The sequence below is a fragment of the Poecile atricapillus genome, chromosome 5 (genome assembly GCF_030490865.1).
Source record: "Poecile atricapillus isolate bPoeAtr1 chromosome 5, bPoeAtr1.hap1, whole genome shotgun sequence".
NCBI classification, from domain to species: domain Eukaryota; kingdom Metazoa; phylum Chordata; class Aves; order Passeriformes; family Paridae; genus Poecile; species Poecile atricapillus.
The window spans coordinates 11,413,543-11,701,083 of NC_081253.1; the positions used below are offsets into that span (position 1 = coordinate 11,413,543).

General features: G+C 42.6%; 4 protein-coding genes and 1 non-coding gene across 21 annotated transcripts; 3 read left to right on the plus strand and 2 right to left on the minus strand.

Moving 5' to 3' along the window:
* Nucleotides 1–2,225: 2,225 nt before the first annotated feature.
* On the minus strand, nucleotides 2,226–9,422 carry TSN (translin). The gene is made up of 6 exons (XM_058839962.1): nucleotides 9,201–9,422; nucleotides 8,970–9,063; nucleotides 5,850–5,946; nucleotides 4,922–5,037; nucleotides 4,186–4,265; nucleotides 2,226–3,837 (listed from the first exon to the last, which is right to left on the minus strand). The coding sequence occupies exons 1-6, from the start codon at nucleotides 9,264–9,266 to the stop codon at nucleotides 3,601–3,603; spliced, it is 690 nt and encodes a 229-aa protein (XP_058695945.1). The 5' UTR covers nucleotides 9,267–9,422; the 3' UTR covers nucleotides 2,226–3,600.
* A 213-nt stretch (nucleotides 9,423–9,635) lies between these two features.
* On the plus strand, nucleotides 9,636–14,108 carry NIFK (nucleolar protein interacting with the FHA domain of MKI67). Its single transcript, XM_058839964.1, is given in 7 exon segments — nucleotides 9,636–9,767; nucleotides 9,853–9,978; nucleotides 10,586–10,694; nucleotides 11,343–11,554; nucleotides 12,244–12,324; nucleotides 13,520–13,664; nucleotides 13,667–14,108. Coding segments are annotated over 7 exon segments (852 nt in total). The 5' UTR covers nucleotides 9,636–9,641; the 3' UTR covers nucleotides 13,720–14,108.
* A 10,751-nt stretch (nucleotides 14,109–24,859) lies between these two features.
* Nucleotides 24,860–195,363, plus strand: CLASP1 (cytoplasmic linker associated protein 1). 17 transcript variants are annotated; one of them, XM_058839247.1, is made up of 40 exons: nucleotides 24,860–24,998; nucleotides 36,534–37,008; nucleotides 69,727–69,805; nucleotides 70,037–70,140; nucleotides 70,636–70,727; nucleotides 70,814–70,889; nucleotides 73,534–73,631; nucleotides 74,919–74,986; nucleotides 104,977–105,129; nucleotides 106,074–106,147; nucleotides 106,791–106,883; nucleotides 108,221–108,366; nucleotides 109,100–109,235; nucleotides 109,956–110,026; nucleotides 110,984–111,043; nucleotides 111,753–111,830; nucleotides 113,684–113,851; nucleotides 114,624–114,673; nucleotides 115,840–116,010; nucleotides 124,763–124,870; nucleotides 127,844–128,011; nucleotides 133,110–133,217; nucleotides 136,782–136,844; nucleotides 140,685–140,788; nucleotides 143,231–143,254; nucleotides 144,170–144,414; nucleotides 148,022–148,085; nucleotides 149,647–149,810; nucleotides 150,672–150,750; nucleotides 151,025–151,168; nucleotides 158,804–158,899; nucleotides 163,112–163,255; nucleotides 164,483–164,589; nucleotides 173,123–173,273; nucleotides 173,906–174,152; nucleotides 174,906–175,099; nucleotides 176,754–176,882; nucleotides 187,021–187,227; nucleotides 189,381–189,497; nucleotides 191,226–195,363. In XM_058839247.1, the coding sequence occupies exons 2-40, from the start codon at nucleotides 36,814–36,816 to the stop codon at nucleotides 191,310–191,312; spliced, it is 4,662 nt and encodes a 1,553-aa protein (XP_058695230.1). In that variant the 5' UTR covers nucleotides 24,860–24,998; nucleotides 36,534–36,813; the 3' UTR covers nucleotides 191,313–195,363. The 17 variants fall into 17 exon arrangements, with proteins under 17 accessions (XP_058695230.1, XP_058695231.1, XP_058695232.1 ...); XM_058839248.1 differs by having other exon boundaries at nucleotides 174,909–175,099; XM_058839249.1 differs by having other exon boundaries at nucleotides 106,077–106,147.
* Nucleotides 68,188–68,304, minus strand: LOC131580021 (U4atac minor spliceosomal RNA). The gene has a single exon (XR_009277808.1). It is a non-coding gene; the product is annotated as a U4atac minor spliceosomal RNA (small nuclear RNA).
* Nucleotides 195,364–215,843: 20,480 nt separating the features above from the next.
* On the plus strand, nucleotides 215,844–251,803 carry TFCP2L1 (transcription factor CP2 like 1). Its single transcript, XM_058840243.1, has 15 exons — nucleotides 215,844–215,977; nucleotides 220,129–220,280; nucleotides 233,053–233,129; nucleotides 234,705–234,810; nucleotides 235,057–235,163; nucleotides 235,745–235,897; nucleotides 236,775–236,885; nucleotides 238,598–238,689; nucleotides 240,021–240,069; nucleotides 240,166–240,259; nucleotides 241,124–241,214; nucleotides 241,866–241,966; nucleotides 242,937–243,079; nucleotides 245,461–245,512; nucleotides 245,955–251,803. Exons 1-15 carry the CDS (start codon nucleotides 215,916–215,918, stop codon nucleotides 245,990–245,992), a joined length of 1,428 nt encoding a protein of 475 aa, XP_058696226.1. The 5' UTR covers nucleotides 215,844–215,915; the 3' UTR covers nucleotides 245,993–251,803.
* Nucleotides 251,804–287,541: the final 35,738 nt, after the last annotated feature.

The following is a 287,541-nucleotide window of genomic DNA, read 5'->3' on the forward strand; positions in this document are numbered from 1 at the left end:
AAGGCAAATTATTTATTCAGAGAGAAAACCCTTGCCAATTGTCTCAAAACTGGAAGCAGTTAAATTACTGCAAGAAAAATCAAACCATTTACCACACAGTGTTACAGCTCAGAGAACACTGAAAGCTGGCACCGCAGGGAGAGGAAGAAGCCTTCCTCCACCACACTGGCACAGCATGGAGGGGGGACTGTGTGATGCACCAGGTCAGGAGCAAACACCGCTGAAAAATAAAGACTGTTTCAGGTAAATCAGTTCCTTGATCCAGCTCACTGCATAGACGTTTGCTGGCACCAGGAAAGGGCAGCCGGGAGGTGATAATGTGTCCTCTAACAAATGCCAGTTTAAAAACGTGGCTGGGCTGGCTGCAGTTAATCAATTCCAGCAGGCAGAGCCCCGTTCAAGAGACAGCCCCAAGGTCTATTGTGCATCCTGCTCACCCCTGCTTCCCAAACTGTTTCAGGTCAGCTCTTTCATTGATCTGCCGAACTTCAGCAGGCAGGGCTATAAATAAAGAGCCATTAATCAACTACTTAAGTACCCTTTTTACTGAAATAAAGAAAACCCGCAGAAATTACGTCAAGATGGGAAAAATCCAAACAAACAAGTTAGTGAAAACAAAGAGGATCCAAAAGAGCACTCCCAGGAACACACTTGAGGCTGAAGTGGCTCAGGGAACAGCCGTGCTGGGTGTTGAGTCAGACTCTCCAGCACTCCTGTGCTGACTCACTCCCACCCCAGCTGCCAGCACACGCTGCGCAGTCCATTCAGTACCAACAGGAGTCACTTGTTCAGAGTTCAAGTGCATCTTGATGCACCATGAGCCATCAAGCTTCTGCAGTCCACTGACATTCCCTGCTCCCCCTTCCCTACTCAAGTCCTTCTGAGTTTTCCCTTCTGTTGTCCCAGCTCTGGGACAGGAACACAATTTTCCATTTAGGATCAGAGTAATGTGCAGATTCCTTGTCAAGGTCACAAGGTCCTACAGGCTATGGCGGTGCAGAGGAAGCTACAAACGCATCCCCATCTTCCCCTGCTGCTGCCTAGGGAGAAAGTTAGTGGTTTGTTTTGCCCTTCTCCAGACCCAGGCTGGGAATGAGCTGTGTAGCCTTTTCCAGAGAACGATGCTAGGCTCTCCCAAGACATAGAACAGGAAAGAATGAGGTGTTTGCTAAACATCCTCCAAGAACACAACACTGAGTGTTTCTTTCTTGGGCACCTGCTCTTCACAGAGCCTTAGAAAGAAGGATACCACACCTTGCACCCCTGTAAGCCCTAAGTAAGAGCCTTGCTCTTCCCGCTGTCCCTCTCACGGTACTTGCACCTGTGGCACAGCACTGCTTCGTCTCCACCAGCTCTCAGAACCCACCAGCAAGAGCTGGCAGATCTGGGATCTAGCAAACAGCTGCATTAGGCACACAGGATCCCGTGTCAGGAACCAGACCTGCTGCATGACCAGATGCAACTGGAGCACCTGGGACACAAGTCATCACAAAGCCTTAACCAGAACCTGCCCTGCCACATGGCCTCACATCCCAGTCCCACATGCCAGGAGTGCTCCAACCTAAGACACACCAAACTGATGCTCAGGAAACCCTTCTCTATTCCCCCACTCCCACGAATTTCCTTTGAGACCCTGAAGTGCACAGCCTTAGGGTGTTGGTTTACCCCCCATCTGTGGTTTGGGCAGTAAAACTGGCTTAAGCTCCTTCCTTCCTCCCACTGCCACAGCCTGAAGTCGAGAAATGAGCAAACACTGGCACAGGGCAAGAACAAAGAAATACTTTGAAAGCTGTTACATTGCCACAGGCCTCAGGAAGTTACACCCTCATTTTCTTCTGAAAGAGGGATATTGCCATCTCCAGGTGTTAAGTGACATAAGATACAAAGGATGAGGACAAACATGAAGGAATATGATATACTCTTAGGATAATCTTGCCATCTCTTGCATTGGTAAGGATAAACTCTGTATTTCTCCTATTTTACTTGGTGAAATCACTCAAAATTAAAAAAAAAAAAAAAGCTATGAAATCTGTTTGCAGTTTGACTTTGCACTTGGCAGTGTTTAGAAGTGCACCACTGAACAACTACAGCCAAGGGGAGAAACTCCATTATTGTCCAAGGACAGCTGAAGGATGAACTGAAATGCTGGTAATCCACAACAGGCTCCCAGCAAGGGAAGCAAATAACAGCAGATGATCAGACAACAGGCAGAGGTACCAAGTGGCCATAATCAAAGAACAGCTTTTATTGTCCAAAATAACCAAGAAACCATTTTCTTCCAATAAACAAAACAACTCCCTAACTCAGCAGCAAATCTTCACTAAGAAACTGAAACACTAACAAACCCCACATAAACTTGTCCATTCCCATTCATCCTCTGAAGTATTCCTCCTCCTCCCAAGTTACTCCTGCACCTCCAGAAGCAGAATGGCAAAACTCAAAGTAATTTAGGAAAAGAGAACAAGCCCATGAGGAGGCATGAATCTGTCCACTTACACACATGAAAGAGGCTGTTGGTGTTTGCAACATCTTACATACTTACCTGAAAGCAGTAAATGTCCTGTTTCTGGAGATACAAACATTTTACTACACAAACTATAGTTTTGTGGTGTTGTTTTTGTTTTAATCCCAGGACACAGGTACAGTTGTGGCCTGTACACATTGTTATAACTCAGACACCACCTGCAGTTTATCAGTTTACACTTCTCTATTCAGAAAACTTGGAAGTTAAAAAAACATGAAAACTGGTTACACTGAGTTCTCAAGGCAAATCATCATATAAAACTCTGCATTTACTCATGACAGTAGAACAAATACCGGACAGAGAAAGCATGTGTCTAAGAAGACCTTGCTCTCCCTGGTAACTGAAATTCTGGTGGAAAGGAAAAAAAAAAAGAGTGAGTGAGAGAGAGAGAGAGAGAGAGAGAGAGAGAGAGAGAGAGAGAGAGAGAGAGAGAGAGAGAGAGAGAGGGAGAGAGAGAGAGAGAGAGATATGCTAGGATGCAAGTTCCAATAAAGGAATTATTAGTATTTCCACTAATTTCTCCATTATGGGGGGTACATTAACAGAAACCATTAAAAAAGAGATCTGGTTCATAAACAGTTATGCACATTTGTTCAACTTACATAGGTGAAAATTTAAGAAACAAAAAGAAAAAAAAAGGTTTCTTAAAAAAAAGTTGGTATTTACGCACTGTGTTTCTTAAAAGATCCCATGTGTCTGCACTGAGCTGTGTGCTGTGCACACACCTCTGAGGGTGTGTGAGCAGAGATAGCCACAGCACTTCCCTGACAGAGCAGGGAAGCAACACGACAGAAGTAATGGGAATCTCAGCTCATGGGAGTTACGAACTTCTATTGCTGCTGTGCAGAGAACGGCACCATGTGTTTGACAGAGGAATGCCACTGGAAACAGTCTCCTGTCCTAATCTACACATGATTTTACAAAACATCTAACACCTGTACTACACCTTTTGTAAGAAAATAGAGAGCAGCTTTGAGCTGCAGTTCTTCTAAACTACTGTAGGAAGGCTTCTCTAGGTACTTCCTAAATTGGCAACCATCTGAGGTAATTGATGATGCTGTTCAAACGAGCATCCTTCACTTCTCCCCGCCTGCACCAACTGTTGCCTCCTTATTGAGTCCTCTGATTGACAAGTCGTAAACCACTTCCTCAATTTTCTTGACATCGTATTTCAGGCCATCGTAGCGTTTCCTCAGGGAGTCATTCTTCAGGTTGAGGAGGCGGAAGCCAGAATCCAGCTCATTGATAAAGGCTGAGATGCGGAGAGGGCGAGAATAGTCCCCAGCTGTGACACTGTTCACTGCCAGCCTGGCCTGTGAGAGGAGACACTGAAGAATGTCAGCACAGCACCCACCCACCCACATCACATCACTGTCCCCATCAGTTACTGTCCCAAAGGAAGCACTTGTGTTCCAGGAAGTCAGATTATTTGTAGTTAGGTCTACCTTTTTGCTGGCCATAGTTCTGGATTTTCAATCAAATGACTAGCTTAAATCTTAAAAGTATCACTGAGAAACATGCAGAGAAGCATCTTGCTTTAAGTTCAGATCAAGGTGTTGTGTATCATAACCTCCAGGAACAACCCAGGAAAGGTAAAAAACACATTACTTCTGTTTTCAAGGTCAGTTTCAAACCAAATACTGCATTAATATCCTTCTTACCAGCTCACTGGCCAGAGTTAATACACCAGAAAGATAATCTTCAATGTCCAGGTGAAAGCCCCGTTCTCGATCAGCTTCAACTGAGACAAAAACAGAGCAGTGATGAGGTGGTGCTGAGCATGAGCAAACCCAGGCACCTTAAATTGCATTTGTTTACTGGTGCTAATTTGAAATATCGAATTTATGAAATATTATTACAAAATAAAAGTCAGCCTTTTCCTGTATGTGATGGAATTACAGCCTCTCAGTTCTTGATTCAGCATTTTGAGCATCCTCACTGTACATCCAACAGGGTAACTGGATTTACATCTACATACAGGATGTATTTTCCTTACTTTTTTCCAAATCTTTTGCTCTGTGAAGATACAACTCTTTTATGGCAAAGAATTTAATCTGCTTTACACACTGTTTAAAAACCAAAAGCAAGAAATTAGAGAAACAAGCTGTCATTTTTGTGTTATTCTTTTGGTGCATTTACACACTTTGAATGAATGACCTTCATTGATGAAGAACTTACTAATGAATAAATACTTTCGTTAACATTAGGTTTGCCAATTTCCGTCTTCTGAGAATTTGCTGTTTATATAATGAAATCAAATACCAGATAAACTCTGGATCTGATTTCTAAGGAAGAAATCTTAAGGCAAAGTTCTGCCGTTTCCCTGTACCTCTGAAAGCTACAATGTCTAAGGTAAGGTCACAAGTTTTTCTCTCTTCGGTTACAACATTAACTTACTCCCAAGTATTTCTGCAACAGCTTCTCGGGTTACTAACGTTTCTGACTCCAAGTAGACTACAAAGGCTGCCAGGAACACCAGCCGCTGCAGTACAAACCTCCAGTGCTCATGAAACCTGCAGAAGAAACACCAAGTCAAGGTATAAATAATTAATGTTTATTACTGGAGCGTTAAGACACAAGCACACATTATGTGTGCGTTGTTTTCTGCCTTAACACATGCACAGTGCAGTATTTTTGGTTTATCAAAATGACAACAGCTAAAAGACATCTTGGTACTCCAGAAGTCCATCCCCAGGTTACCACACTGGAGGCTGACATTTGCTGGCCCCTCTCACACACCTCCTCAGCTCCCACACTTTTCCAGGCTGTGTTGCCCACAGATAGCCAGGGCTTTCCCTCACACTCTCCCTCAGCAGATCTGAGCTGACAAGATTCTTGTTCTTTGAAATGTTCTTGCCAGGCACTGTCCCCTTCTGGCAGCAACAGAACACAAAGGTGACAACTTCATTTAGTGTCTGCAGAACCAAAGAGCCATTTCATGACAGATTTAGAGCTCTGCTTCCAGGAATGCCCCAAACCGAACAACTTAACTGAAATTACTGGAGCAGCAAATGCCCTGCTCCCAGATACAAGGGCAGCTCCAGCAGAACAGCAACTTCTTAAGCTCCTCTTTCTCTTTTTAAAGAAAGTTTCTAGAAAAATAATTCAATACTGAGTATTTTTAGTGAAAAGTTACAGTGTTTGAGCAAAAGCGTTTTTCATCTATGCTGATAAAAATCTCACACTTGTCTACCACGATTTACTTTTCAAAGAGAAAGAACCATTCAGCCCACACACTTTTACATCATTTTTCCAAAGCAATGAGGCCAAATGCCCAAGCAATGCCCATATAGATCAGTGTCTGGCCATGTGTGATCCTGCACACCTGTAATACTGATCAGCAGGAAACTTGGTCTTCAGAGACTCCATCTGTGTCCTCACTGTACCAAAGTGCTCACGAGCCTTCTGACACTTCTTTGGAACTGAAAAAGAAACAGCACAGCATTCAGGGAATTAATCTATTCAGGAAATGATCTGACAGGCAACGGAAATTTGTAAATAAAGTTTTTTAGACAGTGCTATTTACACTGCTTTCTTGTCCAAGATAGACTACTGACACTTGGAATCAATCTGAGAAGTATTCCTGGTGATACCATGAGCCATAGAGGTAAAGCAGAAAGATTCTAGAATTCCAGGCTGTCTGATCTGCTCTGGGCCTTTGTTTTGAACTTGAGCCAAGATGCCCCAGCAACAGCCAGATCCCAAGCAATGGAACAGCACTGCACACAGCAGCTGGCCCCAAAGGAAGCACATGCTTACCAAGCACTGCTGCCAGACAACTCTCACCATCAAAGGAAAAGCAACTTTTCTTTCTCCATATTAAAATCTTATCCTATTTTTTTCTAATCCATCAGAATTTGGTTACATGAGGTGCAACTTCCCTTCAGGAAACTGAAATTCCTGATTTTTACGATGTATTTGAAGAGCCTGGGTTCCAGGCTGTCCAGTGTGTGTTAAACTCTGCAGAGAAACGATCTCTGTTCCTGCAGCAGCCACTGCCACCTCCCGTTTGCCGACAGAGTTACAGCCCCGCTGCACCTGCAGTGCCAGCGACCGGCCAAAGGGCTCAAACCACAACTCCCTGCAGCCCTCCCACTGATCCTGCTCGCCAGCCAAAACAGGCCAAAGATCAAACCGACATGCCCTCCTGCATCTTCATGTACAGAAGCCAGGATTATTCACAGAAGCTAAATCTGAAATCTGTGATGCTTTTTACCAAACAAGACCTACTCTGAGTCACTCAAGTGTGATTATAGAACTTCTTTCCAGGAATAACACATAATTTCTGTTTAGAAAAGATATGGAGGGAGAATGGCATGAAAAAAAAAACTTCAGGAAACACGAACGTGGGAGTGCTCCATGTGGCAGCCAGGATGAAAGAGCTGTGTCAAGCTCACTGAGAGCCACAGGATTGCCTCAGTCGTGTGAGCATCGTGTGGGGGAAGAGAGAAAGGAACACATTTGCATTTGGATTCTGCCAAAGGCACCTGTGACAAAAATAAACAATCCTTACAATAAAGGCTCAGACAATGCCCAGTGACACACACAACCCCCAAATCCAAACTGCCCTTGCACATCCTCAGGTGTCACCTCTGATGTTCTGCAGTTGCAGAGCAAACACCGAGCTGGCTCTCGGGGTCTGGAGGCCCCACCTGTCACCCTGACTGCTATCAGACAACAGCAGGATGCAGCACACACTGCCCTGCCCAGCTTTCTGAGCAGTTCTCCAGCTCCATCTGGGACAAGCAGCCAAGGAAGGCTGTGCAAGATGACATTTTTAAAGCCACTGGCTGGTACAGAAAGCTGTCCTCCATCAAACTCCCAACTATCCATCCCATGGTTTTACTAACAGAGCTGAATTTGATGACAAATTCACAGGTCTGCTATCACAAGTTAACTTGTGACCTACTAAGCATGAACTCGTTATTTTTGCAAGAATTGTAAGATGAGGCTTTGGATTTTTTGTTTGTTGCTTTTTTCTTTGGTGGGTTTTTGTTGTTGGTGGGTTTTTTGGTGGGGCTTTTGTTTTGTTTTGTATTTTTTTAGTTGGTTTTGTATTTTTTTTTAAACTATTCTACATCTCTTCAAGTTCCAGGACCAGCTCTCTCCAGGAATTAAAAATCAAGTGAAAAGATCCTGAGTTGAACATGGGCCTCTACAATTAAACACTTGAAAATGACTCTGAAGTTGTTACCTACACAATGACTGTGGAATTTCCCAGCTTAGAGAACTGAGTGTCTGTTTGTGTAAATAATCACTCAGCAGTTCTGATTTCCAGCACTGCCAGGTTTCCCAGCAGACAGAACTTGCACGTGCGTGCACAGGTCAAACCCCAGGCACTGCTCAATGCTGAAGATCCTCTGCAAGGCCAGAGGAATCCCAGGCCTCCAGCTCCAGCCCCAGTGTGCTGGGGAACCTCATCAGGCTGAAAACAACCAGACAGCTCTGCAAGGGAGTAAAACAGCACCTGGGGAGGCTGGTTCTATTTCCCTTCACAGGGTGGCTTGCACAGATTCCTCTCAAGAGTTTCCAGCTCAGTCAGAATGGTTGCTTCTTCTGACACGATATTGACTGGAAAAATCCCAGCTCTTAAGGGAGATATTTAAGTTTATTCCAGTAGTTTCACCAGTAAGATGAGAAATGAGGCAGAAGAAAGACCAGATCTGGCACTTGGGCCTGCAGAGCTGCTCTCATGTCCTGGAGGAAACAGGCTGACCCAGAAACATTCTGCCCAACTCCTCAGAAGCCCAGAACCAGGCTGATGAAACCCAAACCTCCAAAGCTGCAGAACAATTCCTGCTGTCACTCAGACATCAAGGGCAGGTCCTACTGTTTCAGCCTTTGCAAATTCTTTTTACATTTTCCAAATTTTACACCGACAAAGATTTTTACAATCAAAGATTTTGCAGATTTTTACACCCACAAAGAGAATCTGTTTTGTACAAACCAGATTGAAGTGTGTTCCCCCTATCCCAGTCCATCCTGAACTGCCCCTCAGCGCTCAGGAACACAGCTTTTTGGGGTGTGGGGTGAAGAGATGGGATGGGGACATTGATACAAAGGCCAAACAAGTGGTGATAACACAATCTATGTGCAAGCCACTTACAGGGAGACCTAAGAGCCGACTCAGCAGCCCAGAAAGTGAACACCTCTTAAAGAACACACTGCTCTGCACCGAGACAGAAAAGGAACCCACGCTAGGGAGGGAGAAAGGGACAGAACGGTGTTCCATAATGCTGAACGGCAGCTTTACTACTTGTCTGGCCTGAGACCTCCCAACTTCGCCCTTCTCTTCCCAGCAGCCTCCGGGAGATCCAAGCTGAAGGCCCCGGGAGAGACTGGAACCGGCAAAAGGGGCCCCGGTACAGGGCACCTGCGTGCTCCGAGGGGCACTCCCGCCCCCCGGCTGTTCTCCGCTGCCCGGGGGCGGCGGTGCGGGACTCACTGTTCTGGAAGCCGGGCCCCTGGTGCACGCCCTGCAGCAGTGTCAGGATCTCCCGCGCCGTCTGCTCCAGCGCCTGCACCACCTTCCGGATCTCCTGCGGGCACAGCGCGCCGTCAGCCGAGGTACCGCCCCGCCCCGTCCCGTCCCGTCCCGTCCCGCCCCGTCCCGTCCCGTCCCGTCCCGTCCCGTCCCGTCCCGTCCCGTCCCGTCGCCTCCCGCCCGCCCCGGCACCTCTCGGATGTCCTGGTCCTGGCCGAGCGCTCCCTGCAGCGCCGCGAACATCTCGCTCACCGACATGGTGCCGCCGCTTCCCGCCCACGGGGCCTTCCGCCCCGCCGGCGCGCGCCTGCCCCGCGCACCGCCTGACCGCGCCGCGCCGGGCTGCCCCGCGCACCGCCTGAGCGCCCGGAGCAGCCAGGAGTGGACGGAGCGGCGGCTGGGAAGGTGCCCAGAGAGTGCGGATCGCCCCGGGGCGGGCAGTTGGTCGCTCCCGGGGCGGGAGTTCGTCGCCCCGGAGGTGTCCGTGTCTCAGGCCGCCCTCCCGGTGCGGTGGGGCCGGGCCCGCTGGGGCCGCGCGAGGGCGCGTCCGCCCCGTTGCTGGGAGACGGCGTCTGGCCGCGCGGCGCCGGCGCGAGGGCAGTGACGCACTTCCGGCGGCCTTACGGAGACAGCATGGCGGCGGAGGAGCCCGCGTCTGCTACGGCTGTGAGGGCGGCGCCGCTCCTGGCGCTGGAGCCGCGGCTGCAGCGCCAGTTCCAGCAGAAGGTGCAGCGGGCCCGCACCAAGAGGACGGCCAAGGTGAGCGGAGCGGCCCGGCGCGGGGGGGCGCGGCCCGGCGAGTCCCGGCCCGGGCTGACGCGGTTTCTGTGCGCTCTTTCAGCAGGAGGAGCTGACGCCGGGCGTGGTGTTCGTGGGGCATCTCCCGCGGGGCCTCTTCGAACCGCAGCTCCGCGAGTACTTCGGGCAGTTCGGGAAGGTGACTCGAATGCGGCTCTCCAGGAGTAAGAAGGTGAGGAGCGGCCCGGGCAGCACCGTAATGTGGCGGAGCGCTCGCAGCCGGCGCCCGAGGCCGAGCCGGGCCGGGCAGTCTCGGGGACTCTCCCCTGGCCCAGCAATGGCCACAAAGCCCTGAGCCCAGAGCCCACACGTGCCCGGCGGCTGGGCCACGGCTCTTGTGGTCCTTTCATCTGTAAGTAAACGCGCTCCTGTGGGAAGTGCCGGAGTGCAGCAGTTCGAGGTACAACTGAAGTGTCACGATTCAGTTGTAATTTACTTGTTGCTTTGTGTTAAATAAATGTAATATTTTATCACTCCTGGGTTTACTGACACATTATAAGACTACTGTATAAGCATGGAACAGCAGCAATGTAGGGCAGCTTTGTTTCTTTTTTAGCAAGTAGATATGTGTGAGCAGTTTGTTTTGTGTGCAAATATGTATTTTACAAATAATGTCATACACATTTAGGACTGAATCTGGTGCTTTTCACAATTTCAGAGAACTTTGTGAAATTACCTGTGGTTAACTGAGAATGGACTATGACTTTGGAAGAATAAATTTCAGTAGAACCCTTTAGGTACCAAAGCATTATTTCTTGTTTCTCTCTTGTCACTCACAGACTGGAGGCAGCAAAGGCTATGCATTTATAGAGTTTGAGTCTGATGATGTAGCCAAGATTGTTGCAGACACAATGAATAACTACCTGTTTTCTGAGAGACTGCTGAAGTGTAAGTATAAGTTGCAGTGTAAGTCCTCTAGCATGTAAAGGAAACTTGTAGTTATTTCAGTTGTCTTTTTCAACTGCATAGAATTTTAGGGGTTTTCCAATGAAGTTTTGTCCAAAAATATTTTCTGTGGGGCTGAGCTTTTCATCATGTGTAAAGAACACGCTCAGCAGCCTTTTAGTCACTAGTGCTGTTTTCTTCTCTGGGCTGATATTGCTCTTAGTGATTGTGTAACACGAAATCTCAGGGTAAGGTTGGGTTTGCTGTAGAGATTGTTGCTTTCACATGGAAACTCCTTGGCATTTATAACTGCTGCAGCTGTTGTCTGTAAGGTTTGACATAAGGGTATTTTGAGTAAAAGATTGATGAAATCAGAGTTTCTCAGTCACGGTAACAGTAAAACTTTCTTTGTAAGGCATTATGAGTTATGTGTTGTGAAACAGTTCTGTCTGATCATTGTGGGTGAAACTGTTAAAGTGTTTCCTCCCTCCCTCCCTCTCTCTCCCTCCTACTGGCTGAGGATCCAGTGACCTTTTCTGTGTTCCTAAACCACTGTGCCAGCATGGTGTTGTAGCCATGAGCTGTGTTGTGTGAGTGCCTTTGGCAGGAAGGAGAGCTCTGCTGTAGCCCTGTGTCCTGTCTTTGGTACAGGTCAGTTCATGCCTCCCGAAAAGGTCCATGAAAACCTCTTCAAAAACTGTGACAAGATCTTCCGGAAGCCTTCCCGGCCGGCTGTGCGGCGCTACAACAGGATCCGCTCCCTGGTGGAGAAGGCCAGGATGACCAAGCGCCTGCTGCATAAGGAGAGGCTTTTGCGGAAGAAGCTGGCTGAAAAGGGGCTCGAGTATGACTTCCCAGGATTTGTAAGTTTGGCATCGTTTCCATGAGTGTGTTAAGCAAGGTGTGTTTCTAGGGTTGTGCCGAATACACGGAAATCGTGTGTTCTGTGTGGAACTGGCAAAAGAGCTGGAGCCCCAGGGAGGCTCACTTGTGTTAGGAAGTGTGTAGAAGCTCCAGGAATTCAGCGTGGTGCTGTTGCTGGGCTGTGCTACATGTGCCTGTGTGTTTACTTGAAGAGAAGTAAATAGGTAACAGCAAAGGGAAGATCCTTTTCTTCTGTTGGAACAAGCAGTTGGATATTCTGTGGTTTAATACTGGAGTGCAGATCACCAAAGAGCAGAGGGGCTTTGCTGAGCCCTGTGGGAGGCTTTGGCAGGTGGAGGTTTGAAGGCAGGTCCCAAGACCAGAACTTCCATCCACAGCCACTGCATGTTCCTCCTCTGCAGAGTGCTTGTGTCAAGTACTTGAATTGTAAGCAATTAGTACTTTTTAACATGTAATGTTTTAAAATGCACAGTTGCACCTTTTGTCATGTTGCCTTAGGTGTTTTTGTTCAAACCAGATCACCTGTGTGTCAGTCGGTTTATTACTTTAAACCTATTTGCTGTAGCAAAGACTTCATAGCTAAGAAACAAAGAAATCCATAAACAGGTAAGTGACTGCACCTTCACACAAGTGTGTAGTGATCCACCTCATCTGTCTTTCTTCTTAGGCTGCACAGGCACTTTGCAAAAAGAGAAAAAAAATCAAAACATCCAAGAAATCAAAACTGAACATCTCTTTGAGCAGTCAGGTAAGACGGACCAGTCCTGCTGGTGTCTAGAATCACCATTCACACTGGGGCGGGTGTTTGAAGTCCTCAGCTGGCACCTTAATACTGATATTAACACACAAAAACTTTGACATTGTTTGTGCCAGAAGTAGCTCCTTTGAGAAATATTAACACTCTTGAACAGGGGAAGGTGATTGAATCCTCGTGGTTCCTTCTCCTGTGAAAGTATTCAGCAGCAAAGGCATGCTCAGCACGCTGTAACCAGCAGTGCCTGTCCCACAGTGTGTCTGCTGTCAGCCTCTGCTGTTCAGCACTCCCTTGAGGCTGTGATAGTGAAGGGTGCTGGGGCCAGGCATCTGTACACCCCCTGCACCTGTGCTTTACACTGAGACAATGTGATCTCCTTCATGGAATCCTCCTGTTGGACCATGCTTCAATGCCAGCCTGTTTTGATAAAAAGGGAGTTAACTGTTAATGCAGTCTAGTGCTGTCTGTCCCCATTTCCATACTGTGCTGTTCCTCCTACCCCATGCTGTCCAGGCACACTATTTGGTGTTTTGGAAACAAGTGCCAGGTAAAAGTAGCAGTAGGATGAAAGGGAAGTTCTGGTCATCAGGACTGAGATTTGGGATATTGATGGTCTAAAAAGTCTGTAAGGCATTAATATTTCTGTTCTGTTTCATCGTTGTTGTGAGATGTGTGTGTGTGTTTGGGGATTTTTACTATTACTTGGTTTATTTCTGATAATTGGGGCATGTTGGTTGTGAGGAAGGCAGGATAACTAACGCATTCTATCAGCTGAGTTCTGAGGGATTACTGAGGTAATGAAGCTGGGATGTTTCAGCTCTGCTGTAAACTTGAATATGGCATTTCTGTATGCCAGTCTCAAATATACTCCCTCACCTTCCACCCTGTTGTCCTGATTCTCTTCCACTTTTGTGATGCTTTGAGTCAGGAAATACAAAGTTTAGAAAGCAAATGTACATAACGACACATTAGAAAATGTGAATTAATTTCCATTCACCTTTCACATACACATCTTTGAAGGTGTCTTTTTCAGTCCAAAGAAATAATGTCTACAAAAGAAACTAGTTATAAAATGAAGACAGTTTTCCAAAGGAGAGCTGGGCTGAGGTGTCTGTGGTACCACAGGGGCAGTGACAGCTTTTTCTGACAAATGGTGTTGCAGTGAACCCTGTTTTTCTGATCTCTTCAGGATCCCACTCCAGTCTGTACTCCAGCAGTGCTTGAGCGCCGGAAAGCTGCTCAGATGGATGATGACACAGAGGATGATGAAGTAACTTTCAGGCTTCCCTCTGCCAGTGTTAAGAACGCTGTGCAGAGACCAAAGAAGCAGCCAAGGCAAAGACCAAGCCTGAAGAAACAGAAACAGACTTAAATTTTTTGTGGCTGTAGCCATATTTTTCCTCAACTTTAAAACTATTGAGATGGAGCTTCTACTGTGTCTGCTGCTCTGGCTTGGTTCATCCTGCCTAGACTGTTTCAGTTTTTCTTAGGCAAGGACTCTGTTCACAAATCCCGTCCCTCTGGTTTAGCCATCAAGGGACCTATGATCTTTTCTGCATATGAAGATGTTCTTGACTTTGTGCTCACAAGTGCCTGTGCTATGACACAGCTACAATAGTCCAAAATCTTCAGTTAATTTTGTAACTCGTGTCTAGTGCTCAATTGTTTTGGGAGAAAATGTGAGGCTGTCCATTCAGAGCTTGCTAATGCAAGCAAATGTATCTTAAATTTATAATTAATGACAGGTTATTAAAAAATTTACCATTTTTCAACTTTCTTGGCTTTTGGTTCTTCTGTTTAACTGCATGTCTGTGTTTTGTGTAAGTTCTCATATATTTGCACCAGCTGAGGCTCTCGAGAAGATACACCAGTAATCAGAGCAGTCTGAGTTCTACTGGCAGTTCTGTTGTCCTTTGTCACTGCATTTTAGTTTCACTGCTTGCATGAAACAAGGGTATCTTCTGCTCCAGGGGGTGATAAGCACATTTAAATACTGTAATAACCAGGAGCGCAAAGGCAGGTTTTTGTCAGCAGTAGTATGAGTTCAGAGAATTGAGCATAGCTTTTAGTAGTGCATTAAGATTCACTTTTGTTCCAACTAGCCTGTCAGTGCAGATGGCATCTGGTCCTGCTTTAACAGGCAGCTTGACTGTGCAGTTAGAATTTGGATTTTAATGCAAGTCTGAAATCTGTAAAAATCCCAGTTTGGGTTCTGTGCATATACTTAGCTGTCATCTTTTGTTGTCTTAAACACTCTGATGCTGTTGGCTGCTGGTCAGGCTTGGCAGAAGATTTTAGAGGAAACCTCAGGTGATAATAACCTGCAAGGTAGGTGGCTGGCACTAATTACTTGGCTATTTGAGTTGAAATCCTGGCAGAGAAAAATTAATCTAAGCCATTGGTCTTGCTGATTCTGATCTGTCTGGTCTGATCACTGGAATAATCGTGGGATTATAGTGACATTGTCTAGGTGACTCAGATTAGATCATTCTCCTTTGTTGAGGAAGCCACTTGGATGAGTGCATGCTCATATCAAACACTTGACACTTTGGGCAGGCCAGGGGAATCTCTTCACTGACCTGGTGGTCATGGACGGTCCTTGCCTTCTAACCAAAGTGTTGCTGTGTACATCTGCAGGCTTTCTTCCCTGTGGTGTTTGATGAGAAAGGGCAGGGCATGCACCCCAAACCTGTGGGAAATACATGCTCAGTTGAGGTTTCAGATACACATGACCACAATGGTTAGCAGAAATTGCTTATCTGTTCGTATCTGACGTGCAGCTCTTGAAAAACTTCTACTTTGATGTCATACAGCAGAGAGCAGCAGAAAAGAAGCAAAATGGATCTGCCCAGAATAGACAGTTTTCTTTTGAAGTCCATGTTGCTGACTTTGTGTTGGGCACGTAAAAGATGGCTGTTGGGTCAGGATGAACTAGCAATGTGGCTGCGTTTCTAGGAGCTGAACCTCCTGACACCGGGGGGCAGCACGACTCAGCTGTGTGGCCGTGCCGCAGCACAAGGGAAACGACGTCCGTGCCTAAGGAAAGCCCTCTCTCCAGGCAGTGAGGAGTGAGTGGCTGCGCTGGTGTGACTCGCGTCGCTAGCACGGCTTGAGACTACATGAGAAACCTGATACTGATCTTATCCAAAAATGCCCATTTCTGTGGTGCTGCCACAAATGCTTCATCCTAGGCTGCAGAGTTAAAGCTGCTCTTTAGAAAACTTAGTTTATCCAGAATAACTTCTCTGGTGCAGTTCCACCTTCCCCAAAGCCTGAGTATCTCCATTCCTGTGCGTCCCATTCCAGTGCCTTGGCCTGCATGTTGAACCAGGAGTTGCTTCCTTCCCACTCTGCTTCCATTGCTGTGCTCCTCTCTGTGCCCAGTGTTCTGCCCCTGCCTGTGTCCACTTGCTGCTTTCTTCCATGTTTGACTCAGTGGCTTCTCATGCTGCTTGCAGTGCCAGGGCCATCCTGTCTGGCTGCATGAGCTCCTGCATGTCCCCTTCAGGAAGGACTTCGGCTTCTGCAGGTCTCATGGAAAGGTTTGTGCCTTTAAGCTAAAATCCTGGCTGCTGCTGCTGCCTCTCCAGAGTCACAAAGCAGCGTGGGACTTGGTGGGAAGATGTTCAAGAAAACTGCTTACAATAAGGGCTGCTTCCTGCTATAATTTTCCTTTCCCTTCCTTTTGTTTGTTCATCTTCCTTCAATTGAGATCAGCTTAGATGGCAGCTCTGAAAAGCAAGGAAGGAAAATTTTGTGTTTGAGGAAAGCACAACAATACCCAGGCTACAGCAAGGAACTCTCGGCAGAAGGGCAGCTTTTCTTGGTGATAGTTTCTGTTTTTAGGCTGCCTGTGTTATTAATATACTGCTGTCCAGGGAGATGTACGTAAGCAGAAATTCAGACACCTGATACTTGCCAAACATAGTTTCCATAGCAAGTGGACAGATGTGCTGTGTCATGAGTTATGCCCCAGTCCCTGCACTGATTTTTATTTCTCATTTCTCCAGTAATTTGTTTGTTCATCATGGACAAACACAAACCTCCCGGCCATTGATTTTAGGACAGGCTCCAAGTTGTTTTTACTGGGATGCTAGGACTGTTTGGGATATGGTTTCAAGGCATGACTTGCAAATGCTCTGCCTTTCAGTTATGAATGATTTTGGGAGCTGTTTTGATGAACACTAATGTATGTATTACTGTTTTCAAGCTTGAGAAACTTAAGTGCTAACCAAGCCTGCTAATTTACACTAATTTATTACAATTTCTCTGTTTTGCAGGAGGGAGTGGGGTTTAAGAGTGTTCACCGTTTCCTGGCACATGAAATACTAAAGTAAAGGAAGAACGGGGGGTTGGGAGGGTGGGGGAGAAAAACAGAATTGGCTGCAAGATAGAGGGGAGAAAGGAATGATGAAGCCAATGCTCACTTCTCAAGACAAAGATACTGGTGAATGTGGCAGGGTTAGACTGCTCAAAATTAAAGATGGAGTTTTATGTTTTCCTACTTGTTTTGCCTGTTGGATGTGCTGTGGGATGCCCAGGCTGCATGGGGCATAAGAGGTGAACTGCCATCACAGTCCAAGTGCTGGTGCTTGCTCATGAAGGAGGAGAGCAGGCTGGGCAAGTGACACTTGCTCTTGCAGTACCGAGCCTGTTTGCTTGCATACCGGGCTTTGGAAATGGCTGCAGCCCTGGGGAGCAAGGCTAAAACCTGTCTGCAAATGGCTCATGGTGCAGGGGAGGCATGGCTCTGAGGGGTGACATGCTCTCCCCTCCAACTAACCAGTGAGGCAGAGGGGAGCTCCAGCAAATTCCCCTCTCCCAGCTTTCCCTTCTGAGTGCTGGGGAGTTTGGCTCTCACTGCAGTGATGCAGCTAGCTGGGGTGGGCTGTGCTGTGTGAGGTGCTGTGCCCATCCCTGCCCTGGGCAGGGAAAGCTGGCTCAGCAGGTAACAGAGTACAGTGAATGTGATCTCCATTATGTGTTTTCCAGGAATATCCACAAATCCTCTTGGACCAGACTTCTTCATTGTCCAAGATGCTGTTCAAACACATCCTTTTTTCCTGAGTTTTCCATCTAACCTCCTGTTTCTTGAAATGTCTAACTCTAGGCAGCAATAATCTGCACTTCTTAGTCAGAGGTATGCCAGGGACCACCCCAGGATGCTGCTGGAACAGTGGGGAGGCCATTCGGTGTGTCAGGCTGCTGCTGGCACTGGTAGTGCAGGCACATCCCTCCCTGCCCAAGGGCAGCAGCTGTCAGAGCAAGCTGAAGAAATGGTTAACTGTGTGAGTGAGAATTCCTAAAGTGAAACACTTTCTTCCATGCAGGGTGCAGCAAGGCCTCCCATCACTTCTGACACTCAGCATTAATTAAACATATGGCAGGAACAGCGATCTTGGCTGTCCTGGGAGGCTTGGAGTAGTTACACACCTGTGTGTCTGTGGCCAGGAACCATGTGATTCTCCTGTGCTGGGAAAGGAGAAGCTACAGAGAAGCTCCTACACAAGTCGTAGCTCTGATCAGGGAAGAAAATGCTGGTTTATGATAGTCCTCAAAAGTGTTGTTGAAGAGAGGCAGAACTGTGAGGACTAACTCTGTGGGACTTTGAGACAGTGGGGTCTGCAGTCAGCCACAGGCAGTGGGGTTGCTTCCTTTCCCTGTCTCTCCATTTGATACATCACGTGGAGGCTGGGGCTTGGCCTGGATTTGAAACTTGTTGTTTTAAAGAACAGGAAAGAAAGAAACAAATCTCATTTTTATAACAGTGATTTTGGAAAGCCCTGTTCTTTTCTGTGTGTTTTTCCAGTGCTGATTGAGAGGAGCCTTGGTGAACAGGTGCAGACGTGGAAGTCAGGCTGCTTGCTCTGCAGTGAAGCATTGCTGCCAGTTTCCCACAAGGGCTTGCACAAACTCCCAGTTTGCTTGTGTATTGGTTTTTGTTTTTTTAAATAAGCAGGGAAGCAGAGTTACTTCTGTCAGGGTGGCTTTGTAAGGCTGAGAGCATTGCAGCATTTTGAGGGTGAAGGCAGGACTTGCCTCTCTGCTGTGCTTGCTCAGGTACTGTTTCTCACACAAGGCAGCCGTGCAGTGGGGAGTGAGCAGGCTCTGTGCCAGCTGTGCAGCAGCAGCAGCAAAGCTACTTTGTCACCTACAGTATTTTTATTTCTCTTGCTGTGAAAGCTGGAAGGGCTCTGGTGTGATTTTCAGGTGCTGGGCTGCATTTGCAGGTTTGCCTGTTAGAAGAGGGCTGGGTTCATGTGCCCAGAAGTGATGGCAGAGGAAATGTAAGACAAATCTATGAAGTTTTCCTTCAGCTATCCCACACAAAGACATGCTGTTTGTGGTTTATTAACAGGGCAATGCTTAAAGTGTGTTCTACTGAGCTGTGCCCTTAAAAACAAATTCCAGGTTTGGAACTGCTGGAGCTTTGTGACTGGTCTGTCAGGAGCTATGCAAGTGCAAAGGACTAGTTCCAGAGGCAGTATGGATTCTCCTAAGGCAGATGTGTCTGTTGATGTAATGTAAATGCAATTGCCCCATCAAATGAATCACAGCCTAAGTTTTTATCCTGAGAACTACTACCTCATCTTTTTTCCCCCATCAGCTCATAATTTTACAAAATTCAATCCTGCCTGTTAATATACAGATATAATATACAGAATCAACAGACTCAACCAGTTGGTTGCTAAGACTCATTTGGAGTTGGTGATTTGGACACTTGGGTTTGGGTGGGCTGCCAGTGTATTGTTTGCTGTGTTGCCATTCAATGTCAGCCCTCCCATTGCATTCTGTAAGAGCTTCCATTAATTTCAGTAGAAATCTGCATCTGGTGAAGGATGACCTAATCTTTAAAAAGGATCTTAATCCACTTAACCTCTATTGCAAAGCTCAGCATTTTTTCCTTGTCAAGAGCAGACTGCATTCCTAACCTTGATGTGTCACTTTCCAGTTGGCTTAATATCTGAGTGAGGACAGAAGGAAATGTTTTTCAGATATTGAAAGAACCCATGCTGGTAAGGTATGTGCACGTGCAATGTACAAGTATAAAAAAAATGGATATATGAGAATAATTGTGTTTGGATTGTGGAAAAAAGATCAGCAGATGACTACAGAGAACAAGCACAGGAAGAGGTAAATCCATTGGAAACTGTGTAAATGGGAGACAATGAGGGAAGCGGAAATGGGGATGAAATGTTGTTTAATGTAAATTTAAGTGCAAGACAAAATAGGACTCTTGTAAGTCTGACCTGTAAATGTCTCTTCCCAGGGGCCTGAGGGCACCCAGGAAAAATACAGTCTCTGATGGAAATATAAGACCTGGTGCCCATGCCTTGGTAAGACCAGAGTTGATCTTCCAGGCTACTGCATTAAATCTAGCACAGCTCAGAAGGCATGGACAACTGTTGCCAATAGCCTGTGTTCAGTTTTGGGGGGTTCAGCTCAGGCTCTGGTCACAAAACAAAGAACTCCACAATTAACACTAATTGGTACCTTCCTAGATGTTTGGTCAGGGAGAATGAACCATTCCCAGCCTTCCTGGAGGCAGTCACTCCAGGTCAGGGGAAGAAGCCTGTGGGGATGTCGCATGGCTCACAGGACCTTCCTGCCAGCGGGAAATCTCAAATCCAACCCAATTCACACTGCCTGAGGATTACCTGCTTTGTACAGGATGTTTCTCCTTGGGTGGCCAAATGTCTGCAAGGAGTGAGCACATGCAGATGTGCCTGTGTGCACACGATGGGCCTTGAAGCCATTTGCTCATTTCCCTTTAATCAAAACCTTCTGCTCTTGTGTTTTCTTTTCTGTTTGGTGACTGAAGCGAAGCTTCATGTGCCTTCACGTGGGAGTTAAGTGGGTCAGTGGGGTGCTTTGTTTGTGGCAGCTCTCACGTGGAAAAAGTTCGATGCAAAACGCTGAAGCTTGGCAGGAAAGTGCCAATTAAAGATAGCGGTGCGGGAGCACATTGTGTGAGCTGAAAGTGCTCAAATCTGGGGCTGTGACAACTGTCATGTGCAAAGGAAAGGACAAGGAATTATTAAATTTCATGTTGATATGAAGTACTTGTACTTTCCCTGTCTCAAGTGTTGTTCTCATGCAGTATGGACAAGGAGCTTATTCCGTTTCCCAGGTAAGTGAGGGGTAGAAGGGGTGAGACACACAGGGGATCTGTGCCAGAGTGGGATCAGCAGCACTCAGAAGTTGGGTGCTTGGACTTTGCCTCATGTTGGCCCATGGTATTTGTGCCAGCAGCAGTCTAGCCTTCTCCTCAGGATGGCACAAGGCTGTGCAGGTGATGTGTGCAGGAAATGTCAGTGCCAAGAGATAGCAAAGGGAGAGATCCATTGCTACATCGAGTCACGGGAGGCTGTTCTCCCCCTTAGTCACAAAAGTAGTCAAGTTGGGACAGCACATAAAGGAAATGTGGCTAAGTCTGCATGGAGTCTGCAAAGCAGTGTGCTCAACTCTAGGAAAGCAACCCAGGGACAGCCAGGCTTTGACACTGCTGTCCTCTGCTGTTATAGGCAGCTACATCATCATACCATCATTCATAAATAAAAACATTTCTCCTTGAAGCACCAGGCTCTCAGATTCCTGAGCAGATGTTGTGCAAAAGGGCCCTGAAGGAAAGGGGAAGAGCAGGTCATTCAGGTATAGTCAGTATTTCTGCTGAAATAGAGCCAGTCCATCCATCTTCTTCCCACTAGTTTTATTGATGTGTTTTTATTTGAAAGAGCAGTGTTGGTAATTGAAAGCTAGACTGTCCTTACGATTCTTTGTTTCAAAAAACTTTCTGACTTTGCTTTGCCCTTACTTAGTGCTTTCTGTGTCCTTGCTGCAGATGTCCATAAGTTCATCTCTTTTTTTCACCTTACAGATGGGCTGTGCTTTGTTTTGCATGTGTATAAGGACACAGCTCCCTGTGTCCAACCAGACCTTTCTCAGCAAGCAGGGAACAGTGTACTTAGCAGGTGGACTGATTAGAGACATATGTGCAGCTTCACTGGGAACAGTATCCTCTCAGGAGACTTTTCAGCTGCATGGTCTCTTTGTTTTGGAGACAGGTAAGTAAATGGAGATCTTTCAGGATAAGAGCATACTAAAAAATACCTTCTTTAAAGGTATGCTATGGATACGGGTACCACCAAATGCCTGCTGCTGAGCCACTGTAGTGAAGGCCTGGTCAAGCAGTCTCATGCAATGGTAGCAGCTCCTCCAGTGGTTACTTCAACTTCCTTAATTTAGAGAGTCCTCCCTGCACCCCAGGATGAATCTCTGAGGACTCTTTAGCAATAGTACAGTTTAAACCTAACCATAGTTTTGGAGAAGCTGAGTTATCCATGTATACTGGATTCCATCCAGAAGCTTAGATCTGGTTGCCCTTGGGGTATCCTGCCGTGCCTTCGTGGTGGGTTTCCATTGGGAGCTGCCGCAGACGATGGATGTGCAGGTCTGTCACAGATGTGCCAGAACTAATGCAGAGTGATGGCCCTGGGAAAGCTGAGGGGCTGTGCCATGGAGTCGAGAGCTGAATTAAAGAATACTGAGATTAATGTTAAGAAACCTGAAGAGCAAGAATCAGAACAATGCTTTTACCTCCTACTCATAAAAAGTTGCAAGAAAACCTGCAGGTTTTGATGTATTTCGGACTTCTCTTCCTAATGAAAATGAGGCTTATGTGACCAGTCTGTCTGTCTGTTTCTATTCAACTGTCAGGCTAACCCCCTCCTTTTTCTCTCTCAGTGTGTAGGGGGGAGGAAACAATCTCAAATTTCATGAGAAACGGAGGAGAGAAATAATCATTGTTGGCCTCAGGGGAAGGCAGAAGGGAGCTCGGGCGTGGTGTGATCCCTTGTGATGGAAGGCTGCCCTTCCACCTGCACGGGGATACAGCCCTGGACTGACCCCACCGTGCCGCCCGTGCCCCCTTGGAGGGGAGTGGCGCAGGACACACAAAGGAAGGTAGGGCTGCTGAGAGCAGGGAGGATTGGAGGGACAAAGAACACAGACCTGTGAGAAACCAGGCATCGTTACTGCTGCTGCTCATGGAACAATTTGGTTGTCTTGAATATAAGCATAAACTGTTCTAAAAGTCTCTGCAGGGAGCAAGGTAAGTCATGTAATAACAGGAAAAAAAATCCAAACATTAGAGCTGATTATGTGACAAATTCTTTACAGACTTTACCTGTTTTAAAATAAAAATGTGAAGAAAACACGTAAAGACCATGTACACAATCTGTCAGTTGCATAATGAGGAAACTTCTAAGTTCTGTGCAGTTATTGTCCCCTGAAGTCCTGCAGCAAAAGAGAGAATAAAGGTCATCTTTTCTGTGCAAGTTTTACCTAGGAGGGGAGAAAAAATACTTTAACCTATGCCAGCTGCATTTCTCAGCATTTCTTTACAAAGCTTTAGGCTGAAAAACAGTGAATGTACAATCACCAAAGTAAGAATCTGTGATAAAAGGGCAAACATACAAATATATCAGAAGGCAGTTTTGGTAGATTTCCAAAGTAAATGCCTCTTTACTGTAATATTGAAGAGAATAAATTCACAGCAAATGTGTGATACACAATAAATAATAAATGTGTGATTATTGATTTCTTACTAAAACTAAACAAAATATTGCTTATCATAATTCACATTCCTGCTATTCAGTTTTTATCTCATTTCCTTGCTGAAAATGAGCAAGATATTTTGTGAAGGTATTTTGGGAACAGAGAGTTTTCTGAGAGAACTTTGCCTGTAGTTCTAGCAGATACAGATGAAGTGGAATGATTGGTCCTTTATTAATGTACCCATGATTTCTGTCCTCAGCTGCTATTGGGAGACTGCAAAACAGGAGAAGGGCAAAAAAACAGGAGTCCTGTTTGCAGAACTGCCCAACCAGGGAGGGAAAACACTCAGCGCATGGGCTGTGCTGAAGCAGATCTGTTGTGTCTCTACTGTGGGTAGTTCTTAGCCAGTTAGGGCTCTCAGGAGATTAGCTACTGCCTGGGGGTGAGAACCATGGTAATTTCTAAAGCTGGTTTGTAATCACCTGCTTTCAGTTTACTCAGAGCTGGCATCCTTTTAAGCACTAATATCCTCAGCTTTCTCTTGACATCTGTGCAGCCTGTTCCAGACTACACTCAGCCTGTGCCAATGGCTTCATCCAAAGCAGCAGTTAGGTATTCCTCTGCAACCTGATGGCAAAAAAAGTACAAACTAGAAAATCTACGGTTATTTGGAGGGGGCTTGCCAAAAGTCATTGCGTTGCCGGAGCTGTGAGCCAAGGAGAAGGGCATTATTGTTTTGCAAAGTTACGGATGAAAATCAATTATTTGTTCCACATACAGCTCTCCCATGTTTTGATGGGTCAGACTCGGTACTCTTTGGGAACTGCAGTGTTATGGCGGTCAGCTGCCTTCCACAGCGCAGAGGACAAGGACAGTGGTGGTTTGAGGGGACACGGAGCATTCCCCACAGCAAACAGGAGAAAAGCAGTCATGAGCCCAGGGAACAAGATGGTCAAATACATCTTGGTTAAGAGCTTCTGCACAGGGCATTTACGTCCCATTCTCACTTGAGTTATAGAGTGGGAGTACTGCAAAATGTTCCAAGAAGGAGAAAGAATTAGTTTAATTTAAATGCAGCTTTTTAAGTAAGGCTGCACAAAACAGAGGGACATGGAGTGGGTCTAGTGGAGGGTAACAAAGCTGATTAAGAGACTAGAGCATCTCTGGTATGAGAGAAGGCAGAGAATTGGGGCTGTTCAACCTTGAGACGACAGAGAGGACCTCATTCATGCATATAAATATCTAAAGGGGGATGTCAAGAGAATGGATCCAGAGAAATGCTCGATGGTGCCCAGCAACAGAAGAGGCAGTGGGCAGAAACCGATGCACAGGAATTTCCACCTGAACATGAGGAAGAACTTCTTTACTGTGCAGTGACCACGCACTGGAACACTTTGTTCAGAGACAGCGTGGAGTTTCCCTCACTCCAGAGCTGTCATGGCACAACGCTGGAGCATTTTATTCACATAATTGTATTTATTATTATTTATATCAGGTGTCCCGCTGTGCTCCGTGCCAGCCTGACGCTCTCAGAGATTCTGTGGAACTGTTCCTCCCTGGGGACTCCCCAAAGGAGGGCAGTGCGCGGTCACAGCCACACGGCAGCACTGAGCCCTCACGCTCTCCGCGCAGCGTGGGGGATTCCTCTCGAAGCGTTTCGGCCTGTCCCCGGTCGGAGCAGCAGCTGGGGGCGCGGCAGTGGATGGAGGCCGGTCAGCGGGGACGGGGCCGTGCTACTCCCGGGAACAAGCGCGGCATTCCCGGGAACACGTGCGACATTCCCGGGAACGCGCGTATCCGCGCTCCCCGGCCCGGCTCCCGGCGGGCGGGGTCGCCATGGCGACCGGGCGCGCGGTAACGGCCTCGCGCATGCGCAAGGCGCGCGCTGACCTCACCGCGGTACCAGCGGCCGCAGGGCGGCGCCGCGCCGGCGCGCGGGGCGGGGCGGGGCGGGCGCGGGCGGCGCGTGCGCGCTGGGTCCCCCATTCTTCCCGTGGTCAGCGGGGCGCGCGCGCGGCCATGGAGCGGAGCGGGCGCCGCCGCCGCCGGCACTGAGGGGGGGAGACGCGAGAGGGAGAAGGGAGCGCGTCCGCCCGGCCCCCGCCCCGCAGGTACCGCCCGCACCGCGGGGGTGGCCGCGGGGAGACAAGCGCGGCCGGGGGGGCTTTGTGTGCGGTGCCGCCGCCGGCGGGTGACCGCGGGGAGCGCGGTTCGGGGCGGGGCCGACCCGTCCGCGGCTCCGGCCGGGAGGAGCGCGGTGCCGGCTTTCCAAGCGGTTCGGGAAGGGCAGGGGAGGGCGGTCCGGCGGGACCGGGGGTGCGGGGGATTCCGGGGCCTGGCGCGGGGCCGCCCCTCGGCCCCCCGCCCTGGGGCCGCCGAGCACCGGCCGTGCGGGAGCGGCGGTGCGGGGCCGTGTCAGAGCAGGGGGTCCCGGCGAGGTCCCCGCTGGAACAAACGCCTCGGCGAAGGGAGGGAGATGCGGCCGCGCTGCGCTCAGCGGGCGGCGCGGGGCTTTGCTAACGCTTGAGGCTGCTGTGAACCCGAAAGCATCGTGTGCTTTGGGTGGGTTCAGCCCTTGTGCTTGGCCCCTTTGTGCACGTGCCGTGCTCTGCTTCGTTTATTTCTGGCAGCATTTTTAATGGAAGTTGGGTCAGAACTGTGAGTTTGTGCGAAGAGGTGGGTTGGTCGTTAGACAAATCCTGCAGAAATGCTTCGGAGAGATACTGGGTCTGAGTAAATGAAATGTAATTGTGCGTGTTACAGGCCTGTGTGGGCTCTGCTTAAGGTATTTTTAATATTATATGTCTAAAGATACTGGCAAGGAAGGGAAAGGCTGCATCCTTCCCCGATACCCTGCACAGCCGCTTGAGAAGGATGTGGGAAACTGAGGTAGGATAACAGGCTCAGGGCTGTCTTGGAAGCCTGTGGTGGAGTAGCGCAGAGGCTCCCCTGGTGTGTGGGCTGTTCTGACCAATGCTCTGCCCCACGTGGACTTACTTCATAAGTTAGTGTTTAGTAAAGGAGACTAGGGTTAAATAAAGTAGCATGTGCCAAGCCAGTGTTAATAGAGCAGGGATGTGGTCTCTAGCCCAGCATTTGTGCCGGCATCAGAGACAAATATGTCTTAGTCCAGTTTGCTGCTGAGCAGTGTAGCCCATTTCTCTGCATCTTTTGAGCAGTTGCATCTCTGTTCTGTGTTCCTCTTGATGCTCCCTGAACACTGATGAAGACAAATCAAAGTCTTGTAGCTTGATACCTGGAGACACAGATCTGTCATTTAGATCAGTAGTGCTTAGACAGTTCTCAGAAAGGTTGGAAGTGCAAGTATTTGCTTCCGTGTGGGATTCTGAATTGGATTTCAGAGGTTTGCAGCTGGAGAAGGGATATATTTGAGAGCTTGCTTTAGGAGTCAGCCTTCTTTTGAGTAAAGGACTACACCCAAGTGAAAATGGAACTGCAGTACTGTCATATTCAGGGTCTTCCTTGTCGTGGCTACACAGCTCGCTGTGTGGAGCAAGCCTTTGTGCTGCATTCCTGGGCTTGGCAAAGCCTTTGCTTGTTTTCTCTGTTGAACCCTGTCAGTGGGACTGAAACATAGAAGATATGAGAGGGGCAGAGGAATGACATGCCACTGTGGGTGATTCTCTCTGTATTTCATAGTCTCACTTGCTTAATTTTTTTTTTTTTTAATCGTTGCCAACATGAATAGATTTTCTTCATACTGATGCCTGCAGCATTCCTGTGAAGTCCTTAGAATTTCTCAAGCAGTTTCAAAACTTTCTGTTTCAAGAAGAAAAATGCCATGGTATTATGCACTTTAGCCTTACTTTACTTAGCTGATAACAAGTGGTGTTAAAAGTGATAGAGCAGCAAATTTTGGAGGTGGAAATGTTTCTCTAGTTCACATGATGTTCCCCAAAAGTAAAGCTGGAGAGAGTGCCTATGACTGAATGAGTTGATCCTCCAGATATCTTTGGAGTTCTGTAGGAATCTTAAGAAAACCATATATTTAAACAGCAAAAGTCAAACTGAAATGAAATTTCTCTGTTTCTCCCATATTAATCAATCCTTCTCTATCCATCAGGCAGTTTGGTCAGGGCTGTTGGATGTTAAGAGGATGAGAGTTGACAGCAAGTCTGGCCACTTCTGTAATGATTTACAACATCACAAAGGAAGATGAGGACAAGATGTCCTCTACAGGGGAGCCCTCAACAACCTTTGTGTCAGGGGCAGGTCAGAAGACATTTCAAGAGGCTGGACACAAAATGTTCAGATGGATAAAATAGTGACCTTCCCTGCATGTGCCTCACAATTTCAATATACACATGGATTTCTGTGAGAGTAATGTGGCTTTGAAGCTTATGGACTGCCATTACAGGTCCCTTCTGGCCTCGGATGACTTTGGATCAGGCTCATGTGTCACCCTGAGTGTCTCATTATCTCTGGCCTTGCCTAGACTAGGGCTGGAGATCTTGTTGGTGTGCCTGGCTGGGGCTTGCTGCAGTTCAAGCCTGCTTGGCTGGCAATTGTAATTGAAGCTTCTCCTGGATTCTGACAGTGCCAGCACACCTTGGAGCAGTGATTGCCAGTGCAGTGGAGAAAATGCTGGCAGGTATAGAAAGGTCGGTCACCTGAGCGAATAAAATAGACTGTCCGTGTCTATTAATTTCTTCAGACTGTGACTTGAGTAAATTCTAAGCAGTCTGACTGTGAAGGAAGGGGTTTGCTTCTTTCCTTGATGAAGCTTGATGTGACAATGATATGCAGCTTTAGCTTTATGTCGCTGTTTGATGGTGTCCACTTCATGTTGTGCTTTGCTCGGTTGCTCCATTTCCATCCCACTATAGTGTTGAAGCTTGCATTACATGTTTCTGTAGAGCTCATTCAGTGGTTTCAATTTTGTCCATTGGACCAACCTGTTACCAATTCTCAAAGCTGTGTGAAAGCTCGATTTGAGCTGGTTATAGGCTTTGCACAGTGGGATACTGAGGAACTGAGCATATACATGTTCCTTGGCATTCTGCACTACACTGGTGTCTGGCTCTGTCATACATGGGAGAGTTCTCTTTCTCCTCTCTTTAGCAGCATTAACCCTCCTACACCTGGAAAAAAAGCCACACAACAAAACCCAGATGAACTGGGTGGACTTGTAACTGTTAAAGTTGTAGAAGGGCAACAAATGGTTGCAAGGGGTTGCAGGTGTTCCCCAAGAGGTTTGATCTCAGTTCATGGTTAGTGTTTGAGTTCATCTGGCTTCCTGTTCTGCCCCTTAATCAAATCTCTGCATGTTTGGCTCTGCAAAGAGGGAAATGTCCATTCTGCATCCAGAAACAAGTATGCCTAGCAGAAGCCACAAAATTAATTATTAGAGAAGTGTCATCATCATTAGTTTATTGTGAGTGGGAAGATTTAAAAATTTCTAATTTGTTTCCACCGCTAGCAGGGTAGCAGACTAAACAGTCTAACCAGGCCAGTCCCTGATGCAGCATTTCAGTATTTCAGGCTTAGTCTGTGGCCCTTTCTTTACATTTTGCTTGTAGATAGATTAGATTCCAAGATATTTCAGAAAGCCAGATTGAACCAACAGTAATTTGCTGAGGCAGAGATCTGATCAAAATAATGTCAAATTTTGATAGGTGTTTCAAATAGCTGCTGAGTAGAAGGGAGGAATTGCAGGTGTGTCTCTGCCTGTCATATGCAGGTGGTTTTGTAGGCCAGTAACTGTTACTACAGTTCAGCCCAGTTGATGGTACTGTCAAATAAAACCTCTTTCTGCTCTTCCTTGTCCTGTGTCTCCTCCACCCACTGTTGTCTACACCTTAAAGTGTCATGATGCCTTTCTGTACTCCCCTGCCGCCTGTGCTGTGGGATTTCTTTGGCCGTCCGCTTCTGTGCCGTTGGAAGTGCCAGGCTGAGTAGAATCTGTTGATGCCTGAGTGTAGGGGATAACCCTCCTTCCCCTCCCTGGAGCTGAACTGATTCTAGGTGCTGCTGGCTTCTACAGCCCCCCGCCCCCCCAGCCCATCAGCAGTTGAAATCCCGCTGCTGCCGAGTTCTCTCCCTGGTCAAGAGTTTCCATGGCAGCCCTGGAGAGCAGGGGTAGGAAAAGACCCCTGTTTCGCCATGCAAATCTTTCTTGTGCTTAGAATCATAGAAGAGAGATGGGTGTTAGCTGGGAAGCCTGAAAAGAGACCAAGAAAATAACCTTTTTCTAAAACTGTTGACTTGGAAACTGCTGCTGTTGCATCCCACAGCCAGTGTCCCTTGAGGGCCTGCATCTAAGGTTTGATCTTCAAGATTATTTTCCTGTTCCAACCTGTCATTTTACTATAAGCACTTGTCTCAAGTACTTCCTTCTGGGGTACTTCTGACTTGGACTTCTACACAAAAACTGACTTCTGTGTCACTAGCCAGTTATATATCAATGGGAATAGCAAGGTACTGGAGGACTGGAGTAAGAAATTTATGTCAAACCTACTGCTCTCTTTAAAGTTCAGTTATTTGGATCTTCTACCAGCATATGCTGATATCAGTTTTTTTCATTTCCCAAGGTGTTATCTCACCCTCAGTTACCACTGCCACTTGAGACTTATTTTGTAGTGCCTCTGGAAGACACTGAATTCCCACCCTATACCTGCCTGTAAAATAGGAAGGTGGTATTATTCTACTTATTTCTTCAAGTGATGTACACGATGGAGATGCTTTCCATCTTCAGGACTGCCTAAATTAGTAATCTTAGCCCTAAAATGCAAAGAGAGATTACAAGATTCAGATGTTCTGTGAAGCCAGTTGTCCTGGCAGCAAACTGCAGGTGATGATGGGTCACTGCTCTAATTCTCAATAGTGTTTACTTCCAAACATTGCTAAACATTTTACCCACAAGGATACAGGTGAAAGTCTATTCTTCCCTTGTTTTTTCCAGATGATCCAGTATTGCTGCTGGATTGTGGAAGAGAGGGTTAGGATGTGTCTGGAAAATTTTGTCTTGCGTTCCTAGTTGCTGTAAAAAGTGGGCTAATGGCACTTCCATTCTTCTGGGATGCCACCACAGCTCTTTGCGGGGAACCTTGTGCACCCTTGGCTCGGTCACCTTGCAAAACCAAGCTGGAAGTCATAGGGCCAGTGCTCTATGGTTTGTGTGCCAGGATGCCACAGTGTCAGAGCTGAAGTCTGCAGGCTCTGAGATAAGGTTAGAGTTCTAGAGTGAGGGACAGGGAGGATATTTTCATACACATAAACCCAAAACTCGAGTACTGTTCAAAGAATTAAGTGTCACCCCGCCACTGGTCCCTTAGCCCCCTAGTAAGTTGTTTGTAGTACATTTCCTTGGAACCATGAACTGAGATGTCAACAAGAGGGAATACACACAGAGCAGCTCCTACCATTGTAGGATTTTGACCTGTATCTTGGTACTCAAACTGTTAAAAAGGGAGGAGACCTTGAAAGCTCATTCTAGACTTGTCCTTGGTCTCAGACAAAGTTAAAACCAAACTAATTTCAGAGAGGGGTTGTATTAGGAAAACAAAAGATGTTAAAGCTCATCTCATTTTCTACCCTACTCTGGAAGGGTTACTCCCACTCTGCAAAGTGGTTTCATTAGTGTAGGGTATTGAAGTCACATTGAGGTGACCTGTGAGTTGTCTTGATTTGCTGCAGCTTCATTACTGAGGAGATTTTTTTTAAGATTGTTGCATTGCTGAAATTGGTGGCTCTGGGTGAGGTGTTCAGTTACCCAGGCAGCAATGTAAACCTTTAGTGGAGGCATTAGAATTTCTGTTATCTGAAGCTTATCTCTCATCTTACCCAGGCTAGCTAATGCAACTTTCACAGCCAGCATCTGGCCTAGAAGGTTTGTGTGTGGGGGAGGCCATCGTTAGCTTAAGCCCTGAAAATCTTTCAGTCATCTTCATTCTAGAAATCTGCTTCAGTTTTCCTGATGTCAGTGGAGTTGTGTCCTGCTGTAGGTTGGTTACTGTCTGCGCTTGTGAAGATGAGCCCCTTAACAGACTCCAGGCAAGTTTGAAGACCAGCCAGTATTTAGAAGAGTCCTAGCAAGCCTTCAGCCAGACCTGGCTCTACTGAGGATGAACTGCCTGCAGCAGTAGTTTTACGCTGCTTTAGTGCAGCCGGTGCTGTGGGAAGACAAAGAAACCATCCTTTGAAGACCTTCCGGAAAAGAAGCTGCATCCATCTAGGCAGTGCTTTGCTTATCAGCAAGGTTGGACCGAGAAACGATGGCACTGGCACTGTCTGAGGACAGTTAAAACTTACTGGATGGGGTGTGGAAGGAGTGCATCAGTGCCGCCAGAGACACTTGGTACAGGAGATAAGCACGCCGCTGTCCCGCCAGCTAATTAGAAAAGCATGAGTTGTCAGTCTGGAAATCTAAGATACCATCTTTGGATTGGGGGAGGCTCAAGTACAGGGCAACACTAATTACTGATTTGAAGCAATCACCGTGATTGTGTAATATTCCCTGTCACTAAAGAAACATTATTGCCTACTTATGGATACAGGTGAACAATGGGGAGAGCCCATCTGTCAGTTGCTTGGTGGGTGTTTCCTACAAACTCTTCAGCTCCAGAAAGATGTTGCTTACTTCTTCAAGTAGGACACTTGATGTTATACTTGCCACCTCCTTCTCTCAGGGTTTTTACAGTAGGAACACTTGGAGCTGCTTTGTTCGTGGCTGCTTGCACACCCCAGGGAAAAGTAGGTTTGATTGAGTGCTTGGTGATTGTAATACTTTGTTGAGGCCTGACACCAGTCCCCTCTGGGGAGGGTATAGCTGTAGTGGTGGAAGCAAAAATAGAGAAGTGGACAGAGGGCTGAGAACTTCCACCCTGCAGAACTGCAATTTGACACTGCCTCGCTGGTGAGATCTCCACTTAGTGTTTGCAGCACATGGTTTCCAGGTGCTGTTCTAATAGCTCTGAATTTTTCACCCAAGGGGGCTTAGCTGTCAAACCAAGTTATGCGTTTACACTGCCCACCTTGCAGAAGTGGTTAACTACTGCAGGTTGGATGCCTGGTTGCTTTTATATTTGAAAAAATTGTTCCATTTGGCTAGAGTGGAGATCTCCTGAAGAATCAGAGTTCTGTAGTTGACAAAAGTCTGTTGAATATACCTGGAACTAATTTTAAACTGAAGTGACTGCAATTAGGTCCCGAGAGTTGTGAAGAAGGAGGCTTGTTGGTACAATTGTATTGCTGTGTTATTTCTACAGCTGTTGGGATACAGCTAACAATGTACACAAAAAAAACCCACAAAAGGAGTGTGGTCATGTTTACAAGTTGGTTACAAATTAAGTTCACTGGCTGGAAGTTGAGAGATACCTTCAGGAAGATGACTGGGAAGAGCTGGTTATTGAGTGGTGCTAGCTCTTGCCTCCAGTGATTATGAGTGGCAGCAAGAGGCTTGTCTCTGCATACTTGTGTCTGGAGCAGTTGTCTGGGGAGGTTATGGACTGCACTGACTTTCTGGTAAATGAAGATGACAGTGAAACCTGACAAAGATAACCTGATGTCAAGAGCAGAAGAGATTGAAACATCATTTTTAAAGTTAAATAGTTATGTTGGAAGAACTCCCAAGGATAGGCAGGACACCAAGAGAGTAATAGTGCATATTTATGTGCTTCAGGTTCCCTTCTTCGTAAGAGGGAAAAGATTCCAAATTTCCTGTGAAGTTACCCTAAGATAAAGTCTGACTTGAGAATTGCAAATCATGCACTTTGACTTAGTCTGGGGTCAGTGGTGTTGTCCTAAGTGCCAAAAAAAAATCATTGACTTAGGTAGTTTAAATTGCCACAGTACCTTAGGTAACAAGTGTTTCCTTATTACTGTTTGGATTAATTTGTTCTGTGTGTTCAGCCAGTTGCTTTACTGTGAATTGTACCAGCTTTTATGTTATTATGATGGTAGTATCTAAGCTGAGTAACTTTGGATTGTTTGGTCTTTATCAGCTTTCCCCTTTAAATTCATAATTTTGAGCTCCAAGGTGGCATTAAACATAAACCTTTGTATAGTGGCTTTGTACAGGATAGCTGTTGATGGAAAAATTTGGGTGTTATAAAGCATATAGTTTTGATGGCTTATTAATGAAACAAAGAACTTTTTTTCAATGACATAATTGGGGTAGTTTTTTCTCTTGGATTCTTCTGTCTATGTGTTGAGCCTAGCCTGTCTCTTCAAGGGCAGACTACAAGGCTTGGAGAAAACCCTTGCTCTGGAGCTTATACTGGCAACCCTTCTCAAAACTTGGAGAAGCTCCAAATACAGGACCTGTGCCACTGAGTTATTAATTTTGAGTTCTGCTTGACTGTTCTTCTGTGGGAAGAGGTTGTACTCAACATCCCCGTCCAAAGCTGTTTGTATCTTGTAACATTGACTCAAGAAGTCCAGGAACAGAAGTTTTTGGCTTCTGTTTTTCAGAAAAAAACAGAAAAAAAAAAAAAAAGAAAAGAAAAAATAAAGCTTTGTGTTTTTCAAAACTTACGTGGGGAGCATCTGCCCAGATAATTGCAGACTTGATGGGATGCAGCAGCCAAATGCTTCATTGTCTGGCAGGTTAGTTTTTTGTCAACTTGGGTCTTGTTTTTCTCAGGTGGTGTTTTTTCCACTTCCTCCTTTTGGGAAGAAGGGAGTCAACACACTTCCTAACATGTGTAAGGATAGTTGGTTTTGTTTTTTTTTTTAGAAAAGTGCTACTTAAACACCTGTTAGCTGGTAAATGCAAGCCACATTGAGCTTTTCCTCTTGGCTTCCTATTACTGTTTTCCCCAGGATTCAAAGATGTTTCTGGCTCTTCTTCCCTGTATGCATTTGATAGTGGTGCCATAATGTATAGTGGATGTTCTTCAGATTACAGTCCTCAAGGTTGTGACACAAATTTGTCCTTCTATAGTGCACCATGATTTTTATCCTATGCCTTCCTTCATGTGTTTAAAAAGTAAGGAAAGTGGAGAGAAATTTATTTATGTTAGTTTGCTTTAAATATTGTTTCTGTGCTTGTAGGCAGAGACTTACAAACTCTTTAATGAAAACCACATAGAAGACAGACCTGAAACTTTGAATGTTCATTTCTCATGGCAGTATAGCCAGCTAATGGTTTCTGGACACGTTGGGACTTGCCTCTGTGTGATGTTAATAAAAAATGGCTATTCTGTGGTCACTAGCACCCAGTCATACCCTTCGGTAATCTGAATTTTCAAGTTTAAGCAAGTTCTACATTTCCATTTCAAAAGTGGTTAAACTTTCTTCACTGTCTATCCAGTGTAACAGAAGAGTCCCCTTCTGAACATGTGTGCAGCTTCTGGAGTCCAGAAACAAACTTCTCAGCTAACTTGAAGGGTTTCAGCTAGAATGTGGTAGCATTTTGGTGCCAGTTCCCTGTCCCTTCTCCAGTAGCTCTATGCTAGTGAGGTGTCCAGTGAAATGCTTCTCTATTATGTGAAAATGCTTCTACTGGATATTTAGGCATTGCTGTAAGACCGTCTCCCTTAAGTGGAGTGTCTGCAGCAAAGAGCAAGACCAGCCTGTGCTAGAGGGCAGGGCAGGGGCCAGTATTCAAAGCTGCAGACAGGGAGAGCTGGATGAAAGCATCTGCTGTGCTTGTACAGTTGTGGAAGTGGCTGTTTTGTGCCTGTGCTGTCATGGGAGTGAGTGCCATATCATGAACCATTTTGGTTGAGGATGGGAAAGCTCAGAGAGCTTCTTTCAGGTTTGGTGCTAAATTGACCAAGAGAGAATCTGTAACATCACTAGAAACTGCAGTAAAAAGGGCAATGCTTCCTTCTACTTTGGAACTTTGTTTTAGAAGGAAAAAAGGTGCTAAGAGTACTGATGGGAGGGTGTGTTGACAGCTTTAGGATTTAAAATCAGGTCCCTCCTGAGGTGACTTGAAATGGTGGGAGTTTTGTGTGGCCTTGAGATGGTTTAGATTGGGGTAAGGATCACAAGCAGTAATCTGTCACAGCACTAACTCAAAGTTTGAGGTGCTGTGTGTGCAGTAGCAGCCAAGGCTTCCTTGTTGCTCTGGGGATGAGGTTTTGCTGACAAGGGGGGAGCTTAGTGTACAAACATGAGCAATCCCTTCTGGCTGAAGATAAGATCTGCCTGGCAGTTGGTTGAGGTGAGTCCATTGGTTTACAGAACCAGTTTGGATGCCCATCAGCCAGCAGGGATTTGAACTGGCTGCCTGGAATGGAGGGACCTGCACTCTGGTGACTCCTGCACAACCCATGTGGGAAGCTGGGACACATGCGGCAGTCCTTGTAGGGCTAGGGAAGCTTAAGCCCGCAGAGCTGAATCTAGGTGCTGTGCTTGGGGGTGGTAAGATGTGGCCAAGGAAGATGGGGATGAGGTCATGAACTGAATAGTGTCCTGTGCAAAGGGTGCTTTTGTTTCTGGGCTGGGGTTCTTGGGTGCATCTCATCATGCTGTCAGGTCCACTTTGCTTTATTAAGACCTTCATGAAGGCCTAATTTGCTCAAAAGAAGGTATTTAGATTTGTTGCCCCAGTGCTTCCAATTAGCAAACTTGTGCATCCAGCTTCCTTCCAGCTGTTTATTGAACGAGGTGTCTGCTGCACAACCTCTTCCCTTACTCTGAGCTTGACCTGCTTTCCTCATGTTGGTGGAAAAAGTAGGGCAGATTTCTAGCTTTGGGTATTATTAGCCTGGAAACAAAAAGACGCCCTGGGTTTTTATCACCCACTTCCTAAAAGAGCTAACTTGTGATGAGGGAGTTCTTCAGGAAGCACTATGGTGGTGCCAGGAGCCCTGGTCTGTGGGAAGGTGGAGGACAGGCCCTTAGTCTGTTCCCTGGATGCCTGGAGGGATTCATTTGGCTGCAGGTGTAGGGACAAAAAAAGTCCCTAATGAAGGGGGCAAGAGGGTTCAAGAGGGTCCTAGGGATCAAGGACATAACCAGAGCCGAAACATACAGTTGTTCAGTTGGGTTTTTTTTGTTTGTTTGGTTTTTTTTTTTTGCATAAGCCAAAAGCTTCTGATGTGATGCTGTGCCTCTGAGTGGCAGCAAAGTGTGGCCTGACCTTCCTTGTGTGTGGCCTTGGTTATCAGAACTGCATTTAGAGTGTGCCAGTGAGTGCTGTTTCCTGGATGTGTGTAGTTGGGATGTAAGAGAATTCAGCTTGAGCACCTAGTTTTTGAAAACTGATCATTTTACATTCCTGGAGCCCTGTGTTAGTGCTTTATCTTGCTGACCAGCTGATGACATTGATTGCTGAAGGCCAACAGTCAAAACAGGATCCAGACCTCTTCCTGCTTTCACTTAAAGTAGATAGGTTTTCCTGGTGACCTGCTTAAGGATTTTGTCCCCACCTTTTTGGGTGGCTGGTGGCAGTTGCAATAATACTGATTATTAATCAGCTGTTGCTTTAAGCCACAAATTTACTGTCTGTCACTAAAACTTCCAGGGAACTGATGGTAACTGCTATTGTAAAGAATAAGGTTTTTGTCCTGACCTACCTTGTTTGATTCCTTAAAATAGACCAATGCTGCTCATATCTGACTTAGACAGCTTCACAGCTGTATATGAATAACCTATTTTGTGACATGCTTTCAATCTTTTTTTTTTCCTCCAGTCTTAATTTAACCTATAATACTGTTCTTTTTCATTTCTTTCAGAATGGACTGCTGAATTGGGATTTATTGCAGACTCAACTGTACGGAGCTGCTCGTTGCTTCATCTATTACTAGTTATTTAAATTGGACTTTTAATATCCTGCCAGCTGCTGTCCACACACACATGGTGCATTGTTGCCATTCTCAGAATTGCATCTTTGAAACCCAGGCCCTCAGTAACCTTCATCGAAGAAAGAGGCGACCTCCTGCGTGCATTTGTAGAGGGAGTTTTTGGCCCTGCTGCCCTCTGGCTTTCTGGCTGGTGCTGTATTTCTGAGACACTATGGAGCCCACTATGGAGTACTGCTTAGCGCAGGTGCTGCAGAAGGATGTTGGAAAAAGACTTCAGGTTGGCCAGGAATTGATAGATTATTTCTCAGATAAACAGAAGTCAGCTGATCTTGAACATGATCAGACTATGCTGGATAAAATGGTTGATGGACTGGCCACTTCTTGGGTAAATTCCAGCAATTATAAGGTAAGACTTTGTCATGTGAAATGTGATTACTATCAGAAGTTTTGATGTCAAGTGCTACTTGATCTAAATGAAAGCTGTATAGTAGACATTCTATTACACTGTTCTGTAAGCTGGGACTTAGACTGAATCAATGATTTTTGTGCCATATCTTGATAGTTGATAGCTGCTATGATATTGAGGACTCAAGGCGGTAAGAATTCAGTGAATGGTGTTTTAAGCATAAGTCTATTTACACTTGGTGTTCATAGTTTATGATATCCTGGTTTCTTTGTGTACTTTGTTAGCTGGTGGCATGCTTTGATCATCCCAGTAGTTTAGCAGTGTTCATGATTTCCTGCCATACTAAAAGGTTTATCAAACTGAAAAAAGCATTTTCTGTGGACAACATGGTAGATCAATTCTTCTTAGCTGAAGAAAGATAACTTGTGTATCTGTCTACTGTTGAATTCAATAGTGTTAAGATGAGTTGGTAGGACATGCAACTCCACTGCCTTGTTATCCCTGGCATGTTACTTCATTTCCCTTCAGGTTTAATGAGGAATTTGTACTACAGCCAGGTACTGTGGGAGTGGGGAGGGATTCTCAGCTGTGACTTGGAAAACTCCTCTTCTGGTCTGTTCATGAGTTTCTCTGAAAAGCCTAATGGAGTACTGAAGCTATTATATGGGATATAATAATGTTCCTTTTTGATAAATGCTGGGGAATCTGATTGAAAATTCCTGCGGAACTGAGCCTAAAGATGTTTAACTGGGGGTTGTACTGGAATTCACACCTGTAGAAGTGAAGGAGGGACTGGCTGTATAGGTTGTAAGTGCTCTGCAGCTCAGCATACTCAGTTAAAATTACTTTTAACATAAATTCTGATTGGGAATCAGAATTGGTTGTGACATTGCAGAGTGTTCTGCACAACTGCATTTCATTTTTGTCAACAAGCAGCTGTTGTAGAAGCTGTTTGGCATGTAGGGGAAAAAAAAACCAAAAACAAAAACAAACACTGAAACACTATCACTAAACTACCAAAGCTAATATGGTCTCAACAGAGAATCTGTTCTGGTGGAACGCATGAAGAAATTTTTAGCTTGCTGTTGTGAACAAGCAGCGTACATATAATTTTCTGAGAGTATTACATATTCGTATTGCCCCTTTTCTTGCTAACTGGCTTTTTCTTACAAACTTCCATGATACTCTGATACTTCATGATACTCTGGGAAGAGTAACCCAAGAGCAGTAAAATTGAAATAGTTAAAAAATGTGCTATTTGCATGGATTTCCTGAAGTTATGTGGATGACAGAGCTGTGCAGTACAATCCCAGTATCACACTTAGTTTGCAGAATTTCTATTCAGATAACTTTCTTGTCTTACCAATCTTTTGTCTGTTAAACTACACACTTACAATGATATCTGTGGTATTCATTTTCCAGTAACAAACTGGTGGCACTTCTGTACTGCAGTGACTGTGTTCCAGAACTCATGCTGCTGAGCTGGCTGTTCATTAATGTGTGTTCTATAGATAGCATTTGCTGTGATTAATAAGTTCTCGTAAGCATAACAGAGATATGTCTCAGATGTCTGGAGGGTGTTTTCTCTGTGAATGAATATAATGGGAGACGTGAAGCCTTTGAGTGGGGCAAGGTGGTTCTGTAAAGGTCAGTGATGTGGTAGAGTCTGCTTCAGGATCCAGCCAAGGCTTAGTGCACCCTCTTACGCCAATCTCTTCCTTTTGTTTGAATGCCTTCATCAGCATTATCATTGCCTTTTTTCCTGACTGTTTGTGGACAGGGGTTCAGCAGCTCAGCTTTGTCTGGTGTGAGAGAGCACAGGGGAGTTGGTGTTATCTGATACAGTTCATGGATTAGTGTATCAACTTCAGGAGTGAAAGGCCAAGCATCACTGCCCTAGGTTAGCCCTCTGGAGAGCTAAACTGCAATGGTCTGGTCACAATGGAAGAAGCTGAAATATTTGTAGTCTGTTTCTCTTCTCACCTCAGTCTCTTCATTTGAAAAAGTATCAGCTTAAAACAAAGACTGAGATCATCTGCATGATTTGAAATTTCCTAGCACTTAAGCGATAGTGTGTATTCTCAGAATAAGACTGAGTGTGGATGAAACAAGACCCATTATATTGGGACAGCATCCAGTTGATTCATGGCTCCTGCCTGTCTAGGACTTTTCTAACTAAACACTAGTGCTCATATGTTAGCACTGAGGAAACATCAGCGAGCCAGAGAAGAGACATCTCTAAGGCAAACCAGTTCAGTTTGGGTTAAAAGGAGCTTGAACTGATAATGAAATTGCACCTTTACAGGAAGGGCTCAAGCTTGATCTGTGGATGTCATGGCCATCATTGACATTCTTAGGCTTTGCTGGTTTTCTGTTTTTTCATGACGCTATTTTGTGAAGTCCTTGACCACAGCACCATGACTGCAGAAAGTGGAATCTTCTTTTTCAAGAGTGTCTTGGTTTGAAAGACAGGTGTCTACTAAGGAAGGCAGGAGCTTCTCTTGAAATGGAAAATGTAAACACCCTCCCTCCAAATTATTATAATTTTGAAATTAAGGGACTCGCAGGCAAAGATAGGGGAATAGGAATAATTTCTTCACTAAGAAAATAAAATGCAGTAGTACCAAAAATGCTGACAGAGTCAGAATACAGCCTGACACCCTGTTGGTCAGGGTGTTAGCAGCAGTCAGATTAAGTGGTGGTTGCAGTTCTCCTTCAGTGACAGATGTGGTTCTATTGAAGCAGTGATCCTGTAGAAGGGTGTAGTTTTCCTTTGAAGGTCCAGTGGTGGTGTAGATGGGCCTGATCTTCCTCTGGTAATCCAGTGGAAAAAGGCTGCCTGTGGTGTTCTACTTCTCCAGTTATATCCAGGTAGGAATGCTTGGCTCCTCCCCCTGGGTGGAGCATCTCACAACGGGATGATGTAATTTTATCAGTCATGCAGTGAGACTTAATGGCTCATTAACAAAAGATATCTCCCTAGAGTGAGGGGGAAGAGATAAAGGACACTACCACACCTGGCTTTAACAGCTGGCCCATTAACAGAAGATAACCCTCTGAAGTTATGAGGTATGGGTCATGAAAGAGATAAAAGAACAGTGCCCCACCTGTTTTTAACAGATGGTAATAGAATACATACTTTTGGTTACATCTTGCATTGCAATTTAAGACAAAAGAGATTCAGGAAAAAAAGTGGAGGGCAGAGATGCTTTTCTTTGTTTGGTGCTGTCTCAAGTCTGTTAAAAACAGCATGTGTAAAACGAAGTGAGGCCCAACATATTTTGATAGCACTCAGTACTCGAAAACTCCTCTAACAAATCGTCTTGTGACCTGATCACTGGTTCCAGACAGATGCCTTAGGTGCAGAGGGCACCTAAGTTGGATAGTTCGGGATGCTTTTCAAGTCAAAGAAACATAAAGGTGATAGTATGAAACAAGGCACTGAAGTCCAGTGCAAAGCCATTTGTATGTTTGTGCTTGAACTGCACCCACAGCCATTGCAGGCTTGAGTTTTCTCAGCAGTACTTACAGGTGTGTAGAAGATATAACAATGGTGCAGAGTGAGAAGATGGATTCTCTTTGAGAGCTCTTACTCCTCTTTGGAGTGCAGCTGCTTAGAGCAGACAGCCTGTGTTTGTGTGGGCACTAGGAGTTGTGGATTACACCAGGGAGGCTGGGCTGGGCTGGGGAAGGTATTGCTGAATGCTTTAGACCAAAGCAGAATTCATCCTCTGGTCTGTTTCTTGATGTGCTTTGTTGGTTTGGTCTGTGCTGTTTCAGGATGGTGGTTCTGCTTGACTCCTTTTCTTCCCCTACTAAGCATAAAAGAGAGTTATTTTGCTGAGCTTTGAATCTCTGAACAATAACTGTGGCCTGTGCAGAGCTGTCTGTCTTAAAACGTGAGGCAAAACAGCACAGCAGTGTCAGAGGCTTCAGTGTGTCCTCTCCAGTTCACAATCCTATGGGAAGAGGAGAGAGCTGTAATCTTCAGTAATCCCTTGGTGAGCCATCTCAGTTTGAGCTGCTTCTGCAATATGAAGTAATGCTGATGTTAAGTGTGCAGGATCTCCTGGCTCATCTGTGGCTGATGAGCCTTTCTCAGTACCCAAACCATGATGTAAATTAAGGTGTAATGTAAAGTAATATTTCTGGGATCTTAAAGTAGTTTTCAACCAGCCTGCTATTCCAAGAGGTGAACCAAGAGTGTTTGGCAGTGCACTCTTGCCTGCTTCTCCTCAACAGTGCTGGGAGATGAGGTCTCTTGCACCTTTCTTTTCCCTGGGATGTGTTGCCTATGCTGGTGGAGTTGAGGTTTCCAGTGGAAATAGCCCTTGTTATTGCATGGGTTTTTTTAGACAAACATCCAAGAGGGAACTCGAAGATTGGTGGAGACAGAGCCTTCCAGCAGGTCAGGGTCCAACATACTAAAGAGAGATTCTATTCAGTGTTTTCACATGTTGCTGAGTGGTAGGAGAGGCCAGTTTGAAGCGAAACTGGATGGAGGTTTGCAGTAAGTTGGATGAATCTGCAGTTTTTTCATGCACTTTGACAAGTAGGGATCTTTTGGCACTGCACTGCTTTCAGACAGAGTTTGCTTTCCAAGGAGAGTATCTCACCTTGCATGGAATTTGTCTTGGTGCAGTGTGAGGCTGTGCACAGCAGCCTGCTGGACTGGGTTTTGTTTCTGAGAGGTGAGTTAGGAACTGACATGGTTATCAGACCCCCGGGTCTGAGGGCACATCCACAGCCTCCTGCTGGGCTGGTAGACTCAGTCTGTCAGGGCAGGGCTGTGTCCTGAGCTTTGCTCGTGTTCACGTGTGCAGCACTTCAGATTTGATTTGTTTAGTTCCCAGCTGATTTTGGTACTGAGAGAGACATCATGCTCTTTAAAGTAAAATGTAGGATGTTGACGAGATTTTTTTTGATACGGTGAAATATTACATGGGTATTTTATTTCCCCTGACAAAATTGCTAATAGCGTTAGAAAAAGCAACCTTCCATTCTGATCTGTTTCTGAATACTAAGCATTACAAGAGGATGTTTCACTGAGCTGAAGAGAAATAAAACTTACATAAATTAGCTGGCTTTCTTAAACTGCCTATTGAATAATTTTTTTGCTTGCTAATTGAGGGGTAGAACAGATGGTACCGGCTTAGTTTAAAGTGACATCCATTAGAGTTACTTAAGCTGATGAATGGTTGTTCAATATAAGCATACATTTGTTCTCTATACCATGTTTATTTTGGTTGAAATTCGGTAGAAGAAATCCTGATTTAAGATGTAATTATCATGCATGGTTATGGTTTGATATGATAATTTGGTGAGTGTGTTTTGTTGAGTATTTAATGCACGGAGGGAAAGGACTTCACCATCTGTGGAAGAAAAAGAGACTTTTAAAGGGTTTCTAAGCAGCTGCTGTTAGCTGGTGAGTTTTGAGCTGCTGGGGGTGCATGGAGATCAGTAATGTATACATTCCTCTACCGCTTTCATACCTCTTTATCATGAAGCTGACATTGCTAATAAAAAGGAATTAAATAAGTTTTGATGCACAAAAGAGATGATAAAGGGACTATGGAGGAAAAGTGCTTTTGAGATCTGGACTTGAGAGTAGAACCCATTCCTTGCATATGTCCATATTGCAAAAGGTACCCTGGAAACTGCTGTGGATCACCACCTCTGTGGGGAGAAGAGTTAGAAGGGCTAAAGACTCACTTGATTTGAACTGCATTTATGGAGTGTGCCCAGTCCTTATTTTTAGGCTTCAGTGATGGCATGCTCCTAATAGTAGGTGGGTTTTCCTGCCTTAAACTTGTGGAAGAGCAGAGTTTTGGCACCAGGATATCTAGTTTCCTGTAGGCATTCATGTTAATTCCAAGTCCAGCTGATCAATTGTTTTTTCTCTGGCTCTAGTAGCTGGACCTGTCTTCCCAACATTTAACTGCTCGGTGTCAGCAGTGTGGGGCATGCTATAGAGGGTGCTGTGCAGAATAGAAGATCCTAGCAGCTGGAATAGATCAAATTCAGTGATAGTTTCAGACCTTTGGATTCAGGGCAGGGGAAAAATTACCAAGTTAGCATTTAGAATTTCCATGTGGCTTTTTCTTCATACTTAAAAGGTAATAATGACTGGTATAGAAGGAAGGATTGTCCTTTTCTGGCTGCAGTGGGGAGAACTCTAGTGGAGCATTAATACTTTCTTGTTGTTTTGTGCACAAAGTGGATATGCTACTGGTTGCATGAAACAGAAGGTTTGTGAGCCTGAGTGTACCAAAGAACAGTATCTATCAGTTGTTTACCAAGGTATTACCAAATCAAATACAAATAATGAGAACCTACAGGATCACAAGGGAGCATGCAGAGTGGAGACACAGTGTTGAAATAATTAGGACAGAAATTTGTTTCCATAGTGGCACATTCAAGGTCTAACCTCTTTTCCAGTGGCTTTAGAGCTCAATATCCAAAGCTCATTCTTGAACTGGAGAGGAAAATAACCCCATCTCTGAGAAGAAAGGTAGCTTTTGAAAACCAGAATGTATTTCCTTTGGGTCACCTGTTTCAGAAGTAGTTGAAGCCTGGAACAGAGTCCTCAGGTGGCCCAGAAGTGTCTGCAACTCAGCAACCGTACAAACCATAATGAGCTGCTTTAAACCAACCAAGAGTGTGACATTGAGTAAAACCAAGCCTGAGCCTTACTGCAACACTTACATAGTGTTTTAATTAAAGTGCAGCTTAATATACTGTCTTTTGGTGGCCCGTAGTGGATGGTGAAAAATAAATGGAAACATGGGATGCAAATTAAAAGTTTCCCTTCCATATCACTATGGCTGGTAGAGATTTGATGCTCTGGTTTTGTTTGCTGACCAAATTAAGTTCCCATAGGGTTTTAGTGCTGGGACTAACAAAGGTTGTCTGGGGCTATGTTTTTTTCTTGTTTGGTTGCTGTGTTGTTTTTGTTTTTTTAATTCTTGTGCGCATGTGGTTTTGGTTTTGTTGGGTTTTTTAGTTGTGGATGTTTTTTTGTGTTTGTTTGTGTGTTTTTGTTGCATTTTTTGTTTTGTTAGATATGTTTTCTCTTGGGTGTTTGGTAGAGTAACTGCCTCAGCATTGGCAAGCTGAGAGGCTCTTGTTTGGGACTGTGAGTCTGGGTCAACACACAGCAGACTGAACCATTGTGGTTACTAAATTGAGAGGATAAAGTTATTCCTTTAATGCTGGTGTAGAGTTTCATTTGCAGCACTTTAGTGCATGTCACCAGGGTTTATTAGAGGTCTAGCAGAGTTAGCCAGCTCTCAGAAAACCTTGGTGTGTATTGCTCCACTGCAGGCTAAGGGTCACAGCTGATGCATTGGTGGAAAAGACAGATTATTGGGGATTTATTTTCATGGGATAAGGGTGTACTAATGCTATTGTAGAGTGCCTTATTGGGCCTCTTTGGCATGTGTTGTACAGTTCTGGTTGCCTGTCTGTGAGGGAGGAATTCAAGCTGGAACAGGTGCAGGGAAGGGCTAGTGGGGTGTTCAGGGTATTGGAGAGCCTGCCTAACCAGAGAAGACCAAGAGGTTTGGCTTGTTTAGTTTAGAGTATGAAGGCTGACAGGGAATATGACTGCTGTCTATAAATACATCAGAGGAGTGACCATCAGGCAGGGGAAAGAACTCTCAGATTTAAAGGGCAAGGTTAGCACAAGAACAAATGGGTGCAAACTGGCTGTGAGTAAATTTAGGTTGCATGTCAGATGAAAGTTGCCTGCAGAAAGAGCATTGGAAAACTCCTGGAGATGAATAGATAAGGACAAGACATTTGGCTTTAGGATAGAGCTTGTGATGATTTTGAATCATATATGTACAGTGTAGAGTAACAGGATTATGCACAGTGATAGGGCAATTTTGTTCAGTCCTTTGTGTAGCAGAACAGATGTGATACTGTGCCTTAAACTGCTTGAACACTTTAAATTAAATATTTTAAACAGTGTACTGGCTTTGGTCCTCAAAAATCCCAAAGTGACTTACGGAGACTGTTCATATTGTGCTTGTTACCTCTGAAGTAAAATTAGCAGTCATTTATATGCATGTGGGACCCATCTCCCTTCATGTTTAGTAGGTGGCAGGGTGAGTAGGAGTGAATCCTCACTTTCCCTGACATGACCTGAATAGAAGGTTAGTTTCAGTGCTGGATTTACCAGCACCTTGATTTTTTTTTTGCTAGTCTCTAAATTGCTCAGTGGAGTTTCGTTGTCCTCTTGATGCTGAAAGAAAAATTCATCAGCCCCCAGGGTCCTCCCACCAGCACCAACCTGTTAGCTTCTCCATTGAAAGTATGCACATTCTTCCATGTCTTCTTTGTGGAATATTTCTTGAAGTTGTCTTAAAAGCTGTTCTTGTCTCACCCTTTGAACTTGCACATGAAAAAATTGTCTGCTGAAAGTCCCACTGTCAATAGGCTCTAGTTCCTGCTGACTTGGTCTGGTTTTAATTAAGTAATTTTGTAAGCAGGGAAGTTCTATGAAGCCTCGTTTCCTTTGCCTTTTTCTTTGTAGATCTGCTGGTATCTCATGCTTTGATTTTCCTCATGCTGAGGTCTATGTTTCAGTGGAGTCTCTTTTGGTTACTGTATTTGTAAGTGCATATAATCTTTGGTATCTCTGTTTTCCCTACCATATTATGTTGAAATTTGCTAAAATAGGCTAAAGAATTCAGAAGTTTGGGAGAAAAGAGAATAGATGAATGCTAGATCAACATTTTAATGATCTCTTCCTTAAAAATAGAACTGAAAAATACCTGATAATGCTTTTTGTTAAACATTCCAATGTGCTCTTATCATTAAGGGTACCTGTAGTTTTTTTTGTAAGACCAGCCCATGGGACTAAATAGTCTACTGCAGGGCTACCTACATTTTTCAGATATGCATTTCTGGCTCTGGCAGCCCTCCTTTTTCAGCAGGTGCATTTGGAACAGAAAGGTTGCATTAGATATATGGCAGTTTGATCAGCCCTTAGGATCACAGGGTAATTCAGGTTGCAAGGGCCTTTGGACTCACCATCTATTTTCATCCACCATATCACTGTGAAGGCCCTAAAACTTGTTTCTTACTTGTTTTTTAGCAGAATTAGCTGGTAAGTGCTAAGTGCCCCAGTGTCAGAAGTGCTTACATGAATTGATTCCCATGTAAATGTTTTTGGGATGTCAGTGATGCCAGCAGTTTTGTGTGGTGACTCTGAGTCACCCAGGGGACCAGTAACAGTTTAACTGAGGCTGAGCACAGTCCGCTTGCCTTGCTCAGAGCTGATGGCTGGAACTGTACTTTGTGTGAGTCTGTATGAAGCTGCCTCATGTAATTGTATCTCGTGAGTTGTCTGGTCTGTGGCCATATCATTAAATGCAGGAGGGAGCACAGTGGAGACATGTAGTCTCTGAATTTCTCCAAATGAATGTTGCCTCCCCCAAATAATTTATTACTTGCTTTCTAGATGAGATTTTTTTTTTTTTAACTAGGCAAAACCTACTGAGTTCTCTATTTGTGCTAAACATGGAACTTTAAAACAAAGCAACATTTGAGTATTCAAGAATCAGAGCAAAAACTCGCAGTTATCAGACCGTGGAGAGCCTCATAATTTTTTATAGTGTGGCTGGGATTTTGGCCAAAGGAAAGAATGCGTAGGACTGAATCTGCATTAAGTGTGAGAAAATTTTTGTGGCTACTAATGCTTTTTCATCTCCAAAAGTAACCTCCTGGTGAAAAGTTGGTGGAAATGATGAAAAATTGCACAGTAGAATCCCATTCTGACATAGAACCACAGAATGGCTTGGGTTGGAAGGGACCTTAAACATCATCTGGTTCCAGCCCCCCTGCCACTGGAGGGGCACTTTCTGCTAGACCAGGGTGCTCAGAGCCTCATCCAGCCTGGCCATGCCCTTTGTGTGGCAGCTCTGCTCCTATAGGCAGGATGTGCACACAAGCACAAAGGCTAGCAAGATTCCTTTGGGGTGTAGAAACATTGTGAGGTGGACTGTGGTGGTACCACCTTGCCAGTGTTAAGAGTGTTTGTGCCAGTCAGCTGGTAGTTGAGAACCTGGTGGTAGCAAATGGGAAACCTAAAGTTGCTTCAATTCAGTGTGTTATGAAATTATATTGTCTGAGTAATATCTGCATTTACTGTGAAATGTATATGAGGAATCAGCTCTTTGTACTAATTTTCTTTGTGTCTGTAAGAACTACACCCCATTAAAAGACAGTGAGTTTGCCTGGTATTGCCATGACTCTCCATTTGACTAATGTCAAGTGACATAGTTGTGTTTGGTCTAATTGGAAATCCTGCGGCAAATGGAGGCATCAGCGCTTGTGCAGTGACATGGAACAAATATCTGCTTTTAACAGTTTGGGAGGACTTTGTGTCTCACTGTTGGGAGCTTAAATAAAGAAAGGGTCACTTCTTGTTCAGTGTGGTATGGAGCTGGACATTACAGGCTTTTACTGATGTATGCCCATCACCAGTGTTTTCTGATGGAGCCAGACCTGTTAATACCCCAATTTCTTTAATAGCTTCATAAATATAGACAGATTTAGCTTTCACATTGGAACAAAAAGTGCACCTGAGTTTTGGAGGGAATTCTGTTTGCTCATAGCTGATGGAGTCTGTCCTGATGCACCAAATTGTTTAACCCAGTACTCCTCAAGAAACTATTTGTTTGTGTGTGCTCTCATCTGTTTGGAGTGCTGTGGACAGAATGATCCTTGTGCAAATACTGCAGTACACTCCTTTTGTAAATAAACCCCTCGGAGAAGGCATTTCTGTAACATGATTAACTGAGATGCTCAGAGGGGCACTGCAGTGTTGTATCCTGAGGCATGAAGGGTGCCATCACTGTTGTTGTGTGTGTGGCTGAGCTGCTTGACTCCAAAAGGAATTTCTCACACAATGATTGGATATGGTATGGAAGACTGAAACTGCACACAGGTTTTAGGGGGTGCATGCTCTTAGAGATTGAAATATTTTGTCTGTGTGGCTAGAACGTTTTTTCCAGGCCTGCATGGGTGGCTTTCCTGGTTTTCCTGTCTGCCTCTTCAACTTTCTTTCCCTTTAGGTTTTTGGGAAGCTGTTACCTGCATAAAGTTGCTGGAATGTGAATAAGTAATGTGAGTAGGTCTGCTTGTGAAAGACTACTAGCTTCAATCCCCATCAAGATCTGAACTTTCTTGTTGCCTTCAAAGAGCTCTGCTTCTTTCTTCATTGGTTAGATCTCATTCTCTCCTTGCAGTTTCATCTGTTTCCTTCTGGATTTTCCTGTTTTATAAGCCCGCTAAAAGTTAATGAGAAGGTTTCCTAAGCAGGAGGGCATGTGTGGAGAAAAGTGCTGTGAAAAGTTGCACCTTGGTGTGATGGGAACTGGTACTGCAGATGGATTTGAAGGCAGGAGCTGACATCTTGGACCAAATGACAGTGCTTTGAAGGTGGAGATGTGAAACTTCAATTTGCAGAACAGCTAGAGAGAGATGGTGGTATGAAAAGAAGAATCATCCATGAGAAGAGGTATCTGTAAGATAATTCCCTTACAGGAGCAGTGATACAGATGGGATATATATTTGGGAAAGGTGGAAGGGAAAGGATATGTAACAGCAGAAAGGTGAGCTGCTGAGAACCATGTGAGAACTTCAAGCTGTTTAGTACAGATGGGATGGACTGTATTTTAGGTCTGCATGAAATACTGCAAGTTTAGAGACTTAAACTCGAGAAGTATCTTTCAGATTTCTATCAGGGAGAGATCTTAATTGAATACTTAGTTGAATACTAAGTACATAGTCTTTTCTCAGCTGTTGATCCTTCATTGTGCTATCATTGAGGTATTGGGCTGGTGCTAATTGATGGCTTTCTGATAGGCATTTCTGTGTTTTCTGATGGCCATTTTCAGGAGGAAGTAGTGCATGAGAATTGTAGCAGAGTGTGCTGAAGCTGGACAAACACTTAAGAATGGAAGTTGGTGAGTTTTACAGGTGGTAGCTCCAGACTTAAAACTAAGTCATGTGAAAACTAGTGTGAGTGTGGCTTGCCGGCTTTTTGGTCTGTGGAAAGAGGTTTCTTGATGTAGTAGCGAAGTTGTCTATGTCACATGGGTCCCATGGGCTTCCCAGTTCTTTCAGCTTATGTTAATAAGGGAAATAAGGTGAAGGAAAAGTTGATTTAGACAGGAGAGCCAGGATGAATTACTGGAATATGTACTTTATACTCTGTGTGGGTATTCCAGACTTCCATGTGGTGTTTTCTGTGTTTTACCTAGAATCCATATTTATCACTGATAATCCAAGATTCCAAGATCACTGATCAAACATCAGTATTAGTGTGTTGGCTAATATTAATAAGGGTGGCTCGGGTGGTCCTGCTGTTTTCATGTTCCCAGTCAGAGGGGCTCATTTGGTGCAGCTACAGCCATCAAACACTGCTGAACAAATGCTGTAGTTTGGATGGATGAGACACAGAGTGAGAGAGTGGGGAGCTGTGCAAGTGTCCATGTCTCAAAGAACCTGTTGTTGTGCAGACAGGTTAATGCCATCAGTTCAGGAGGCCTGGATAAAAGCCGTCTGCAGAATCTGAAGGTGTGCAAAAGCCAGGAGTTTGAAGGAAAAAGGAGCTGCTGACCTGGGAAAAGATGGAGCTATGGGGGAAGATGAGTGTGGAATAAACTGTTATCCTTGTGGGAAGATATCCAGTGGTGACTCTCATGTGGCAATCTGAGAGGAAGAGAGCAGAAGGAGAGATTTTGGTGTGTCTTTTTAAACTGGGGTAAGGGGAGCATGGGCAAAGAGAACAACAGGCCAAGGTCAGGACTTTTAGATGGTGTTCATCAGGGCGGGAGTTGAGTCAGGAAAAATTTCTGTGATGTCAGGAAGATGCCCTGAGCCTGTTTACTTCATGGCTATCACTGTTGAAGTCTGGCATCTTCAAACTGGGAGATTGGAAATGAAATGTGTTACTGGGGGATTGTTTTCCAGGGATCAGAGGGGCACTTAGATTAATGAAAGCAGCAGTTCTGTTAAGTGAACATGTGCTAGAAAATGGCTCTTCAGCCAAACTTGGCTGAGGAACAATTAAAACAAAAATGCTCTAAAAACTGACTTTTTTAGTCAGGAAAGGTGTGGTAGGGTTGGGACAATGGGAAGTCTGGATCTTAATTAAGAGCTATATCCTGCTGCCACTAAAGTTGGAAAAACTCAAATTGTCCCCAACTGCTACAATATGCCATGTGCAGGCTCTCTGGATGGGACATAATTTTGATGAGGGGAAGATCTGTCTGTTTATTTTTAGTTTTAGCTCTTCAAATGCTGTTAATAACATGCCTGTGTTACTTGTGTGCATGTTAATCAGGATTAATTTACATTTGAATTTTGTTTCTTATGGAGATTTTTTTTCTGGAAGACATTTCTTTGAGGCTTACCTTTAATAATGGATAATCGGGGGGTAACTAATCTTGTTTAGTCTTTTGTTACGGAAGTCAGAGCTGGTGATTGAAATTTGATTTTCCACTCTCACTATTTGAAGCTTTTGAATCTGTATTTCCATGTGATAGTTTCAGTGACTTTAAAGTAACAGCACATTGATAGTTCTTTTTATAGTCAATTAGATGTGAATTTATATCAGAAATTTTGTCTTCTGTGCTAGTTACTTTGGTATTGTATGAATGTGGCATCTTCTAAATGTGCTATTTTGTATAAAGTTAATGCAGTAGAATATGGGGGAAAAATCTTGGGCTATTACAGTTTTTTTGTACTGCCCTAGGAATGGGCATGGGAACACCCCAGCCCTCTTTGCTTATTTGCACTCTGGGAGGAGTGCATCATTTTCAAAGCTGTGAGCTCTCAGCCACATGGAACTTGGTTTATTTTTTAGGGAGCTATCAAAGATAACTTGAAGGAAGTGAGCCTGTTGTCTGTGGGCTTCCATTTGCTCTGTAGAGATCTACATCCTTTTAGATCACTGTATGTTTCAGAACTATTGCTTGTGAATTGGGAGTGGGCAGTCCTTTTTTGGCAGATGACGAAAATGCTTGTTTTTCTGCATTTTACTGTGGTTTATGCAATGTCTGTATCTATAACAACAAATAAATTGTTGGTCAGAATTCTTAGTTCTGATTTTCTTCTTTTATTTGATTTGAAGATCTTAAATCAGGTTAAACCCTAAAGCTGTTTCAGAAGAAATACTTTATTCATAGAAAATCGTTGGTTGGGATTTCATGGACTGTATTATGTGGAATATCAGATTAACTGATCTAATTAGGCCCTTCTGCCTCTAAAAATCTATTACTGGTGCAAATAATGTAGGATAAAAAGAGCATAGTTTTTGCTGCCTGTACATTATTTAAAATAATGTAGCTTGATGCTAGACAGATATTGCTGTTTTCAATCATTTTTTTCTTCTCTTGTTCTTGCTGTTTCCTTTGCACTTCCTAGATCAGTGGTGTGAGAAGGACAGTTCCCTCTGCTTCCAGATAATGTTTATTTTGACACCCTGAAATCTGCTCTTGGTTATTTTGGGGGAAATCAGCATTCTCATTTGACTTGTATAGAATCATTCTAGGTATAAGCATCTGAGGAGGGTGGCTGACTAACCAACATTACAATCTGGATTGCGATTTGGAATTAAGGTTTCAGTCAGGAGAGCTGTCCTTGTCCAGAGCATTGGTTGCTTGGGTTCATTTGGGGGTTGTGTCATTGTGTTGAAAGGGTTACTGTTCTGTAGTAAATACAAGAGCTGAGAGTGAGGTGTTTGGAAAAGCTGATCAGCAGATACTTGGTTGTCCCAGGACCTGTGGTAGTGTCCACATTCTTGCAAGAACTTGAGGGTGCATCCTGCACCTCTGAGGCTTGGCAGGGAAGGAGATAAGGATTGAACCCACACAGAGCTAAAAGAGGTTCTTTGCCACAAGCATTCTCTTTCTCACTGACAGGTTCAGTGTTTGTGGATGACATGCTTAACCTGCATATGGATATTGTTTTCATCTTTGTGCCTGTTTTGAATCTCTGCTGTTCAGTGCTCAGTTTTGGAACAGTTGCGTATCTGTGAGATGAATCTTGTTTTTTCCTTTTATCTAGCATCAAAAGATTAAAAGGAAACTTGAAAAGAAGTATACGTGCTTTTATTTGACTTGCACAGCTAATTTTCTCCTTAATGCTGTGAGCTTCAAGTTGCTGCTGAAAGCAAGTTTGTGCACATGCACCAGGAGTCTGCAAAAGGGTAGAGTCACAGGGAGATAAATGTTCAGTTCCTGGGGAGCTGTAGATTCCCTGTTTCCTTATGCTCTTTTGTTAGTGGTGAGCAGTAGGCGATCTGTTTGCACTGTGGACAGTTGAGCCTCATGTTAGTCTGTCATTTTCTAGGCCTGGTGGGTCTCAGGCTGTGGTGGTAGCCCTTGATTTGTGTAGTGCCACCTTTCAGTGGGGGCTGTGTTTTTGGTTATTTGTTTGGGTATTTGGGTTGGAGCATAGACTCCTTCAATAGAGATAATGCTATCTGATGGCTGATGTCTAAAGCTTTCACTAGAACTAATCTGTATAAAACTTCCTGAAAGTCCTGCTTGTTATGAGGAACCTCCCTGCTTCTCCCTTGATCTTGCAAGATCTGATTTAGAAATATTTAGTGCATGTTTTTGTTACATATACCATAAGTAGTTGGTTTGGAGGTTCACTGCTCTTCTGATTGGCATAGGTAGTGATATACACATCCTGAAAGTCTTTGATGCTGGATCAAAAGAAAATAAAATTATTTTGGAAGAATGAGATTAATATAAATTTTTAAATTCTGTAGTGCTTTTCATCTGAAAGTATCTGGAATTACTTTTCAGACCAACAAAATGGCTAAATCCATCATTGAAGCCTGCTGCTCCTACCTGCCTGAACAATAGACAGGGCATAAATGTGTTGCTTTCTGTCAAGGGAATTTGACTGGTTTAAATATTGATGCTATGTTCTTTAGTCAGTCATTAAGGCAGAGATTGTATTTGGTTCCTAGCTCACAGATAGAGTAGTGAGGCAGTACTACAGGGAAAATTGGGCAATGGGCTTGCAGTGTACCCTGCCTCCCTTCTGCCCACTGAATGGGAAGGAAGCTGCTCTGAAGATTTAAGTGTATTTACTGCAACATTGGTAGAGGTTCATGTGGAGCTGTTCCCCTTCCCCTGACTGCTGTACCAGCAGGTGCATTAGGTAGCTTGGCTCTGGGGGCACATCGGTGCTCTGCCTACCACAGCTCCGGCAGTCTGAAGATTTTGCTTACTAGACTGTTCTGGAGCTTCCTTGGCCCGCTCTGGTGTGACTGAGCACAGAACCTGGTGTGCAGTACTGTCACAGGGAGAGGTACAGAACCAGTGTTATGAATACACTTGTACCAGGCATGGTGGGAGGGAGACCTCCTCTGACTGCATGACTGAAATAGGCTGGCAGGCAAGGTGACTCCATAGTGAAGAGGAAATCCCTGGATATTTTTCACGCTCTTCATTTTCTGCCTTATGTTTCTATGAAGCTGTAAGTCACTTCCCAAAGTATGGAGGCTGCTTCACAAATTCCTGTTGAGAAGGATTCCTCACTGTGTGGAAGAGAGTCTAGGTGAGTTGCTTGCCAGCCTAGGCCCCCTCCGTGTAAAAACATGATTAAACTACTGCAGGTGGGTTTTGTGTGTGTCAGAAGTTGACAATTAGAACTTAAAGACCATCTGTCTGGACTGCTGCATGGTGATCAACTGAGTGGGAACTGGGTTTCTGCTGGTGTAAAGATTTGCTGGGAAAGCAGGTGCCCTTGTGGGGATTAGTTCCAGGGGAAAAGGTGTTTTCTCTCCTGCTGCCATATGCAGGTGTTCTAGCTAATGCCACATGCAGATGCTTCTCATTCCAGATTAATGATGCTTTGCTCCCCCAGGTCTCAAGGAGGTTGTTTAAAGGAGAAGGAAGTGTATTGATAGGATTCAGTTGCTGAGTCTGGTCTGTTTGCCCAGTTTCTCAAACCACAGTGAATTCACTTGGGAGCCATGGGAAGAGCTTAGTTGCTGCTGAGCTGGCAGCTCTAGCAGCAGGTAATTGCAATTGTGCCTCCAGTATTTTGGGTTCTTGGAAAATGACTGGAGGGCAGAACCTCGCCATTCTCCCCTTCCCAATCATATTGTACAGTCCAGGTTTGAAAGAAGAAAACTTCTCTTGCAGATCCTTGTCAATCAACCTCTACTGCTCCTAATTTGACCAGTTGAAGCAGCCATGTGGATTGTTTGGTGTCAGTAAGAGGAGAGTGATAGTAAAGAGTGGTTAATAATGAGGAGGCTGTTACTGACTCAGCTTGCAGCAAACCCTTCTCCCTCCACTGGGTGCTGAGGCTGTAAAAGGTGGTAGTGATAAAAGCCAAGTTTGCAAACTACAAATCTGCACCACAACCAAGCTCTTCTGTGTAGGGAGTCAGAATAGCAGTCCAGTGTATTTGCAGGTGGCTCATGGGATGACACTTTAAATACCTTGCAGACACCAGCAGAGTTTTTGGGCTTGTTTCTGTCCTGCTTGCAACTTTTTTCATTCAGCAAGGAGATGCATTTCCTGCCTGTAGGAGGTTGTGCTCTGATTAAAGGCTGCAAGAGAGGACACAGTTGCAGCAGCAGTGCAGAGTGCTCTGCTTGGAAGCTGGTGGCCCATTTTTTTCATCTGTTCTCAGGGGAATGCTCTGGAGACAATGTGTTTAAGTGGTTGAGTATGAATTTTTATGAAACCCAAACTGCAAGCTAAGCTGTATTTTCCCTGTGGGTTTAGGATGAATAGGCATGGCAATAATGTGGTATGAGTTCTACACATCAATGTGTAAGACTAGCCTGTAGTAACTAATGTGTTTTGGTGGCCTCTGCCTTTATGGTATTCAGGCTACACATAGAAGAAGAAAAAAATCTCCTGAGATAAGGTTTTAAAATAAAGTTTCTATTTCCAGGTAACCTGGGCTGTTTAATATCCTCTCTTGTATGAAGAGCAGTCAGTCTGTTTGCAAGGCCTGGGAGCACAAGTTGTGAATCTCACAGCTGGAGTCAGCGGAGGGGCAGGGCTTGCGCTTCATGCAGGAACTGGGCTGTTTTGGACTCTGATTCAGTGTACAGTGTCCAAGTTAGTAAAGTCTTCCCTTCTTCCTGAGTCTCTTACCTGTTCTTTAAGGAAAATGTTTGTGCTTACTAAATTGAGGATACTGGCCCATTGTAGTGATTTGAAAATGGGGGTGGTGTCAAGACATCTGAGGTTGGGGGAGGATGTCTAACATAAGATCAGCTTGTTTCTTGCCCTTTCCAGAGCCAACAGCTAAAGCTAAAGAAGATGCGGTGGTTTATATGGTGGTAAGACAATGGTCTGGGAAATGGTGCAAATTTCTTTTTCAGCAGTTTAATGCAATTTAGTTTAAACTTCTCCCTATTAAGTAAAATGCTGCAAGCCTAAAGTAAACTTTCTATTGCTTTGAGTGGCCTGGAGACTTTTTTACAAGGTTTAACTCAGTGTGGCATGAATGAGTTTGATTTAACTGGGAAAGGGCTGGTCTGTGTGTTATTCTGGCTTTGGTAGCAGGTCTTGCAAAGCAGCACAACTGAGTCACACTGATATGGAGCCCAAGACAGCATGCTGAATATGCTAAGGTTGTTTCCTTTTCATGTAGAGTCTGCCATGTGTGTTTTGTGAAGTTAGGTGTATCAGTTAGGAAGTTGTTCTGAAGAGCCAAAAGTTTGTTAAGACCTACTGATTGCTGTTGAATAATAAGTGTCACAAATATGAGGAGTTTCACTGGGTCTTGGAGTAGGTCAGCATGATAGAATCCAAATGTCTCCCTGCATCTTACTTGCAGTGAGGAGAAAGCTCTTTCATGTTCTCTGAGCGAGCCCTACTCTAATACGTTATTCCAAGCAATCTCATGATGTACATGGTCCATATTTCTCAAGGCTTGGCTGAAAATAAGTTTTGTCAAGAAGAAAATTGTATTTATGTGTGTTTAGGTTGGTGTCATTGGTCTAGAATTTGCTAAGGATCCTGCAGGGGAAGAAAAGATGGATATGGTTTGAGTTTCAAGCATAGGAGAGGAAGCCTAAGGTTCAGCATAGCCTTTATATACTTCATGATTGTACATTAATCTTGACTTAAGCCAGTATTGGAGAATTTTACTCCAATTTTACTAATTTTACAGGGTGTCAACCTTATCCTGGGGAGTAACTTTTATTATCCAGTGTGGTGTATTTCTACAGAGGATTGCTAATAAGAGTCTATCACTGCCTTTTATTGTTCATAAAGGATGCTTACTGACTAATAGCTTACATTGCTGATAATGTGTTTCTAATGGCAAGGAGGAAATTTTGAGGCTTTGTAGGTATTGTAATATCAGGGACTTCAGGAAATAGTCAAATCCAGTTTATTGTTCACAGAAGACAAATGAATGTACCCGGATGTCTTCTGTCAGATATTTATCCAACATATGCTTAAAATACATCCTTTGAAGATTTCACAGTCTCAAATTAGTCTGCTCCACTGCCCCTCTGCTCTGCATGTTTAATATTCTTTCTAGCTAATCTAAGAGGATTTCTCTTTATCCTTCTCCTGGAGGCTATGGGAAAAGATGATCGCCACCTTTGTTCAAGTCCTTGCTAGCAAAATCTCTTCAATGTGGTTTTCACTACAATTGTTAATGTGTGCCAAATGAGGGTGGTGGTTGGTGCCTTGTTCTGAAGTGTTTTGGCAGATGTGCTGCTGGATCTGGTGGGATTCTGGAAGGAGGACACACCACTCTTTTCATCCCAGAAAGGTGCTAAATAATTGAAGGGTAGAGAAGAACCGAACTTCTCTGCCTGTAAGTAGGTGTGCTCAAAGGCAAAGACCTTGCTTACACCTCCTTTTCATTGAGGTGTCATGTGCCCTTGGAGGTGTAACATCATTATTTAATGAAGATCTAAAGGAATCTTTAGCCATTTTATGGTAGCTGCTCTGGTTTCCAGCTCCAGTTCTGTAGCAATGTCATTAACCAAGAGCTGGGGGGAGATGTGGGCTGAAGCTTTAAAGGCATTGTGGGCAGAGATAGTTTTTGTAATCTCTAGAAAGGCACAGCATGTGGCAGGGAAAAGAGCACGCTGGCAGATGGGGTGAATGCAGCTACAGTCATACCAAGGAGACACGGCTGTGAGGCTTTCATGCTGTGGCAGACAAGTGGGTCACAGTGTTGATAGGCCACTCTGACTGGAACTTCTGCTGTGATCAATAATGTGATGATATGAATTAAGGGCATTTCTGGGAAGGGGACCTGTAGAAGAGGTAACATTGATCTTTGTGCATGGAGAATTTTGCCCTCTGAGGCAGAGGGTTCAAGTCAGTCTCCTCTGACTCCTCTGGATGAACTTGCATGTACAGCCTGAAAATCAACAGCGGAGAAGAGAAATGGTCTTTGAGGCTGCAGGAGAAATGTCCTGTACAAGTCAGCTGGGCTATGGTTTCCCTTGGTGGTCACCGAGCTTATGGAGTGTCTTAGAGTCATCTGATGTACATGGCAGAGGCGATGGGTGGTGTTAATGGTGCTTTGGTTTGTGACTGTTTATTTAATGCTCATAGTCCTTCCTGTCTATTCCTTGGAGCATCCTTTTTGGTATTCCTGGTTAGCTTTGCAGCCTGAGGAAGAGTGTGCCCTTCACATGCACTGTGGCTGCACTGCAGCGTGCTGCTGTAGTGATGGCTTGCAAGAAGCAAGCAATGGCTCTTAGGCTTGCCTCAGAACTTCTTGAGCTGCTCTTATGTGAGCAGAAAACTGGTTTGACTTGTGCTGCTCTTCTTTAACTTGGTGAGGAGGGAGAGTTGTGTCTGCCAGCTCCCTGCAGAGCATGGCTGGAGCTGGGCTTGCTCTTTGCTCAGAGTGGCTGTGAGGGAGCTGTGGCCAGAACCACATCACCTGTGTGGGGGAAGAGGCCCTGACCAAAGGCCTAGGAGGGCAGACTTGGGAGACCCATCCTACCTCTGCTGTAACAACTCTGTTTTGTGGTGTTCAGAGTCAACTCAGAGTGCACCAGGTCCTTTCTGTAAAGTCAGAGAATTTCTTCAAGTTCTTGCAGAGATGGTGTAGGCTGGAAGGGTGCTGTTCACCTGCATGCTGTACAGGTGACAGGGACAATAAAAACAGTGCTGGTGTTGATTGGTGTTGTGCCTTCTCAAACCTCCCCCTAAGGAGGGGTTTGGGATTGCTTTCCATTGGTATTTTTCCTGGGACCTTGTATTTCTTGCTGGAGAGAAGTGATAAAAGGGAGGTGTTAATTCTGCTGTATCTTGGCCTCCTAGTCCTAACTACCTAGTGATCAAGAAGAATTTTATGGAAAAATAATGTAACTGCATTAACCTGTTCTGCAAAATAAAGTCTTCACTATCTTAGATGGTTTAATGAGTCCCTTAAAGAAGCCATCAAAGCCCATGTAAGGTCAGCACATAATTGGGAAACTCTTTAAAGAAAAGAACATGTGATCTCCCTAGTAGACTGAAGTAGCTTAGTAACTAAAAAACTGTTTCTGGAATTGTTTTTTCCCTACCTAATAGAATTTAGGTGACTCTGAATTAAGTCATCAAAAGGAGAGAAATGTGTAGTGACTGCTGATTTGCCTGTCCTATTTCTGGAGAGAATGTGAATGCAGACAGCTGTCTCAAGGTTCTGGTTTTGTGCTAGCCTGATGGGTAAGAATCTGGCCTGTAGCAGCTAATCCAAATTCCTTACTTTTCGTTGATGAAAATGTCAAGATACAGCATAAACCACTGCAGGGCCTGCATACCTCTTGAAGTTTTGGGTTTTTTTAAAAAAGAAAGAGTTAATAAAGAATCTGTTCTTCATTTCCCTGTTGCTTTGTGGTTGTGGCATCTTCTTTGATGTATGAATTTGGAGACAAGGGACATAATGTATATGTGCACACTCAATTTCCCAGTCCTTTGAAAGATGGAGAAGAAATCTCTTTAAATGGTGATGTGAGTATATGAGTAGGTCTGCATGTTTTTTTTTCTCCCTGCATTTGTAGATCTTAGACTGAGCTACATTTGTTACTGGACTGCATGATGGCACAGTCCCAACACTGCAGGCAGATGTATATGAAGAAGCTAAATAATGCTTCTTTCCAACATAGAGTACCGCTAGACCTCAGTGTGACAAGTTTAAGATAGTAATAATGCTCTGTAGTTCCAGATGAGGATATGAAAACTCATGAAAAGCACTACCTTGTATTTCCTGTCTTGCTGTGGTGCAGGAAAGTACTATTAGCCTACAGGAGGAAAAGGATGAAGGGCAAGAAGAGGCATAACTGTAGCTGCATCTGCTTCTGAATTAGTTTGTGGTGTCAGTTTTGTGGAAGACTTAGCAACTTATCTGCTTGACTTCTCTTCCAATGTCTGTTCTTAAGAAAAAGCAGACACTTGATCTCTAACCTGTACTACAAGTAGTGTTATCTGGAAAGCATATTATGTTTCTTTGTGTTATCCTTGGGCATTGTCATATTTTAAGTCCTCCAAATGATGAGGATATACTGCCATACTTACTATCTGTGAAACTCAATCTCCAGTTCAGCTGAAATAGCCTCTGTGCCACAGACTGCAAGAGACTTGCCAGCAGCAATCCCTCCTCCTTCCTTGAATCACATTGCCACTAACAGACTGATAGAGAAATAGTAATTGAAGCCTATCGCTGTGTGACTTTGAAGTTTTTACTTTTATCAGATGATGTCAAGTTAAAAACTCCTAGATAAATGAACCAAAAGCCCAGTGCCATTTCTTTGCTGAAAAGAGTAACTCAATTCCTGTTATGACTGGCAGTATTTGAGCTTGATGTGTGTGAGTATCTTGCTCCCTGATCCGTGTTGCAGGTTCTTTATTAACTTCAGGAAACACCGTTGAAGTCCAAGCTTGTTGTGTGTCAGATCAGGTAGCTTGAGTCTTTGGGGGCTACAAATTGTTGCCTTGTTTATACTGATGTACATAGATAAGGATTAAAAAAATAAAGTAAGTTGTTCTATTTCACAGTCTATCAGGAGGGTCTTAAACGTGGTGACACAAAAACTCATTAAACCTGTTTTTGGATTGACAGGGCTGCTTCGAACTAGAATATAGAAGAGCGATGCAGGTTTTAACCTACAGTCAAAGCCTGTTACAGCTGGAGGCCTAAATGTTAAGAATCAAGTGAAACAACACCTTCTCTAGAAATGTGGCCTGGCTCATCTAATTTGAGCAGTGGGGTGGAGATGGTGTTGGAGTAATTTGCCTTTGGAAACAACTTCTCTCCTGAATTTAGTGGTGAGGCCCATTCTTATGCTAAAAATAGAGTTACTGTTTCATTTTACTCCATTTGGAATGTGCAGTAAGGCTGACTGGGATGGAAGGAAGCAGTATCCTTACAGGATAACAATGGCACACTATCATATCCAGCATTCTGTCTGTCTTGTTTCAGAATTCATAAGACATCAGGTTTTGGAGCTCTCTAGGAGTGACCATGCTTTCCCATCTGTGTGAAAGTTGTTGCTTTATTTAAAACAAAAAATAATACTAATGGGACACTTCAGTTAGGAATAGGTGTCTCAAAGGGAATAAACCAATTCTGAAGTGACAGGAACAGGAAGGCTTACATAGCTTCCAATCTGTATGAATACGAAGAAACAAGATGGTGTAGAGTGAAGAGCTTTCAAAGGTATGGATGGCACAGTTTTAGAGGTGTAGTTCCCTCTGGGTGATGCGTACTTCAGTTAGGGCTTGCATCTAATTTGTGCTTTAGAAATTTCCACTAAGCTTCCCTTAAAGTCTCTTGGAGACAAAAATAAGTAAATAAATCCTACTTTGAATGTATGTGTGATGACCACAGGGGATAGCTGAGTCTCAAATAGTCTGTTCATTGGCAAATTACAATTATTTCTATGTTTCTTCCATAAAGCCTGTTTTATGGAAACATCTGGAAAACTATTTTCCCCTTTCTTCTCTGGGGTGAAATGTGACTCAAATTCTGCAGGTTGCCTTTAGTCTTCTTCAGAATTCTTTTTTAGTGTTACTTTAAGGTTTTGCAGTGTTGGGGCATAAAATCTCCTTTTCCCTGAAAAATGACACAATGCCTTCTACTGAGTTATATTTAATTAAGTTTCTCCATTTTATAAAGATATACTGTGCTGTTAACTGCTTGAATGAATATTTAGTATATCCTGTTCAGCGGAAAGCAAGAAGGCTGATTTTGGTATGTTGAAAATAACAATGAGAGTTGTGAAGGAGAGAAAAATGTAGTAAAAGCATTGTGAAAGGTGAGTAGAGCCTGTCCAGGAGGTACCTGCTTGGTCTGGCTGAGCTCCCCAGGGTGTCAGCTCTTTGTGTACCTAAGCTGAACCCTGAGTGGCTTCTTTTGTTACTGTTACAGCTTCTGTTCCTCTGATCGATTTCAGTTCTAAAGAGTTACATTTAAGATAATTAATCCAAGAACTAATGATTTAGTTGAATACTTAATTAATACCTTCTTGTGTTAATCCACAAGAATTTGTGAAACCTCTTGTCTGTGTAGCTGTGGCACTACAGCATTGATAGGAGCTATTTGCCTGACTTGTTTAAATGTGTTTCTAAAGCTGGATATAGAAGCCAAAATGTATGTGGTTTGTCCCTGTAATTTTCCAATTGGTTTTCCACTTGTGCTGTCAGCTGCTCAGATGGCTTGTTCTTTTCTCTTAGCAAAATGTTGGCTCCCTCAAGCTGTGCATGATGCAGAATTCCCTTCTCTTCCCTTGTTTGAGGTTGTTGTTTTTGGGTTTTTTTTGTTTGCTTTGGGTTGTTGTTGTTTGGCTGAGGGCTTCCCCCCCCCCCCATTTTTTTTTTTTTTTTTCTTTGTTGAGGGAGTGGGGGTTTGGTTGGTTGTTTCTTTGGTTTTTGTCTAAAATGGACAGGTCTGGAGACTGGATTGCTTCAGCCACAGGTACAGACATGGAACAGGCACTGTTTGAGCTGTCCTACCCGTGTCAGCCCATCCATGTGTCCCAAGCTGAATCTTGAGCCAGTGATTGCCAGGCTGTTCACCTCGCTCTGCTGTGGCATTTGCAGGAGTTTTTCATAGCAGTGAGTTTCCAACACAACTACAGTAGCCAGTAAAATCTCTCCAGGCAGGTTTTGTTGAAGGGTTGTCCCATGGTGACTGTCACCTCTTTCAGATCTGGAATGTCATGTGAGTTGGTTGATGAGGAGTGTTTTTTGTATGGAATTGGAGTTTCCAAACAGGTTAATAGAAAAGCCACAAGTACACAGCTGAGCCGCAGTGGGACTGCACAGTGCTTGGTGCATGTGGTGTTTGTTCCAGAGCAGTTCTGCAGACATTTCCAAGGCAAGAAAACTACCCTTGATGTGTACAGGTGTCCCAGACCCTGGATACTTGTGGATAGGTAGCCTGCCTGAGATTGCAAAGCATTTTTGGGCTCCTGACCACACGCCAGGCACCCATGTGGCCCGAGGGTGTGCCCTGATTTAGATTCATTGTGCTTCACTATGTTGTCATATAATTGAGTATCTGTTGGACACAACTAAAAAGGCATCTGTTTCCAGTCTGAGGGAGGAAAACAGATGTTTTATTCTCTTGTGGGAGCTCACAGTGATGCATCAGCTGTTGCTCCAGATCTCAGTGATGACAGCCAAAAAGGCAAAGACACACAGGTCAAAAGGAGGAGGAGGAGATCAACATTAAATAATTTCTATTTCCTTTGTGTTAAGTGACACGTGGGGTTTGATTCTGAAGCATGTGGAAAGCATTACACTCTAAGCTAGAATTAGCTTTTAAATGGACAGGGACAGAATCCTTTTACATTGGTTTGCTAGACCAGGTATATCAAGAGATCTAACTGTCAAAAGTTAAAAGATGTTAAAAAAGATGCCTGGCTTGATCAAGAACTGTACTAAGAGCTGGATGTAAGACATAGTTGCAAGAGGCATGCACGGGCTACAGAGTGGTTGAAGATGCTGGGCCAAAAGCTGTGTAAGAAGGTCTGCAGAGTGGGTCAGTGGTGTCACTTCAATGTCCCTGTCCCTTGCAGGATCACACAGCAGCTCAAGCAAGGAGTGCATACTGACAGCTGCCCAGCTTGCAGATGGGCCCTGGTACATATCTGCTGATGTGAGGTCTGGTTCCACTTGCATAGGCAGGCATGAAGGTCAGCACTGGGACCGTCCCCTTCTGTGTTCTCGTGGTGCTGGTTTTTTCGGGTCCTGGTTTTAGCTGGAGTATAGCACTGATGGTAAGCCTCTCAGAGTTTTCCCTTTAAGTTGTTTGACATGAATTGAAAATGTGCAATTAAAAGTAGCTTGGAGAGGGAGTAAGAGGGAATGGCAAGAGAAGAAACCGGTGTAGTCAACAGCTTAGGCAGTAGCTCTGTCTTCACTGGCCTTACTGAACAGTAAGCTATGGGAAGCATCACGCTGTATGGGCTGTGCTAGATCTTGTGGCTGCTGTAGATGCTGGGTTAGGTGTAGTTCAGCTGCACCCCTCACTGGTGTAGGAGATACTTGGAAGTGTTTTAACCCATGCCTTTAAGGGCCATCCTCTGGGCTTTCTCCCGAATGGGTCAGAAGGAGTATGAGTAGGATTCTGGCTGAATTCCTCTGTGGAATTCCTTCTTCCCAACTTTCATCCCTTTATCTAGCACCCACCTCTTCACTTTTCTGGGCTATTGTGTCTTTCTGTGGCTGAAAAAGGCATCTTGAACCTTTCTTCTTTTCTGAGTGGAGTTCTTCACTGTGGTACCATTAAGCTGCTGCAGATTGTGTCTGGAGACATTTTCCAAAGGCGTAGTAGGACTGTGTGGTACATGCTGAGCAGGCAGTCTGTCTGTGCAGGGTGGGAGGTGCTGTGAAAGCTCTAGGTCTTAGGGTGTTTCCAGAGTGTTACAAAGCCTGTGGCTACTGAAAATGCTGTTGCATTTTTAATCGCATGTGTTCCTTTCTTCCTAAACAAGGCAAGAACAAAGCTTCATTGACTACGATCTAGCAAGAGCTGTCATCATCTAGTAAGTTTCCTACTCAATCCGGCTGCTGCCTACTCCTCAACCACAGTGGCTACTCTGCATCCTTGATTGAGCCCCAGCTTTTCTCACATTGCCAACAGCTGGTGGGACTTTGCTGTGTCTGCACCTCTTTGGTGCCCTTGTCATGAGACTGTCCATGCATCCTGTCATCATTGCATTGCAGTATTGCTGTTCCACATAAAAGTTGGTGTTGAATGGTGTAATCTGTAAGTGCGGATGTTCAGAAGCTTGGGAACTAGTGATCAAGGGGAGTATCTGGATATTTGAACATCCTCAAAATTGTTACTAGACTTTGTGAGCCCTAAGGGAGCAGAAGATTGTCGGTGATTATCTGCTAGGTTGTGTGCTTGCCTTGTTTTTTTCCAGATGCTGTCTAAACCCTCAGAAACACTTCAGTTCCAATTTTAAAATGTGCTGACCTTTTCTACTGCTGTAGTGTTAGAGATGGAGTTGGGGTCAGTGCTTCTGTGCTAGGAGCTTTTGAGGTGCTCCAGCTAATATGGTTCTGCCTGCAGGCAGATTGCCAGTGTGATTTCCCACTTGCTCTGTGCACCTAGCAGCCTTTTGCTGCTAATGGAGAGGAAGGCAGTGTTATTAGGTAAAGCAGCCTGGTCTGTTAATAAGGCACATTGCTGTGCTGGCGATTGATTAGTTGCCATAATAAAGGCTTTCTGTTTTCCTATAAAAAAGTGAAACAGGGCAATGCAATGGCCTTTTTATTTTCCTTGCCATATTCTTTTTGCTTTTCTGTAATTGTCCTCCTTGTAGAGGCTTCATTATGCCTTGAGCTCTGAGATGCAACTAGTTACCAAAGCTACAAGGAATAGTGGTCCTGATCCCAAGCTGATCCTAGGGCAAGATCTCATCAGTGGTCACAGAGTTATAATTTTTCCTTCCTGGCTGAGGACCTGGCTGTAAGTGCAAATGTTCAACTGGGGGCACTGGAAATGTAGGAATAGTGGCAGTGCTCATGATTAAACTATTTAGCTGCTCTGTGGTGAGGAACCAAAGGCAGTAGCAGTTGGTAGTGCAGATGTTTTGTTTTGATGTCATTTCATGTGAAGACACTAAGCATTGAGGGCTGCCAGGTAGGGACCCATAGCTGTGAGGTGCTGCATAAGCAGAACCACCTTTCTGGAACAATGGTACTGCTGCTGTTTTTCCAGCAGTGTTCGGATAATTGAGATGTGGAAGTGTGAAGTAAGTTCCAACTCTGCTTTCAACTGCAAAGTCTCATGTTGTATTACCATGACTGCTGCTTCCCTGGAGCCTTAGCAGACTGTAGTTTGTGTCAGTGGTGATTTACCTGCTATGCTGTCTGGAGCTTTGACCTTGCACAGGGTAGAAAAGCCTCCTGCACTTTACAGCAGTGACTCTGCAACTTGTGCTTCCCTCCATCTCCTTTGGAGATAGCCCAGTGATTGCTTTTCTTCTCATCTTACACAACCACTCAAGGACCAGTTCAGAATCTGCAAAACAGGGTGAATTACTTGTTCTTTGGAACTTTCCCTGAGCAGAGGGCAGGGTAGGGAGCAGGGCTGACTTGGTCCAGCTCTTTCACCTGGGACATACTTGTCAGCTCTTCTGCAAGCAGATGTCTGCATGTCAGGATGACCATGTTCTCAAAAAAAACCTTCTCAGATTTCAAAGGGAAATAGCTAAGCTGTGTCACCAGTGGTGGCAATCAGCATGTTGAAGCAGCATGAAGCAAGCTGGTGTCACAGCTGCTGTAGAAGCTCTCTCCAGCATTCCCATTTAGGTCCCAAGCTGCCAGGCATGGAAGGTTCAGCAGGAGGCCAGCAGAGTGCAGCAGCTTTGTGGGGATGCTCAGCTCACTCCTTCCCTGCAAATATGGGGGATGAAGGTTCCTGCAGCCACCACCACATCCCTGCTGAGCCATGGTGTGGTGAGTGGAGAGAAGGGCTTGTCTCTCTTCCCCCCTCAGTTTGTCCAGGCTGTCAGGGTAGCCTGAGGCTGATTCACTCTGGTTGCTTTGTGCTCAATCAGCTGTTGCTGGATTGTGCAGCTTCTTTACCCTTTTATGGGAGTGTTTAGGTGTGTCTTACTTAAAGCTGGATGGATTTGTCTGCCATGCTTGGTGACCATGTACTCCTGGAGCAGATGATGGTGGTCTGCTCTCTGATATGGGGGACTGCCTGCAAGTCTTTCAACACCACCCAGATATTAAAGGACAGATGCTTTGAGTTGTTTTTGTTGACCTCTGAGAAAATGTATTGTCTGTATTGGGAAAGGCTGTGTTGCATCCTGAGGACTAACAAGAGACTACTGGGAGAGATGACCTGGCAGTTGGAGAGGGGCAGGAGAAGGGCTTGTTGACAGCCCTTGGCACCTACTGGAAGTGCTCTGAGACAAGACAAAGCAGCAGCAGATGCCAAATGAGCTGACTACTGGGTGGCACAAGTACTTTATTGACTGCCTTGGGGAACCTCAGGAGTCAAATGAGCAGAGGCAGACCCTCATGCCCAGGGCTGCCACTCTTTCTGATTGTGAGATCACTCTTTTGGGGGCCTGTGTAAATAGGAGTCTAAAAGATCTGTGCTGATATAAAGGCTTGGAATAGCTCTGTACTTAGCAGCATTGCAGCATTATCTGGAATTTTGGATGGAGAGCTGCCCTTCCTGTGCCTTGGTGTGGAGCTGTGCCCGCTGGATGACTTCCCTGGGGAGAGGCCGGCATCAGGATCCAGCATTGGGGGGCCCATCGCTGCTCCTCCTGGACCTTAGTGTCTGTTATTTCAGGCACAGTTATTTCAGTAACTGTTCCAGCAGTGAAGGGGTCGGCTCTTCAGTGCAGTCAGTCCAGTGCAGCCAAGGCTGGAATTCAATTAATTCTTTGTTCATTTGCCAGCCATGCCCTCGGTTGTCTGTTATCTGTCTGTAGTGGATCTGTTGACTCTGTCAATCCATACATGATTTCTACTTTCTGCCTCTGACCTCCTGAGGCAGGTGTCACATTGGGGTTGATAAATGGATCCAGCATAGTCGGGAATAACATCTGCTCACCCCATTTTGCTGTTTCCTCAATAGCTGTCCAAGCACCACTGTAATCATTGTGCTAATTAACTCCTCATTTTTGTAAGGACAACAGCAAAAAGTCATGCAAGACCTACCTCTTCCTTCTGGCCTTATCCTGGGGGTGAACTGCAGGGTATGTTTGCACTGTGCATGTGTTTCCTTTCATGTTTGAGTGATGAGTTCCCCTCACTCTTCCTGGCTTGCGGGCAGTTTGAAGAAGAGATGGATTCCTTCCTCTCCCGGTATCGAATTTATCCCTGGGGCACATCTGTGTAATTGCAGGCAGCACACTTATCTCTGTGCAGGATGCTGCCGTGATGGGACTCTGATCAGACAGCTGTGAATGGTGGCTGGCGCTCAGAGTGCCATTGACTTTCCCTAAAAGCATCTCTCCGCTGATGAGGATCTGGAGCCCACCCTCTTGCTGGGGCTCTGCTGCGGGACTCCAGCCGAGAGGCTCCCAGTGAGCTGGCAGACACAGGCAGCGATAGTGCTTGGGGCAGCTGGCTGAGCATTTGTCAATGGTAGATTAAATCCAGTGTGCGAGATGAATGTGAAAACGAAACACAGCTTAATAAAAGCACGAGGAAAATTCTCCTTTGGTGTATGAATGAATAAATGATGTTGAATTAAAAATTGACAGTATTTGAAGGGTGTGTTACTGTGTGGGGAGAAGACTGCAGGAGCTCTTTGGAGGTGTTGGGAGATGTTAGGATCCACGGGCTTGTATTTAGGAAGGTTTTTTTCACAAGAGACTTGGCATGGAGTAGTAGGCTGTTTCTCCGGCCACACCACGTAGCACACCACCCTGAGTGGTACGGAGCAGAATTTGGAGTGAATCCATGTGCCAGGCTGAGAGTTGTGGAGTGACCGCTGGTGCGCTGGGGGTTCAGCGCAGAGCGGCCCCGCGGGTGCTCCGCACGGGCTCTGTTGGGAGCAGCGCTGTCGCTGGAGGGGGAGGGGAGAGTGGGAGCGGTGTCGGGCGGCGGTGCCGGGAGGCTGCGGGAGCGGTGCCAAGAGGTCGCGGCACCGCACGGGTCCCGCACGGCGCCGTGGGCTGCCCGGTCGGGCTCGGGGCGAGTGTTGTTGAGGACGCGCCGCGCACACGCCGCGGTGCGAGGTTCCAAAAATTGCGCCGCGCACGGAGCGGGCGCTGTTGTGTTGTTTAAGGCGTTAGCAGGGCTGCTCTCGCCATGCGCTCATTGAGCAGCCGCGCAACCCCCAGATAAGGACGGTTGGCGGCCGCTGGGGCGCGCCGCCCGTAGGGGAGCGGGAACCTCGCCCAGGTTCCGGCGAGGGGCGGCGCGCCCCCAGCCCTCCCTATGACCGACCCCCGGCTCGGGGGCGCGCACCGCGCGGGGCCCCGCTCCCCCGGGCGGCTCCCACCCGGGTTTTGGCCCTTCGGCGGCGGCGTTACCCAGAGTGCTCCGCGGCAGCCGGGCCCTGATTTGCATAGAGGGCGGGGCCGACGCGCGGCGGCAGCGGAGATGGAGCGCGCCCTCTGCCGATTGGCCACGGCACTGCCGAGCACGGCCCTGGCACGGCCCCGGAGAGCACGCAGGGAACGCTGTGCTTCCCGTGCATGTACACACGGCTGTGTGCAGGGAACGCTGTGCTTCCCGTGCATGTACACACGGCTGTGTGCAGGGAACGCTGTGCTTCCCGTGCATGCACACACGGCTGTGTGCAGGGAACGCTGTGCTTCCCGTGCATGCACACACGGCTGTGTGCAGTGAACGCTGTGCTTCCCGTGCATGCACACACGGGTGTGTGTCTGCAAGGACAGTGTGTACAACGAGTACAGCTTTGTGTATGTATACAGACACACTTGTGTGAAGGTGCAGGGAGTGTAAATATATGTACGTATGACAGTATCATAGAATATCCTGAGCTGGAAGGGACTCACAGGGATCATCAACTGTAATTCCTGGCTCTTGCACAGGACAGCCCCATCAATCCCATATGTGCCTGAGAGCCTTGTCCAAACACTCCTTGAGCTCTGGCAGGCTTGGGGCCATGACTGCTGCCCTGGTTGTTTGTGTATGTATGTACACTTGTGTGTATGTAGAGGGAGTATCGAGATGCCTATATATGTGTATATACGTACACTTGTGTGTGGTATGGGGAGCTGGGCTATGTTGGAACAGCCCTGGTGGCACCATCTCAGAAGCCTGGCTGTCCCCAACACTTCCAGGCATGATTAACCTCAGTGCTTATCCAGCAATGTATGGAGAAATGCCTCATGCCAGCATGATCATTATCTAAGGGTTTTTGCAAAGTGTTTCACATGCAGGCTATGTGGTACTTTCAGTATGTACCTTTTTCTGGTAAGCATAGTTAATTAGAGCAGGTTTTCTGATTTGCAGCCTGTTATGAAGCTTCTCTCAAACTAGGTGTCTTCCTTTGAATTCCAGTTACATCATAAAAATGTTTGGTTTAATTTCTGCCAGTAAATAATGAAGCAATTTTTAGTGCATATCATTTTCTAATTATAATTATAATAATTGCAATTAATTAGAGATGCTAGTTACAGCAAATACTGAAATGGTTTATGCACATGGTTTGTGTACCTTGCACATCTATACATATGAATTTAGCACTGAGCAGCAATCACATTTGCAGTTCACTCTTAATTCATTGCTTGTTCTGTGCTTGCAGGTGGTTCTCTTGGGGATTGACATCATTTCCGCACTTGTGTCCCGCTTGCAAGATCGCTTCAAGGCCCAGATTGGCACAGGTGAGGGGTCTCTGTGTGACCATCACTGCCAGCACCTGCACTGGCTGCTGGACTCAGAGATGTCTTTCCCCGCAGGAGAGCACTTGGGAGACTCTTGGTGGTTTTCAGGCTCTGCTGGAGGGCAGCAGGGCTGGTGCCTCCATTGGGCTTTGGAAGGGGAGAGTAGAGGGGCTCTGCCACTGTTAGAGTTTTTTCCTGAGGGATTTGAATGTTCCTGTTTTCTTTCCTTAGTGCTGCCAAGTTTACTTGATAGGCTGGGAGATTCTAAGGACTCAGTGAGGGAGCAGGATCAGACCTTGCTGCTGAAAATCATGGAACAGGCTGCTAACCCTCAGGTATGTTCAGCAGTTCTCCACAGTATGAGTGATTAGCTGTTTAAAAAAACCAAAACTTTTTTAATGTAAGAAAGTGTCATTTTTCACTGCCATTTTTCTGTCTGAAATTACTTCATCTCTCTACACCTTGTTATAAGATTTTCTTCACTTGGGAAGGCTATTGCCTGACAGGATACACATGGGATGAGAGCGTGTCAGTGGATTTCCCAAGGATGGGATGGGTATATGTCAAGAGTTATTGTTCCAGGTTTTTGGAAGGTACTTGCTTTCTGTAAGTATGAGTATTGTTGTTATTGTTTCAGGTAGGGGGGAGTAACTGTGAAGTCAGCACAAAACAAATTAGATCTAAAAGTATCTTGCTCCTTTTTGTCCTGTTCTGCTTGGATAGGTGTATAGCTTATATTTGATCTCCAGAGGTTGTGTGATGTATGTCTGCTGGAAGATAGAATCTATTTCTTATCCCATCTCATTTTTTCTTTTTCCTGTCTTGTGCAGTATGTGTGGGACAGGATGCTAGGAGGGTTCAAACACAAGAATTTTCGGACAAGAGAAGGGATTTGCCTCTGCCTTATTGCAACACTCAATGCGTAAGTCAGAACTTTCTGCAAACCTGTGTTGTGTATGTGAGCCTGCTCTGTGATTCATAATGGTGCTTTTTGTTCTTTATTCCCAGATCTGGAGCTCAGAGTTTAACACTGAGTAAGATAGTGCCACATATATGTAACTTACTTGGAGATCCAAACAGCCAGGTGAGCTTTTGCTGTGAGTCACATCTAAAGGTTGTGCTGATTGCCTTGTTGGTAAATCAGCTAATTGTGCTGCTGGTGGTGAGGTCTGAGCAATGCTGTGCACACAGAACCCTTGGCTGGTTTTGGAGAGGTATAATTTGAAGATACTGAACAGCATATCAGTTACTCCAAGGGTTCAGCAGAATAACATGAATCTGCAGGTGAGATGAGCAGAAGAGGGAAACCTTTGTGGGAAGGGAACTCCTGTGCCTTGAAGCCTGAATACGAGGGAGGCTGCAGGGATCCCTCTGGGCTTAGTGCAGCACCCCTCACCTTCAGAGAGAAACCAGTCTGGGCAGGGAGGGCAGATGGGGCCAGTCAGGCAGCCTGGCCATATGCATTGCCAGCAGCTGTACAGGCAGTTTCTGAATAGGGGGTGAAGACAATCTGTACCAGGACCTTTAATCAGCAATGCAACCCAAATGAAAATACAAGTGGAATAAAATCTGTTGCTCCTCAGTGCTTTATGTCTTGTTTATAATTAGATACGAGTAGGTGGGGTTAATGAGAAGAGGGAGGTGGAGAAGTGTTCAAACTCATAATGTACATCGTGTAATGTGTACTAGCAGTTTTTGAATAATGTTGTTGGTTGTTCTGCCAGCATGGGTAACACATATGTGATCCAGGTCTGGAGAAGGGTGTTCAGCTAGAAGGAGGTATGGTGTGTCCAGCTGGAGAATGGGTTTATATTTGCTCTGGGGAGTTGGCAATATTTCTGTGGCTGTCAGGGCCTCCCCTTGCTAAGAGGAGGAGTGAAGCAGCCTTCCTTTGCTGCTTGTGCCAGTGCAGGATGGTAAACCCATCACTCTAAGAAATTAAATGTTTAGGGTCCTCTGTAGTTCTGAGCTAGGACTAAGAAAGCTGTTACTCTCCAAGGAAATCCTGGATTTAGGGCTTGGACTTGTTAAATACACAGATGCCGTGGTCCTGTGAGCTTTTGAATGAATTGGAAAGTTGGCGAGGGCACTGAGACATTTTCTCTCTGTGCTGCCTCTTCTTTCTGCCTGGCACAGCTCATTGTCCTGTATGTCTGTTGTCCAGCTAGAGACAGGAACAAGGCTGGTCTGTTTCCCTTTCTCCTGGCTCTGGTTCCTCATCCCCAGAAAGCCTGTGCCTGAATTGGTCAGACAAAAATCGGTGTGACAGTGGCCCTGGGGCAGGGGCTGGTCCTAGGCTCCTCTGGAGCTGCTGCTGGTGCCTCCTGCGTGCTGGGAGACTTGCTGGGCTGGGTCACTGCTGCCCTCTCTTGGAGAGAGGCTCGAGAAACAGTTCCAGGTCAAGTCCAGTTTTTTTTCCTCTTCTTTTGCTGTGGATGTGGAAGCTGTTCCATTAGAGCCCTTTACAGAAATAGTGCTTCTGTTGTTTTCAACTGATGTGATTGGGTAACTGAGTGTGCATCTGGTGTGACAGCAGTACTTTGATCATTTTCTCAAACATAAAATTACTAAAGCATGTTTATTGCGGTGGTAGACTAAACCAGGGACAATGGTGGGGGCTCCTTGCCTTGCTCCTTGGGATTTAGGCCGTCCTGCAGCTGTGCCTCTGCTTAATGGTACACAAAGAGACAGTCCTTGCTCTGCACAGAGTGGGCTGTGTACTCAAAAACTGGGGGCACCAAAGAGTCCCCACAGACTGCAGTGCCCAGCAGCGTTGGTAGCAAATGGGGCTGATGGGCAGGAGACAAGAGGCAGGAGTGCTGAGTAAGGGCTGGCATGAGTGGAGGAGGGCTCTGGAGGCTGGCACTGTGACCCGCTGAGCGGGAGGGCTGCAGAGCAGGAGAACAGGGTGAGGTGGGTGCAAGTCAGGTGTTGGGGTTTTCTTTCTTTGGCTAGGAGGCAGAGTATGTGTGCCTGCTCTTTGACTCCCACCTATAGGCAATTCTAGCTTGTGTCCTCAGGATATTCCATGTCTAGTCCTGGGGTGTGTGTGGGGGTAGCTGCTGGGGCAGCTTCTGAGAAGCAGAAGTGCACAGCTCTGTAGGTGTCTCTGTAGGCAGAGCAGATATTTTCTTTACCTCCTCTGCCTGCTGTGTCTAGCAGAGGAAGGGTTTAAGTACAGAAGGGTGACACTTTAATCAGATTTATGTCTCTTCTGTTGGCTGGAGGGAAGGATGTGCTCAGCAATTTCTTGCAAATCAGTTTGGAAAATATGCAAAATTCATGATGACTCAGGTGATTGATTACTCCTCCCTCCCTCCCTGTTTTGCTATCAACATAGAAACCTAAGTTTCTAAGACAGCATTAAAAATCAGTTTATTTTATAATATCCCAGTAATATAAAGTCTGTTTGTGTCTCTATCCTTTTTTCATCCAGTAAATGTACCCACTGTACGCCATGGGAGGAGTTTGGCAAAGGCAGCCTAGCTCCTTCTGCATGAAACCTTTCATCTTACACCTTCAATACCTTTTCAATTCAATTACCTGCTGATACTGTTAATATGTGAAAAGCAGGGTTGGAAGCTCCTTCATGAGCTGTGGGTAATGTGTATAGTGGCAACTGTTGTTGCTGAGAAATATGCAAATTTAGTTCTCTGAGGTAGGGCTTATTAGGGATTTATTAATTTAAATTGTAAAGATGATTGATTTCTCTCATCTCTCACATCCAGGTTCGAGATGCAGCAATAAACAGCCTTGTGGAAATTTACAGACATGTTGGTGAACGTGTAAGGGCTGATCTCAGTAAAAAAGGATTACCCCAGTCTCGGTAAGCTGAGAATGTCATTAGGCCTTCACTATTTTTGGGTTCCTTTTTATTCCCTTCCTTCCTTCAGAAGACTTCAGGAACCTCATGATTGAACCTTTTACCAGGATCATTGTTTTATTTTTTATTTTTTAATCTGATAAACACTTAGATTTACTTAAAGCAGATCCTGTACCTTTGCCCAAGTATGCCACAGCATCTTTGGAAAACGAAAACTATTGCAGATGGTTAGTTAACTGATATAAGGGAATTAATATTTTTCCTGTATGTTCTGCATACATGGAGAGGAGACACTTCAGAGTAGCTTGTGTTTACACAACTTAGACTGTCATAAACAACAAAAACCCCCACCAAAAAAAAAAAAATAAAATCAATTATAGATTTTATTTTAAAAAAAGCAGCCTCCCTGCCCTGCCCCCCTCCCCCCAAAAAGCAACCAAACCTATGTCAAAACCAAAGCCACGTCCCTCTGCTTCTGCTGTTTCAGGTGTGTTAGAAAGCTGCTCTGCATCTTGCCTCCAGTGCTCAGGGCAGAGCTTGGTTAGACCTGAGGATGGAGTAGATGGCAGGTTGTCAGTGCTCAGAGGGAAGAGGTGGTTTTAGAGTTGGGGTGCAGGCAGGTGGAGGCAGCACTGTTGCCTCTTGTTCTCCAGTGGAAACATCTGCTCCCACAATTTGCCTTAAAGTAATAAACTCACTGGAAAGGAATGATGAGATGTGATAGGGATCTTCTGCTCTGCTAAATCTGTGACATAAATGGGAAGGTGTCAGGGCTACAGACAAATGTTGTGTCAATTTTGTTGTATTTCTGCAAATAGTTAAGATAGACAAAATGGTGATGAACTGGTAGTGCATCTACAGTTAGCCATATCACATCTTCAGTAATTTAGTATTTTCAATTATATCTCAGGTTTTCCTTTCAGCTGTTGTGTGTTGATGTTGGTTTTTTAAATCTTCAAATAACTTCCTTGCATTGAGAAATTTTCTGCTGACATTTTTGACAGTGCTCCCAATGACCTGAGTGGAGCCAAATCTGTTCTAAAACATCATAAGATGTTAGAATTTGGCTGCCCAGGGAAGTGGTGCAATCAACATCCCTGGAAGTGTTCAAAAGCCACGTGGATGTGGCATTTAAGGACATGGTTTAGTGGTAAAGACGGTGGTGCTGGGTTAATAATTGAACTTTTGATGGTCTTAGAGGTCTTCTCCAACCTTAGTGATTTTATGGTTCTAATATTCCTAAAATTTAAATTCACTTGTTCATTGTGTATTTCTGTAACTTTCAAACAGGTTGAATGTAATTTTTACGAAATTCGATGAGGTCCAAAAATCTGGAAACATGGTCCAGACTTCAGTGGGTGAGTAGAAGTACTTGTATTCTCTTTTTGGTGCTTTTAGAAATTTTCAATTTGTGAGGCATTCAAATGGATATACAACAAGCATTCTGTTAGGGGAACCAAGTATGGTGATTGTTCAGAAATACACACAGTGCTTTTGCAACAAATAAAATGGATGTTTAGTTTGTCCGCTGTCTTTTTGTAGTATCAGAAGGAGAAGGAAGCCTAAGTTCAGAGAAGAGAAGGTGCTATTGCTGTCTTCTTTTTCTCAAGTGACATTAGAGAAATACATCTTCTGTTCTCAAATCCACATGCATGTAAATGGTTCATAAGGTAAATTAAAGAGTAATTTCAGAGAAGAATTGCCTTTTCAGTTTAATTCCCTAAAAGGCATGAAGAGTGTACACAATAATGCAGAAGTGTTCTGTTTTAAGCTTATGTTGTTTGTATTTTGCAGTTCCTGACTGTCCCAGGGTTCCTCCCAAATTTGTCCCAAACCTGGATACGAAGTTTGCATATCTTGTATGTTCAGGACTGACAGCCAGAGACCCTTATCAGAGCCTTAATTCTGTCTGTCTTGTCTGGGACTAGTATTTTGCTTACTGTAATAGCAAGTGTTTATTACTGTGTTAACAGATAAGGTTATGAGCTAGGAAGTAATTTTAATAGGTATTACTCCTTGTTTAACAATAGATTTTTGTGAGAATTCTTGGTGAGGAAATGCATCTTTCTGCTGATAGTTGAGAAGAGTAGATGAAGAACCTGAGCTCAGCACTGTGGGTTGCTATTCAGCTCACACCCTCTGCAAGGCCAGGAGCAGGGGAGATGACGTCAAGTCATTCCCACCATGCTCTTGGAAGTCAAGAGAAAAGAGAAGTGTTTTCTCTTTTAAATAGGAAAAAATACCTTTTTCACTTCTGGGCACCGGTTCCTCTGTCATGGAAGGGGTTAAAATTGTGCTTTTGCATAATATGGGAGTGTTCTGTCCGTACTGGTGGATGAGGCTTACTGGGCTAAAAAAGTGCAGCTGAGAAACAAATGTCCTTTTTTTAGCAGGTTGGAGGGAAAGTAAATAATCCCTTACCAAACTTGTTTAGATTCCCAGCCTCCAGGTGATTTCTCTGAAACCTTTACTCAAACTGAAACAGATCTACTGCTGATTCAACTTCCTTGCTTTCCACGTGGCTAGGCTAAGGTGGAATTTTTGTCTTGCTAGCAGTGGAATAGAGGGGGCTTTCAAAACAAAACAAAAAAAAAAAAAAAGAAATTTGATGCATCATTGTATGATGTAGATTGCTGTAGTTTGGTGTTTCTAGGAGGCACTTGTCATCTGTGTATCTGGTCTTGATGGTGTGTATCAGATCTTCTTTCTTTTCTACTTTTAGGCTTCATTGAAAATTATTTTTTCTTCTATATCTTTTTGTCACTGTTTCAGTGAAAGATTTACCCTTTTTGTGCATCAAGGTCCCGAGACCTTATGATTTCCATCTTCTGTCCTTGACTCCTTTGACAGGCTTTCAGTACTTTCCAACGCAAGTACTGTATTCTTCACTGTTTAACCTGATCTTCTGATGTCTCACTGTTCCTTGCTTGTGCTGTGCCAGGGTGTAATCCCTGGAGTCTGTGTTTGTGGTAGGATTTCTCCTCAGTAGAATCTCCTGTATGAACACTGAGACAGAAAAGTAGCCTGGGGGAAAAGGGAGGGTGGAGTAGTGTTAAGGGTCAAAGAGACCAAAGCTGAGGATCTCCTATTGTTCTGCCAGAACCTTTTCATTTTCCCTAGAAATGAAAAAGTCTATAGTTGGAGAATTAAAGTTCTCATTTGTGAAGTTAGTGATGATAGCATTACTTATTAACATCTTTTGTGTATGTTTGAGGGGAGGGTTCAGTTTCCTGTAGTGCCATAGGCTTGTTTGTTGCTTCTTCCTGGCCTTCCAAGCACAGCACAAATACAGCTACATGCTCGTCCTATCTCGTGTGTCAACAGCTCTGTGCAACTTTCAGTTTATCTTTTTGAGATTGTGTAAGCCAGCAAAAGAAGGCTTATCTTCACCCGAAGTCACAAGTTTATTGTGACCTAAAGACAAGCTAAGTTTGTCAGGTTTCTTCTGTCCCTGACACTTTCTGAATGAAGGTGACACTTTCAGCAGTTGTCAAGAGTCACCAGGGAGGATGGTGGTAGATATCGCACATGCAAAAGATTTGCCTTTCTGAGGAAAGGTGGAAATAGCTCAGTCTTGTTAACCCTTTGAATCTGGCAGAGTGGTTTGATGGGTTACTATGTGGATGTGCTTCTCTTTGGGTAACCAAGAGCAGGCTGTTGGCTGAAAGGTCAGTCATAACTGAGCACCAGAGTTGTGCTAATTACAATGAGACTAGAAGGTGTTTGTCTAACCTCTCTTATTGCACAACACAGTGGTACTGGGCAGTTGGGACAGCAGCTGTGGCTTCTGGAATGGTGGAACACGGTAAAAACTGGTCTCTTGGCTCTGAAACCAGTGTTTGGGATACAGTTTCCTTTACCAGTTCACTGAGAATTCAAGTAAAAGGATGGAATTGCAGCAGCACTATTTGTATATCAGGAGTACTTTGGAGATTAGTGAGTTGCTCTAACTTGTTAAAGGTTTCATATCTAGTGGTTCCCAAGACAGAAATGAACAGAAATCTTACACAGACTACTAGAAAAGTTGCCTAAAACAATAGGACATTTTCTTAACCCAAAGAAGAAATCTAATGAATCAACTCTAATCAGATTAATGTTTTGTTTTTGCTTATCTTTCTATGCTGTAGTCCATTAGTGCTTGTTTGAGTTTATCTTGAATGGTTTGATTGTTTTTCTGGCTAGGCTTTGTTTTTATCATTTAGTAACACAAGAATCAAATGCATAGTGGGATGGGGGAGGTTTGCATAGTAATCTGAGGTGTTTCATTAAGTCAGAGGAGGTTTTGGCATGCCCAAGTATGCTGCTTGTTGCTAGGCTACCAGCAGCCCTTATAGCTAGAATATGGAGTTAAAATCCATGCTGGATTTCTCGATTATTCTCAGTGCATCTCTGTTTTGTTATTTGGCATATAATTAGTCAGCCTCTTGAAGCAAAAATTATAGTTTTTCCCCCTTTGGGCTTTCAGCAAGCTAATTATTTTCTGTGTAACTGCTTTTGCTAATTATGCAGATGCCTTATTCCCCTGGGACAAATACATTTTCAGCATGAAAGAGCCAGTAATTGCCAGCCAGTCAGCTGCTGCCTTTGAGTGGCATTGTGTGATGATCTTTAGTAGGATGTGATACAGAGAGAGGCTATTGGACAGAGACTCCAAGAAATTCATGCCGTATGGGTTTCCTTGGTATTATCTGGGAGGAGCTTAACATAAACTGTACAGATTTTCCATGCATTTGAGTTGACTTTGAATCACACTTGGACTCCAGCAGAGTTTATAATCAAGTTTCAGTACAGATTAAAATAAATTATCTGTTGAAAAATACAGGCTGAAAGGAATCAGTGACACAGACCAAAATGTTTTGGTGTTTTTTATGCTTTTGATCGTTGTGATAGACTAATATGATATTCTTTGATGTAAACCTTCATTTTTTTATGTACGTCACAAAATTTTTGGGAAATGCGTTTATATCTGTGCAGGAAGAGATACTGTGGTGGTGTTCCTGTGGGCAAGGAAGGCAATTTCTTGTTGATGTTGAATTTTGACTCAGAAGAGCAAGATTTAGGGACAGTGGAGGTAGTGGTCTTGGGCTGGAAGGAAATCAAAACAGGAGATCTCAAAGCCAGAATTCTGGAGCTGAGATCTCTCCCCCGCAGATACTTGCGCAGAGTAAGGTGAGGGGAGGATGCAGTTTTGGTAGCTGACTGCATGAGTGTGTGCTCTCCGAGTAAGCAAATTAATTAAAACAGTGCTAAAATAAAAGATGCAATAATTTCAGTTACTGAAAAACCTATGAAGAGGGAGCAATGCTACTTTTCATTAGAACTACTTCTATATTTGGGAGGGTGTATGAGACAAATATGCAATTTACTAGATTAATTCTGTTTGTGAAGTTGAGAACTTGGATTTAAATAGATGAAAACTGGAGCTATTTTAGATTCCTGTGTTTTGCTGGTAATAAAGCTGAGTCATTGGAAACTATTTTGATATTTATTGTATGAAGGAAAATCACCCACATTTGCCAAATGATGCCATGCATCTGAGGGTGGAATTTTGTTTGTTTGTCAACACACATCTAAGCAGCAGAATTGCAGATGGGAAGGAGGGACAACTGTCCAGGATAACAGATATTTTGTAAATGCTGCACTGTGCTTTTTTGCATTTATACCTCCTTGTGCAATTACATTTCCAATATGGCTTGCTCTCTATTAATACAGTTCTCAAGTTGAAATGTGAAGTGAAATAGAAGGTTGATTTCATTGACTCAGCATTTTTAGGGCATGAAAAAAGCAAATAAATACCTCTTCACCTGTGTGGGAGCTGAGAGAGCAGTAATATCTGAGTGATATTTGAATGAGCACCATTAACTGATAGTGCATCCTTGTGGAAGGTACAAATGGACGAGAGGAGCTCTACTCCCTTTCTAACAGCTTTGTAAATAAGCATATTGCTGAAATTCTCAAATGTAGAAGGGGAGGGTTGTGAGCAAGCAGGCACAGGGGGGCACATGGAGCTCAGCTGCATGCTGTACAGGCTTTTATTTTGGAGGAGAGCTGGCAGTCGCCTGCTAGGTCACACAGCAAAGGGGTGTAGGAGGCTGGCGAGTTAGCTGGTGATTAAGTTGCTGAGAAACATGTACTGAGAGACGTGTACTGTGGGGCTGCTCCCCAGCACAGTGCCCTTCCCCAGCAGCTTCCCAGCACTGCAGAGAATGACTACAGGGAAAGGTAGGTGCTAATGAATGTGCCACAGGGGTGGATGGGTTTATTTGTTAATGTCTGAGTATTCGACCTCTTATTAAAGGTTTGAAGAGACATAAGCAATCTTGCAGTAAAAGTGGAACTTAAAAAAAACAGTCTGCGAACATCTGTAGACTGATGTCATGAAGCTCAGTTTAAGATTCTATAAAATATGATAAATAGTCTGTTTGAAGGGGTTAAGAAAGAGGATGTATGCATATACAAGGGACCAGAACAGGTTGAGAGAGCTGAAGGACCTGAATTTTTAGGAACCCTGCTGTGGTCTGAGTTGTTTTTGAGTGATCATTGAGACTTCCATTTCCTAACTGTTTCCTTTTGCAGCATTAGTTGGGAAGATTATTTAAATTGGTTATGAGTACTTCTGAATTGTCATTGAATCACAGTTCCAAGGATGTGCCAGATAGAGACACCACTTTTTTTTTAACCTGTATTTTTGTATTTTAACTGCGTTTCTGTAACAGGAGATCTATGGTAGTCAGTGAGGCTGGATTGGGACTAGGTGAAATGGAAAGGCAGAGGAGCTCTGTATCTATTCACCTGTGAAGAATTAATTTACAAGAGGGAAGCATATATTGCATTTATTTTTGGTATGTAAGAACCCGTGCTTTTCTTCTGAGCTTTCAGAGGAGATGATTGATTTCTGTTAGCCATCTTTGCAGAAGCTGCATTTTCTTTCTTCCCCCTTTGCTCTCGATTCAGTGTACCTGTTGTCTTTTTGAAATCCTTACTATTCTGTGGATGTAGTAGACTAATTTTAGGAAGTCTGAGTCGGTCGGTATCTGAATTTTATAAACCTTGGGTTTGTATTGATATTTACTGTTGCAAGGTGTGAGTAAATTGGCAGCTTTTTTTGTAACAGAATGTGGAAGTCTCCTGGGCAAATTGAATGCTGTGGAATGAATACTGTATGCTACAGTATGTGCCATTTCTATGGACAGATCTTTATTTTATCCTTTTAGAACATTGTTTTCCAAGACAGTTACTGCATATATTTTCAGAGGGAGCAGTGGATGCATGTGTGTGGTGTTCCTTGTTCACTATCAGTAAATGCCTCCCAATGCCAGGAAATGAATAAAGAAACCTGTCTGGGCTGGTTCTTCTCATGAACAGCATCACCTGTCAGTGGATAGTGTCACCATCTACAGTGAAGAGACATTTGCCCTCTGGCTCCTCCTGTCCTGGTCAAAAGAGGAGTTGAGAACAATCCATGGTTTTTCCAAAATTGGAATTGTGTGGAATAGTTAGTGTATTTCATTTCTTATTACAGAAGACAAGCATGTATTTGTTGTTGTCAATGAAGTGTGATGATTTCATCATGCTGGGAACTTCTCAGCTTTAAAAGATCAGCTGGGGGAATGAAAACCCTGGGGCAGTGGTCCAACTGATCTTACCAGCTGGGAAATGTCTGACCTCCAGGTCACTGTTGGTTGTCTGAACTGTAGTAGAAGCAAGTGCCATAAGAAAAGTAAGTGTATAAATTGTTAGTGTATTGTGAATCCTGGGTTGAACCCAAAGTACTTTGATCCAGGATTTCCTTGCAAAGAAGACCAGAGTTACTCTGGTTGTTTCATCACTTCCCCTAAGCCTGATAGTTTTATATGAACACATAAATGCTCTTTTGGCAAAGCTTTGGTGTAATTACGCAGAACCACTCTACTGGCAACATCACCGACAGACATGCATAAAACAGGCTGAAGGAGTGGGCAGTTAAAGGATGAGATGAGATGCTGTTTAGTGTCGGCTTAGTGAGTAAAAGATTAACGTGCACTATTCCATTATTACTAATGGAAATTAAATGCATGAATGTCTTACACATCTGGAGATGAATTTCTTCATGCAGGGCCTGTTCTCTTCCTCCTCACTGGTGAAGCACCATGTGTATATGAGCAGCCTCAGTGGTTGCCTCAGAGAACACATGCAACTTAAAACATATGGCAAGGATGAATTTATATTCCAGTGTTCATAAAGAATTGGAATGAAAAAATCCTACACTCTTCCCTCCCATGGAAATTGCAGTAGCATCTGGTACAGCTGTGGAGGTAATCACAGTTTAGGAATGCTTAGTAGTTTATTGTTTTCTCTGCTATGGTCTTTTCTTTCAAATTCTTTCATGTGTTTTGTTGTCAGGTTGGTTTCACCTCTAAAGCAAAGCCTTAAATTTGCAGTGGCCATTGTCTTTTAAATGTCTGCACCAGTTTCCTAATATCTTCTGTGCTGTTTTTCCCAGCTGGCTCTCTTCTGTAGATGTTCTGTCAGAAACAGCTTGCGGAAAAAGCTGGGGCAGTATTAACTCCAGTGACATTTTTACATGAAAGGACTAACTAAATCTTATGGTTTTGATCACTTAGCTTTGTCATTTATGGTACGCAGAATCTTCCAGGGGCAAGTTTCTCAGTAGGACGGTTCATACATATGCTTGTGCATACACTGTGAACATAGCAGTGATTTAAAGTCAGCCTTTTAATTCTCAGCAATTCTCTGAGAGATAGGAGTACAAGTTACTCAAATATTGTAGAGGAAGACTGGTACACTAAAGGGCAATCTGGTGGGAGTAAAAGGGATCCCAAAGTTGTACACTGCAGATTCATGAAGTTTTTTTGGGTTGTGTTGTGTTTCGCACACACTGACTTCAACACTTGTTGAGGGTACACAGTCGAGTACTTCAGTGAGCACAAGTGAAATTATTACAAACTTTCCACTCCTACGAAAATAATTACAAAATTGTTCTTGACATAGAAGTCCTTGCCTGAGGCTCACAAACAGTTCTGTTTCCAGGAAAGTGGTAGAGGAGTAGGTGTCTGTCGTTCCCCTTTCTGTATGCTGGCTGCATGCTGGAGAGTGGTTTCCTAATAACTACTTTTAAATGACTGCTCTGGGCTGTTTTTATATAGAATCACTGTCCCAGTTAGAATTCAATTGCTGTCCTTAATCAGCTGCCTCAGTGGTGGCCAAAGACTGCTTGAGGAAGAGATGAAATTTTTTGCACCTCTTGTGGAGCACTTTGATGAATTCTGTGCTGCTGCTCTCATTTATTTGATGAGATTTGTTTTCAGGTTGAGTGTGTAACAAGTGGACTGAGTTTAGCTACTGTAATTAACAGCCTCTGAGGACAGCAGTCACTCTGTGGTAATTGGTGAAATACAGGATAAGCTTTTATGAGCAACAGAAGTATATGAAACATTGTTTCTCCTACCAGCAACAAATAACGTCTCAGTCCTTGTATATTTTAGCCACATTTGTAACCACCTTGTGTATTGTAGGCGCAGCTTCCATAACTGTGAGGTTTTATTAAAGTGTCTAGACTGAAGTGCACCTGGTTGATTTCTAAGGAATCTGAGACCAAATGCTTGGACGCTTGAAGGTCTTCTTGAACCTAGTTACTTTTCATTTTCAGGTCATTGATGTTAGGCTGGATGAGATTAGAGTGCTGAGCCCATTTCTGAGGAAGACTTACTAATACAGATGGTATGTCCAGTTCTAACATGCAGTGGTAGAACAACACCTGCTGTTACAGCCATGTGAGTGAGGGGCATGAAGAGGGGCTTTTTTCAAAATGCAGGAGTGGACAAGTGCTAGTTTGTTACTCCAGATGGAAGTACAGGGAAGGCATTGTCTGTACTTGGCCCTGGTCTGGCACTGCACTGCCTTCCTCCTCCATTATGTTTGGCTGAAGTATTTTGTTTGTAGCTCAGATATAGCGATGTGAAATAGAACAAGACTGAGCTATAATAAGTAAATGCATCCTATTTTTGTAATATTAAGACAGCAAATACTGCATAATGTCTGGGTTTCTTCTTCCTGATGAAGGGATTAATTCTGCCCTGCTGCTCTGTCAAAAGAATCCTTTTGTTGCACTGTGCAAAGCAGTTTGAGTCTTTTTTTTTTGTTTATTCCTCTGAAGCCCCAAAGCTGCAGACAGCCCTGAATAGTGCTGGCTAGGTTTACACCCCACGTGTAGCCTGCAGGGATCTCACTGCAGACAAATTTTCATGAGGAAAGCTGCTAATGGCTGCTGCTTTGCAGTTGGCCTTAAAAGTCAAGCCAGGTGAATTTTATCACAAACAATGCACTATAGAGGAAGAGAGAAATACCTTCTTTCACTGTTAAGTGTCACCTGAACTGCTTTTTTTCAAGAATGGCAAAACCTATAGCAACCACACTTCCAGTGCTGTTCCCTTTCCTCTGACCCACCTAACCTGCCTTCCCTCAGAGCTTATCAGTACACCACAAAATCCTTTAGATGCATGACATGGACATTTCTGGTATGAGATACAGATGCTGCTGTCTAAGGAATGTGAGACATATCTGAGCTTCATTGGAGACAAATCCTTGAATGCAGAGGTAGAAGAGAGGAATTTACACTTATTTTTTTACTCCAGATCTGCTCCCTTTGATACTAATGGACTCTAATGGTTTCAGTAGGAATGGACCTTTGGTAAATTGCTGGTAGACTGTTCTAAAAAGCCTTGTTATGAGTATTTTAGGCATGACTGCTCCTAGCCTTCCAGAGGGAAGGTGGAGATAGAAGTTTTAGGTATGAAACAGTGTTGGCACTGCTTCTGCTAGTGTTTATGCAGTTGGCAGCATTGGTGCAGCCTTCATCCCCATGTAGTGAGACTGTTCCCTTTGGCTGTGGTAGCAGTAAGATGTGTATATCTTTAAGAAATGCATGTCTTCCACGTATGCTTCTCCTGAGTAATGGGACTCCTGTCTAGTTGGCTCATAATGAGACCTGACATTTCTAATTAGGGCTGCTTTATGAAGAATGAGTCTTAACTCTATTCTCCATCATTTATGTTTCTTTCCCTGAACTCCCCCCAGCTCCTGCTGGGATCAGGGGCAATCCTGGAGGCAGCCCTGGAGAGGCAGGGCTGGGCACACTTTTTCCTGCTGCAGCTCTGCCAGTGCACTTCAACTCTGATTTACACTCCTGCTGTTTGAGCTCTGTGCTGGGCAGGAGCTGAATCTGCAGAGGGTTCTAATCACATGGAGCTTCTGTGATGTGGAGGGACAATCACGCTCCTTTTCACTGGAGATTTAAATAAGATCTGATCCCAAGCCTCTACAGGCAAAATATTTATGCACCAGCATACTGAAACTTATTCTCTGCTCCCTCCCCCTTGAGAAGCTCCATACTTGTCTCTAGTGCTTTCCTTAGATGTCCTTTTTTTTTTTTCTTTTGTTTTTGATGTATGCACTGGATTTTGTCTCACTGCAGTGGGATTTCTCCAAAGACTCTGTGTTGAGTCTTTGTGTGCACATTGTGCTCCATGCTTGCTGCTTCCCTTCATGGCACTCCCTGAAGCTTATTTATTATCATGGGCTCTAAAGCAGTTTTGTCCCTATTTTTGTCCTATTTCTTCCTTGTAGCAGCACATTACAAGGAGCTCTGTTCACTCTGCATGAAAAGTGTGGGAGATGTGACAGAATACTGGGGCCCTGGGAGCTTTGTGACAGAGGTGGACTGTGCCAGGTCCTGTGTCCTTTGTATAAACCAGGCCAGGCGCTCCATGAGCTGCAGCAGAATGTTCCCTTCAGGGCCTCCAGTATGAACATGTTTCGTTTGGTCCTTTCCACAGCTTCTTCCCAGGAAAACAGGATCACAGAGCCATCTGAAACACCATGTTTTACCTGCCCTAGAAATGGTAAATAGTTCCAGTTAGAGGTGAGAATGTACCTGAACTGTGTTTGACGCTCTGGACCTATGGCCAGCAATGGTCTGACCAGTATTTGAAAGCAGATCATCTCTGCTCCCTCATGGCATGGAAGGGTTTCTGTGGAACTACACACAGGACAAATGTCAGTAAAAAGCTGTGATGAACAGCTCATTTCATAAATTCTGGGCTGGAATCTTGACTTTCCTGTACCGATAACGCATGGACCACTAATTCTGGCAAACCTCTGAATTAGAAGTAAGATTTTTTTCATCAAGAGGTTTTCATTGGTTTCATGCAAGTTCCAGTGGTCCACATACTTGAAGGACTGAGAGGACAGCCCTATGCTTGGGGGTTTTTCCAAGAGTTGATATTTTTCTTCACTTTGAAGATAGTGGGTGAAGCACTAGAAGAGGTTGTCCAGAGGATCTTCATCTGTGGAAGTTTTTAAAATGAGTCTGGATATGGCCTTGAGCAATACAACTTTGTCAGCCCTGCTTTCAGGAGGAAATTGGGTCACTTGGCCTTCAGAGGTCCATTTTTAACCCAAGTTATGCCATTATTTCATTTTTAGTAGTTATGGAAGATCTTCAGATTGATTCAGTGTTTTTTTTTTCTACTTAGTACTTTCTAGCTGTGTGTGTCAGTAAGCTGAAGGCAAAGTTTGCCAGGGTCATTTGAGATTATGCCTGTTATTCAGCTCTTCAGTTTATCAAGAGTGGTAAGAGGACTAAAGGCAGAAGAGAATGTGACCTCAGCTAACAACACAACCTGATGTCAGCATGAAAAGGCTGCAAGCCACAACAGAGGCACTTCTATAAATGGCAGCCTGTATCATCTAATGCACATCCTCTGCTGATTTGGTGTTATGCTAGAATGGGTGATAATGCTTCACTTTAGTTTTATTGGTCTGTCATCAGTGTGACTGTCAAGTTGCACATGGGCATTTTCAGTGAAACATTAAGATGCAGATTGCTATTTGATTTTAATATTAAGAATGTAAAGCTTGATATTTAAATGTGGATATATTCTAATTGTTTATGTGAAATTCAGTTTACTACAAGTTAGTAGGTGAGCTATATTTTGTTCCATTTAATCTTCATGCCATTCTTCAAAATACTATGATTAGGAGTCTTCTGAAACTTTACTTGTAATGGTAAAATTTATTTTGCAGGCAGCTCTGTTCCTCTTCCCTGTGTAGACAACCTTAATATTTATTGTAACTTGGGATGTTTGAATTCATTTTCTTCATCTCAGTAAGGTTTTTTTTACCTTCTTTCCTTGTAATATTTAGAAAGGGAAGCTAAGTAAGCCTGGTTTAAATGTAATCTAGATTACTAACCTAGATCAATTCAACAAATCTACCCCAATTCCAGGCAGGAATTATCAGTGGTTCTTTGTATCAGTGGGAGAGGCTTTCCAGATGAATTAGAAGGACCCTGTTTCAAATATTCAGAAACTAAACACAAAATTACTATTAAAAAAGAGGGACTGGAAGTTGTCCAGCCCATCTTCTCGGTTCTGCTTCTCAGTGAAGACTTCATCAATTCAGTCTCCACGTTGTAAAGAGGAGGGAGGGTGTAGTGGGGACCCTTGAAGCTTTGCATAGGTAAAGAGGCAAGGCCAAACAGTTTGAGTTTATGCTAATTGAAGCATTGATTTCTTATGGACATCCTTATGTGAAGGTTTTATTGAAATTCATGCCTCCCAGTTAAAAAAACCTGATCTTACTTACTTTCAATCTCTGAGAAAAACTAAAAGTGAATCTATACTTGTCTGTTATATGCTGTGCTTCACATGTGCCAGTTCCTCTGTTTGCTAATTCTTCTTTAAGTGAAGCAAGCACAGATGGTTGCTAAAGAGAACCAGATGATTTGCCAGCATGGTGGTATGTTTGCCGGAGTGGGACTTGGACAGGCCTAAGGCTGATTTGTTGTCACTGCTTTGAGTTTGAAATTTTAATTTAGAAAGTTGAAATTCCTAAGTTTTGCCACCATCTTTAGTTTGTGGTGTGATTAATTTATGGGTTTTTAATTCTAGCAAGATCCGTGTTGACCTCTCAGTCATTTGTTTTTAAGAAGCCATGCTTGTTGCCTGTTGAGCCTAAACGAGAATGGGATGTGACGCAGACATGAATGGAGGAGTTCATGTAGGACACACATTAATTCCATAAGAGACATAGGGATTCTTTTCTCCATAGTGCCAGAAGGCAAAGTTGTTCTTATCCCTTCACAGACTCTTCAGACTAAATCATGCCAAGAGACTCTCACCAGAGGGGGCAGCAAGAGTGTAATTTCATCTTTTTAGCTCAAATGACATAGTTTAGCTGGACTGAAAGGCCCCTAGGTGCTGGTTAATATACAGGCTAATGGTTCAAAGCTTGCTTCCCTGGCTGGCTTGTGGCTTCTAAGCATGGATTCAGTGTTTGACAATATCTAGGGAGCTGGTGGGATGTGCACTATATCCAGTGAACCAGGATGCTGCTGGTCACTGATTGCTGCAGGCTGACACAGCAGTACAAATAGTAAAGAGCTGCTGTGTAACTGAGCCATTCAATTCCAGTCAGGACAAAATAATAATTCTTGCTACTCTGCATTAAAGTAAGTGATCTGTAATGGAAATGAGCAATTCAGGTGGCTCAAGCTGGTTAATGGTGGAAACTTCAGATGAACCAGGCTGATCCTGCTCTCCTGTTTTGGGAGGCTCCAAATCTTTTTTCTCTCTGTATAAACTGATACCTGTTAAAGCAGTTGGCCACATATAAAGAATAATCATGTCTAGGTGGAAATCTCTTACTTCTATAATACCTTCAAGTATACAGGACCTTCAGCACTCCTGCTTGTGAAAGGAATGAAGTGGTCAAGCTGTGACTGGTACTTGCCTTCTCCAGAAATGCTGAAGGTTTATGTACATTTGAACATAGAATTTGGGTTTAGGGATTTGTTAAGACATTATTTTCCCCTACACTTTATTCCTATTTCTTCTAAATTTTGTTTGCATCTGGAGGCAGGGTACTGCGAACTGCTCGCTTGCCCCCTTGTTTGTTTTTCAGTAACAGCTGCTGACAAATAGCGGTGCCCTGTGAGCATTCCCTGTTATTTGTGTTAAACAACAAGGCAGCAGCAGCCTATATTGTCTGCTAAAAATAACTGAATTGGGTGGAGAAAGATTTATATGTTTTTTTCTTCTGCAACTTGGTCTGCTTGACATTTCTGATGTGCAACTACTATACGCTTCTTTCTTTTCTTTGTGTTATAGTCAACTCTTCATGCAAATTCTTTTAATGTTCATACTGGTTCTTCAGATAGTCTAAGCAATGCCTGGAAACACCTGCTAATAATAAAAACTTGCTAATTTGGTGCTCATATCTGCCTCTTTCACACCTCCTCTGTGCTATTGCCACTTCCATACCTGATAGTATTTAAGTCATGGAGTTTGTGGGCATTTTTCAGTGTGTCAACAGATAGTAATCCTGCCTGTCAAAGCAAGCATTAACACTTTGTTACACAGAGCATAACACATGGTCACTCCTGCTTCTGATTTGTGAAAATGTAAAGTAAATGCATGAGAGTCTGGAATCTGACTGATCTTAGGGAGTATTATAATTTTAAAAGAATTTACTTGTGCATCAAGATCCTTTTACTTGGTGAATGAATAAATAGAAATAGTGAGTCTTAGCTCTCAAACAGTTTTTACAACTGGTTCAAGTGTGCTTTGGGACGAATGTATTTGCACACCTGTGAGTCACTATGAAAGCCCCAAAGTGGAAGGTTTAGGAATGAAACTATCAGATGAAGTCTGTGACTAGCTGTTGTCATTTGAAGATTGGTTTTGGTGTCTCTTCCAGCTGGTAGAAGGAAGGTCTTGGTTTCACCTGGAATCCTGATGTTGCTACACAATTCATAAATACAAACCATCAAATATATTTTACTTGTATATAATACAAGTGTATTTTGCTTTGCACATGTGAGTGGGAAGCTGTTGTGAAATGAATGATGTGGAAGAACCATTGTTTTCCTTGTTAGATTTTACTCTGTAACACACATTTCAATTTTAATAACTTAGTCCCATTTTTTAATTCTCTCAGTTCCTGTGTCTGAAATGAAATGTGTTTAAAATAAAACATTTAAATTCTTTGACATGTGTTATTTTCTTCTGTTCCTGCTTTGGATTGTAAATTCTAGGTGTGTCTGGACACCTTTACAGCCCGTGAGAGACAAAGTACCTTTAATAACCTTGAACTTAGTCTTTTTTTGTTATGTAGCACATAGATGTATTACAGAGCGTCATAATTTCAGTGAGGACTGACAGGAGGGGGTTCTCAGGATGAGCTCACCCTTACAAAGAAAAATCCAGTTTGCCTCTTGTGAAAGAGAAATGGTGCTCTTCTGCACCTCCTTTGTTCTGAGTCATGCCTTTTCTCCTGTACAAGCATGTGAAGTGAGTGAAAGATGACAACAAAGTGATCTAAAAATAAAGGCTTAATAAAATGGGGATCTAAGAAATCATGCAAATGTGAAGATGCATCATATTCTGATTTCAAAGGTGTTTCAAAGAGCTTTCCTTCTCTCAGTTTTTGCCACCCTTGTGACCTGATGGCTACAGATACTTACCTTGGGATCAGTATCTTCAGAGCAAACTCAGAAAACAAATTTCTTCTTCCCAGTCATCACTTATGGTAAACCTGGGTTCAGGGAAAGATTTCATCAGTGCTACTGCGCTGTAAAATGCCCAGTAAGTACTTGAAGACCATTATCTCAACCTGGGAACCTGTTGCAGAGTTTCCAAAATAGAAATGTCTCAGATGTAATCCTTATTTTATTTTGTTGAATAACCTTCAAAGAAGCCTCTTAAAGATTAAAGCAATCTATTAGTTTCTGTTGTCACTCCTGATTAAGATTTATGCTCAAATATTGTGCTGTTTGGTTTTGTAGTTGGTTGCCCATATACTCTCTTCTGTTCCTAACTAGTAGGATATTATAGTGATATGAATCAATTTAGCATCAATTTCTCTGTCCTCCCACACCCCCAGAATACAGATGTTTCTGTCCTGTAAGTCCCAAAGAGCAGGTGGACCTAAAAGTCCTCCTGCATTACACTACACGCCATAACATGCCTGAACAGGAGGAAGATCTAAATTGGTCATCCTTGAATCACCATAGATAGTTATGCTAGACTTTGAACTTGTGTCTAGCAACTTACAAAATACCACTCAAGAAGTAGTTGCTGATAGAAGTATTAGACATTTAAATTATCTCTTGGGCTATTTTACTGTTTTAGTAATATTTTATTTTGACACCAAACTGTGGGGAGTGACTTTATAGTAATGGAGAATAAGGAATCGTGACTAGGAAGTATTTAATTGAATTGCTGGACTGAAAGGGATGCCTGACTCTTGCTCCTTGAGCATGCTATGAGTTGATCTGACTAGTAAGAAGATGCATATGCACCAGTTCCTGGGATGGCTCACAAAGCACAGTGTGTGAATTCCTGTTATATGTGTTTTGCTATAATTTCTCTATTCACTATCTGTCATTCTCTGTGTGTTGTAGAAATTTAATCTCTACTTCTCTGCACTTTGCAGAGCTTATTTTCATCTCCCCAAACTTTAACTTAAGCAGTGTACATCAAGTATCATACTGAGCTCTGGTTACCTAGATTTTGTCTCTGATAGGTGCTCTGTGTTTCAGGCAAGTAGTGAAAATCCTTGTAAGTTTTTAAAGTTACTCAGTTTTAGCTTTTAGTTTTGAATTGTATATCCTAGAATTGAAATGAGAGTAGTGACTGTTCATCTCAACATGTGCATTTATGCTCATCTTTACAATGTAACAAAGCAGAAACACGGTGTAGCGGAGTCTGTGGTTCCCTTGGTGACTTCTATGTTCATATCATAAGCAGCCTGCTGAAAAGGGACAGCTTGCTTCTAGGAGCTGAGCCTTTACAAGGACTACACTTTACAGCCTGCAGTTTAGGAGTGAAGTGTGTCACATATGAAGGGAAGTAGCTCTCTACAGCACAGACAAATCAGTGCAAGGGGGAAGAAGCTGCTATCTAATATGTCCATTTGAATTATCATTGCAATGATCTTTCAGGGTCACAGATGTACAAAGTCGCTGTGCCAGCCAGACTTGCCTTAGGGAAAGGACAGATCTCAAGCTGCTTAGAAAATGGTTCTTTGTATTAATAAAGCATTGTTTTCTTTTTAGTTTTGACTTGTTGACTTCTGTAAGTCTTACATGGAGGCAGCAAGTGCACCTGTCTGAAACCAGAAATCTATATAGATGGAAATCAGTTGGGTTTCAGTATCCTGTGATGATAATGATTTCAGTAGCTTTTCTGAATGAGGAAGGACTTAAACCAGCAAGGCTCACCACCTTGTCTCAGTCTTGTTCCACATCAGCTTCTCATGGAAGAATCACCTGTGAGAAGATGTCAGTACTAAGGAAAGATGAGTGATTTTGACTTTTTCCCCCCAATAGTGGTGAAAATGGCTGTGCCAGGCTTTTTCTGCAATCTGTTCCCAGCTCTTACACGGGAACTTCTTTGATTTTTAATGTCTGCAGTTCCATTTAGGTCAGCATTTGTTTCATGAAGTCTTCAATGAGTAGAGCCAGAGTAAGATGTTTAACTGGGTTGTGGTTAGTGTTCGTATTCTTTGTAATAAATGTGAATGATTCTGCTTGGCTTAATTTTCTTTCTTTAGGGCTAAGTTAAATTGTTACCTTACACTTGCCATAGTATAAAGGCATCTCAAGGGCTCTTACTTTGGCTCAGCTGGTGTCTTATAACTTGTTAAGCAGCAATAATTTGATCGTGCATCTGAGTCCTGAGGCAAATTCATCTTTCGTTTTCACTTGACAGACGTTGCCTTTGAACCAGAGGAAATCTTCTGCTTGCTTGTAAATGTTTATTCAGAGCTTCCACCACCTCTTGCCAAGTTTTGAACTTAATCAAAACTAAGAGATTAAGGTCAGAGCTAGTCTGCCCTTAGTCCCTTTGTTTAGTTCTTCTTGTGGGTGAGATGGTCTTGGAGTTAGAGTCAAGTGGTACAGGAGATGCAGCAGGGAAGCTGGTAGAGTTCAGATGAGATGAATCAAGATTTTACTGGTCTGCCACAACACATTTTTTCAGTTTGAATTTCCTATTTGATACTGACATATTGTTATTTGATGCAGTAAGTGGCTTTATGTGGGAAAACTGATTTTTCATCATTCTTTCTGGGACAGAACAGATGTGGAAGTCTTCTATGTGCACACAGTATGTGGGAAGAAAACAGGATGGTTACTAAAGAAGTCAGATGATCAGTTGATCAGAATCAATTACTAAGTCCAACTTTCAGTCATGGTGGATGGTTTGGATGATGGGCTTAAGTTTTACCTAGGTGCAGGGACCTGAGGATGGTTGAAAAAGGGTGCTGAGCCATGGGGAGAAAGCAAGCAGCAGCACTGACTGAGGCCAATTAAAAATGGGTGGGGCAGGATTATGTTAGACTGATTAGGACACAACTACTTGTATGTCTTTAACTTTTAAAAGAAAAGGAGGGGGATATTTGTGCTTATTTTTTTATAAAGTCTGAATAATAGTAATTATTTTTATCTACGCCATGACTGCATTATTTATTTTGCAAGCACTTTGGGAAAGATGCTTTCTTCTTTGTAGCACGTTAAAGTTCCCTTGCTTGCTCGGGCTTTCATGTTGCCTCTGAAATATGAATATCAAATTTGGTAGGCAGAAGTAATTAATGACAAAAGGAAGGAAAGTTTCAGTAGTGTCTTGACTCTTCCTTTTTGTTTGCTCTTCTCCCTTTGAGTATGACTGCTCTGTTTGCTGTACCTAATGATGGTTCTTTATGGGGAAGAATGTGGATGAAGGAAAATACATCTACCTTTTGTTTTAAAGGTGTTGGGGAGTGGATGAAACAGGAAAACAGAAGCCCTGCTGACTCTTAATATTTCATCAGTTGTGACACATTTTTGGTTTTAGCATTTTTCTCCCATGACTTTCTTCCTTGAGCCCATGGTTTTCTTAAACTGAGGCTTTGAAGGATGGGTGAAAAAGGCCCAAGAAACAGATGTATCTCAGGAATTGGAGCTTTCCACTTTAAATCAGGCATTCAGACTGTGCTTATATATTTATTTGAAGCTGAATTAAATATCAGTCTGATTATTTTAGGTTAGCCAACCACGTGGAAACCATATGCTGTACTGAAGTATCTGTCAAATAGGCTACTAATTGATATACTAAAACCTCTCCATGCTCACTTGAAAACATGCAGAAGAAAATCTGAGATGAGCTACTTATAAAAAGAAATCCTGCAGAGTTCTTCCTGTGTTTGGATTCACCTTCATCCCAAATATATCGAGCTGGAAGCAGACTTTAGCTTAATGTGATGGTGATTAAATAAAGGAAATCCTATGCTCTGTTACGTCTTCTGGCATGTGCTTTAATTCTGACTTTTCTGCATGACCTGGAGTCAGATTCCTCATGTGTACTTGTCCTTTCTTTCCACTGTGTCAAAAAAGTGGAACTAATCCTATCTAGATCATACACAAATCTGTGCAGAGTAGTATTATAAGTTATTGCCAGTGAACATCCATTTAAAAATTACTGAACAAGCATTTTTTCACTAAAACTTGCCTTATATTATATACTACTTCCTGGTTTTGCATCTTAAAAAAACCCAAAAATTTTCAATTGAAGTCACTGGTATTATAATAATAATAAATACAATAGGAATTTTGTACAATGATCGTGAGAAACATGAAATGCGAGCTTTTCATTTACTGTGTCTATTCTCTTTGAGACACTGGGGATAAAAACCAAATGGGCTTGATTGTCAGGAAACCATTGCTTTCCTCTGCCAGTGTTTGCCAAAATGAGTGTGATGTGACTGGGGAATGGGTATTTCTCTCCAGCTCTAAGGAGCTGCTGCTCTAAGCACTGGTTGTACTTGAATGTGCTCATGTAGACATTGCAAATGCTGGCATGGGCTGCAAACATTGGCACTGGTGTACTGGTGCTGAGGCATGGTTTGTAAGATCCTGTGTGCATGGAGTTTCTAAAAGGCTCTGCTTGCTCTCAGGGAGCTGAATTAAAGTGGTGGTGAGACAAGAGTGTTCCCAAGTCCTACTTTTATTAGTTAGGAATAGGCAGAAACTTGTGCCTTTTAGTGCATCAGGAGAGTGCTATGGCAGGCAGGCAGTGCTGCTGAATACTCCAGAGAAGCATCAACATCAAGTGTGGTTCCCCACCCCTTTCCTTTGCTGACAGCAGCAGTGGATGCTGTGGAGATCACAGAGCCAACTCTTGAACTTAGTAGCCATTGTGGCAGGAGCTCAGAGGCATCTCAGACCACTGTTTGGTAACCATTTCTGGCTACAGAGCATAGCCTGGATTGTACAATTCAACTTTGAATTATTCTTAAATAAACAAAACTTGTCTGTAAACTGCTTATGTATGTGTCTTAACAGTCTGTAGTAATGTGTATCTTTATAAAGATGAAGCATTTATTTGTGGTAGAAATTCATGATTATCAGGCTGGCCATGCCTGTTTTACTAGTTGATAATCTTTCTTAAAAGGCATGTAGGCTGGGAAGTAGTTGCTCCCTAGTTTTCCTTCTGTGGTTTTTCTTTTGTCTCAGACACCTTCAGTCTAAGACATTCTTATCTCATGATTATTTCCCACTGAGCATTTGACAGTATTTTAAATGGTCATCTAATTAAAGTATATTAATTATGCATCCGGCTAGGCATTCTGGATGGGAGTCACTGATGTGTGTAACACTGTACAGTTTTTGCCATTTTAGTATCCATGTTCTTGCATTAGCCTTTAACCAGGCAGATAATGCCTTGGGACATAAGGCTCCTGTTTTCTGTGGCTGTACAGGCTGTAGGCTGACAGCCTTGCTTTTTCCTGCATTGTTGTGGAATAACTGCACCTATTTTGTTTCTTGGCTCAGAAGTGGCTGCTTGGAAAGTTTAGGATACCCCACCCTCTCACAGGAGGAGCATACATGAGGTGCTGGGCAATATGTCCCTGTTAATGATTGTAAATAAGCCTAAGCGAAGGTACTGGAAAGGGCTGGTTCTGCAGCTTCCCCAGGTGCCTCCAGCACAGCTTACTGGCTTAACTTCACCGACCCAGCCATCCTCTGAGACTTAACTCAAAAGTAAACAAAGCTGCAGCTTGGCATTTTTATCTCCTTGTAGATATCTCTAGAAAGCTTTCTGCTGTAGGACTTGTGTGGATTAGCAGGTTTTGCAGATGTTTCTGGTGGCTGGAAGTGGGATCTGCAGTATTTCTGCCCCCCTCAATGCGCTCTGTGTAACTGGAGGCAGTAAGATGTCTTTGTCTTTTTTTTGTAACAGTGCTTTGTCCTAAAACTGTCAGGATGCTCTTTCCTTCCCAACACAACCCTGCAGGCTCGTTGTCAGTGCTTTACCTCGGTGTGCTGTGTGTGTAGAGAATGAATATCCCTTCAAGAAACGATAAGTGCTAACAGTAGAAACTGTAATTTCCTTGTGTTGACAGTGATGGGTGTTGGGGCAGTCAGCATGGAGGTGAGCTGCACTGGTCATAATTGCCCGAGGAGGCAGAAGGATCTGTGCCTCCTCAGAAGGGAATGCCAGCTGGGGAGTGCAGGCTGGAGAAGTGCCTCACCCTGTGATGTCATGGCAGCAGATGGTGCAAATAGCTGGAAATCTGGACCTGGGCTGTGGGCTGGAGTCACCTGCCCTGTCTGCACATAGGGCTTCTGCCCTTCACTGGTGAAAAACACTGTCCACTTCAAGGCTTCATATTGTTGGTATGCCTGCTAATTAAGTTACATAGGGTATAGGTAGTCCAGGCAAGACAAAATATCACCTATCCATTCCACAGGTATCTCCTTATTCCTTCAGGTTTTGGCAAATAAGCCCCAGGCTGCCACCAGCAGGTGTCTCCCTGGGAGCTTGGTTTAATCTTTGCTGCTGTTTTCCTGTAGCACCGACCATGGGAAATACAGAGAACGCAATTTCAGATGTGGCTAAGCTTCAAGCAATCGTCAAAAACAACTAAATTAAAATATTTTTTTCTAATCTGTTGTGATTTGATTTCTACTTTTCCCAAACCATTTGCAAATGTCCTTTTTTGAATAGGCATACAGCAGTTTTGAAGATAATACTGGGAAAATAAGAAAACATTTCTAGCCCTACTTACATCTTTAGTAGGAGGAAGAGAAAGGGATCAGTACAAAAAACTGTTCAGGAATGGAGCTTAATCTAGACTTTGGCAGTGCCCTGAAGTCTTCATACCCTTGAGAATGTCCCTCAGCTCTGTTTCAGTTTACTCACAGGTTAAAATAATGACAGGCACTTATTGCTCTTGTTGAATGACTCCGCCTTTTAGTCACATTTATATAATTTTTAAAGTGAATACTGTGCAAAGCTGACCACAGACCTGGCAAAGGAGGCTGTTGCCTGCGGTGCTGGGTGTAGTGTGGATGACCGCAGCTGGGTGATACTGATGCCCACTTTACTGCCTGAATCCTGACTTTGCTTGCTGCAAACACGGGGAGTCCAGGCTGTTGCCGTAAGATTTCCAGCAAAGGCAGAGATGGAGGGGAAGGGTTCATTGATTGCTCTTTAATCTGACACATACCTGCTATGTGTGTGTATGGAAGTGGTGCCTGAGGGAGTTCCTGTGCCTCTGCAGAATGGAATTTTTCTGTCTTGTGAATGAAGGCAGAAGAATTCACTTTCTTTTATATAATTATTTGCGTAAATAATTAAACTCTAGTAAGGCTGAGGCAAAATCTTAACATTGCCACTGCAGTGCAGCACAGAGGATTAATATTAAAGTGGGAAATAGTGTGCTTTATCTGCAGTTTGGGTATGACAGAATGCTGCGACAAGGCTAATTCCCGTAGTTCTGTCAAAAGGTGTTTTCTGACTCTAAGATCTCCCTGAGCCATCCGGCATCAACAGCCTTTCTCATTGATTGGTATCTCTTGGGCTCAGGGACCCACTTTGTGTCTTTCATCTCTGAAGATTATGCTGATGAGAGTGCAGTGAGGAGGGAGTAATAAGGTGCTGCAATTTAAAGGGTGTTTTCAAGGGTCCAGAACGAAACTGGGGTGCACCCCCAAACACAGCAGGGAAAGGCACAGCAGTGAAATACAGAGGCAACACCCTGATGTGGAGTCTTTTATAGGCTCTGAAGTAGCTGGGGTGTTTGTGAGGGCTGGGGAGATGTCTGGACAGCCTGGCAGCGAATGGAGGGTGAGTGTCCCACAAAGCATAATGACCAACCTCTGGGCAGCCACAGGGGTAAGTGCAGGGCAGGGAAAAGCTGCTTTTGCTCTTTAAATTGAAATTTTATGTAAATGCTTGGGCTTTTGGGGTGGGTGTGTTTTTCCAAGGTATGCACTGTGGATTTCCTGGTGCTCTTGAGGTCTGGGGGAAGGCTGTGTGGCTGGCTGGAAAAAAGCACTGTGGGAATATTGTATTTCCAAGGATTACTTTGAGGAAAGTAAATCCTTATCTCTCTCTCTCCTCCACTTTGATTGTGTCTTATGTACATGTCTGCATCTGTCTCTCAATTATTTAATTGTTTTTTACATCAGTGTGGGGTAAAGGCTGTGTCTCTGCAGCTCCTCACTCATGGGTGTTTGATTCTTGTTTAGGTGAACCGTAGTAAAGTAATTGCTGAAACTTATAAATCCTAGCTCTTAATGAATTTATTTCTATTTTTGATGTTTTTGTGAATTATTTTGGCTGTTTGAGCTGGTGCCCTTTCACTCAGTATCATAGTTATTATATTGTCTCCTATTGATACTTAATTTAACAAAAGCTATAGGAATGTAACATCTGTACTGCCTCTTTTCTAAATCTCCTTAAAGCTAATGGAAACTTTCATATGGCTGAAAACTGTCTAAGTGACAGTTAAAAACTCCATTTTCAGGTGTGTTAGTTTCATGAAGAGAAATTTCTTAAAACTTTTGTTTGTTGTGTTCTTAGTTGTGCTAATGCTCAGATGCTATTAGAAGGGACATGCTGTGACTTGTTGATGTGATGGCATTAATACTTGTCAACATTATGGTTTAAAAAGTTGTGTTTTGAAGTAAACAGACTCATTAAACCCTTTTTATTTGTCTCTTGTTTTCAAGTCTTTAAAGCTCCTCTTCTCAATCATCCCCACAGTCATCCATCATAGCTACATCTTAAATTGGAGTAATCTGATTCCAGGATTGAAAATTATAATGTCCTTCAGAAAAGTAACTTAAATCATCATGAGTTGCATGATTTCAGATCAGTCTTCTGCAGGATAATTTTCTTTGACTTACCAGGCCAGTCCCTGAGAGCAGATTTTGAATGTTTCCAGGGCTATTGCTTATTCTTGCAGATTGAAGTTGGAGTTTACTTTCCATACGGTTATTGTGTTTGCCTAGTCTGGTGTTGGATGCAGTCACGTCAAAGTGTATAACAATTTCCACATACCAGTTTGGTAAAGTTAATTTTATCATACTGGTATGGGTATAGGTTACTATAGGTAAGTATAGGTTTCCTCACTTACAGAAATGTGCTTTTTTAATGATTTCTACTGCCTAAATGTTCTTCTGCTTACAGAGGGATGGCAGGCATGAATACTCTGAAATTGATGTAGTTAGGTGCTTGGGTCTAAGCAGTATGCATATTAGAGCAGCCTATGTAAATACAATGTATTTGGAGCAGAAGACAATTCCAAGTGCTACTTCCTTGAGGATTCTTCTTTTCCTCTGTGATAGGAAAGTTGAAGATCTATTAGGTTCATTAGCTTGTTATTAGACAGAATGAGGCAGCAGCCAGATGATGAGTGTCTCCTTTCCTTGCTAAGGAGGGAAAACCAAAGCATTTGGGATTAAACAAAAGCATGTGGTGTTATAAGAATTATTAGAGCAAAAAGCATTTTGCACCTACCTGGCCTGACAATCTTGGCCTGGGTCTCTAAGCACCACCTTACCTGTGGCTGATGGTAACCATGTTGTTCATTGTATATATTATGGCCACAAATACATTGACTAGATTTGCATTGTTGAAACCTTATTCAGAAAAATTCCCACCCACAATGATGTGGATTCTAGTTTAAGGAGGGTGATATATGCGAGATAAGAGAAAAAAAGCCAAGGTACTGGACAATAGGTATGTCCTTGTCATTGTTCAGCCCTTGGAGCACTTCATGCTGAAGTCAGGTTTTTGGGACTCCAAAGCCAGTTGTGGAGGATGATGAGGTGGCTCAGCACATAGTGCCAGAAGGCAGCAGCAGGGGTGGGCTGGGACCAGAGCTGGTGACTGGGTCAACCTGGGATAACTGGATGTGATGGGGGAGAGGGTGGCAGGTGGCACTGTGGGGGCTGACCAGGGTCACTGAGCCCAAGTGGGTGGTGTTTTAAAGGCTCAAAACACTGCCTGGTGTGGAGGGTGGGAAGGAGGAGCTGTGTCTGGGGCTGGGGAGAGCAGCTGGGACACTGGGACATAGCCAAGCAGGAAACCTTAATGGTGTTCTGTGGCTATGTACTTCTGCTTGTAGCTGTGACTCCTTTGTTTTTAAACATTTAATTCTGCTGAGGAGCACATACATGTTCCTTTATATTTAGTGGGTTGATAAACTCATTTTCCTGGAGTGACATCTACAATACCTGTGTTGGAGTTGGACAGGCTTGCAGCTAAGCCATGCACAGTTTTCATGTGTGCTAATGGGAAGAGGCATCTAACCTCAGCTGAAGCTGCCTTCCTTGGACACCCAGCAGAGGGTGAGACAGAAGTCACAGCTGGAGATGGGGGTACCAGATGCTGCCTTGGAGGGGAGGGCATGAGCTGAGATACCAAAGGGGTGTCTGTCTCAAAAATACGGTCCAGTGCTCATGGACTTGTGCCTGGCAGGAAGGAGTAAAGAGGAACACACCCTGTTTTCTTTGGCATCAATAGTTTTGCAGGTGTGTGTTTTGGCTGGAAAGGGCACTCAGACCTTCAGGGAGCTGGGCTTTGCCCACCTAGTAGAGGTTGAGCATGGAATTTGCAAGTGCTGTAATGTTTGTCAGCTTTAGCAGCTACCTGTCAGCTCCTGGTGGACCATGCCATAGGAATGGTGGGGAGGCAGGTTCCTCTAGTGTCATCCACTTTCATCTGCACCTAAAAGAGGGATTTTTCTGAGAGTAATGCAGGTGATCCATGCAAGAGGTACCCATCTTGCCTGTTTCAGCTGCTCTGATGCTTGGAAATGGAACAGATGGTGAGTGGGCACAGTGGGCCCAGGACAAATTTAGTCCTTTACATGGTTGAAACTGAAGACCATAGTGGGGCAACTTTGTTACGAACAGATATGATAGGAAGCTCTCTTCCCAGTCTGTCATCACTGCAGAGTAGCTGTCTTCTCGAAATCTTACAAATAACTAAAATATTTGAATCTGATAGCCTAAAGTTTTTAAAAGGCAGAAAGCATCTTTTTTTGTTGGAAAGGACATTTGAGACTGCTTTAAAAGGTCCCAGGCTGGTGGTGCAGGCAAGGGAAGCGCTGGCCCTTGTTTACCATGGTTCCTGAATAGTTAGCACAGCCTCTTCTCCTCACTTTTCACCTTGCCCAGACCTGAAGGGGTTACGTTTTAAAATGAATAATGACTAAATTTATTCGTCATGGACAAATGATGACAGCTGTTGAGATGCTCCTGTTAGCGCTTCCCAGGGGATAAAGTCAGGCTGGTTCCTAGTGCAAGCCAGCCGAGCCAGGCAGACTCAGCTCATCTTCATCCCGGATTATTTGTCCTGGGTTCCCCTCACTAGTAGGGAATTTCCTCCCTAGAAGTGAACCGAAGTTTCCTGGGCTGAAATGGGTGCTGATAATAATCGTGCCGATCTGCAGCCGTAGAGAGAGGACAGAGGCCATGGCTGTTTAAATCCACGTGTGAAGACAGCATGCTTAATGAATCCGAGGGGAAAAGATTGATTATGTTCTGGACTGAGAGCTGCGGCGCTCCGTGAAGCACTCTTACATCTGGGCACGCTATGGAAAATATGAAGGAATGTTGAGGAAGCTTATTTGCAGAAGGATATGTACTTGTAAGCAATTTTCTCTTCTTCTTAAATAATGTAAAGGAATTGAAAAACGTAAAGCAGATTGTTTTCTCTCTGTCTCCGAGACAGCAGAGTGGCGAGCAGACAAAGGCCTCTTTTATAAGGGCATGTCTTTGACAGAGAGTACTGTAAGGTCCTTATAAATGAGCACTGGGGGTGTCTTGTGATGGGAAGAACATCAATGGTTATTTAATGTTAGAATGGGGCACTGATTCCGCTTCAGTGCACCTCGGCTGGTGTCCTGAGAGTTACACCCATGCTGAATTTGCCATTTGCAGATACGCTGAAAAATATGATCCCAGTTTAAATGATTATTATGAGCAGGAATCAATGGGTGGCAAAAAAAAAAGAGGGTTTTTTAACAATGATGTATAGCAGCTTGGTTTTCTGTTCTTTTCTGTACTCCCGTGTCCAGGTTCCTTTCTGTTCTTTGTTTCTCTTTCTGTTCTGCACACGTGCTGCTGGCAGACTTGATGTGCAGTTCTGAACGTGGTGCTGTCATTCTGCACTGCTCAGATGAGAAAATGCTGTTGGATTATTGAAGGGATATTCTGGTTTGATAAATATGTAGTGCTTAGTTTGCAGACTTAATAAACAGGAAGATGTGATTGTAATCCAGTCATCCCCAGAACTGTGGGCGAGCTGGTTTGATTTGTGGAGTATTGTATTTTTGCTGATGCTCAGAAAAGCCTGTTTTAGAAATAAATGATAGTCTATTTAGTTGCTGACATGCTACAGGAATGCAATGTTTTTAATATCTGGATTTTTTAGTTTTTATTACATGAAATAGCAAACCACACCCTCTCCTTTCAGAGGGCTGAGGCTTTAAAAATGCATATAGAAGAGCAAGTGAGTTAACTAACGCTGCGCCTAGATAGCCTGAAATGCAGCTGATGGAGAATTTTATTACCAGATGAAAGAGGTGATGAACTAGTAAAAGTATCTTTTGTTTCTAATATGACTGACTTTCTCCTGGCTGCAAGTACACATATGTCAAATAATAGGTTGCTAAATATTTTAGGAGCTTTTGAAATAAGTACAACTGGGACAAGTTTTGCTATAAGTTTTTGGATTGAATGGCTGTGCAAGTCTTTCTGAATCACTGAAACCTCGTCCTAGAAGCTTCAGAGATTACACATTTTAAAGCCTGTTTTGATCTGCCCTGACCTTGGTGCAACTCATACCAGTGTTTTTGAAATAATTTCTGTTAGAACTAGACTGTGTCTTTTGGGGCAAAAAAAAAAATAAAAAAAAATAAAAATTTTCCTTTTTTAAGAACTGCTTGTGGTAGAATTCACTGGGTGATGCACCTCCTAGCCTCACAGAGGGTCAGCCCTGTGATTATTGCAAAAAATGGAGGGGGGAGCAGGGGGGAAGAGAGGAAAAAAGAGGCAACTCAATTGAATTTGTTTTTAACCTCCAGCCAGTTGCCTTGTTGTATATTTTTCTATTAGATGAGAAACAATAATAATAAATTACATTGGAAAACTGTGTTAAGAAATCTTCAGCAGCTGTGTTAACACAGAATATAATCAAGCAACTTATTAGGAATCTGTCTAGAGTAAACAATCTCTTGCAGAGAATTTTCATTTAATTGAATTAAAAACATATTTTCTAATCCTTTAATCATTCTCATGATTGTTCCCTGAGCTCTTTTCAAATTATTTTTGAATTACATATGTCAGAGTAAGACTGGTGTCAATAGGGAGATAGTTCGGTCTCGATGGCTGCCTTCAAACAGCCCACATCCTAATTGTGTCTTATAGTCTCTTTAGCTGTGTGACCTGAAATTATCCAAGTTAAAGTTCCTGTGTTCACTTTTGCCTTGTTCACTTTTTCCTGAACAACAGTACAAGTGCCAGTTAATATTTTACCCCTTTCCTTTAGAGTTGTTTTTTTTCCCCTAGCCCTTTCCCATATTCCAAGACATCTTGAACACCCAAATCAAGAGGAGATATGTCCTTTCCCACCTTTTAAAACTTTTTGGATGCTTTTGTGTACCTGCTGTGTCAGTACTGAGTTGTGATTGGAGTATGGCATCATGTGCATATCAAAACTGGGGTTTGTAGGTTTTTAGATGATCCATGACAGTTCTCCCTTGTCCAGCTGATAATAAGCCGGTGCCACTTAGGTCAGAGAAAACTGAAAGGGGTTGAGCTGAGAACAATTTTGCCTGCCCTAGAATATGCCTATGCCTAACTGTTACCAGGTTATTATTTTACATTCAGAAAGCTCAGCCTATATTGAATTTCACTCATTAGTGTCTAGCTAGGAGCCTGTATTTGTTACTAGGTGTTCCCTGATGCTTTCCTGAGCAGGGATGGATTAAAGCACCTGCTTGACTTTTTGCCAAGTGAAAATTGTGAAGGAAATGTTCCTAATCTGGTGGAGAGTGGATGTGTACCTTGGGCTGTTGGAGAGGGACGGACATGAAGAAGGTCTCAAATCTTAAATGAAATGTTCGTGTGGAGAAGCTGACTGATGGGGGCTGAGCTGGCTTTCTCGCCTTGATAATTACGTGTTCCATCTATATCAGCTGCCTAACTACTTTGTCACCTTTCAACTTAAGGCTGTTTTTTCAAGTGAATTAGCTAATCTGTGTAAAACTGCAATATAAGCAGTCCTTTGGAATTGAAGTGACCTTGACTGAGATTCAAAGAGGCTGTAGTTCATTTTTAGTTAATTCACGTTCATGTTTGGTAGTAGAGGCTAAAGTTGAATGTACACAGAAGGTTCTATAACGTTTAATGCACCTTACATTTATGTTTTTATGTATTTGAGGAAATTTTTGGTATTTCCTTATAAGGAATCTCTGGTGTTAGTTTAAAGAGTTAAAGGGGATTTGTACCTCCAGATGGCCCTGTGATTAATGGTCTGTGGTTCATCAACAATGTGGGTGTTGCCATGTGAACTTTCTTGGGTGATGCTGTTTATCCTTGGTCTGGTGCAAGCAGCTGGCTGGTGGGGCAGGGCAGCCTCTGCTGCTTGTCCCTTCCACACTTGGATCTTGCATTTGCTTGTGGTCTTAGTTTCACTACAGTCTATGTTAAAAGAGCTCTTGGAGGCATAAATGTGAGACATGCAGACTGTCAACGCCTCAAGTATTATCTGGAACTAGCATCTTTCTGCCGTAGATTCCAAGTTCATTCTTTTCATCTGCAGTAGTGAAATATTAGGTTCACTGAGCTGGTGGTATTTCACAACTAACTGGATTTTTAAGCATGAGGACACTGCTGAGATGAGGACTGGCAGAGTAGGCAGAAAAATGTAGCATGCTTGCCATAACACGGGCATGTTCCTTGGGACATCCCTTTACTTCATTGGGCTTACAGCTGAGTGTGGTCTCTTGGCAGATAAAATTTTTGATGATGAAGACTCCGTGGATGGGAACAGACCTTCCTCAGCCAGCTCCTCTACGTCTTCAAAGGCCCCTGCAAACTCACGCAGAGTTGGGATGAGCACTACCCGCAGACTTGGCTCTGCAGCTCTGGGCTCCAAGTCCTCAAGTAAGCCTGTACAGATTGATGTGTCTGTGAAGTATTTACAGTGTTCATATTGAGCTTCTTGCAAGCACTTCCAAACTGGCCCCCAGAATTCAGTAACAAATTTTTCCATATTCAGTCATTCTGTCTACGTTCTCCACGTGTCACAACTGAAGTCTGGTAGGATGAATCTCCAAGCAATCACTACATCCCCATAATTTATTTTGCATTTTGTGAAAGGTTGCACCTATGTGGTTGCAACTGTGAATTGTGAGTAAATCATATTGGGTGCTCCAGTGTGTAGATTTTTGCCTTTGTAGTTCCAGCTCTATCTGAACTGAGACTGCTTATAGCTACATGCCAAACTTCAGCCCTTGCAGTCTAAAGCTGATACACTGGCTTTCTCCTAAGACCTTTGGGCATTGCTGGTAATAAAGGTGCAGAAAGAAAACTGAGCAGTCATTCTGAATGTTAGCAATAATTCTACGTGTTGCTCTAATTCTATATGTGTCCTAGGGAAAGAGAGAAAGTTCCCTATATCAGACAGTCTCTAATCTGATTAGTATTCCAGAGACTATTTATCTTCCTTAACGTTCGTCTGTTTGTGCACCTGTCAGATCTCCACCTTCATCTATTATAGATGGGATTAAATCCTTTAAAATAGTCTCCCATATAATTAAAGTAAGTATTCCCTTTCATCTTTCAGACTGTGCCCCCTAACTGTTGAGTGACTACTGTAATGACTTCCCTAATCTGCCCTCTGTGCCTGTGAGTTGAAGGATGCCATGAATGTCTCGCCAGTGCCTGGCATTGAATTTCCCTGCCTCTGCTTTCATTACATCTGCAGCATTCCCAGGCTGCATGGGTAGTGAACTTTCTCCTGATTAAGTGCCTTGGTAGCTTGTGGTTTCTTAATTGATTCTCTTGTTGATAACAAGATTTAAAAGGCTTTTTTATTTGTGTGTCAGCAGCCAAAGAGGGAGCAGGTGCTGTGGATGAAGAAGACTTCATTAAGGCATTTGAAGATGTCCCAACAGTTCAGGTAAGTAGTTACCTGTTAAACTACGCTGTACTAAAAAGTAGAAGGTGGATATAGTATCTCATGCTAATCACTGACAGATTGTGCTTCATTGTGGTGTTGGCAAATCTTTAAGGGGGGAGCAGGTTAGAGGTTGAAAGGAAGCAAGTTTTAAATGGTGGGGTGTGCCAGTAGTTTATGGGAAGCCCTCTGGGAACTGAAAGCTGTAAAGGTGACTTGTGTCTCAGGGATGGCTGTTGTGAGTGTGACAACTGGACCATGTATGTTTGCTGATTCAGCTGGATAGCTGAGATGCATCAAGTATCCCATCTCCTTCACTGGAGCTTTATATTTGAGGCAGCTGAACAGCACATGTGTCCACTCATGGTCTTCTGTAGGTTTTGATTATTACAGCCATTACTAGCTGCAGGAAGCTATAGTAAAATAATAAAATATGATCCTTTAATCATCTTCTGATAATTTCTGAATTTTTGGTTGCAGACAATGGGTATAAATTCTGAGCATTATGCAAAGCCAGTTGTGTCTAAGGCTAGCACATGATGTTTAAGCATTGAGGAGCAAAGGACATAAGAATGTAGTTGGGAAGTGATTTGATTTTATGGAGTAAATCTTGTATTACAGTGCTACTCTGTATTTCAATTTGTAGATTTATTCCAGCCGGGATCTTGAGGAATCCATAAACAAGATCAGAGAGATACTATCAGATGATAAACATGACTGGGAACAGAGAGTTTCTGCGGTAAGTAGTGAATTTAGATAGGATCTCTGGTAATAGAATGTTTTTCTACACTGAGCTTAATCCCACTGAGGGTGCTTGGGTAGAACCTCAGACTAAGGCTGGAATGTAGTTTTAGTGGTGAGCACCTGTAATGTTCCCCCAAACTTGAGGGAAATGTTTCCTTGTGAGACTGAATTTAAGCTGCATTTGTGAGGGAAACTGCTATTTGATAACAAGAGTCTGTTGAGGCAGCATCAGATTGAACTGGAAGTTGTGCGGCAAATCCAGGTGCAAAGCTAGAAATTTGCTAGTAAGTGCTAAAATCAAAATATCAAGTCTTACTCAGAATATCTTAAAACTTACCTGATAAGGCAGAAAATTACTTTGCTTACAGAGAACTTATTTATGCTCCTGCAAAAGGGAGGTGTAAAATAATTCAGCAGGAATGTACACGCTTCAGTTTTGAATAAATATGACTGTGGGAAGTGTGGAAGTGGAAAATTGGATGCTATATGCATGTCAAGACTGAGTATTATTTACTGAGGTGAGCTGTGTTTTCATGATACAAATAGATGCATGGTCTTGTCTACACAGTAGACTTTCACCAGTATGTGTAGCAGCTTTGCCTTGTCTGTCAAACCCTGTATTACAGATCTGAGAGGCAGACTGGGCTAATTCAGCTTACTTCTGTTTAGTTTTATTTCTGTACCGAGTAACAGGGAGCTGAAATTGAGGCCATGTGTAGATGCATTGGTGCACGGGAGGGCCTGTGAAGGTGTCAGAGGATTGTCTGTAGGATGAGATGGTGGTCCCTGTAGTATTAATAGGAAATTTCCAATTTTGATGAGGTCAGGGTTCCACTTCTGCTAGAGCCAGATAACTGTTTTAATGAAATCAATTGACACATTCTGAATATAAGTCAGTATTACCCAGGCCTGGGTGAGAACCATGCCCTGTAAGTCTAGATACCATTTTAACACAAGAGTCAGAGGTGAGATTGCCTCAACATTAGAAACTGCTGTAAATAGGGGAAAAAAGGGGAATGTTTAAAATATTTTGGTTTAAAATATATTGTTTGGGTTATTAACTATATAATTTGAGTAGCTGTATGCAACACTTCTGGATTTCTGTAAGTTAGCAAGGGTGTTTTGCTTATTGTACTTAGTTTGTTAACTAACCATGAGTTGAATATAAGATAGGAAATAATAGAATTACTTGGACATCAAGAATCAATTTCATCAGTTCATGTTGATGAATAATTGCACAAGAAACCTGGAACCAGGTATTGGTCCTGAACATAATTGTCCTTACATTTGCTGCTCATTAATGGTCACTGTTTTCTTTTATGCTCCTAACAGTTGAAAAAGATCCGTTCCTTACTTTTGGCTGGAGCTGCAGAATATGATAACTTCTTCCAGCACTTAAGACTTTTGGATGGAGCATTTAAATTATCTGCTAAAGACCTGCGGTCTCAAGTCGTACGAGAGGCTTGCATCACGTTGGGGTAAGTTTATTTTCTATGTGTGTTTGAAACATGATGTAGAAGAAGAGGAACAGACGCTGGTTAAAACACAATTAGGATGTAGCTTGTGCTGCTAGTTAAAGGTAGAACGTGATTTTTCTGCATCTGTTTCATGTAGGTCAGTAACTGTAATTCTGCCAAGCTGTGTTCCTGAGTACTAAACAGTGCTGGTGTGGGATACACAGAATGAACAAGCAAGCCATGCCTTCATGCACAAGTAGGGAAGCATTAAACAATAAAGCTGAAAATGTTTGTTTTGTTCTGGTTCGGATTGAGCTCGTTTTTATATCTGATGGTCTACCTATGTGAAACCTCAAGAAAAAGAGTGCTGCTGTGTTTCTGACATTTTTTTTTTAAAATATGTACATATTAAGGCAAAATAGGGAGCTTCAGGGAAGTTGTAATATAAACTAACAAAAAATATTCTATCTCCTTGATCCCATTTGTTTGATAATAAATTTTTAGCTGTGCTAGTTGCTTTATTTTATGCTGACCTTACTGTTTCTTAGGGTTCAGATGAATATAAGACACAAGTTTGAAATGAAAGGAAAGGAACTATTTTTGAAACATGGTGTTATCTGTCGTTTGGAATTGGAAAGGAGGTGACAGTTGCAAAGATTGAGATGTCAGATGTGCTTATGTCAGATGTTCTGTACAAGTCTGACGCGCTTTATCTTCAGCTCACTTACCAGCATGACTTCATTCTGTTTTTCAGACATTTGTCATCAGTTCTGGGAAACAAGTTTGACCATGGGGCAGAAGCCATCATGCCAACAATTTTTAATCTAATTCCAAATAGTGCCAAAGTCATGGCCACTTCTGGTGTTGTAGCAGTTAGATTAATCATTCGAGTAAGTATGCATCAAAAGAAAACAGTGTTATAATTTCTGAACACTGCAGTGTTTCTGATGAAATATGAGTGCTGCTGCAATGAAAATAAGATTAAGTGCCTAATCTACTTTTCTGATAGTGCTGGGCTTGGCTGTCTCAGATGTTGTGCAGCCTTGTGCAGATGATGCTTGTTAAGCTCTGCCAGAATTGTTGGGGAAATGTTTTGTTTTGCAGGGCAAGATATTTCCATCCCTTTAAGAGCTGAGCAAACATTTTTCTTTGAAAGGGTTTTAGACCATCCTTGCAACACAGACTCATCCTCTTAATTATGCTCTAAAATGCCTCACAGACTGTCCTTGCTTCTCAAAACTGTTAGTTCACAGTGGTGACTTCTGCCTAGTGATTCATTGGCTAAGCTGTAGGTAGCCTCATGTCTCTCAAGTTGTCACCACTGGCAGTTTAGATCTTCCCACAGTGATTCCAGCTCCTTGACTCACTAGAGAGTGTCATTATAGAAGAAAGTCAAGTGTCTGTTAAAGGTATTTTAGCTGATAAATTGTAAAATATTTTTAATATTAAAAATTTGTGCATATCTGTTAGTGTTCCTTTATCTAGCAGTTCTGTTTTTAAGAACTGGGCAACAATAAAGATCTGTATACTGAGCTCAGGTGGCTGAAGGAGATAGTCTTTCATTCTGTGGAATTGTGTAAAGATTTCTTCCTGTTCTTGTTTTCTTCCAGCACACGCACATCCCTCGGTTAATACCCATCATAACCAGTAATTGTACCTCCAAGTCTGTTGCAGTTAGAAGGTGAGAATTTAGTTTGCATTTACTGGTTTCTACTAGTAAATAAGTGCTTTCTGAAAATGTGAATGTATTTGTTGTTGTTTGGGAAAAGAGTTGAAAACACACTTATTATAACATGAATCTCATATATCTCCATGATTTGAGTTCAAATTAAAAGTCAGCTGTTCTGTATAAACTGCATCACTTCAGAGAGGAAAAGGCGTTTTTCCACAAGGAGAAATGGTTTTTAAACTAATTGTCATTACGTGTTGTTATAACATTATTTTGGCATTTTCACAGTCATGTTCCTATTGCCCACTGCTGGCTGTTACAGTGACTTGTTTTCTTTGAGCCAGTAAATCAGTCTTATATGAAAGCATCGTCTGGAAAGGAAGTTGGACTGAATGGTCTAATGGTCCTGTCTGCACTTAGATTTTAAGTGCTTCAGTCCACTACCTCACTGGCAGACTCTTGCTTCCTCCATATACCTTAACTGGTTCTTTTAGGGTTAGACAGAAGGAAGGGCTTTGTGGTTGCTGTATTTGGTGACAAACTTTGAGCACATTTCAGCACACTTGTTCCTTAAGATTCCTGAAGTGAGGAAGGGAGGTTAAGGTCAGAAGGGTTTGGCCCCATGTGAGGCTAACTGTGAGGTTTCTGTGTGAAGCCTGGACTAACAGGTACAGAGTATCAGTGTCAATCTTCTGGGCCTGTATCCTGTTAAATTAAAAAGGAAGCTTCTAGGATTGTTTTATGACAATCCATCTCTTCAGGCTTCTCTTTAGCAAGCTGCCTCCAACTAATACTTCAGACTGTTTATTAATTTTTTTTAAGCTGTTGGATATTTTTATTGGGATCAACACTGAATTTTGATGGCCCAAAAAGCTTCCTAAGCAAAGATGGCTGTTATTCAGAGTCAGGTATGCAAAGCCAGTGTGCCCCAATTAACTTAAACTCAGCATGTCTTCTCTCTCCTCTCAGGCGCTGCTTTGAATTTTTAGACTTGCTGTTGCAGGAGTGGCAAACACACTCCTTAGAAAGGTAAGTTCTGAATACAAATGGATTTGTTCTCTCCTACTTATCTGGGGAGAAGGAGATAATTTTCTGGATCATTCTGGAGAAAAGATCATTTAGGAAAGAAGGTTATATTAGGTAACTGTAGTAGAGATGTTTTTGCCACCCAAATATATAGATACACCGTTTGTTCTGTAGTTCCATCAGAGTTTGGTATGTCTCCTGTGCCAGCCTTGGAACACCTGGCTAAAAAAATCCCTGAACTCAGTAATTTTGGTTTAATTTTTTTTTTCTTCTCTTTTGTACCTGGAAGTGCTATAATGAGGTGAAGTCTGCTGCATGTCTTATCAGGAGCTTCTGAGACTTTGATATTACTTCAAACTTGTGACCAGTTGAAGTAATTGTGCGAGGAGAGACTGGGACACAATTTTCTTAGCCCTAGACTGCACAAGACTATTCAGGGTTTAGGAGTCTATTCATGAATCCAGGCGGTTTGGATAGCTAAGCAAAGATCTATGAAGAATGCTGCTTGCTGTTTCCTAGACAGCAGTGTGGATGAAATAAAACTGACTTGTAAGAATAAATAAGTAAAGGTCACAAAAGATCCTTGATGGAAATGAAAGGATGTGGTGAACTGTTTGTTTTCAGAAACCAAGGCAAAATCAAATTAGTCATTTGTTTATAAGTGTGGGATATCTTTCTGAACTGCTGGATAATATTTTCTTTCTTATTTCAGACACATATCAGTGTTAGCTGAAACTATAAAGAAGGGAATTCATGATGCAGACTCTGAAGCCAGGATAGAGGCAAGAAAGTAAGTGGAAGCTGTTGTTAGTGTCTCTTCTTCCTCCCCTACTTTGCCCCTGTTTTGTGAGTTAGTGGTATTGCATGGTTGAGACAAAAATCCAGTCAAGATAAATTCTTCTGGCTTCCCAGCTGGTGGAAGAAAGAGGGGCTGTGGGGTGACCATTCTGTACGGTTTCCTGAGGAGAGGAAACAGAGGGAGGTGCTGGTCCTTTCTTCCTGGCGATAGACACATGGCAATGCTTTAAAACCCTGCCAGGGGAACTTCTGGCTGGACATCAGGAAGCATTTCTCTACCAAGAGAGGGGATCACCCACTGGAACAAGGTTCCTAGAGAGGAGGTCAATGCCCCAAACCTGTTTCAGGGGCACTTGGACAGTGTCCTTAACAATGGAGTTTTAACTTTTGGTCAGCTCTGAATTGTCCAGGCAGCTGGACTAGATGTTTCTTACAGGTCCCATCCCACTGAAGTAGCATATTCTATTGTTATTCGCTACTCTTGAGATAAAAGACCTTGTGCCTAGTACACTGCTAAATGGTATCCTAAATTAAGGTAGTATTTTATGAAACTGAAAAAAAATAAATATGTATGTATAGGAAATTTTAGTATTTGCAATTAATTTTATTCTTTTGAAGATCTTACACATTTCCATTAATATGATCATACTTGTGGTAGTATGCTGGTGTACCAGGATCATGCTCTTCTGAGCAGAACACTACAGGAATGTTTTTCTGCAGAAGGAGGATGATGTAAAATGTGAAAACAATGAACAATAAATTTTATTAATCTAAATGCTGTGTTTTAAGCAGTGATGTTTCACAGTAGGACTGCTTAAATCCTTTTCAAAGGCAGCATGTCCATCACTGAAAATTACAGTAGTCACTGAGACTTCACAGCAGGTGACTATTTAAGCTGAATAGACAGCAAGGAGAATGGCATAGGACTTTAGAAAGCATGCTTAATTCTCTCTCCCCATGTTTATTAAATAGCAGTGTGGCTGATTGCAAGACAGAAATTTGTTTTCTTCTTGTGATGTGAGAATGCATGTGGCTTCTCTGAGGACTGGCTGTCACACACAAACAATTCTTGATTCACTTGAGCTAATGATCTTACTCTTAAACTGTCCGTTAGTTGCTCTCTGAAAAGTACCGAGAGTCTTCATCTCCTTTGTGCCCCAAGAGTGAATGGTGTTTAGCCATCAGCCAGGAGGTTTGGACCATAGAGGAATTCTTCCCTCATCCTAAATGCTCTTTTATTTTCATCATGGCACTGATTTGAAGTCCGTGTGAGCATCTCTTTCCTTTTCCTTTTCCTTGTTTTCGTTTTTGTTTTGTTTTTTTTTCCCCAAAAGACAGGCAGCATCCTCAACTCAGTACAGAGACATGTCTCTGCAGCATTCTTTGAGAGCTGTTGGTCAAACTTAAGGAAGAAAGCAACAGCTGGTGCTTTCCTGAATCAGGCCCATTCATGTGTGTTCTGCCTTTGGCATGTTTTTGAAATAGCTACTGCACACCCAGTCCCAAACTAGTGTCAGTCTGGTAGGCCTGTAGTCTCCCATGTACAGCAGACAGCTGGAGGGGTGAGGGTTTCTTCCCTAATACAGCTTTGTTGGCTACTCCTTTTTTTACAACAAATGCACCAAATGGTTCTTTCATTTGGTTTGTCTTTTGTGCAGCTGTTTGAGCAATACAATGGTTGAAAAAGCTGCTTGTCTTAAATGTGTCAGGGCAGTAGGTGCTTGAAATGACTGGGCTAATGAGCCCACTAATGGGAATAGTGAGAAGGGCTCTGGCTGTACCTTTGTGTCACAGTCCCCTAAAACATGACAAGGGTGTGTTCACAGCGCTGCGTGTCTTTTCCAGGTGCTACTGGGGTTTCCACAGTCACTTCAGCCGAGAGGCAGAGCATTTGTACCACACCTTGGAGTCTTCCTACCAGAAGGCCCTGCAGTCCCATTTGAAGAACTCTGACAGCATCGTGTCCTTGCCGCAGTCGGATCGCTCCTCCTCCAGCTCCCAGGAGAGTCTCAAGTAAGGTTTTCTGTGTCACTACTTCTCCATTTAAACAATTGCTGATAGGCAGCTCCATTGAATTGAAGGGAGCCATCACGTTGCTTTGTCTCATCATTTGGACTCTACACTTGGTTACTCCAAAATTGATTGGTTGATTTATATATAACACTGTGTGAACAACAAAACCCTGTACTGGCTTTAAAATATAATTATTAGATGGACTCAATAAATAATTTTCTAGGAAACTATTTGTGCTCAGCAGATACCGTTAGTTATTCCCTTCAGGTGCTTGAAACAGTGCTTAGATTAAAGTTCTGCCTTTAGCATTAATCGTAGAGGTGTAAGTCTGTCTCTTTCCAGACAAAAGAAAAAAATGATTAAATTAAACTTGAGTTGTAACTGCAGAGTCAATATATAATTCTTATGTTGAATGTATATATTTTAGCTACTCTCAGATATACAGTCAATTTAGCCTCCAAATATCTGTGATTTAAGTGTAAGACCCATATGAAAAACATCCATAACTTACTGGTGTAACTTTTTAAATCTGCAAAAAGTGTTCTTAAAGAATCTGTTTTTGTAAATAATGTACTAAGTTATTTCTTAATGTTTTTATAAATAATTTCATGGTGGTGCTGTATTTGTTCATAAACAACAAGCTTTAGTAGTTTATTCCTGCATATAAATAATTTCCTGTTAATTTAATTGTGTTTTGAGGGAACAGAATTGTACTGCTCTTGATAACTGAAATACAAGTTTTGTTTCAGTAAGTATTTGTATTAACTTCCAGCCGTCCACTGTCTGCCAAAAGAAGTCCTACTGGAAGTACAACATCAAGAGGTGAGAACAGGAGTTGAAAAATGTGCTCAGGTGTTGCTGAGGAAGTGTGACATTGTGATACGCAAAAACCAACTTCGATCACTGTTTACTGCTCCCTAAAATGGCAGCTTAGGATGTAAAAAATTTTAATCACTTCAGGGTTTTACACCATATTCTGTGCATCAGCTACTGATAAAATAATGCTTTTAAAAGAAGTTAGTAAATCAGTAATTTCTTACACCTGAAGGGAAGCCTAAAAGCCTTGAAAATTGTAGCCAAGGTATGTTTGGCTTTATAGTAGCTTGAATAAACTGCTGCTGATGCTAAGACATGCAGTTACATAGTCTAAGAGTGCCTTCAGTTTTACAGTTTTTGTTATTTATTCTCTGTGGTTTCTGCACTTACTAGAGGTGTCTGCACACAAGTCCTACAGTGTTAAATTCCATCTTATTGCTACTTGTCAGATGGAATATTTAGGTACAGCTTTTCTGTCCTAAGTAAATGTATACAATAATCTAAATAATACATTTTATTATAGAGTATAATAGACAAAACTTTGTTGGTAAATGATAAGCTGCCTTTTACACCTGACCAAGGTTGGGTTCTGGCTGGTTTGTCTGTAACTACACCTTACTGAGACCTTTGATTCAAGGAGATGTTCTTGTGTAACCTACTTGACTGTGCACACAAATGCATGTTTGCTTGCAGCTGAGTAGTCAAGCTTCATGCTTAAGAGGGTGAGCATCAACAAGTGATGGGAGCAGCGATCCTCATGAGAAGATGAGGTGTTGGGAAGGAAGTTATTAGAACCTGGACTGAAGGACCTGCCGGTCTGTTTCGGCCAGCAACTCTCACAAGCCAGTGATGGGTACTGTGGTTGAACTTTCCCATCTAGATTCTGTTAGAAGTTTCTTTTTACTGGCCTGACAGCCTTTTTTATCTTATCATTTAGGCTTTTAGAACTTGATAAAATTCTTAGAGGTAGCATCAGGGCAGCATTGATGAAATATCTTTGCAGGCAGTGTGGGGAAGCCCACATTACCCTGATAAAGCATTCTTAGTTGAGGTATTTCAGTGCCATCAGGGAGTGTTAAAAATAGTACTTTAAACTGCTTGTCAGGCTCTTTGAAGCACACAGCTCAAAAAATTAATCTTCTTTATTCTGGATCTCCCACTCCCATCTGCAGCATCTACAGTAAGTACAAAATCTGTGTCAACACCAGGATCTCTGCAGCGATCCCGCAGTGACGTCGATGTGAATGCAGCAGCTAGTGCCAAGTCAAAAGTGACGTCTTCTGGAGCATCCACCCCCTTCAGTTCTGCTGCAGCCTTGCCCCCAGGGTCATACGCATCACTAGGTAAATCTACATGTTCTACTCTGGCAGTTAGCATTCTTTAGTAGCAGAAGGTGCCTCGCAGTTTTATTGGAATAATAAACTGACTAGAAGAACGTGCCTCTGAGATAGTTCTCCAGGATCAGTGTGTGATCTCTTGCCCTTTGGGATTAAGAAAAAAAAAATACAACAGAAGTGACTTGAAGCAACAGTTTTGAATTATGTAATAATCTGCGTCTCACTCTTCTTTCTGGGGAAAAAAGCAGAACATATTATGGTTCTGGGACATTGCTGAGGACAGTGCTACTCAATTCCTTTTCACATGTTCCCCTGTCTCTTTTCCTCCTTTTCCTTCCCTACTTTCCTGAAACTGGTTTTCCATGAATTGTTTTATGCTTTGAATAGTACATCTTAGTTGAGTTTGCTCCCTTTCTGTTTCACAAAGAAGAAAGATAGAGAAGCAAAGAGGAGGCTGGCCTTGCCATGTCATCACGCAGGATATAAGTATCTGTTCCTCATGCTGACTCTCTGGATTATAGCCACATGTCACATTATTTTCTCAGAGCATTGTATATCGCCTTCAGGTGTCTCAGGTTTTCTTAAACTTTGCATTGGATCTTTCTCTCCTGGAGCTGTCATCAAAGGAGTCACAGAGGAGGAAATGCAAGGCAGTGATTGACACTGTACTTACTGAGCTTCATCTCAGTTGTGAGCAGAGCTGATCATCTGAGCTCATTTCTCATTCTGCTGGTTTCACACTAATCTAATCCCAGACTTGGCATCGATTTACCTTTACAACAGGGAAGAAACTCAGGGGTCTGTACTCTTAATTTAAGCTATGTATATTGTCTTCACTTGAGTTGGTTGAGGAGTTTCTTTTTATGTAGGGCACTTGCTCTTTAACCTGTTAAAAAGTGAGTGGTGAATTATATAGGGATGTTTTTTACGGATTCCTTTTTCAGACAGGTTTCTTTCATATCTGAAATGTTTTACCCTGGCTTAGATGTGTTGGTTGTATTCAGTTCAGAAATTGAATTCTTATTCTTATTTAAATTGTTCATACTTGGTTCAAGATTCAGATACATTGCAGTGGAAGTGCAATTACAGAGTGTGAAGTTGATCACATGATGGGCTTCACTCTGGCTTCAGTGGCTAAACTGACTTCTAACAGTCTTATGTCACGAGGAAGAAGGAAGAGGGAGGAAGTATCTACTTAAAACTGGCTTGATCCTTGAAGCGTAGAGACTGAATCCAGTGTCAGTCTTGTTCTTTAACCAGGCTCTAGGAGAAAAGTAGCAAATTCACTCTTAAATGATGCAAACATGGCTGCTCCTGAAGGTTCCTGCTTTCCTTTTTAGCTAGTAGGGACATTTATCACCTGCAAATTCCCATGAGAGAGATGGTGAGGCAAACAACGAAAATGGAGTTGGCCAAAGATTGGTTGTTGCAGGAGGGAAAACCTGCAAGTGTTTTCTTCTGATACATCAAGGTTTGATTTGTTGCTCAATCCAACTTTTTTAATTTCTTTAATTGTATTAATTTTTTTGCATATTTATGTAGCTAATATATAGTGCCCACTTCTGTTGATGTTACTGATTTTTCCCTATTAACCCTGTCCTTACTTTTCTTTAATTTGCCTAAAGATGGTACTACCAGTAAAGCCGAGGGTAAGCAGTCTCTCTGTGTAACTGAGGTGTGTCCACAGTCGTACTACCCTACCTGGTCTCTGTTCTCAAAGTGTTACCTGGTTCTCATCCATGTTCACTGGTGACCTGCATGAAGTGTTGCATGGTTGTCCTGCTCATTTTAATGCCATGGGGTATTCCTCACTTTCTCTTTGAGCTCCTCCCTGCTGATAACCATTAGTCTGCTTTTATGACTCTGGTCACTAAGTTGTTACATGGGTTTCTCTATTTAAAGCACTGCTTTTGGGTGAAGGTGACATGTATATAGACTAAAAAAAAACTCAACTAAAACAAAAAAAACTCCCAAACAACACAAGGCTTGTGATTTCTTTTCTCCTTGATGTGTAAAGTTTTGCTGTGTTTTTCCACCCAAAGCTCAGGTCACAACTGCCAAATGCTTTCGGGAAGAGACTGGGCAGTGAGAGAATTGAATGAGATGATCACATGGCAGAAAAATGAGGACAGTAAACAATGATCTCTAGGGAAGGAATGTTTAGTCAGCCTCTTTAAACCTGACCTCTCTCTTTTTATTGTTAAGTGTCTGAGTGAGATGCCTTACACCAAAGACAGTTGGAGGAAAAGCTTTTTTTACTAGAACACTGAGCCTGCTAGTTTGGGAAGGATCCCAGTCTGTTTTTTGGCCTGTTGTCAAAACTTGTTCTTTATTTCTTATTTCTTCAGCAAAAAAAGATCACTGGGAAATCACTTTTTCTGAGGTAGACAGGAGTTGAAAACAAGAATGTTTTCTACACAGAATGAAGATACCACACTCTCCAGCAAAGCTTTTTTTTTATTCCCCAATGTGAATCTCTTTTCAAGGGATCTATTACTGTCATGTGGGACTGTGTTTGTATCTTTGATGGCTGCTTGTATTTGGATGTGGTGGTCCGAGAAGTGCCACTGTGCTGTTGTGACATCTGTGTTATTTTTCTTACTATTAGTGATGCATTGATTTATTATTTGGAGGAAAAGGTCTGTACCATTTTTGGAAATGGTACTTAGTGTTGAGAGATGAGCTGACCTCTCCTTTGCATCTTGAGCAGGATATTAGTGCTTTGTGATCTGTCAGTGATAAAGAATATGAAGTTGGCCTGAGACCTGTATTTCTAAATCAGTCCTGAGTTAGGTGAAAATTCCAAGTTGTTGTAATAATTGATCTTTTTTCTTCTGCCTTTTTTTTTTTTTTTTTTTAATTGTTGACTCTTTTCTTTCATCTTAGTTCTCAAACCTATCAATTTTTGGCCTACATTTGAAGTGTTCAAGGTTTAATGTTTTATATAAAATACCATATGCAGCTTTCAATCCTCTCCTTGGCTATAATAATGTTTGCAGAGGCTTGTTACAGCAGTTATCCTGTGGAATACCTTTATTTTTAGTTTATTAAATACTTTATTGTCATGATGCAAAAGGGTAGGGGTTTTATTTGGTTACTGTTTTCAATTCAGTTACATTTGGAGCAGATTGGCTTTGGTTAAAATCTGTAATAGAAACCAGCAAGTTGCTTGGGGCAGGAAAGATTGAGATGAACTTTCAGAAATTGAGTTTGCTATCCCCTAAGTTTTATATACCAAGTCTTATACCTTCTTTTTGCTGTAGGATTGTCACTTTTTTGAGGAGGAAGATCAGGGAGAATTAAAACTACACAGTACACTATAGCCAGAGTACTTCAAGAATGAGTTTAATTGCTGTTTGAAACTCTTCATCTTTTTCCTTTGAGATAGTTCAGGGAAAAAAACCCTTTATTCAGGACTGAATGTGTCCTTCCCTGAATAATGAAGCTGAGTAAGGTCTTCTGCCAACTCTGTGATCTTGCAGGTTGAGTCAGGAACTACAGGGAAGATAAAACTTTGTATTCTTGACATAAATGTAGAAATTAAGAGGGTGGGGGTAGACAAAAACGTCCTCTTGCTCTGGAAACAGAAGGAAACAGAACATAAAGCAGAAATATCATCTACAGTTGTTCTCCTCTGGCTTTTGTTTTTTTTACAAGTCACCAATAAGAGAAAATTCCTGTGTCTTTTTGTGTGGTTCAGCTTGACATTAAATCTGCAGTCTGGTTCCCATCATGGCTTTCTGTAGCTGCATTGTAAAATTCTGCTCATTCCCCTGAGCAGGGAGCCAGCATTGTGTGAACTTGGCAGTTCCCATCTCCTTTGCCCTTGGTTCTCCTCATGGTTTGGTTTGGAGTCAGGCAGCTCAAACAAAGGAGCAAGATAGGGTAGGTGATGCTGGTGGCAAGAATACAAATCAAGAGCTGAGTCCTTTGGTATTAAGTTGTGGCATCCCAAGCATTGGCAAATGCTGTAGAAATTCATTTCCTTGTGGAAAGGTAGGTGAGTCTGTATACGAGTGAGGTTTGTGCAGATCTTGATGCAGTGCACAGATGTGGCTTGATTGCCCAGACCCTTCATGTATGGGGATCTTTTGAACTGCATTAAGGGCTTTACACACAGAAAGCTCAAAAGAGATAAACCTTTACAGTCCTGATCTTCACAGCTAGTGCTAGGGAGGTGCACTTGTGCCATGTTTGTTATACCTGATTAAAAGGAAACTTTAGAAAAGTTTCTGCTTACTTTCTCATGAAACAGCTTTTCAAATAGTATTTTAAAAGGGTGCATAATGCTGACTTTAATTAGAATGGCTTAGAGCATTTGTGTTACTTTTTTCAGAGCAAGCATAAAGTCAAACCCTTCAGACAAAGCCTTTCTCCAAAAGGGAAAGCATAAATGCTGATTTGACCTGCGACTGTCAAATTCAGAACAAAATCAGTGGTTTGCAGCCAGTGTCACAATTTTTAATAGTTTCTAGTATTCACCAGAAAGTCAGTAAAATGGGATTTGTTAGTTTTCAGATAACTTAGGCTCAGGTAGACACCTTGAATGCATTATCAAAGGCTTTGAAAGTAACACAAGTTTAAAGAAATTGCTATTTCTGTTTTCTAATCTGCCTTAAAGCTCTCCCTTGTCCTTAAGGGTGAGTCTTGATTCAAAGTAATGACTGACAGTGGTACTTTACATGGAACTGCTCACGTAGTAGGTTTCTTATTTTGCTTGCTCCATCTGTTTGCAAAGTGCTGAGCTCATTTGGCTGTGCTTGTTTGTGTAGGGCAAAGTGGACTGTTCACTGAGGCCTCTGCTTTGGAGGGAGATCTCATGTAAAGCCTAGAGGCAGCACAGCTTGATGGTTTCCAGTAAGGATCAAGTGCCTCTCAGGGAAAGTCATGGTGCAGAGTCAGGTCTTTCTAATGTTGGAGAAGTGCTAAATACGCATGGAAACCATTCTGGTAAAAAGTTTTTTATGTATTATCTATAAAGCATGTTTTTAATTGATCTCTGTGTGTCTCCCAGGTCCATGTGTTATTTAGCAGTGATACAGCTAGGGCTAGAGGCTGTTTCAGGAATGTTTTTCTCCAAGTAGGGCAAAAACCCCAGTGTTGGGTAACCTAAATGCATTAACCTGATCCTTGGAGAGACCATCATCATTCCAGTGCCATCCCCATTGTGCCTGTGTATAACTTGTGTGGTTTTAGGTGTCCCAATTCACAGTATGGAATTGATTAAAATGAGTTGTGGAGCTGTTAATACCATTTTTTAGACTATTTGGAAACTATTTTCTTCAGTGTAATATGCAGACTGAGTGTCACAAAAAGCCTATGACTGTTCTGAGTGCTGGGGATGGGGATGCTGCAGCATCCACCCAGAGGGCTCAACCTGCCAGGTGAAGCCTCTTGTGAAGCACAGATGTTACCACAGAATCTTCCTTAATTTGTTCCTTTTCTGAAAACTAAGCAAAACAACCTTTCTAGGTTTAGGCATTTGTTAGACATTTCAGGGTTGATTCTGAACTGTTGTTGTAAAGATGACAGTAACTTCAAAAATAAAACCAAAACCTCATAAAAATCCAGTAATGGTTTCTTAACACAATGCATTTATATGGAATCTTTCAAAATCTTTTCTCTACCAATAGCAGTGTGTCACATGTCAAATTTAGGTCAAGGGCTTTTTAATGAAAATACTTTCATGGTTTTTGGAAACTAGTTGGGGCAGTCTTTTTCTGTTCCTTTGCTGTGCTGTTGTTGTTAGGATGCAGCAATGTTTTTAAAAGCAGCAGAAAAGTAATGGTTATGAAATATGGATTGCTACATCTGTAGTTTGAGCTAGATATAGAGACAAACCCACTTAAAAGCAAAGAAGTTTTGGGAGGGGAGGTGTTTACTTGAATTTAAAAACAACAAAAAAGTAAATAATTTACTTGATATTTTATTTCCAGCCCTGCTTGAAATTAGTTTTTTCTGTCTGGGTTAGAATGATAAAGCCACACACATAGTCCAATCTGCAAATAAGTCTTGGAAATGAGTGCAGATTCTTGTTTGCAAATGAAACTCCTAGGGGAACGTACAAGACACATTTGTGTTGTGTGGATTAACTACTGTACATGCATGCTGTACTTGGTATAATATATACTAAAAAAATCCATTTGCACAACACAACTCTGTGTAATGTTAGTTCAAATGTTTGTCATCATTTTTTAAAGGATGAGAAAATCTGTATAATTACTGGGACTATGTTCCTTCTGTGGAAGAACAACTTCTCACACTGTTCTCTCTGACACCCAATGGGCCTAAATCAGTGTGCAAATCCACCAGTCCAAAAGGAAGCAGAATTTTGTTCCTGGGCATTCATTCTTTCATTCATTCAGAAACTGCTGAAGTTGGTAGGAATCTGTCCACCAGCCCTTGGGGGTTTCAAAATGGGGCCGAGTTCTCTTTTCCAATCCTGCTGATAATCACGTGTTAATTAAGTTTGTGTTAGTTCTGTTTTATTTTTAAAACCTCTAGAATTGGTTTCAGAAACTAATTTCAGTTTCACTTTATATATTATTTTAGGGTTTGTATTTCTTAAGTTGGAAAAGTCACTCATGCTATCCCAGTTTTCCCCTTCTTAGTCACCTACTGATGAAGATGCAAGGAAAAAAAAAAATCTTTTGTAGATGCAAAAAAAACCAGGAAATTTTGAGGATCTTAAGTGGTGGTTGTGTAAGAGGAGGGGGCATCAGTCCCTTCTCACCCATTCTTGGCCTATGCACATCACTAAACGTTGTCTTCCAGTACTGTACTCTTCCAGTGCTGTGTGTGTAGTGTTGAATTTCAGCTTGACTTCCCCCCTAGGACTTCTTGCAATGCCAAGGCCTCCCATTGGTCATCTGGAAGGATGTAAATGAATTCCATTACTGATTCCCAAGATTGGTCAGGTTTAAATTCTTGTCTTACAGTGATGCTTTCTTGATAGAAATGAAGGGAAGCTTTGAGGCTTTAGAGAGGAGCACGATGTCTGCCTGCCTTGGAGCCTGTGTCAGGCTTTGGATCCATGCTCATTAACAAGTGACAGAGTGGCTCTGCTCATCTGTGTGTATCTGTGCCTGGGATGGGATGGGCACTGGCATGGGATGGGATGTGGCTGATGGAGAGCCTTAAGCTGTCTCTGGCGGTGTATCAGGCTGACCCTTTGTAAGGGGCAAGAATGCCCTAGAGCAGAGGAGTCTGCAGCCATCAGCAGCCAGTCTTACGGCTATTAAACACATGGGTGTGCTCAGAGCTTGTTCAGTTGAGCCAGTGGTTAAAAAGTTTTGTTTGTGTTTTCCCAGTTTTATGCTGATGATTCCTTCTGTGTCTCATCTATAAAGGATTGTTTGAATGTACATACCTCTACTTTGCCTGCTGAGCTGTTTTAAAACTAGATGCTGGTGGAAAGTTTGAAGTAGAACCGTCTTGTCGGCTTTTTCCCTTGCAAACAAATTTGCCCTTTCTTCTCAAAGTTAGGCATCTCCTTGTCACTTTGTGTCTAGCAGAAGCTTTCAGACCCTGTTATGTATATTTTGAGAGCTCAGAGAAGAAACAGCTCCCAATCGCTCCGTCTGGGCTGCTTGCCATTGTCTTGTCCTGCATGTGTGCCTTATGTGAAGTGGGGTTTTTTGGGTGGGAAGTGTGTGTCTCCCTGTTCATATTTCTCTGTATGCTTATGGTGGAGACAGAGGGCAGGAGATGAGTGTTTATAACCAGTGGGTGCAGTTGTTTAGACTACTTTTACCTGCTGTGGGCTTTTTCCTTTCATTAATGTGCCTGAAACTTGAAATCATCCTCTGAATGCAGGATAGCACTGGCATGAGTCCTGAGAAAAAAACTTCAGATTTGGCTAAGATCTTACGTGTTGAAAAGTATTGATGGAGGCTTTCTTTGTGTTACTCTTAATTATCATTTCTTTCCCATTAACTAGAGACAGATAATTGAAGCTTAGCACTGGAAAGAACATTTTGTAGGAAACAACCCTGCCCCAGGAAGGGGATGAACTGATGACCCTGTAAGCTTTCCTAGCTCAAATTTCTGTGGCTTTTCCATGAGGAAAGGACAGAACAGGGACTGAGAACACTTTGAGACTTTATATCCATTCTCTGCTGAAATAAAGAGAAGGCACACAGAACCTGTTTTCCTCAGCACTGATTATGTAAATAGGGCTCTCTATTACAAGTAAAGTTGCACTGATCTCTGGATAAATATGAGGGACCTGTAAACAGCAGGGAAAATTCAATGAGCCTCGAATAAAAGTGTGATCTGACTGTGTTGACAAACTATCAGAGGAGTGCATGCCAGCCTGCACAGGTGGAGCAGGATATAAAGTGCCAGACAGCTAGTTGGAAATCCCAGCGATGGAATTTGGGAGGGGATCTGTCACACCTGTCTCTGAAAGGGTGATCACCTTGTCAGAAAGTAATTATTTGATACAGGAAGCTGCATTTAGGAAACTTGAAATTTTTTGTTGTTGATCCTTTGTAAAGAAGCTACTATAGAACAGGAGCAAAGGCTATAGAGAGGTAATATTTTTTAATTAAGCTGGCTGATAGCATTAAAGAAAGCAAAGTAGTTTTTGGACTATGGGCTGTGGCTGCTTCCACTCCCTCCCCTGCATCTCAGCCAGCCTAATAAAAGGTGTTACCTCTCCCAGTAACTTATTTTATACCCTGGGTAATTGTGTGTTTAGTGTTGCTGCCTTTGTAAGAAACTTGTTAACAGTCTGATTGTCTTTGCATTCCTGCAGGTCGGATTCGCACCAGGAGACAGAGCTCTGGCAGTGCCACAAGTGTCACCTCAACGCCTGCTGATACTCGAGGCCGCAGCCGGGCTAAAGTAGTTTCCCAGTCCCAGCGTAAGAATCACTTTATTCCTGGGGGAGCAGAACAAAGAGTTATTAATGTGTTTCTCTTGAATTGCAGTAGCACCACCAGAGAATTGGGCTCACTTTGGACATGTAATAAAACAGCTCCTCACCTAGCCAGTGTGTGCTCCTGCTGACAAACAGGGCCCCAAATCCCAGTGCTTAGTTGTGGCCTTTTTTTACCAGCTGTGCAGCAGAATTTCATGTCGCTGATGTGTAGCTCTAAATAACTGGCACTGTGTCTTGCTGAGACACCCCTTGTGCCTGTAGCTGACTGCTTGCCCCTGCCAAGCCTCTCCTGCTTATGTTAGACTATTTCTGTATGTGTGAACATGTGAGCTGTCTAAAATTAATGGGGTTTGGCATCAGTTGAAAATAGAACATCACCTATTTTGTGTAGATATGGGAAAAAGGGTTCTGCTTTGATTCACATGACACATCTGTGCTCTCTGGCTTCCTGGCAAGGCATAGTTTTCTCCTAAAAGCCACACATATGGTGCTGCTGCATATTTGTCATGTGTATCTGAGGAGAATTTTGTCACTCAGGCTTTAAAAAGGAACTCCCTGTTATGAGGACTTTCAGCATTGTCCATAGGAAATTTGGTTTGTGAAAGGACCTGTCTGTTCTGAGGACTTGTCTTGCTTTGTACCCCTATTTGAAAGCCCTTCTCTGTTCATTCTTTCATTGCTTTGCTCTGTCATGCTGGAGGGATGAAAAAGCAGTTTGTAGACTTGTGTTAGGCTAGGAGAACTGCAGAAGAAAATAGTATATTAAGCATGGGGACAAATGGAAATCTTTACACGGAGGTAATAAGGATATATTTGGGCTTTGGGATGCTAATGTAAATTGATTTCTTCAGTGTGGAACCTAGAACTGATCCAAAGCCAGAAGTGACCTTTTTTCCTCTAAACTTAGTTTGGTGAGAAAGCAGTTATACCAGATGAGATAAGTCTTAGAAGTGTTTTAAAAATAGTTATTCTTTAAAGGTTTCAAAGATTATGGACCTAATTTTTCTATAGAATCTATTTATAAGATTATAGAAGATTTAGGATGATCATGTCTGGACCTGCTGCCTTGGTCTAGTTTGCTGAGTTTCCAGCCTAGCCCAACCAGATGTGATCTTTATCCTTAAACCAAGTGTTGCATGGGATAATTTACAAATTCAAATGTAGTGAGTCAGTCACAAGACCAAATTCTCCATGCCCACACCATGGATAACCATATTGTAATTTCTCAGACTGTGTTGGGATGCAGTTTAGAGCAGAACTTGGGTCTTGGTGTCTTGGTTGACATTTTGCTGAGAAGTTGGTCAACCCTGGGAAGTTTAGTTGCCATCTGCACATTAACTCACTGCACTCTGCAGAGGCTTTAGGAGTGACATGTTTGTAAATGAATCTGTCTGTATCGTGTACAGCACAAACCGCATGCTGAACGCTGTATTGTCTTGCTGTCTTTTAATCCACTTTTTGCCTGTCCCTTGGTCTGCCCTCATAATCAAGGATCCAGATCAGCTAATCCTGCTGGTGGTAAGAAACATTTTCCCTTTCTTGCTTTTTCACATTATTTCCTTCACATTTTTTAACTGCTAAGCTTTTAGCTTTCCTCATTCTCTCCTAACTGTAAGACTTAAAAAAGCGTTTTCTTGAAGTCATAAATCAAAATGTGTATGGCAGGTGATTTTGCTTTCTCCCCCTAGTCAGACATGGTAAGCATGTGTTCTGATGTCAAAGCTGTCTCACTGCTGCAGCTCAAATCCCAGGGGCTGAATTATTCTCTCAGTCACTTGAGTATGCCCCTGCTGACACCAGTGAGATGGCTTTTAGGTCATGGTGCTGTGTGGAAGACTGACACCTGTCACTTTGGGGTGGGGAGAATGGAGCTGGCACCATGTACAGTATTGGACTATATTTGATTGGCTCAGAATAGCTCTGGCCAAGAAATTGGAGGGGGCAAGTAAGTTTATACATGTGCTATGGTATTGTTCATGAGACTAATAGAGTTGCATAGCTTCTTAAATCAGTACAGAAGAACAGTCTTCAACTCATACTAGTTGTAAAAGTATCTGGAAGTGAAATTTTTGTGAGATGTGTAGATGCATTTCAGAAAAAAATTAGTATGAATATTGGTTTGAAATGTGAGCTTGCCTGAGTATGGTCTTGCAACCCTTTCAGATATACTTTTCTCGGCTGTTTCAGCAAATAAATTCAATGTCAGAAATAGTAATGGCAACAGCAGATTTTCAGGGACTTGCATACTTATTTCTTAGAAGAAATGTAAAGTTGTCATGGACCATTCAAACAAACAAGGAAAAATAAAACAGGCTAACTATTCAACTTGCTAAAAATTTTCATCATCTGAAAAAGAAATAACTTAGGTTTAACCAGCCAGACCTAAGTAACCCAGCACCTCTCTGAGTGTGAGGCTCATGGGATTTACCCATTATTGTGCTGATCTGTTCAGATGTGGTGGGTATTTTATTTTCCTTCACTGAATTATTCCAGAAAAGCAATGCCAGCATTACAGTGTAGCACGAACCTGCCTAAGCTGCTTTGCAGCGAGTGACCTGTGCCAGAAGCCAGGGCACTGCATCACAGCTCTGCACTCAGCCTGGTTGGTGTTGCTTTACGAGGAGATAAGGCAGCCTGGAAATCCCTTGCTGCTGCAGCAAGGCTGCTCCAGCACCTCCACAAGCTCTCCTAAAGCCAACTTGGGTGTTCATACACTGCAGTGTCTGCTTTGGGCTTGATCTCTGTGGGTAGCAGAGGGTTGCTGATGTCAGTGTTCATTGTCCACAGGCTTTCCTCAGTCTTCTTGAAAGCTTATAGGGGACACTTCCATTAATTTTCTGAGGGATTTGGATTAAATTCTTATATAGAGCTGATTGTGTTCCAGTTTTGCTGCCAGTGTGTTTAAAATCTTGGGGGCTTTTAATTGTTTTTTCTTTATTTCTGGTTCTCTTCTAGCTGGTAGCCGGTCTAGCTCTCCGGGTAAGCTCTTAGGAAGCTCCTATGGTGGCCTGAGCAGTGGAACATCCAGAGTCCAGCCAGTGCCATCATCCTCAGAGAAGCGCAGCAAGATTCCTCGGAGCCAGGGATGCAGTCGGGAGACGAGTCCCAACAGAATAGGCCTAGGTAAGAACAGTCACTGCACTGACATGCTGGCCAGCGTGCTTGAAGGAGGGGTCTTCCTCTTGACTAGGAAATTGTTTATGGTACTGTTATTTTTCTGAGTTTTTCAGCTGACAGGTTAATGTGATTGTGGTTTATAGGAGAGTAATTTCAATTTTCCAGGTTGAGCTTATGGTTTCAAAGTAAACTTAAAGATGTCGTGAGGTATTTTCTGTTTGAAATTCAACATGAGCAGTATTATTAGATCAGGAAGCAAGAACAATTGTGAAAAACCATCTCAGCAAAAAGACCTCATTTAAGCTTAGTCCTAAAATGAGGGGAGCAATCTTTACAGTCACATGGAATCAAGGGCAAAAAGCACCTTCTTGGATTATTTTATAAATTTTGCATCTTAAATGGTTTGCTTCTCTCAACCTTAATATCCTGGAGCCATGTTCTTAGATCACGTTTTAGACTTATGTATTAATTGTTCTGTTTTTAATACTCTTATCTCAGTGACTGTTGAGTAATAGTTTCTATTTTCAAATTTATCAGCAGACCTTTTTTTTAAGTCAGGTGAGTAAATCTTGTATATATAAAACTTTGTGTATCTGAGTTGAAGTGGAAAGGTATTCAGTGTGCTGTCTGAACATTTTCATTTATTAGAAATTATAAGTTTGTCAGTAATTTTAAATGATACTGATACTAAATTATTTTTTCTCTCCAAAGACTTTACTAGTAGATTGAAATAGATTGAAATTGTAGCCTTACTGTTGGCAATTAAATTTATAACTATTGCCATAGCAATTGTTTTATATTTTACATTTGAGCTGCATTTTTATTTAGAGGAGGTTGTTAATAAAGAAGTATTTTATTCATTCTTTCCAGTATACTGAAATGAGTTGAAAGCACCTGAGTGTATGTACCATTATGGTTCATAAAAAATACTGCATATTCATTGTGACTGCTTTTCCAAATTCAGTATTCTTCTCATGTCTGATCTATTTTATGGGCTCTTTATGAATACATTGTGCTTTTCTGTTTGTTGCTTTTAAAATGTAAATTTCCTCCCAAATACTAGAGGTAATTGTTCTGCTACACTGTGTAGAAGCGCATTGTTTTTTAGGAGGAAGCAAAGGCTGGTGGATGGTACCATCACACATGCTTAAGCTGATCATCATATTATGTGGTCTGATTTGAAACATTCTTGAGCACCTGAAGGGAAATTGCCTTGTGTAAAATCCTCACTCTTGGGTTGCCTGCTTTCAGGTATATTACAGGAGCCTTGAATTCTTTTAAAAGAGTAATTTGTATCTCATTTCATTGATGTAGTCCCTGAGGACACCAGTGCTTGTTCTTTGAGAGTGGGAGAGAGCTCTGACATGTACCAGATGTGTGGCTTTTACCTATTCCCCCCAGGTTGATGAACACAGCCTGGGTTGAGCTGTTACGGGAACAGGAGTGTCTGACATTTTACTGTTCGGTTGCAGAAATTCTGTCTATTGATTGGATTTTGAAAGTTGTGATACTGACCCAGATGGAGATAGCTTTTGAGCTGTCAGTTATATACCATTATTCCATTGTACTTATTACTTCTTAAAATAGTAGCTAACAGTATTTTATGCTTTCTTATTGTGTTGCTTCAGTCTCTATATTTCCTTGATATTTTATTTTGTTTGTTCATTTCATTAAATAGACTCCCACTCACCTTGATTCCAAATACAGAAACCGGCCCTTGGAGTTTTTCAGGCCCTCCTGGGGCAGTAGCAATAATAGAGCCCTCTATGTATGGATACCTGTTAGCATCAGTACTTTGCTTCTAGCTTTGATTTCCATGATGACTAAAGGTATCCATGAAGCAGATTCCTTCTGTGTGCTGGGAACCTTGAAGAAGGTTTTGTTTCCCCAGAAGTAGCATGAGGCACATTCAGTGTGCTGAGGTCCTCTGTGGTCACCTATATGGCTCTGCCATATGTGTGACACTTCAGTTTTAAGCTTGCCTCTGCTGTCTGCTCAGTGAGTTTTACTAGTGGTGATATCCTCTTTGGGAAGGAGGAGTGCAGTTCACTTAATCTTGAGCTTTTCTTTGGGCCCCTTGAAGGAGATCATCTGCTCAAACAGGTGATACCTATTTCCCATGGATTGAAAATTATCAGTCTGAAGTACATTCTCTTAGATGCTCTGCAGATCATATGGCACAGCTGGATCTGAATGAAGTGAGAGATTCAAGACAGCCATTCTCCAAAAAGTGGAGCAAGTACAGCTGCCTACCAGCTTCATGCAGCAGCACTCTTTCTGTTGGGGGTTATGCTGTGTACGTTTATTGGAAATCTGCAGGCAGTTCTTGACTTGCCTTGTCTGGGTGTTCCCCACTGCAGAACTTTCCTTTGGCTGTTTGGCAAAATTTCAGACTCTTTAAAATGCTAGTATTGATGTAAGAAAGCGTCTGCTGATTTTTAGTCTCCACTTAAGAATCATTAAAATTCATATCCTAACCAGTTTCTTCCAAGTGGTAGATTGATAAACAAGGGGTACTTTCATGTTCTGCTGGTGATATTTGCATCTGTTGGGTTCCAGTGGCATAAGACTGCTTAATGGTGTGTTTTAATAATGGTGTGGGCCATGTCTAAGTGCTCTGACTTTCCAGATGAAATTGGTAAAATTTAGATGTACAGTACACATTAGAAAGTTGGAATATTATTGGAAAACAACCCATCTTTGTCCTGTCCTAGACTTAGTCACAGCAGAACTGGCTGTGGTCACACTGTCTGCTTTCATGCTGCCTACTCCTCTTAATCCATTTTGCTACTCATGCACTTGATTTCTTTCCAGCTTTTGGGGATTGAGAATTCTCAAATTGAGACTTGGTCTGTCTTACTTGCTTTTGCTCCCTGCACTGCAGAGACAGACTGTCACAGTATGAGAGACTTAGCTAAATGACAGCACTGTTGGCCTTTACTGCTGGCAATGTCTAAAGGAAATAGTCTGAGTAGCTGATACAGAATCCTCGCTACACAACATGGTGGTGAAAATGTGAGGCAGGTGCCTGGGAGTCCACAGCAGACTCATCCTTCAGTTCTTTTCAATCCATTTTTTTTTCTTTGCTTTTCTTCTGTATCCAGTAACATGCAACCCTTTTATTTGACCATTAATCCTGAAATACCCAGTGTTTGGCTTTGGGTGTTCTGTTTGTGCAGTCAGTATTATGCTTCATCCGTAGCACTGTCCTCCTAATGTAGGACAGTGCAGTTAAAGTGCATTTTCTTCATGCTTCTGCTGTTAGCTGGTATGGGAGAATCTATTGTATGCATCCACTAATTTTTTTAATCATTCACATCTCTCCCTCTCTAAAGAGCCTTTACTGTTTTTAGTAGGGTTGTACTATAGAAAAAATGGGCAGATCTTCTCTGTTTAAGAGAAATGACTGCTTGTGCAAACCTGATGTGAAGGCTGCCATTATTTACATCCAAGCATGTGACCCAAGAATGAGAAGTTTGCTTCTAGAGGTCTGCAATTTCAAACCAATTATTTGTGTGGAGAGCTTTAGTGTTACTTTTACCCGTAATTCACCTGTCAGCTTTTTCCCTTGTACATCTGAGATGGTATTATTGTACTCATGGACCCTAATTTCATCCAGTTCTTATAATTTAGTATGTCTTATTTATTGTAAAACCATCTAACTCAGTACCATTAGACATTATGGTGATCTAATCAGCTTGGTTGATAGCTCATCTTGCATTGTCTGACATCAGAGGTCAACCATCAGAACCATTAATTCATCTGAGAGATATAAACTGGGTTTTGCAAAACTGGGAGGGATTTGACAAAGCAAGAATCTGGCAGAAGTCTCTATTTTAATTTTAAAGCCTGAATATGAAAGTTTCTATTTTGTTCTGTACTGTTTTGCTTGAAGGATGCTAATATATCCAGTATATGTGAGAGCACTGAAGCACTGTAGAGGAAATTCAGCTTGAGTCTAGGCATTTAAGTATACAAACCAATAGAGATTTGTAAGAATATATATATATATTCTGAAGCATGCAAATGCCATTATTTTTATAAAAACGAGGATACAGTCAAAGTATTAGCACCTTCATGTTACACATAAGTAAGTACCACTACTGTGTTGTCATCAGAGCTGGTAGGTTACATTTTAGTCTGTGCCTGAGAAAACTCCTCATTGGTGATTCCTGAACACTTGAAATATGCTACTGCCTTTTCAAAACAGCAAGGGAAATCCCCCTTGTCATTAAATTCTCCTGACAATTAACTGCTGGGTTTTGCCCTAAGAAAATATTGTATTCTCTATCAGGCTTACTAAACTTTCTGCAAACATTTTTAAAACATGCAGGGTCTCAAACCTCTGCAAGCATGTAGGGTTTTGTCCAAGTAAAGAATATAGTTTAAAGCTTCCCTGAAGTGTTCATATGTCTCAAACTGTGTGCATATAGAACCATGACGATAAACTTCTAGAAATGTCTGAGGAGCAGAAGCTAGCTTCTGTTAAATATCTGAAGCTGCTGCTCTCTTCAAATTCAAATCACTTTTTAACCTGTCTTTCAGGTATTCAGGTTCTAAATGTTTTTCCCAGTATCTTTCATTGGAGAAAGATATCTTTGCAAGTCCGTGCAGTACACCTTTTTTTTCCTTAGGATATTTGTTAAAAAAACTCCTATTGTGAAAGGCAAATCTATGTAAAAATATCATACCAGTATAATGATTATTTAAAGAAATTTTTTGTATGCTATTTTGTTCCAGAAGGGTGTTTATTTTAAAATTAAGGAAGAAATATTCCGGAAGGGTTTCTTTCAGCCTCATCTGTTTTGCAACAGTAGAGCTTCCCTAAATGATTGAAGATTCCTGCTCTACTTGAATAACAAAACTTGGATTGCTTAAGAAAAAGCAGACTGTCAGCCAGACATTAATGCTGCTGAAATTTCACATCACAAACACAGCTCAGCATGTAAGGTAGTTGGTTTGTAAAGAGCCTGAGCAGGCTGCTGCAAATTGTAATTACTGATGTAATAATTACCATAACTAACAGAACTGTGACTTGACTTTGAGCTTTCTGTCCTCATTAAACTTGTTCACCTTCTCTGAAACTCTCCATGCTGCATGCTAGCACGGAGCAGTCGTATCCCCCGACCCAGCATGAGTCAGGGGTGCAGTCGTGATACCAGCCGTGAGAGCAGTCGAGATACAAGCCCTGCTCGGGGCTTCCCTCCACTTGGTGAGTACATGTAGGCATTGGAGCTTTAAGGGTCAATATTTTTTTTCCTTTTTTCCCTTGTTGTGGTTGCCCTTTCAAGACACTGCTAGGTGGAATGAGCTCTTTTTTGTCCTCTGGATTCCTGACACTCCCCATTTCCAACCCTGTTTTTTTTCCCCCTTCTGTTTTCTTCTGCATGCTTCAATTCTGGTTCTCAGCATTTCACTGTTAGCAGGGAAATAGCTTAGTTTGAACTTTTGCAATTTTTAGTTTCATTGAATCAGCTTGTATTGGGCTGCTGTGCTTCGCTTAATAACACTGATGGAAATCTATGGGAGGGCAAGCCTGGATTTTCTAGGTCACAGTCAAGTAGTTCTGTAGCATTGTAGCCCGTTGTTGAGTGACTCAATTATTCATGATTCGATTTTCTTACAGCTAGGTACAGTTACAGTATATAATTTCTATCCTGAATCCTCAAGTGGAGATAGCAGTTCTTTTTGCAGAGGTTTTACAGGACAGTCAGTCACCAGTTAAGTTGCACATGCTGTTTTGTAGGAAACTGTCAGGCAGACTAAAACCAAGGAAAGACTGTGATTTTAAAGGAGCATCATTAAACTGCAATTAAAGTGTACAGTACAAATAGAAAATCTCATTACACTTACCATATGCAGAAGTTTTTCTGCACAATGCTGAATACAGCAAGATATTTAATGTTTCTGATCAAATACCATACCATATATTCAACCAAATACATTTCTTCTTGTATCAAAACCTGTCATCTCAGACCTGAAATACAGTTGATCTCCAAGCCCTCTTCATTTATGTAGTAATTCAGTGAAGAATGGTGTTATATATGATGTAGTGTGTAAATGGAACATAGCACAAGTTTTAATATTGGAGAAGTTTTTGTGTTCAATGACTTCATTATATTGAGCTATAAAACAATCTGTTTACATTAATATCTCAACTTCTGGTGAAAAATGGAAAGAGTTCAGCTTTGATTCCTAACTTGGTTCATAGCTCTTTAAGATACGAACATTTTATTGATTAAATTAAGCTGATTTCATACCAGATCTAGAAAAAGTCAGTAGATCCACAACTTATTTTTATAGTTTTTTTATTAAAAATATTTTTATATTTTTATGTAGCTTATTTTTATAGTTAACCTGCCTAGCTTCAATTTTGGATAAAGCTTTTTTTTCTCCAGCCAAAATGTATAAGTAGGCTGAATTTCAGTGTTAACTCGTCAGTGTTCTATGTCACTGTGCTGTGTTTTATTTTATTGAAAATACAGTAATTGAAGTACTGTCTTGAACCTTTGTTCTGAAAAGCAAATGCAATGCATCAGAACCATGGTTGGTGTGAGCTTTGTACACTTCCACCAATGCTGAGTCTGACTCTTACACCAACTCTACAGTCTCAGTTACAGATGTGCGTTATACTGTTTCATTGTGAGGAAATTGTGAGGAAAGAGTAATCTCATTTTAGCTCATTATTTTTGATTACCTAAAGGGTAATGCATTTCTAGAAATACATTATTAGGTCATAAAGGTTACATGGGGAGGGAATATCAATGTAACAACAGTAACCCAATGTAGTTGTTACCCCATTACCTTTTTCTTGTATTTTTATTGAAATGCTTTCAGATCAAACATGTTCATGAACTGGTTAATTACGTGGTGTGTAATTAATCTCAGAGAAATTTATGTATGTCAGTTCAAGACAAAATAATGTGGCTCTCTTACAGTATTTTTAGAACCCAGTTAATCTTGCAATAATGCAAAGGTAATATAATCCTGCTGTGCATGGTCTGGTTTTGCTTATAATGATTAACTTGTATATTTGTGAATTATACTCAGAGTAACTAAACGTAAATTACAAGATTCTTGCATTTAATGGTATTATGGTCAGCGTCAGCACTGACATCCTATTGTTTTGCAGCTTGTTTTGGGGCTGCAGTGCAGGTATGCATGTCTGTGTATCATGAGTCCCACTTCATAAGTTAGTAAAAACAGTCAAGAGTGAATCTGTACTCAGCCTCCTTGCAGAGATGTGGGTTTTTAAATTTTTTTTCTTATTCTTGTTTCTCCCTGGGCCTTGATCTTGCAGTGGTGTCCACAGGGGCACAGTGGATGGCTTGGGGGAAAGCAATTGTGACCTACAAACCTTAATTGTGAGGTTCAGTCCATAATCCTGCACTGATCATGCAAATCTTTCATGAGTTTACTCACAGTGTCACTGGAATTGTTCTCTTGAATAAATGCATGTGTTCTCCATGGCCAAAGGCCACACTGCATATTTTAGTGAAGCTCTCAAAGTCAAAAAAAACAAAGATTTTATTTTTCTCACATTGCTGATTCCTGTTTCATTATATTAGTATTTGTGTTTATGAATGCTTTGCCTTAAAAAGAAGGCATAGAATTTTTCTGCTGCACACTTAGGTGCATAATTGACAAAGCCTATTTGTATTGTAAGGTGATTCTGCTTTATTTTTTCAGTTTCTTGACAGTACTAGTTATGATGTTAAAGCAGCAAGGCCTTCAGTGAGTCTGTGGTGATGAATTGCTTAAATGAACAATCTGTTTCTTGGGTCAGTTGCTTTGAGCTGGTGAGCATGTCATTGCAAGACATAGGGAAAACTTCTTTTAGAAAGACAAAATTTCTGTAATTTGGGAATGACTGGGCCCATTTTTCATTTGATTTCATAAAGAACTCACTTGTATGCTGAATCCAAGAACTGAAAATCTCTCCAAAGGCATTTTGTGATTGATGTGCTGCTAACAACTGGGAATTGAAGTGTGAGCTGTATTTGGCTTAGGCTCCTCTGCTACTGTGTGCGCTCCATTGCTTTTAACAATTTGTATACATGTGTGATTCTAGATGGGTGTGTGATGTGCATATTCTCCTTAGCTCTGCATGTACATACTGAGGTTCAAGAAACATGTATGCAAAATTTGTTAAAAGCAAGAGACCTTTGGAAGTAGCAACATCTGAATATGTGTGTACATGTGTTTACCTGGAAAAGATACCAATCTGAGGACCTTTACAGTGGTTGGTGACCTCCCTGTATGACTCTTTCTACTTCTGTGTTATGCTTTCTCTTTGTTAACATTGGTTTTATTATGCATAGGCTAGAATGTTGTGGAAAAATACCTGCAAGCACAATTCGTAACCATTCCTCATGGCTTCACTTTGGGGTTTAGATCAGACACATCTAAACCCTTCTCTGTAGTTATGTGCTCCACGTTCTCGTGACGGCCGCCTGCCAGACCTGCAGGTCTGGAACGTGACTGATGTGCATCAGGGTGTTTTTGCTGAGCTGCACCTGGTTTGGGACTGTTCCAAATGAGTTTTGTCATGCATCGTGTTAATGGTCACGAGGGGAAGGGGGGAAGCTACAGGCGGAGGCGTCGCTGTGGGGCTTGCACCGTACCTGTTGCGCATCCACATACAGCGCCATTCCCTGTCACTATGAAACACCTCTGCCGGTAGCGGTCACACGCATCCCCTTTGGATTGTGGCATTTTCTGTCTCGGGTTCAATGTGTGTTAATCCTGTGGGTGTTGCCATTCCTTCTACTTGCAGCTTCTCGACGTCATTCCAGGTCCACTAGTGCTCTCTCCACTGCTGATTCTGTTGGGCAGTCAGGTGAACAAGCGCTAACTGCATGAATCCGCTTCTTATACGTAGTCTTGTTTTATACCATCTTAACATTTGCCATCGTGTGCATCAGCCAGCACTTGGCATGTGCTTCTCACCACTGCGGGGCTTTCTGTTCTGGTTTTGTTCAACGTGGCTTTTTTGTTTTGAGTTTCATTTATTGAATGTTTTTGATTTTGTGTATTTTAGGAACATTGTGAACAGTGTTTAAACAAAGGGTGATCCAGGGCTTTCTCAATTCTCCTCTAAATTGGATCAGTTGTGCAGCATCGGCTAAATCCTGACTGATGCAGAGTACTTGCAAATTCCATTCACTCTTTAGCAGTGTAGCACTTTCCAGTGCCTAGGACAGGGTCCTGAAGGGTTTCATCCCATTTATTACTAAATATTCTGGACTCCTTTCTCTGTTAATGAAAGTGGGATCCCCTCCAGAATACACAAAAGTAGCAAAACATAAGCACCTGATGAGCTTTCAAAATGAACTTTGGAGCATAAAACATGCTGATCCATCCTTCATGTAATTCTGAAGGCCTTGTCCAGAGTACATGGAAGTTTTTGAAAGAAAAAAAAATCCCTTAATTTCACTGGGCTTTGCATAAGGTGACTGATGGTTACATGTAATGAGAAAAATCTGCGGATTCCAGTTGCTTCTGTCCCACCCCTGTACTGGATTTGCAGTTATGGAGAACACATAATTCCTTTTGAAATGAGGATATTTTACTTGGAACCTTAAAAAGAATTGAATGAGGTGTGTTAGCTTTGAGACAACAGAGACTTAACTGTGGGGACAAAGATAATGTAGAAGATGAGGGCTTCAGTGTTTTCTTGGAGGCTAAAATCATATAAGGACTTTGTTCTACTGGAAGTTACTTAATTAACATCCTTCAAATAGGGAGTGAAAAATACTCTTTCTCATGAGTCTAGTTAAATGGCTATCACTTAAAAGTCTCAAAACATTTCCCTTATCATGTTACTCAACAGAAGTGATGCAAACTGATTTGACTGGCATTTTTCAAATAACAATTTGAATTTGTATTTAACCAAAATAATTAAAAATATTTAAAATAGCTCAGTTGTAATACAGATTTAAGCTTTGTTTGCTTTTGGCTTCCTGTGATAGTCACTTCATGTTTGGCTCCTGTAGTTTGATACACAGCATAATCAAATTTTGTATGGTTAGCTGTGTACTACAGAAGGCCAAATTCTTCTGGAAAATGGTAAAACAGGATTAATAATGGTGGTTGCAAATTTTCACCAAGTTTGTAACAAGTATAATGAACGAATCTAGCCAGGGAGACAAGGGGATGTGGCCAGAGCATAATCTGCAGATTTCTAGCCCAGTAACACCGGGCTTGGCTGTACTGGTTATTCCTGGAGCCAGGTGTGTTCCCAGCCCCTCACCAGAGATATGTTGAGGTCTCTCCTATGGTCTTATTTCAGCACTCAAGTATGGCAACAGTGTCTTGGGGAGAAGCCCAGAGTAACTTGGGTGTTGCAAATCTAAAAATCACTGAACAAAGTAGTTCCGAAGATTCCTGATAGCTATGGAGATAGCCAGCATGCCACACTGTACTTAATGTGTTAAAAAAGCTCAATTTTGTTTCTTTATGCTGGGTATTTAAACTGATCTACAACTGAATTACTTTGTCATTTTGTTCTTCATTTAAAAAAAAAACCCAATACAACTATCTTCCCTTTTCTAATGTACTACTAAATTGATTCAAAAACAAATGTCAGTGGTATTTTCATGCTAGTTTCAAAAGTTAAAGCCAATTTCTGATCTCAGTAACACTTGTTTAATGTAATTGAGTTGGTTTTAAATATAAAACCAGAACTTGACCTCAACTTTTACAGCCCTTGTACTGTACCAGATCTCATTTATACTTAGGAACTTGTCTTCTGAACCGCTTTATAGAGTATATATCTCTGTAGGTGGTGACTTTAGTTTCAGTCAGACCTACTTCATTATCGTCTCTGTGCTTCTGTTAAGAATGCAGAGATTTTTCCCTTTTAGGAATAAAGAACTATTCCATCTTCATATTTGAAGCGATTCTTCAGCCTAAATGCATTAAAAAAGGGGATAGTAATAACACATACAGCTTTTATTTCTTTGTGAAATGTCATGATTTGATTACTTTTTGGCAGTAGTTCTAAGAAGTTTGTTTATTTTTTCCCCCTTGTAATGTGTTTTGTAGAAAATGTGCTTTTGTTGTAAATCAGAAATGTCTTGTCTGAGTATGTAACTTTAAGAAACAGTAAATTTTGATAGATACCACTTATGTTTGAAATAAATATTAGTCTGGAGGGGCTTTTTTCTTTTCAAAATAGTTTGGTTTTAAAAAAATCTTCCCTGTTTCCCTGCAGTAGCTTAATCTCAAATAAAGCTTTGTAATTAGGACAGTAGAACTGGCCAACTTCAATCTCTGATTTAAATTATGCATGTCAGTGCGAGCTAATCCCTAAAAGATATTTCAGTGCAGTAGCTTCCATAAAGAAGAACACAATGAAATTTTGTGATACACAGTATTTTCCCCAAAAACAGATTAAGCTGCTGAATACCATGTTTGGCCTCAACTTCTAGCAAATCCACTATATAGTTCAGTTATTTGATAAGCAGCATTTTTCCACTGTTAAATAAATATAGATGAACTATTAAAAGACCTGTGTGACTTGACCCCTCTCGTGGGTCAGCTGAAGGTCTCTTGAATGGGTTCATGCAGCTTGATCTATGAACCACTGAATTTGCTGGCAAAACTCCTGTTGGCATGTGTGGGTACAAGAACAGAGGTGTAACATATGTTCCAGGAGGGATATTTGAAGTCCTCCATGAGCAAACACAAGCCCACACTGAAAGAAAGACTTGGAATGTCATAACCAATCTTCCTGTTTATGGACCAGAGCCAGGATCCCAGTATCTGGTATCTGATCTGCCCCCCTCTAGAAGGACTCAGCTTGCCAGAACCTGGCCCGTGATACTTAAATTACTGATTCTGTCATAGCTCTGCTAGTGGACCTTTCTGAATTTGGCTTTGCTGAAGAAACTAGTTTCAGTCACTTTTTTGGTAGACTGGACAAATGATAAAGGGAACTAATTAATATTAGGAATCTAAATGGCATTTTAGACTAAATGCCATTGCTTTGGATGCCATTGCGAGCTTTGCCATCAAATTCAAAGGGATAAAAGATGATATTGTCTGCTTAAAACCAGTTTTGATATAGAGCTCTGGAATTTAGACTACTTCTCAAGAGAACCAGAAATTGGAGTCACTTCACAAGTGAATTATTAACTTAATTTTTATACTGTGAAGGTGTAGGGTTATATTCTACTGGTTAATCAAGCCTTGAGACATAAAATAGACTAATCTGGTGCTGCTAGTCTCACATCCTTACCTGAGAGAAAAGGCTGCAGGATAGATGAGTGCTCGAGTATTTACATGTTCTGACACTGGGCATGGTTCTGTCTCTCTGAAGTTAATGGGAAGCTCTCTTGATTTCTGAGGGTGCCAGATTGGGATGGGCATGTCTGCCTCTGACATTAAAATAAGCCTTTGAGACAACTGAGTAAAAAGAAAGTAGATACCCTGCTTCCTAGCTTAAAATAAATAAATGAAAAGTTGCCCTGAGGATCCAAAATTACCTCTAATACCCAACAAACAATAGTTTCTTACCCTAATGGCAGACTCTCTGGAGCTCTGGGTAAAAGGGCGTTTAATGAAAAGCACTGGGAGTTCCCAGAGTCCATGGGGAGAACTACTCAGGCACCTGATTAGGATTCCAAATGAATGTGAATTCATTTAACAATCCCTTTCACTGTTGTCTTTTGTGCAGACCGGTTTGGACTCGGACAGCCAGGCAGGATGCCTGCTTCTGTGAATGCCATGCGAGTCCTGAGCACCAGCACAGACCTGGAGGCTGCTGTGGCCGATGCACTGGTAAGAGGAAAAATACAAAATGCTTCCAACACCGGAAAGTGGCTTTAAGTTACCTGTACGTATGTTCTCCTCTTTCTAAATAGCTTTATTCTGATTGTGCCAGTGTCTGATGCTGTAGAGTTGCCTTTTGCTGTTTTGACTTTGGGTACACTGGCAGCAGTATGTTTTTCCTTATTCCATGTCAGTTCTCCACATCTGTTGTCAGAGTGCTGTGGCTTGGTGCTACAGCTGCAGGATGGGTTCAGTCAGCTGTTTGCCTTTCACTTGGCTCTCATGGGGTGCCCAGCACAGTGCTCAGCACTTGTGGGGTTGGAGATTTCCATCAGTCCTATTACCTGCATAAAGATTTTGTCAGAAAAACAGTGTTCTCTGTTAGTGTCAATTCCTGATTAGGTTTCAGCAAGAACAAGTTTCTGCCCTGTTTTATTTGCACCTGAGTAGATAGTCAGAGAGCTCTTAACTTGGCTTGTATGGAATCTGTACCATCTCATGCAGTTATGGTATAAGTTGAATTGTATTTGTCTAGTTTGCTGCTATTACTTTCAAACATTCACTGCTTTTCCTAGTAAATTTTATGTCATTTAAAAAAAATGTTACTGTCCTGTATAATCTTATTGTACTATGGTGTCTTTTGGATAGAACCCAGAAAATGTCTTCTGCTTTTCAAGAAGGCACATGCTAAGCCTTTGTATGTGCCTCGAATATTTGGGGGAGGTAGGATGTGTAGAGGCTGGAGAAATTATTGTGCAGTGCTAGCTGGGTACCCGTGGGACTTTTCCAGCTCTAGACCTGAATGAGGCAAGGATTTCCTGATATATCCTGGGACAGATCTTTCAGAATCTGTCTCAGATGCTCTTTAAGGAAGATGAACCATGTTGCCAGTGTTTGTGGTAGCTGGCCTTTGTCAATTTCCTAATTCACTTTCCCCAAGGATGGCTAACGTTTTCCTTTTTATGTCTGATTATCACCCAGCTCATGACACCTGTTTGAGGACTTCTAGAAAAATGGCCCTTTTTACAAAATTTACCTTTCAAAACAAAGAAACTATTTGTGAACAAAGAAAGATAGAGCAGTGTACATATAATGGATGGCACTGCTGAATTTAATGTGCTGAATCACTAGTGGGCATTTTCATTACCAAATGTAACAGCTTGTGAGCCAATTTCTGCTCTCAGCACCTCAAATTTGCTACCAGAGCAGTACAGGACATAATTACAGACAATGGTTTGCCTGTGTAAACGAAATCAGGCTTTATCCTGCATGTGAGCAGCTGCTGAATACAGGTTTCTTAAGGGAGGAGAGTGTCAGTGTTTCAATAGACTGCTGAGCCCTGAGATTTCTTTGGGTGTGACTTAATTTTCAGCTAGATTTACAGAGTACTCTTTTAAATATTACAGCTTTGAAGTTAAGTAACATTGAAATGTTAAAATTTTGAAGGGTTGAACACTTGAAAGGGAAATACTTAAGTCTAGCTGGAAACTAGCTGGTGCTTCTGACTTGGTTGATCAATCTGAATTTCTAACGGCTTCAAGAGATGCAACACAATCTTGTTGATCCTTTCTTTCCCAGCACACCAGTTTTCTCTTCATTGCCTTCTGACAACAGGCAATTTACAAAGCCTGTGCAGGCTCCTTTTGAGAGATTGTTACAATGCCAGCTTTTACCCAGTAACCTTGTTTTCAGAGAGTTGTCTTTTCCATGTAGTAAGAAATGAAAAGGGCTTCTCCAAAGATGGCTTCAGCCAAATCCTCAATTGAAACAAAACATCGCGGGTCATTCTGTGACCTCTACTCCCTCTGTACAATTCCACTTGGATTCACTGCTTCTGTTTGAGCTGGACTTGGCCTAAACCCACAGTGTCTATACTGGGAATCAGTGCTTAAGTCTGTCAGAAGAGCTCAAAGGGTGGTGGAAACTTTGCTGTTAACCACGGGGTCTTAGAAGAAGTTGATCTTCAAAACAGTGTGTATGAGCTGTGGGTTGAAAGAGAACTTGTCAAGTGAAGTTGATTAAATGTGCTGTACTGTAGATAGTGGCTTCCTCACATCAGAATTTCTTTGCAAGACTCTGAAATGAAATGCTGCTAGTAATATGTGGGGAAAGAGAAATCACTAGTGAAATCTCTGGTATCTTTCATTGCACGTTTCTGAAAAGTAAGCAAAGAGGTGCTGAATATAGATCTCTTCCTAAAAAAAGTTTTTAACAGATAATTCTCATTTCCAAGTTCCCTAAGGGAAACTGTAGCCACCATGAGTAGTGCAACGGTTAGGCGTTGAAGTCAGGCATTATTATACCCACTTTTATTTTGCAAAAACTGTATATTTTTTTTAATTTGCTAAGACACATTTGCTATACGTTTTTGTTGCAAAAACAAACCCTACATAAGCTTCTGACATAATTCTCTATGCTTTTTCCCACCCTTCAATATTTTCCTGCCTACAGCTGTTAGGAGACTCCAGGAGCAAGGTACTAGTGCTTTCTTGACTTTTTATTTCTACTTTCCCACTCTTCCCCACCCTGTTGCTAACGCCCATGGTACTGCACGTGAGTTAATTTCTATGCTTCAGTCTTCCAGTCCTAGTGGAAGCAAAACTCTGCTGGCTTCACAAGTCCAAGACCTGCAGGACTGGACACTGGAAGGAATTCTGTAGCAGACACTTTAGAATATAGAGGATCTTTTTTTGATACATTATCTTGTCAACCCTGTTCTTTTAAGGTTTATTTAAGAGGTTTTTTTTTGCTGCCATAGTTATGCTACTATTCTTTCTGTAAGGATCAAGGCTGTCAAAGATGTATCTAAGGGAATTAGGTCCTCTAATGCCGTGCTATAGAAATAAGTGGGATTTGAGTACTCAACTCCCTTAGCAGCCTCTGGAAAGAATCCTAGCCCAAACTAACAGAGAAATTGCCATCTCCTATATCCAGTGCATTTCTAGAGTCACTTCAGTATCGGTATCAAAGTGACTGGGCATGCCAGCACAGATTCTTTCAGCTATTTCTTCCTTATCTTTATATTTTTTTAAAGTAGAGATTGTATCATCATAGTATCTGTAGCAATGGAACTGACCATTATTGCCAATAGAACATTTATTGTATTTAATTTCATTACCAGTAACTTTATTCTACTGGGCATAAATACATCATTTTCATGCTGGGGAAGGCAGGCCCTCTTCCCAAGTCACTCAGTCTCATTGAAATCAGTAGGGTCTGTCTTGCTCTGCTCTGAGAGGTAATCAGGCAATGCATGGTGACATCTTTAAAACACTTCAGTCACTATAACAAGTAGCACTAATCTTCCTTTTAGTGATTGCAAATAGAATGTTTTTCTTTTGGCATCGATATAACTGTATATAACTTAAGTCCAAGTTTCCCCTTTTCCAGAAAAAGCCAGTGAGAAGAAGATACGAGCCCTATGGGATGTACTCTGATGACGATGCCAACAGCGATGCATCCAGCGCCTGCTCGGAGCGCTCCTATGGCTCCAGGAACGGAGGCATTCCACACTACCTGCGGCAAACTGAAGATGTGGCTGAGGTCCTGAACCACTGTGCCAGCTCCAACTGGTCTGAAAGGAAAGAAGGGCTCATAGGTCTTCAGAATTTACTGAAAAGCCAGCGGACACTGAGGTGACTTCATAGTTTTCTGGTGTCAATAATTCATTAGGGATGGCTAGAGCCAGAAGGCAGTATTATGTACCTGCCCTATGGAGACAGGTAGTGTCTTCCATGGCCGTGAAGGCTTTCTCTCCACAATGTGGGATTGCAGTTAACTTTTGGAAAGGTTTCTGCTGTGGCATCAGTATGATTTGTGGCAGTAATGTAGAAAGGACTCAGGTAATGAAGTCAGCATGCTATGCTGTCATCTCTTAGCCTTCAGTCCATCTTATGAAGACCTTCAGTGGCAGGTGCTTGGTGCAGCACAGTGAGATTTCCCACAGTGGTGCTGTTGTGAACATACTCAAGGGGTGGTGCCATTTTTACATTAGTCTGTTTGAACTTTCAATATTTTTTCCCATGGCAATTTACTTGGTGGAGCAAACATTGCACTTACTCTAAAATGACTTGGGGTGTGTGTTTCAAAGCTGAGATCAGACAGTGCTGGTGTTGGCTGTACTTCAACTCTTTATGAAGGCTCTGTTAGATGTAATTATAGATCCTGTTTGTACCTCTTGAAAAATTTTGTATCAGAAACTTGTGTCCTATAAATGGTGTAGTGTGTAATGTAGAGGGAAGTTTCTTAGGGCAGTGAAGTATGTGTACCAGCTCTGGAACTGCATATGATAGGAGAGGGAGATCTTTTTCTCTTGCTGAGAACCACAACACCCCTTCAAATGCTTTTGGCACATCACACCTTAAAAGAGGATTTAGAATTATCCAGTAGGTCTCAGAATTATCCAGTAGTCATGTGGAAACTCCTTATGGCCACAGGTCATGCTAACTAGACAACTGGCTCTCAGGCCACAGACGTTTCACCTTTAGTTTATGGAGAAACTGTTTGATACACTTTATCTCTTAGCTCCTTTGAAGGTAACATTCACAAACAGCTCTGAAAATTCTATTTTTCTGTTACAAATCATATATACTTAAATTATAGCCAAGTTTATAAGTCGTTGTTTAGAGCCTCCCTACTTGGGTTTGTGCAGGTGTTTCTATTTTAAAAGGACTTCACACAGGCTGAAAATAATTTGATGGTTTATGTTAACAGTCTGAATGAAAGTGTACTGAGAGCAGGCCTGAAGGAGTTGGTTTGTTGCCATCATCAAAATACTCTAGCATTTCACATGATGTGATACAGGCCTTAAATGGGAAGTGCTACAGGTTTTTAAATGGGTAGTTAGAGTCTCTAGATCAGAGATGCTTTTTGATGTGGTCTGTTTCTGAGTCTCCTAAAAGATATTTCCACCATGTATGCTGTCTTTTTTCTCTCTCTTTAACAAACTGTCTGGAAAAACTGTGGCACCTCATTACTTTTATGAAAAAGCTGAGTGAGATTTTGATTTTGCCACAAAAGTGTGTGAGGATTATAAGCAAGATTTGGAGTGCTGCTGGGGATAGTTGCAAGGGGGGAAGTGCTGAGAAGTTTTGGTGATGGGCTGTTTGTCCAGGTCAGTAGATATTAGCAGAAATACTGGTGGAATTAAACTCTTGATTTCAACCCTGCAGGTTGTAGTGTTTGAACTGTGCTGTCACCAGTCCCTCAAACTAGCAAATTGTCTTAGCTTTGATCCTGAATAATTTTTAAATCTGTCCCAGAAACTATACCTCTGTGCAGTTATTTTTTAAATGTGATACTGTGTTTAGTTCTCAGTATTTCATTTTGGCGTTCTTTTGATCTGCTTCCTCCTTGGTTCAGAGGTGATCTGGTGCCTGTTTAGCTTTTTAGTGATTAGATTTTATCATCCTGCTTGTTCCCACGGCACCTTGAGAACATCATCAAGGTCATTAGTCCAAGGGGCAAGTCTGTCTTTTAATAAAACCTTATACCTTCTGTTGTGGTGTGACATGTTAATAAGAGGCAGTGATATGGCTGAGTTTTCTTAGTATTCTGAACTGGCTCATCATTCATGGCTGATCCTCTGTTAGCTGTGATTTGCATATCCGGAGACCTGCATGCAAAGGGGAATGGCACTTACCCATCCTCTTTGTTTCATACAGCTTCATGTGGCCTACTTTTTTAAGGGCTCCCCATAAGGTCTTCTAAATAAAACAGGGCAAACAAGTCCCTTAAGGAAATGTTCTTCCACTGCCTGTTGCATTTTACTACTTGCATTGTTACCCTGGGTCTGTGAGCTTTCAGAAACAGACACGCATATACTTGCTGACTTTATATAACCTTTGTCCAGAAAGAAAATTCATTAGCGTAATAAACAGGGGTTCATTCAGAGAGCTGCAATCTGCAGGATGTCAGGAGAGTGTTGTAGTCATTTTGAACCTGTGCAGCCTCACCCTGAATTAAGCTGACATCTTACTATGCTGTTGTTACAAAGACTTTTCCCTCCCTACCAGACTCTTAAACCCATTGGTTTTGTGCCCTTTTAAAATTTAATTAGCCTTTCATGCATAGATTTATTGGAAAAAAAAAAGGTCCTGTATTACTTAGAAACAATCTAACATAAAATATCTGTAGAGTACTGCCTTATTCTGGCCTGTTTGAAGATTATTTTTAGAAAGAGAGAAGTTGGTGGATTGTAGAATTAATGTTGGTCTGGAAATACATTCCCTGTAGTCAAAATCTTCATAACACTTCTCTGAGCAGTCAGTGTTCATTTCACTAGTTGCTCTGGTTTTATTGTAATTGTGAAAAATGTCTGTTTGCATCCATAGTATGCAGGAAATGTAACTTAACTGTCTTGCTCTGTTTTTGTTTGCACCATAAACAAGAAGTGTTTCTGTATTTTTTGCCAGTTTGCCTTGCAGGAAAGCTAAGACTTCTCAATACTTTGCAGATAAGAGCTTTGGCACCAAAGAGTTCTGCATTTGACTCCAACTCAGTATCTCATGCATCATTCTTCTTTCCCCCTGCCATAAAAAGAGCACTACTGAGCACCTAATAATCTCTTACTAATAGGAACTTAGATTGTTCCTTGATGTAATTATCCTCCAATTTAATAGGTTACCATTTGTTAATGTCTCTTCCATTTCTATATGTTTGGCTTCTCAGTGTGCCTGTCTGCTGTCAGACTTTGGAGTCAGTTCTGATGTGTTAATAATCTGATTCTAGACTGATACTACTGAAGCAACTGGGAATTTAAACCAAAAGATTTGATTAGTATATAACCAGAAAGTTTTGATTTTACTTGAAATTTTGAAATCCTTGACACAAAGAAGACGTGAAAACTTAAGGTAAAAAAAAAAAGTGTGATTCAGTGACCTTGACCCAGACAGAAACTAAGTGCCTTGTAACTGTGCACATTTCAAGTTGTTTTCTGGAATCCAGAATATGGAAGAAAGTAAAAGCAGCAGAAAATACAATTATCTGGTTTAAGATTTAAAAAAATAAATGTTGATTAGATTCTTAATGTAAAACTGGTGATCCCAGCAGTTAAACTGGAGTTCCAGTAAAGGCTTTGCCTAGATAAACAGAGTTTTCAGAAGTGTGGCTGAAGTAACATTTAAATATAGAAGGTTAGCTCTTTCAGCTGTTAATGTTTATTAGCTGATTTTTTTTTCATTTTTTTTTCTTCCTGCAACTAAAACTTTGGCATTAATATCATGTTTTATTTATGTATTTTAGCCGAGTGGAGTTAAAAAGGCTGTGTGAAATATTTACTCGCATGTTTGCTGACCCTCACAGCAAGGTAAGATCACAAAGCCTTGGCTCGCTCTCCTGCGTTACTGTGTGTGCACATTTGACACTGTTCCAAGACGAGTGGTTTGTATTTCTACCGCTGCCATCTGCCGGGGAAAACTGGCATGTAAAAATCTCCTTGGTTTTCATTTGTTTTACAAGGAGGGGATGTGTCTCAGTCTCTCTTATGTTGCTAGGAACTGGTTACTCCATGCTTCCTGAGTAACCTGCCTAATGCCTTTCAGAGGTCACCTCCTGGAGACAGAAGTTCACTTTGATTTGCACTCCTCTAGGGTGTATTTTTGGTGATACACAGGGAACAGTGGTCCATGAATGGTCATGAGCATCACAGCCACTGGGTTTGTGTATTGTGTACACCTGGGAGCAGGTGTCTCACCAAGATACTATTCTGAATTTCATAAACTAGGTCTTTAATAGAGCTACTTTGCCTTCCTTAAAACAATGACCTTTGAAGTTAAAGGCTGTGGCATGAATATAAAGACATTTCTTAAGAAGTGAGCCTCAGAATGGAGAGGTAGGGCCCATAGGCATGTTCAGAACTAGTGGATTTCTATGGGACAGCAGGGAAACAGGAATAGGGAATTTCATGCCCATTTCTGAGTTTTGCTAGTTTAGGAAAACCAGCAATGTCTGTGTAAAACTGTCGGCTGTTGGGTTAAATGCAGTTTGAGAAAGAATAAATTGTGTAAACATTTGTACTTCAAGACCTCTTGGTAAACCAGTTTCAATGAGTGATTGCTGGGTGGAAATACCATGGGCAGGCAGAGTAGCCTGTCATAGGTCTTGCTCAAAATGTGCATTTTTCACCTTAACTATACTGTGGACCAGCTGTCCCACAGGTCTCACCAAGCTTGTAGTACCTACCTGTAAGTTCTTAATGCTTTGGTTCCCCAAGGTATGTGTAGGAGAAAGGGTGGAGGTGTAATTATTTGTTTGCAAAGTATTTCCAATTCCTGAATAAGGTGGAAATTTATTGCACACTGGGCTCAAGTATGTCCTTTGTGGCAGCAGTGATCTGTCATCTTCACTGCTTTTGTAGAATTACTGATGCAAACTCATTAGTTGTGGTGTTAAACACACATAGCTTTGTTCTTACAATTGTATATAAACATATGTTACCTACTTTACTGAGGAGATACAAGGCATATAATGTTTTAAGTAATTCTGCATAGAAGAGATTGTGTTTTAAGAAAATGTAAACTTTGAATGAATGTGTCTTTTATCTGTTGAGAAACTGCATCCTTGATCACTCTGTGTGCTAACGAGTGGTTTGTTTTGTTGCATGGCCTGCTTTGCCGTGGAATTCACAACAGAGAGTAAGTGTTTTCTATCCCTTTCCTTCATTCGTTACATGTGGTATTTTAATACAACACATTTTAGACGTGTCTTGTCTGATTTTTTTTCCAAAGCAATGTAGTCACTAAAATCATTCATTCATGAAACTTTTATAACAAAATCATCCTGAAACTCAGACTGTAAACCCCCTTCCCCTTTGAATAATTTTATTTTAAGAACTGTATTTCTTTTTCTGACACTTGTTTTGTTTATAGGTCTTCAGCATGTTTCTGGAAACCCTGGTTGATTTCATCATCATTCATAAAGATGACTTGCAGGATTGGCTTTTTGTTCTCCTGACCCAGTTGCTAAAGAAAATGGGAGCAGATTTGTTGGGGTCTGTGCAGGCAAAAGTTCAAAAAGCTTTGGATGTCACCAGGTAGAGTACTCAGATGGCAAATGTTGTGGAGATTTTTTCAGGATTACAGGAAGGCATAATTTTAGAAATCCAGCAGTGCTGTGTATTTTGATGGTTCCATCTTGATGAATATAGGAGAACAAAGTTATGTCACAGTATTTCAAGTATTGAATTAAAAGGACCTGTCTCTCTTATAAGTAAGTAACTTTAAAGCATAGATTAAAAAAGATATAACTGGTTGATTTTAGGGTTTTGTGGGGTGTGTGCTCAGATACCATTTTATGATCGACATAAAAAAAATAAATTGCAGTATTCAGAATATGAAAGATGCTTTACCACAAAGATCAGCACCTCTTTCATGTTGTTCAAACACAAATAACAGTCAGGTCAGGATAAGACCTTGAATACTACTGCAGTGCTCACACCAATTCTGTACTCCATGTCCTTTTCAAAGGATGTCCAGTGCAGGACACTATTACAATAAAGTTCAGCTCATTCTAGAAGTAGGATAATTAAAAAAGAAAATAAAAATAGTAATAATCTAGGAGAAAATAGTGGGGGGAAAAAGAGGAGAGAGATCAAAACCAGCTATGAGCCCGTAGGACAAGATAAACTAAGCTGCTTCTAGAGATAAGGGAACAAAGCAGAGTCTGAAATGAAATGGATAGGCATGGCAAAAGAAGTGTACAGACAGAGTAACAGTGTGTACAGATACTGATTTAGCAGTTTTCTCCAGTCTTGTGTCAGTAACTAGCTAATCCTTAAGCTTAGAGTTTCTCTTATTGATGGTAAAGTTAACCAGAAGAAAAGTGTGTTGAAATCTTTTATGTAAACTTTGAGGTATTGAGTTAATTTATTTTTGTTTTTGTTTCCTTTGGACAGGGATTCTTTTCCATTTGATCAGCAATTTAACATTTTGATGAGGTTTATTGTAGATCAGACCCAGACACCAAACCTGAAGGTCAGTATTAAAAGCCATTTCACTAAGGCATCAACATGGCTTGTCTTAGCTTGTCATGTCAGGCATACCATAAAGCATAGAACTCATGAGAAGGTAATTATTATATTATGTGCATGATATAGAAATTGTATTGGCAACTCGGAGATACTTCCCAGGGACACTTGCTCCCCACCATGTGATGTAAATCTTGTGAATCTGTAGTAGGATCTGTTCCTATGGAAAAAATTCATCTTTGCCAACTTCTGAGCTTCACAAATCCCTTTTCATTTCTCAGGTCAAAGTTGCTATCCTGAAGTATATTGAGTCCTTGGCAAGACAGATGGATCCAACAGACTTTGTGAACTCCAGTGAGACAAGACTTGCTGTATCTAGAATTATAACTTGGACTACAGAACCAAAGAGCTCAGATGTGAGAAAGGTAAGCCAGGACACTGAAGTATTTGCAGTAATTATTACTCTTCAGGAAGGAGAAAAAAACCCAAACAAAACTGTCATAAAGGTAATAAAAAGTTCAGTGATTAGACTCTAACTTAAGAAAGCCCTGCTTTTGCATACCTCACTGTCCAAACAAAACCGTCAATTGAGTCAACACACAATTCTGAAGCATGTCTTCATATATTTTTTCCTAGTAGGTGCTTGTGTGACTTTAACTACTATTACCTTACAAAAAGAGATCATGGTTTGAAAATGTGCTTTTTCTTGAGAATTCTGGAAATATCTCTAGGTTTGTGTTTTGTTTAGGTGAAGGCTTTGTGCTTTGTAGACTGAAAGCTAGCACAAATTCAGTGTTATAATGTTGTTAAAAGAAAGTAAACAAATCAATAAGCTGCCAGGGGCTCTCAACACTTCCCTTTTAAGTGCTGTGTGTTTATCTGGAAAAAACTGACACAATTAGGTCAGGCCTGGGTAATAGTTACCTGGTTCTTTATCTTGCTCTTGATGCAAGTGTCAGGCAAGTTAAAATGGGACAGGTAGTGATACTCATCTCTCCCAAGAGAAAAGCAAGACTTAGTTTTATGTAGCTGGCATTTTAACACAGTTTAAAATTACCTTCTATTTCCAGTAGGAGTTAAAGGCTTTGAGATGTACTTGAATTTAAAAAACAACCAGACAAATTTTAATAATTCCATAATGTAGAAACTGTAAGACAACTTAACACTATATGCCCATAAAATGTTGACTTAATGCTAGAATAGCATGCAATTTTATAACTTCAGCAATAATAAAATTACTTTTGTTTGATTCTGATGAAAACATTGTTGGGTATCAAATGTGCTGCCACACACACGTGCAGCAGCATTATCCAGCAGCTGAAGGAAGGCTTCAAAGAAGCTGTTTGGGCATGTGCTGTTTGCTTGCTCACATACAGGTGATTGGTTCTGAGGGAAAAAGGAGCATCCTCTTTCCTGAAGACTTCCTGCTGGGATTATTCACAGCACTGTAACTGCAACTTGCTTCTGTAAGACAGTCTCCCTCAGGAAAAAAGGGGTACTTTAAATTCTGGACTTAGATCTGGAATATGGATTTGCATTTTAATGTTTCTGTGTCCAAAGTCAGAAAGAATTGATCAGGCAAAGCAGCCGCTTCTGTGTTACAGTTCAGGTGAATCTCAAGCAGTTTACTCTGCTGCTGCTGTGAGGGGAAGTTGTAATTATTTTAAGTAGAAATATGGACTGGAAAGCAAATTCTTGTCATGTTGCTGAGCAGGAGAAACATTCCACCATTAGGGGTCATCATTGCTGCGTGCAAAGGGAAGCAGAGAGTATCTGCTGCAGCTGAAAAATTGGATGTTTGCTGTTCCCTGTGGGCTGTGGGGAGCAGGTGCTCACTGTGTGGTGTCCATCCTTCCGTCTGTTCCAATGGCTTGCACAGCTCTGGCAAAACTTCCAGCAAACTTCACCTGAGTAGTACTTGGGAAAGTGTCTTGGGGCTTGCAAGAGATTACTGAATCAAATTTTTTTTTTATTAAACCTACATATGACTTGGATTTGCCTTTGGTGCCAGTAGTTTTCAAATAAATTATTACACAGTTAAGCTAATTTAGGCTATTAAAAACAAATGCACAAGTGATCTTTATTTCATCATACCATTGCTGTACTATGATTTTATTAAGAACATAGTACAGACCAGAGGCTTTAGAAGAAACAGTGTAGCAAAGGATATATAAGCAATCATTGGCCATTATCTCTGTCACGACTGTAGTTAACAGGCTTATAAATTGGTTGTGCAATAGTGAATTGGATTATCAAGAGCCAATCTAGGCAGGTAAAATGTTCTGAAGAACACAAATATTTCCGTGGGTTTTTTGGCACTATAACTTTGGGGGAAAAAAAATTAGTACTTTTTTAATATCTAGATGATTCATTTAAGCATCAGAAAATTCTGCCCTTGTGGAAGGTGTTATGGTGGCCTTCAAGATCTGTGGTTTCCCACAATGCAGAGCAGGCCATGCCCTATAAACACTGTGACAAGCTGAAAATGGAGATGGCAGTGGAGATTATTGGGGAGGAGAAGGATCAGTTTTGTCTTCAGGTGATTGAAGTACCACAAGTGGCCTGTATAAAGCGTAAAAATATGTAGTTTTTCAATATAATCTGGTTTTAAGACTGCCAGTGCAAGCTCCTGCAAGTGACAAGAGGGCACATCATTCATGGTACCAAGGGCTCCTGGGTGGTGTAGTCCAATTTACAGGTATGACTGTGGTTGACTTGGTGGAACAGTGATGCTGCTGCTCAGCTACTCGTGGAGACAGGGACTCTTTCCCCCAAGAAATGGAGTCCCACAGCCAGTATCCTTTTCACCCAAGTCTGAGTTACTGAATTCTGCTATAATGCAAATAACATTTGTGTGCGGTGGCCATGCTGGGGTTTACCTTTGAGCAGAGGCAGATAAAGCAAACTTCCTCACACTGGTGATATCTGTCAGTGAGGAAGGCATGTGCCTGCTGTGTGCATGTGGAATTAATCATGCAAATCTAATCCTGTAATAGTCATCAAGGCATCTGTTCAATAAATTGATTCTATTTTCAGTCTATAATGCAATTATCCTTTTGTTCGTCTGTCCATTACTACCACTTACTAGGAGTGATGGTCATGGAGGTCCTGGCCACGTAATGTTAAGACACTGGGGGGAAAGAGAACAAAAAAATGTCATTTAGCCCAAAAACCTTTTCAAACTGAATGTTACAGCTTTATTAATAACTGTGTGAAAACATTAAACACACTTAATGAGCACCCTTAACCAATCTGACATGACTTGACCTGCAGCTCATGTTTTGTAGCTAGTGAGATCAGAAAAAGTCAAATGCTGTTTTGCTAAAACAGTTTATGGTCCTGTATGGAATGACATCTGTGGTTAAACATAAGCTCTGTTATCACAAGAAAAACGTTATGTACTATGAGGAGCCTGCAGTTGATTCTAAAGTGTGCATTGACAGAATGTTGTGATTCCCTCTCAGGGCAGAAATCATTTAAACTGCTGATAGTAGCCATTAACTATGTACAGTTGAAATTATTATCAAGCTTTAGGTTTAAAATAAGGTGATCTGCAGTGTGTTACAGGTAAATATTTGTCTTGTTTTAAAGATTGTTAGTACTTGTGGGTGTTTACCCTGCATTCAGCTTAAGGTTTACTTCCTGCAAGGTGAAGATACTTGCCCTCCATGCTGAACAAAAGCCACGGGGTAGAAGCAGGTCCTGCAGTGCAGTGTGGATGCCTGGATGGGATGTGGTTCCAGTGTGAGGAGAGCACCTGTTGGTGATTCCTGCACATGCAGCCAGCTCCTGGCTTTTTCCTCAAGCAGAGCTTATCAGTGGGCAGGGCAGAGATCAGGATTTCAGATAACTGAGCTGTAATTTCAACTGCAGTAGCATCTAACCTTGTGTGAGGTACTTAACTTTCCTCTGCACTCATTTATTTCCTGCTGTAGCAGGGTGTTAATTCTGATTTTCCTCTGGAAATTGTTGAATATTTGATGAAATAATTTTGCAAAAGCCAGTTAATTGCCACACAGAAAAGTAACAGAATGGCAATGCCAATACTGTGATGACTGGTCTGTGAGGACATTAGAAGTCAGTAACTTCACCATTTTATTAATAATATTGCCAGCAAAGCTGTTGTGCAATCCTTGCGTAGGTAAAGTGCTGATTGAATTTGGATGACAGGCATGGGCTCTGTGTGGGAAAATACTTTGATCTTGGAAAAGAGCCATCAGTTAGAGAATGGAAATTAGAATAAGGCTTCTCATTTGACTTTGGCCAAAGCCTACAGAAACCTCGTGTCCAAGGCTTGTCTGAATGGAAAGTTTTATTTAACATGAATGCCCAGAATTTGTGGGTGTGGAATCAGCTGCAAGGGCACACAGGATCTTAGTCTTTAAGAGGACATTGTACAGGCTGAAGGGGAATGAGGCCTCCTGAGGTGAAGGGCCAGTGACAATTCTTACCATCTTGTTTATCAGCCCAGCTCTGGTCTTAACGATAAATAACAAGATCTGTATTGCCTGATTGGTATTCGGAGTACTAATCTCAGGGCAGAAGAAATTTCTTTCCTTTGTTCCAGATATCCTGATTAGCTTCTCTGTTGATGAAACATTCTTACAGTGGTTTTATTTTACAAGCTTGAAGGTATTTTTACATGTTATGGGCAGGCTTGTGTCACGTGTGCATCACATTCTGCCTTCCATTTATGTAACTGGGAAAACTTTTTCTTTCAACTGCCCCACTTGTCACTGCAAGCTGCCATTGAATACAGACAGCTGGATTGGTTTGGGTAAGAAACTAGAACCATTGCACTGAATCAAAAAGCCCAGGAAGGTGCTTGTGTTGCTCTAATTTTCATGAAGATGGAGCCCTCCTGAGAGTACCTTGGGGAAGACCCTCCTTGGATTGCTGCCACTGGTTTGCAGGTGAACTTCAGGGATGTGCAAAGAAAATGAGTTTGGGATCAGATTTTTTTTCGCTGAAACTGATTGAGAAACAGTTTCTGAATTATGAAGAAGATGAGGAAGATTTCAGAGAGAAAACTGCAGGCCAACAGATACTTCATAAGCTGAAGCAGGCAATGAAGATGTATTTACATCTTTAGTAATCCTCAGAGTCATTTCTTGAGAAATATTGATATTGTCACACTGACAAGCAAAACCTGTCAATCAGTAAAGCCTAGATCAAGCAACTTTGGGTAAAGTATTGCTGTGATATCTATAGGGGGATCAGTGACAGGAATGCAAACACTTTCAAGGAAAGGAAGTGAGGCTCTTTTGCATAGTGATGCCATGAGACCTCTAAAAACTCTTGGAAGTTTTAATTACCCATCTCACATCAGTCTGATTTCAGTTACTCTGGGACGGATATGTCACTGTAAGAGCACTTTCAGAGCCTCTTAGTGAGCTGAAATGGCATGGCTTATTTGTACTGGCGTTGAGCAATAAACACTGTTGGTCATGGTCTGTTACAATAGCAGTGGGAAAGAGGATATTTGCAGAAATACTTTTGAGTGGCAAATTATTTTAGTACTCTCCAGCCATAGGCCCTTGCCTTTCTGGGTCAGAGGTTTCTCTAGCACTATTGCAGTACTCCTACACCAGATTTGTGCATCTCATGGACTCCATGATAAGCCAAGTTACCAGAGCACCAGGCATTAGGATTTCATTTCATGGTTATGGAATCTTAAATAAGACTACATTCATATTGCTGAGGTCAGCCTTTTAGCCAAAGAATATTCCAAAAGAAGTCAAACTCAGAGTAAATGCCCAGAGGACCTTCTATCAGGTATTTAAAACATAGTCAGTGTTAGGAAAAATACTGTAATACTTGATTTAAAGCTATTAGAAGAAAAAGGATCTCTATGTCCTAGCTGTGTTTCCAAAATAGTATCCCTCATTTTCTGTTTGTTTTGAATTTGATGCTACAGAGCTATGAGAGCCCAAATGTTTTTAGTGTACGCAGTGTAAGGAAAATAGCTTTCACCCAATGTTAGTGGCCAGAGAATCATGATGTGCTTGTTGGAAGCATGGTGCTGAGGTGGATTTCCTTAAACTGAGTCCCTCCACTTTATACAGCCTTCTAGGATGCTTTGAGTTGAAAGCAGTTTGAATATAAGCACATACTCTGTTTGCTAGAAGAGCTAGTGTGTGGTAATACGAGAGAAGAAATGGCTTCACAGAATGTGTATACTCACACTTATATTATGTGCCTGTGCACAGTATGTTTGTGTGTACGTGCCATTTATATAAACACTCACACACCTACACAGGTATAGGTGATGTTTCTATTTTAAAAATCAAGTCTAGAGGTGATGTTTACATGATGCATTGCAGAGCTGTTTGCAGTGTGACAGATAATTCTACTATACTTCCTCTAACATTTCAAAAATCCATGCAGATAAAAGTGCGTGTTTTCATTACAAACAATATGACTTCAATAGCTCTTCTTTCTTAGTTTGTATGTGGGAACTTTTGCCTGAGAATTCAGACTTCGATCATGCCAGGTTTATAAGTAAAGCTTCTCAGTTGTTAATGGAAAGTAACCTATGTTTCTAGTTTCAGGACTAAAACTTGTTTTTGCAACGACTGCCATTTTATAATGAGCAAAGTTACTCAGGGTAGCCTCCATCAAACTTGATTTCTGGGGTAATGTCTGGTTCTCAAGAAATAATGAACATTTTTGCCATGGTCTTTTCTGTCCCCAGGTCACAAAACAACAGCACACGTGTCATAATCTACTGTAGAACAGTAATCCAAACATGTGGTAATTTGGTGCTGCATCTTTTTTGTTGTCACTTTTCTGAGGTGCCTATAACACTTGTAATGCAACTATCTCTGACTTGTAAGAGCCTTTCGTGACATATGAAGCATGTGTAATATTTTACTGTGTAAAACAGAATAGCAACATGCATTTAATCTGTTTCTGTATTTAAATCTGTTAAACAAATTTTTCCTTTTCAGGATATGGATATGAACAGCATATGCTAATTCAAGTGTTTTGGGAAGACTGTGTGTTTAAAACTTGTACTCAAGCTAATGTGCTTGGATTACGTATAAACTGCTAAAGCCATTGTGCTTCATGCCATGTCTGTAATGTGGATGTCCTTGCTCATCTGATTCTAGGCCTGAAAAAGGAACAAACAGTAGGTTTAGTTTGGTGGTTCAGTGCCAGCAAATACTTAATTGTCTGCTGGAAAGTACACTGAAATAACGCTTGTTTAGAGCTTGCGAACTCTCAGTAAATGGGAATAACTCACTTAACACCAGCTACTCACTGGAGAATTGAGGCCGTGTGCCAGTGTGTGCTAATTCAAGCTGCCTAATGTGCAAGTGCTGCCCCTTGATCTCAGTGGATCTCAATTTGATCCTCATTTTAGTATAATTCAAAGTGACATGAGAGAGAGCTTCTCTGCTCCATTGTGCCTTAAGTTATTAAAAACTACATTTTTCTTAGACTGGATGGTGAAGTGTATGATGCATTCAGAATATGATTGTGTTTTTCAAAAGTGAGTAGATGTTAGTGAGGCTCTTCCCCAGACTGATCACATGATAAAAAACATTTATAGGCAGTGTTGGTCCATCAGACTGATGACCAGACTGAGACAGGAGTTTGCAAGTTTTCAACTGTAACTTCCTCTGAACTCAGAGATGTGTGAGGGCAGGTGCAGGGAGATGCACCTATTGCCCCATTCCTGGCTGGCCAGATGCAAGTGCTATCTCAGTTCAGCACTGCCTAGGCTCTGCACCTCAGCTGAGGTTTTCAGGTGGTTATGGAGGCCACCAGGAGGTTGCCAAAGTAAACCCTTGTAGAGAAATTAAGGGATGATCTGTAAGCCTGAGAGCTGTGGCCAAATTTAATTTTTGATTTGATTTCAGTTGCCTTCTGCTGAAAGGAATGCTCTTCTGATGACATCAAATAATGCTTTTTAAATAGGTTTCCGTTGCTCGAAATGAAGCAAGAAATTGATCAAAATTCTTCTGCAAAAAGATAGCATATGTATTGTTTAGGTGATTGAGTTGAAATCTATGTTTTCTTTGAATAATACCAACTTTCCTGTTTGTCAAACCCAGACGATGCATAGTTGGGTGGGTGAGGATTTGCCAGCTAGGACAACTACAGCCTCCTCAGGGCCTGGTGAAGGAAACTTGGAAGAGAAATGTAAACAGGTAGACTGAAAGCCTTGTGCACTAATCACACTAATTGTGTTTGCAGTCTCAACTCAACTGTCCAGCTGTGTAAAGAGACCTGAACTAGGAGCCTGAAAAAAGTGTGTCTGTCTGAAGTAATTTTTGGCTTTGATGTGTTTTTCTGTTAACTCTCTTACTGTAGTTCCTTATAAAAGGATCAGGGTATAAAGTCCCCTTCTTTTGTGGGGCTGCCACTGTTGGGAGCGCATCACCACTAGATGTTTGAATAACTTGGAAACTGCCTTTATGTAGCTCAAGTGACTATCTGCTTACTCTGCTTGGTCCATTGGAGCAGCAGCAGCAGCAATCATAAGGCACTTTTATTAACCTTAGGTCACTGACCACATTTCCTTTCTAAAAATCAATGGATTTTTCCACTTAGCCTTGATCTGTTTGCTTAATAAGCCCAAAAGACTTCAAAGACACTTGATTATAATTCAGCTAAATTGAAAAAGTTACAGGTTTTGATAAATTTGACCATCAACCACCATCTAGGTAAAAACAAAAAATAGATAGTGCTGAAGCATTTGTGTCCCTTTAGCAGTTGACACTGTTTGATAGCAGGAATTGCAGTGACCTAAGTGTGAAACTTTGGGAGCTGCTACTGGCTTGTGGAACCTGATCTCTCAGTGCATTGTGATAAGGAAAATAATAAAGTTACATAAGCAATCCTTTGCAAATGATTCAAGAACCTGACACTGAGCCAGATCCCCTCTCTAGCATAGTCAGGCTCTGAAGTGACTGGAGTTTCTCCAGCTGAAGCCAGCAGAGAATGGCTTCATTAAGATTAGATAATCTGTAGGGTCTACATTTTATGTCACTGAAGGAGATGGATTAGTGTTCCGTACTAATGGTGCAGGGACACAAAGGCAAGGGAAAATTCAGATATGACTTTCTTCAGACTATATATCATCAAGCATGAGTGTTGCATGGAGAATGTTTGTACATTGTGTACAGAAATAAGGTTTTTTTATTGCTTGTTGTATTTATATACTCTGACAGTAATGTAATGAAGCAAGATTTTCAGAAGATGTCCAGAAATTTAGAGATTATGAAAAAGTCTCTGGTTTGTCACAAACCTAAAATCCACAGATGTAAAATTCTTAGAAACATTACCTGTTGACAGTGTCGTTTGATTAGATAAAAATATGCTAGATGAGTGAAACTTAGAGGATTATCAAGTGTGTCCAGATCTAAGTATTAGAACAGATGTGGAAATGCTGCTCCTGATGTTCTTCATTACTGAAATAAAATTACTTGTATTAGAAGCATTGCAGGAGTGAAACTTAAAGCATGTTACAAATGTGATTTCAAGCTAACATGGACCTTCCAGCTTTTGAGGCCAGTAGGTAAAAACCTTGATCTTACAGTGGCAGGGATCAAAACCTTTGAGTATTAAATATTAAGTAGGAATTTATGGGTGCACTTTCAAATAATGATTTCTACTTGAAATAAACCTGGAAGTGCTGTTGGATGTCTAAGGATAATTTATAAAGAACACAGACATGGTTTTACCCATGTAACTCCAGTATTGCCTTTTGAGACCTTTACTGGAGCACCACTGTCAGGATATAGGAGTAGTCCTCGGCTTTATTTCAAAAACCATAAACTATAGGTCTGTTTTCTTTGAGGCCGCAGAAGACTGAGCATTGGGAGCTACTGTTAAGCACTTCATTCAAAGCCCAGTGACTACTTACAGGTGATAGGAAAGCTGCTGAAAAGCACTGGGTATACAGAATTCTGGCAGACACTCCTGAAGACAAGCTGTGTTTTGTTCAAAGAGGGAGGGCACACAGAGTTCTGTTTTTATTAAAGCCAAAACGAAACAAAACTGGAACAAAACTGTAACGACCTCCTGAGACCTGAAACTTCTCTCAGCTACTCCTGTAGCACAATGACTGTGCTATTAGTGTTTGTGGTGGAGCTTTGCTGAAAGTTTCACTCAGGTCTCTGAGATGCATCTCGAACATCTCTGTTGGGCAGCTCCTGACTTACCAGTTGATAACTCCAGATATTACAATTGCTAAGCAATCTCTCAGTCTGTGAACCTTGTTGATCGATTTTTGTGGGGTTTGGGGTTTTTGGTTTTCGGTTTTTTGGTTTTGTTGTTTTGGGTTTTTTTTATCTCAATGAATGTGAGATCTACTTGTTTTGACACAGAGGATCTGCATGTCCACTCCTAACTATCGAGGATATGCATGCCATTCACCAGCAGGAATGTATGTTGGCATGACTTGTCACTTTGCATCCAGTTCAACTTGCTGTTCCTTGTTCTGAGATCTCTCGTGTGCAGTAATATTTTTATTACAGAAAATACTGTGCTGGTGAAAGCTTAAAAGTTCTTGGATCAAAATGGACAGAAATACACTTCCTTGTTGGATACCAGGCAGGCTTCATGGCAGTTGCCCAAAACTTCAGGCCAGAGGAGGGTAGACAATGGAGTTGAGAAAGATCTCCCCACTTCTTTCATCCTTAGATCTTTAGAACGGAATGAATAATCACATACTGTGATTCTGTTCAAGTCAGAGTTTTGGCAGAAGAGGCAGCATGATCCATCTGGAATGAAGTCTGAAGACCTGTTGTTTGCTGCAGTCCTTGGAAGCCTGTTGAGTGTTGTAGGCCTTGGTTCCTTTGTTGGCCATATGAAAAGGATGATACTTACCAAACTTTCATGGATGGAAAATGTTTTTATATACAAAGCTGTGCTAGTTGCTGTTGATGGCAGAAGAAACAGTATAGCCTGAATTGCAGTTTGCACACTGAAACAATAAGGTACTGTGATTCCCCTCCACTCTGAAGGGTGCTTGTGTACCCAAGTTCATCATCTGTGAAGAATTCCACTCCACAGGGAATTGCATAATTATGGCAACTTTGGGAGCACATTACTTACTAAAAAACCCTTCTTTAAAGTGATGAGAATAATGAATGTACATTTATTCCCACAGGAGTGAATTACATGTGTACCCTTTTCAAAGTTATTTTTCATTTTTAGGAGATTTTAGAAAGTTCCTGAAAGGGTCAAATCCAAGTGTCTGCTCTTCCAAGGTGTATGTGTATGCTTTTCCAAAATAAGAGTGTGTGTAGCTTTTCTGCTTAACTTTGTGAGACCAAGCCACTGCTTTGTGTCCAGATATGTATTCTGGAAGTTGATGTGTTAATGGCTACACCCTCCTTGAAGAAGGTGCTGCAGCAGACTATCAGAGGTCCTTCATTTTTATTGTTCTTTTCATTGATTTTTGTATGTTTGTATACTTTCAAAGTAAAGTCAGGGAAAAAGCGCACAGAATCGATGCATTCACACAGGTTGGATGCTGCTGGGGAAGTCTAGTTAGGAACATGTGATGTTAATTCCTTTTTCAGGTCTGCAGTCTGTGACTTATTCAGCTTCCATTCGCATTTGATTCCATTGTCCTAGTTCAGGGTCTGCAGGGCTGTATATTTGCTAATGGATTAGGGGAGATCCTGTTCTGGCAGGAGTTCTCTGAAGGACATAAAGCAATTCCTGTCCAGTAAAATTAATGGTAGAATTCTCAATTGTTTCAGTGGTATCTCAGTTTCACTTACTAAATTTAGGAAATCTGGTGGGGTTTAGCCTATCCGTAGTTGAGAGAATGGTGGTTGTCAGCATCATCATAAATCTTCCACTTCAGATGGAGTCTTATTGCTGAAACAGCCTGAGTGGTCAAGACTTAAAAGGAGAGGTGGATTATCTGCTTGATGAAACAAACTTGGGATCCCTGGGAAGAGAAGAGGTTGGGTGGGAAGAGAACTCATCCTATTCACACATAAAATAAAAAGCACAGGAGTGACAGATTGCAGTCCTAGAGTCTTCATACTTGTTTGAACTTCTGGTTTTATTTGTTTTCAGTAAATCTTTGCAGTAACTTGTTCAATTGAAATATGTGCTGGACAGGACAATGGTAAGAGTTTCTCACTAGCTGTGAATAGCTGTACACTTCACATCTGGGGAAATAATGATATAAATGCAGAATATTTAAGCTTTAAGAACGAAACTATTGTTGTTACTAATTTGTTATGATATATCACAAAGAACATTTCAATGATTTGTCTGATAGGAGAGTCTTCTTTTTGAATGAAACACGCATCATTTACTGTAAGAATCACTACCAAGAGAATGCATGCTCTTTTCAAAGAACAAAAACTGATGGTCTCTTTTTTTCTTCTTTTCAGGCAGCACAAATAGTCCTGATTTCTCTCTTTGAATTGAACACTCCTGAGTTTACCATGTTACTTGGTGCCTTGCCAAAAACATTCCAGGATGGTGCTACCAAGCTCCTGCACAACCACCTCAAGAACTCCAGTAACACCAGTGTGGTGAGAGGCCCCTGTCCTTGCAAACAGCAGAGCCCCAAAGACAGCAGCTCATTGATAAGCTGTTGCAGATGTTCAGTTTGAATTATCTGTAACTGTTGTCCTGAAGCAATATGGCAACAGAGGCTTTTGTTCGATGTTGCTTTTAATAGGGACCATTAAAATAAAAAACTCAGTTATTTTAAAATTTAATATAGTCCTAACCAGAAGAGATTAAAAAATTACTGAGAAGTGCATTGAAATTGGTGGGGTTTGTGCTTTCATGTTGGTGGTGCTTTTGACAGTCCTGCCAGTAATGACTTTTTGGCTAAAACATATCCTAATACCACAGATTTTCTGGCTTACGACTATTAATGAGATCAGTTTAATAACAGTTACACTATCTGTTAAGAAGCTTGTAGGATCTTTAATGTGACCTACAGGTCACCTCAGTCTATGCCTATTACCTTATGTTTTGCTTTTGTATGAAGCTCTTACATATTTTTATTTCACTGAAGGAATATGTTAGTAAATTTAAATAGGAAATTTCTTTCCCTTCCCAGAGCAGCAAGGATTAGGGAATATTTTGTCTTTTCAATGTGGAAATCTTGTGAACTTGCTGGAATGTGAACCCTCCTATCTTTGCACTTCCACAGGGCTAAGTAAAATTTAGTTCAAGCTAGAGCTGCAGCGTTAGGCTTCCAGGCAAATGGTCTGGGTTCTCTAATACTTTTGACTCTATGTGAAAAGTGTCAGAATTGAGAGCAATTTCTCCTTATTTTGGTGTGGTATAAAAGATTGTGCAGGCCAGTGGAAAAAGTGGTATTAGATGGCTTACTTATGCTCCAAACAAGCATAATCAGAATGCTTTAGACAATGTAGAAAATAGCTGTGTAATTAGAATACTAAATTGTCAGTAATGCTGAGCATATTTTGGAGCCTTGCAAATCTTGTTTGAGAAGCTGGGTTGATGAACCATTTCTCTGGCAATATTTGCAGGCCATACGTGTTGTGTATTTAACTTGCAAGTACTGTAGATTGTAGAGAAGTGCACATACACTTTCTTTATCCTCATATTCATATCTTCAGGAGCATGTTAATGACTATATGAACCATGGCTGCAGATTTTTAGGTCAAGAGGCATAATCAAAACTGCACTAAGCTTGTCTAGAGCAAACAGAGGCACTGTTTGGACTTGTACTCCTGTATTGCAACACGTTGCTAATCCCTGTCTTCCTGCTTCTGTGTCAGGGTTCCCCCAGCAATACCCTTGGTCGAACTCCTTCTCGGCACTCCAGCAGCAGAACCAGCCCCCTAACTTCACCTACCAACTGTTCCCATGGTGGACTGTCTCCAAGGTAATGTGGCAGGCTAATTAAACCCCTTGCAAAATACTAAAGGATTTCAACACCGAGAGTGCATTTGCAGAATATGACTCACTTTGAAAGCAAAAACAAGACAATAAGTTTACAGTAGATTTCTGCAAAGAAGCAGTGTTTGTGATAATATGTGGCTGGTGATTGACTTCAGTGTTCCAGTCCTCATGCTGTCTGTGTAATCTTACTGTCTTTTCTTACCATATTAGTTTTCTTTTGTGGCCGTCTTCAGAATTACATTTGTGGGTAATAAAGGAAATATTAATTGGCAGGATTAGAAATAAGGTCTTGTTGAGATTGCATACGTCACAAAGTCTGTGATGACTCTCAGAACAGGAGTTTCAGATTGTGCCTATTTTTTAGGTGTGGACTTTTGCAATTGGTAGTTCTTCTGACTATACTACAGGGCTTGTGCTGCTGAGAGAAGTGCTGTATCTGCTGTTCCCTCTTGTTCTTTGTGAGGATGCAGGACAAGCAGAGGTGGTGACTGTTTCAGTGCTGAATACCTCCCAAATTGCTCACCTGGCTTCTCACCAGCAGAGCTGTGGCCTGGTCTTTTGGGCAGCAGGTCTATTGCAACCAGGTGTTTTTCTGAAGCTGCAGGTGCTACCCTAGAATATATTGGTCCACTCCAAAATCTTGTATTCAGCCAGCATTGACTCTTGGCTGCTGGGAATGTGGATGTTTTGCAGCATTAAAACTTAGAGCAGGGGAAATGACATTGTAAACAGTATATTCTGGGACCATAGAAATACTGGAGGAAAGTAGCAAGCTGTTAGCTGGACAAGCTTGGTTCATGCTGGAAAGGCTTAAATTCTGCCTTTGCCTGCCTGTCTCCTCTTCTTGACAGGTTGTGGAAGAAACATAAGGGGCCATGTTGGGTGAGGACTGCAGGTCATAGTGCAATATAGTAGTTTACATTGAAATCTGTTATCTACCCTTGTTACTTGCAAAACTCTCTGAAGGGATGCTTGAACATGTGAGTTCCAATGTATCAGGAAAAGTACAGGCATTTAGCATTTAATGAATAATTATACTAATTCCAGCAGCACAGGAATCATTGGGGTTTCCTGAGAAAATTTTGAATATCTAAATACATCTTTGTGACTTCTAAATCTGCTGTAATTCAAAACTAAACCAAGAGTTTGCCAGCCAAAGCCAAGTTGGCTATTATAAGTTTTTTCCACAAAGGTTTCAAAAAGAAATTAAGTGGTAGAGTTTCAGGAGAACGGTTCCAACTATGTTGCTTCCTTTTTGACTAGCTTGAGCATTGTTGCTCTGATGATTTCTGTCATGGGAAATTATTAACTGTGTCTCCCTGTGGTTACGTTGTGGTTTTGTTGCCATGTTTGCATGTGGCACTTATTTTATAATTCCACAACCTTTTACCATGCTTTTTGGGTTTTGCCATTGGGACACAATTGTTTATTGCCACTTCACTCACTGTTTTCTATTTGTCTTTGCTTTCTTCTCACCTCTTGATGTCAGGAGGCAAATATCAAAATATTGATTAAAGCACACAATGCACATTGTTGCTGTTGCTTTCTAGCATTTTGGGTTTAGAAACTGAAGGGGTTTTTTCCATGTGTTATTTTTTCTCATGGACTAGTTTGAGAGAGCATGTAATTCCAGAGCATTCTGCCATGGATGTAGTTGGCCAGGAATTTCCTTTAGAAAACAATAATTCCTTCCATTTTCTATAGAGTTATTGGAGGTGTTTAATCAAAAATTTAGATGTTTTTTCGAGAAGTGTGTCCTGCTTCCTTGCTGGATTTAGTTATTCAAGAGTGATGTTTAAAAGTTACTCTTCAGTCATAGGTAAAGGTGGAAGCTGTTATGAAAGCCCTTTAAAATATTTGGAAGGGAGAAGCTGTACTTTTTTGTGCTGAGTACCCTCTAAGCTGTAACATTGTCTGTAGATTTTTGCCATTTGTTGAAAAGGCAGTGGCAAGTACTGCAAATCAGGGATGGTAGCTTGTGATGCTCTGCTGGGCTGCATCCTTCTTGAAAATGTCTTGTGTAGCACAGTTTGGGCATGGTCCTGACTTAAAGGGAGAATTTAGCTCTGGTTGTCCTTCTTTCGGAGAAGGGCCTTGGAAAGATGTGCTGACAGATTGTGGTTAAGTAGCGTATGCTGCAGTATTGCATTCTTTGGTATAGGTACTTCAGTGTCATGTTTCCACTTCAAATGCTTGTCATTTGCTATTCAGCATTGCTGTGAAATGTCACTTTCTCTCTACAAACTCAGAACAGAAGTACGCCCAGGTCATTCTGATAGCAGTATGAAAGGATAAAGATTCCTAGTTTCTTTGTGTAGTTCTCCTCCAAAAGTAGGCTTGGCTTTACGTTTTCATGGGGCCCGCTGCCAAGGGTTTGTAGTCAGGTTGTGTATTCCCGTGTGCAGGCCCTGCTTACCTTGTCCCTGCCCATGTCTTATACAGGCAGCCTGAGTGTAGTTAGTGGAAGGATTATCTCCAGTTCTTAATGCCAGCTTTGGATTTTAAGTTTATGCTTTCCTTGTATTTTTTTTCCTGGTTCACAGATTGGAGTAAAATCCAGAGGCATACATGTCTTAGGAGCTGGAATATGTGTAGAAAGGATGTTGGGGTCCTGTAGGAATGTGAAAATGCTGTGAAGCATGGCTGCTGTCCCATATTACTAATGGTTTGAGGGCAATATCCTCAACAAGTCACCAAGATTTCATTGATACAGATTTACTGTATTATATATGTATTCCAGATGACTGATTTTTGGGAGTGTTGTGTGTGTATTTATGTGTATGTGTATTTGGGCTCTCTGGATATATTTTGTATGTTTTGGTTGAAGTGGACTCTGCAAAAGCTGATTTGCCTATCCAGATGATAACATCTGCTTAAGTATTCCCTGAAGTCTTCAGGAGGGTAGCATGCTTTCAGGGTCTTGGACAGAGTCCTTTCTCCTGCCTTCATTTACTCCCTCCAGTTGTGCTTCATGGTCACTATGACATATCCACTACATCTGTGAGTTACTTCTGCATTTGTGTCTGTTTTGGTTTTTTTTTCTTTAACAGTTTTAGTTTTTGGTGAGAGGAGTTATGGAAGAAAGATGTGCTTTCTGAAAAAGAAGACAGGGAAGGGCACTTGGGAAGACTGAAAATAATAAGAAAAATCCCCCAGACTTCAGACTGAAAAGGAAGAATGTTTCCTAGGCAAAGCACAGATAAATGGCTCAGATTTGTGTTGGACAGGGAAAATCCTCTGAGATGTAATAAATTATGTTCTAGCACAAAAAGGAAAACGCTAAGTTGTGAAGTCCTTTGGTGTTAGACTACTGTTTCTGAATAGTAAATCAACTTCTGCAAACTTAAATGTTACATTCAGGCTGGGAGCTTTCACCTACAATTTTTTGGAGTAATTGAAGGAATATCAAATGAATACATTTGAAATTAGTTTCTGCCATTATTAGTAGCCCAGAAGCCTGAGCTTAGTTTTGATTATTAAAAACAAATAAACAAAAATCACCCAAAATTAAAGAAAAAACAATTTAGTCCTTCAAAGTTCTTTAGAGGAAATGCATCAGTATAAAAGGCTATATTTTATCTGGCTATGTAAGTTTATATGCTTGCTATTTCACTGATAATAAAAAATACCATTAAAACCAAAATTTGACACTTTCAGTATTAAGTTGAGCAAGCAAAGGCATGGAAGCAGAATTAAAATAAGCCACCCACTTTATACAGTAAGGACAAGCCTGCATTGTTTGGTGGCCCGTGTTCAGGTAGGTGAGACCTGAGCTGTGAGACTTCTGATCAGCGCTCTGGGAGCCTGGGGTATTTCCTTGCTGTGGGATTTGATTGGTGGTTAATGAGTGAAAGTCTTGACACTGCTCTTCAGAGGAGTTTTTTAACTGGCTTTGCTGCTGTTTGCACTGGAGCAATTCTTGACTTGTTTGTCACTTCTCATGTGAAAGTATCTTTCACTTGCATAGATACAAATACAACTGTCCAAGATAATGTGCTGAAATGTAATAGAAACAAAGTGGTGTTGTGAATACTCCACTAGCTCAAGCATCTATTCTCATTTAGAAGGTGATTCTGAAAACCATGTGCCATAATGGGAAAAGGACAAAAGCAGAGGTTAGACAAATTGCCACAGGAATGGATGTTTTGACCCAAAGGCACAGGGTCGTGCAATAACTTAAAGAGGCCTGTGAAAGTTTAAGGAGTGATCTGAATCAACTCAGAGGCTGCTTTCACCCAGTCTTTCCAGCTTTGTCTGCTGAGACCTGGGCCAAGTCCCATGATACATTTACACTCTAGACTGACTTCCACTTGTATATTTGGGTTCAGTTTGAAACAGGTGAAACAGGATCAGATCTTAAGCCCTGCAAAGGTTTTCTGCTTATGTAGGGCCTGATTGCAGGCTTTTATAGAGGCACCAGGAGACAAATTTTACAAGGTATCTTCAAGTGTCTAATAATAAAATAAATTCCAATTTTTCTTTCTTCCAGGGAAATCCTGTTGCTTAGAAATACCTGCTTAGAGTTTGAGTACATGTGTGGCCAGGGATTGTTTGCATAGAACATTATAAATGGAGTTGTTTATAGATGCTATATCCATTTGTAAAATCTACTGGTTAGTACAAGCAGGGACTGGATTTTTTGTGGATCATATTATGTTAGGAATAAAAATGGAAATTAATAATAAAGGCCAAAACAAAGACTTGTGAGGCTCAATGGAGTATTCTTGTTTAATTTTGTTTCTATTAATTTTTTTCTCTCTCCAAGGCAGCATGACAGCACTAAGCCACTCAGATTATAGTTTCTTTTTTTTTTCCTCCCTCTCCTTTCTCTGTTTTTTCTCTCTTTTGTTTCTCCTCTGGTCACGGCAGTCGGCTCTGGGGTTGGAGTGCAGATGGGCTGTCGAAGCACCCCCCTCCCCTTTCTCAGCCTAACTCCATCCCCACTGCTCCTTCCCACAAGACTTTCAGACGCTCTTACTCTCCCAGGTAACAAGCTACCTGTTAAACCAACTTGTCTGAGGTGTCACAGTATTATTTACCTTTCGCACCACGGGATTTGTTCAAATGTGGGACTTGCAGAGGCTTTGGTTGGAAAAGGAAAAGAGATGATGAAAGCTTTCAGACAGCAAGGGTGATGGCAGCCACTTGCTCACTGCTTGGGGAAGATGCAGCATGCAAGTGGGGATAAAAAGAAGTGGGTTTTTCCAGAGTCTTGCACCTATTCAAGAAGATGTCAGGGAAGATGCTTCACAGTCAGTTTCCAATGCAGAACACAGTTGCTGAGCACTTTTGGCAGGCACTGGTTGCGTTACGATACCAGGGGCAGGATCTTTCAATTTGGTTGCACTGTGCATGTGGCACTCGAGTACCTCCAGATGGACACACAGAGCTCAGGACTGACTTCACATAGAACTTTGCATGTATAATGTGATGGTGGAACATCTTGGAAATTCGTAGTATTGAAATTAAAATTGCCCTTACCTTACCACAAGATTTTGAGTTTATCAATTGCAATTTCCTATCTATTCCTCCTCTTTTGCCCTCACGTTTTGTTCCAGTCTGCATGCAGCTCTTGGACTAAAGCTGTATGCTGGTTTAAAAAAACAGCAACTAACCTGAGTACAGATTTAATTTGTCAGATCTCTCTTGAATTCCTTGGATTTTTTAAAGTTTAAACCCTGACCACAGACCATCTGTGAATGTGGTTTCTCTTGACTTGGATATGTCTGTTACCTGAGGACAGACTATATATAGTCTTTCCTTAAAGAAAAAGGTCCTAATGAAAAACTGTTGAAAGAAAAGCAAAGAATTTTTTCTTTGAGGGCTCAAAATTTGAGAACATGTGACATCTGAGAGAAAGTTGAATGCAGTAGTAGGTACCTCTGTGCATACCTGCAGAACTAAAAACTTTAAATTAATGTTCTCACTCTGCTAGGACATTGTGGAGATATCTGTGGAGCAGATCCACGTTGATTTTTGGAATAAAACTAGCGTGTTTTTGCTGTCTTCTTTTATCTGACACCAGATAATAGGGTTTGGAATAATGTAACATACATTCCAGCCCAGAGCCTGAAAGTGCAAGGACATGAGTTACTGTGTACTGCTTGAAGACACAGAACTGTGGATTACTTACACATAGTTTGGATTGGAAACTGAGTAACAATTTATGGAAGTAAAATGTATTTCATTCCAGACTGGAAAATTGCCAAATTGTATCTTGATAAACCTGGAGACAGCTGCATTGGTTTTGTGCAGCAGATGGAAAATAATGTTGTGACATCCCTAAACACTGCTCATCTCTACTCACTTCTTATTCATGCTGTGCCTTTCCTCTAGTTTTCTGCATGGGTCATATTTTTTTTTCCCTTTTGTGCCTTTTTTTTTTTTTTTCCTGAAAGGTGAGTGTAGTTCCATTTTACTTTTATTCCTCCCATTGTGTTGTCTGTGAAGTATTCCAGTGCACATACTGTCAGTAGAGACGTGTGTTCACATTGTAGAATTTTCATTCATGTAGAGCACAGCCATAATGTGACCTCCTACACAGGCTTACTCCTGACATATGAAATCACTGGATTCTTTAGTTTTTTTTTAAAATGTGGGTTTGTGCTTTGACAAATGCATCAGATTGATGGCTCTGAGAAATTGCCTTAGTTCTTTAGCACTGAAGAGTCTGTCTTCTGATTGTTCTTTGGTAATAGTGTAGGGCAAAATTCATCCCTGAGGAAAGAAGTGATGATTTCAGCAGATTTATTGTCAGTATTATATTTGTGATTATTTCTTGGTTTTTCTGCCATGGATTTAATTGTGTGACCTTTGCTAAGTCACATCATCTCTTGGTGTGAGTACACAGGTACAGTCACATATATACCTTTTCAAATGGTGGTTTCATTGCCCACTTCAAAGTTGTATAAAAAACCTTTTAAGATCTATAAATTAAACGTGCTTGAACTCAAAATGTGTATTTTGAGATCATAGGAAACAAAGATTTTCCTGTTCCTGACTGGTATTTCTAAAGAACCTAAAAATTGCCTTGCCTTCTGTCTGGAAAGCCATCACGGTGCATTACTGTTGTTCAGCTGTCTGAAAAGCCTTAAATACTTTGACTTCTGTAGGTTTGTGAACAGCTTTTGTTTCCTGATCTTGCTCTGTTAAGTGATTTCTCATTCTCCCTGGCCTGCCAGACACTGTTTGAGGAGTTGTTCTTTGGTTTGTTTGCCAAAATACATGGTGCTGATGTTTGTGTGAGTGTAGTGCGAACACGTTGCTTGGGAGCCAGGGATTATGGCTATTTTCAGTGTGTTAATCCCAAAGGAATTGGGCAGCCAATCTTATCCTCTGTCTGAGGTTCCCAAGTTTCTTCCAGAAAAAAAGCTGTGGTTCTAGATATTTAGTAGATACTTAATATCCTACTTTTGGTTCCACTGAAAATAACAGCTGTGTATCCAGAATTCAGAAGGGATTTTCTTGTTTGTTTGTTTGGGTTTTCCCCCACCCACCTCATAGGGAATCTTTCTTTTGTGGAAAAGGAACACAACTCAGTTCAACCATCTGCGTCCAAGCCCCTCCTGACATTCTTCCCCAAATGTTATGAAATAGTAATTCACCACTGTAGGGAGCCACTTCTTGCCATTTATTGACAAACAACTTGATGTAAATGTCTGATTCAGTCTATTTGCTTCTGGCTCTACTGAGATCTGAGACTCTGCCAGAAATTGTTCTCTCTTGCTGGATCTGTTAATTTAGTGATTGTCATGAAAACTCTACTTCTCCTAGATAGAGCACAGCCCTGCCAGTAATACTTTTTCATTTTCTCGAAGCTTGTAGGAACTTCTCTTTAGCCAGATCTCTTAATATAATCTCCCCTTGCATGCAAGGCATTTTATCATGAGACTTAATTTTGGATAACTCCTCAAGGAATCCCAAAACTTTTGAGGATTTATGTTGCTGAGAAGTTTCTAGGGAACAGACTGCAAGAAAGTGTCAGATGAATTCCCAAACTTAGGCCAAATACTGAAATGCTTTTTTTATTAAGACACTGTACAAGTGAGTTAGGTTTTATTACTTTATAAATTAAAATGGGCCAAGTTAGACTAAGGTTTATGTAAAGTTGCATTTTCCATTTAAATCTGTCATAGTTTCATATATTATTAAACTTAAATTTCACTGATTTCATTTCCACCAGCTGTCACAACCCTTTGAGTTTTCATAGTGATTGATATTATTTTCCGTTTTAAAATACACCACTGCCACACTGGGGATAGGGTTTTTGGTTTATAGAAGGTAGCACACTTACTGAATGTAAGAAACAATGGACCTGTTTTCCCTTCACTTACAGCAAAGTGTTCTCCTTTGAGGGGAAACTCTGACCTGAAGTCTGTTTCGATTCCATCCATGTTGTGTTACAAGTCACTGTTAGAAAGGGTACTCCAAACCATCTGTCTCCAGCTTGTTTTTGTTAACAGTCAGAAGCGGATCCCAATTTCATTTGTAACATTTCATATACGTTTGGTCTTTAGTATGCTGGATTATGACACGGAGAACCTAAACTCTGATGAAATCTACAGCTCTCTTCGTGGAGTCACAGAAGCAATTGAGAAATTTAGTTTCCGTAGTCAAGAGGACCTAAATGAGCCAATCAAACGTGATGGGAAGAAAGACTGTGACCTTGTAAGTATTCCACTGATTAATATCCCCAGATAGATGAAATTTTAGAACATTGTGATCAAACCTGTCTGTGGATTGTTAGTGTTCAAAATCCAGTTATTCCTGCTATATTCTTAAAGATATCTTCTGCTTATTAGTTGTTAACTCCTTATACCTTAATTATGGGGTTTCATTGGATGTTTCCCTTGGCTCCCTTTGAGCTCTGGCCTCCTGTGGAATGTGCTCACTGGGCTTCTGTGTGAGTCCCATGAAGGATGGAAACAGTGCTAGTATTCCTCAGGCTCAGCGTGGCTCAGTGATGGCTTTTGCATGGAGTGTATCTAGTCAGGTCTGTTATGGGAAATGTTAGTTCTTAAAATGTATGGATGGTTTCCCTCACATGCTTAGAAGCTGTGGTCACTCCAAGTGCTCAGCTCATGTGTATCTTGTGCTCTAAGAGTGGTTACAGAAACTGTGATCGAGATATTTTTGAGCAGGTGTAGTTGTGCAAAAGAAAGAGATAGTAATCAAAGTTTTACTGAAGTATTATGTATAAATAATACATGTGAATAATTCTGTGCCTTTGGGTGAACTCTAAAAATGCTACAGTTTCTATAGAATTTTGAACATACATTTTTTCCCTCTGATTCTCCCAGGTGTCTCGAGATGGTGGCCTTGCTCTCCCTAGTGGTGATGTCCGTGGGAGCAGTGACATTGTGGAAGGTGGAAGGATGGCTCTGGATAACAAAACCTCCCTCCTGAACACGCAGCCTCCCCGCGCCTTTTCAGGGCCCCGTGCTCGGGAGTACAACCCCTATCCTTACGCTGACACCATTAACACTTACGACAAGACTGCCCTGAAGGAAGCAGTGTTTGATGATGACATGGATCAGCTTCGGGATGGTTTGTATCAGCTCACCTTGTAATGCTGCAGGCAGCTCGCTGCCTCTCTGGTGTATTTGTGTATGGGTAGTGCCCTCAGATACGTGCCTGCCTGTGCATGTGTTGTGTATTACATTGCATCTGAGTCGAGGCTTGGTATGAAATACCCTTTGTTCTCATGTCCCAGCAGAACCTCATCTGTGGCTATTGAGAAAAAGTATTATACTGCGGTTTTGATTCTTGTTTGTCTGGGGTTTCCTGCAAACTGCTCCCTTAAGCATCCACATGCATCTGCTTTGGGACCTTCCCCTCTTCATGGCTGAAACGCCTCACTCAACAGCTTGTTGTTATTGAGTGCTTGACTTCATTTAAGTGCAGCTACACATCAGCTTTATTCTTTTGCAGTACACTGATGAGTCACTGTACTTTAATCTAAAGGTCATACATGTGACCAGTGGTTTTGGGTGTGTATGTCTGGGAAAAACCACGGCAGTTCTCATCTTGTAGAAGTAATTGTTGGAACTGGAAGAAATCCAGTTGTCAGCTCTTCCTGGTTCGTTAGAAGCCATGTGCAGATGCATGAGCCCTGCTATGAACTCAGGTTAAATTATGGGCTAGTCAGATTCTGTGCCTGCTTGACTGAGGCCACCTGGAATTTGATGCATTTTTGGGGGGCCCCTTGTTACATGAGCCTTATTCTGTAGAGGGTGAGAAATTTTGGCACCTTTGATCTTTTCCCCATTTCTCCAAATGATTTGCTGCCATTTGTCCTAGAAGTACCCATTGACCATTCGGATTTGGTGGCTGATCTTCTGAAAGAGCTCTCCAACCACAACGAGCGGGTGGAGGAGCGGAAAGGAGCTCTCCTGGAATTGCTAAAGATCACAAGGGAAGATAATCTTGGAGTCTGGGAGGAGCATTTCAAAACCATTCTGCTCTTGCTGCTGGAAACGCTTGGAGACAAAGATGTGAGATGTAGATTTTGTCTTAACTCTCCTGTACATTGCTTCATCTTGGGTAATAATTCCTACACACCAGTTTAAATGAAACCTGCCACTCATCAGTGATACTGCATTGCTCATTTTTTTTCTTTTGAGGGTTGACAACTTTACTTTAGTTTTCACCCTGTTCAGCGATGAGTTTTCCGTTACTCCAAAATGTCCCAGTTTTCCCCCTCTGTGCAGAGTGTTACTAATAAATAGCTAGGAAATTGAACTAGAATCAGAAAAGAAGTTCTAGTCTAGTAAAAAACTGTCAAGACTTCAGTTATTCTCTTCTGAGTTAGGATAAAGTTACAAACTCTTAACTATATTATGCCCATTCCCAGGAAGGAAAATAAAGGCATTTTAGAATACTTTTTTTTTTTTTTTTTCTCCTGTGTGGTTTAAAGACCCAGGGTATTAGATCTCATGGGTTGGGTTTCTGTCTCTTGTAAAAATGTTGTCAAGAACAAGCTGCTTTTATAGGGAATCTTGCTTTGAAATGTCAAAAAAGAAAACTTGGTTATTATCACAGCTTTATATTTGGTAGTTGATTAAAGTGGTAATTTACAGGCTAGGCTTTTTTTCCATTTGGAGATATTTGTTTAGCTTGCAGCATAATGATATTTGGTGAAGGCTCAACACCCCACTGCATCTTCACAGCAGAGCCACACTCCATCTGAACATTATAATATTGAGGCTTCAAAGCACGCACAGTTCTTTATTTTGTTTCATCTGATTCAAAAATCTATTGTATTCCTTATACTCCTTGTAAAATATATGTCATGCTCTCAGAAATGTTAATTCTGAGGCAGGATAGGTGGCTGACATTGTCTCAGTCATTGTTCTTAAGCATGAGCTGCTCTAGTTCTACATGTTTAATGATAGCACCATCACACAAGTATCAGAGGGCCTGGTGACTTTGTCTTAAGTACATGTGAATTGTGCTACTGTATGAATTTTGCAGATAAATAGCAAAGCACATATTTTAAAGGCTGAGGATGAAGTAAAGTATGTATTCCTCTGCTGAAATAATGAAATCGATTTGGAGTGGCCACTGGTCAAAAATTTAGTGTAAGTTATGAAACTGAAACAGGTGTTAGAAATCCCTTCTGTTCATGAGCTTTTGCTATGAAGGATGAAGACATATGTCAGTGTTGGCTACAGTAACTCAAGTCCTTGAAAGTAATTTCCCTAGGAGTTACAGGACCAGTCAGTTTTACTGCTTTAGTACATGAGAAACATTGTGGCACAGATGGAGCTAAATTTGATATCTGCCAAGCTGAGCAAAAAGGAAAGGCAAAACATATATGATCTGACCTTCTTTGTAGATTGATGTAATGCTGATGTCCTCCTGTGAGTACAAATTTGTACTGCATTTCAAAAAGAATATAGACTTTAGGAAAATAGTCGTTCTGATTCTTGTATATGTGAGAAGAGTCATTTTATGTGGCTTTCTGTGGAAGAGCAAGCAAGGAGCCCAATTCTGAATTTTGTTACGTTGATTCCACTGCTTATTCCACTGGAGCTGGTAGTGTAGGGAGCCCTGTGAATTTCTGGCAAGCCAGGAGAATTCACTCCAAACTATGATTTTGAGAAGCATCTTTTTCTTATCCTTTTCTATGGTCTGTTTTTCTCACAGCATTCGATAAGAGCCCTGGCGCTGCGAGTCTTGCGGGAGATCCTGCGGAACCAGCCAGCAAGGTTTAAGAACTATGCGGAGTTGACTATCATGAAAACACTGGAAGCACATAAGGATTCCCACAAGGAGGTGAGTGAACCTTTCAGCTACTGGGAAAGCAATATGGACCTGCAGAAGAAATGTAGGACCTGTGAGACTTAACAGGCAGACATGTTGAGCCATCCTGACAGTGGAACAAATCAGTATTAAATCTCTCAAGAATGAAGAGACAGGATTTTTACATGCTGAAACAGTGAGGAAAAAAGTGGAGACTGTGAGAGCTATTTATGTGGACTTGGAGCTGTCTGGAGTGGTATGCCACTGTTTGTTAATTTCCCAGGACTTCCCTGCTCATTCTGGGAGAGGTTGAGACACTGTATGAAAAAAGTGCATGTTTAATTACTTTTTAGAGCATGCTGGGGGCACTGTGCTGCCTCTGTGTGTACAGGTAAGAATACAAAATGTACTGGAGAACACAAAGGCTGTATTTAAGCAGAATTGCGTGTGAAAACTGAATGGTGAAATTGGGCTGTGCTGGAAAATTGGGAACTGGTCAGTAACAGGAGAAAATGGACAAAGAGGCCATGCTGCAGTGGCAGAGGAAGAAGCAAAAGGAAGGATGAATTGCATTTTCCTTTTTGTAAGAGAACTCGTATACAAAACTGAAAGTATTCTGAAGTAAAGCAAGAATAAAGGATAACATTTTAAGTAGATCAATTCAAATTACATTTAAAGTTAAACTTTTCAGATTGTTTTCCAAGTTGGATCTTTTCATCTACCTTGTGCATATTGGAAGTTTGAAATAAACCTTCTGAAAAGTGCTACCAGAATTTCCCTATCGGTCTGTGATGGTTTTATTACCAAAGTCCTTGGTTTGAAATCTAAGGCATTTATTCTTCTCTACAAAAGGATTATTCTAAATTAGCAGTTTTAGGCACCTCTGAAGATATTTGGCCATGAAAAGATGATTGAAATAGACCAGACTGCTCCAGAGCATTGGGGGGCTGACACGAGGTTATTTTAACCGTGGGTAGCAGACACTGTACTGTTTGAAAATCAAAACAAAAAACACTCTCAGGGAAGGAAAGTAACAGTCTGGATTTCTCTAAAATGCAGAAGTAGAAAATATTTAATGCTTTAATGAATAAGGGCTGCCCTACTCTGCCTACCTTCTTCTTGATTTAGTGCCTTTGCACCCCTGTCATTTTCAGTTCAGAGTAGTAAGAAGCAGTTGTAAATTGATTTTCTGATAAAGCAGTCAGACAAAACACTATGTTCTGAAGGAGTGCCTTTTACTGGCAAGTTTTCCTGTTTGCATGCTTGTCAGCTCACCTTGACTCAGTGCTCTTTGTATTATTTTTGGGAATCCTCCAGAACTAAAGTTTCTAACAGGACCTTTCCAGATTGTCCCTGGCATTGTTTTTAGTGCCCCTCAGAATTCACTGTTCTGTGGGACTGGTGGGTTTTACAGAAATCACGAACAATGTTGAAAACACCATGCTTTATGCCTCTGTATTCTTGTGACGTGGAGAGATTCTTTGGGATTTGCATGAGGTGCCTCCCAGAGAAAAGCAGAGAAAGATAAACCAGGAATGAGAGGTGGGAGTTCCGGCACTTCTTTATAGAATAATTGAGCTGTACAGTGCTCAGCAAGCAGCTGCTGTGCTGCACATAGTGTGGCTTTGATTTGCCATGGTTTTGCACAGCATCTTCATGAGACATCAGCTGCTGCAGTGGGACCTTTGGGTGACAGCTGCCACAGCAGGACACTGCAGGTATATTCCTGTTTTGCACCTGTTGCACATGCAGCACAGCTGTATCAATTGGGGCACTAGTTCTGGATTTTTCATTTTGTGTATGAGTGTTTTCTGATCCCTGTGTACATAAGGCTCTCAGAACTGTGATGAAGCCCAGGAAAGGCATCATCTTTCCATCAGTAGTTTGAGGGTATCAGCATTCCTGAAGTTATGGAAGGTACCTGCACTTGAATATCCACATGAGCTAGGCTAAATATATACCTGTGAATATGCTTGAAGTAGTTTTACCTGTAGTTGGGACTTGCTGATTCAGTTAAGTCTGTGAAAAATTAACTGAGAGATCATTTGGGCTGGCTCAGTTGGTCAAACTCATAGCCTAGAGCCAGAAGGTCACAAATTCCCTTCTTGTGGTGGCCCTCCAGCTCGCTCCCAGTGCTGACTTTGCAGCACTGCTCTTTCCAGGAGGGGAGGAGGAGCTGCCCTTTAACTGGATCCTACTGAGCAGGAGATTAAGTGAGGATTCACCAGTTTGTGAGTGAAGGGCACTTTCAAAGGATAGCTGAAGAGGCAAAGGAAGTTCTGAGCAGTCTGTTCTACAGCTTGCTTTCTCACTATATCAGAGCAGTATTAAAGGGAGTGGTGCACTCTCCTTAAACTACATAAAATCAAATCTTCCCCTAGACTGTAAGAACTATTTCAAGGATATCTGGTATATAATTTAGTTGGGAAAGGGTTAATTTTCGTGTCATTGATGTCCTGATAAGATATCACTCCAGTTTGTTCTGTTTCTGGGCTGCTTCTGCCTTGTAGCAGAAGACAAAAGTGATCCTTGGTTATGAATTGGTAATTTGGTGTCAACAGGCTGTGTAAGTTAGCAGAAAATGTCTGTTTTGAGCAAGCTGTATCTGTTTCAGTCTTACCTGAATTTCCCCTTCAGCACAGGGACTGCTAATTGCTCCTGCTACTGCAATTGCTACTGCTCACATTTTCCATTATATATGACCCACAGAGACTCAATCTAAAGTGATCTAGCAAAGAGAATTTGAAGAGGAGCAGACTGGGTACTGTCTCCAAGAAGTCATAGTAAGTGGTAGTTCTTGGGAAATCAGGAAGGTTTGTTTGTCTACACAAATTCCAGTATTGCTGTTGTTCAGCATGGCCAGGAGTGACAAAAACAATATATTCACCAACCAGCAAATATCACCCCCTCCCCCAGTTGAGTGCTGATATCTCGTTCAAGTTGGTTTTTTTGTTTTTTAAAACAGGAAAAGGTCTATGATTTTATTCAAGATTATGTAGTTGGAGGTATCAAAGCAGTGGTAGCAAAGTTAGATATTTTGGGATGCCTGGATAACTGGCTGTTTTTCCAAGTCCAAGCAGACATCTTCAGACAGTTGGGTCTTTGCTGTGGCTAAAAATCATCTGCCTTCTGTTGCTGAAGGTGAGGTCTGGGATCAGCAGAGCAGCACAGCTGAGAGCACCACATTTCTCCCCAGGGATACAGGAGAGGAAAGGTTGGTACATGGAGTTGGAGCTGAGTCACACCTTGTTGTGAGTGCAAATGCAGGAGATTGGCAAAGCACAGACCTCAGTAACAGGTCGAAATTAATGTAACCCTAGGCTACAGAGAGATGGCTCTGGGTTGGGATTCATGTTTAGTTTGCCTTTTTTAACTTTGTCCTGTTTTCATACTGTTTGTAGTACAACAGTCTGTTCGATGCTCTTGATTTAATGGGGTGATGTGAAGAGTCAAGCCTGCTTCAGTCATAACTGGAAACATTTAGGGGGTTGACATGTAAATGCCTTTTACTTAATTTTGGAGCATTAGAACATAATTGAAGTTGTGGATGATATTAAATCTTGTTGATTTTTATCAGTCTTTGTTTGGAGTTATTTGGAAGAGAACCATCTTTCTGTTGCCAATTAGTTAATATTAACTCATTTGTTCCAGTGCAGTTACTCACCCATAGCTAAGGAGAGATGCTGCTTGCTGACCCAATACCACAGATATGCCGTTGCTTCAGATTCATGCCAGCAAAATGAAGATAATTTCTTATTATTGAGTATTTTAAAACAGAAATAGTTTAGTATCTTGGAAATCAGCAGCAGAGTGAAAAATCATAGGATAGCTAATTCCCTGCTTCTGTCTCTGGCACAAAGCCTATAGACTTAACTGATGTATGTTTTCTATGTGTAAGGAAAGGATGCTGTGCCATATCTTAGATATCTAATTTCTGGATGTTGTGATTTAGGAGGTCCATAAGCATAATTGGGATGCTTATTGTACATTATTGTACATTCTTTGTTGTAACCCTCTAAAAGAGGGAGAAGAAGAAGAAAAAAGTCAGTTAACCATAGATAACTGATAGATAAGTTTTTTACAACTGTAGATAACTTTTGTTATCTTGTTGAGGTGCTTTTACATTGGCCTCTGACATATATTGTAATTGTCCTCTGATGATGGTGTGATCTATGTAGGTTTCTGCAAAACAAAAAGCACTAAATGATCATAGTCTTGAAGATTGTTACCTTCTCCATGCTGCAAGCTACCAAGTGCTGCAAGTGGGCAGTCATTAATGTTTCATAATATGTTTATGCTTTTTCTGTTTCCCAACACATTTCGAATGTTTAGTGCCCAGGAGAAGCAGTATAATCTACTTAATCTCTGAATCCTTATAAAAATCACACTGCTTTTTCATCTGCTTAGCACTCCCCATTGCTGAGTCCACTTCCTGCTTTGAAACCAAGTCCATAATTGTTTGTTCCTGTCTGGATCAGACTGTAAAGCCTTCAGGGATGGGAGTTGGCCTGACTAGGTACTGGTAAACCTCCATCCCCTCCAGCTTAGATTATATAGGCTGTAAGTAACCACCTCTAGATGGCAAAAATTGGCTCAAAAGCACAGCCACATGCCTCGTAAGCCTGTAAGCAAAACCTTGTTCTCCTTAATAAACTTCTCTGGTGTTTCACAATGGTGTACAAAGCCTCTAAACTTTCAGTGGGGCTTTGGCTGCACTGCCTCATCCTCTACAGCCTCCTGCAGAGACACCACAACTAGCAATCATGGCAAAGTACTCCAGCTTAAGCTCCTGCAGGAAGCTCTCATCCAGGTGCCCCAGGTCCTGCTTTGCTGAGATCCCTGCATGTTACACTGATGCCCTGTGTAGCCTATGAACCTGGCATGTTCTGCCTTAGGGGAGTCAGGACATTTTTCTTTCCTTATTTGTCAGTACTTTGTGTCTCTTTAAAGTGGAAATGAAACTATCAAAACTTGTAAGCTGGTTGCTGCAGCCGGCAGGCAGCAAACAACATGTTAATGTATGGAGTGTAATAGCTGAGCAGAGGAAAATGAGTGGAAGAGATGGAGTCTGAGTTCTGGCTGTCTTAAGTGAACAGGGTCCTGTGGCTGCAGTGCACTGTGAACCAGGTAAACCAGTGGGAATTGTCATCCAAAGTTTGTCCAGCAAATCTTGTAGAACGTTGGTGATTCCAATGTGCTTTTCTATATTAGAAGGCAAGGATCTGTGACAGGCCGCTGTCTCGATCACACTAATACTGCATGTCAGCATATCGCCTCACACTGAAATCAGGAAGCAATTCCCATGCATATTCCTGGGACTGCCTGACCTGTTTCTTTGAAGTTTAGTCCTTGGTAGCATTAAGGAAGACATTGCTAGAGGTGAACAGCTTTCTGTGTGCTACACCTTGCTGGCTTTGTGCATGTGAATATGGCTCCTTCCCTAAAGCAAACTGGGTGGAAGTATAAAAACTTGTCTTTCTTGAGACTCACTAGAAAGGTCTTGATGCATCACAGATGTCTTTCAAGGAACCCACCAGCACACAGAGCTTATGTTATGCCAGCAAAAGTCAGGCTGAATCTAGTCACCAGTGTGCAGAGCATAAGCCTTTAGAAAGGAGTAAAACCTGCTGCTTTAAGGGCAAGAGCTATCTCTTAGATCTGCATTCCAGGGCTACCTGCCCTGTTTTGAATGATGTCAATCTATCCAGTTCAAGCCATGGTTTGCTCTAAGCTTTTACTAGGAGGTAAAATAATGTTTGTGACATCCCTTACACACAGTTTAGTGTCTGTGCTTTCAAAGAAGGCTCTCTATCATCTTGTCTCATAGCCACCCTTTTGAACCTGCTGTTTCCAGCTTCCACCATCATTTGGTGACTTTTCTACTTTTCTTTTGTACATCTGAGATTCCTAAGAATAATTATATGAGGTCAGACAAAAATCTTGCTTCGCTTGACACCCTACCTGACTGACTAGCAAGAAGCAAGCATACAGTGATGCTTCCCTGTGGATATCCTTCCCCCTTGCAGCTGTCTTAAAGTCTTTCCCTGTGAATGGTTCTGCCTCCTTGTGTGTGTTGGCTTTTTTTTTCCCTTTGGTTAACTTGTCTGACTTTTAATCCTCCTGTGTCTGAGCACGTAGCAATCAGCACCCTTTCATTTCTGTGGGCTTAAAGGATAGATTACATAGACACTACTTATTGTGGTGTCACTGCTAGTACGAGCCTTTCCTGTCACTTCCCCATGTGTATCTGTTGATCTTGCCTTCAAAGCTGGGAGGAAGACCTGTTCCTTGATCCTGTTTATTCCTTTCTCCCACTCCTTTTAAGGTTGTTTCACTCTGCTGGTCAGGTTAAAGCCCTGATTAAGAAAGATACTTGATTTTTTGATATTGTAAGGTATGTACAATTTGCAAGGCACAAGCATTGTGCCTCATGGCAAAATGTCTTTGCTAAACTCTATTACAATTGCATATTCTTGTTGCCAAATGACCTGGCAGGTTGTATCTTTTGATAAAGCACTTCCCTCTGTTTGGAAATGCTGCTGATTTCTCTGGCAGTGCCAGGTGAGTGGGACTCTGAGCCAATTGGGTAAATACTGAGAGCCCCTGGTGGGATGCAGAGTCTGTCTGGGTGGCTGAATGTTTTGTTTTGCCAAAGCCAGGAGGCAGGATAGGGCTGGTAGTTACATTGCAAAATGGTGGCATTTGGCTTCCTGTGCCAGCAGGGATGACTTTTTCTCTCTGTCTCACCATCAGCTGGTATTGCCCTACCCCTTCCTATGCCCTGTCACCTTCTGGTGCTTCCCCAGGGAGCCAGGAGCCAGTTACCTGCAGAGGCTGTCATCCACACAAGGATGTAAGCACAGGCTGGAATCCCATTGATGTCAGTGAGACTTGAGCATGTTGTTAATCACACACTCGGGGTTTGCTGAAGTGTGGCTGAGCTGCAGGCATTGTCCCCCAGATGTGCTCATGGGAGGCTTGGAAGTCTCCCTGGTGTTGTCACATTTACAAGCTCCTGTCATGCTGGACATGTGTAATGCATTCTCCTGTGTTCAGGGGGAAGGCAGTGCAGGGAGAAGGGATGTGAAATAACCAGCCTCTGCCTAAATGTAGCCATATCTGTGCTAGAACTGGGCAGCAGTGCTGAAAGCAGGATCATCAGGGCCATAAATAATTTCTGTACCTTCACAACTTTCCTTGCTCACTTTTTAATGGGCAAAATGTGTGTGACCTTTGTTGCTGTTGAATCTTTTCTTATTTTGTGAAAAATTATCACTGTATTTTAATGCTCCTTGTGCATGGAATTGGTTAATAGACTTTTTGTCTTATGCACTTTCATACCTTCAACATAATAGGCATAGTAAACTGTGTGAAAACAGGATATGGAGCTGAAACCCAGATAGAATATTCATTAAATTTTTCATCTACTCCTTTTTTTTTCCTCATGGTAGTGTGTTTGAGATCAGGTTTATACTAAAATATTGTTGCTTTTTTATCAAGTAGGATACCAAGAGGATATAAGTTTTAATTTTTTTTTACAATTTTCTTTTAGTGTATTGTGATATATGTGAAAGCTTTTCTTTCTGTGAGTGTCTGAAAACACTTCCCAACAGTGTTTGGCGTTGCTGCAGAACAAAATCCTAAGTGGCCTGTGTTCAAATAGTAACATTCAGGAGTTTTTAGCTAGTGGCTTGCTAGTGGGTAGTTAAATTGAAGGTAAAGTATCAGGGCTCTCTGTAAGTTTGTGCTTTCCATCCTTTGTGGAAAGCAAACATCAGAAGCTGCAGTGCCAGGAAGTGGATTCCTTTAGAGACTTTCTGGGAGCTCCTGACTTAATCCACTCTAGAAATTTCACTCTGGGCTATCAAAGACTGGCATCAGGCTTTCCTTAAGTACTTGGGTGTTTCTCTTCTTTCCCAACAAAATCACGCAGTGCTGGCTCCTAAGCTAGTACTAACTTATGTGGAAAAATATTAACTTTCATGCTTCTCATGTGTGAAATTGAAGAGAAATTAGCAAATAAATAGCTGGAAGAGGGAAAACTTGCTGTTAAGTGGGAAAGCAAGCATTCTGTTCTGCATGGCTACTCACAGATCTTTCAGGAAGCATTTTTTTTAATACTGACCACATTGTGAATTGCCATCCATTTTGGAATATGTTTTAATGTTATAATTAAATGCTGAGAAAGGCCCGAAGTAAACAGAGCACTTGGACAGCTTTACTTGTGTAAGTAGGGCACTGGTACAGAAGCAGTCCAAAATCTCAGGTTGTTTCACCATCCTGCCCATATCTTGCCTGCATGCAATATTTGTGCTGTGTGAAGTGTGAGATCACATTCACTGTTGGATCTGCCTTAGATAATGCCAAAAGCCAAGTGGATGAGTTGTGCTGTTTCCTGGGAATACAAGTGTCTTGTGTCATTCCTGTTTCAGGGAGGTAGCTGTCAGCATGAGTGGAAGATAAATGTTAGCAGCATGGCTATGATGCTGTGGGTAAAGCAGGCTTTGTAGGTGGAGATGATCCCTTCTGGTCACTATTAATTGCTGTTATCTTAGAAGTCAATTAAACTTTGTGTTTTGTAGTCCATGGACTAAGATAAGCTTCCAGCTACTCCTTGTTCATGCATTATCCTCCATAGTTGCTTAAAAATAATGAAAGCTCACCTTATTTTGAGGCTTTGGTAGAGCTACATCTGCCCATAGGTTGCCTTACTCAAATAGAAATCCCCAAGTTTGATGCCATCACAGTGTGTGGGAAAGGAGAACAAGGCAAATTCAGCAGCCATGGCTTCAGTCTAAGGGCAGACCTGTGGTTTGATTTATTTGCTGTGTTGCAGATTGCCTGGGACAGATTTCCTGGTGCTGGTTTCGAAGTATTGACTTCAGACAATTCCAGGTAGTTCAGTTTAGGAGGAGGTAGAGAATTGGTGCTGGGCACCTGAACCTCCCACACAACCAGGAAAGAGCTTTAATGTTCCTGGGCTCAGTTAGGGACTTCCTGGGACTAGCTGGAAGATCCCAAACATGAGGATTTGTGAATGCTTCTTTCTTCTTAAAGTTGAGGTGTTGGATTTAAGTCTGTCCATGGGAACATCTCTGTCTATTCAGGATTTACCCTCCCTTTAAAGTAAGCCCTGAGAAGAGGGGAGTGAGAGAAGATGGGAAAAAGCATCCTCCACCTTTTGCATTGTAACAAGAACATGAAGAGCAAAGAGTGTGTTATTTGTGGCCAGGAAGAGTGCAGCCAAGAGGAAGCTTCATTTTGTTGCCTGGCAATTAGCACAGACACTTGAAAAAAGAAAACCTGCCTTCCCATCCTGTTCTTTTTTATCCAATTACTGCAGAATGTAAAATTAATAAATTCTCTTGGGAGAAGAGACCAGATTTGGGTCTTCTTTGAACTAGCTGTCCTACCTGCTGGGGAAGAGTGAAAGTTGTGAATCTGCTTTCTGTCAGGGTAGAGTTGAATTTAGCATCATCCTTGCTTTGTGTGACTGCTTTACAGTGTGGGCTTGTTGCAGAGGGTGGGTGCTGCTGCTGTTTCCACTTGTCCTTCCTCCAATTTTGTATGGTGATCCCAGTGCTGCCTTGAATGGGTTACATATGCTGAGAGCAGAGCTGCCTGGTCAGGGCCTCCCTAAAGCCTGTTTGTGTCTGTGACCTGGATTTGACTGCAGTGTAGTTCAGCTGGGAAGGGGCAGGACACATCTGCCATGGGTGTGTCAGCATGGGCACAGGGCACTCGGCACTGAGGTGTACACTGAAAACTGCAGCAGGCCATTGGTGGTAATGGTTAAGGAGATACATCTTGTGTCAGTCTAAGCTGGTGGGTTTAGGTTCTTTGACAGTGGCTGGAGAGATGCCATCCTCTTGCTCCTCCTGGTCTGGGAGTGCCTGTCTCTCTTGGGTTACAGATAATTTTTTCAAACTAGCCACAACACTAACACAGTTATGTTAGGCAGGAAGGACTTCTTGCCACTGGCTGGAACAAAGATGTCACTGGAGACAGAGGATGTGAATTCTAAGAGTCAGTTGTCCCTCAACAGAGCCTCGTGCAGATCTGTTAATGAACATCCCCAAGCATTTCCTGGCAGTCATTCCTAGCACACCAGCGATGGTGGCTGTCAGGTGTGACCTCATTAACATTAGAGTTTGTTCTACTTTCATTTCAGGTCGTCAGAGCTGCTGAAGAAGCTGCTTCCACCCTGGCGAGTTCCATCCACCCTGAGCAGTGCATCAAGGTGCTTTGCCCCATCATTCAGACTGCAGATTATCCAATTAACTTAGCTGCCATCAAAATGCAAACGAAAGTCATCGAGAGGATTTCCAAGGAATCGTTGCATCAGCTCCTACCCGATATCATTCCTGGGTTGTTACAGGTACAGAATGCCATGTCACTGCTCCTGAGCACAAGCCACCATTAATTTATGGGATCTGTGCCCTAAGGGAGAATGATGCATCCTCTGGGGCCGGATTTTGGTAAATTAAACCATTTAATTTTTGGTAAAATATTTTTTTTTATATAAGTTTTTGATCCCTTTAGGGTTAAGGAAAAGAAAACTCAGGTTCTTGTGTGTATGTTCCACAACTGAATGCCTTTTTCTGACTCCTAAATAAGCCAGTTGCAGCCATGTAATAAATTTGAGGGTAGGAGTTAGCCATATTTTATACTGTCTCTATACATCTTGTAGTCTTTAATTTCCCTTTAATTCTGCTGAGCTGTTCTGTGCTTTGATGGTACTTTGCACTTGAATTTTAATCCCAGCAGACAGGTTGCTCTTTTTCTGTTTTCTCTCTGAAATTAAGACAAAACTACTTGCTGATTTCATTCAGCCTCTTTCATAACCCTCTCAGGCTGGGTGGGGAGCTGTGTTTTTGCCAGTGCTAAGGTTTGGTTGTACGCTGTGGATTTAACTTTGAGCACTGGCCATAGAAATGTTGTCTTCTGGTCCCCTGCACAAGCAGCTGGCAGTGCTGGGATGGGGCTGCAAACAAGAAGGAACTATGTGAAGTAGCAGTGAGGGAGGAGAGAAAATGTGTGTGTTTACTGGGGAGAGACTGTGACAGGAACAGATCAGTCAGAGTGCAAGGGGAAGAAGTGTTTGGGTGGGTAAGACTTCCATGGAGAACTGGGATAAAGAGGCCTTCTCATTGTGAGCATAAAATGTTGGAAGGACAAGAGCAAAGTCAGAAATTCCCCTTGCGCATCCTGGCATTCATCCCAACTTTGTAGTGTCAGCTCTTGCAATTCTTAAATCTCAGCTTCTGGGAATTGGACAATTCTATATTCATCTAAACTTTTGTTGTAAAATGGTTTTAGCCATCATTGTTGGAGACAACAATCTGAACAGCAAAGCTTTGATGCACTGGAAAAGTCTGAGAGCAGCATGCCTTTGAAAAGGCAGTTTGATTTGTCTTCTTCAATTACTTTAAATGGTTCTTGTTTCAGAGCCTAGTTTGTCCGAGATATTTCCTTACCTTAGAAACTCAGTGATCAAAGGAATTTACTCCTTACATTTCAGAAGTATTTTGGGATCCTGGCTGAAGGACTGTGTGTGGAGAGCAACCTTTGTGCTTGTTTACCACACAAACCCTCAGTTTACCACACTGAGGGTCCTGGCAGAGTGGTGAGGAGGCGAGCAGTGTCAGCAGCAGTGTGAGCACAAGTCTGCAGCTCAACAGCCTGGAGCAGGCTCTCCATGGACAGATGGGGACTCCATGGAAGAGCAGGGCTTGGAGAGGGTTGTGGTGCTTGCCCTGGTGCTGATGAGGAGGCTCAGCCTTTTCTCCCCCTTGATGCTCAATAGCTTGGTGTTTCTCTGAGCTCACCGAGGTCTGCTTTCCTAGCTCAGTGCTTTGTGGGATTGCACAAGATCACTTTGGGCTGTACTTCGTCCCTGCAGCTGGAACAGCTCCAGCTGTGCTGCATCCCTCCTCTGGCTTTCCCGGCAGAGGTCACCCTGTATCCGGAGGAGCAGCATCCCACAGGCTGAAGTGATGTCTGCCTTTCTCTTGGGGTGGGATGGCTGCTGAGTGATCTCTGCCTGAGTTTGGGACTGGTGTCCATAGCTTCTGAGTGACATGGTGGCTAGTTTGAGCTCTGCCCAAGTTGCCAGAGATCAGCACATGTACAGGGATCTTTCAAGTGTTCTGTCCTGTGGTATTTCCTACTTGATAGGTAAGCTGCCCTCCAGTGTGTCCTGACTGTTCAGGATAGTTCATGGTCATCTGAACTGGACACAGAAATGTGTGTAGAGTCCTGAGCTCGTGTTAGGAAACCATGTGTTGTTATCTAATGCTATAAATAACTAGATATCAGTAATAAGTAATAACAGAAGGAACAGATAGGGTGATTGCATTCTCTTGCTCTTTGAGTATTCATGTTGCAAACTATTATGTTAAGCAGAGGTTTTTTTTATTGATCTCTTAGGTCAGCCACATTTGCAAAATGTACATCAGCTCTGTAGTATATTGCTCAGGAAGGGTGTTGGGGAGTGCTGTTTATTTTCTGACCTTTTCCTCTCATTTCCAGGGTTATGATAACACAGAGAGCAGTGTCCGGAAAGCCAGTGTATTTTGCCTAGTGGCTATTTATTCAGTAATTGGAGAAGAACTGAAACCTCATCTCGCACAACTCACAGGAAGCAAGGTACAAGAGTAATGTGTCTCTGGTGTTTTGGTAGTACAAGCCATTCTGCTGGCTGTTACCAGCAGCAAGACCAGTGGCTTCACTGTAGCTCTGGGTCAAGTTCCCTGAACTCTGTTAAATCCTGTCTCACCCTGACAAATGCCACTGGAGCAGCACCACACTTGCTCAGCAGTGTGAGCATTTGAAATCCCTGTTGGAAAATTTTAATGGTGTTCCAAGATTGGTTTCATGATACATTTGATCTTGTGTAACTGCAGGCTGCCTCTGAGCAGGTCCTTCTCCAGCCATGTTTGCCTTGCTCCTTTGGTATTACATCCAGAGGTGATTGTGCAGTGAGCTGGATCAGCTGGCTGCTCTGGCTGCAAACCAGATCTGCAATACAAATTAAATAGCTTTCAGTCTGTTCTGTGGCCACACAGGCATCCTCGTGCAGAGAGTGATGGGAATGCATGGGGATGGTGGGAGAGCAGATCCTCTCAGCAGCAAGTTGTGATAGAAATGCAGGTAAAGCTTCACTCTTAATTGCAGGGCACATGTGTCCCTTTCCTTCTGGGACAACAGCAAGCTCAAATGACCCTTCAAAGGACTTTTTACCCTGAAGTCAGACTAGCTGCAAAACCCAAATTCTGACCTGATGCTGCAAGTGAAACTAAGCCCTTAATTCAACTCCATCCTTCAGAGAAGCATTTTATGTTGGTGTTTGCTTTTCAGAGCTGCTCAACAAGGCACCACAAAATTTTTTTCTGCTGTTTTAAGTCTACATACCCAAGATTTCTATGCAATTTTAAGATGAATTCTGCATTTTTTGTTTCTGAAATAGGTCTGTGCACATTAATAGCTACTTAGTTCAGAGGGCTTAATTCTGTCATTTTGAAGTCATAATTTCTTTCATGGGTAAGGAAGTGTGGTATAGGCCAAAACAATCCAAGACTAAAGACACTTGGGTTTTATTTCTGTCTTGTCACTAAACAAATTACAGTTGTGCCTCCAAATTGCTCTGCAAAGAGACAGCTAAGTGTGCTGAGGTTTACCCCTTTATATTTGGGATGTTAGGAAGTCCCCCTATAGAATATTATAGAGGCTTTATTATCCCAGTATCCTCAGTGCCACAAGCATACTCCATATCAGTAACTATAAACATGTAAGTAATTCTTCTGGGTTTATGCAGACTGCCTGCCTGTTAAAAGTTAAATGTAAACATGAGTCATTATGGGATCTGGAGTTAAGGTGGCAAGGAGGAAAAAGAAAACAAATCCATGCAAGGGAAGTATATAGTCATAACAACTGCAGTTGCACTAGATGTACCATGTTAGTGAAGATATATTGTCATTGAAAAAGAACATTTTATAAAGCAGGGAAAGTTCAGGGTGTTTCTTAGGAGGGAGACCCATGGCTCTTGGATCACCAGTGTGCCTGCAGCCCTACTGACTTCTGTGGGAAGCCTGCTTGACCTGACCTGGCTGCAGGATTGAGGTCTGTGAACTGATGGCTGCTGAAGTGAAATGGAAGAGGCTTTTCTAAATCCCATTAAGTTTGTCTGTAACTCCAGTGGGACTGGGCATGGCCTCTTGTCTCTGTTCTGAAATATGGTCAGTTATCTTGCTTTTCCTTCAGAGTGCCCAGTGTGAGCTCGCCACAGAATGCAAGTTTTTACATTGGCAGTCAACTTTACCCCACCTGTTTTTTTCTGGCATCTTCTCCTGATCTTTCTTTCTTTCTTTCTTTCAGATGAAGCTACTAAACTTGTATATAAAGAGGGCACAGACCACCAACAGCAACAGCAGCTCCTCTTCAGATGTTTCAACGCACAGTTAATGGAGATCTGTGGACATATGTGTAGACTTAGAAGCAATCAACGGTGCCTCTCAGAGACCTTTCTGCTACTCTTCACTGGCGCGCTCCATCAGCTTAAGGAGGCCTTGCAGATATTTATTGCAATCAGTATTTTAGTCCCTTAAAGCTTTTATGTAGAATCTTACTGGTATTGAATGTAAAGGAAGCAAGGTCTGTGTCGCAGTCTTCATTAAAAGTGAACATCAGAAAGCCATACTTAAACATATTTGTATAGCCTGCTGAAATCTCAGAAATATGTTTAGGTTAGCATTCTAACTCCGAGTCCAAGATCCCGGACACATGTAAAAGTCAAACAAATCTTGTTGGTTTAGTTCATACCCAGTTTTGGTTTCTGTGTGCTAGTTACCTGCTCTCTCCCCCCACCCATTCTGGCTGGGTCCTTCTCTTCTTTCAAGTCTTGTGTTCCTGTTTTGTACTCCCTGTTGCAGCTTGTCTAACTTGCAGGGCCCTCCATGGGGAGATCTTTGCAGGTGTGGCTGTGATTCCAGCCTCAGATGCTTTAATACTGAGAGATACCAAGTGAGTAATGAAAATATAGGTTCTTTTTAAACATCTGAGTTTTGTACATAGTTCTGACAGACCCTGGATGAGGTGATCTCTCTGTAACTGCTCTCCAGCCAGCTGTGCTGTGCATAACAGCTGGACTTGTGCTCTTTTCATTGGCTTTGTAAATACTTCTCCCTTCTCAACCCATTTGGCTCTTTCATAAGTTCAAAAGACTCTCTAGGTTACCTTTTACTCCCCAAAGGGAACCTGAGACCCAGTTCTGGGACTGAGGTCTGCAAATAGGGTGGTGGGGTTAGGTGGGTGGGGTTGGGTTGTGCTCTGAGCGTGTCAGTGGGTGGGCAGTGGGAGCTGGTAGAGCTGTACCTCAGTGCCAGCTGTTTTCCTTGAAATCTGTAGCATCAAAGGGCTGATCTACTGCTCTGACTGACCCACTGATGCTGGATGGCTTTGTCCCCACAACTCCTTTGCACTTTCAGCAAAATGTACATCCCAGAGGACAGAAAGGGTGTCTGAATCTGAACAGAAATACCACATGGAAGCCCCTCTGAGCCAGCTGGGACAGTGCTGGTTGCCTGCCACAGCCCGTTCTGTTCCTGAACACCCTGCAGTGCTGTCAACTCCCTTTAGAATTCTCCTTTGTGGCCATCTCCATGCAGAGGTGCTGAGTGCTCTGCATTTCAGAGGAGTGGGGGTCCCTCACTGGGCACTGCTGGCAGTCAGGGTGGTGTGGGTGAGGGTGCAGCAGGAAAAATCCTTTTGCAGCCTAATGACTCCGACCAGGTCAGAGGCAAACCAGCAGCAATCAAATACCCTGTGGCACTGCCCTTCCCTGAACAGAGACCCTTCTGTTTGCAAAGGGGGAGCTCCCCCTGGCTCTGCCTGTAACCAGGGAAGGCAGAAGGTTGCTAATTTACGTGCTGTGTTTGGCCCTGGGCTGGATCCTGGCTGATGGGCATGCCCACCCCAAAACTGCCATGGATCACAGCTGGGGTTTTGCCCCTGGTGCCACACAAGGATGGTGGGCTGTGGGCCTGCAGCTTATGGCTGCAGCTGTGGTGATGCATGTGCATTCCCTGGCTGCCCTCTGTGCCCTGGAGTCTCTCCAGCTTCCTCCATCTCCCCTTTAGGGAGCTGAAGGGACACATTGGCAACATACCGAGAACATGAGACTCCATTACTGCAGCAAGGGAGGGTAAAGCCCCTTCCATCATTCTTCCTGTGTGTTTCAGCCCCATCCCTGAGGAACTAAGCTGAGAGCTGACGCTTGGTGCCAGCTTTTCTCCCAGTCCTTGTCTCAGGAGGGATTGGGGCTAGTGGAGGACTGTGGCACTGGGCTGCAAAGTTTGTTGGTCCCTTTCCCTGCTCACCTGAGAGCAGGGGAGGCGACCTGCTCCTGGTACATACATGTGCAGGCTTTTGCTGGCTGCAGGACTAGTTCCCTCAGCTTTCCCAACCAGTAATGCTATGGCAGGAGAAACCGTGTGCTTTCCTGGGGTGTGGGATTCCCCTGGGGTTTTTACGCAGGCTCAGAAAAGCCATCCTCACTTAAAGGGGGGATTGGCTGCTCCATGGTTCGTGTCTGCCTTTCCGTGGACCATTTATTTTTCACATCTTTCTGTATGCTTGTTAGAATGCTCTTTTTCGATTTTTTTGAATGCTTCAAATTTTATTTTAACACAAATTTATTTTTCCTTTTGAGGAAATACTCAGTTGACTTGTTGGCAGCAGTTAAGCTGTCTTGTTTGAATTTTTATTAGCGGGCTAGGGGATTTTTGGGGTGTTTTTTTGTTTTGTTTTGTTTTTTTAATTGTGCTCTTAACTGCTTAGTATTTATGCCTCTCTTTCTCCCCATCTCAGCTCAGCATCTTCTGTTCCAGTTCTGGGGTTCAAAAGGTCAGCATAGCTGACCAGGTGGTGTTAGTCCCTCCCAGCTGTGATGGAGCTTGGTCTATCATCATTTGCTGTTTGTTGGTCTTGATTTTTTTTCTTTCCATTGAATGGCACACTGTAGCAAATCTCCAGGAATTGAATTCCTTCTCAAATGATTTTATATGTTTTATAAAATCCTGTTGGTATGCACTGAGAGTGAACACACTGTAACGTCCCTGACACCTCAGTCGGGGTCAAAGCTCGTCCTTGAAAAGGCGCCTGCGGCCAGCCTGCGCTTCCCAAGGCCACTGGCACGCCCGGGGCTGCAAAGGGTAGACTCAGGCCTTACTTCCTGAATCAGATTCAGTTCTGTTTGTCAACAGATGCTCATTAATGTGCTACTTAATTCCATTGCGTGAGTCGAGGACTGTCCATCCTTTGAGTACTCTAGGATATGTTCTACCTGTACACAGTAGGAGCATTCTGCTTAGGTATTTATGAATCATTGCGGATAATGTACATAGTTAGGGTTGTTTAGTATGTTGAACATGACCCAGTTTTTTTTTTTGTGTTTCCTTTGAAGTACTCAAAGGGCTAGCTCTGAATGTCACCTCTCTGATCTCCAGTTTTAACTTCAACAAGCTGTACAATCATCTTGTTCTCTCTTCAGCAAGCATAAAGGTCTCTCTGGCTACAAATCACAGTGTCCACGCACGCTTGCAGAGGAAGGTCTGCATGCTGCAGTGCCTCACTGCTCCGGTGAAGCTTGTGTTCACCTTCTCCTGGCAGTAGCCACCTACTGCAGCTGCCTTTTTTTTTTCTTGCTGCCCATTATGCAGGGCTTCAATTTTTCGTACCTTTAAAAAAAAAAAAAAAAAAAAAAAAAGGGACAAAAAAAAAAGAAAGGAAAAAAAAAAGAAAAACAAGTGTATTTTCTTTGTCCACCATGCTTTAAAAATCTGAATGGGAGAAAACTCTCAGCAGACAGCAGCTCTTGGCTGCAAGGTTGCCGAAATCTCAGATGTGGATGTTTTTTCTGCCATTGGCTGCACCAGTGCTCCGTGGGCATGGGCAAGTCCCAGCTCCATCTGCCCCACAGGTCTACGTACTGTAGTTCTCATGTAGTTCAGAAATACCGAGGCATGTGGCTTTCTTAAGGTACACTATGTGTGCTTGCCTGGATTACAATACAATACGAGACTGTCTTTTTAACTGCTTATTACTAGCTTACCAATAACCTGTATAAGTAATGTAACTTGCATCTTTGTCATCAGAACTTTTTCTCCCCACCCCTTTATTTATCAAGCATAATATTACATATTAAGGGACAGAAAAATAGACCTTTGTAGTACACAGCAGGACGTTGCTAACAATGTTTTAAATGGGAAGTAAAAAAAGCTCTGAAAAATGCCAGCCATGAGAAATGACTTTGTTGGCACCGTGTTCATGCGCATGTATTTTTTTCTATTTTTTCCGCTTTTGTCATGTTACATCCATATCTGTATTTATATCTTATTTGTTTCACTTTTGAGTGTATCATGGCAATTGTACAGATGTTTTTTGTTAACATTTACGTGATAGAATTTGCTAAAAAAAAAAAATTAAAATAAAACCTTTTGAGTTTGCCCTAGAATAAGTGGAAGTTGGGTTTCTTCTTGGGGGAGGAACATCAAAGTAATTCACTGTCCAACACAGCTCCTTACTCCAACCTGTGCTTGTAAATGATTTGGACTTATTTGATAAAATTTTGTCATTGTATTAAGTCATGTAACTCAAGGAGGAAGGGCTTCAAAGATAACCTGTCTTCTGAGGCTTGTTGAGGGAATTACAGAGGCTTTGAAATACATGCCTGTAGAAATTTGGGTGATGAAACATTTAGGGAAGTGAAGTGCACAAGAGGTTCGGGTTTTGTAGGGGAGACTTTTGGTGTGAATATTCCTAGATAGAAGAATGGACAGTATCACAGAGCATGAACACCAGCGCTTTTCACTGTCACCAAGCCCTGCCCCACGTCAGCCCAGGGACCCTTCTGCACTGAGGTTCAGGTGCTGGGAGCAAGGGACAGTGATGGCTCTCCCTGCTGCATATCTTGCACCTGTGGTGACAGGGTCTTTTTTGTCTCTGCTGTGTGTCAGAACAGTAGGAGGGAAGGTCCATCCTTGCCCAGTGGCCCTTGCTTATTCCCAGAGTATTTTCTTTGTGGTTTTGAAGGGAGAAAATTAGAGGGGCTGAATCCCAGCTAGTACTTAATCTGGCTACTGCTGTAAAAGACAATAAGCAATTAACAGCCAGAGGGAGAATCCCTGTCCTTTATTGGATGCATGGGAAACATAGTGACAAAGGGTGAGGGAAAGGCTGAGGTACTTAATGCATGAAGCAGCTCCTCCTGAGTGCCATCACAAGGCTTGTACAGGACAATCAGGGGACCAGACCCAGCCAGTTTGTGAAAGGCAGGTCCTGTTTGACTGATCTCCTGATCTCCTTCTATGACAAAGTGACCCACTGAGTGGAAGAGGGAATGCTGTGGATATTTTCTACCTGGACTTCAGTGAAGCTTTTGACACCGTTTTCTACAGCACCTCCTGGGGGAACTGGCTGCTCATGGTTTGGGCAGGTGTACTCTGCTGGATTACAACTGTCTGGATGGCCAGGCCCAGAGTGGTGGTGAGTGGAATCAAATCCAGTTGGCAGCTGGTCACCAGCGGTGTTCCTCAGGACTCAGTGTCTTGTTTTATGTCTTTTTATGTCTTTATCAATGATCTGCGTGAAGGGATCAAATGTACCCTCAGTCATTTTAGAGACAATGCCAGGTTGGGCAGGAGTGTTGCTGCTGCATGGCAGGAAGGCTTTGCACATGGATCTGGACAGGACAATTGTGTGAGGTTCAATAAGGTGAAGTGTCAAATCCTGCCCTTGGATCACAAAAACCCAGGCAGTGCCACAGGCTGGGGCAGAGTGGCTGGAAAGGTGCCCAGCAGAAAAGAACCCAGAGTGACTGAACATGGGCCAGCTGTGCCCAGGTGGCCAAGGAGGCCAGTGGCACCTGGCCTGGATCAGCAGCAGTGTGGCCAGCAGGAGCAGGGCAGTGATTGTCCCTCAGCGCTGGGCACTGCTGAGGCTGCACCTCAAATGCTGTGTTTTGGGCCCCTCCCTACAGGAAGGACATTGAGGTGCTGGAGTGTGTCCAGAGAAGGGAAACAGAGCTGTGGAAGGGTGTGGAGCATAAATACTACAAGGAGTGGCTGAGTGAGCTGGGGGTGCTTACTTTGGAGAAAAAGGTTCAGGGGACAGTTTATAGCTCTCTACAACCAGCTGAAAGAGGCTGTAGAGAGGTGTTCTCGCCTCCCAAGTAACAAATTATAGGAAAGGGGTCTCAGGTTTTACCAGGGTAGTTTACATTAGATACTAAGAAAAAAAAAACAAACATAGAAAGGGTTGTGAGGCATTGAAACATGCTGTCCAGGGAAGTGGCTGAGTCACAGTCTGTGGAGGTATTTAAAAGATATAGATGTGTCACTTATGAACATGGTTTCATGGTGGACTTGCCAGTGCTGGGTTAACAGCTGGGCTTGGTGACATTAGGGGTCTTTTCCAACCTAAACAATTCTATGGATTTTGAGGTGTTCTTTGGCATGAGACAGCAAGCAACACATTGACATTGAAGAGAGTTTGTTTATTGAACCACCTGAAAGTATCTGTCCCTTGTATCCCCTTTGTGGTTAAGTCCCTTGTCCTCAGCCACGTGAGTGCTTCACAGATGGAGAATGAGGAATGGCTGTAATCCTTGGTTTAGAAGGTTTTGCTGAGCTCACCCCTATGGAGGAGGACTGGAGTTGCTGCCAGCCATTAAAGGTAGGTAGCAGATTCCTGGCAAGTGTGAAGACTTGCTGGAAGCACTTAAAGCCCATTCTCAATTAATTTCCTTGTCCTGAAGAGTCTGAACTGCTGCTTCTTCTTCCCTCTGCATTCCCCCTAAAATGATTTTGTGACCCCTTCACTCCCAATAAGGGATGTGGCAAGGAGCGACTCGGGATATTATCAACAGCGTTGCACTCCTGGACCAGGTAGATGTCTTATCTCGATTTTCTCCACTTAAAGAATAAGATGTTTTGGTTTAAACCCCCTGAGAAAGTGCTCAGTTGATCAGTGGTAACTTAAATAATTCCACTGCTTCTGATTGTGCAACCCAACCTCTTACTTGTGCAACCCTCATTTACGTTCTCTGAGCAAATATCGCACACACTTCTCTTCCTTTCACCAACCCAATACATTTTTCCTGCTTTGTCTTTTCATACACTTCCATGAAGTATGGAAAGGACCTACCCCAGCAACCACACTCTAGCCCTGGCAAGGATCCTCTGGGAAGAGGCTCAGGGCAGAAATGGGTGTAACAGTGATCACAGGGATGGAGGGCAGACCATAAACCGTCCACTGCTCTGGGGGGGAAAAAAGCCCTGCAAAGCTTTAGAGAAGCTGCTGGGGCAGCAGGGGCATGGAAATCAACCCAAGCATGAGACTGGGATGTGGGGGTCTCTCAGAGAGTGGATGGTTGTGTGCTTGTATAGGTCCAGAGAAGGGCCATCTCTCATTGTGATCCCCAGTCATGTCGTGTGGACAAGATGGGGTTACAGCCAGTATGTGCCAGGAAAATGGGCTGGAGAAGGCTGGCTCAGCATCAGGGTCAGCATTCGAGTGCCTGACTGAGCATGGATTTCCTCTGCTGGGAGGATGGGAGGGCAGTGACACCCACTACAGCCATGGTGCCCCTGGACCACTGCAGCACAGGAGATGCTCAGAGGTTTCAGGCTCTCCCTGGGGATCTGACTGCAGCCAAAGTCTTGGGAAATATCGGCCTGTTAATCCCAAGGCCATTACACAGCATTGCTCTGTTCTCCATGCTGCTTTATCATGCATGTACTGAAACAGGCCCAGCAAAGCCACCACTTTGCAAAACCCAGCTTTTTACATCCAGACTTGAGTGCCAGCCCATAACCAGGAGCCAGGGACTCCTCTCTGCAAGCTCAGGGACAGAGGGAGTGGGTGCCCGTGCCTTGGGGCAGGCAGGATGCACAGGATGATGCTCATGGGGTTCAAGCCACTGAGGGACCCGGGGTCACAGGGCTGTGCAGAGACAGTGCTGGGCACAAGGGAAAGGCAGGAGCTTGTTTGGGAGCGGAGGAGAGCGGGAGCAGCAGAGGAGGGGACGATGAAGGCAGTGTAAACCAGACCGAGCTAACGCAAGGCTGGGGGGATTACAGGGTGCCAGGGAAGCTGCTCACAAACACATCGGGGACAAAGCAGCCCTCCAGAGCTGAGGGGTAATGAGTAATTAATGAAGAGAGGGATGAAATTCATAATGACTCAAAAATGTCCGAGATAATGAAGTCCTTTTCTTTAAATCCACCTTTAACAAGAAAGCTAAGGGAAAGGATTTAGATCAATTAAGAAGTGAAGAAAGGCAATATTGTAAAAATAGCTATTGACACAAGCAAGTGGGGGAACAGCTGGAAAGTCTTGCCATGGCAGTGTATAAAACAACCGTGTATGGCATAAAGACACCCATAAGTGACAGCAGATAGAGTAACAGCCAAGAGGAAGCTGCAGGATACATTTAACAAATCACTGCAAATGCGGCAGGGGGCTGGTAAGTGTCTGAGCTCTGGGGAGACCATGCTGAGGAGCAGCAGGGTCACAGTGCACTCCTGTGGGATGCAGCAGCCCTGTGTGAGCTTCATCAACCACTCCGGGCAAGGGATACCCAGTGGCCTTCAAAGGGATGGCCCCCATTACCTTCAAACTTCCCAAAGCCCAGGGGAGATAAAAGAGGCTGGAAACATTGGAATTGCCCCTAAAACATGTTCATTACCTCCCTCTTAGAGGAAATAGTTTTGTCTCTCTCTGTCTGACATGCAGCAGGATACTTGGGATATTCTTTTCCTTGTCCTGGTTACCCGACTTCTGAACAACCATAACCCCACCTCTCTCCTCACTGCCTTGCTGAGGAATAACCCCTGTAAGCTCCATTGTGCCTGGACCTGTCTCCTGCTCCCTCTACAGATGCCCTGGTGCAGGGTCCTGCTTTCCCTGAGCCAAAATGCTCCCTCATGGTATAGGCTCAGCATCTCTGGGTGGGTTGGTGCTTGGGACCAGAAGGGTTAAACGGATGGCCCTGTCACAGGGGCAGTTTCTTGACTGTCTATAAATAGGAGCTGGGTTTCTAATCTGCTTGCCACTTGTTTCCACTGCCTGCCAGTTTTTTCCTGCTTTTTCCTGCAAGGAGGTGCCTGCAACTGCCACAGTTTGCAGCCCTGCAGACACTGCTGGGAGAGGAAGAGGAGCAGCCAAGTCCTGCCTGAAGAGACTCATGTGTCAGTCCTACTCCAACCCATCCTTGGTAACACACACACACACACAAAAACACCCAAAAAACAAACAAACAAAAAAAACACCCCACACCCCACACCCCCCCCCCCCAAAAAAAAGGAGAGAATCCAAGCCCTGGTCTGTCCTGAGAGTCCCCAGTCCAGTTTGACTCCCTGCCTTGCCCCTCCAGAGCTGCCTCAGAGCCATCCCATTTTTGGGACAGGTGAAGCCCTGGTTCAAGTACTGCAAGCTGATGTGGAAGACCTGGCTCAGCTCCATGGGTGAAAAATCCCTCTTGGTGGAGAGGGAGCAGGGAGTGGGGTCTGAGCATTTTTGGTCTCTTTGCAAGTCTCCAGTCTGCTGGCTACCCCTAAGCCTGCATCCCCTGCCCTATCTCCTCCATCTCTCCAACAACGAGAACAACTCCATCCCTGCTGAGCCACAGGCTGTAAATCCTTGTGAGGACTTGCTGGAAGAAGGGACTGGGGATTTGCAGAGAAGGTCTGCGAAGAAAAGCTGGCTCCCCACTGAGGTGGGGAAGTCATGGGCAGGTTGGAGGGAGGCCAGAGATTAGTGGGGACATCATGACTCCCAGCAAGCTTGACCTGGGTTGGATAACAGGCAACAGAAGGGGGCTCAGGGAGACATGAGAGCAGCACTCAAATATGCAAGAGGCAAATGCACAGGGGGGTTAATCTCTCCTCTGGATAGGGCAAGACATTTTGGGTTTAGCAAGAAAAATTTAGATGGGGAAACCATAACAGTCAGAGTAACAAAGTTAACTTGTTTCGAGGCCTAATTTTGCAAGGGATGATGTGATCAAGCATGTGAAGGAACAGAATCCTTCTGTTGTTTTGACCTGTTGCATGTCAGTCCACTTAAACCTGAAAACTCAGCTTGGACAAGCTTCTCTGCTGATGGACAAGAAAGAGACTGGAGGAGAATTGGCAAAAAAAGTGGAGCAGTTCATTGCATGTCTCCTCCTGAACAGTGTCCATGCTGGCTCAGGTGCATGTCCCAGGGGCCTTTCCCTGTGTGCCCACCTCGAACTTCACTGCTGCCGACAGACGGACGCTTTCCAAGGCTGCTGACTCACTGAAATGGAAATGTCCTCCCAAAAAATGCTGAGTTTGATAAAATTGCTAAGGGATCCTGCTGGCTTCCCTGACAGCTTGGCTCTGTGCCCTGCATTTGGAGTAGCTGCCGGGAGGAGGTTAGTCTTGGCAGCCAAAGAAATGTGATGCTCAGAGCTCCCAGGGTGAGGGCTCTGCTGAGGCTCTGGACAAGCTGTGCCAAGCCAGGGCACCCTGGTGGCATCTTCAGCCTCATGTCCCCCAGCACTCTGCCCCTGCTGCTTCTTGGGCCACAGGGTGTCCTCCATGGAACATGTCTGGTTTCAAACACCAAACTAATATTTTTTCCTCAAACATTTTGTACCCTACCTGCACCCCAGCACCTCTTGCCCTGGGAGGATGGAGAACACCCACCCAGAATGACAGTGGTAGCAATTTAGTCTCTGTCTTGCAAAAGACCAGCTCTTCAGGCCAACAATAAGAAATGGATGGAGGTGGCATTTGCCTTGTAGAGACAACCAAGGTAAGCAGAAAGCTCCAGCTGCTTTTGCATTCTATTGATGATGGAGAAGAACCTCCATTCTGACCCAGTTTGGCTCCTAGCAGCAGCAGCCTGAACTGTGCTCATCTGTGCCCTCACAGGCTCCCCAGAGGTGGGGTTGAAGGCTTGGCCACTCTCTTCCTCACTCAGCTGTGGCCCCTTAGCACTGTCATGGGTGCTCCCCATGAAGCCCATAAAGGGCTCCTTTTGCTGTTCATCTCTTCCCACCAGTTCTTGTTGCAGCTCCCTGTTTTATACCTGCCTGCAGATGGTCCCTGCTAAAGCACCATGGTGGGATCTGTCTCTGAAAGTTTAATGCAGCTTTTAAGAAGTCCCTGGAGGTTTTCCTTTCCAATGAGCTTCTTCATCATGCTGATAAGCCAAACCTGCTCCTGTCAGCTGGGGGCTGAAGGTGATATCCTTAACCTCTGCTGCTGAGAGGAGCCTGTGCCCTACCCTCAGCTACTCCTGGCTGGTCAGCAACAGGTGACAGATCCAGGGTTTCCTCTAGGACAAACCCTTGCTAGTGGAAGGTGGAGACAGGACAGACCTTTTTGTTCTGAGCTAGAAGCTGAAATCCATCCTGCTCCAAAATAATGCTTGGAGCAACTGGATTTCGCACTGGGAGTGTTGCAAAGGGAACCTTGAAAGAATCTCAACTTAATCTGTGATACCTCTGCAGCCAGGGCAGAGGGCCTTGTGTCTCCAGGAAGTGCCCTGGGAGCCATTGGGGTCGCTGTGGGGAAGGGGTGAAAGCTTCACTGGACCAGGCTTCAAAAAGCCAAATCCTTGCGAGTTGCCTGCCATGGGAGCATGGGAGCCTCACATCCTTCTGGGACATGTCTGCAGCTTGGAGCATTCCCTGGAGGGCAGTGCTCCTAGGATGTGGGCATGTCCTCTCAGTAGCATTTTTCCCTGCAGTCATTACCAGCATGTGTATTCTCACTCTCTTCTTGCTTTTGGCTGTCCCTGTGTTTTGGGCAAGTGCTAAACATTAACTTAGATTTGTACTTAATAACTTGGTGGTGTGTTTGGAGCTCAGGCAGAAGGAGGGGACACCCTCAACCCCCTTCTCCTGGCCTTACCAGGAGACTCAGTGTGTCACACAGTATGGCACACCATCATTCACTGAGCACACACCTATGCTTGACTGACAGCATAGTCAGGTATCCACCACGTCTTGTTTTCATCCACCAAAAATCTTTGATTTCCATGATTATCACAACTAGGAGGACCCTACTGATTTGAAAGCAGAGTGAATAACCTTCTCAGCAGAAATCGAAGCCCCGGAGGGGACCGGTATGTTCAGGAATGGCATTAACAACTAATCCCCTCTAATCCAAGATGACATCCTTATCACATGAGGGCATAAAATGTAATTAGACTTATATAGTGCTATCTCCAGAGCACTAAGCAAATATTAACTAATCCATCTTCCCAGTGCTCCTGTGGTGACAGCCCAGTTACCCTGGATGTGCAGGTGGGGACACAGAGGCATGGGATGGTGCACTAACAGGGTCCCTTCCAGGGGAAGGCCTTGCAAATTGTGCATCCAGAAAAAAACTAAGCAAAGCAATTTACAGTCACTGGGAAGTCTTTTGGGGACACGGTCACATCTTCCTTCAAGCCTCCTGTTATCAAGGGGATGGTGAGTTTCTGCTTTTCTGCTATTTCTCAGCTTTTACGGGATCCTTCCACAGCTATTTCATATCTGCAGGGAGTTAAAACACATGTTCAGTCATGGGCTTCCTCTATTGTTGGAATACATTTAAATTTTTACCCAACCATCTCTTCAGCTCTGTTTGTGTTAGGGTTTGTTTTCTAACCTTTTGTCCCAGGTTCCCCCATCTCACAGATGCTGCAGAAGGCCTTTGACAGGGCAGCCTCCCCTGCCCTTGGCTCTCTGAGGTTAACTGGCCCTGGGATGGGAAATGCAGCTGATGGTCCCTGCCTGTGTGGGGTGATGCCACTTCCCTTGGGACTAAAGCCAGCGTGCAGGCTTTGCAACCTGAACTGAGCACTGCCATCCCTTGGTGCCTGGCAGTGGGCAGGGAGCTCTGCCTCAGCCCTGCCTGCACAAGGCCTTTCAATGGGCTGTTTTATCCTTTAGAGCCCGATTCCCTTGGAGCAGCAGGACCATTTGCAGCAGCAGGGGATGTGATCCTCTTATCACTGTTGGTTAGCCTTGGGTGCCCTTGACAAAGAGCTGCTTGTCATGGAGGAAGACACTCAAGAGCAGCCACCACGTTTCTCAAGGCCCTGGGATAAGACTGTATTTCTCAGGCTGGCAGCACTCTCTGCTTTAAAAGGAGTTGGATGCAATCGAGTGTGAAGTACAAATTCCTCAACCAGACTCTAAAATCAAAGACACCCACAAAAAGGCCACTGGCATTTGAAGGACAGAAAATTGAATAGGCCCCTCTTTGGTGATGATGTTCCCTTGACTTGAGGACATCTCCCTTGAAACTCTGTCCCAACACACACTTAGCAGAGGCCTGGGGAGAGCTGTGTAGTGCAGGGTGAGGAGAGACAGTCTGTGTCCTTCAGGTATGCCCCAGCTCTGGGTCACCTCTCCCTGCTGAGAGCTGCTCTAACACCCTTCAGGAACCAGTTAATGTTGTGTTTTACTTTCCCTTGGGTTACTGGGACTGAATGAAACAAAACAGTGAAGGTTAGGACTTATGTGTTTGCTTTTTATTTTGTTTGCTTTATTAATAAGGTTCCAGATTTTCTGGAATAGAAAAGAAGGTGCTGTATGCAGAAAATGTCAGCAAACTTTGTCAGGAGGGAAAGAACGACAGCAAGGCAGGAAAATGTAGAAGTGGTTCATGGAAAGCTATTTAGACACTGGTCTCTTTGGAGCTGAAACTATGGTATACCCTCAGTGGTATTCATACCTCACTAGGCTGAGAGCAGAATCCATTCCCCAGCCCTCCCTTGACTTCTTCTGTCCCTGCTCCCCACGCTGTGCTGGCATTCCACACTGGGACACAGATCCCGGGACTGATTGACCTGAGAAGCAAACTGAAGACCAAAAAAAGGCATTTTTTCCTCTCTTGAAGAAAGAACAATTCTCAGAGGGAGCTGCTCGCCTTCTGGCACTGCTGGTACAGGTGAGAGAGAGGTACAGTGTGTCTTGCAGGTGGGTGGAAGTGCATGGGGAGGCAGTGCAGCTCTCAAGGCAGGGCTATGTCACCCCAGGACCTGCTAGGAACACCTCAGTTGCTGAGAAGTGGGTGCCACAGCAGCTTCCTGCCTGCTGAGGAGCTGCTGCTAACTCTCTTTAGGGTGGCCAAGAGCTCCTATGCTAAGAGGTTGCCTTCCAACCATGACGCAGTTAAACCCCACAAATGTCCATATGTTAGCATGCTCCAGAGTAGGGAGCAATCTTTGCCCTTTTAGAAAGCTCACCTGACACTTCTTTTCTAGCTTTATAGTACTGCCAGTGAACTGCTGGAACATGCATGACTTGGCCAATGTGTCCTCTGAAAGCTATTGAAAATGTTCCCTTTCCTTGCCCAAGGGCCCCTGGCTCCAGAGTCGAAGGGTTTCCTCCCTCTGCTTCTGGAGCTCAAGCTGCCCAGATTAAATCATGTATTGAAAAATTCCATAGCAGCTTCCGACCTCAATGAATAGCATATTCAAGGCCACTGGAAGGCTCTTGCATTTGTGTAGTTCAATGGTTTTCAACTATTATTTTTATTTCCAGTAGAGATGGGAATCCCCCAAAAGTCACATGCATAGCCAGCTGGCGTGTGAAGTGCAGTCACTTTCCACTGGAGAGGAAACGACAGCAGGAGCAACCTGGGCCCTTGCAGGGTCTCTGAGTCACTGGTTGAAGTCTGTGCAGCATGACCCCCTCATCCAGGAGGAGCCATGGGATTGCATCTGCATCTAATTCCCCACAGGTGAGGGGCTGCAGAGGAAAACTCCTCTGGTCACATTTATCCGTGCCCAGCTGTGTTGGGCTGGACCCAGCAGAGATACACCATCAGGCTGGATCCAGCAAACAAGGGAAGTCCTGCAGCAAAGGACAGCCCACAGGCTGAAACAAAGCCTCAGCCCATCACAGGGGTGACCACAGTCTGATTGTTACCACCTCCCTGCTGGGATAACACCTGGTGTGCCACCCACAGCCTCCACCAAGAGACATCTCCCCATATTTGATTCCTAGATCTGGGCAGTTAGCAAGCTGCTCAAAGAGGTCATCCCTCCACTTTTTTAAATATTATCACAGTGTGGCTTTCTTTTTTTCTGGAATTCCCCACGGATTCCAAGTCATGCTCTACACTTGTACCAATGGTTTGGACAGTTCTTCAATGCAGCTTATGCTTGGATTGCTGGATTAAAACCAAGTTTGTTTACTCACTGCTAAGGTTAAAGCAGTCCAAACAAGAAACTTGCAGAAAGAAGAACTCCGGAATAATTTATTTTATGCTTTTGAAGGAAAAAAGCACAGGAGGCAGATATAATGACAAAATCAAAATGCTAGCCACTTCAAAGAAATGGAAACTATTGAAAAGCAGTTATGATGATTAGATATAAATCTGACTGCTTGACACTACTAAGTAGATGATGTCACTTTGGGTTTATTCTATTTATTTGTCATAAAAATAACAGTGCTGTCTCACCATTAATAATCTCCATGACTGCTACTGCTCACACCAGGTGACATTGCTGGATGCACTCAGCTTCCCCTTCAGTGTTACCACCTCACTTCTGTTTGTGTCAGGAAAAGACCCTTCTCAAGAGATGTTTATAAATTGTGACCAAGTTCCTTAACCTTGTTTTGATAAACAAAAGCAGATGTTTGGCAGGATTCATCTGATTCATCTTCAGTGTTATAGCAATGGGATCTCACTGGCACAATCCAGGGGAATTCAGGATGCTATGCGCCCTTCACTAAACAAATCTTTATATTAATTCAAATAAGGAAGGCAGAGCTACACTGAAACTACTACAACCTTAGTCTATTTCACACATTTACATTTATAAACAGATTTTTATTTTCACATCTTTATCTACAATAACCTATCTTCAAGATCAAAAATTTATTTTACGATGGGTGACATGTAAACATAGAACAAGGCTCTTGATTGAATTATTCTGTGGTAACACAGAAGTTGTTTAGCTGATGCCTTATAAACAGATGTGTCAGGAGTGGTTATTCCATTCTCTGCTCAGGGTCAGCTAAGAGCAAATCCATGCTGAATTTCAGTGTCAGAGGAACCCATGTCCCGGGATGAACCAGCAAAACTGTTTTATGGGCAGAGTAAGGTTGCATTTTTATGAATATATGCAGAGGTTGGTAAATGACTTTGTGTCATCCTGGTTCTAGAGAGGGGAATGAAGATGGTTGGTGTGTTAGACTTTTTAATCTCAGTTAATTGATTGCCAATCCATCTGAGGCAGTTAATGATTTGGAGAAGCTGATGGGATGTCTGTCTCAGGACATAATTATTTCTGTCATTCCTTCCTTGAGCTGAAACTAAATATTGGTTAATTGGCACTGATTGATTAAAGTAGAACAATAGAAAAAGCTTCCTCTGAAAGTCTGCACTTGTCTTTGCTATGAAATACTGGAGTGCTTCTGAGACAAAATCCTACTGAAGACAGCAGTTTCTGCTTGGTACAGTGAGCTTTAATCATATCCTTGGTATCTGTTGTGTCTTCAGTCCAACTGCTGTTCGACAGTCAGACCTCGTGGAGGTCGTTTTTGCCATGCTGTAGCCAGCAGTACTGAATAGTGTGCATCTGAACTGCTGCTGACCTCCCCCAACTACATCATGGGAAAAGCTGAAGTAATGGCCCCCAGGAGGGCTGTGCAGTGAGGTTAGTTATTGCACTATGAAAACAAACCCACGAGCCTTCTTTTGCAAGTGAAGATGTAGCAGCAGTTTTGTGCTTTGGTCACTGGGATTGTCCTATTTGAGGGTATTCATTGCTGTTCATGCCCTCAGACGCTATCCCATTCCTTTCTGGGAAGTCTTTATCCACAGAACAAAAGTACCTCAGTACAAATGGTTTGTGTATTAAAGAGACTTGAAATTGATGATTTGTCCTAAAAAAATTTGGAAACAACGGTATCTTAAACCACTGCCCTGGGTTGTGTGGGAAGGTGCTGAAATTGTCATGTTTTTATTGGTCTCACTCATGTTATTGTAAAGTCATATCAATGTGCCCACTTTTATGTGGAAAAAAAAGTCTCTAGGTTAGATATTAGGATATCAGGAAAAGGTTCTTCCCCCAGAGGGTGACTGGACACTGGAACAGGCTTCCTGGACAAGTGGTCACAACACTGAGCCTGACAGAGCTCAGGAAGTGTTTGGACAATGTCCTCAGGCACATGGTGTGAGTCTTGGGGTGTCCTCTGCAGGAACAGGAGCTGGACTCGATGACCCTTGTGCATCCCTTCCAGCTCAGGATATTCTGTGTTTCTGTGATTCTTCTTCCACTTGCACATTTTTGACATTCCTGTAACTCCACTACCTTTTGTCAAACAATTCTGAAGTTTATCCCTGGACGTGTAATGAGAAAGTGAAATCACGGACTTCAGTACTGCATGTCCCACCCTGACAGAGAGGGCTTCTCCCTGGTCCTGCTGCACGGCTCCTAGGGAGAGCTAGACTGGGACTCATCACCCTGGGATTTATTCACACATCCATCACTGTCTTGGTGATGTCAGTTTGCCCTTAAGTTTCCTGCAATGTGAGATGACTTGCTCATTACCTAATGGTGATGGGATACTTGCATGTGTGAGCTGCATCCACACTCTGTGCCATCATATGAAGTTAATACAAATGTATTAACTTGTTAATACAAATGTGTTATCCTGCCCCACAGGAATTGCAAAGTCAAGAGATGACACCTTGTAAAGCAGGAAATCTGGGATATCCTGAAGGAGAAAGGAATATTGGGGAAATAAATCCATTTGTATCTAGCAGGAGAGATCACTCTCCACTCACCTCACCTTACTTTACCTTGCAGAGAACTTGGGTGGATTCATTATTTGACTTGGGAATTGCTGTGCAAACACAATAAAAAACGAGTCTTAGAATTTGTTTATAAAAATTAAGGGAATAGCATGTTATTAGAATAATTGTACAAATTACTGTCATTGCAAAATTGCTTTTATGTACAAATATTCCAGTTGGGAATAATTACAGTCAGACTGCATGTAGCTAATAAAAGAAAACCGCACTCCCTTTTCCAGTCTATCTTCTTCTTAGTTATGAATTTATTGTGTGAATCATCTAGCTAGAGCTATATTTCTATAAGAAAAACCTCATTTGATAGAAGCTTTACTCTTGGAAGAAAAGAATAAGTATTATAATAATAATAATGGCTAATGTTTTCTTGTATTTTGAGTTTTTAAACATAGTGTTTGTGAATAACTGTTTGTGATATTACAGCTATAAGTTGTGATTCTGCTGAGGTACTAAGCATTCTCTGAGGGACCATTGAAAGGTGTTTTGAGTACATGAAGGATCTTGAATTGTTTTCCTCTCAAGGAATTTAAATTGTCTCTAAAGTGTTTCAGGGGAAATGAATGACTGTAATGTATTTCATGCTCTGTGCTGTCCTACAACAGATAAATGCCCTGGGGTGGAGCATTTGAGTTCTTTCTACATGCTCAACTGTGTCTAATAATTATCCTGGAATTATTTCATGTCTGAAGAGTTTACATTGGAGAGGATGTGGCTACTTGACACTGTTACTTTGCCAGCTCCAGATTATAATAAAGCCTTTCCTCTAGAGTTAAAAATAACCACTTTTCAGCTGGCTTTTGCATAGAAGTCTCCCTGGGGCAGGACAGCACATGCAGTAGAGCAGCATGCAGACCTTTTACCATGAGTCTCTTCAGGAAGTGGAAGCTGTGGACATCCCACATGTGCTAGGGCATTACGCATGTGGTAAAGACCTGGACATCGCCTTGAACAGGAAGGGGATTGTGGGGCATGTGCACAAAAACCTGGGTCAGGACCATAGTACTCCTTGCAGGATTTCATGGATTTGTTGAAATGTTGGTGGGAAGTGACCTCTGAATGTCTCTAATCTAAACTCCACCTCAAAACAGGGCTGGAGCCTACACTGGATTGCATCAGCCATGGCTTTGCTGCTGTTGTCTTGAACACCACCAAGGATGGAGATGCCACAGCCTGTCTGGTGGCCTGTTCCAGTCCTCTGGTGAAGAAGTTGTTGTTAATGCTTGGTCTAAGTTCCAAGTGACAGCTTGTGTACATTGCCTTGATCACTGCTGCTGATGAGAAGCTCTTGATTTCATCACCTTTTTTAATGCCTTTGTATAGTGGGCTGCTATTAGGACCTGTCTTGACCTCATCATCCTCAGACCCAGCAAGCCTAATGCCTTCAAGCTCTCCTCACAGGAGAAGTGCTCTGTGCTCTGAGTGTTTCAGCAGTTCACCTGCTGGATCCTGTTCAAATTCTCCACCTTGAACAGGAGGCTCAAACAGGCGCAGTTCCACCAGCACCAAGGAGAAGGGGCTATAGCTTTCCTTGATCTCATGCACTACAAGGAATGGTTTGCCTCATTTGTGGCAAGGGGAAACTATTGTTCTGTACTTAATCTTTCAAGAAAACACTTGGGTCCTCCTCAGTAGGGCTGCTCTGCAGTCAGTTGGTTCTCAGTCTGAACTGATGCATGGGGTTATTCCATCTTGGTGCAGTGCTTTGCATAGCTCTGCAAAACTCAGGTTTCCCAAGGTCCTGCTGATCAAAGCACTGGTGCTCAGTATGCCAACCACCCCACCCAGTCTGGTGGTGCTTGCAAATCTCCAGAGGGAGTCTTCTGCCTCTTGTTCAGGCTTTTAGGACTCCCTTTCCATGAGTAGAGAGGACACAGCCTTGGTCTGTGGGATCTATGGACTAGACATCTTGTGGCACCTCTTCTGCTTTCCCACACCCACCCTTGGCAAAGCTGGCTGAAGCAGTCAGTTCCTGCTGCTGCCTGGCTCCTGGCCTTTCCTTTCCCTGCTCTCCTCTCCCTGCAAGTGCTGACACAGTGTTTGGGGCAGGGTGGCAGACCAGGCTGCTGGGCGGATGTGGGATACACTCAGCCATCACAGATATTTTTGGCCCAGCTACAACTTTTCAGCTATGAAGCAAAGCTTCCCCGGGCAGCAGAGCTGTGAGCAGAACTGGGCTGTTGTCAGCTCTGAGTGACAATGCTTCAGCTCCTGCTCCCCACAAAGCAGCAGGCAGTGACGGTCCCCCTGCTCTGCCACCCTGTGTGTGTGAGTGTGATGTGCTCATGTTCTGGCCACAGCTGTTTGCAGAGTCAGTGTCTGCTGCTGGCCAAAAAGTACATGATTTTTTTTTTCTGTTGTTGTTCTTTCCTTTCCTTTTTTTCTTAATTTTTTTTTATTTTAAATTTTATTATTATATTTTTTTTTAAGTCATGTGCTGCTGTCCTACTCATGCTGTTGGCTCCGGAGGTCCCTCTTGCAGCAATGTAAACACGGCTACTGTGTGTCCCGACGATTGCAGCCTGTAGCTCACAATGAGACAGCCTATGCCAATAGATGTATAATGAGCATTTAAAAAGCACTTATTTTGTCATCCAATCATCCATCTTCCTCATTGTGTAAATATTTTTTTTGTTTCCACAACAAAATGACTTTAAAAGAAATGTTCACCAGGAAGAAAGAAAATTTTGATTCTGGTGATAAAATCAGGACAGTCAAAATGATTAATATGACATTGGGGAGAGCTCACAAATGAGGCTTAATTTCTGTGGCAAAAAAGGCCTCGTGGATACATCAGTGCTATGTTGTGCCTGGAAATTTAGTGGCAGCTGGAAATTTGATGGTGACCTCTGATAAGTAAGAAAATGGTGAGAGTTTTAATGAATGACTTGAATAAGAAAATAAGCCAATCTGTGTGGTATTCTTCCTGATATTTGTTTTGCTATTAAGTTCAGTTAATGTGGCTCTCATTGTGTCAGGATGATTGTGTTGACAGCACATCATGACATATGAGCATGGGGGCAGTTTGACTGTCAGGGAAGGGGAAGGGGGGACATTGCTTCACACTCACGAGGTAGAGCAGGGTGACTTTAATAAGGCTGCATTTGGAAGCCTTTGGCAGGAGACGTCAGAGATTGTAAAGATAGAAAGGGTCCTGGTGAGCTTCTTTGCTCTCCTGTGTCAAACTGGCCACAGGACCTAAATGAATTCCTTAATTCCTTTCTGTTCAACTTTTTTCTTTTTTTTTTAAGTTCGTCTTTTATTATTATATAATTATATAATTATATCTAGAAGATGGGGATGGCGGGAGGTGGCTTTAACCACCAAGTTTGGGAAAGTTACACTCATGGCTGACTACATTTACTGCAGTCTGTTCTTAGCCTTGCTTTATAAACTTGCAGTGTTTATGCTGAGGCTCTTCTATCTTTGTTGTGAGGTTTAGGAGCATTTTTTATGAAATGTTGATTTTCCATGTGAGTATTTATAGACTATGTTTGAGTCACCTGTTAATCTTCCTCTTGTAAAACCAAAATAAGGTCTGTGTTTCTGTCAGTATAATGCACACTTTCAAGACCTTGTTAATTCTCAGTTTTTCCAGTTCAGTGCCCTCCTTCTTGGCTGTAACACCATGACTACATTCATACGCCTGGTGGTAGCCACTGCCCAAAGCTTCTGTTCAGTAGAGGGCAAGGTGAAGCCATCTATGCTGGTTTCCATCTGAACAGTGGAGCAGCATGGAATAAATGAGAAGACTTTGAGGGTCAATGGGCTATCTGTGAAAGTCTACACTTGCCACTGGAAGCCGTCCCTAACCTTGTCAAAGTCAAAGCAATGTTGTTCTTTTTAAATTTAGAGCAATAAGGGCTGTGTAAAAGCTGTTCCTTTCTTAATTCTTAAAATTGCAGTTGATTAAAACCTCAGGTTTCCAGTCCTCTTCTAGTTTCTTGTGTCTTCAGTGATTTCCAGGGAAAGGTGAGCAAATTTAGCCAGTCACAGCCCAGTGACATTTCTTGGTTATCTTGCAGAGCCTGTTTCATTATAACTCCCCCAAGGATCCCCAAGTCAAAGCCTGGAAACCTGCAAGCTAAAATACACAGAAAGGCAACACAAAAGGCACATGCTGACTATTTTTCCTAAGAGCATATTCAGTGCTTGGGGGACCATCTCATTTCAGATCCCTGCAGCTCATCCAGATTCTATGGTCTGTGCATCAGGGGGGAGGTGGAGTAATCCCTTGACTAATGCCATAATGAACTAATGGCAGCTTTAGGAAGCTCTTTGATACAGTATAATGTTCACTCTTGATCCTTTAAGTTTATCTGTGGCTTTGTGAACACAAAATTGCTAAACTGATACAGAGTTAGACTACCCAGAAGCAACTCAGATGTTTGTGATGGAAGTCATAAAGGTATAGAGATGTTCTGTTTTCAGTTTCATGCAAGTGAAGTGTTTCACTCCTTTTACATCTGTAGCCATCTCTACAGTGTTATAATGCTCACATCCCTTTAGTCCTTTGGCTAATGGGAGCACTGTTCTTCCACAGCAGAAAGGGAACTGAATATGTGACTCTATCTCAGTCACTTCACTGTAAATTCTACTAGTTTGGTTCCAGGTGCTGAAAAGCTTATCAAAACCTCTCGACTCTCCAGTGAAGCAAATCAAAGATGTTTCCCACTCAGTGCTTAGCTAAAGGGATTGCAACAAACAGTGAAGCAGCAGAATGAACTTTTGGACTGAACTCACTGGCACACTACTTGGGTTTCCAGGTATAAAAATCCACAGGAAAAGACACTTGTTTTTTAAATACCTTTTTTCAACACAAAAAGTATCCCAAGGTCCCTTCATAGCATTTCCTCAAGTAGAAAAATCCATCAAACAAAATATTCAATCAATCCCTTTTAATCATATGATCAAAGTGTTATACCATGGCAAATTGACCAAGCATCTAAAATGAGAGATAAAAAGCAACCAGAACAGCAAAGAAATTACTTTGATCTGGGAGGAAGTAGCAGAGTAAAGGGAGGCTTGGGTGAGAAAGCTGTGGTGGAGAAGACTTTGTCACTGAGGGGTTGTGTTAAGATAAGAGGAGGAGCAGATAATGGGAGCCCCAGAGGGGAGCAGAGGATGACTTGTCCTATGTGATGTGGTGGATTCTGAAGGCCAGAAGATACTTGATGCTGTAGAAAAATTTCTGCACCAGGGGAAAAGCAGCAGTTAGAGCAGAAAATGGCTGAGATTTCTTTCAGGAGAGGTAGTCAAGGAACAAAGAAGTCTTTGTCTTCATCAGATTTGGCTTTCAAAGGAATGGGAAGGACAGGAACATTTAGAAGACAGAGCTGCTGCCATAGTCTCTGTAAAATTAATTAGTAGATTTCACCTTATTTTCTACATTCATCAACAGGCTAGAGAGGAAATGAGTGGGATTATTTTAAAGTAATTTTCACTTCAATATATGTACTTTTTAGAAGGATAGTAAAGAAAATATATCATGCCAGACTCAATGGGATCCTTTGTTTCATACAGTGTGGCAATTTACTTTTACACTGGACTTCATATTTCCCCAGTAGATGCAGCAAACTACTTAAACTGTGGAAGGATATTTACTATTTAGAGAAGTCCTTGGACAGCTCAGCAAACTTTGCCTTGTTTCTCTGTCCACAAGCTATATATAGTCTTTGCTTAATCAAGGTCTCAGATGTTGTGTGAACAGAGCTAAATATTTTCAAGAGTATAAAAAAGATACCTCCAGCCATTTTGCTTTGCTAGAACCAGTGTTTGTCTGTTTAGTAACCAAGGATACTGTAAAGGAACATTGAACTGTGCTGTTTCTTTTGAAATTAACAGAGCCAAGCAGATATAAACAATTCTTCATAAAAGCTCTTAGACACATAACATCTCTGTAAAGCTGCTTAGTTACCTTTCAGGCTACATTGTTCTTTACCTCAAGATACAAAAAACCCAATGCCTATAGTTAGATTGCATCTGACTCTGTTGAGCTTGACCTAACTATGATCTATAAATGCTACGACAACAGCAATATTCTACAATCATGGCAGGAGAACAGAAAATTCATCTGTCTGAAAAAACTCATCTGATGGTGAAATCTGACAGTGAATGCTGACAAGTACCCCGAGTAAATTGCCTTTTTCTCAGCTGAAATTTGACCAGGAACCTCAGGGATAGGAAGCCCTCTTGAATGAAAAACCGACTGAAAGGTGTTTAATGACACAGAGTAATTAAGAGTTTGTTTCCATTTCTGCTGCTGGATATCCAATAGGAAATGACCAAACAGGGAGCCCCTCTACCCTTTTGTTCCCCCCGCCCAAGCTATCGGACCAGAGAAGGACTGGTGGGACACGAAGGTGCCCTGAGAGCAGGGGGGCTTAGGAAAATGACAGCTGTGGGCAGCTTTGGGGGTGAGGATCAGGACCTGCAATTTGCGACGGAAAGGGAACAGATTTCTCCATGCCGTGTGGGGGAGTCGAGATAGAAAAGACAGGAGCGTTTCAAGTGGCCTAGGGGGGAGTTTGGTCTCTGACACTGTTCTCTTCTTCATAAACTTCCTCTGGCAAACTTTGCCTCTTGCTCTCTCAGTTGGAAAATACCCCCTGACACAAAGGTCGCATTAACACGAGGCACAGGGCGATGTAAGCGACAGCACTGAGCTACAGCCATCAGCTGTCGTTCATTCCAACAGGAACCTCAGAGGAACCTCAGCAGGGCTTTCACACTGCTGTCGGATGGAGCGGCTCGGTTTAAAACACAGCCCAGAGGCCAGGCGGCAGCTCCAGCCCGCCGGGGGATGGCCCGGGGCTGCCGTGCCCCAGCGCCTCGGCCCCACGGCCCCTCACGCCCCGCTCGGGCCCTCACACCCCGCTCGGCCCGGGCCCGTCCCTGGGGCCGGCGCTCCGCCCCGGGGCTGCCGTGCCCCAGCGCCTCGGCCCCACGGCCCCTCACACCCCGCTCGGCCCAGGCCCGTCCCTGGGGCCGGCGCTCCGCCCCGGGGCTGCGCGGCCCGAGCCCGCCGGGGGCCGGGGCTGGCGCTGGGGCGGGCCGGGGGAGGGCTCGCCCGGCTGCGGCTCCCGGCCCGGCCAACCCGCGCCCGCCGGGGCTGAGCCATAAAAGCGGCGGGAGCCGGCGGGGCCGCGGCTCCAGTTGGCGGCAGCCGGGCCGGGCACCCGTGGGGTGGGCAGCGCAAGGACCGCCGCCGCCGGCCGCCCCCAAGATGCTGTTTTGGCACACGCAGCCGGAGCATTACAACCAGCACTCGAGCGGCAGCTACCTGCGGTGAGTCCCGGGTGGATGTTCAGCCCTGGCACGGGTGGATGTTCAGCCCTGGCACGGGTGGATGTTCGGCCCCCCGCCCGCCCGCCGGGTTCCCGGGGCTAGCGCCGCTCCCTCTGTCTGAGAGACTATTTTCCTGTTTTGCTTGCTCTTTTTTCCTTCTTTACTGTTTTAGCGCCTGGCTAGACAGCTCTCTGCAGCGTTGCTTTATTGCTTGTGCCGCGTTCCTTCTTCTCCGGGCCGGGGTAGCGCAGCTCCAAGGGAGGAGGTGCGGCAGCGGCGGAGCGCTGTCAAAACTCTGCGGAAAGCAAAGCACCTGATGGCAAATTGAGAAGGCACCCAGTTTTCTGGGAATGGGATTTCTTTCTCTGGTTTTTAGGACGATGTGTGAAAAGCGCAGAATTTCACTTTCTGAACTTGCCTAAACCAGCTTTTTCCTGCCTCCGCACAGTTGCGTTTAATTAAATGTGCCTAATTTAAGTACAAGGGCCGCTAAACAATAGTTTGTGACATGTGTAGCACAAACCCGTGTTTCCTCCCTCCAAACGATGTCAAAGCAGGCAACTTTGGGAGTTCCCTTTTTGCTGGGTGGTTGTGAATTATTTGTTTTCTGAAGATGTAAAGCTCAGCTGTCAGCTGGTGTCGGTTGCTGGAGTGGGATTTTTGCTGAATTGTGGCAGTGGAGAACCTGTTTGTGGCCTAAGAACCCTGACTTTCAAATGTACCCCCAAATAACCATTCTTGAGAGAACATTGAGTTTGTCTGGGGAAGCACTTTGAACACAGATAATGCTTCCCTTTCAAGGACACATGTTATCTTGACGATTCCTGCTGCCTATCAGTGTACTTGTAAAGGAATTTTATTTTGGATTTTGTAGTAACCTCCCATTATCAAATGATACAATATTGGGAGATTTTTGCCTTCTGGCAGCTTTTACGTTTCTTTGTACAAGATTCTTCACGTCCTCCCTCTATGTCAATAACTCAGTTTCACAACGTGTATGTGGCAGGAGTCTTCTTCTCTATTGCTTTGTACTTGCAAATCTGATTAGTTTGGGGCAGTGAAAATGGTACTAGCAGAGGAGCATCAGCATTGGTGCTTGTGCATATTCTCCATTAGAGAGTGTCAGGCTGCTTCATTAACTCCATGGATTTGTAGCAGGAGTGCTACAAGATCATCAGGTGTGGGTCAGGCTACTCTCCACATTTTAAATTCTATTTAATGGGCCAGAAAACACACTAGCTTGTTTTTGCGGGCTTGATGCTAGCTGGAGGATAAAGGATACCTGTTCTGTCAGGAAGGCTGCTGGTATGGAGGTGACCTATTGGTGTTTTAGGAACAAACTTCAGCTTTAGTGAGTATCTGCCTCTGTGAACATGGAGGGTTTGATCTGGGATTAAAATCCCTGCAACCACTTTTATGGCAACAATGCCCTCAGGTGTTGCAGGGAAGGTTGGTTGAACAAACCCCATGTTTTTTTTATGTAGAGATATCTAATTCTGGCCAATTCACCTTCAATGAGAACAGGTCAAGACATGCATGAGAAACTGAAATACTACAATATTTGAAGTTGCTGTAAGAAAAGTTTGTAGAAGTTATATTTTGCAGAAATCAAGAGCTTTATGTGTATTTGAGATGTCTGTGTAAGTTCTGCTGTACCTCAGTGGTATTTGTAGCTGGAGCAAGATGATACTACAGAAAAATTCTTGTAAATTTTCATTCATTTTTTTATGAAAACCCAGTACCTTTTTTACTTTGTTCTGTCAGATGACTGAACTCTCAAAAACCTTCTCTCCTCCCAGGTATGCAAACTAACTGTTATTTAAGACCAGAACTGTAAATATTTAGCATAAGGGTGAAAATTGGGAGAGTTTTAAGGAGTTCAACATTTTTTAAATATTTTTTTTTTTTAAGGATAGGAACTGTTGTAAAAGCCTGTTCTTCCCCTAAACTTAATGTGCAACTCTTGAGTGAAGAGTTGGGTAAGTGTTGTGATGACTTATACACTTACAACTTTAAAATTCTTTTGACCTCATTCTAAGTTCCAAACTCTTCCAATAAGGTCGAATATTTAAGAAGGTCTTGACCCAAAGCAATTATACCACAGGCCATTAGTTCAAATGCTCTAGGAATAAAAATGTGATTAACTTGTGCAGCTTCTTTGGAGCTTTAATATGGTAAAGCTTTCCAGAAACCAAGTCATGGATTCCTGCATGCTTGCAGAATTCAGCGACCAGACAGCTGTGCCAGCAGGTGTGGGGGTGCAAAGAACCTGATGTGAGATATCGTATTTAAATTCTGGCTTCCCCCTGCCCAAATTTCTCATCTGTTTCAGGTGAGTATATGTACGAATTCCTCATCCCTAACTGTTAAACCTAGGCCAGATTTTGTGTGCTGTTTCTGCCGAACTGGAGAAGTTTTTGGGTGCTGGAGTTTTCGACCTGTTCTCATCTGTAAAGCCACAGGCATTCAGAGAGAACTGTGCAGAGGAGTGCGTTAGGAGCAAATGTTGGCATCCTTAGGAGCAAATGTTGGCATCTGGGCTGAGTGAGATGACTCCGGAGCAGTATCAGATCCTGCATGTGTGTGGAGCAATGCTGTCTATTTCAGAAATCTACTGCAGGCATTTCTGTCACTTCATTACTGTCGTAAATCATCTCTAAGGAAAAAAACCCCTCTCTGTGGCAGCAGTTAGGCAAGAGCTGTGATTATGTCAGTAATGCCAGGAAGCAAATGGGGCTGGATGCCTTTGAGTGGCTGATAATATTGAGGGTGTGGGGTTGGAAGAGAGAATGGAAACAGAGATGGGTGTTTCTTTTCTCCTGTCTGCATCTGAAATGGTACAGTTTGCTCTTTGGCATTGTTTTCCCATAAACAGGAGTACCTGTGTTTGAAGCAGGCACTTGAGCAGTTTACTCTAAACTGCTGCAGTGTTTCACTGATGACCTGGGTAGCCTTCAAGGTTGTGAATGCTATGAGTGGATCATTAACTGAGCAGGCAAGGAAAAAATTCATAATGCCCTTTCAGTGTGCATGCCTGTACATGCTGGATGGCTTTTCTTAGAGCATTTTGTGTATGGATTGTCAAAAGGAGAAGAACTGCAGCCTGTGTAACGAGAATCTCGAGTCTTCACACATCTGGAAGAAATAAGAGAAAAAGAATCACTCATTCTGAATTGTTACTGTGTTCAGTATAATCCTCCTAATTTGGAAGGGTATTAATGTTTTAAGTAGGTGGATACAATGATCAGCAGCGTTAGTGTCATAGGAGAGGCTAATGTGGTTCTTCAGTATCAGACAGACTGAGATAAGAATGCTTATTCCTGACATCTCATTTTTTACTAATCAACTGATCATTTGTTGAGCTCTCAGCCTTGCTAATACCAGTTCTGCTTGGGGATTAGTGTGGGTTGGGCTCAGCCTGGGACTAAACCAGCAGGCAGGTCACTATCAACACATGATCAACATGATAAAGAATTGTAAAGAAGTGGGAACTCAGACTGTGTGCAGGTCCTAATGAAGCTGCTCCCATGCACCTGAGTACATTTATGAAGGTAGCCCAGTGCTGGCATAAGAGCTGTGTGATTCCTTGGGACCAGGTTTATTAGAATGCCAGGAGATACTATGAATCAATTAATCCAGCTGTTTGTGCCATCATTTACCTGAATATCTCCTTTGTACACCAGAACTGTGTCTGCTTCTCACCCATGGCTGCTGCTTGAAGACATTTTACTAATCTGACATTCAGCTGTCGAAATGCCTTTTCTTGCTTTTTTTTTTTTTGAAAGGCTTTCATCTGAGAGCTCTTAATCAAATACATTCACAAGGATGAAGGATCTATTTTTGGTATTATTTTCCTCACAGAGAAGACTGCGTAACTGAAAAGTAAATCTGATTTATTTCTTAAAAACTTACATTAATTCTCAGACATACTCTGTTTTGCCAGTTCTCTGTTCTTTTGTGTGCAGTGCCGATATCCTAGACACAGAAGTTGCCTGGTTACATTATACAGGCCCAGTTCTTCCTCTTTTTAGCCATTTTAACCTGGTGTTTCTCCAGAGACCACCCCCGTTATCTCAGAGAACCAAATGCAGATTGAGGCTAGGGTAGTCCTTAAACTCTTTGTGACTGACTGTATAACTTGTTCATTGCAGAGATGTCCTTGCGCTGCCGATCTTCAAGCAGGAAGAGCCGCAGCTGTCTCCTGAGAACGATGCCAAGCTGCCACCCTTTCAGTACGTCCTCTGCACAGCCACCTCACCCGCCGTGAAACTGCACGAAGAAACTCTGACCTACCTCAACCAAGGTAGGGTCTGCAGTACGCTGAAGGAGAGGATATTTCCTGGGAGCAGTTCATGAGATTTAATCCCATACTTTGCCTTACTGGGAGGACAGCGGGATGGGAAAAGAGGGATAGAAGTGGGGAGGGGGGATGAAGGAAAGGAGGAATATTTAATTTTCTGCATTTAGATACCAGATGATCAACTATTTAAAAGTAATGAAGTACCACTGATTTAACTGTTGACTTAAGGCAGTGTTATAGCATGCACAGTTCCCTGTGGCAAAGTACTGGCTTGATCTCAGCTTAAGCTGCAGCCTCTTGCCTTCATCTCACAAGGCCAGATTGATGAAGCAGATGGGCCAGCTTGGACTGGGGAGGGCTCTTACCACTGCAAGTCCCGCAGCACTGCTGGAGGGCATGGCCAGGGAGTGATTTAGCAGGTATCCAAGGGCTGCTCTGAGGTCTGGGCAGTGACATCTCCCCCACAGGCTGGCTGGTGTGGCTCTGCTAAGTGCCTAACTTGACAAATTGCCAGGGTTCAGTGCAGCAAGGTCCTCTATAGCTGACCTCACAGACTAGTTCACACTTCTGGATAAACAAACACTTTGAGTTTTTTCTTTTCCCCCCTTTGGCACCATTTGTGCAGACACATCTGTGTTGGTGTTTGGCTGTCGCTTTGCAGCACCTCCTGTGTGTGTGCCTTGAGGGGATCAGACTTCTCCATGCACAGATTATGCTAAAACATATTTATGCTCAGTCTCTGCCAGGCAGTAAAAAAGGGCCTAACAACAAGCTGCAGGCTGTCTGCCCTTTTACTGAGATCCTTTCCTGCCTCAGGATACTGCCCCAGCTCTTTAAGCTTCATGCACTGAGTAGGATGCTCACTTGGGTGCCTCCCTGGGTAGGTTTCTTTTAATGCTGGTAGAAATCAGAGCCCTGACCTCCCTTGGACTCTGACCTCAGGTGCAGCTGGATCTGTGTTGGTAGCCCCATAGAACCAGCATGGAAATATCAGTGAAATACTGTAGGCTCTACCCAAGGAACCAGGGTTTTCCTGTCACGTAAGCTGTCACTGTTCTCTCTCTCAAGATCCAAAGATGCTTGGGATATGTGACTGTGTCATCTCAGTTTATTCATCTAAACACTGCAGATCCCAGGAGGTTTTAATGGGGTGTATTAGTTGTGAGATTGAGGCAAATCTTCCTATGAAACACAATTCTTTCCTGTATTGGAAGAAAATATTTTTTTTAAATGAAAATCTGTTGGCAGCCAAATATTTTAGCATAAGTGAGACAGTGCCTACTTTTTTACCTTGGCAGGGAAAAAGCTGGACAACTCTTAATGCAATATCATGAGTTTTTAAAAAAACTTTGTGACTGGAGCAGTCCACATTTTCCTTTGCAAAGTAAGACTGTTACTGCCTTTTTGGATAGACCATGTTGTGTTAGGCTTTGTCCTGCTTACTATTGCAAGGAGTTGTCTACTGCTACACCTTGACATTGCTTCCTCCTTCACTGGCATTTCTTGGATATCATCTGTCTTTCATTCCCCATGGTGGGATGTGTCTTTGCAGAGCACACCCAGAAGAGCATGAAGCTGGGCAGGCCTGGAGGAACACAGCAGGGATGAGGCTGGCAGGAGCTGTGCAGAGGGGCCGAGCTGGGAAGCTGGGGTGTCTAGTTTCTGTTGGTGGGCGATTGGTGAGAACATTGCCATGGGTTAAAAATGGATAAGGCTTAAAAAAGGTTAAAAAAGGCTCTGTCAGAAAATTAATCCCCGTAGTAGAGTTATGTTCTATGAGCTTGAGGAGGTGTGTGAAGGGGACCTCAAGGCAGCTGAGGTTTCTGGAACCAATGCTTGTGGCACAGGAGAAGAACTGGCTGACTCCAAAGCACTGTGACCCAGCTACAATGCTACAGCCATCTCGTGAAGCAATTTAAGACCATTCCCTACACCTTATCAGCTTGTGCTTGCTGTAAGCAAAGGGATACCTCTTGCACCTTAACCTCTCTCTGTGTTTATCGTGGATTGGCCAAGCACTGTTACATAAAACTTCCCATCTTGATTGTTGTGATGGATTATTTTAGCAAATGGGTAACTTCATTAATGAATGTCCCTCTGCCCTGTGGCAGTCATGGCTGGCTTGTAGTAAGGCAGATACAAAGACACACAGTGGCTGTCCCAGCACCAACAAAGCAATTCACATCCGGTGTGGTTACTTTCCCAAATTGTGAATAAAGGGTTTGGGGTTTTCTGCTTGCTAGGTGATTCTTGCCACTTGCTGTTCAAATGTTTCTTCTCAACTTTAGCTCTTCACCCCTCAGTTACTGACCTTTTATCACTGTTAAGCAGCTCTGCTTCCTGCCCTGAAACACATTCTCCACACGTGACTGGTTCAGTGGTGGTAAGTGGGCCAGCTCAGGAGTGTCCATAATGCAGAACTGCATGGAAGAAAGCTCTGTCAGGCTTGATCTATAGGCTATGGAAAGCTGGAAGTACTGGGTAGCAAATTGAAGGTCAAGTTGCATAGCAGAGATAGAAGAGGAATCAGTGGAGAGTTTCACATAAGATCTGAATAGACTTCATATGGGCTTCATATAGGAAGGAGTCCAGTGGCTGTGTTTGTGTACAGGTGGGAGAGGACTCCAGGCATGTGGAGCATAATGGCTTCTCTTGAGCCTTGCTTCTTACAGGATAGACCCAGAGGGATGATGAGGGGTGTTGAGGAGGAAGAGGTCTTTGGCCTGGACTCTCCTCAAGGATGGAGGCTGAGAGGACTCTGGAGCTGGAAACCAGAGACCAGTGTTTTCACCAACGGGCAGGGGAAGTATTTGCAAGGGAGCATAATGGAGTGAGCTTAGTTCTTAAGTTGACTTGGGGACATTGAGCAGTGGCAGAGTCCCAAGTTAGTCTGCTCCAGTTTGAAACCATGCGTGCTCTCTGGCCACAACTCCAGAACCAGCCTGTAAATGAGGTAACTAGAGGCAAATCTGTAGCTTGGTTTCCAAAGACTGACTCATTACACTTGTCTTTCCCGATCTCTTTCCTCCCCTGCCTTCCCACATTCCTTGGGAAACTGAAGCCAAATTGAACACAATATTAGTTTGCTGATCCTTAGGGCAGTTCCTTCATTAAGAGGTCTTTACTAGGTCTCAGGAGGATTACTCATCTGATGGGACAAAGTACAGGCTTATTAGTATGGTGTCTCAATACCACTCCACCTTCTGTCCGTGAGACTGGTAAAGGTGCTGTCCTTGCACTGGAAGCTGCTGCTGGCATTGCTCCTTTGGTCAGGGATCATATCTGTCGACAGAACTACACTGTCCAGAAGTCTGCAGCACAAACATCCTAACGTTTCTGGAACTAGCCTGCCTTTTAGCACTATTCCAGTGTCTCCTGTGGATAGGGATTTTCAGACAAACAATCAACCAGCAACCATATTACAAACCACTGCTTCAGCAAGATGGCTTGATGCAGTGCGTATTCCATGGTCTGCAGTCATATGGGGTGTGGTTTGACCGTGGCTGGTTGAAACCAGTTTCAAACATTGACAGAAATGGAAGCAATGAAAGGTGGTTCCAGAAATTGTAGCAGGAGGAATGTGGAGGAAACAAGCGCTGTGTACAGCAGATCTGAATGCTAATAAATGTGAGGAAATAAAGTCATTCTTTTAAAAAACAGAATGTCAAAAATAAAAAAACCCTGAAAATCGTTGCCCAAGGGAATTATCCTGTAGTGCCAGAACCACATGTGGACTGTGAGCTGTTCAAGTCATGATTTTGTTTCATGACCAGTGTTGGGCTGGCTCAGAACTTCAGATGTTAATTACTTCAAACGGGGGGGGAGGCTAAGTTTGGTGGCAGAGGGTCACTGAGAGCAGGCGGTGTGAGAAAGCCAGCCCAGTGTCCCAGTGGTACTTCAGAGTAAGTTGCCGTCATCTGCCTGTAAAGTTTTCTTGGGCCTCGTTCAGCTCTCCTGATCTGCAGTGTGTGATTTGTGGTTCTTGGCTGTGCAAAGATTTTAGTGTACAGCTGGTTAGGGTTTGGAAGGCTGGACATCTCTGCTTTATGGTGTCTTCCAGGAGTCAGCCTTAGTGCCAGTCCTAGATGGTTCAGAAAACAAACAAGCCAAAAACCCAAGCCATGAGGGAGAAACACTGACTTCTGAGAGAACTTGTGATATTGGGAGTGTTGCTGTAGAGGTGCATTAGCAAACAATGCCTCATAAACCTAATGATGGACTTAATTGGAGTCTGGGTCACACCTAAGCAAAAGCCCCAGATTTCAACCCCAGGGTGCCAAGGCATATATCCAGGTTCAAGATATGTGTGCATAAAGTGGTACATTTAAAATCTGTTGGGTGTTGTCCTGCCTCAGCTCAGCTGCAGATGTGCTCTGGCTGCTTTTCCAAAGGAAGGTGCAGGAAGCACTGGGCAAGGAATGGCTGAAGAGGATGCTGTGGAGTAGATTGCTAATTGTTTGGGTAGGAGATGAAATTGCTTACAGCAGGAGGCAAAAGAGAACCTTTGCCTCCCTTAAAAAGTCTAAAGTTCAAATTTGGTTGTCTAATCTTCTACAGCCAGAGAACCCAGTTTTAAACACTGAGATTTACAGTAAATGAAAAAAGCTGTTTTATATTGACGTTAACTCCTACGTAATTGAGTTTTTATGGGGTCACAACTGCCTGGATGTTTGTCCTTTTCCTGGAACAGTTCTTTATTTGCCTGAATGAAGTATAGAGAAGGCTGAGTGACCAGCTCTGGCTGGGTGTTCTTCTAATTTAATTATAGCTGTGTTTATGGGGATATTTTTGCTTTGTCCCGTGCTAGGAGCTGCCTCTTTTCCTAACAGTCACTGCCATCACTGACCAGGCCCCGGGCATGTGTAGGAGCTCTGCTGCTGGTGGCTTCTCCCATGTGGACAAATGCTTCATTCTTGCCTTAGGTCACAGACACAGCAGCAGTGGCTTTGTGTCATTGAGACTGTGAGTACCAGGTGCTTCCTGGTGCCTGCCCACCAACCCATGAATCCTTTTTCCCTAATTGTTATGGGGTGCCATACTCCTCCTTGACCCCTTTCCACTTTGTTCCTGGGTTTGGATGGCTTAAAAAAGTGAAATGGCTAACAAAGCTAATTTGTCTTTCCCGTTTCTGAAAGTGGCTTTTGGTGTTTTTGGTTCTTGTGGTGCACTTCATCTTTGGAGAAGGAATTTGTCTCCTGCCTGACTTTGAAGACAGCTCTGAGTAGGTTCTGGTGTCTCAGCTGAAGCCATTAATTGTGCTAGAAGCAATTTTCCCATATGTTTGGCAGCTCTGTCTTCACTTGGCAGCCCAGGATAAACAACCCTGTCTCCAAACCACACCATCCCAAAGCTCACTATGAATCTTGCTTCAGATGACAGGGTACCTCTGCGTAAGTAGAGCATCTGACTTCTGTTGTCCCTAGGAATCTAGAATCTCAGTTGTCTTTTAACCAAGAGGCTGTTTTCTATTCTTTTTGTAATCCTTTCTTCTGTTGCTAACATCTGGATGAAATTCAAGTGGGATTGTGAACTTGCTGGATTGTAGCCTGTGCACAACTCCTACTGGAAGCCCCTAGACTGCATTTTGTTCCCCCATAAATCTTCAATATCTGTGAAAAAAGAGAGTGCTCAGAAGTTCCTCAGAGTGTAATAAGAAGTATGAAAATATTGGGAAGATTTTTTTCCTCATATTCCACATTATTTTTTTACTTTACCCCGTTATCCATATCAATTTGAAATTCCTTTAATTTTGACAGAGAATTTTTGGCTGTGATTTTACAGGATTTGATGTTTGTGTGAATGTTACTGTCAATGTGAGATGATGTTGAAATTTTCCAATTAGCTTCCTCTAATTTGTGTCCTAAATGATCATATTTTAGGTAGCAGTGAGAAGCTTGAGAAATACTGTCGGTTTGACCTGATTAGCTGTTTTTGTAGGAGTAATATACATTTTTACAAGAGAATATACTTAATTTTCCTAAAAAGGTTCAGAAAAAAACACTTATTTTTCTCCCATTTGCTTCCTACCAAGCATTTATTATGTGTTCCTGAAACTAGACAGCAAGCAGTGAGATTCCTCCTGTCCCAGCTTGGTGCCCCATTTGTGACTGGTGTGGAAGGTACAGTCAGCTCTGACCCCATCTCCTTCCCTGCCCTGTGGTAGCAGCCTGATTGAGCAGCCACTCCAGGGTGGGAGTGGGACTTGCTTCTCCCAGTTTGCTATTGCAGAAATGTGGTGAAAGAAGAGACTTAACCTGAGGGCATCTAAGGGAGCTGCTAGGTGGGGTCAGGAGTTGTACTCAGCTCTTCTGCATCTCTCGTCAGCACCCTCACCCAGGACCATTCTTTTTAGTTATCTGAAACTCAAATAAATATTACACAAAAGCTACTCCTTCAGAGCTATAAAACCTGTTCAAATTGACTTAAAACAGGTTGAAACCAGAAAAAGCCTGTATTTTTTACTTACACAGAGAGAGCTGAGTTTTTCTGAGCTGGGCAGATGTGACCAAGATAATCCTGAGTGTTTCAAGTACATGCTAGAGAAGTGGAAGTTTTCACAGGGTAGGTATTTTTTCATCTTTCCATTAGAGGGCCATAATTTCTTCACTGATTAATTTGTATTAAAAATCAAAGTTTATAACATGATTTAGATTAGGTGAGATCAACTGGATGAAGTCTATGCAAAAGAAACCCAAGTGCACACAATGAAGTTAGCAGCTAGAAGTGTTTTTGTGTCCACTGGCTTGTTTTGTGTTCTCGATTCAAAGTGAGACTGTATTCTTTGGGGATTTAAATGCACCTCCCTCTCTTCAGTGGAAAGCATTGTAATTAAGGAGTATTTCTGTTAGTGCCTGTTAGCTATGAAGTGTCACCACTGTAAAACAGACCATCTTCAAAAGTCTGTGGAGAGTAGGAGTCAGAAAAATGTTCATGTAGTAAATGAGCAGTGAAATTTTCCTGCAGCAAACTTGGCTCCGAGACAGCTCTTTGGCTTTCCCACAAGAAAGAGATAGGGAAGTAGAAAAAGGGGGCAAGAAAAACCCCACATTGTAAAAGGAGGAAAAGCATAAAAGTGACATGATGACAGTGAAGCTCTGTGGTGTGGTGGTAGAATTAGGAGTTAAATTGGTGTGCTGTGTTCCTGTAGTGCTGCTGCCCTGCTGGTTGGGGCAAGCTGAGCAGGAATCTTCAGTGTTGAACTCCTGGGTACCAAACCATGGTGGAGCTAAGGGGGCTTTGTGCAAGGGGAAGGGCAGGAGGCAGATGAAGGACCAGGCTGTCAATGCTAAAGCAAGGCATGTGTAAATTGTGGTTCTGATTGCCACAGTGTAAGCAAATTCAGAAGGAGACCACACGAAAAGAATTAATGAGCACTGGTCATGACTGGGCAGCTCAATGTGGATGCAATCTGGATACTGGATACCAGAAACTGAGATGATATGGCAAGGAAGAAAAGGCTGGCTATACTGACCCTGCTCTATCTCTGGTTGCTGTGCTGAGGATGGGATGTGGGGCAAGATGGGCCTGCAGTGTTAGGATGACTCAAGTGTTCCTTTTGCATTTCCTGTCCCCCAGCTTGTCCTCCTTTGCAGAATTTCCATGTTCCTAGCATAGTGGGAGCTTTCAGGGTGGCCTATTGTGTAGCTGGTGAATTCATAATATCCACTGGATAAACATCTACAGCATCTTGTCAAATGAGGCTACAGTAACTGCAGAATATCCACCGTCATTTGTGGTTCAGGGATTGAGAGTTCTTTTGCTTCTTGTCCTTCAGAGTGTCCACACATGGGACACTTGAGCAAGTCCTATGCTAATTTTTATTTTTGCTTGTGACTGGCTAAAAAGGTGTGTGTCCTCAAGCATGCAAGTTCACATGCCAGCTCTGCCACTCTTGTGTGTTTACCCTGAGGGTTCATTAATCTTTCTTGTCAGAAAAATCTGTGTGTGCCTGATGCCCTGAATAGTTGTTTGGCTGTTTCAAAGGTGATCCTCCTGCCTGCTGGATGTGCTTTGGTTTGGTATGATGAATGCTTGCTTTTTTTTTTTCCATTCCCCCTCCTTCTGCATGGTGCATTTGACTGTCAGCATTCCTTTGTCTTTATCTGTGCACTCTTTAGGATGTCCATATAAAGTTGCTAAATGGAATTTTTATTGGCTTGGCTTAATAATCAAACACTTTCCAGGCTGGTTCTGTCTAGTGCTGTGTGGATCCATTCTGAGAAGAGGACTCTCTCTTGGCTTCCCCCCCCCGCTTTTCCACGGACTTTTGTTGGGGATATTGCTTATTCAAAGGTTAGGGTTTAATTAATTTCTGGAAAGGCTGCTTTGTTAGATTAAGTAAGGCCTGAGTCATATCAGCCTGGAACATCAGCATCCTAATTGGAAATTAGTGTATCGTATCGGTGTATTGTGCAGAAAACCACAAAATGCATAGTGCAAGTGGCCCTTGAAATGTAACACCAAAACAAAGAAAAGCAAACAGGATATTGTGGTTGTGTAGTAAATAACATTTCAACAGAATGTAACGTTGAGCTTGAAATGGTGATAATCTTTTACACTCAGAAATTACCTAAAAATTCTGGTGGCTGTCTAAATTCCATGGAAATCAGTAAGCTGTTAAACTTGTACCTTTTGAGCAGGTGAAATCATTCCTGTGTTGAACTAAATTATTTTTCATCTGTAGTAGGTGCTTGACTTTCACTTCTAATGTCCTCACATTAAGTGATCATGCCCACATTTAATGTGTGTTAATTATCAAAGACAATGCAAGTTTAAATAAGTAAGCAGTCTGTAAATCCTCCTTCAGATAGGTGGAATTGCTTCATGAATTACAAACCAGGAACTCTCTGGACCTGGGTGGTTACTACTTTACTGGGTACTACTTTGTTCATAAAGTGAGTTGCTCAAACTCTAGCCTAGGAGGAGATTACGTAAATTTGCTGTTGCCCAGAGAATGCCTGTTTAAAATAGAAGTTACAGTATATCATCACCTGCCCGGGTTTTTGTTGGTGCCTTTGAAGCTTTCAATGAAGTCGGGAAACAAACTGCATCTCAGGAATGTGCTGTGATGTTCTGAATATTTATTACTGTTCTGTTTTCTGCCTGAGGAAGGGAAGAGGGATTGTGGTGAATGAGGGGAGCACTGGGTCACACAGATGTGCAGGAGGCTGCTGCAGCATCAGCTCTGCTGGGGATTGCTTGCAAAGCGTCCCCTTCATTTCAGGTGGTGGCAGAAGTGCTTTAGGTGCCCCTGTACATGTGTCCAGTATTACACCTGACCTGGGCTACTCAATCAAATCACTGCAGTCTCAGCACTGGTATCCTCTGCTCCTGTCTCCAGGTGTCTTTACCACCTCGTATTGACTTGGAAAGTTGTAGTCTGATCTGTATTAGTGTGTTTCCATCTGTGACAGATGAAAAAACTCAGTATGGGGGAGCTCTCTATTTCAGCTTTGTTTTGGGTTTAGCTAGTTGTAGTCTGACTTAGGAACTGGAAATGCAGATTGTTTAGTTACACCTACAGATGTGTTTCTTTACAGGTTTGGATACCTGACTAAATGATCTGTTAGTGATTTAGTTTTAGCAGAAAACTGTCAGTGTGTGCCTGCTCTTGCTGGTGTGTCAGCGATGCAGGATTCATAAATGATCTGTGTATCAGAGCCTTCCATGACTCCTTTGCCCTCTTTGACACCAGGGGGAGTTCAGCTTTCTTCAGGTTAGATTGCTATTATTCACTTTATTTTACAAAGGGATTTTGTTTTCCAAAATCCAGGTGGTCATTCTTCAGAGCCTTTTTTCTCTACAGTAATAATTGCAGGGCTGAGATTGTAATTCACTATTTCAGGAGTTCTGCTGGTAGTGATGGTGGAAAATACAGGGTGAGCAAGGTTTAGACAGTATTTTTCAAGGAAAAAGTATAATCCAAGCAGTTTAGTGCTATAAAAGTACAAATATCTGAATGATGTCCATGCTAATAAATTCTGGGTACTATAAGCCACAAAGCAATGAATTTGCTGGAAAGCTTTAAGGAGAATAAATTAAAAACCTCTACCAGAAGATGGATATATAAGGGAACTTTGAGGAATTGGGACCAAATTCTCATTGACAGAATTTCACAGAGAGGGGAAAATACCCTGATGTTTTCTGAAGTTTGGCTGGGAGCAGTCTTGTTTGATAATCACGTAGCAACTCAAGTTAAACATTCAGAGTTCAAGGGGAAAGCAGTTAGCATAAAATACCATTTCGATTGAGGTTTTTTGTGGCATAAACTGCGTTCCAGGGCTTCCATCAGATGACCCATATATCTTTCATCAAAGCATGTTATTTCCTCTTTGGCTTTCTGTTTAATATTAACTCTGTCTGCACTGCAATTTCTTTTTTACTGGTCTGCAGGATCTGTTTCTGACTCCCTCCAAGGTGAATCACTCCTGTCAGGTGGAGATGTGTGGTGCCCACTGCCTGCCACACTGCAGTTCTGTTCCTATCCCATGCCAGGGGTCGGAGATGGCATGCTGCAGAGTTTTTGAGGCTTGATGCTAATCTGAAAGGAACATGGATGATGGTTTTATGTCCATTAATTTCTTTTGTCTTACTGTAACTGAAGATAAACAGATCAGGCTGACCAATGAGCAAGAGTGCACAAGGGTGTCCCAAAACCTGCTTGTTCTTGAGATATTTGCTGAATGTCTGGCAATGCTTCTGGTTTGACCATTGCCTTCCTCCATAGCACAGCTCATACCACTACATTTTTCTGTCCCTGTTATCCCTGAGTACAGTCACAGATGTATTTTACTGTCTCTTGCTTTCAAAACCTAAATTAATCTTCTGTAATGATTAATTAGCCTTATATTTGCATGGGGATGAACTTTAAGTGTAAGAGATGCTTGGCTGTAAATGGGTTCAAGATGATGAACGTCATGACTCTATAGCTGGTGAAGTGTATCTCCAGACTGAAGCACTGAGCAGCCAATTTGTACAACACAGATAAACACCAAGTTCATACAAGTACACAGTTCAGCAGATGTGGCACTTGGGGACATGTTTTAGTGGTGGACCTGGCATTTGTAGGTTAATGGTTGGACTTGATGGTCTAAAGGGTATTCTCTATGATTCTCAGCAAAAACCCTTTAACCTGACCTCCATATTTTTAATGCTAATATAACAGTATTGATTATGTATGTATCTCTAAAATCTGCCAGGTGAACAATATTAACATGTATCAGTGGGAACACAAGAAAGTCTTGTGAGTTTATGTGTGCAAGACCTCAATTTCAGGACTGTGGTTTACAAAATCTACTTTTGTTGTCCAGCAGTCTTCAAAGGCAGGTCACTTGTAATTTTATTTTACTTATGTGCCAAGAGATGGGTAAAGATCTGTGCATGTTTCCATGGTTATTTTGGTGCTTCATATGCTCTCCCCATGCTCTAAGTCGCTTGCTGGATTCAAGGGTCATTTCCTGTTTGCAGAACTCCTACTAACATCAGTAGGGCTGTTGTGCAAACATGTGGGGCTTCAGTATTGCCTCCCTTGTCCTTTTTTTTCTTTTTCCTATCTGCCAGCCATCTAAATAAGCACAATTCTCTCTGCTCTGTGGATATGGTGGGTACTCATGTGGGTGGGATTCTTAAAAGGTGTTCTGTCTCTCTGAAACATCTGCTGTCTTAAGTCTTCCACTTCTAAATCCAGATCCAAAAATTTACCATTTTTGTCTCTGCTGGTAGAAACTGCTTAGAGGGAGATAGATCTGCTTTGCAGTTTTCTGCAGGGCCAGTTCTGCAGAGATACTGGTTGAGCCAGAAAATCCAAACTGATCTCCTCCTTGGTGCCTGCCTTGTCATATCCTGTGCATTTTTCAGGAAAAGGGAGGGTAGCAGGATGTACAAGAAAAGCTAGCTATAAGGTATAAATATGCTCCATTAATCCAGATGGTCCTATCCTGCCTTGGTGCTGGTTGCAGGTTTATTGTAAAGACGTGGTGTAGTACAGTGAGCTTTTGTATTGTCTCAGTCATTTCTGCGCTTAAGGTATTGAGATATCAGTCTCCTTTGTCTGCTGTCAGCCTCAAAGAGATGTTATTTCATAAACCAGTTAGCTGAATTCTGTTAGGAATTAACTAAATTCCTTATGTGAGGGTGGTGGTCGGGTGGTGAAGTGTGACTTTCCTTCCTGGAACTGGTCCTTACACGTGCTGTAATACCCATTGCTGTCTCCACACGTCTGAAGGAATATTTAAGCCCTTGGAAATGAATTTTCAGGCCTTATGAAACAAATTTTGTTTTTGTGGTTCACCAAAACACCTTACAGACCTGTCTCTTCCCTGAAGAAGGCAAGATTTTCCCCAATTGCCATCCTCTGCAGAATCGTTCCTGGACCTGTTGTGCCAACACCTCCTCACACAGCCATTGCTTTGGCAGAATTGCTTTAGCAGAAGGGACAGACAAAGGCAGCACTGTTGCAGCCATGTGACATGGGGGGACACAACTGCCTCAAACACCCTGGTGACTTTCTGGAGGGTGACCAGAAAACCATAGCAGCCCCGGGGGAAAACTATAATTGATGCCCTAATGGAGAGCTTTTAGCTGCCAAAACGCAAACCTTCCCCTCAGATTTCTGCTGTGCTTTAGTGCCTATCGATTACTGGGGCAAATGCATTATGTTAGCAAAAATAAGCTTTCCCTGATCAAACGTATGCTTTATCAGCCACATAAATGCCAGCATGACTCTCTCATTGCTACAACATATTAAACACCTTGGAAATGTTTCCTTAAACTCTAGGTCAGTCTTATGAAATCCGTCTACTTGAGAATAGGAAATTGGGAGAGTTTCAAGATTTAAACACAAAATATGTAAAGGTAAGGAGAAATATAGATTTCTTTTCTTCCTGCTACTACATACAGCCTTTAATGAAGGGCCTGACCTTGCTCCCACTGAGACAATGGAAAACACTTTGCCATTGTTTTTAATGGGAGCAGGGGTGATGGAGTTGTTGAGTTCTAGTTTCATGGGACTATGCAGCTTGGCTTTGCAGGGCTTCAGGGGAACCTTTATTCTGTTTATGATCATGACCCCAGAGTTTCACTATGAATATTGGGTTCAGGGGAATCCCAAAGTTCAGTGGTGAACATGGTCAAAGATGTGGAGAGGCAGACTTGTCTCCCTACTGAATTGCAGCAACATGCCTGGGTTGTTATGTGACAAATGGAGGGCCCAGGTGTTTACATAGTTCTGCCAGGCAGATTCTGTATAGCTCCAGTTTACTTTGGTAATGGGCATAAGGGTGAACATAAAGAACTTGATCATTTGGTTTGGGGGACTATTTCCTGTTGTTTTCTCCACTGCCAAAACAGTTCAAATTCAAAAATGTTGGTCTGGACCCTGGTTCTGGATCTAACCTTCAATTCTTGGCTGTTCTGCCTCAGGACTTCCTTTGAGAAGTGGGAACTAGTTGCAAAATTTGCATTCCAATTTGGATTTCAAATGTTGTCCAAGTTTAGGCTGTTCCCTATTTGTCTTTTTGCCCATTTCAAGTAGTATGTGGATTGGGATTCCAATTTTGCAGGTGTTCCCACTGTGGCTGGTTTGCATTTTGAGGCTAGGGTTTGATTTGGACGTTTCTCAGGTTCACTGGCAAAAATTGCTCACTCACTTGATACAGAACTCCCCAGCAAGAGTGTGGGCTTGAGAAACTGGGATGTTAGGGCTCATTAACTCCTGTGAAGTATAGCACTCTGAATATTCAAAAGAACACATTCGTTAGGAGTATTTAGGACTTGTCTGTCCTGGGGATTGCCTTTATTCCAGCCTTTTTTCTCCAGTTATTGGCATGGCTGCACCATTGCAGACTGGCCTGCTGTGAGGCGTTTTCCATCTCTACCTACCCTTGTTTAACTACTCCCGGGCAAATCCAATGACTGGCTCTTAATGGCTGGAATTAGGTTTAATTCCCACTGACAAGGTGTTCTGGACATGTCAGCTCCATTGGTGCAGGGACAGGTGAGCTGGCTTCCACATTTGCAAATCAGAGTGGGATATACTGGGGTTGGGACATGGTATAGACACATTAACTATTACCCCCCTATGAGCCTTTAGGGGTAATGAGGCAGTATAGTGATGTTCACATGCCATGACACCCAAGATTAGGTGGACATTGCTATAGTGCTTCCAGAGTGAATCCCAGAAAGCTGTACAGGGCTGTGTTACTCCTGTAAGATGTGCCCTGTGAAGGGGGAAGTGTGTTTCTCTCTCAGGGGTCCCTTAGGAATGTGATACACATGGTGATGGGTCTCTTAGGTGGACCCTTCTACTCTCCTCATGAATGGGGGTGAGAAACATAACAGATCAGCTTTTGCTTCTACTCTGGAAAACCAAAGTCATCTTGAGAGAGGATTCTGGATCCCATTGCTCATATTGCTATCTTTTTTTAACAGAGTATAATTCGTGTAGTTTTCCATGACCGCCGCCTGCAGTACACAGAGCATCAGCAGCTTGAGGGCTGGAGGTGGAGTCGGCCTGGGGACCGCATCCTTGATATAGGTGAGACTATTTCCTTGTGGCACCTCTGCAATGCTGGGGAGATGAGTGGTGTTTGCACCTAAACATGTGTGTTTAGGTTTTTTATGAGTCCTCTATGTCTTTGGGAGGGAAGGAAATCTAGCACTATAGGTCCCAAGTAGAGATGTCTTTGATGGCTTCGCTTTCTCATGCATGTTCTGATTGTATGGAAATGCTTTCTCCTCTTCAATTTAATATTTTTAAAATTTTAGGGGTTTTCTTCTACAGATATCCCACTGTCAGTTGGTATCTTGGATCCCAGGGCTAGTCCGACCCAGTTGAACACTGTTGAATTTCTCTGGGATCCGTCAAAGAGAGCTTCAGCATTCATTCAGGTAGGAGATTAAGTCCTATTTCTATAGTAAACACAGTGGTTAGATATCTTTTAAAGACCTGGGGAGATAAAATAGGCAGTACGTGAACAGGAGGGAAGGATGTTAATGATAATTACTAACTCATGTGACAATCATGTGTAATTAATTTGTAGGATACTCACTAACTCAGTTTGCTGGCTTTTTGTTAGTGTTGGAGTACTACCTTCTGCTGCCAGGATTTCCTTTAAAAAAATACTCAGACACTGGTGTTGCTTTCATGGATAGGTATTGTCTTGAGGAAATGGTTCATAACCTGTTAGTTTTCCTTGCTTTCCTCTTTCATGACTATTTCTCATTCTGAGCATCAGCTATCTGTTTTTAATATGAATGAGGGATTTACTTTAATCAAAGGATGCTTTTCCTGATGCCCTGTTTCTCTCTGAGCTGCTGGTTCTCCTGATTTTGTCCAAAGGAACAGAAATGAAAACATATGAACACACTCTTAGTTTTTTGTGAGGAATCAAAACCTCATGTTCAGGCAGTATCTGAAATTCAGATGAGCACAGGTTCTCCAGAGATGAGCACAGCTTCTGTTTTGCCAGGTACATTGCATCAGCACAGAATTTACTCCACGGAAGCATGGAGGAGAGAAAGGGGTGCCCTTCCGGGTGCAAATCGACACCTTTAAGCAAAATGAAAATGGTGAATACACAGAACACTTGCATTCTGCAAGCTGCCAGATCAAAGTGTTCAAGGTATGAGGTGGTTTTGGCTTTGTCATCAACTAGATTAAGGCACAGGAATGTGCAAAAATTTCAGATTGTGTAGGATCAATGCAAATATTGGAGTAAAAGAACAGACTTTTAACTAGGTATGCTCAAGATCTTAAACAGGACTCCTGTGCACATGGTGGCATAAACACTGACCTGCACAGCAATTCTAGCTGAAGTGTTGCACCAGGACTTGTGCCAGTCCATTGTGCCTCAAACACTACGAAAATTCTGAAATATTTAGGGTATCCAATGTGTTTTGATGCTTCCAGGCAATCAAGACGTTATGGCATCTTCAGTTTCTTTGATTGAATCCTACACAAACTATAAAATGTTATTGTGGAGATCTTAAATACCTTTTTGTTGTCATTATTGGAGCAGAGTTTGACTCTGTGATACCTGGAGGAGAAAAAGATTCAGAGAAAAAGCATCTTTGAAGCTCCTAATCCAGGCATGGCAGACTTATAACTACTTAACAACAAACTCTCCATTGGCCTGTTTTCTCAAGGGATCTGCTGCTCTACTTTTGTTCCTGTGAGCAGTGTCTTTCCTCTTTCTGGAAAGATGGTACAAATGCCAGTTGAGGTGCATAACTTATGGACTGAAATAGTTGGAATCACATCTCATGACTGTGGTCAGCTTATTTTAGAATTGCAGTAGGCGTTAGTGGTGGATGTACAGGAACAGTAGGGATTTTTGATTAATTCTTTTGTCTAGAAAATGCAGATCTAATCTCGTTTCATATGTAGAATTCCTGTAAATCTTAAGGAGGCTTTGGGGAACAGATTAGATAAATCTGTTGGCCTCTGTCTTCAAACTTGTAATACTTGGCATAAGGGAGAGCCTGTGCTTGTACTTATAGCCTAAAGGAGCAGACAGAAAACAGAAGACTGACAGGGAAAAAATGGAAAAGAAGACTATCCAAGAGAAGGAGAAGTATCAGCCTTCCTATGAGACAACTATTCTCACAGAGGTAAAGTGTTTTAGATACATCATACAACATCATTTTGGGAGATAAATGTAAAAGAAAACAGCATCTGAGCCCTGGAGATTGTCTTGTGGAGACACGTATGCTCAGATCTGAGTGAAACTGAGAGTGGAGCGAAATTATAAAATGACTCACTGCTGAAATTTATGAAAGATGCCAAAGTTTTTTATGTTTTGGGGTATAAACCAACCCTTAGCAGCCTGGCTTTAAAAAAACCCAAACCAACTTTCTCAATTTCCACTGTGCTTCTGGGCACTTGTCATGGCCTCAGGTGCCAGTTGTATGAAAATACAATTGTCTGTATATTTTTTCAGAACTGCTTGGCAAAAGCTCCTGTTGGAGATGGGGCACTTGAACAGATGCTGATTAAATTATTAATTTGTTTTTCTGTGACTGTGCCTATGAAGCTGTTGTTACATGCAAAATCTGAGAAGATTCTAGGTTGTACTCTAGTAATATCTTGTGTCTTATATTCTGATGCATCCGGTGTAGAGTTGTATGTGTTTCTGCCCCTCCCTGTCATTACTAAAATGTTTGTATAAACTTACCATAGGCTGCACAATTAGTCAGCAACAGGACACAAGAAAGGGATTTAAAATTGTTGTTCAGTCTCCCTATGGGAATGACTTGCTGCTTGATTTAGTTCTTATTTTTTTTGGAGCAGCTTGCTGGACTTCAAAAAATGATGTTAATTATTCTTAATTTCTATCAACTTCCTGTTTGTGAGATCCAGTCTCTCCCACTCAATTTTCCTCATGTTGCCAGGAGCAACCAGCATGTTTTCTGATTGACAGACCTAATTCTACTGAGCTGGCAGATCCCAGACTCTCCCTATGAGCTTTGATGCACTTTGACATATTGTGTGGGGAAATGTGGGTTGCCAAAGAGTTAAATATTTGCCAGTGCTTGTGGAGATGATAAAATATTTGCTAGTGTTTGTGGAGATGATAAAGCTCCAAAGCTACACTTGCTGTCTTTTTATCATTTCAAACAAGGCCACTACAGAGCATTTTCTTGAGCCCTTAGTGGTGGGGGGTTCAACAGGGCTAGATTTCTCCTGCTGATTACTGTGGCTTAAATTCAGAACAGAGTCACCAATTCTAGCTGGGTTACTCTGGTTTTACACTACTGTCATGGAATGTGGAGTCTGACCTATATTTGTGAAGGCTTTTAGTAGCTTTGTGTCTATCTTAAATTTTTCCCATCTAATATCCATTTATGACTGTGCTGTTCGACTAACGGCCAGAGGTTTCAGCAGGCTGGTTCAAATTCTGCTCTTTTGCTGGTATAAACCTGAAGCAATGGCACTGGAGCATTTTTGTCACTCTTGCCTGGATTTAATTAGGGGTTTATAATTGAGACCAGGGGTATTTCTGTATCATTGCTGCCTTCAGTCTGAGTTGACTTACTGGCATTGCTCTGACTTACAGCTGTGCACACTTTGGCCCAGTGTTATTTGGGGACAGGCTTTGTGAAATGGGAGAAAGAAATATGGAATGCACAACTGGAATCAATCTGGCCCCCTGACAGCCTGCTTGGAGAGCAGTGTAGAAAATCCATGGCCCATCTCCTCTTCCCAGCAGGAGTGATGAGCTGAAGTTAGTGGCGTGGCAACAGCATGAATGTGGTATTAGAGGAGAATCGAATCCTTTATTTCCATCCTTATGAAAGTTTCCCTGCTGCCTTTCTTCCAACAGTGCTCTCCCTGGCCAGATGTGCCTTATCAAATGAACAATGCTCCTTCTCCAAGCTACAACAGTTCTCCCAACAGCTTCAACCTCGGAGATGGGTATGTAACAAATACGTGCTTTATGTTTCATGTTGATATGGTAGCCTTTGTGTATCCATGCATTTCATACCCTGGAAGATGATACTAAGGATCACCACCCTTTCTAGTGAGGAGGAAGTATTTTCCAAAAGCCTCTAAGACCTCCCATCCAGGAATTCCCTGCAATGTAGAGTGCTGTTTGTACGTGCACTGTTCATGTGGTGGCTGGAAGGTGAGCATCAGAGGGTCTCCAGGGCAGTTCCTGGTGAGAACTCGCCATGCAATCCCCAGTATCTTCTCACAAGTGTGTTAGAGGCTTTCAGAACCTCTTCAGAGTTGGTATTTCTTCCGTACTTTGTCTTGCGATAGTTTGGGGTGCTGAATTCCAAGTGAATGACGTGTAAAAAAATCCTGTTTGGGCAAAACAGCCTGGGTTTTGAGATGCCATTTCAGAACAAAGGACTAATGAAGGCATGTTTAATTCATCAAATAGCCATCATAATGAGACAGCTCCAGTGATTCTGAAATGCTGAAGATGGTAACTGGTGTCAGAAAGGTACAGCAGTGTCCCTCAGTACTTAGGAGTCCTCCCTGCTACATACTTCCCCTTAGGAATTTGGCATAGGCCTTTCTCTTTTGGTAGGACTCTGCTGTCTTACTGCCTTCCCACACAACTTAATTACCAGGTTGTATTAACCCATGTTGTATCACTAATTTGCAATGAATCCCCTCAACCTATGAGAAAGAACAAACGCTGAAATGACAAAATTTTATGTTAGTAGAGATCTGAGTATTTTTTTTCCTTTGGTAAAATCCCTGATATGTTTAGGAGTCCTGTCTGTGTTTAGGAGAATTTAGTAGAAATGTGGTTTGTGCATGATTTATTGCATTTGATTATGTTTAAGATAACACCAGGGTTGAATTATAAAGTCCTTGATTCAATTTTTGTAAAGAATTACTATTAGACAGTGGATTTAGCTAGGATATTTCTGACTTACAGAAATTTCGAGTTCAGCCGCCCTGTAGGTTACAATTTTCTTGCTTAGATGATGTCACATTAGTGAGTCAACCATATCCATGAGCTTGATTGAGGTCAGTAAGCCTGAGTTTTTCTCTCAGTCTCGAGGAGGACCTCAACTGACTGACAAAAGACTCAGGTAGAGAGGGTTTTTTTTATTCTTGTTCCAAATTTTGAACACCTTTTTAAAAATCTGATAGAGAAAAAAAGCCAAGTTGGATGTAACTTCTGAAAGTTGAGTCAAATAGAGGAGGGGAAAGAAGATGGACACTGCAATGTAAAATTTAAAATAATGTGTTTTTTCTCTCTTCCAATTTTATATAATTTCTTTTAGCAACAGTTCTCCAACCCACCAAATGGAGCTCCTGCCTCCCAGCAATGATGTAAGTACTTGAGATCATGTTAATGTGGTGCTTTTCTCTTTTAGGACACTGGTGAACAGTTCATTTCAAGACCTTCTTATTCTTTTTGCAATGTAGCATCTCCTTCCTTCTGCTTCTATTCAAGATGCCCAGCAGTGGCTTCATCGTAATAGGTTCTCTCCATTCTGTAGACTCTTCTCAAGTTTTTCGGGTGAGTTTAAACAGTCCAATTGTTGTTTTTTTTCTCTTCTGTAAGTGAAGCTCATGTAGCATCTGCTGCTGGCCACTTTTGATGGGATCCTTGGTCTGATCCAGTGTGGTTGTTCTTTCCTTCTTAGATTAGTTACCATTAGTCAAAACAGTTTGTAGACCTCTAGAGTAAGTAAAAAGGGAAGAAAATAAATTAAGATGGAAGGGATTTCCCAATTTCATTAAGTACAACTTTGAAGCAAGTCCAGGGCCTTGTGCAGTTGCCTTTGAATATCACCAAAGTTGGAATTCCACAGTCTCTCTAAACAACCTCTTCAGATACTTAACTATTCTGACAGTGAAAATGTCAGTTTTTTCTTCTATTTAATCAGCTTTTCATCTTCTGTCTGCTGTCTCTCATCCTGTCCCTGTGCATGTTTAAGAAGCATCTGGCACCTTCACTGTACCCTGCCATTAAGTAGTTGTACATGCTAGTAAGATGTGGAAGGGGCAATGGTTAGATGTGTTGAAAACACGAAGAGGCTCTCTCTAACTTGCAGCATGATGAAATAACTCAGTGAATGTGACAATTACAGAAGACTGGGTCATTTAATGGCCAGTGTGAAATATCTAACTTGTTTATGAGTTGGCTGGAGTATTTTCCAGTGCAGCACTGTTCCTTTGGCAGCTTCCAGCTTTCTGTTTCACAATGATTTATTTGAAGTGCACACCTCTCTGAATTTGCAACTTCTCTGTGTAAATCTATCTGGTTAACTTTGTGGATTCTCTACTCCCTCTACCCCTGCCCTTTTCTGCTGCCCATACATACTATTTGGAAACAAAGATTTGCTTAACTTCTGAAGAAAACTCAATTTGAAATATGTAGGTGCCGACTTACTGAAGATGTCCAAAGAAGATTTTGTTCAAATCTGTGGGCCTGCTGATGGAATTCGGCTCTTTAATGCAATTAAAGGAAGGTTTGTACTATTTCCTTCCTATTTTTCTTTAGGATCCCTTGATAATGTCAGTTTTAACCAGAAGTTCATCCTGGAGCTGTAGCATTTAGATTTCCTTTTCATACTTCTCTCATGGACTGGAGATCACAATGATGCTCAAATCCAAGCACATGTCAGAAATGTTACCAAAACGAAGCAGCATAATGTGGATCTCTAGTGGTTTATTTGCTACCAGCTGATAGCTTGCATCCATTTCATGGGATACACAGCCTACGATACCCCATGCTGCATCTCCATCAGAGGTAACAAACAATAAAAAAACAAAGCCCTGAAGCCTCAAATGACTCTTAAACTTACTTTCATTGCAATAACCTCATAAATTCTACAGCTGAGCAGGATTTAAATCAGTAGAGGCAGGTATGATGAACTGTTTAACAAGTGCTATAAACTCCTTGTTCTTATCTGATCTTGAAAAGCTTAAGGTGCTCTGGATCACCTCCCAAAGGTCTCTTGCTAGACATCCTAAACAGTCTAGTCACCAGCATCAAAACTGTCCCTTAGTTTGTTATTTATGCACAGCCCGAATGAGTCCATCTCTTGCTGTTTGATAGCTGTCTTGGAACTATTTCAGGTCTACTAAATAACTTACTACTGCTTTTGATTAATCCATAGAAATGTAAGGCCCAAGATGACAATTTATGTCTGTCAAGAGCCAGAGCAAAACAGGTCCCACCTCCACCAAAAACAAGAAAACGGAGATGGCAGCCTTTGTGGTAAGTTCTTATGTATGGATTTTGTTAAACACTTGCCTGGTGAGAGTGCTGCTTTCTGCCTGAGCTCCTATGAGGCACAGCTGCATGTCCTTAGTGTTTGAAGGGATCCTGTTTATCCCAGTTTTGCCACTTTGGTTATAGTTTCACGGCTACAGATTCCAAAGGGTGCTGTCTGCCTGGGGGACAGACCCAGCTTACAAATTATCTGCAGAATACCACAGCAAAATCTCTGTTCAGTTTTTAATAGGGAAAATAGCATTAAAAGCCACCCTTCTATCCACTGTTTTCTTTAGATCATGTCCTGTTTGAAAAAATTCAGGGAAATGGAAGGTTGGTAGGTCTTAAAGTGAGAATATAATTCTTGAAAGTTCAAAGCTTTTGGAAATTTGTCATCCTTCATGACACAATGTACAATCAAATGAGAGCAAAGATTACCCTTAAATCTTGCATTTAGTAATAAACAGGCACAGCTTTCCTACCTGATAGCTATAATTTGGATTAGATTTCTAAAACAATACTGTCATCCATGTTGTTACCTTCTTCATAGTATGTTTTAGTTTGTGCCCATGGGATCAGTGGATGGTATCTAATAAAATACTGCTTTTGTGTGACATAGCATGTGTTTTACTCTTTGATTGAATTATTTTTTTGAACTTCTAAATCGGTAAAAGGAGATTATCCAAAAATATAAGGGGCTTTACGAGAAGGCTGTTTTAGCGCCCCGTGATGCAAGTCGTAATTAGTCCCCATGTTTTCCTCTGGGTAAAAGTTGTGTGTGCTTTAATTGCCTGCATACAAATAGTGGGTATTTTTCTGCAAATCATCAAGCCAGATATTTGGGGGATACTTTAAAATACTAAGCTTGTTTATTCCATTTGATCATTCATCTTAAACCCGTTTGGTTGTTGATGCTGAGTGACTTGGTGCCATCTGTATTTGCCGTTCCTTAACTGCTTTCCATTTGTTGCAGTGTATCATGCAATCTTCTTAGAAGAATTGACCATTCTGGAATTAATGGAGAAGATTGCGAACTTGTACAGCATTTCTCCACAGCAGATAAATCGGATCTACCGGCAGGGACCCACAGGGATCCATGTATTAGTGAGCAATGAGGTAAGGGGGCTAAAGGGGGTTACATCTTTGTCAGAGATGTAACAGTTGTCCGACTTCTTAAAGTTAGAATGAGCTCTCAAATTATGGCATTTCAAGAGAGAATTGTAAAGCCATCAATCCCAACAAGTTAAAGTAAATACCGGGAGCAAATCGGCCATGGACAGCACTGACTTCAGTGTGGTTTCTAGACTGTTACTTTGTAAAAGATGTTTGGGTTCTTGTTTGTTTTTTTTAATCAAAAGAAGACAAAATTGTTCATTTATTGCTCTCTACAACTACCTGAAAAGAGGTTGTAGCAATGTGGGGCTCTGCCTCTTCTCCTAAGAAACAAATGTCAGAATGAGAGGAAATGGCTCAAGCTGTACCAGGGAAAGTTTAGATTGGGTATTGGGGAAAAAAATTTTTATTGAAAGGGTTATCAAGCATTGGAACAGGCTGCTCTGGAAAGTGGTTGAGTCACCATCCCTGAGGGTGTTTAAGTCATGTAGCTGTGGCACTTGGGGATATGGTTTAGTGTTGGGCTTGCTGGTGCCAAGTCAATGTTTGTGCATGATGGTCATAGGGGTTTTCTCCCACCTAAATGATTCTATTAATTCCTTTTAATTTTGGCTACTTACACACATTTTGAAATGAGGATCTAAATTTATTTCAAAATAAATAGGTATGTTGCCCAAAGAAAGTAAGTTTTAAAATTCCTAGGGCAATTAGTTTTACATCTTGGCCCATGATTCCAGGCACTGAGTCTGTCACTATATACACACACTGTAATTTATGGACCTCTGCTACTGTTTCCTATTATATGATGCCTTAATTTAGTTCATTCCATTAACTTACAGGTTAATAGTGAGTTGCCCTTCATCCTCTTTTCCTCCTACTAAACTACTTACTCATTCATGCACCAGAATCACTTAAGGAGCTTCATTTATAAGAAGCATTTTTAAAACAAATGAAGCAGAGCGTAGGTCTCAACTGGAGCCTAAATTGAAGGCTGTAATGCTTATTCCTGAAGTCTCCTTGCTATTCCAGCCTGATTAAATCTGAAACTTTGATGCTTTATGGATGCAAAGTGCTTGGAGGCAGCTCTTGGTAGGGGAATTGCATGAACCAGCCTGGGTAGAAAGCTTTAAGTATTTGTTTAAGTTATTTATTTACAAGGTCTATTGCTTTTCTAATATTTTTTTCTTGTTCTAGTACTATAGTGGCAAGAGTGTGGTACTCTGAATGTACTTCATGCATCATTAGGCAAAGACATGCAAACTGGCCAGAGAAATTTGATTTGAAGGAGTAGAGACTGGATGTTAAATCCAAAAGAGTATAGGGAGATCAATCTAAATTGAAAAGGGTATTTTGATGTGAGAACTTGCAGCTGAAAAATGTACTTCTTGAATGATACCCAGTAGCTAGGAAAAGGCTTTTTCACAAAGCTGGATTTCATGAACTGATTGGAGAGGTTCTGATCATACCTCTCTTCTCTGAAGCTGTGTCCAGCATTTGCTTCAACTGTATGAGACACCTCCTGAAGGTAATTCACCTCTTTAATCCCACATAGCTACTCTAAGATGGGAGGAAGCATTGGCTAAGGATGAATCTTAAATGGGCTTTTCATATTAGATCTGAAATAATCTCTTCGTTTAAAGGTGTTACTAGAATCTGCACCTTTTCTGAAAATCTAGTTGCCGCTTATGAGTAACTCAAACAGCTTTAGGTTCTAGTCTTTCATCCCATGATTTGCCCCTCACAAAGGTTTCACTACAATTCCTGTTCCTTGACAAAATGCAAACAGGTAAATGATTCCTGCAAGCACAGCATCTATACTAATATCTGATCAAAACAGCCAGATAGATGCTGCTGGGGTGGCTTTTCAGTAGCAATTTCTTTATTCAGCAGGGAGTCCATTTCTTGGGGTTTACCATTTCTAGGTATTCTTTAAATGCTAATGTACGTTCAGCTGAGCTCCATCATTTAGCTGAATATGTAATTACCCCTGTTGGATTTTTAGGAAAGGGACTACCTTAATCCTATCTAAACTAGTACAGTTTCACTGAAAGCAGCAAAGAACATGATCTTTAATAGAATAATTGGAGTGGTGTAAGAACCTTCAGGATCAAGAGCGGCAAAGAGGCTGGTAAAATGCTGAATAAGCTAGATCAGTTTCAGGCAAGCACATTTAGTGTGAACTTCCCTTAAACACACTAGCAACTGCACGGACCTTAATTATCAGTTGTGTATGTTAATAATCTCATGGGCAGGGTTACTCAGGACTGTGCAGGACTAGACACCAAATGCTGTTTGATACCTCTTCTCTAAGTCTGGCCCTGAAAGAAATGTGAATTTAATTGCTAAAAATGTGTTGTGTTGGCTTTTTTCCTTCTGCCCTTCAGATGGTGCAAAACTTCCAGGACGAATCTTGTTTTGTTATCAGCACATTAAAAGGTGTGTATTGCTGCTGCTGTTACCTGTTACTCTAAAGATAATTCTTCCTTTCAATTGCACTAAATGTTATCACAAACTCAATGCTGTTATCCTGAAAAGATAAGTAATCTAATCCAGTGTAAGTCAAGGTGTTGACTACACTATGATAGACTGATTGATCAGTGCTTTACTCTCAGTTACACTGTTATGAAAATTTCATAAATCCATTGACATCACTCACATAAATGAGCAGGAAATCTTTGAGTAAAATTATAAAATATGGCAATATGTAAGGTTTTTTATGTGAATTATTTGATTTACATGTTCAACATTGGTTTTCATGAGCGGGTTGTGAAACAAATGTACAAACTATTGCAAACTACCTAGAAAGAAAATTTGAAGCTCTGTATCTCTGGTGTTTCCTATAAGCAATGAAAATATTCTTTGCATTTCTTTATTACAGCTGAAAGCAATGATGGCTACCACATCATTTTAAAATGACCGTGCTGCACAGAGAGACTTTAATGGCCTAAAATTTAGTGCCTCACTGAGATTGCTAACAACCTAGACTGGAAACATGAAGAACCTTCTGGATAAATGCTCCTGTGAACTAAGAATTACCAAACAGCTTAAGAAAAAACTTGCTTTTACGGATAGAAATTTTTGGTGGTGTGTGATTTTGGTGGGTTTGGTTTTTTTTTGTTTGGTTTGTTTTTTGTTTTGTTTCTTTTGGTTTTTTAAGCTGGAGCTGAGAACATCCTCAAAGCTTGTACATGTTTTTTCCTTCCTCCCCTCCTCTTCAGTCTTAAAAATTGTAGAGGTTTCTGCTTTTTACTTAGAAACATCTGCCTTGTACTAAAAGGAAATGGAAGATAAACAAATCCCAATTCTCTTGACCCCTCATATTCAGGTGAATTGATTTACTTACGGTTCTGAGTGCTCTCCTGCTTTCAACACACACCCTGATGCTGATGGATGTAGACTCCCCAGGGCTCCTCTTGTACTCTTTGAGGTGGAAGGCTTGAGGCTACCTCCCAAAACAGACTGGGCAGTGCAGAGGATGGGTTTGGTGCCCAGCCTTCACCCAAAGTGTCGACTCTGGAAGCCCACACTTGGCTGTTCTCCACCTGCAGATGTGCTCAAAGTCCAGAGACCTTGGTCTCTCCTGACAGACCTTCTGTGGGACCAGTCCAGCAGCACAGTTCTGGGGGGGTTCAAGGAAGGACAGACAACTTGAGGCGAGCAGTTCAGTACCATATTGTTATCTTTAGCTTTAGAGTAGTCTCCTTGAATGGAGCATATGGAGGTTTACCGAGGAACTGTTTTGAACACTGAAAGCTATAGTGCTCATGACAAATTCATACCATGGATTTATTCTACTCTACAAATTAGTGATTAACTGCTATCTTTACTGTAACTGGGAATTGATGTTATAATCTTAATGGATTTTCATCCTGTTACTGAAGTAAAACTGTTTTGATAAAGACCAGGTAACAGATCATCTTAGTTGCTGCTTCTTACATTCTCGCTCTTTCACTTTTGACTCCTATTTCCCATATCTGTAACTATGATCAGCTCCACCCTCCCTTGGTCTTTCGGGACTCCGTCCAGGCTCCATTAATCTACAAAAGTGGCTTCCAGTGAAGTCAAAGGCAAACTGGATCACACCTTTCTTGCATGGATGAAACCATTTCACTTCTTACAGCTCAATAATATGGCTTTTTTCCTAAACTGAGTGTCTGTATACCATCAAAATTTGATTTTTGAACATTTCATTTCATCCTGAATTTACATGGAAAGCTGAAATACCAAACATTTTCCTGGAATGGAAATTTTTCAAAAAAATGAGAAATTGTCAGCTGGAAAACACTGAATAAAATGTTCCAGCCTTTTGAAATGGAAACATTTAATTAAATCCATTTGGCCCTTAAAGCAGCATCAGTTTGAGCTACCGCTGCAGCCCTCAGAAATTGTCATTCAAGTGCCTTGTGCACTGTGTCTCCCTCAGGGCTGAGCTCTTGGCTGAATTACAGATCCCATGATGCTCCTACCCTGGGTTAGTCAAACAGGGAATGCGTCATGAGGGCTGGAGAGGTGCCCAGGGAACGAGGGGGCCATGGAGCCCTTGAATTACAGCTCCCAGCTGACACTAGAGGAATTCGGACAGGCACGGACTGATATTTCTCTGACAAAAGTTATGTGTTTCAAGTTTTCCCAACAGAAATAAACAGCAAAATATTGAGAAAAGCATCCTTTTTTTGATTAAAGCATCAAGTTTTGCGCAAAAAACCCCACCCATCCCCACTGATTTTTTTTTTTTTTTTTTAAGACCAAAAATAATACTAGAATAGAAAACTTGTGTTACAATGGGAAAACCTTCAGCCAACTCAGTTAATTGAGCAGCAATGCCTACTTAGGCACGATCTTGCTCAACTGACTGTCCTGGATGCTCCACAAATTGTAGGCATGCAAAAAGGATGCCTAGGCTTTGGGACATGGTGGTTCCCCCTTCTGAAATGAAGGAATTAAGGCTTCTTGGTTGAGAACCAAAGTGTGTAGATAAGGAGGAGCTCCTGGCCATAGAATCCAGGCTGTGGCCACACATAGCTGCCTTCCAGAACAGTGAATTAATTTCAGATGCCTTTGTGAACAGGTGGGACCAGTGTGCCCCTGTGTACCAGGAGCTGTTTGATTTATTTTCTAGAGGTTGCTTTGGAAGGTGGATGTTGGCTGTGGTTTTTCATCCTGCTCTGTAATACTGGCTCAGTGCATGGTATGGCTGTCACTGGTGCGCAGCTCAGATGAATCTGACCTCGTGGGAAGGGTTCTAAATAGACCTTGAAGTTTTCTGTATCATATCCACTTAGATGTGATAGCCCTGTACCTGGGGGGACACAATAATACTGATACACAGTAGTGAAGAAGGGATAGAGGTGGCTTTGCTGCCTGAGTTAGGGAATGAGAACTGTTTGCTTGTTTTAAAAAGGCTAATTTCTCGATTCTTTAAAAAACAACTCTTGCCCATAATGAATGAATATAATGAATTATATGCCAAAGTCCTCATAGTGTTTCAATAGCACTTGCTTGATTAATTTTGAACAAAAAGAAGTCTGTTAGGGCTTTGCTGTATTTAGAATTTTTAAAATAAAATAATTACATACTCATCTGAGGATGAATTTGACCATGTATCTTGTTTTCATGCTCTAAAAAGGTACCAAAGTAAACAATCCCATAGACTATAAATATTTTTCTATGGGTTGGCTGTGTGAGCCTGTTGTAAAGCTGTACATCTTGGGGGTGTGTGTGTAATACCTACCCTTATTTGACAGAGTAGTTCCAGTCCTTGTTGAACCTCTGTAGCCCCAGTAGGAAGTTGGAGGTTTGTGGTTGAGTAGTACACACATCCATGAAGACACAGCATGGTTGGTTTTTTGAGTTACATCAGCTTAGAATCATAGACTGATTTGAGTTGAAAGGGACCCTTAAGGGTCACAGAGTCCAATGCCCTGGTCCTTACAAGAGTACCTAAAACTGATCCCTGTGACTATGAGTGTCATCCAGAGCAGCCCAGGTGCTCCTTGAACTCTGGCAGGCTTGGTGCCATGACCAGGGGCACAGGAAGTCCCTGGGGAGTCTGTCCCAGTGATCAACCACTCTCCCAGTGAAGAACCTTTTTCCAGTGTCCAATCTGAACTTGCCTTGATTTAGCTTCATTCCATTCCCTTGCTTCTTGCTGCTGGTCACCAGCGAGAGATCAGCACCTCCCCTCCAGTGCTGCCCTTGAGGAAGGTGCAGAGAGAGAAAGAAAGACTTGTTTCACCTGTGTGCCAGGTAGTCCTTGACTCCCCTTGGATCTCCCATCCCTGGAGGGACTTGTTTGACCTGTTTGTGGAAGTGACAGCACCTAGAAGGAAGTTTTTGTTTCCTCAGCCAAAGGAAGCACAAATGTTTAGGATGGGATAGATACCTAAATTCTAGATAGACTAAAGGCAAGGGAGGTGAGTAGCTCTCACTCATCTGTTGACCTGAGAATTAAACCTTATGATCTTGTTTTCATAGTTTCTAGCCACTTTCCCAGGAAAGTAACTATAAACATAGATGTTTATACATGCCATTAAAGAAACGTCTTTTGATGGACGTTGCTCATGACCAGTGTGATTGGGAAGGTGGCAACCTGACTATCCAATCCCTGGTCATTGTCGAGAATCTATAAATATTGCAATAAATCACTCTCTTTTCCCTATTATACACTGAGCTGTGTCCATGCAAATAATTTCGTGTCCTACAGCGACACGGCCTACTCACTCATCTAAATAGCATTAACTTTTTCCTTAAGTGCCTATTACACTTACTTTTACTCTTTTTTATTGTTGTTGCTCCTATTCCTTTCTTAAAAAATAAGAAAACCTACTCAAAGTGATTTAACTGGAACTTTTTTCAGCTATATGTGAAATTTGTGCAGCAGAACTTTATAAGGACTGGGGCTTAGGATAACAGTGAGTAACATGGTTTCCCAAGCTGTCCAGTTCTTCAGTTGTATGTATGATGACAGCCACTATGAATAAAAGTGGGCTTGCTGGGGATGAAAAGGCAGAATCATTATGTGATTAATACCAATATGACTCCAGTGAGTACTGCGAAGTATAAATTTGCATTCTTGTTGGATCTGTACTGTCTGTTTGAAATTTCATAAATTGTAGCATTTTCTCTATCAACAGAATCAATAGGAGATCAATTAATATGACTCTGGTGATGTCCTGAAAACTTACAGTAATGCCCATGATACACAACCACAGGGCAGGGAGAGGGCAAGCGATCTGGTGATAAAAATTTGGCCACCTGACTGAGGTGGCAGGATTGGTGCTATTAAAATTAAAGCTCCTGTTCTTTCTGCTGGCTAAATTAATGGTTAATTGGCTAAAATAGAAATAATCATTCAATATGGAAAATACTGGAGTTCTCATTGTCTTAGTGTGAAATTTAATGGGCTGAAGTTTCAAGACTGGGAGGTGGTAAAAGGATTCTTGCATTTGAGAAGCCCTGAATGGCACTCTCCTTATAATGTAACATATACATATATATGCATATATATACATATATATCCACATACATACTGTACTGTATCAACACATATTTGTGCTGAGTACATGTGTTCTTTGGCTTTAACTGGTACTCTGCTTTGTTTAGTTGCAGTTCAATGTAAAAGACTCTGGTTGATCAAGCTTCAAAACCCTGCCATTCCTTGGGTAGAAATGTAAAAGTCCATAGTAGCAACTAGGTGATTTGGATACAGTACACTTGGAGTGATGTAAGTTCGATAAATTTCTGCAATATAAATCCCAGGCCTTGGTGAAGATGAGCATATTCTTTCACTAACACTGCAGTTCTACATTGCAGCTTCTGAAAATTAGTTAGAGAAACAGAGAAATAGATTGCCCAATGCTTTGTGAACTACTAAGGCTACTCCATAAGCAGAACAACCATACGATGACTTTTCCTAGCTCAGTGTTGTATTGCTTAAGCATTGGCTGTAATTCTAACAATCATCTGGTGGATGACTGAAACAGGTTTTTTTTGTCTGTATCTGTTGGGATTTTTTTGACTTCTCAAAGAAATGCTTATATTCAGACTGTAGCTTCTCTTCCTCCTCCAGTTATGAAATGGTTAACTTTATGCTAGTAATAGAAATATTTTCATAAGATTATAATCTCTTTGACAGCACAGGGTACTCAGAGTGGGGAGTGTTTGGCTTTGATCATCACTACTGTGGGTGAATATGAGAAGGCAGACTGGAGGTGTATCTAACATGCTTGGCTCTCTCTAACAAATGGGTTAAGCTAGTGCCTAATTTTTTGTGCATTTTTGATTTGTACCTTTTTTTTGCCATTCCCTCAAAATTCTGCTCCCTGGTGGGGGATGCATTGGTGACCAGACAGTATGCCCAACTTTTTAAAGTAGCCTGCTGTTGTTCTGGTTTGCTTGGGGTGAGTGTTTATCTTTCAAAGAGGAGTTCCCTCTCTTCACTGACAATGCAGTTGTTACAAGCAGGCAGTGCTGGCCACAAAATTGGCATGATAGGCAAGGGCAAGTGGAGGTGGGTCGATGGGAGGCTGAGGTGTACCAGTTGTGAGTAAATACTGCCACACTCTTCATCTTTTCATTTGTTGGTTTTTGGGGTTTTTTTTTTGTACATGAATAAATAATAATAAAAAAGCATATTTTGCACTGGCTCTTGTACTGTTGTGCAGAAGAAATCTGTATCTAGAATCTGTGCTCCAGTCAAAATGCAAATAAATCTGTTTGTAAGAAGCACGGGTTTGGTGTCTGGTTTGTTTGGTGCGGTTGCGGACAGGAGAGCCTTGGCGTCGGCTGCTGCTCAGCGTGCGGCTGTGAGGGGCTGGGCACCCTCTCAGGGTGAGGGGGAGCAGAGTTTGAAAAGTGCTGGCCAGAGAACATCAGCTGCAGCCAAATGTCCTGCAGCATTTTCTTCGAGTTGGGACTGACTTCATTTCCCCACAGCACAAGGCAGTGACCAGTTTGTGTTTACTCTGGGTCAAGGCACGAGGAGGGAGCAGTGCCTCGTTCCTGCAGAAGCAGTGACAATAGGCATATGCTTTACTGAAGGCACCAGCTGTGTCAGATGCCAGCTGGCTTTGGTCTTGCAGTGCTCAGAAGGCACAGCCATTTCAGAGTCTAGTCCTCGCTGACATCAGAGATGAGCAGAGTCCCTCCTCACAGCAATGCTCTGTCCCATTGAGCAGCTGTGAGACACATGCTGGCAGTGAGGTTTGGATTGTGGAGCATTCACAGTGGTTTGGCTGGAAGAACTCCAGTATCCTCCAAGGTTTAAACCATAGATCTAGTAACTTACGTAGTCAGGAAATTAGCAGATGTTCAGTCATTTTCCAGTTGGAGAAGATGGAGCCCAGTTTGGAGATAGTATCCTCCAGCAGCCAAACACCATGTCAGGGCAAAGTACTGAGAATGGATGTACAACCAGTGTTAGGGTGCTCCTTAATCTGAATTGACCTTGAGCAATTTCAGCTCCTTTGCTGAAGAAGTATTTGAATCACAAAATTAGAAAACTCATCTTGGCCCTGTATGTATGTATAGCAGTTGATATGCAAAGTATAAGGGCACAGACAGTGTTCCTACATAGAGGTTCAAGAGAATTTAATGTTTTTTCCTACCAGTGACTCAGGCATCCCTGGGATGTCTACCCCAATTTCTACTAGCTTAAAATTCCTCTGGAGGCAGAAGTCCAGCCACCTGAGGCCTGATACTGTATTCAAGTGCTCCATGTGTGATCAGGCAGCATTGTGTCCCACAGGGCTGCTGGGTTCAACACAGCTTCAGTGTACACTCAAATCCACTTCCAGGCTGCAGCAGGGGATCTGGGTGGGTTGTTCCCTGAGGGCAGGATGCTGGTAGGCACTTGAGGGTCCAAGGCTGGCATTTGGGCTCTCCAGGGCTGGCTGCCAAGTGCGGGGTGGCCACTGGCAATAACTGATTGGTGACTCAGTGGCTGTATGAGCCCTGCCAGCTGCAGGGGCCATCCCTGGGGCTTTTGGGATCTGGAGGTGAATCCCTCCCTGTGTCCTGCATGGTGTGGGTGCCAAGGGAGTGTCATGTTCATGGACAGTTCCCACCAAAATCCATCCCTCTGGAAAATCAAAACCAATCCCTCTTCTTCTGTATGCTTGACCTGTGTGCTGGCAGGGGTTGGTCACTGCAGAAAGGAACACTAGGAAGGTTTTTACCTAATGAAAAGGGTTCAAGGACAGGGAAAGTTCTGTACAGTTTAGTTTCTATGGGAAACACATGTAAACAGCATCAGAACAGATCCAGAAGTTAGCAGCAACTACAGGACTGGACAGGAATTGTTAAGAGCTTTTAATGAGTGAGGAGAAACAAGACTTAGAACTGGAGCTGTTTAGTCAAAGCATTGTCATAGCCTCATCTAAATCCTCAACAGAAAGTAAACATTTAAAAATTAATTTTCTAATTCACAAAACAATGCAGTCTTTCAGTTAGATTAATCACAACTATGGAGCAGGCAGATAACACCTGTCATACTCCGTCTGTAAAGAAGCTAAATGCTTCCAGGCTTACCTGAATAGGCAAGATTTGACCCTGCAATAAATTAAATTGCTGAGGATTTTTTAGTATATTACAGCAGAGGTTGGTTGTCCTGATCAAACTGGAGTTTTGGACAAGTGTTGACACCCCTGCTCCCCAGAGATGTGTGGCCCAGGGAGGCAGGGTTGTCTTATCTTGTCGCATCCTAAATCTTCTATTTTTGGCTGTTGCAAACAGTGCCACTATCTATTTTGCTGTCTAGAAAACCCTCAGTTCTGATTTATCTGATATTAAGTAATAAGCATGTATGATGCAGCTGGAAAAAAGTTTGATTAGCAAGAATCCAAAATTAGCTGAGCACAGTAGAGCACTGAGAAATAATTTTTCCAATGGTGAAAATTTAAATGCTGAAGACTATGCTTTAGAGAGGAGACATGATAGAAATATTATGTTGGATAGACTTAAAAAAAAGCAATGCTGAGACTAATCCCTCCTTGAAAATATTTTCAAAGCCTAGTATCTCCCAGAAGAAAGTTCCTGGATGGGTTGGCACTACTTTGGGAATTAAGCTCCCCATGATCTTAACAGTTTAACCTGTAGTAGGAAAATAAGGGAAAAATTAAGCAAAAAGATGAACACATGACTCAGTGCAGGTAGGAAATCCTGGCTGAGGGTGCATGGTCAGAGCATTCCTGGAAAGAGACCCAGTGCAAAGACTTGGAGGCCACAAACACTGAGCCAAGTGCACGCTGCTGCACAGTTGTCCTGAGGACAAAAACATTGTCCCAGAAAAAAAATATTTCAGAGCTGCCCACAGCTTCCCTTTTCCATCAGGTTCACCTCATTTCATGACAGTGCCTACGAGGCCACAACTCTTGTTTCTTCAGCAACCATAGTTATTTACTGTCACATGCATGTCTTGAAAGAAACAAAGAAAAGAATGTGTCCCCAAATGAAAACATGGGGATAAATTTGTTGACTGTTGAAGTGATTACTGGGGAAAAAAATGGAGATACATTCTTCTTTCCTTTCTAAAGCTTTGGCTTCCTTTTGGTTCTTCCCATCCCTGCCAATGGCTTTGCACTTTTCAATTCTCAAACAGTTGAATTTTTGATCTATTTATGGTGATTGTTGTGGTCACCTGCTGGCCAGCTACACAAAGCAAAGAAATTGAGAAAATGAACCTTTGGATTCTTGGAGACTGCCACTTTAAAACAATGAAACAATTTTTTCTCTCTCCTGAATATCACCAAGTGGTGTTAATCTGCCACCTTTCAGGCTTCCAGGCCCACAGGTGATGATCCTCTGTCACCCTCTGTGAAAATGTCCTTAAAATTATATTTTAGTGCAAAGTACCTGAGCCCAGTGGTGCAAAGAGCAGTACCAGGTCTGAGCCCAGACCCTGGGCCAAAGAGACGGATGTGTTTCTCAGGGCTTGGTGCTGTGGAGAAAATCTAGCCTGACACTTGCTTATAAAATTAAATTCTCATGACATTACAGCGCTGTGAAACTCAGAAACCCTCAAACCACCGGCCACCACCCTTGGTTGAACAAATATGGGAATATGTGGGGAGGTGAGTTCAGATTTAATAAGGGAATAAATATAAGACATGTATATTTAAAGAAGAAATTACCTATTATGCACCCACTAAGCACAGGGAGAATTGTAAGAATTTAAATACCATGGCAGCACTCTGCCAGATTTGTGTTGTCTGCAGTGTCTGATTTTTAACTTAATTCTTCCTGTGGAGACTTATAGCTGAAGCATGGACAAGACATTAAGTAAAATATCAGCAGGGCATTTTGATAGTCAGGAGTACAAGACACTAAGCCCCCTCCCAGCAGTGTCAAAGCCACACTACCAGGATCCTTTTTCAGGTGTTTTCTTGTCACCTTAAGCAGGGTGCCAGGTGGGTAGAGGACAAGGAAGCTGACTAGTAAGTGTTGGGGAAGAAATTGATGGCCCTTAATTAAGAATGACACTTTTTTACCTACACATTTGATTTTTTGGGAGGTCTTACAAGGAAGCCAGGACTGGAAAAACCCTTTCTGCCAAAGATGGGAGGATATCTTGGGAGGTGCAAATGAGCCAGCAGGTGTTCCTGGGAGTTTTAGTTTCCCAGGTTGGCCCACGACAGGGTCAGCCTTACTAGCTCAGAGACAAGGAAACCTTCTTGCACCTGCTCAGGAGACCTGGCTCTATACCAAATGATTCCCTCCCTTGGTGGTGGGGTTGGGAGCAGAGTTGGGGATTCATCTCAGGTGAGTGGCTGAAGAGTCTGAGTGTGTGTGTTGTTAACTGCTATTGTGCACTCTCCTTCTTGCTGGGCTTTATTTTTGAATCATAGTGTTGTTTGATCAGAGGGGACCTTTAAGTGTTATCTAGTCTAACCCCCTGCAATGAGCTTCACATAGATCAGGCTGCTCAGAGATGTATCCACCTTGGCCCTGAGTGTTTCTAGGAATGGGCTTCCATCACCTCCCTGGGCAACCTGTTCCAGTGTCTTACCACTCTCCTTGTAAAAGACTTCTTCCTTATATCTAATATAAATTTACCTTCTTTTAGTTTAAAACTATCACCCCTTGTCCCATTGTGATGAGCCTTGATGAAATGTTTGTCCTTTAAGTACTGAAAGCTGCAATGAAGCTCCCTAAGGGTCTGTACCAAGTCTTACAGCATGAAAATCCCTATTGCTTTCCCCACCCTTAGTGTTTCCCCCACTTCTCTGCTTCTCTCTCTCATTTCATCAGGGGCTGGTATTGCATGGCTCACGCCAGCTGTGATACAAGTTCTTGCTGTCAAAATGCTGGGAATGAAGCTATGGCATAGTTTGGAGAAATTTTGTGATGGGAACACCTAGTGATGGTCTTTTTTTAGTGAGTGGTGCTCTTTATGCTGTGTTCCTTAAGGGTCTGTGTGACTTGAGGTATTGCCTATCCGGTTGTGTAAATGAAACAAATCTTGACCAATTCAGAGCAAAAGTCATCTCATCTAAGACGCTCAGGGGATAAAAATGGTCACACAGGCAAGTAATTTTCTGTCCCCAAATCGTGGAGCCAGTATTGGTATAGCCAGCAGTATCACCTGCAGCTGTAAACTGTGCTGATCCCTCTGGGCAGGGCTCACCTGTGGGTTTTCAAGGAATTGCCAGCCCAGTGCTGGCTGTGCAGTGCTTGGCATTGGTGGGAGCTGTAGAAGGATACAATTAAATCAATTACAGGCTAGTGATTTTGCATTCAATGAAATAATTACTCTTGAAAACTGGCAGTATGGGTGAAACTTGCTCCCAGCCTTAATATCAGGTTTCACTATCTTGCCAGAAAGAGTGATTGACGTCAACCTGTTATTGTGACAAAGGCTATAAACTCATAGGCTTATAAAATAATTTAGTGTGGAAGGAGTCTTCAAAAGTCATCTGGCCTAGACCTTGCTCAGGGGGGGCTAGGGCAAAGGCTGCTTGGTGTTGTGCAGGGTCAGCAAGGGGAAGCCCATGGCCAGTGCTAGCCAGGAAATCCAACCAGAGGTTATAATACCCCATTCTTGCCTCAGATAATTTATGAATGACTAAGAAAAGATTTTTGTCTTTCCAGTGGTGGGTGGGAGAAAAGTAAAACAACATAGATGTGCCAAGACATAATTATCTTTCAGTTCATCCCTTAAGAATGTCTGTTTAAAAATTTAATTGGGGTATATTTATTAATAATTTTCCCCAGAGAATAGAAAAAAAACAACTTGGCAACCACTTTCTACCAAGTTGGGCAGTTCTTTTGATGGTGTGTTTGCCATCTAACATGTATCTGGACACTAAAAACTTAAGGTTTTACTTGCTAACAGTACTGCTTCACAGTGATGGGTGGGATTGGCAGTGTGGGGGGTCTGGGGGGCTTTAAATTGGGGTGAAACCTTAATGAATGAGCTTTTCCATACTGTGTGGATGCCATCATGTTCCATGTGTGCCTGGCAGAGCAGTCTACTTTTTGGGCAGCTTGGGGAACCTGTGCTGTGAATGCATTAGATCTCCAAACTGGGTCCTTGTGCAATTGTTTATGAGTGCTGTAATTCTCAGCTGTTTGCTTGTTCTGATGTCTCTGGTTGTGAGAGGTTATATTAATTATTTTTTGTTTTGTGCATGATGACAGAACACACAGTCAAGAGGAGAAATGGCTCTGGAAGTGGTGGATAAGAGACACTTATCCTTAACTTACAGTCCTGAAGCAAATAAAGATGTAAGATTTTTCAGTGTTTTTTAATTTGGATGTAGAGGCTGTAACTGGCAGGGCTTTCTACCCTGAAACCAAGATAAATCTTACAAGCTGAGTCTAAATCATGAGCTATGAGCACAAGAAGCATTACATGTGTCTGTGAGGAAAATCATCGTCTTCCTTCAAAAAGGGGGGAATTCTAGAGGGCACTTGATGGGAAGACTCCTAAATCACTCAAGTTGTGACCATGAGCTTCACACTGAAGAGTCCATTTCTAAGTGCAACACTCTCAGATGAATGTGAGATGCATGCTAGAAAGGGTTTGACCTTTGAAAGATTTAAAATGTGGAAAATGGCATAACCTGATGATGATAATAAAATCAGTTATATATATTTCAGGTCTTTCTCCATTTAAAATCTTATTTAATACATTTTCACTCTGATTAGTCCCCCTACAGCTGTAGGGTTGGTTTTGCTGAACAGCTGCAAAAATAGCTGAGGTATATGTTGTACTGCAGCTGAAACACTTGGATGTTTGTATTGGCTTCCTTGAGAGCCACTGGAACAGTTAGAGATGCTACTGGAGAGAAAGTCCTGCTGTAGCAAATAGTGGGTGAAATTATTCAGGAGTACTCATGCTTATAGCAATTCTGTCTTTAGATCTATTGATCTTTCTTTGTGTGTGCTCCTTTTCCACCTAATTTGGCACAGCTCTGTTGCCAGTTGGTTACTGATATTACAATGTAGGGGTTGATAAGCACTTGCCAGCATTCAGAAGCTTTCTATTCCCACACTTTACAAGCCCTGGCCATTTTTCAAACCTGTCATTTGAAGCTGTTTGAATCATGGAAGAACAATGACAAGCAAGGGAGAATGTGTTACTACCGATATTTATCTGGGAGCCTCCTTTGGTGCAATTACCAGCTGGGGAGATAAAAAGTGTGGTGCAAAGAGTGTGTTTGGATGATGGCCAAAAAACCCAGGTTAGTGCTCTCTAAGAGAAGCTGGAGAGTGCTGGATCAGCACCAAGCAGTCACAGCATATCACACTGTACAGGCTGGGTCCTCCACGTGGGAAAATGAAGCCAGGGAGACTCCTGAGACAAGGAGCAAGAGCCCTGGCTTCACCTGTTCCCACTGTCACTGGAGATTTAGAGCTCAGAGGTGGAACTCCCTGCCCTGTGCAGGCAAAAATACTTGACCTTGCTGCACAGGTAAGGTAGGAGCCATGGGCAGTCACCAGTGACATTTCCTGTCTGTGCCCTCATATCTTCAGAGACTTTGTGGCCCTATGGACTAGCAAGGGGTAAACTCCTCCTGTAGACATAGTAAGCCTGTTCTTCACTGCTTTGCTGATCAAAAAAACCCTTTCCTTCTCCCTGGCCTCGTACATCATCTGACTTCAGGTGTGTGGCCAGACAGTCCCAGGAACTGATGTGTGTTAATGACCATTCACTACACACTTGTAGGCAAGATCAAAAAACATTTGCCATGTGCTTCCTCTTCCACAGCACTTCATTTCCTTGCCCCTCTCCCCTGCCCCCTTCATTCTTCTTTTGACTTTCCTACGTGTAATTTTCCCTACTCTTGCTGCTGATCCTGCACTGCTTGTTTTTGGATGATCTGTCTGTGCCTGGGGATGGGCTCCCACACCAGGAGGTGTTTGGCTGCTGCACTGACCCACAAAGATCCCTGCCCTGCATTCCATTTCTGCCTGGGCTGTGGTGTAAGCCCTGTGCCAGTGTCTATGCAGAGACTACTCCAGGTTAGAAATTAATGACTGGCTGGGACTTGGGGGAATTTCTTAATCTGATTCATCTCACAGCTCCAACAATGGGTATATTGGTCCAAGACAGTGTGTTTGAGGTGGCTGGGGAAAGAAAATGCACTTTCAAGTATGACAGTAGCAGCTTCAAATGAAGAGTGTGTGTCTTGTCTTCCTTCAAACAATACCAGAGAGGTCAGCCATAAAGTCATGCTACACCCTGGGGGTCCGGTTTTGGTTTTCAGCAGAGTGTGAATGAGGGGCCACATCTCCAGCCTCTGTAACTCCTGTGATGGTTTAACTTCACCATCTTCCTACTGCATTGCAACCACCAAGCTGTGGTTCATCTCTTTTCATCTCCCAGGATGTCTCTGGCACAGGTGGTGGCAAACCTGGACTGTGAGAGGGGTGAACACTTAGAGAAAAATGCATTAATCAGGGTCAGTTGCCTGTCTGATCCTTAGTACCTCCATCCCAGGGTGCTGAAGCCCAGCAGCAGGGAGAGCTGGGTGTATGGCTGTGCCCTGCAGAAGCCAAGGCTAACCCTAACTCTGCTGCTCCATAGGGAAGTTGAGTGTGAACTCATCAAGTGGTTTATGTATCTGATTGAGGTCCTCAGCCAGGGATGAGGCCATTAACTGGTAAAAAACCACAGGCCCATAGAGAGACAGAGCAGAAGTCTATTGAGGGAGCACAGTGGATCCAGAGTTGTGTGCAGCTTCCTGCAGCAAGTACAGTGCAGCCCCAGCTCCTTACACTTGAACTTACTTTAAAAAGTTATTACTTGATATGGACCACTATTTAATCACCCAGTGGGGCCCTCCATGTTTTCATGCTTCCATTAAGTGCAGCTCCTTAAAAGACAAACAAATTCATGGTCTCTTTTTATTTTCCCTTGAGACAAAGCTGTAAAATAACCAAAGCCCTCAGTATCTCTCAGTGATTTTGTTAGTGGTCTCAAAACCTCACACTACGTAAAGCTTTAGGATTGCTCAAACCAGGAAACCTGACACAGAGCTCTTTTTTATATGCAGAAAAAGACATTGTGTCATGGATTTTTAGGACTAAAGCTGCAAAACAGCTTGACGTGGGTTTTTCTTTTAACCAAAACAATGTGTTGAAGCATTCATGATGTGTCAGTTTACTAAAGTTCGTGTAGTGTGTAGTAGTCTTAAGATCTTCTACCTGCAGTGACACATAAATGCCAGCACCACTAATTTTGCTTAAATGCTTATGTGCAGCTTTTTCCATAAGGTTTGGATCAGAACTGCTCTTTTGGGATGAGTTATGGATGCATGAATTTCTAGCAAGACAGCATGACCACAGTGGAGACTTAGTTAGTGCATGTGCTGGTTGATCATCACAGGTAACCCTGCTGTGGCAAAACTACTTTCACATGGGATTTAGCAGTGCACAAAACTGGGAGATGTGGTGGCTTGGCAAAACTGAGATAGTTGATGCACAGACCAAATCCTTACCCTGCAGTATGTTTTTTAGGTATTAACTGGGTAAAACCCTGAACACAGAGCACTTGTCATTCTGCAGGGCAGCATGGAATAAATGAACTAGTTTTGCTTTAGGCTGCTCACAGACCTTTTCAAACCCAAATTCTGATTGCAGAGGCAGAAATCCCTCCTTGTAAATTCTAAATATGGGTAGTGGTAGAGAAATTGTAGATTTTCAGATGTGAAGAGGAAAGCTGCTAGTAGCATTGGATTTGGAAAATTGTCCTTCAGAACTGAAAAGTTTGCTGTTTTATTTTATTATTTTTTTAATGCATATTGCTTGCTGAATGCAATTAGTATTTTTCTGTAGGACTACTGAATGATACTTTTGGTATTATATTTGGAAAAAGTGGGCAGGTTTTGAGGCATGAAAGAACATTTTCAGCAGTACTGCCCTCTCCTTACAGACAGTGCCTTGCCCTTACACCATCACAACCACTGCTGTTTTCTCCAGTCACTTTCTTAGTTTTCTTCGAGCATCACCCAAAACACTTCTTGTTCTTCCTGCAACTCAAAATACAAACAGTATCAACTTTGGCTTATGTGCAGCAATAATCTTGATAAGATTTCTCAGGAACCTCAACAGAACAAGTAAAAAGCAATTTAATTGATGCAGTTCTGTGGTATACCAAAATACATCAAGTTGTCATTTATGGCATACTTGTTTTCTTTCTTTGTCTCAATCCAAAGACATAAATAATGGTAATGGATTATTTGTGGTGCTTGAAGAGAAAAATGTTCTAATCATATCTTTTAGGTTTCTTTCACTTTTGGCTGCAAGGTCTGGAAATAATTAAACCTACTAGACTCAGAAAGAAATGCATATGGAAAGAAAATATCTGGGGGTAGAACTTTAAATCTATTAAAGGGAGTGAGGAGTGAGTAAACAGCATATCAAGATGAACTAGCCTGGGAATCACTGGCTTTGGGCCCTGGTTTATAGGTCATATTTACAGGAAAAGATAGACCTGAGGTCTACATAGTGAATGACCCCAAAGCTGAGGCATCAAAAATCTAATTTGAAACCATCTCTAACAAAGATACAGATCAACTAAAGAGGTGGTTTTAAAATACCATAGTGTTAGTAACAAAGAGGATAACTGTGACATTAGTCTCTTTGAAATGCCATGAAATAGGAATGTGGATAATGATGGTTGGAAATGTAATTGCATATGAATTAGCCTACTGATGTGGGAGAACAGATCTGTGGTGTTATACACACTATTACCAGCTCCTGAATGGCTTCCAGATAATATTGGAAGATAATTGTTTGTACAGCTGGATCTTCTCTATCTGCTTTCAAACCACTCTGCAACCATGTGGAGAAGATTTTATTATATTTTAAATCTGGGTATCTACAGAATATTCCAATACCCCCTGAGCTTGGAGAAAAACTCTGATTATTGCATAGCTCCAAAAGCTCTGGACTGGAAACATTTATTGGAAACATTTTTACATGGAAAGAATATAATTCCTAAAATGAACCAAGTCCTTAAGAAATGAAAGAGTTTCCACTCTTAAGGCCCTCTAAGAAAGCTCAAGACAAGGTGTTTTTCATTCTTTTAATTATTTTCTTTTTTTTTAATTCCTGGGTGCACACTTAGCGATCTGGCTGGATAATTGCAGAGCTATTGAAATGAATCTGAGAGTCAAGATGTTATTTTGGTGGTGGATGAAACAATAATACAACTGTCATAAGAATGCTAGGGATTTTGGGATAAATTACAGAGGAAACAAGGTAGTGGCTTACATGCTCTGAACAGTGACTGTTTTGGTGGATTTTTTTAGTAAAAGTAATTTTTAATATTTTTTTTACCATACACAGATTCCTTCCACTAAAAGCCTTGGCCTGATAAAAATATGGCCTTAATATAAATTGATCTTTTTATTTCACAACATCAAGCTCTTAAGAAGAGAACATAGTGGTGACATGCAGAATGTAGTATTTTTTTCTTGGCAGGGGTGGCCTTTTTATGTCCCAAAAAACAGATCAAGTTTTATAACAAAACAAACATATTTTATTGAAATGAATGGGAGGCAGGAGCTGGTCAGGATGAGTAACATGCTTATGAAAAGTCTCAAACTTCTCTGTCTGACTGGATCCACCCAGAGAAAGTTCTGCTTAACTGCAGAAGTACCACTCATGCCAGCCATGAGAAAGGCAAAAGGATGAGAGTGGAAGTGGCTGTTAGTGAAAACAGGGGTATCTGGAATTTTGTCTGGTATTGGAGAAGCTGCCTTAATGTTTTTTTTGGTGGAAAGAAGGATATGCAGGAAATGCTGTGCTAAAGTACTATCTGTGATTTCTCTGATGAGGAGCCCTGGGGAAGTCCCATTTCTTTCTCTGGACCCAAATCTCTTCTAGCAGAACTGGCCCCTCTCCTTAGTGCTACTGCAGAGAAAGCAGTGACAGCAAGGCTGAGCAGGAGGAAGGATGGAGTAAGAGCTGGAGGCTGATAGCTGCTTTGGGACCTCCTAGCAGGCTTTGGTTACTGCATTGCTTCTTCCTTATTCATTGTTTTCTTTCTGTTTGTTTTTTGTTTTTTCATATTCTCCCCAACTTATGTCAAACTGTCTTAGATTACAAATGCCAAGGGCTAGTTTGAGATACACTCCCACTACATTTTCAACTCCTGAGCATTACTGCCTTGCAGTAATCTGCTCCAGGACAAGTCTGAGACTCAGCCTTGATATAATTTGGCCCCTTATGGAAGGGGTTTTTGTGACTGCACTGCTAGGGAGAAGGGCAGCTGCTTGCAGGGAACCAGCCAGGCTGTGGGATGTGAGCAGCACAAGTGTGGGACAGGGGGATGGATGGAAGATGTGGGGATGCAAGCCAGGGAGGAATCTGTCTGGGATGGGCTGTGAGCAGGGAGGGCAGCGTGAGGGGACAATACAAGATATCCCTTAAGCCCAAACTGAAAAATACTTTATCCCACCCTGCAGGCCTCAGGGAACAGCTTGGGTGAAGAAATGAGCCCTGCTTTGTTCACAGCCACACTGGGCTGTAGCTTGTGCTCCTGTACGTTTGATGACTGACTGATGTCTGTCAGTCACCGTGTTTGGGTATGCCTGTGCTTTGACTTCTCACCCGGGCTCCCACCTGCACCTACTCCATGTGAAGGGGCCCCTCCACTTTGCAGCAACCCAGAGAGGTGTTGTGGTCTGGGCAGAGGTGCAAAAGGAGCCAACCAAGCCATTGTAGAGCAGTGCTGCAGTGCTACCCTTGTTCTCCTCCCTCTTCTGAGAGCCCAGTGCCTGCTGTTCAGTTTCCACCAGCAAGTTCTTGCAGGGCAGACCCTTTGCATCTGACAGTGGTCTGATGTCCTTGCTGCTCATGTGGTTGGTTGGTGATGTGGTTGTGGTTGATGGGATGCTCGGGGAGCAGTGTCTTCCTCCTTGTACTTCAGCAGAAATGTTGCATTTCTGAAATGAACTATGTTGTTTGCATGTCAAAAGGCATGGGGCATTTTCACAGCTCTCCTGGCAGCCACAGGCTTGGCGTGTTGCAGGCTGAGGAGCTGCCAAGGGCAAGCATTTAGAAAAAAAATAAAAAAATGCCTCACAGGCAATTGCCAGAGTTTAGTGCCAGGTTAATCAGAACTCCCCATTGTCTCTCTGAGACAAATGTTCAGATTAAATCTATTGTTGTTGAGCTTGATGGGACAAAGTGTTACTGAGTTACATCATAGCTATAATGTGGAAACTGGAACACAGCACAATTTATGGTGGAATGTTCCCTGGTATTGTTCAGAAATATCACCACAGAAGAAGTTTGTGGGAATGATTATTTGAAAGCTGCTGGTCTAACAGTGGCTTGAGCCCAGTTCCAGGGTGTCTAACTAGGCTCTGCTCCATAGCTTAAGTAAACTACTTAACCTCCCTGTTTCTGCTTTGCCCTTTATGAGCAGTGGTGTTAAAGTGTTTGTCTGCCTTCCTGCAAGGATCTGCTCATGTTTCCAGCTGGCTCTGGTTTATGCACCCGTGCTGGTGTTGCAGACTTCTGCAGTGTCTGTTGGACTGGGGCTTTTTTCCTTCTTTCTGTCCATCCTGGTCATTGTGTTCTCATCACTGCAGCACCTCAGAGATGAATTGGAGTGACTCTGAGTCCTGCCCGCTGGGCTAACGTGGCAGAGAGAACCTGGCACCCACGGCTTCCACAGTTTGCTCCTGCAGGTCTGCAGTCCAGCTCCATGGGAAAAGGACTGGGACTCCCTGGTCCTTAAATAGTGCTGGCTGAAGGACTGTTCTAAGTACAGTGCAGGCTTTGGGACTCTGTGGTTCTTAAACATGGAAAAGAAGCAAATGAAGTGTTGGTTGTGCAAGAAGTAACACTGATGAGACCTCAAAAAAGCTACTGCAGGACATGAAAGAGGTGGGAATCAGACTGTCTTGTCTAGCCACCTTATGTCACTTAATAAAAGACATATATCCATGAGACATGTAGTGCATGAGATTGCATCCAGATTTCGTGGCTCCCATCCCTCCTCACGCAGGCTGAGTGCTGCCTGGTTCCTGGCTGTCCCTAGCTAACAGGGCTTGCTGAGCTGACATAGCAGACTAAATAACTTGAGCAACCTTAGGGTCATCACTATTAAGCTGAACACTGAAATTTGGAGAGAAGGTCATCTGTCTCTTTCCCACTGACACTTTTGTGTAGCAATCAAGAGGGTTTGCATGAGCACCTTCTGACATTTGATAATGTCATCTCTGCAAAGTGTCACTGTGATGGAGAACAGGAGACAGACTGGACTAAAGGCACAAGAGACTTAGGAAAGCAAACAGAAAAAACCCCAGAGCATGCAGGGGTCTTAAATGAAGTCTGGGTCGGATCTAGCTGGTCAGGTTTACTACGATAATGGATCATAATACCTCATCTTATGTCTGTAATTGTTTGAAAATGCTCTGGGCTCCCAAACTCTGAGGAAAATATTTTTATGATGCCAAAAATGCTCAGCCTTTGATGGCTCTCCCTGACCTGGCTGAGTTACCTGCTCAGATGCCTTTCTCCCTCTTGTACAGTTCGGGGTGGAAGAGGAACAACTTTCCTTCATCTCATCTTGTCTTTGCCTTTTTCATTTTTCCTCTGTTTTTTTGTTTTGTTTTACCTGGGTTTGGGGATGGGGGTGAGTTACAAGCTAAAAAATGCAGCCTGTGGCATCAGCAGGGAGCTTTCATATTGTAATCACCTGGGTTGTGTTGTCGTAGCTTTGTTGGTATTTTGGCCATAAACACACCACTCTCCCTTCAGATGCAAAGACCATGCTGAAAGTTAATTTTGCTTGGCAGTATGTGCTTAAAAATTAAAAGGTTTCTTTTTGTCACACATGTTTAATGTAGAAGCACATTAGAAAGAAATGTTAACATATGGCATTAACCACCAGCTGCAACATACCAGCAAAGCTAAATTTGGTGATAGTGAAGGAGCATAACCCAAGTACCCAGATCAGCAGACAATGGTTAGTGTTACCAAAAAGGGTTTGCCAGTGATATCAAAACAAGTGGGAACAGTTCAGCTGGCAGCTTGAAGATTGACATTAGGATCAGAGGTGTAGACAGAAATGAGAAACTAAAATGAAGTGATGGAACAGTTTTGAAAAGAGATGGCTGCAGGAATTCTTTGCCTCATCAACCGATGAAGTTTGTTTGAGGCTGGTGAAGCTTTACCAATGATTTTCATGAGCCATGACAACTTATAGCTTATGAGCTACAATGGAGGAAAGTGCTGAAAATCTTTGTAGTGCTGTGAGGAATGGATTCAAGATGATGTGAACTAGGAGTATGTGGTGTGTTCTCATCCCTGGAGGGGAAGAATAAAATAGTTTAAAACTGTTTCAGGAGTAGCATCTCAGTAGGACACCACAAGAAATAAAATATTAATTGGAGAACTTCCAAAGATGGGAAATTATTGACCCAGAAACCCTGCTTCTTTCAAAGAGCAATGAAATTAGAGAAGTTCATAAATACACCTAGGAATGGCAAAAGGAAATTCTACCAGCAGTGAACATGATCATGAGTCCTAAACAATGAAACTGAATATTACAGCAGTGTATAATGAGGCAAAACAATGATCTGGGTTGTTCATGTAAGAGTATCTGGTGATTTTTTTCATTGATGAAAATCAAAGAGAGAAAGTAGCTCAACATACAGGAGGAGTGAAGCCATCCTGAGGGGAAAATAAGGGCAGAAAGTCTGATGTGTGCAAAGGAAATAAGATGCCTCCTAACATTAAGGAAGAAATTAGTGGTTGATGAGAGGAATGAGGCACTGGACTCAAGCCTTCACAGAAAAATATATGCCAATTTTTTGACTTGGGAATGCAGACATTGCATGTGGTGGATAGCAGCATCTGCTGGGATGTGACAGTGTAATGCTGTTACCAAATGTGCTTATTTAACTGGGTATTTTTCTCAGGATCCAGATTTGTTAAATGTCTGTAACGCCTATATTTTTATGAGATGTACTATACTCTGCTTTTTCTAGAAGATATTTATTAGACAGAGACTGTCAGTGGTCAGAACAAATGTTTCCTTGAAGATGAATTTATGATATTTTGGATGTAGTCAGATGATAACTTTAGCTAAGCTGAACAGGACTCAGGAGTCACTCCAGGCAGATGTCATTGAAAGAAGCCCTCAGTATTCAGTGATGCAGCTCCACACAGATCTGACTTCCAGAAAAATGCCATCTCCCTTGCCTGAGAAACTGAAATACTTAAAATAGACAGTGACTTTGGAACTGCATAGGACCAAAAGTAGTTTTACTGTCACTACCAGACCCAGTGCCTGATCCTATTGTGTCTCAAGGCCTGGCAGGGATTAGACCTTGACATGCACAGTCTGGTTTTTCATGTCAAGAAGACTTGGATGCATTGTCCTGGAGGAAGCTATGGTATTACCAGTAAAGTAAAATGGACCTGGTCTCAGTAGATCAGGAAGTGCTTGGTCCTGCAATGTCTGGTGCTGAAACCATTTCAGGTAAAATGACAGACTCTGTTTAGGAGTCATCTCTAAGAAGTCAAGTATCTTGTCTAAGCTAGTGGTTTCGTATCCCACTATAGTCAGCATGCATGGAGTATCTAGTCCAGCCTGCTCCAGGTCTCCACACACATTTGGGGTGGATCCTGTTTAGATGCAGAGGGAACCTGTGTGACCAGCATACACTGGTGATGAGCCTGTAAATGCTGGAGATTGAATTAATTGTGCCCAGTCCTCCTTAAGTGTATCCCTCTCTTTTCTGGAAAGTGAGGAATTGCCCTCGATTTTCTCTGAGTGTCTCCCTGTGCAAAGATGCAGTTTTTTATGATTGGGTGGGTCAGTGTGATGCTCTTGAAGTGGGAGCATTCCTGCAGCCTCATTTCAGGCAGGCTTCTTGTTAAGTTTTATGTTACCTGTTTCTCATTACCTGTTTACAAATCTTGACTTCCTTTGGTCCTGGATTCTGTTGTTCCAGGCATTTTTATTTTCAGCTGTTTCACAAAATGTCTGCAGATTTTATGGAACTGAAATGTACCTTTGAAGGGCTAAATATGCATCATCAAAATCCTTCTAGGAATTATTTCATTATTTTAAAAATGATTTAAAGTGGCTTGTTGGGTTGCTAGCAATGAGGCCTAAACTGTTTATTTGCCTGAACAACACCTTAAGGTCTTTAAAACCCAAGAGAGCTGTAACCTATGTGACTGCTGCCCCCATGTCAGGTGAACTTTGTCCAGCAAAAAATACACCTGGTACAAAATCATTGCTTGGGCTGTGCTACCTCCAGTTCAAGGAAACTAAAAGAAAAATGCAGATTAATTTCTCACCCAGTTCAGAGAACTGCATACACATTGAGCTAGGAAGGACACCTTTTCTTATTCCATCAGCATGAGGTCTTTGCCTGTCCTGCCAGCTTGACTGATGTTACCCATTGGTCTGAATGGCCCTGTGGGTCCCTTATTTCTAACTTTAGCTAATGATGTTCTTTAAACATGCTCACAGATAAGATTCTCCCTTGGAAAAAGTCCTGGTATCAGGACTTCTGCCAGGCTTTGGACTTGTCTGTGGAGATTCAAGTTTGCTGGAAATGTCTGGCATGACATTTCAGTTGAGTCACTACCCCTGGAGGTATTTAAAAGCTGTGTAGATGTGGTGATTAGGGACACGGTTCAGTTGTGGACTTGGCAGTGCTGGGTTAATGGTTGGACTTGGTGATCTTAGAGGTATTTTCCAACCTAAATGGCTGTTTCTGTGATTCAGCTTGTCACTGCAGCCTGCTGTACTCCCTGCCTGCTGCATGGTGCAGCCATGCTCTCTGGGTGGCTACGAGAGGGCACTCCTGTGACCACCTAAACTAGCCTGGTGGCACTCCTTTGTCTTCCTCAGTGTGAGGGAACTGTCTAGAGTGACAAGTGACTGAGAATTTTGTGTCCCCAACTAGAAACATGTCATCAGACCCTCTCATTTTTATCTTACGGGTATTTTAAAGTAACAACATACAAAACCATGCGTCCCCTGTAGGAAAGTCTCTGTGATTTAGCATTAGGACAGACTACAGACACGTCAGTGCATCATGAGGGAAAGCTGCATCACCATGATGCCTGAACCCCTTGACTGGCACCTGCTTCTGCCTCCAGCTTTGTGGGAGGTGGTTAATGCTGAGGTGAACTCAGGACACATTTACAACAACCCATAATCTTATATACAGGTTATCTGAGATGCAGTTATATGTGTGAAAGTATAGTAGACCCAGACTGATGGCAATCAGTATTATTGGCAAATAGTATCTACATATTGTCACTGTTGAGAGTAGTGTACAATTAGAAGGATTTTCATAGCCACCCAGAGCAGTGTGTCAAGGATCATTTCCCCTTGGCTTTCCTTGCAAGAGACTGATTGCTGATAGAAAGGACATAACTTTCAACCTGTTTGAGCTGGTTGTAGCCAGCTTTCCATAAACACATTACAGTTGAAAGCCAAAGAATGCTCTTTAGAACAGATGGTGAGAAGGAATGGCATCCATTCAAATCAACATGGCTGAAGAAATTTTGTGTATGTTTCTGCATAATAACATAATGTATGCATATGTGTGTGTGCCTACATATAGGTAGTACTTTCATTTACATAATTCTCAGTAGATAATCTTGACTCATTTTTCAGCTGTCAAATACCTATAGAAATATCAACCATGTTTTACTGTTGTCTTGGTCATTTGTTCAGTATTTCTATAGACTTTTGTTCTTCTAGTGACAAGATGGAAATTATTCACACAGATACGGTGACTGGAAGTTTATTACTATAAATCTTCTCTTTCACTTTTTAGAGATTGGACATACAGTGTACTGATGCTGACACTGTCTGGAAAATGTTGTCTTCTTTCCCTTATCACAGTGCTTGTTTTACAGTGGGCTGCCAATAAGTTTTAAAAAAGTTCTGAGCATCTATATTTGAGAATCAATATATTCAACAATATATAATCCCTATCAGAGCATTGACTTCCTCTATGAAACACAGATTTCCTCTGTCCTAGTTTTAAGTCTTTAAACACCTGTGAATAGAATTTCATATTCTATTGAAGAGACTCTGAGTTGATTCTGAGACAACATGAATAATAATTGACTGTAGAGCTGGCCAGCTGGGTTTTCAGACATGATTTGCACACACGTGCTCACGCTCCTACAGGGCTCCTCCTCACACAGGCTGTATAAGACAACATCAATTTCTGCAGCAAAGGTGGTCTGTGGTTCGAGTTCTCAACTTTGCCCCACCAGTTAAATGTGCTGAGAGCAGTTTTCACCCTGAGGGGCAATTGCAAACCTAGCTGAAGCTTGGTGGTTCTGCAGAGTGTCTGGAGTAGCAGTGAGCACTCTTGTTCTTGCAGGAGCTTCCAGAAAAACCTTCTCAGTAACAAGATCAGATCATCTTTTTCGGATTAGCAAGTTGTCAGTCTGGTTGTTGCTCCTGTTCGTCTTTAATTTCTAATCTAGTGACGAGCTGTGAGTGATTTGATTCTTATGATGGATCCAGGATAAAAACACGATGCCTTGAAGATCACTGTGTAGCTGAGAGTGAAAAAGCATGTCCAGTTTCAAAGCCTGCTTTTTATGAACTCCTTAGTGATGATATGAAGTGCAAACTTGAAATCCCTGCCAGGGCAGTCTGAGAACTACAGATTTTATGAGATACTTAAGGAATCTGCAAACATTTTTGAGGGGAGAACCAACAGTTGTTTCAAATATATTTATCTGTGACCTAGAAAAATTGTTCTTGTGGTTTTGTGATCTAATGTGGCTTGTGCTATAGACGTCCACAATGATTTTTAATAACCAATTCATTACCAGTAGTCCAAACCTACTGACTGAAGACACCTTTAACAGGCATAGGAGCTTTGAGTGCACTTCAATAACATAACACAAACAAGATACTACCGTGTATGGAAGAGCTGTATGACTTGTATTTTTGCTTCAGTTAAATTACAACCAAAACACAATTTTTTTTACATGGCCTTATGAAAGACTGAATCATGTGCAGCAGCACAGGCATAGCAGCACTACCATAAAATAAAGTGGTTGTTAAAGGATTCAAGATATGGTCCTTAAAGTTTGAAAAAGGCACTTCTAAATGGCAGGATATTAATCCCCACAGTTCTAGTAATTATATTTTATTATACTGTGTCATATTTTATTTTAATTTTATTTTATTGTGCTTTTTGTCACAGCTGAAGCAACTGGTGTATATTTGAAGTGTAGTTTGAGAGCATCGATAGTGCTTTTGGAAGTTGGCTGCATTTCAGTGGTGGGGAAGTGTAAAGTATGTGACTAAAACTTCAGTAGATTTGTAGCTTCTAATTCTATCACTCATTCGCCTGTTCAGTTGGGTTATGCTGCTTTTATCAGGAATATAGGTAAAATTGACACTGGCATAGAGCCTTCAATTCTAGAGCTTTTGAAAGAAATTTTAAAAAATGATTGGGGCACAGAAAAGTGCCCCAAAAAGGGGCATTGGAAGAAGCCTCTTTTTTGACACTGAGAGATGTAAGAAACTCTCCTTGCCTTTAGCTTCTGCTAGGGCAGGCGCACTTTATCACCCTGAGTAGCAGCAACAGCAAGAGCAGCATGCCATTTCTTCTGGGAAAAGCAGCAAGATGAAGGGTTTGCAGCTGAAGAGAGATGCTGGAACTTAAAAAGAAAGCACAGCTTTTAATGGGAGAGTGATTAACCAAACTACAATGGGATGGCATTGATTATCTGCCCCTTGGTAACTACTGAAGGAGGTCCTTGCTGAAAGGTGTTTTAGTCATACCAAGGTACTATTTTAAGCAGAAGAAGCCATTTCAGTAAATAGAAAGAGAACTGACAAGAATTATGGTTCCTTCTGGCTTTAAATTCTCTGAATTATCAAGGTGTTGCTGGTTTTTGCAGTCATGCCATTTATGAAGTTCAAACTACCTTCCTCCTGTGTGCAGTCCTGGGAAAAGTCACAGCTAGTCCTAGGCTAAATGCTCAAAGATTGATTGATGTTTATTCCTTTCTGCTACATTCAGCAGGTTTTATGCCATTATGTACTTCATGATACAGCCATTCATGATCCTTTCTGGGAAGGTAGGTGCATATGTGTGTTTTGTGCTGTTTTCTCCTCTTTTGGAGAGGGATGTGACTTGCAGTGAGGATGGGGACACATGACAGAGACCCACGCTGAGCTTTCTATGAGACATCAGCCCTGTGCAAATATTGAGCTGAATATTTGTCTAAATTGGAGTCTTTGGATAATAGTGTTACAAATGCACAATATTTTGTACTCCACCTCTTGGCAAATACACTCATTAATTGTCTATTTGGTGAAAAATCGTCATATGTGCTGGTAGGAAAAAATTAGATGGTAAAACCTTTTGCTCAATTCTCAGAACGTAGGAAAGAAACAAGAACATGTGAAAAGTATTTAGGAAGCACTTGGATGAGTGGTGTATGAGTGTACATTAATTCATTATTGAGAAAATTGCATCAGCTTTCTTTCTGGAATTTTGGGATTTATGTATGATTCTCCCATGGCTACAAGGATCATGTTTACTCCTCAGCTGACTGTAGACAAGTTGGTGAGGAGCACTAATGTCAGCAGAATGTAGCAATGCTCCCCAGCGTGTGCTTCCCTCCGCTCCATGTCTGGCCGCCCATCTTGGTGCTCTGCTCTCTGTGCCTGTGCTCTCACGACCGTCTCTGGTTCCTATCATGGGGCAGAAAACCTTCCCATGGCAAAAAGGTCCTCCCTTGACCATCTTCCTTCATCTCAGTTGTTTGTTCCCAGATGAATTATTGATCTGGTGCTGGTAGCCTTGGGCATTGTTTCCAAACAGTGGAGACAGAAGCTGCTTGGAAAAGCAGTGATGAAACCAGAATGATAATTGCTGTTAGTTTTGAAGCATTTCTGCAGTCTCAACCAGGCAGGGACCAGTGGGTGGCCAGGGCATGGCTGAGAGACAGGACTGGTCTCAGGACTGAGAAGTTTGCTCATTTAAAGGTGAGTCAGGCATCTGTGCAGTGCAGATGGATTATTGGCAGCAGATGTCCTTCAACAGACCTTTGTTTTCTTCAGCATGAGAGGTATGGGGTGGTTTCTGAGCTTGTAAGTTGGAGTATGCCTGAAAATGGTCTTTCTTGACCATTGCCAGTGGGATCACCTCCCTCCCTCTGCCTTGGTTCTCTGTGAGCCTGCTTTTCAACAACCTCTACAGCAATCCCCCTTATGAAATTTATTAGAGGAAAAAATAGCTAATGCTGGAAATGACCCATTCACCTCCAGATGCCTTCATGCAGGCAGTGTCAGGGAATTTAATGTATTCTTTTTCAGTAATGAAGTAAGCTGGCAATGGAGAGTTTTCTTTGCAGGACATCATTAAATAGTCCACGTGCTGTGCTGGCCGTTACACGTGTGCCCTTTTGCCCTCCGCCGGAACCAGCAAACGGTGTGCCAGAAGGACATTATTCTTATAGATGAATCAATCCACTAACCCACTTTCTAGCAGCAGCATCAGGTTTCTCTGTTCCTTGTCACCCTGAAGCGCTGGGTGGATGCTGTCTGTGGCTGGGTGATGTCTCTGAAGTTGAAATGACCCAATGACCAGCCAAGACTTTTGTCTCCAACAAATGTGTGCAAGAAACTGCTTTGCCAGCATGCTCATGGACTGCTTGGAAGGTGTTGCATTAGAGCCTCTTCCTAATGAGCTGTGGGATCTGGGAGTTGTGCATCAGGCTGATCTTTCCAGGAATTTGACTTGAAAGCCTACCACATTTCCAAGTACAGGGTATGCTTGTACAAACTACGAGTTTGGTGTCTGACCTCCTATTTGATTTTATTTATTCTAGATATTTATTGGCTCTTGTTCTTGCAGGACTTTTAAAGTCCAGTATAATGTCAGATGTGCTGAATGCTGTAAAAAACCCCGACTCATCAATCTTGATGGATTTTTATTTGGCACTTATAGGTTGGGCCTGGAGACACAGCCCTTTTATAAGTGTGCTGTGTGCTTTTAAATTCATATATAAGGACATTGAGGCATGAGGTTTGCATTTGCTTTGCACTGACCCATGCCTGCAAATGAACCAGCCATACAAAACACACAGCAGTGCTGCATTTTCCTGCTCTCCGTGATGGTAGGACTCCCACAGCCTGCTGAGGCTGGTCACCACCAGCCCTGTGCCCCAAATCCCTGGAGTTTGGGGCTGACACGCTAACAGGGGGAGCAGCCTCCTGCTGCAGAAGGACAGCCCATCTCCTGCCGAGAGCTGCTGTGGCAGCTGCATCACCTGGACCCCATCCTGTCCTCACTGTCAGACTGTTTTTGCCATTCCAGCCCATCAGTGTACCACAGCCATCAACACAGACATTCCAGGGGAAGTTGTGCAACTGTCCCTGCTTAATCATTAACTGGGACATTCTAGCTGTTAAATTTTTTTATTTATGTCTAGATTTTTGCGAGGGGAGACACTTGTTGGCCAGGGTAGGCTGAAATGCACACAGAGCTCTGGCACTCAGGCGCTCTCTGCCCTGTGCACATGAAGCTGAGCAGTCCAAGGCTGGCCAGAATTGGAAGCAGGGCTTGCAGTGACGAAATGAAGCAGAACGGGCTGCTGCTCCTGGAGCGCTGGCTTTGCTGAAGGGCCTGGCTGGGAGCTGCTCTGTGCTGGGTGTTGCAAGTGTCAGCACAAGGAGATGCCCCTCTGCAAGGGGCAAAGCCAAGGCACAGGGCGTGACCCATGGCCAGGACTTGGGCACCTGTGTGTGGAGAGTCAGGTTGTCACAGCAAGAGCCAAAGCCCCATCGCAGTGGGAGGATTCCTGGAGGCTCACTGGGGCTGGGGTGTATGGGGGGGGGGGCTGGAGGGAGGTGCAGATGGGGTTTTCTTTCCCCAGCATGTGGGGTTTGTGGCTCTTGCACTCAGGCTCAGAGCTTTCTTTTAGGCAATGCTGAGCCAGTTCTATCTCACTCCTGGCTAGAGGTGGTTGGTGGGGAGATGATCCCTTCTTCTGCCTTCATCTCCCACCTGATGCTGCATTTTACTATTCAGCTGAGGCATATCTTGCTTCGAGTCAGTGTTTTGGCCATGCTGATTAATTTCAGAGATTTGTGTATTTGAAGCACTGAAACAGCATGACTTGATCAGCAGAGAAGAAGTCTGAATCCCTACTCATTTTTCATGGGGTCTCCCATGTCCCCCCTAAGCACCCCTCTGATTCAGTATCACAGTGATATTGGCTATTTTGGAAGGTGTGAGGGATAGTAACTGCAGCAGACAGCTCTTCAGACTGTTCTTTCATCTCTAGCTTGAAAGGTCCTGCTAAAGCCACAAGAATGGAGGACCAGAGGTGAGAGCTGTCCCTGGGGCAGATCCAGGAAAAGGGAATCTGTGTTTCCATCTCATCTTCCCTCCGCCATTACCCCTGGCACCAGGAGCAGTGCAGCAAGGCTCAGGCAACATATTTTGCACCCAAAATACACTGAGCAAGGAATCAGTCTAGCAAACAATCTCATGCTCCACAGAGAAACACTTGAGCTGTGTTTGTTGTTTGCAGCCCTGCTGCACCATGGCTTCCCAGTGAAGTCACTGAGCCCAGCTGGGTGTAACTAAGGGTGGTGCTCACATTGTCTGGGCTAAATATCAGCAAGGAGCAGCAACAATTGAGCAAGATGGATTTCCAAGCATTTCCCTTCTTCTGGTCGCACAGAGCCCTCATTCTTGGATGGCTGAGGCAGAAAGACAAGAGCAAAGTTATTTTAGATGGAAAAGTACCTAAATGTTTTGTTCTTTGTGCAGAGAAATAAACAGAAATTAGCTCTGGGTCTTGTAAACATCAACACACAGTTTTGTGTACATAGCCCTGCTTGGAAAGCTTGATGTGTTCTATCTCCACTTTGAGTTTAAGGAATAAACAGGATCCACTGCTCAGCCCGTAGGGTTCCTGACCATGCTTCTGAGGATGCCCAGTCAAGACTTGAGTGTTACCTGTATTGATGTGATTCTGCCTTCCTTCACAATGGGCAAAATCAGCTGGGCCAGCTCAGAGCTGCCCTGAAACTGTTTGATCCAGGTGAATGGTCACAGTGCTCTCTGGCAGATGGACCATAACATGCTCCTGGATGCTTGTGTTGGGTGTCTGAGGTTTCTCGGATACTCCATCCACTAGTGTGACTAACACAGGTGACAGGAGAATGTTGAGGAGAGCCCATGGTTCTAAGCATTCCCAAAGAATGTGACCCTGGATTTGGACCAGATGTGAAATACAAGACCTTCCTTTACCCTGATACAAGTCTCAAAATGTCCCAGGTAAGGCACTGACTCTTCAGTGATGGTGTAGAGGGGCCTGGGCTGTGCCCCAAGGGGGGCTGCTGTCAGATGAAAGTCTGCTGTGAGGTCTCTAAGCAGTTAAAGACTGGCATATTTACATTGAATGTTTTGCTAATGTTGGTCTTCCAAGAAACCAATTGTAAAACTTGCTGCAGAACTGCTTCTGTAATTGTGTGCCAGACAGCAACTGGAGCCTTGCGTCCAGGACAGAGCCTCATGAACTGCTGTCTAGGAAACTCTTCTGCACAAGGCAAAACCTTGTTTTTCTGTGTTTACTGTTCTGTCTTATTGTGAAACCTGTTCTGAAATGTTGTTCCTAACTGATGAGAAATTATTTGAAACAGATTCCTTCTTGCCATCCTTTTTGTGGTGCTCATTTAAGACTTGCTTTTTCAATTCTTGACTGAAATTTTATTACAGGAACCAAGAAATCCAAGTCAGTAGGGAAGGGGAGATTTGCTCTTAACCTGACCTTCCAATAAGCATAGATACAGTTCCACTTTTCTAAAAGTATGTGAAACTGGACTTGGTTTGTGTTCTTTTTATATAAGGTTTAACTCTTCTAGTGTACATGTATTTATATATCGAAAGTATATCAGCACTGGGAAAGGGAATGGACAACTTTGTGTGCTCATGGACTGGTGTGACTACAGGCATACAACTTGCATGTGTAGAGAACTGCAAAGCTATGATTTCCTAGGCTGAGGTGATGTTGGTGAGTTTGCTTAATCTTGCAGTTGTCATATCTGTTGGGAGCCTGGCTGCCACACGCTGCCAGCAAAGCCGGGCTCTGTGCAGGACAGTGCTGTGCCCAGCACGTGCATTCTGCAGGACTCTTCTGCAGGACTCTTCTGCTCCCTTCTGGCCAAGTCTTGAAATCCAAACCAGAGAAGATTTTCTCCAAATCTTGGCTGGATATCAGGATTGATCTTAGAAGTTCTGTGGTCAACACAGTCCTTGATGCTGGCTGTACAGGAAATGAAGGATGGGGATGAGCGTGTTCCATCATTGAGGGAGTGGAACCATTTATGGGTTCCATTTCTCTTTCTTTTTCACCCACAAAACTTCATGGTGACAGGTTTCTTCTAGAGACTTTTGAAGTCCTCAAAGGATGTGTACTCAAGAGTCAAAGTGACTGCAGTGCTGCAGAAAGTTAGTGATTTCTTTTCTCCTACTTGGGGCTTGCTTTTCATGCTGATTTCTTTTCCTAGTTGCTGTATTCCTAATGTTTAGACTTGGGGGCTTCCTCACCAACCTACAGCCCAGACCCTGCAGTAATGGCACAGAACTGTCCTGTTTTTCTTCAGGTTAGCTGATTTTGATGTGGAGACTACTTCTGTCTCACAAGGGTTGAGAACTTTGGAAGTGGCAAAGTACTGTCCATCACACCTCAGTGCCTCAGTGCTTGTCTGCAAGTCAGTGTGGTTATTCTGGACCAAAATTAAGTATGCTGTTGAATTAAATGAAAGACAATTTATAACTATGACTGAATTGTGTTTTCAGATGAAGCTCTCACCTCTTTTGCACCCTATTCAGCTGCTCTGAATAGCTGAGGCAAGTGGGGTTGCATGTGAGATTAGTGTCCCCTTTGGGGGACAGGAAACTTGGACACAAAGATACATGATTAAGTTCATATAGGGACCTATAAGGAGCCAAGGCCACATAAGGAGCAAAATGTCCTCACTAAAGTAATTGAGCCAGACACAGTGACATCACTCTAATTGATTGGAAAAGAGGGCTGTACCACATTCAGACTGAGACACTACCTTGTGTGGCCCATGCCACTGTCCCCACCAGGGTGGGACCTGGAGGAGTGGCTTGTTGAGCTGACTGTGGGTGTTGCCATGGGCTCACACTGCAATGCTGCTCTGCTCTGGGGATACAGTGAGGTATTCCTACACACCTGGTGCTGGCTACAGTTCTCAGGATGAAAAAAAATCACCTTTATCTGTAATCGAAGTTCTAACCTGCACATCTGACTACCCTAAACAAAAGGCAGTTAAAAAAGAAGCCCAATGTTTATTACCTGACATGTTTTCAAAACCCCATCATGTTTAACCTAAACATACTGCTCTTAGGGGGTGTGAGTCATTAATCACTAAGATTTGACAACAGCAGGTAAATCAGCAGGTTGCAATACAAGAAAGCTTTCTTAGAATGTCACATTGCCAATTGTGTTGCAGGATTGGGACCTCAGGTGTATTTTCCAAGAACCTACCTAGGCTGTGGACCAGCAGTAGTTAGATATATATGAATCCAGTGCAGCTGTGGTGGTGAAAGTTCCTGTGTAAAAATCAAGATGGTAAAAAAGCCTTTTGTTGGATGAGTTGTATCACTCAGGCTAACCTGCCCCAGCATGAGGGCTTTTGTAAGCTGTCTGCATGTGTGTCTTCATGCTAGTACACTGGAGAAGTTTTTAGAATAGACTTGTCTTCTCTTCCTACAGACACTCGTGTCTCCAGGTGTATATGGCATGGAATATAAATGGGTTCATCATGGACAAGCTATTGTTAAACTTTGCTGAGATTTAAAATACCATCCAGCTGGTTTCCTACCATCTTCCTGGCTATTGAATGACTACTGTTTTGTTTATTGACTCTTTCCTGCTACACACGTATAACCTATGTCAATATTTTTGTTATTTTAATTATGTTGGAAGTGCTCTTCCATCTTTTTCTCATTTTTCTCTTCCTTCTCAGCCTTCTTCAAGCTTTCAATTTTTCATCTAACCTCCCACAGACTACTGCTGCTAAAGGTATGGACACTGGATCACCACTAAGAAAATCTGCTGATTGATGATGTTGTAGATATCTGCACTTCTTTTTCATTATTACTGCTCTCTGTCTATCTGTACCAAGTGGGAGAGTCTTGCCTTTGAGACCTTGTTTGCTCTTTTCCCCTTCATTACCTGCCTTGTGCCCCCGACTCACCTGTGCCCTATCAAATTCTTATGAGCATCCTCAGTGTCCTCCAGCTCTTCTCATGCACTTGCAAGGAGCCTGTGTCCAGTAGGGCTTCAAAGGAGACTGTAAGAAACAGAGAAAAAGCCAGGTATTTTTTCCTCCAAAATCTATAATAAATACTATTTAAATATAGTATAACATATAGTATAATAATAATAATATATAGTATAGTATATAGTATAATAAATACTATTACAGACCTCCTGTCTGTAATAAATACTAACATAAAGAACCCATAGACTAGCAGCAGCTAAGGGAGCAGCACAGATGGAGTTGATGCACAGGTGCTAGTTAGCACCACTACAGATTTGCACACTGATTCAAACTGATGTTGAATTATATATATTTCTGTTTATATCCTTGCCTAGTTTCTCCTGTATTTGCTGCTCCCCTTCATAAATTATAAAATCTTTAAGGTAGAGGTATTCACATAACACCTGGCAGTCTTGATCAGAGTCTTGATGAATTACTGAGGACACAGCTTTTTAACAGTGATTTTGTTATTAAATAAAAATGAGCGTGCTGCTCATGACTCCAGGTTCTCATTTATCCACAACTTCATGACGATTTCTTGATGAGAGTCTCCTTGGAAGCTGAGGAAACTGGAACGTCTTGGGCTTGGCATATGACACCAAGAATCTGCAAACTTTAAAGGCTCTATTGAGAGTAAGTTAAGAGATGAACCATGTTTTTGAATTTCTAGGCTGTGCAGCTGGGTTCTTGTGAGAACCTGGCAGCCTTATTAACAGAACATGTCTCAAGCCTTATGAGTTCTGCCTAAGGTAGCACCACAGCATGGGTTGTTTTTTAGTATAGATCCACGGGCTTCCATGGTCAGAACAAGAAGTTGACAGTTCTAAGGTTTGTCTTTCCCTCATATTGGAACTGCTAAGATTGGGGAAATTCTAATTTTGAGTTCTATTCACCACTGACTTTTTAAGTTTTCTTCCTGGGCTTCATATTGCCCCACTTTAGCCAAGAGGCACCAGGTGAGATTCGGAAGGTTTGGTGTGACCCAGAGAGGTTCAGCAGCTGATCTGCCAGGGGCACAGAGTTGTCAATGAGCCCTTGGGGCTCATGAGCACAGATCCCTGGAGGTCCTGACTCTTGCTGAAGGTCTGAGCAGAGATGTCTTACTGCACAACTCATTATGTCCAGGCAAGGCTTGCAGCAGGTTATCTTCTCCATGCACTGGAATACACTGTCTTTTGTTCTTGAGAAATAACAGGAAGGGAGTTTTACATAGGAGGTTTTTGCCATGTTGTTTAGATTCTGATGTATCCTTCCAAGATTTTAATGGAAAGCTTTCTTCTCCATTCCTATGGGCCAGATACTCAGCTGGTGTAAACACAAATGCCATCGCTGCTGTGTTCTTTGACGCAAGGTTAGGGCTGAGCTCATGGTGGTGTTGTGTCTGGGAATATTTTTATCCTTTAGAGATATTTTCCCCCTCTCCGCCTCTGTCTCCTCAAGGATTCTTTCTTCTCAGCAAATGTGCTCCTCTGTCTGGAACATATGGGACAAGTATTTTCTTCCATTCCTTCACTACTCAAAAACAGTCAAATCAATTTGGCTAAAATTAAAACCTTTTGGGTTGAATCTTAGCCTAGAAAACCTCATCTCCCAACGGAATCCTTGAAGAAAATTGTGAGCAATTTCCAAAAAGGATGGAGCTGTCTTGTAAAAAAAAAAAAGCTGGGGCAGAAACCAATTGGAAAAGCCCTTTGGTAGTAGTTACACCAAAGTACAAATCTTCAAGTGTACAAATCTCACTTTGGCTGTCACATCAGAAGGAATAGTGGCTGTTGACTCCTGCAGCTCTATACAATCAGCAGGGTAATCCATTCTAGTGACCAAGGCATGCCCTTCCCCACCTTTGTTTTTCATCTGTGTGAGTCTTCACACTTCTCCTTTTGGCTGGAAATGTAAATGACTAAGTATTTGGTACCAGACCTTGCAGATTTCAGAAGGTCAAATAGCTTGGAAAAGCTTTTTACGTTTTGGATTGTTTAATCCAATCCTTTGAGATTCACCAAAAATTATATAAAAACCTGCATTTTTGTGGAGGAAGGATACACTGGTGAGGCAGCAAAAAGACTAAAAGTAAAACTTAGTTAGTTTTGTTCTAATTAAGTGAATATTGTCCTGATAACTGTCCTTCCAATCTGGCATTTTCTTCCTTGATTTTCTTGGGCATTGAATTGAGTTAGAGTAAGCTCTACCCTTGATTTGTTCCAGTTACACTACTGGGTGAATCACTAACAGTTTGAATTCAGCTTGGGAAAGAGCTAGCATGTGATTGTAGCCAGGTGAAGAACATAATCTGATTTGGGGTGGGTGATTAGGACTTCTTGTTTAGGGTGATTCATCCAAGGAGATCCAAGCAATAAAAGATGTTCACACCAAATGAACTTTCAAGTCCTTACCATATCTGACATTAATGTTTTTATAGTCATATTTATAGCACCTTATATCTAGAAAACAGGACAGCAACTTGTGTGAAATACCTGTTTTGCCATAGCATTAGTTTCTTAGTGGCACTGATGCCTTTGTTCTATGCAGTAGCACAGGTGGGACTGACGTCTGGTTAAATCTGACTTTTTATATGCCTTCAAAGTCTTCACAGAAAATCCACAGTCATTATGATTAGAGCAATTCTTTGTAGCATATCCAGCAGACACTTATCTAAAGAACATTGCTTGAAGCTGAAACAAGTACTCTGTCTCTGTCCTGGCAGAATTCCTGTCAGAACACCTTCTGGTGATTAAACATCAGACTTTACTTTTTGCAGATGTCCTTGCCCTTTTTAGCACTTGGTTCGTGTTATACTATGGCCCAGTTTTTTTGCCACCATGTACTGTAGCACATGCAACAGTGTTAGGCATGATATCTTTACAAAAGAAGGAAATGAAAAAGCTCTTTGGTAAATCCTAGTTGTTCCTCTAAATCCCATTGTTCCAGAGTACACATCTTGAGGGTTAGCTTTACAGAGAACTAGAGGCCTTCTGCAAGTTATCCTTGCCCTCTTGGCACCCATCCCCTGCTTTGCACTCAGTATGTCACTCAGGGTATTGAAGAAAATGTCACTGCCACACATGCTGGATGCTCTGACCCACCTCTTTGCTGCTAAAGAGCCATTATCCTCAGGTTGGATATCAGTACCTTGAAAAGAAAACTTCTCTAAATTAGCTGGCATTTTAAATGCCTATGGGCTGGAAAAGTGAAGGATATGGAGAGAACAGGACCTGGAAGTCCCTCTCCCAGCTCTGACAAATGGTCTGTGAGATGGCTGAGCTCTCTGCTTGGCAATGTGTGCCTCTAGGCCATCCTTATTTGCTGTACAAGCAGCCAGTGACCCCTGCCTGAGGCATCATCCAGGCATGACCTCACCCACCCAGGCACACAGCAGCTTATCGTGCCCCGAGGCAAAGCCAGCTGGCTTTTCTAGCACAGGAGAGCAGAGCCTGCACTGCTCAAACCTGCTCTTTCCAACAGGATAGACATGACCTCTCCTTCCCAGCTTTCCCCCTCTCTCAACCAGGAGCTGTGATACTGACTTCTTTATTAGACACTTTGACATACACTGAAGGGCTTTTTCCTTCTGTCAGGATTCCTAACCATGCAGAAAGATCTGCTGGGCTGACAGCAGAGAAAATACTGTGTCAGAAAATAAGGTTGATCTCTGTCGATCCAAAAGCTTGCAAACTTAGTAGAAAGTAGGCATTATTGACAGGTAAATATTTTGGGGTGAATATGAGATAAGTGTTGTAGATTAGGTAATGCACCTCTGGAGTGTATGGCCATATTCTTCCTGCCCTAGTTTCACCCAAAAATGTTGCTGAGTGCAGTATATGAAGACTTATCTATTCATGTAAATTTAAATATTTACACTAAAATTGAAAGAGATTCTTCAGATCATTGCTTCCTTATAGTACCTTGTGGCTTTAGTGCTCCTTGGATCATTGTTTTTACTCACACTTGTTTTCATAATGCCTGTGAATATTGAATTTCTGTTACAAATATTGCAAAAAAGCAATGTTACAAGAAGATTATTTAACACAGCACACTGATAAGGACAAAAGCTCCTAACTTCAGTGTAAACACACTACAGAGCGAGACAATAATGTCTCTGGGGACACAGACCTGAACAGAAGCTGGACATCCAAAGGATTAGTGAAGGTGTGGTGTTTGTTGTAGGTGTCTTATGTCCATGCTAGTGTTAACTAATCCTTGGTTGTGTTTGTTGGTATAAAGTTCAAGTACTTGTCTTGCATTTTAGCAATTCCCAAAATTCTGTCAAAATATGGTGGAGAAGGGAGCAGACTGTGTGCTCATGGCATTCATGGAGTTTGCTGTGTGTGTGCAGAGGTGGGGTAAAAGCAGAATTCTGCTGCTGTCCTCACCTTTGCTTGATGCAAAATACCAGGAGCAAGAGACAGACCTGTTGTATGCTTAAGAGGGCAGATGGGCATGGGAGGTGCAGTAGCCTGTTCTTCAGCTCAGTTTGCATGGCACTTGGCTGGGAACATACCTCCAGGAAAAACCAAATTAAGTTTTCTGCAGGTGAGGACTTTTCTTTGTGCAGGAATCCAGATGTGGGAACATGAGATTTTCTGCCTGGGTTTTGCCCTGCATGACCCACTGAAGCTAGATGGTCCACTACAATCGAGGGATATTTAGTTCCATGTTTGACTCAGCAGGTCTGAAAATAAGTAAGAAATTTGGATTAAATCTCACAATGATATTTAGGTTCCTAAATAGAAAACTGGGTGCACTGATAAAAATTAGGATGTTGAATGCTTTCAAGATGACATTGTGAATCTGTGATACAACTGTGTCATAAAAATAAGAGGTTTCTTTACCCCATTAATCAATTTGATAGGATCAACCATGTTAAGAATTTAGATATGTTGAGGGAAGGAGGTAACAAGTGGAAGATTCCTCATGGCTCAACCAAAAGCATTTAAGAAGTTTCTCCCTCTCACTCTCTCTTTACTTGATGCACCCAGATGGACACATAGTAAGTGCACTGAAAGGCTGAGCCACAGCCTCTGCTGATCTCAGCAAGGTCTGGCTTGTTTGCTGTTTGTTCTGGATTTCCTCAGGCACAGCCAGTGTTCATAGCTCTGCTTTTGACCACTGCTGTGAACTGAAGTCTTGTGGGATGTTTCACTTGCTGAGCCACCTCCAAATCCCAAACTCCTAACAATGCTCTGGCTGGAAATCTCCTCCATCCAACATGAGTTGTGCTGGTTGAGAGCCCATATAGAAGAGGGAGGATATTGCCAAGCATGATGCAGTCCCAGGGAATATACTGAACTTGCTCAGATGAATGGGTGATGTTACTGGATCTCACCAGTCAATACCCATTACTGGAACACCGTAAATATGAATCAATACCAGTTGAGGATTTGGCCTCTTGTGCCTCAAGGAAATCATTTATAGTGCATGTGGTTGGTTGGGTCAAAAGATGCCTCTCCTCTTTGAAGGTGTGTGGGAATGAGATCAGTCTGTGCCAAGCAGGGTTTTTGGAGGTACCCACATCCATGTCTCTTAGAACAACATCTTGCAGAGACCTCACTCAGGTGCTTGGAGTGCCAGGAGAAGCACAGTTAATTATATGGGCTTTAATTAAAGATGTCCTGTTGGTGTGATGTGCCAATTAGGGATGTATGGTACTCCCAGACTGGGAAAGACTTACTGCTCTAATGACAACTGTTCTTGCATGAAAATAGGTTTGGCTTATACTGGGAGCTACATACATGTGTCTATGACTGCTGAGAGAGATCTCCTGAGGATTTGAGCTGCAGAACGGGAATTTGCTCAGGTCTGGAGTTCTTTAGCTGAAATGAAGGACGGTAAGGGAAATCTGCACCTTTTGTCACTAATTATTGCAACATTCCTTGCAAACTTTGTAGTGAATTTCAGTGAAAACTCTAGTACTCAGAATGAGAAGATCATCTAAACAAAGATGACATGTGGCTTCCCTGGGCTTTGGGACCAGGCATTTGAGTCAAGGAAGGGTCCTGGCTCCTGCTGCCTTTATGGGATTTGTTTAAACCTCAGAACTTCTGAAAGCAGCAAGCTTACATTGAACCTTTTACTGCTGAACATGGTAATACCAATCTGCTCACATCCACAGAAAGCTGCACATGCCTGCACTTACTCAGCCAGAGAAAGACCTGAAAATCCCCATTCCATTCAAAGGACAGAGATTTGCCTTCCATTCCTCTGACAGAAATTCTTAGTCAAATCCTATGGAAAATAGTCCTATCTGAGTAGTAAATCTCAGATGCTTCTGCATGTTTATTCTCTATTTCCATCTCATTGGCCCGAGTTCATTTTTAACCTTTGATTAGGGCAGCTATGTAGTGGAGGCAGGCTGGGTGGGGTATGTATTTTTTTTTTTTCTTTCTAGATATGCTTTTGAAACAAAAAAAAGTCACCTAGCAAAAGAGCAGGGCAGATGGTGATAGAAAGATTGGCTTTGCTTAGCAGTGCAAATAAGTGGTCCCTCCTTCTTCCTCTCCCTGTGATAGGTTAGACTGGAACCAACTGACCTGGTTCTGCCCAAGCCAGCTCCAGAGGGTTGATAACAGCCAAGGGTAAAAGCAAATTAAATACCTGCATGGTGTTTCCATGTTGCAAACTACAGTGTTTGCAACAAAGCTCTACAACATTTTGGGTCAAATCAAGACCAGTCTGTTTCCCATCTGACCAAAAGAATTTATTGTATTTTATGCAGTACTTGCTCTTAGATTTTTTTAGTGTGTAGGCTGAGTTTCTCACACTCATTAACTTCAGGTGGGCTCCTGAAATGCAACCTAAATTCAGTTCAGTGCAATAGCTAGACATGGGTAACTGTCATAGAGGGATGCCTTTAAATTTTCTACAGTTTGCAATTTGGGCCATATGCTGGGGACCCAGATCTGCCTTTACAACAGCTCCTTGCTTCCTCTGGGTATGAAAAATTGAAATTATTCCCTATTAGAACATAGTGGTCTTGGCAAAATATGGGATCAGCAGACATACAGATGGACAGTGGCACTTGTCTGCACTGCAGACAGGCTGCCTGTCCAGCTTTTGAGAACTGATATGGATTTTTCATAAGCAATAATAACCTCTCTGTAAGACCTATACAAACGAGGTACTTTGCTTTTCTGTGACCACAGCTCTATGGAGAAATAATTTTGCTCTGTAAATCAATCACTTTAATGTGCATTTTCCAAGGCAATTCTGCACAGGGGATGGTTGTTCCCCCATCTAAATGCTGCTTGCCAGTCTAACTCAGAGACAGCTTTTCAGGGGCAGGATCTGGCCCTTAATCCCAAATTTGCAAGTCATCACTTGAGTCAAATTTTGTCTCCAGTACCCTAAAAGTTGTTGATAAGTAACTTGAACCCCAAAACACATTTAGCTAGAAGATAAAAGCCCTAAAATCAATATAGTGCCTCACTCTAGTGACTTAAGGTGAACAAGTCCCTGGGACCTGATTAGACACATCTGCATATTAGGGAATTTGTGGATGAAGTGGCTAAGTCACTGTCCATCTTATTTGAGATGTGGCAGTTTGGTGAAATTCCCACTGACTGGAAAAGGGGAAATATAACCCACATTTTTAAAAATGAAAAAAGGAAGACCCAAGGAGCTACAGGACAGAGAGCTTCAACTCTGTTCCTGGCAAGATCATGGACCAGATCCACCAGGAAACTAAGCTAAG

Excerpts from the sequence above, each read along its gene's own strand:
- CLASP1 (XM_058839247.1), top strand. The coding sequence starts at position 36,814 with ATGGAGCCCACTATGGAGTACTGCTTAGCGCAGGTGCTGCAGAAGGAT. Across the intron at positions 70,728-70,813 it reads CTTATTGCAACACTCAATGC|ATCTGGAGCTCAGAGTTTAA; the intron begins GTAAGTCAGAAC and ends CTTTATTCCCAG. Across the intron at positions 70,890-73,533 it reads TTGGAGATCCAAACAGCCAG|GTTCGAGATGCAGCAATAAA; the intron begins GTGAGCTTTTGC and ends TCTCACATCCAG.
- TSN (XM_058839962.1), bottom strand. The coding sequence starts at position 9,266 with ATGTCGGTGAGCGAGATGTTCGCGGCGCTGCAGGGAGCGCTCGGCCAG. Across the intron at positions 9,064-9,200 it reads AGGACCAGGACATCCGAGAG|GAGATCCGGAAGGTGGTGCA; the intron begins GTGCCGGGGCGG and ends CTGTGCCCGCAG. Across the intron at positions 5,038-5,849 it reads CCTGCTGATCAGTATTACAG|GTTTCATGAGCACTGGAGGT; the intron begins GTGTGCAGGATC and ends TTTCTTCTGCAG.
- TFCP2L1 (XM_058840243.1), top strand. The coding sequence starts at position 215,916 with ATGCTGTTTTGGCACACGCAGCCGGAGCATTACAACCAGCACTCGAGC. Across the intron at positions 240,070-240,165 it reads TCCTGCCTCCCAGCAATGAT|CATCTCCTTCCTTCTGCTTC; the intron begins GTAAGTACTTGA and ends TTTGCAATGTAG. Across the intron at positions 240,260-241,123 it reads ACTCTTCTCAAGTTTTTCGG|GTGCCGACTTACTGAAGATG; the intron begins GTGAGTTTAAAC and ends TGAAATATGTAG.